Raw genomic sequence first — 230,471 nt, 5'->3', positions numbered from 1 at the left:
TGAATGAGTCTAAGGGTTTTCCACAGTAGCGTACTGGAAGTGTCTAGCCTTGATGCTGGAATTCAAAGAATTGAAATGTGCTTTTAGTAAACCCTACAGGGAACACACCATCTGTAGCTTTAATGCTAATGAACCACGCCTGTCTCTGACAGAGTCTATGACTCCAAGAAGCACTATTGTGTACTAGATGCAGTTTTTACACATACGCTGTAATGCTGCACTCGTCCAACGTAATAGCGCTTTAAGATGTGCGGCGAAGCCTGCTTTTTTTGTTTTTTTTAACAAAGCTGTCCGTGAAGTGGTGGGTGTATACACAGGGCAGGCTCATCTAGCTAGGCATGGGTCACAGGTGGTGTCATGTCCATGAGAAAATGAGGTTTCGCGTTCATGATGTCATGAAATCACTGGAACTTCAAAAGCGGTTCTTGTCTCAAAAGCGGAGCAAACAAGTGAGGGGGATGATGGATTTTCTCACGTATGGTGCATAAACAGGCTCTAGGGAGACATTTTACTGTTACAACATTGTTAAAAAGTACATTTTGCATTTTTGGGGAACTTTAAAGCTTCCACTGTAAATATCTGGACGTGTGGAGAAGACAAGCATTGAGATCATATGTCTCTCATGCCCTTTCCGCCTCGTTCTTTCGTCATTCATAAATTTGTCGACGTGGAGGTCCACCTAAGCTCTGTGGATGTCCGTTTCCTGTATCTTTATTCCACTCTGCTCTACAAAATGACATGATCCTCAAGAGGCTTTATTCTAAATCCCCAAAAGACCCACAACAAGGATACCAAGATGCGGAGAAAAAAGCAGGAGAACTCATTCCAAGAAAACTCAGCTAAACAAAAGAGACTCAGCTTTCATGTTGGTGCAGGCCATGCTCAGAAACATCTTGTTTGAGTAGATAATTTGAATGACTGAGGCCTTCACTTTGATTTTTGAACTATTGAGTTGCTTTATGGAGCTTTGAGGGCAACATGTGGAAGGTAATAGTTCACTTCCTGTTTCTGGCTGTGTTGACAATGTCGTCTTGAGTTCGTTAGCTGGAAGGACTCCTTTTAAACACTGAGAAGACTGGATCAAGTACACCTTGTTTTTCCGTGTACACTACACGGACAAAAGAATGGGACAACTGGCCATTACTAATACAGTAATCCCTCAATTATTGCAGGTAATCAGTTCCAGACCGACTGTGATAAGTGAATTTCCACTAAGTAGGATTCCCTCTTTCTAAATTCATTATTTTTGTAGTTAGAGCATAGAAAACCTGTTTACGACCTTCTAAATACAGATTCCAACATTATTAGAGGCCTCTAGGCATGAAATAACACCCCTATATTCACCTTTTCATTCAAATTAACCAATATTGTAAACATAATAATGGAAAATAAGACTCACACGTTAGCATTGGGAGAGTTCTTTGTTTTTCCGTTTTTTTAATTTCTGGTTGAAAGTTCTTTCTGCCACGGATATTGTCTCATCAATGTAACATAATGTAACATTACTGACACCTAGTGACCAGTGTAGATTACTACATGTCACAATGTGTCTTTCAATACATTTTCTGAATGCCTTATATTTATATTTGAGTTCATTTAGCCATTTCTATGCTTGGAAATACTTACTATAAGCCAAAAATACATAAAATATGCTTAAATATGCATTTTTTTTAGTAATAATAGACCGTTGTCAACCATGAAACAGCATGATTCATTAATTAATATAATTATATATTAAATATAATATAATTAATTTTACTATATCTTTTTTCAGTTTTTGCTGTTGTGTTGGGTTTTCTTAATTTTCCTCTATAATTTTATTTTGACAATGTGCAGTGGGGCAATAAAAAACAAGCTGTGGGTCGCAGGTGTCTCTGGGGCCGCACTTTGGACACCACTGATGTAACCCGTCTGCGTACGTGATGCCCGGTGCTCCCTTCTTACAGCGTTCCTTCAGCTCAGCCAAACGTCCAAAGAGAACATTTTCATATTCCTCTGTGAGAGATGGAAGTGGCCATCAAACACAATTACTGCTGAGTCCTGCTCCAGCCTCACTGTTGTATGTGTGCTTTGTGCGACTGTGACTGAAGACTGTTATTCCACTAATTCAATATCCATAATTTCCTACACCGCGTCTGCTCACCTTTGCCAAGAAATGACTGACAGCTGAGCAAGTTGGTTCTCTCAGATGTGTGTTTGTGTGTGTGTGTGTGTGTGTGTGTGTGTTTGCGCTGGCTGAATAAGGCCCCTGCTGTCAATGATTTATGTCTCCGAGCTGGACACACAGTGAGGAAAATGTGAGATGATATTAAAGATCAGCATGTTGTTTGTTTGTGTTTCTTGTGGTCTGCTAATGCCTTTCCGATGAGTGAGGATGTGAAGTACCGGAGGGAGAAACGCTGTCGCCATCTTCATGCGTCTTTTTAGGCCCCGTTATCTCATCAGCGTGTCTTGCTTTATTTCAGTTATGTTTTGTTGCATCTCCCGTTAAGATTGTGTGCATGTTGTGCAGGTGTTAAAATTCGGTGGCCCCTCTAAGGTCCAACAAAGTCTGTTAAAGAAGTCGTACTGAAAATAAATTAACATTAACATTTAAATAATCACAACCGCAATCCAAGTGTAAAAAAAAAAAAAAAAATCACTCCTACCACCACGCAAATGTAAAAATCTGATAAACGCTCATGGCCACACACAAATGTGTTGTCATATGTTGTCCCGTAACAAAAACAACATATTGTTGAGTGGTTGCCAAGCTCGCAGACATCATGCTGTGCTCGTTTTGCTGCATGCGGTCTCTTGACTCGTCATCGACAGTCCAGGTGCTTCAGCACGTGCTGACCGAAATGAGGACCTAAGGCCCGGAGATCTGTGTTAGCTCCAGATGTGCTCAATTGAGCCCACTGGATGATTAAGTATGTGATAGAGGGCCAACTGGACTCCGCCCAGGAGACCCAAATGGGGCTAGGGGTGCGTGCGTGCGGGCAGCAGGGCGGGCAGGCAGAGGTGTGGAGCAGGGTCATGCCTCATATAAATTGTATGAGTTCAATGGATCAAGGTGTTGCTGCTTTTTCAAGGGTAATGATGTCATGCAAGTGGCCCAACGGTGTTATAGCCACGATTTACAGTACATGTACAGTACACTAAGGATAGCTTTATGGATGGTTCCTAAGCTACGTAGCATCTCATTTATGAAACACAGTTTCATAAAACAGTTTCACAGTCTACAAATACACCACAAATAGTTACATTTTTAAGGACTGTGCGTCTTTTAGATCAGTGGTTCTCAACTGGGCTGGGCTGCAGGATCCACCCTCACCTCCAATGACCAACGGCGACCTAAATTGATGACATTTTTCTACTGGAATTTCTCAAATATCTTATATTTCATGACAAAATGGTGCAATTTGAATTTGAGGTAGTGCAAAATAACAGTATGCCAGCACAGAACAAATTTCATGAACATTTTTTTTATCTACAAACTCAAAATTATTTTAACAAAAAGTGTCAGTGAGGGTTTTCTCTTCTGCTGCCGCTAACGTTTGAGCTCTCTTTGCCAGCTCAGCAGATAACAGGTTTTCAATAAAGACTCAAATTCAACAAAGACAGTTGAGTTCCATTGCAGAGCCTTTACTTTGAAGCACTGCAAAACTGAACATACAGAAATAAAGCATGTCAATTATATATTACATAAGATAACAAAATAATTTTGCTGTGACAGTAAACATAAACCAAATGCACTGAAGCAAATGTGCGAGCTGAATGCTAATTTACATTGAAAACTGGGGTGTAACGATTCATTCACTACATCGATGCATCAATAAGTAAGACTATAAACCTCATTTTCACTCAAGCTTTTTACACAGCACTTTTAAAAAAAACACTGCACATGGCGTACGCCCACAATTAGTTCAAGAAGACAAAAGTACATTGTGCCTTACCAGACACACACACACACACACAAACAGGTATTCACAGTCACGCACACCTACACAGTGATGCCAACTATAACAGAAATACATGAAGAGATTTATAGCTGAACTCTATGATATGAAGCCAGGCACTTTGGAGGTCTGCAGGTTATATTTCCCATGACCAGCCAATGGAAAGGCTATGAGCTTATGCATAGTTCCATGTCAAATCTTCCACCTCTGTCTCAGAGGACAAATTGAAGTTTTTGACCTTGAAAATGAGGGCATACTTGGAACGAGTCGACCGAATGAGCTTTAAAAACAATTTGGTACTGAGGGGTCAAAGTAATGAACTGAAAATGGTGTTAATTATGATGTAGCATGACATGTTATACACTGTAAATACTGCAACTATAGCAATGAGGTACAGGCGTTAATTGGGAGCGGGCAATAATTGGAGAGAGGCTGTTATTTTTTTAATTTGAAAATTCATTATGCCAGTGTACCCGTCAACTTATATTTTGAAAACTTTTTTTCAAGTTACATGTACAGAAACTCGAAGTTTCAGACACAAACATTTTTTTCTCGCCATCTGGAATTAAGTCAGACTAAACTCTTATGTTACGTTAATAACACACACACACTCTTACCAGCTTCAGCCATCATCTTCACAAGGCCTTTAGCTTTGGTTCTGGGGTTGATTCGCACTTTTCGGACCAAAATATTTTCATATCTGAGACACAGAACCATTCCCTTCCTGAACGGTATGATGGCTGGACATTCTGTTGTTTATACTTGTGGATAATAAAAATAATAAAAATCAGACCTCACAAAATCACCCTGCGCTCTGTCGCCTGTCCATTCTTGTGTATGTGACGAAGACGCTCACATCTTCTTCCGCGACGGCCGTCTTGTTTACGTGCGCATTCCACAGTGGACGAAGATGCGAGCGTCTTCATCCCATACAGAAGAATGGAGAGGCGACAGTGTGCAGGGACATGGTGGGAGACAAATATAACGCTGAGCTATTTGTGAGATCAGATTTTTTCGAGTAGGCATTTTTATGATGCAAATGTATTACTCTTTTGAATGCATATGGTCAAACTCTTTACATAAATGACCCAGCAACTAAGCGGAACTACGTTCCTCGTCACGGAAATCCGACCAGAAGGTTAAGTCCCTGTTGATGTAGTACCCTGCTGATGGGGATGTCATACAACTTCATGTCAAAAAATCCGAACTATCCCTTTAATAGATGTGTTCAATGAGGCAGATTGTGTGGGAAAAAAATTGTTGTTGCTGGAAATGACATAATAACAATCACGTTAGTCGAATGCTTTGAATGAGGACACGTTTTACTCACACTCACTGGAAAAAAGTAGTTTCAAGTCATCAAACTAAAGTCCAATTCAGGTCCTTGATGTCAAAGTCCAAGTCGACTTGCAAGTCTTTGGTGATATTGTCAAGTCGAATCCAAAGTCATCAAAATCGTGCCTCGAGTCTGACTCGAGTCCAAGTCATGTGACTCCAGTCCACACCTCTGCTATTTACATATTTACCATGCAATGGCATTCTGCCGACTATGCAGTATAAATTGGTCTCTAAAACACAACAAACAAAACAGCATGTTCAGGTTTGTCTTTGGTAAACCTAAAAGTGATGTTGTAATTTTACAACCACGCGTCTTATAGGGTAATGATTTGGAGTGCTTGACGACGTGGAAATAAACTTTCTTGCCAATGTTGATGTTTATTGACCTGGTGCTAATTAGAGACCTCGGTGGTTATTTGCTTTTGTAGACTAGATTGGCTTCATTGCAGCATTTATAGTAGTTTTCATTACACTTCTGTAGGTGCACCTTAATATTGTGAGTGTGTGGCAGGGTCATACATAAGTCTCAGTGTGTGTTTGCACCATCCATAGTGGGTCTGCTAGGTCGTGCTCCTACGGGGGCTGAACTGTACGTGCAGAGTACATACTGTGGCGAAAAGATTTCTACCCCCGCTACCCACCACATTCAACTCTCCACTGTGGTTATCATTCTCTATCTCGTATTTACTCAGCAGCAGCACGACTGCCATGGCAACTGGTGCTGTTTTGGAAAGTCTTTGTCCAGGGAATGTATGTCAAGGGATAGATGATCGAATGCAAGTGATTTTCATTGCTTTTGCTGCCAGGGAAGAGAGTGGAATCATTTTGAGAAGGGTGAAGATGAAGGTCAGGAAGTTTACAAGTGAGGGCAAAGTTGCAGCTCTTGACCTTTAAAGACTGAAGTTGATGATGTGAGTTTTCCACAGTTTATATGAATCATAGCTTTTTAATCAGCAGTAAAGCAACATAAAAAAGATCTTTGTCTTTACCTATCTTTATTTTGGAGTACAGCAAAGCGCTCTGCTGTAACATCCTTACAAACAGTCCTGTCAAATAGAGGAATTTTGACTGATTGATTTGATTTTGTCTGTAAAAAGACCAAAGAGCTTTCCCATGTAGATCTGTGACGACTGTTTGCATTTGGTCCTTAAAAACAGCAGCGCTCTCTTTTCATTTAGAAGATCTTTGACGACTGCTTTTGCCATATGTCCTTAAGAACGGCAGAGTGGTCCCCCAGTGCTTTGTGTCATGTTTAGGATCATTGACTAGCTTATTTTTTAAGTGTATCTTTAAAAACAGTACAGCGTTCCTGTCATACACAGGATCTTTGATTAGCATTTGTGCAAAAGGGTCTTAAAAATAGCAGAGCACACCTTTCAGCCCTCCGGTTGGTGAATCCTGCGATTGGCTGGTGAAAGGTGCACCCCGCCACTTCTCCAAAGTCAGCTGGGACAGGTTTCAGCTTACTTGTGACCCTAATGAGAGCATGCGATATAAAAAATGGATAGATGGATGGTCCTAGCATTTTTGCAGTCAAACCTGAAAAACAGCAGTGTCACAGATGATATTTAACTAGCGTTTTTCCTGTACATCTCTCCTCTCGTACTTGTGTTTTTGCAGTAGGTCGTCAAAAACAAAAGAGCGCTCTTTTGCTCATGGAAGATCTTTGACGAGCTCACTGAATTCATCTCCAGAAGAGGGCAGTCATGCACAATATTATATCCCTTCAGTAAATTTATAGGTCAATGTGTGTGTAATGTGTGTTATGTGTTATGTGGTTAATCCCCCACTCATTAAAGAATGTGTCTGTGGACTAATGATTGAGGCAGTCCAGAGGTGACAGGCAACTTATCAGACACTTGCTTGACACGTCTCTTGATGTCAAAGAGTGCCGTCCAGATGCTCATCTTTGCTGAGGCGTTGCGCTGATGGATGTCAGGCGACTTCTCATGCCGTTCTCATCAGATGAAATCTTCCAAGATAGCTGTGCAGAGAGCATGCACACAGAGCTGCTGGTGATCAGCTTCAAAGGGCTGCTGGAGGTGATAAAACTGTACGTCAGCGTGAGAATGTTAATGATCACGACTGGAAGGAGGATTATAATATGTATACAATAGCGAGAGAGTCATGTGAGAGCGTGTGAAAAAGCTCGGGGGGGTGTCCACAACTGCCTTTAAACTAGGCGTGGGACAAAGATATATCATAGACATCACAGTATGTCACATTGTTATCGTTTGGGGCGTACCCACACCAGGCCAGGCCTATTCAACCAGCAAAATGCGGCCCTGATCTGGTCCATGAGTGACATGAGACCGGCCCACGGCTAACATTTTTGTAGCACATTCCTAAAAACAGCAGTCATATAGAGGAGCTTAGGCTAGCATTTTTGCAGTGCTGCTGTCGTATAGAGGATCTTTGAGGAGCACTTTTTCGGTAGGTTCTTAAAAACAGCAGACCTCTTCATATACAGGATCTTTAGCGTTTTTGGCATATGTCACTAAAAAGAGCAGCATCTTTGACTAGTGTATTTACAGTATATTCCTAAAAACAGCAGTGCGCTTCTGTCTAATAGAGGATCTTCAACTAGCATTTTTGCAGCAGGTTCTTAAAATGAGCAGAGCGCTCCTGTAATATGGGGGATATTTGACTAGCGTTTTAATAGTCGGTCCTTAAAAACAGCAGAGCGCTCGTGTCATATTGAGGATCACTGACTAGTGTTTTTGCAGTGTATCTTTAAAAACTGCGTTCTTGTCAAATAGAGGATCTTGTGTTTGGACTTGTGTTTTTGCAGTTTGTCCTTCAAAACAGCAGGGTGCCTGTTGTATTGAGGATCTTGCAATAGCATTTTTTCAGAAGGTCGCTAAAATCAGCAGATCTCCTTTCATACGGAAAATTTCTGACTAGCATTTTTGCCATTTGTCCTTAAAAAGAGCAGGGCTCTCCTGTCAAATAGAGGAGCGTTAACTACCATTTCTGCAGAGGGTCCTTGAAGATAGCAGAGTGCTCCTGTAATATGGAGGATATTTGAGTAGCGTTTTTGTAGTACAATAGCGTCCTAAAAACAGCAGTCCAGTCCTGGCATAAAGAAGATTTTTGATGAGTATATTTGCAGTACGTCCTTAAGAACAGCAGAGCGCTCCTGTCACATAGTAGATCTTTGGTGTTTTTACAGCACGTCCTTACAAATAGCAGAGAACTCCTGCCATGTAGAAGATCTTTCTTTTTTTATGCGTCTGTTTCTCAGAGCCACTTAGAATTCTAATTATGAAACGGATGATTTTCAAACACTGCAGCTATGCTTTTTGTGTGAAGAGAGAAAGATGTAGGAAGCGAGGAACGTGGAAAGAAACAGAGGATTTATGATGTCTGAACTCTCCTGTGAGAATGCCTCACCTCTGACAGGCAAGGAAATACTTCTCCAATCTGTCTCCCTGTTGACGCTAGTGTGGAACACAGACACACAGGCGTGCGCACACACAGGCGTGCGCACACACACACGCGCGCACACACATGCATGCACGCATGGGCCCCCCTCACTTTCCCTGTCTCGAATGTGTGGTAATGATGCAGCTCGATGAAAGTGGTGAGAGCAGGGAGGAAGAACATGAAGGAGTGCCTCTGGGATTCCTCTGGAAAAATGTGCACTCGTCTTCGCTTCATCCTCCTTTGGAAGGGGAGCGCCGTTCCCAGGAAGTGCAGGGGTTAAGAACACACAGTTTGGCGCTGACCTCTCACCCCCGATTAGCGTAGCGCAGCCGCTAAGTGGTTGTCTGCGACTCCTCCACTCGGCCTCGCAGCTTTTGAGCCATTTCACACAGTAGCGGATGGCGTGATGTATTTCATTTGTCACATAAAGCCTGCTTTTTATGGTTAACAGGATTATAAAAGTTGACCAGTGAGGGTGCACATATGCACACGGAGCTGGTAAAAGCCGACATACCAATGCGTGTGCGTGTGTGTGGTTCCAAGCACAGCATTGCATCGTGTGGCTTTGAATGGACTGTTGCTGTATGTTGCTCTTCCATTTTTTCCCACAGCATTTATGAGCCATTTTGTTCTCATCATGCCTCATATTAGAAACGTTTAATCATTGCTGGGAGACATACAAAGAGGATTAACATTCCTGGGTCTCCAACACTCAGGCGTTCTCCCTCCCGCTGCTGCTGTTTGCCTGTCTCTCCACTTATTCTCTTTTTCCTTCCTATGCTATGTGTAGCGCAGCGATGTCCCGAATACCACACGCTTGCTAATGTGCCTCTTTCCCTTCCTTTTGTTTATTTGCATCTGTGCAGGAAATGGCTAAATTGTGTTTGTGCTGCAATTACAGCATTTCATTGGCTTTGAGCCTGTAAGTCTGAAGACTGTGTTTGTGTATTCCTGCTGCCATGTCCTCCATAAAGCATACAGGATGTGTCTGAGTGTACTGTTTGTTGTCACTTACTGTAGTGTACTGTACCGTACACAGCACTCTGCCAGAACTCTTACAGCATTCCTAAGTAGTGTGCGAGTGATCATACAAGAAAAATAAATCTCTGAGGTCTTGCAATAGTGTATTGGAAGTGTGTTGGCCAAAATCTAGCCTTGGTGCTGGAATTGGGACAGTTTAAAAGTGCTTTCCTTTTTGGGAACATGGCATTTTGTGTGTATGTATCTTTAATGCTAATGGGCTGTGTCTCTGACAAGCACTATGGTGTCCTTTATCCACTTTTTACATCAAACTTACAGCTCTCACATCTGCAGCTGAATGACTGGGCTTTATTTTAAGATGTGTGGTGAAGCCTTTTTGAAACGCCGCTGTCCTTTGTGAAGTGGGGGCCGTATGCACGGGGAGGGCTCACATAGCTCGGCACAGACCTGGCCCAGAAATGTATTATGTGCGCTTTTTGGACTATTTTTGACATGTCCAGGTTATGACTCGTGTAACGGATGCCAGCCTGTGAGGCTGTGCTAGTGTACGTTGGTAAACCTCACTCCCTCTGCCTTAAGAGCTGCGCTGAACATGCGGTCGACAGCCCGGGCTTTTGGCCGTGTGGTCAGCGCTCTCGCCTCCCATTGCGAAGGTCCTGTGTTCGAGTCCCGGTGTGGGCAGTGCGAAGCAGGGCGTGTTACACTTGCACCAAATAGTCTTAAAAATCATTGTTTAATGCATTTTTCTGTAATATAATTTTAAAAACCAATAAACAGTATAACTATGACTATGATCTATGATCTCAGGATGATATTCCAACACTGTTTTGGATACCAATCTACAAGCGTATTTACATATTACACATTGTGTGTTTTCTCTTGTTCTCAGTTCAAACCTGCTGGAGCACTGCAGCAGTGTCATATGTCCAGTTTCTGTGTGTGTACTATGATGTTATCTGCTGAATGTATAACATCATCTCAGCTGTCTCCACACTGTTGAGCAGTCAGCCTGTGGCTACAGTACATGAGACACTCCAACAAAAAAAGTGTCTGCACTAGGAATGGACATAATAATCGATTAGGTTATTGTTGATTCTATTTGTTGGGAAGCAATTGGGGTAAAACAGAGTGCCGCACCGCTTGCCTGCAAGCTGTTGAAGTGCTGTTGATTCAGGCTCAACTTGTTGGAAGGACATCGCAACGTCAACTAAGGGATGTTGAACGACATTCATGTTATTTTACAACTCCTCCAGGCAGCATTATTCTGTTCAGTACAAGACTGGCATGAAAACAGAAGTTCAGGACATTTAAAGAGATACAGTTTCAGCCCCTGGGCCACACTTTAGACACCTATGTGTGTTTCACCAGGATGGCGAGGTGTTGCCAGGCGACAGAGGAGTGTGTCCAAGCTCTGCCTTCTTGGCTCTGTCGATGGTCAGGCGTGGGCTTGCATTGTGGAGGGGTTTATGCAGTTTTCCGCCCGGCTCCGCTCCCCCTCATCTGCGTGACGGATACTTAAATAAATACGGGATACAAGAAACACTTTCACTTTTAATGTGCACCCCTGTTCGCTAAATATAGCCACCATGTGGCTAAATTGTCAACACTTCTACGTATGAGGTGTGTTTTGAAGCGGAGTTGGTCTCCACAGTACCATTAATAATGAAACAAGCCAGCGACTTAACCCTTTATATAACTTTCAATTGTGTGACTAACTTGGAGCATTAGTAATTAACTTCCACCAGTGATTGCCGGTGCTCATAAAGTTGCCACTCAGCCAAATGTAAAGAGAGTAAACAGAACCACGAGGTGATTAAGGGTGCAGGCAAGTCCAAACAGCTACATGTTTTGATCTGACAAATTTTAAGTAACTTTGATCAAATGTAGAACTACGACAGCTTCTGCTTGGACATTAACATGGGGGCAGCTGTTCAACCTTGATGGAAATGCTAATGCTGGGAACACCAAGGTAGGCTGGATTGCAAGGTTAATAGTATTCATTTTCTACTGACTTATTTTCGAGCATTATGCCAATGATGCTATGGTGCTTTTTTTCATTAATAGAAAATGTTGGCTCTTTTAGCTTTGTGCATTGGAGGGCATTACTTTGTATCCAACATTCTACTAAATAGTTCAATGGATGAACGAAAAACAATTTTTACAGTATGAAAGTGTAAAATGTTTGCGGTATCTCTCCTCCACCACACTCTGACCGCTCTCCTTGCCTCAGTGTCAAAGCAGCTTTCATCAGCTACTAAGTTGTTCCTCTCAGCCTATCAGCAGCTGTCATTAAAGTGCTGAGGGCCCCACACCCCTCTTATTTAAACACACACATAGACAGCTCTTCAAGGTTAGCCCTTAATATTTTCACATTTTAACAAAGTCCCTATTGTAATTACCCATTACATCTTTGTGTTTGTTTGCATTTGTGCAGACGGGAGAACCTTTACCCTGATACCTCAAGAACACACCCTAATTGATTGCTATTTGTCATTGACCGACCATTAACGCAAACATATACATCAGATATGGTATCTCCTCAAAAGGCGCTCATTCCTTGACAGGAGACCAATAAAACCATCAGTCTGTGGCGGGACAGCATGACTTATTGCAAGCCTTCTGTGTCTGTCACACTGAACACACACATTCATCTGGACGCTACTTTGACAACCGCTTTTCACTGTTGAGGTCTTCAGTACACCTTTATCATGGGGGTGTTTTCATGGTGCATACCCTGGACTCCATAACACGGAAACCCTTAGAACATTAGCGTACAAAAAAGTTAAAGAAAATCAAGTACCTTTAATTATTTGATATGATTATATATATGTACAGTTGTGTGAAAGAGTATTTGCCCAATACCTGATTTCTTATTTTTTTGCATGTTTGTCACACTTAAATGTTTCAGACCATCAACAAATTTAGTCAATGGCTGGCCAACCAAAATTACCCCAAGAGCGCAGTGACGACTCATTGAAGAGGTCACAAAAGACCCCACAACAACATCCAAAGAACTGCAGGCCTCAATTGCCTCAGTTAAGGTCAGAGTTCATGACTCCACCATGAGAAAGACACTGGGCAAAAACGACCTGCATATGGAAGAGTTCCAAGACAAAAACCACTGCTGAACAAAAAGAACGTTCATCTCAATTTTGCCAGAAAACATCTTGATGATCCCTAAGACCTTTGGGGAAATACTCTTTGGTCTCATGAAGGTGTGTGTCCCATTACATCTCACGTAAAAGTAACAACGCATTTCAGAAAAAGAACATCATCCCAAAAACATGCATGTTAGGTTAATTAGCGACTCCAAATTCATAGGTATGAATGTGAGTGTGAATGGTTGTTTGTCTGTACGTGCCCTGCGATTGGCTGGCGACCAGTCCAGGGTGTACCCCGCCTCTCGCCCAAAGTCAGCGGGGATAGGCTCCATACTGCCAGAGTTTTGGGGCATTTTTTCTGAAATTTCAAGACCCACAGAATATTGAGTTTTAGGACTACATAAACATTGAAACTATCTAAAGAAACTTCAGACTCTCTTCTTTCATCAGAAAAAAACCTTTGTTTCTAGCCTTTTTGGGTCTTTAGATATTGGTGGTAGAACATAGGGTAGTTTCAGCAGAAACACCCGATTTGGTCTTTGGCTGTGAAAGAGTTAAGCAACAGAGATGACAATGCTTTTTTTTATTAGAAAAAATTATATTGTCTGGCAAATTGTCATATCTGGCTCTTTTTGCTGTTAATGTTTTCCATTAGTGACAACAGATACAACGTACCTGGTACCTGGTCCACCAATGTGAGGGACTTTCACAGCCTCTGTTGTTGTGTGTTTGCTTTGGGAGAAACCTGTAAAAGTACACAGTATTCTGAGCCTCACATGAAACCAGGCAGCTGTCTGTGAAATGAGTGACTGTGTCATGTTAGCACCTGGTAAACACAACTTCCACACATGAGTGATAAACTTGTATATTTCAAGAGCAACCCCTGAGGTTAATTACAGGCGTGTACGGGGGCACGTATGTATATGTGTGCTGTCCCTGTGTACATGCATGTGTGCTGACCCCTGGGGTAATCTGTCTATCTTTAGATAAGTCAGCGCTGCACAGTTTGAACGTTGTGCGATCTGCATTTGCCGTCGGCAGCTGTTAATTTGTTGACTTGTCCCTCAACATCAACAGAGGTGCTAGCGGCGGGTCAACAGGCCCTATGGAGAGGAGGAAGAGGAAGGTGAGGAATGTCAAGGTCGCACCGCCCTACATAGACGTCTATTCCGTCTTTTCTGAGTTTACATTCCACGTGTGATCTGGTTCTTATTAGCCTGACAAACATGCTATAAAATGCTTATCACTGTTTCCGTGAAGAACTAGAATAACACTCAGTAGAGTGCAGACCGCCGCCAAAGTGTGGAAGAAACATTGCTGCATTTGAGAGATGTAAGGTGATGGGACCGAACCGTTTTAGATGCTGAGGCAAGTGAAGGCCTCCATCATGACTCAATCAACAAAAAGAAAAAAATAGTGTATGTTCCATCCAACCAACTAATGGCAGTAAAAGCAATATCACTTATAGTGAAATATTACACAACTCATTGAAGCTTAAAGAGACGGTACCAAAAGTCTGTCTTAGAGGACAGGTTGCAGTGTGAGGTGATCGTTCCCAGTTTGCTCATTTGCTGATGTCACAACAGTGCAGCGGAATGATGAAGGACATTTACGAGAATGTATTCATGCAGACTGACTTGGTGTAAGAACGCAGATGGACGTGTTAGAATTGTTGTTATCATCTGCTACATCCATTATGTCAGACGCAAGAGATGAGCTTTCACCCTCGCTTGATTGCCTTGTTTTCAACTCACGTCTTTGACTTGGGAATATTGACTACGTAGGGGTGAGTACTCGCAGAAGATGGAGTTATCGAGCTATTTCAATGGATGGTTTCATGAAGAAATTTCAGTGAAAAGTGCAAAGGGGTGCAACTTTCCTCCTATGCTCAAGTGGGAGAATTCCTGCTCCGAGTGGTTCCTCAATGTTTAGTAATTGGAGGGCTTTCCTCTGCGCCTGCCTAATAGCGTGAGTGCTATGGTGCCTACTCCGCTCCAAATAGGAGAAGCATTCTCCATAAGAGGTCGTATGTATGCCTTGTAGATGGTGATGCGTGCTCGGAGAGGGAGGGTTTTTTTTAGTACGTCCCAGGATGTATAATCTCCTAGCAGTTTTCTTAACAAGTCCTTTGATGCAATGAGTCCATGTTAGTGTGCTGGTAATGACGCCCCCAAGGAGAGTAATGCTTTTTGTTGGTATCAGCTCCATTTTCATGAAGCAAAGAGGAGGGTCATTCTGCTGTTCTTTCCTGCTGAGGGTCATCTCCTCAGTTTTGCTGGCATTGAAAGTAATGCACCAGTCAGAAGCCCATTTCTCAACGGCATCCAAGTCTTGCTGCAGACTTTCTGCAGATATTATATCATATAATTTGAATTTTTAATTGATTTTTTACTATAAAACTCTGAGGATATAACGGCCTGCTTCCTTGTATGATTCATTCACAAATGAGTCCATAGTCTTTTTATCCTCTAGATAAATTATGGTATGGTGATGACACAATAGTAGCATATTTGGAGGCTGAAACGAATCTTCAATCCAATCCAAACACCTTGCCAAAATATTTAGTCTAACACCAAGCCTTCCAAGCATGGTCCCCTGGATAGTGCCAATGACATTCCAGGAAGAACGGCTCATCCTAGGCTTTTGTGTGTCAACATTAGACATTAAAGAGTTGCGGGTCAATGCCCAGGCTTCAGAGCGATGACAGTGAGGCAGATGAGTCTTGCCGATTGTCTCCTCTTCCAGGAAGAAGGACAAATGAAGAATGCAAAGCAGTGACATGCAGTAAAGGGAGGTCCTGTAGGTGAGGGAACGCCTCACCAGTCATGATGAAAAATTTTTTAAAAAACCTCACCGCACATCACCGATGTAAAGTAAGACCTACATGATGTAGTAGGGATTTTGCCGCAACACGGGAGCTCAGTCGCTTTCGCAAATTCTCATTGTTTGCTCACTGAATGGCCTTCCCACACACCTGACCTCCACCTCATTGCACATTTGAGGACTATGTCATGACTGCAGCCGTTGTTTCTCTTTGCCAGCATCAAAAGGACTTGTTTGACAGCACTTACTGGCCCAACCAATTGTCCAATCCCATTCAAATTTCAGATAACAAATAGGTTCATTGTTTCCTAATTTCATTTGTTGTCATAGAAACGGCTTTTCATTTTGCCGTGACTTCATTCCAAGGAACTCCATTACCACTGTCCTAGTCACAGGGCGAAAAACCTATCCATAAGGCGGCAAGTGGCACCTCCTTTTTTATAAGATGGCGTTGACAGTCCAAAGACAGAGATTACGGGAAATCTGGCAAAGAAACCATCTTCTTAAGATGTTGAAGGTCACTTTCAGTCGCTCACGTTGACTACAACGTGATGACTGTATCTTTTCTCAACAGCGGCTATGAGATAGATTAAGAAAGCAATTTTGTTGGAGTTATATAACAAGTCACGGATTAGCATTCTACATTTTCAGATTTAAACGTCTCCATGCATGCACCTCGCTGAAAATGAAGCTTCAATAGCTTTGGAGTGCTACGTTTACATTTAATTTAGATTTGTGCATTTTACACGACTTCTTATGAAAGGATCAGCTTCGCACGCTACATGATTCTTTCCCGATGCAACAAAACACAAGAGTATGTCAATTATGGAAGTACATTAGTGTTTAGGCTGACTTGAATAGGTCGAATCCTGTGATCCTCTGAGCTCCTTGCATCCTTCAAACTAACAGGTGAGGTTAATAGACTTTAAAGTAATGCAGGGTTATGTCACATGTCCCGATGATTACCTGGAGGAATTGTTCTTTCACTTGATTGGATGAATGAATCAATCAATCCTAACTTCAGCAGTGTTTTCACCACCATTGCATCTTTATCGAACCATGAAGCCCAGTTTTGATTGCTCTCGTGCGCCATAGTCATACAATAAATCCTGTTTACGTCATCGCACTTTGACGCTACGTAGACAATTCGTTAAATTCCTCCATGTGGTGTATTGCCGTAGTCAGTCATAGCTTATTTCCAACATGCTTGGCAAAATTTACTTTAGTAACTTGGAATAGTTCCACTTTTACAATGCAGCACGCTCACAAAAGGAGTAAGAAGTAGTCGTTTATATAATCCCGTTTCAGCAATTTTTGATTGTCTCTTAACTTCCTGTGTTAACTTGTTCACATTCATGTGGTTTGAAAAAAACAACAAAACACAGAAATTGTAATAAATAGGCAGGAGTCACTAAGTGCCATCAAAAGATGTAATGCATAACTGATGTTTAAATACAAGCATATACTGTATAATCAACACTGAATAGCTTATTAAATATGTCAGGCACGATGGCTTGCAGTTTGTTCCACAATTTTCACCACATATTGACAAGCTGAACGTGTTTAAAGTGCCAGCATACAGATCGTGATAGATAATGCGGGATACGTAACAACTTAGATGGATAGTCACATGGATTCAATGAGAGTTATGACATCTTCTGTCCATCATCCTTTCAACTCTGAACCCTTTTAAAAAGAGACACAGATGCAGTCATGCATGGATAAACAAATGACACCAGTGGTCGAGAAGAAATTAAATAAAGCACTGGAATATGGTTGATGTTATACGGACAGAACACGGATCTGCCCCGGATGACTGTGCTTGTCTTGGCCAGACGTCGCCATTGGGAGAAACACATCTATTCCTTCCATCCAGTGTTCTCATGAGGATCAGAAGTTTCCAAAACCATGTAAGCTCAGAGTAGAAAAAAAACAATGTTGGGTGAATTCTTCTACATCTGGCTCCGCTCAAAAACTTGTCATTTCCTTCCTCACTGAGTTCTTTGTGTTGTTTACATGTCTGCTCGCTGCTAATGCCTAACCAGGTAAGTCATCATTGCTACTAATGTAGTTTACAGTGTTCCCTCGTTTGTCGCGGGGATAGGTTCCAAAAATAGCCCGCAATAAGTGAAATCTTCATTTTTTTTACAATTATTATATGTGCTTTAAGGCTGTAAAATGCCTCACCATACAATTTATACACTTTTTCTCACATGTCTCTCCTGTTTAAACACTTTCAAAAAAGCTCAAACCTTCATTTGAATTTTAATGATCAACCTACAGGTCGGACATAATAAATTATTAAGTCACTCACACATATTTCACTCCTGTGACCGTGCCTGTTCGTCTTGGCACCGTTCCGCTGTACTGTAGCGTTTTTGTATCCTTGTTAAAACATATTGCTACGCTACTCCTCCTGTTGTTTATTCAAACAAAAGGTACCTTTTAGTTGTATCAGCCATTAAAATGAAGCAGAAACTGAACAAACAAGGGTGGTCTAATATTTTTTTCTATGACTGTAGTTGAAATTAGGAGGGAAAACGATGCTTGCAAAGCCAAATGCCAAAGCCTCTGTGGGAATATTAATAATGAGCAAGGTGAGCCCATCAGCACGGACGAGCTAGCACGCCAAATTTATTCGAAAGTGGTAGCAAACATGAAAGGCAACAAAATGAACTTGCCCACCTCAAACATATCCACCCGACCCAGTTTTCCCATCTGGTAAAAAAAAAAAAAGCACATCGAGAGACAGTCGGTACTCACTGAGACGTTTGGTCGGCGCTGTAAATACAAACAGAGCAGCGCAAAATGGCAGCAAGTCACCACAAAAGAACCAGCAATTATAGTATTGTTGTCTTACATGTCCTCAAACACCTGTTTTTGCTCTCCATCTTTAATGTCTCTGTGGTCAGCCTGTTAATGTTTCAACATCCTGGCGAGGAGCGGGGTTGTTCAAGCCGGACCACATAGTCCTCACATCCTGCGATATAACACAAGTCAACATTTATAATGAAAACTTGTCCCCCCTGAAACAGTCTTGCCCAAGAGCGCAGCAACGCCAAACATGTGTTGCTCTTTTCAAATGTTGGATCATCCCGGGTGTCCATAAACACTCCTAATGGTGTAGAGTGATCCAGAAGATAGTTGCTTGGCGCTACACTCGGTGGGGTTATTATTTCAGGCAGCGGGGAAAAGTCCACAGTGTGTTTTTGAGGGTGAATGATGGGGTGATTAATGAGAGTGAGGTTTTGCTGTCTATATCGGCACAGAGTACAAAGTCACCAAGGACCATTTAAGGCTATGATGCAAATTCGTGTGAATTTATTACCAAGTATGTTGCTCTGAATTCAATCTATTTCCAATTTATCATCACATTTCTTGCATCATGGTGACATAAATCATATTGTGGGACTTTTGCTGCCAAATAGCTAAAATCTAATCACCCTCATGTTGTAGCGGTGGCCACCTGCAACCGTCACTTGGGTACCACACTTGTAAACCAGACGCGTTGCGTTATTTCAGCGGTGTGTGCAATTCATTTCATGGAAGTTAGCACATGCGGAGCTTGGGGGACGAGGGGTGTCATGCGAAGGAATTAGGGTTAGTAATGCTAAAACAATTTTTTATTTCGTATTTAAGAGTGAGAGAAAATAAATCATTGCAGCTGATCATGAGAGTGAAGAAAAGTAAGACGTGTTGCTTAAGAGGCGCAGGGGATTACGCCAACCAGGCTTAAGTATGACTTTGTGGCTTCTTTAGTAAAGACCTGCAAAGATGCTTATGGTGGTAATAATGGTGTGACTAAATCCGGTTTGTACAGCCCTCGTGTCAACGAAAATCATTACTAACTTGGGAGTATTCGTTTAACTTCTGCTTGTAAATTCATTGGTTTGGTCTTGGAAAAGATTTCACATTTGGAACACCAATGTAACACATGGAAATACATTCCATTCTTTCCACAACTGGACACTGTATTATTTTCCTCCATTATGGGCAACATCAGTTGTTGCAAACAAATGGGGCTAATTCTGATCACTCGAGAACTTTCTAAAGCCAATTTTAGTACATCGCAGAGGACAAAATATAAGTTGTTTCTTTGGTAGAATTTACAGTATGTTTTTTTTCCCTTTTTTAAGTATTGTTAAACATATTTTTGAAACTAAAATTTTACGATTTGTGCGATTGGTAAGAGATAATCCGATTTTTTTTCCTGAAATCTTTAGATAATAGTGTTTCATGAGAAACGTCTATACGTCGAATTCATGATCTATTCATGAATACCCCTTTTTCGTATTTTGTTTTCGGTTCTTCACCAGTGGTATATCTTTTATAATGTTTGTAATGCTTTTCAAGAAAAGTCAATTCCAAGTCATCTTTTTTCTGATTTATTTGAGGTTTTTTCGAAATTCTGTGCAGAGTATTTCATAGTCTATTGCTAAAAAAAAAGCTACATCAGATTTGTGACTTTAAAAAAATATATTTTTTACATTTTAAGTTTGTGTAATCCATAGACTAACTTTTTCGCCTTACGTTTGATAAACATGAAAAAGTATATCGTAAAAATATATTATAAACAATTTTCTGATTCATTTGGGGACGTTTGTATTATTTATTATTTGTATATTATTATTATTATTGTTGTTGTACAGTTGTAAAAGTCTGTGTTAAAGATTTTTTGGGAAAAGCTGACTTTAAATTAATGGAACGTTTTAGTTAAACTGTTAGACTGCAGAGCAATTTATACATGTGCCCGTAAATCAAAAAGGTGCCTGACATCTGCTCCTAATTAAAAAATAAAAATAAATCTAGTAAAATCGATGTACATGAATATCTGGATTGACTTAAGGCCTGTTTTAGGAATAAAGACAAATCACAACAACAACAAAAACAAACGGGAATGTCCAGATTTCTTAGAAAAACAATTGTGCAAGAAGGCTTTAATTTATTTTCTTCCTGAGGCCCAAGTTGAGAAAATGAGCATGGTTTTATCAGCTTGCACGTCGACATGCACAAACATTGCGCTCCTTCACACTTTTGTGACCTTCTGCTCACCCCAGCTTGACCTTGACCTGTGTAATGGTGTGTGCGTGTGACGAGGAAACAGATTTATTCATCGGCTGATGCTTGCGTTTCCAAAGGGTTGTAAATCTCTGTCAGGTCTTTGGATAGGCGCTCGTCGTTCCTCCCGTTTGCTTGTGCTAATACAGTATTTGTTAGTGTGTTTTTGCATCATGTCATGTGTGTTTGTCAATGCGTGTTCCGATGATCTGCTGTGTCGTGGTGTCGGTGTGTGAGTGTGTTTCCATGCAGCTGTAAATCTCAGCACTGACAGGTTGGTTTGGTAAGGAAACAGCAGGTTTGGGACGCACTGATGGCCTCCACAGATGGCTCTGGGACGCTTCCCATGGGAGGACCCTCACTCCACCTATTAATTTATTCATTTTCCACTGCAGACACACACAGAGGCCAATGTGATTGTTTCCGAAAGCTGAAGTCCCTAGAGGGCAGCTTGGGTGTTTTCGTGTCCAGCCTGCAATCCCCCCGTCTTTCTGCTCTTTACTCTTCTGTGGAATTAACGTTTTGGTATAACTGCCACTGTGCTATACTGTCTTTTCTAAGACCAGCCTGAGGCCACGGGCAGGTCGCAGCTCATTGTTTTGTTGGTCCATGGCATATCCAAACATACAATGAAAGCAGCCTTCATCCAAACATCACAAGTTCGTATTTAAGTTGCATTAAACAGACAAAAATAAAAGATACAAGTATCGTATTGACCAATGTATAAGACTGGGAGTGTCCCGATCCAGCATTCATAGAGGATATCGGTTCGATATCAGCAAAATTGGCCTGCATCTAACATCATTAGCGTTAGCGTCATTAACAAATTAGCGCCACAATACAAGCAGTCCTCTCCAGAACTTCCAGTGCCTGGATAGAACCTACGTGATCACAACAACAGCAACAAAGTCGCAGAAGCAGAAGCGACGTCAAAGTCCAAAACAGACATCACAGCCAAGTGCAATGCCTGAACAGAACCATGAGGATCCTCCCAAGACCACGGAGGTGAAAAAACAAACCTCTGGCTCCTCCAAACAACCAACGGTGTCCGAAACATCCGCAAAGCGTGAGTAAGTGAATTTTTCTCGCACCTACTGTTGTTGACTGTTGTTCTCTGTTTGAGTAATACCTCTTGATCAAGCCGTTTCTAACATTCCACACTACAAAATAAGTAATAAAAGTATGTATGATATCTGCTGATATCGGATCAGATTGGTGTCGGTATCGGCTGATACTCAAGGCTCCAATATGGGTATTGTATCGGGACACCCCTATATAAAGACCTATTCCCCTGGATAAAAGTCTGGAGAAAGAAGGCTCGTCTTATATTTGGGTTCTGGAGATTTACCCTGTACATGGTACCAATTTCTCCCCAGGTGAGTGCGAGCTTTTCTTCCTGTTACTCACACACACACCGGTGACATGGCCAGATACACAGAGCTCTTGTAAAAGAGGAGTTGTCTTATATTCAGGAACTTCTTATATTGGTTACAATACGGTATTAATACGGTGCACACTTCCCTATATAATGCTGCCTTCATGATCACATGGGTCATGGATCAATGTCCTTGAATTCAAATACGTTATTAGCACCACCGTTATTTCCAAACCAACCACATGGAATGTATAGGACAGTGTAATGTGTGGCTTTTGTACGGTAGCTGTTGAGATGAACGTGACAGCCAGATGGACGGCCTTTATTCACCTGTGCTTACCAGCACGTTCCAATAAAAACAGACAGTGTAGTCTTTCTTCTACGTGTGCAACAGGTGTTCATGTATGTATGTATGCGTGTTTTATGGTTTTATGGGAGCACATACAGGATGCATTACAGTAAGTATGTATGTATGTGTGTGTGTGTGTGTGTGTGTGGATGTTAGGGAGGTTAATGTACCACAAAGCGGCTTCAGGAGGGTTGGGATGCCTATGGCAAAGTGTGTGTGTGTGTTAATGGTTGTATTTCTACGGGATATTTCTAGCATTACACTTTATGTCATTGAATTAACATCTGTTTGAGTTAAAGTCTCACAGGAGCGAGGGAGTATTTTTAGGGTTTTTTTGTGTTATTTTTTGTCATCATGAGTGCCTTTTTGTGTCTCCCCGTCTGGTCTTTGTGCAGCCCGACTCTTGACACCCCACCTTTACTGTGAGAAAATGTTCCTTTATGGGGAATTTTGGCTGGTCCGCACCAGAAAATGTTAGAATCAGCTCCTTTTACCCCATTTGACTGTGTGTGTGCGTGTGTGTGTGTGTGTGTGTGTGTGTGTGTGTGTGTGTGTGTGTGTGTGTGCGTGCCGCTCCCTCATCAGGCCCTTATTAACCACACTAAGTGACCTTTTAGGAGGTGTTGATGGGTGTGTGCTGGATCCTGCCAACTTTCTGCCCCTCAGCGAAATGAGGGGCAGAAAGTTGGCAGGATCCAGCAGGATCTCTGCCTTTCTCTCTGCTTCGAGTCACCTGAGCTACAAGTAAACTTTTTTCTGCATGGCAGCTCTGTCAGCTTTAAAAAAATAAAATCAAATAAATATATATATATAATTATGCAATCGCAAACTATATCAGGAGAGGGAGTGTACAGTACATACATCCTTACTCAAGTCTTGCAGGGTACCGAGTCCAAGTATATATAACATACATGTTATTAGATATTACACTGCTTTGCTTGTTCACCCGTAACACAAAGCCAAGATGAAGACCTTGCGTTCAGACAGCTTGCCTACATTGGATTTGTTTTGCTATCTTTCGTATGTCGCATACAGGATGTCCACAGTTGGTTTGTGCAAACTAACTCTACTACTCTTGAAGCGCTGCACACAAAAGGTTGAAAACTGGCCCAAACATGCAGACATGCAGATTTTTTCGGACAAATACACCACATGGTGGCACTGTTACTGACACCATAGGTGGGATTGACTTGACTTGCAAAACACCTAGTGTAACTTTAGGGCGTTTAGCTGTATCGCCACAAAATGTGGTACATACCTTTAGGGGGACTAACGAGCACGTCTGTGAAATTTGACCTAGATTTGTTAAAAATCATGGGCAATGAAAATGTCTCTGCAGGGGCAAGACAAGTAATTGTCCATAAGTCATTGATCATTTGTTCAATGATGATAAAACTATGAGGATATCTGTGTAGCATGTCTTCAAAAGCATTTTTAGTATCCATAGGGGGTGTCACAAATGTCATTTAAGAATTGTGCAGCTTAAGAGGTTCCGCTATATTTAGAGCCCGAGCACCGGGGTGCAAGGACCCGCTTTGGATGAATTTGCTCCCTCTTATTAGTATTAAATAATTGCTATTTGGGCAACTAAATTGCCTTTTTGGGGGTTTTAACACTCAAAAATCCACCATATTTTGCAAACATTCAATTCTGGTGAAAAATGTACTCGTTTTAGTCGTCAAATTATGCTGTAATACACACAGTCCACCATTTTAGCTCATTTTTTGGGCAATTTCCATTAAAAAAAAAGGATTCCAGAGGGTTGCATACATTCACATAAAAAGAATGATATACTTCTAACGATAAAGAAATAACACAATGCCAAGAAATATTCTTTAAAAAAATTTCAAATATACTTTATTCATTTACATTTTGCAAACCAAAGTAACAGAACTACTTACAGGTTAAGTGATTAAAAAAATATAGTCAAGGTTAAATTGAATCTGTTATTGCTACAAGAACAGTGGATTTGGTTTCTATGTACGGTATGTGTATTTAAGTAGGAGTTCTGCTTTCATAGCACAGAAGCAAATCAAAACATGAAAGTACAAAAAAGGAAACATTTAAAGACAGAAGCTATTAAAAAACAAAACAAAAAACAATGAGTACCGGTGACATTGTGCTCCGTCCAGAGTCTCTTTACTTGGCTTCTTCTAAGGAACTTTCTTCTTTCTCTCTTCCATTTGAAAAATGTGGAAGTTTCCTTTTCTAAAGTCAGTGGCAACATCATCCAGTCATCTCAGCGCTTCATCTTCCTCCTTGGCGATTCTTCTTTCCCAACGGGGAAAAAAGGTTTCCTAATCATCTATGCGAGGGAATTACCTAACGCTTGCATTATTACGTCTACGACTACTTTGAGGTTCTTCCTGGGACGTTTGAGCTGCAGCGGCCCATTGCACAGTCCACATTTAGCACATCACTCCTCTGCATTTTCAAAAAAATAACCTCCCTCAATAATCGTTACATAATTAAACATGATTTCACCTGCAATTTTGAATATTAAAGCTCCTATTTGTCACTGCTGCTATTTGCATAAGCCGCTGTAAGATAATGTACGCGTTCTCATGGTAATTCAGTAAGAAATAGTACAAAAAAAAACACCTTTTGCTGAATTTTTTTAGTGTTTTTTTTTATTACAGCGTATGAACACTGTTACAGGGCAAGTCTGGTCCTTTAAGAAGAATTGCATTGTGGGAAGTTGACTGTCTCTCTCTTCCCTCTCTCGTCTGTCTGCACCGCTTATTGTTTTCTGCATCCTGACTGGCTGTAGACCATTGTCAATCAATCTCCTTCATACCGTGTCTCCTGTGTCATCGCTAGCTTGCTAGCTTGTTGCAGGAGGACTGCAACAGGAGGAGTACTGCAGCAATATGTTTTAACAAGCATACAAAAACGCTACAGTACCGCAGAACGACGCCAGGACGGACAGGCACGGCCACGGGAGTGAAATACGCGTGAGTGACTTCATAATTTCTTGTGTCCGACCTGTAGGTTGATCATTAAAATTCAAATGAAGGTTAGAACTTTTTTGAAAGTGTTTAAACGAGAGAGAAATGTTGTAAAATGTTATTGGCTGTCTGAGAAAAGTGTATAAAGTGTATGGCGAGGGGGTTTACAGCCTTAAAACATATATAATCATTGTACAAAAAAATGAAGTTGGCTACTTTGTTGCGGGCTATTTTGGCAACCTATCCCCCGCGATAAACGAGGGAACGCTGTAGTTCCAGCACAGCAATCTATGTGTGTTTGTGACGAATCCAACACTAAGGCATCCTAGATATATCACGAAAATGTTGTACGGAAACGTTACATACAAATACTATCCATACAGACAGAATTGGGCAAAAATGGCACTGTGTTCGTCCAGCTTTAGAGGTCTTACAGGGAGGTTTGTTTATATAAAATCCATGAATAGAAAAATAAAGCTTCTCCAGGTCCACTAGTTACACTAAAGTCCTACTAAATTGTCATGAGAACAGGCTCCTCCACTACATGATACAAAAAAGATGTAACCTCTTTCCCATTATGTTAAAACAGAGCAAATAAAAGCTTTATCACCCTATAGACACTCTTTAGACCGTGTTTTCCGGGGTTATGGTGGAATATTTGGAAATAAATCAAGAATGTGTGGCGTAATAATGGATTCTACAAACAGGACGGTGAGTTGCATCACTGGAACACAGTGTGGTAGGTTGGACACTGATGGGACTTCATGTACTTGATGGCAAACTTGAGCTCCTTGCTCTTCTTGTCCCATTTGTGGATGGACATGAGCAGCAGCTGCTGGTCCACTTTGCGGCCCATGATGAGGAAGTTGGAGCCCAGGGTGTCCAGCTGCGAGCATGGGCAGTTGGCGCCGTTCTTGATGTACAGTACCAGCTTCTTCAGATCCTTTTTCCGCAGCACGCCTTGTTTCAGCACTTTCTTCTTCTTCTGGGCCGCAATCAGCTTCCTGTCACCTTTCTCCTTCTTCACCTCCTTGATTCTCATCTTGAGGACTGAGAAGAAAACAGGAGATGTTGGTTATATTAAAATACGTAACATAAAACTGAACGCATGGTAGCCTATTGGTTAGCATGTTGGCCACACAGTCAGGAGATCAGGAAGATCTGGGTTTGAATCTCCGTTGGGCATCTCTGTGTGGAGTTTGCATGTTCTCCCCGTGCGTGCGTGGGTTTTCTCCGGCTACTGCGGTTTCCTCCCACATCCAAAAACATGCATGTTAGGTTAATTGGCGACTAAATTGTCCATAGGTATGAATGTGAGTGTGAATGGTTGTTTGTCTATATGTGCCCTGCCATTGGCCGGCGACCAGTCTAGGGTGTACCCCGGCTTTCGCCCGAAGTCAGCTGGGATAGGCTCCAGCATACCCGCAACCCTAGTGAGGATGAGCGGCATAGAAGATGAATGGATAGATAAATAAATCTAAAAACGGCAATGACTTATACTAACAAAAGTGTAAAAATCACAATAAATAAATGACATAAAAATGCAAAAAATACTAAAAATAAAAATAAAAAATGACTTAAATCAAAGTGAGTCCCATCCCACGACCACTGGAAAATGTGGGTCCCCAGTTGAGACTATTTGAGAACCCCTGACGTAGTTGACTGCACTGGTATTGTGCCAAAGTAAGAAAACCTGCCTGATTATTCTCGGCTAAAATGAGGTCCTATGCTTGCACCAGGCTATCAACTGTGTGTGATACCAGCATGACAACTTAACCAACTTCCCTGTTGGCAGCTTACTTAGTCCGATGTTTAAAAACGTCAGTGTGAATGCTCAATGAACCGGGACTAGATGTCCGATGACTAATGCGCCGAGTCTTATTTGTCCAGACGACAGAACCCAATTCGGGGAAAGAGGTTGTATTTTCCTATTGCAGTTGGTTGGTTAAAGAGCAGGATTTCACAAGAACTACATCTAGCAAATGCTCCGATTAATGCCTCTATTCAATTAACCTCAGAGTCTCCTGTAGTTACCGCGTGTGAGGTTTAGAAACGCAAACAGCGTGGCCTACAACAACAAAACGACAGCAACAGCGATGGTCTCATATTATCACAGGGTCAAAAAACACCGGCATTAGCAATACGGCTTTAGGCAAACCTTCTGATGTACTTTTTATTAACTTGAAGATGACAGTAGCTGTATTTGAAGCATCAGCAGCTTATCTACTTCTGCATGCGCTTTAAAATGTTGGTGGCGCTACTCAGCAGTGTGTGTCATTGTTGGTATTAATGCTGGCTGACTAATTTGCTCCTTACCGCTATTTTTGCTGCTGCCGTGTTGTGAAATACACATTTTAATAATGTGGTCGAAGAGAGCAACATTGTCCTGTCTACTTTCTCATGCACTCCTAATCATGATGACATTTTTTAAAAACCTTGCTACTGTAACAGCCTCGCTGCAATCATTGCCTGCTGTTTAGGTCAATAAATGCCCCGTCTATAATTAGAGCATTCATGATTACCTTGTTTGCCTGGAGGTGCCTCAACCTCCCGTAACTGAGATAGCTCGGAGTACACTGCAGTACATTCTGTGTTTGATTGAAAGCCAGTGAAGGTTATAGGTTATATTGTACTATATAGAGTAGAATATAGAGTATAGAGTAGAATGACCTGCCCTTGTTTAGGTCATATTCTCGACAAGTCTAATACGGAGTTATTGTGGGTCTATTTTTTATACTTACACCAATGCCTTATGACAATAAAAACATGAAAAACTGAACCGTACTTGTGCTAAGAATGCAGAGGTTGAGTCTAAAGTCTCGGCCCAATCAAACTAACAAAGCACTGACTCGTACCACCCATCAGGCCTTGTGTTTAAAAGTGCATATTTGAACTGAAAATGAAGCTGCCAACCACTCGAGACAGGAATCCTCTGGGCGAGCGTTCTGACAGCTGACATTAATCACGGGCCAGGCAAAGGCACGGGGGTCGTTGTGAGGCATCGTCGTGGCCCTGTTGGAAGACTCAATGTCTGCCTGTCTACTGTTCCATAAACATCTCCCGATATGCGCACGGTGCACGTGGGGCGATAGCGTGTTACGGGATGGAATGTGTGTGCTGAACTGCCTCACATGTGCACCCTGAGTCCCATCCAGTTCCTTCTAGGTGGCTACTTTGGTGCCTACAAGCCAGGGCGCGGAAGAATGTAAACACTTAACAATTACCTTTGAGTTATTTTTGAAAAACATGACATTTTCTTCGATGTTCTTAATATCAAATTAAAATTGGAGATATCCCGTATTGACCTGAATTTAAGACAGTATTTTTTCCTCAGAAAAAAGCCTGAAAAAGACAAGTTGTCGTATATTAAAGGTCAAGAGCTGTATGCATGCAATCCTGCAGGTGTCATGAAAAAGAGGGGTTGTCTTATATTCAGGGTCGTCTAATATTTAGCTCGATACAGTATTACTTTAAAATAAGGAACATATTCCGCCAACATAACAAATTTCACTTGCCAAAACAGAACGAGTAAAATGGAGTTTTGGCACGTCATATTTTCTTGTTTTATTTTACGTTATTTTGTTTTATTTATTTATTGACATGGACAACGTATATGTATAAACATTTCTGTCAATATGCCAGGATTAGCCAAAAGACTATTTTTCATCTGTCGTCCTTTGTGCTAATCCCGTTTACTAAAAAGTATATCAAATCTAACAACGGGAACACAATGAGCCAATGATCAAACAACATCATACCAAGACACAAACACACACACGACAGGACACCAACAACGTCAGCACCAGTCAGTCTGTAGCGGATTGTTATTGATACGATTGTCAATAAGTCATTTCTTTAGCTGGATCTCCAATGCATGACATGTGTTTTTATTTCCAATGGCTATGGGGGGCTGGGGTTCCACTCAGAAGCAGCTTTGAATGGAGAAAGCTGTTTGCCCAAATACATTTTTTCTTAAAAGGAATAATTCAATCTCCCCTCTCAGCGCCCCTGGTTGTGTTATGAACAGATGTTTGGATGTTGACAAACTGCTGAAGAGGACGAGATGATAGCCCGTGGATCATTTTATAAATAAAACTGAAATTTGATCATTTGGCCATGTTTTCCCTGATGAACAGTCTGTACTTGTGCAGTATTGGACAATGGTGAGAAATGTTTGGTTTCTTATCCAAAATTGTTAGTGCATTTGTGTGTGCTGGCAGATGTATTAGTACTTTGTTGTCATGCGGGAGGTGTCACTACGTAATACGTACGCGTAACGCAATCGGTTTAACGCATCTGCAGAACGCACCCACATCCGGTCGGCCTATTTTCCGGCATGTATCGTTATCATTGGCGGGTGGGCCAGTGGTTAGTTAGCATGTTGGCCACCACAGTCAGGAAATTGGGCAGTTCGAATCTGCATTTGGGCATCTCTGTGTGGAGTTTGCGTTCCCTGTGCGTGCGTGGGTTTGTTTTCACAACCCCCCCCCCCCCCAGTTTGAAATACTATTGACACACTGATATCTATTTATTTTTCTGTAATGTACAAACTGAACGCAGTGAAATGCAACAAAATGGACAGCAGTGAAGCTTATTCAGAGTCAAACTGGCTGGCGACCAGTCCGGGGTGTACCCTGCCTCTCGCCCAAAAGTCAGCCGGGATAGGCTCCCGCATACCCCCCACGATCCTAGCTAGTGAGGACAAGTGCCGTAGAAAATGGATGGCTGGATGGATTATCATTGGCAAAACATTGCAAAATTCCTACAACCAATAGTGAATAAAAACATCAACTGGACGATTCATCGGACTGCGAGTATGGAAATATCATGAGACATTTTACATTATATTAATATAATGATATTTTGCCTTACGAGGACCATTTTATTACAAAAAGACAAGGTCTACATGGGTGACCTTGGCATCAAAGAAAAGGGGAGACAGGTAGTTAGGTACTGTAAATGTACAAATGTACATTTACCGGGTACATGAAGCAGTAAAAGAATGGCTCTCGTACCATTGGGATGGCAAGTACACCCTGTTTTCAAAGGGTTGTGGTTGGAATTGTTTTCTGTTTTCCTAAAAGTGCTTTGTTGAGCTTTTAGCTGACATTCTTCTGGTTATGCGGATGTATTTATTGAAGTGTTGTGTCGCAATTACCAGAGCAACACAGACCAGCTGGCCCTGGTATAGGAGTCCGCCGCTTTCAAAAGGTTTCTTTCATTATTTGTATTGTTAAGGTATCGGAAGATGGTTTCTACAAGAATTTGTTTTCTTCCAACGTAATGACTATACTTACTGTATCATGATATTATTGTTATATTTTGCAAAATATTGTGATAGAATCGTATCCTGAGTGACTCTGCATTTCCTACCAACTCACCCCCTCTAAAGCAAGACATCCAAACTACTTTACAAGGACCATTGAAAGTAAACAAATGAAAAAGAAGTAACTGGCTATTATTAGGAATAAAACCAGATTTCAATTTCACCCCACCTTTCATCAATTTGTGCCAGGTTTTTGGAAGTGTCCAGCAAGGAATGTTGGCAAAGATATCAGATAATACATCAAAAAACGGGTAATATAACAAAAGGGTAATATAACCCCAAGTTGAAATGACTGGAGGGCAAATCGAGGGGACAGAAGAAGAGGAACACTGACAGATCAAACCGTAATCAGCTATCAACTATGACAAGAATATCATAGACTCATCCTCAAGTGTCAACTCGTTTGTCACCCAGGGACATAAATGCATACATTTGAAGACAGAGGAATGTCTTTTAGCTGCTATCTGCCGTCTACTCTATGTGATCATGTTTCATTTTAATGCTGGAAAAGAATCTGGTCATGCTTTCTGAGCCTCCATGTTTGACTGATTTGCAGTGCTGCTGTTAGTCAGCCAAACTATTTCATTAGAGATGATAAAGTCATGACCAAAACCTACTTTGTGGTGGTGGTTGGATGTGCTCGCTGTGTAAAAGATGATTGACACTAAATGGAGTCATTTTATAGGTGTTTGTGCGTCCCTGCCCGATGACATACCGGATTGGGGAACTTATTTACAGAGCCTCAAGAAAATATGCTTTTTTAGTCACATTTTATTTTCGTTTGCTGTTCAAAAATGTAATCATTTCATCATGAGCCTCTGGAGTTGGTTTTTTCCCCACCATTTTAAATCTAGCACAAAGACGCTAGATCAGGGGTCTATTTTGTGGCCCACTGTCACTACACAATTCGTACCCGGAACGCAATCGGTGCCGCGCATGCGGGAGGACTACGTCATTTCCTCCTTTAGCGAATTTTTGACTTCTGTGACGTCACGTGCTGTGGGAGTTATTCTTTTTTAAATGTATGAACATAAATGGCGGATAACCGTACTTTTTGGGAGATTATTTCATGAGGGACTCTTGTTAAAATACTTCGTTAGCATGCGGATGTTTCTATCGTCTTATGACGTCCACCAATACTGAGCTACGTAAAAACGTACGCAATGTACGTAGCGTAGACGTAAACGTCACATCCGGTTATGTATAACATACGTAAACAAGTAGAATGATCTTTCAGCGTAAACAACCATAAGCAGAGTGCAATGATGGATTCATCTAGAGCGGGGGTGTCCAAACTTTTTCCAGCAAGGGCCAAAAATGAAAAAATGAAAGGATGCAAGGGCCATTTTGATGTTTTGTAAAGCAAAAAATAAAGTGAAAAAGTGTATTATTAGTAGTAGAAGTTTGCTCTTTTTTTTCCGGCCATTTTTCCTATTTTTTCACAAATATTTCTTACTTTCTTCTTAAATAATATTTTAACATTTTCTTCTCATAATATTATGACTTTATTTCCATAATATTTTAACTTTTCCCCAACCTAATTTTCCAAAAATTACATCTTTATTTTGTTATTTTTCTTTCTGGTCTTTTTTTGTAAAAACAAAACAAAACAAATTTATTTTTCTTCAATATTTCAACTGTACACGACTAAAATGACATTTTTTTCCTCATAATTGTAAAATCATAAAATTGCGACATTTCTTCTCATTAGAATACGACATATTTTCTTAATATTTTGACTTTATTCTTGTAAAATTGCAGCTGTTTTTTTACCATTTCTGCTATTTCACCTTTCTTCCCGTAATTATGGTTTTATTCCCATAATATTTTGGCTTTATTTTCATGACATTGTCACTCGACAGAATACTGAGGACATAATAATGACAGCACAACATATTACAGATAACTAAACACACACCGGACAACTACTATGGGGAATAATAAAGTATGTTAACTATGCTAACTCTCAACATGTAACTTTTGTAACTTTTTACAAAACAAGTGCCGCAAGGCATGCTGGGAAGCCGGAAGCAATGCTGTGTAAGAGGCGGTGCTAGGCAAGAGACGCCTACAGGTTCCATACTATCCTGTAGGCTTCTTATTCTGAAGAACCTGTTCATGTTCTGAACTGTTCTTAATAAAGATTGGGAATATTTGATCAGTTACTTGATACTTGAAGCCTTTTTTGTGTGCAATAATGGGAGAAAATGTATAATTGTGTATTACAGGAAACATATTTTATTATGAAAACAGACATAACGGCCATAACCGTAATAGCTTTTGAAGTAATGCAACATTTTCTACAATTTCGGAAATAATTCTTGCAGGACTATGAATATGATATTATGTATATATAATATTATGTATAATAATTATATTATTAAGAACTAAATACATTGTTATTGTATATAATATTATAATAATAATAATATGTAACATTTTGTTAATTACTTAGCTGGTTTATGCACAAAGTACCAGAGGCGGGAGCAAGTCAGTGGTTTGCAAGTCTCAAGTCTCGAGCCAAAGCCCAGGTCAAGACACGCACGTCCAAGTCACGGCAAGGCAGGTCGGGTCAAGTCCAAAGTCACAGACTAGAGCTTTCCCGTCCTTTATAAGTCATCAGCACTGTTTAGTGTCTCCCAAATAAAATGCCAACAATCTATTAAATTTGACAAACACAACAAATGCATTTTGAATTGTTTTGTGTTTTTTAAATAAAATAAGGCTAGCGTGACAAGACTTAGTCACAGGAAAAGAGTCCTGACATAGCATTTGGGATTTAGTCAGTGCACAGAAATGTAATCCACGCATTTGTTGGTTGTTCTTAAACCTGATTGGACGTGAGCAGATGCATTCAACGAGGCACATTCAAAGGGTTTATGTGTCTTGCTGGAAATAACATAACGATCACGTTAGTTGAATGCTTTGAATGGGGACACATTGCGAGTCTTTGATGATACTGTCAAGTCCAGTCCAAAGTCACCACAATTGTGACTTGGGTCTGACTCGAGTCCAAGTTGCATGACTCGAGTCCACACCGCTGCAAACTACGCATCGGTTTTTAGGAAAGTTTGGGTGACAGGGTGAGCCGAGGAAGAACCCATTCGTTTGCAAATGTGGATAAAAGTGTGAGCAGAGATCTGCTCATGTCGTACCAAGCCATTTGTCAAGAAGCAGGAAGCAGATGGCTAACAGATGGACAAATGAACACAAATATGGCACTATAGGGAGAAATTGATTTTTCGCTTTTTGTCGTTTGCTGGAACCATTCATCCCCTCCCAAAATCCAAAATGACACAGTCCCTTTATCCACCGCCCACTGTAATGTACCACATATTGTCATTAATGTACCTATTTAGTTTTGTTGTTTGTTGTGTTTTCATGACAAGATCAGGACAAATATATTTTGTGTTGTGTGTGCCTTCACAGTAAAGGCCACCCATTGCTATTTACTGCATTAGTCTCGTCAGAGTGCAGGCTGCTGATTGCAGATAAACTTTTTCAAGTGACCTACAGTGCAGTGAGTGTCCCAGCAACCAGTTTACTGTCTACTTACCAAAGTCGCTGGCGCAGTAATGCTCCATGATGTTGTCTGCTTTCAGCTCATTGTCACACGGCGGGCACACCTTTGACACTGAGAGGAAAAGAATGAAGAGTGGCGCGTTAACGAGGACTCCAGTGAGCTGAATTACACGTTTCATTTGGCGCTGTGAAGGTCAAAATAGCCTCAATCTAACGGCTGTGTCTGTAAGAAATCATTAAGCCCTCAGCCCCTTTTGAGCCCCACTCCCTACCTGTCAGAAACTATTTGCAGCGGAGGCCTTACGCACTCCAGCAGGCTAAAGGATGTTTGCTCTAAAATTAGGCTACAGAAATTTCAGAGTCTATTTTGGGGTTGAAGGTGTGGTCTTGAGCTTTGCAGGAAGGTAAATGCTAGTCTGTTCATATTCAGCTGAATATTGTGACAGAGCAAGTAGAAGGAAATGGAGTTCAATTATAACCCAAACTGTATGGTGCTGCCTCTTTTGCTTAAGTACACATATTTTGGGAATTATCTGTTTTTTCTGGATGTTTTTTTTTTTTTAAATGATTTACTTCTAATGTATTTTTTATCTTTCTTATGCGCGCACAGACTTGCAGCATAAAATACGGGAAATTTCTGTAAATTTCCTGTAATTTTCTTCCATATAGTTGTGGAGACCTTGTCACCCCTTTTCACACCCACGCACGCGCACACACACACTGCCTTGAAGTAATTGAGAGACGATAGCAGGAGAAGAACGGAAGGTGTCCACTTCAACCGTTGTACAAGAATCAGCGCATCAAGAAAACACAAAAAAATGTTATTGGTAAGGTTGACACCTCCACGGAATTTACCAAATATTTTCCAAACTCTGACTTTTCCTGTCAAATGTGAAAACACACACAAAACGCACCGTGCTAGCACGGTTGTGGCACAGACCAATGTGTCAAAAGTCAGAGTTCAGAGGTTATCATCACCCCAGCCCAAACCTCAGTGTCTGGCCAGATAATGAGAGAGGTCAAAGTTTGGCAACGCCTCGCTGCTCGGGTCAGGGTGAGGTGAACCCCCCTAAACACTGCATTTGAGGTAGTCTAAGCATGTTCTTGTCAACTAACTGCCACTTTCTCCTCCTGTGAGGGCTCCCGGTCCTTTCATGGACACGAGACGCACAATGGCGTTTAGGTGGTCCGCCAATCACTTAGCCAGGCTACGTCTCGCAATGAACGTGTTCAACTTCGGGGAAAATGCTCTATCAACAGAACTGCTGCTTTTATTTTCCTAGTCATATAACACATTTGTGTTATCACCTGTTGCTAGGTAGATTTCATAGGGTCAATCATTTGTGCCCTATATGCAAATAAAAAAAAAATGAGACTAAGGAAAGAAGAAATGTATGGTTATAGACAGCCACAATGTATCCCACCGGGCATCCTCTTTTTTTTTTTGTTCATAATACTACAAAAAACGTTATTTTATTTTTATAAATCTGTGTAAAACCTGTTTTTATTTGGCAAATAAGATAAAATAGGCCTTTTCAAAACGTACATTTTTGTATGATTTTGCATGGCCTCCATTAAACACTAAAACAGCTTTTCAAGCAATGCAACTGTAATTTGACATCTTTACTTGAAAATAATGTGCTCCTATTTTTTTTATGTTTTTTTTTTTAAAACTATTCAGTCATGGATTAAAATGCTTGTATTTTAGCCTAACAATTTTAGCTTTAAAATGTAAAACAGAATAATGGTTGAAGAGCTTCTACATCCTACAAAGGATTTTACAACGTTCAACGTATGAGGGGGAAAAGAATGCATAATTTTGTCAAAGTTGACTAGAAATAATGTACGTGTAAACAGAGCTATCCAAATCCAGATTCACCACACATGATGGAATAAAGCTGTTACATCTTCTTCTGCTTGTGCTGTAATTCATTTGGGTTCCCCGGGGGTTTGTGGATTGGCGGGAAGCCCGGTGGTGTTGACGTGTCGGGGGGGAAAAGAAGGCAGCGAAAGTGTTTGGACAGAAATGCAGCGTTTGGATGCTGCTGAGGATTCAGTGTGGTGTCTGGCCGAGGAATCAAAATGAAGTGTATTGATGTGTTTGCCCGTGGCATCAATTTAATGCAGCCTTTACTTATTAGGAGCATCGCTATTCCTATCCGTTGTGATGAGTTGTTGTCTGATAGGAAAGGGTTCTGTATTAGGAAAAAAAAAAACACGATTAGAGCAAATTGCACAATAAGAAGGTCCATTGGAAACCTACACCCACCACAAAAAAAGAAAACAAAAAGAAAAGGCTTTGCTACACATCTTTAATAAAAATAAAGCCTGAAACTTATCTGTCAGTCAGCTACAGACGTGGGCGCTGACTAGACTTTACTGTAAGTGTGACATCATTATTCTTGCTAATAGGACAATAAAGCACACAGAAACGTCGTCCGGGAGGCACTTGCAGCACCACTTCATCCTGAAGGGGTCAGGCGTGCGTGAGCTGGAAGGTGCTTGTCACTGCCGTTCTTCCATATAGAGAAAAGGCCTCTCTCTTTGAAAAACTTTATTGAAATACACAACTGATCAGCATTAAAGCTACAGACACAGAAAATGCTGTGTTCCCAGTAGGGCTTATTAAAAGCACTTCGAAACTAGACTTATTTAAAATCGTTGAAAAATAGTATAATATTCCTCACTCAATCATGTACACACACACACACACACACACACACATCTTTACAAAAAAGACAAACAAATCCAAAAGTGTTGTCATTTGATCAAGTGACATGTCTTTTCCCCTAAAGCATCAGTACAACAGTTCCTTTTACGAGGGGAACGTTGTACGCGGTTCACGACCCCGTGCCTCATTTGGACTCTTTACGTTACGAGCAGCAACACTTATGACATCAAAAACGGTACTATGTTGGAGATGAAATGCAGCGTGTGATTTATGTTGGAACGCTTATAACATCTGTTTAAATGTAGCATGCAAAAAGAGCTTTGACTCCCAAAGTAGCCCCCAATCTAGCCCCACCTCCCCCTGGGGCCCCCTAAAGCAGAGCACGCGTCTTGCATCTGCAGGAATTCTATACAGAAGTTTTGAAAAAGGCCGAGGCAGTGTTCCATGGACAGCGCACTGGATCACATTTTCCAAAAGCAGCCAGGGCCACATGAGTAGTGGCCATTGTGCTGCCAGGGACCTGACAGTCTCACTCCAGCATGGTTGTAATTTACACTTGGCACATCACTGAAGGCAGCAAGGATGACAATATCACCGCACAGTCTCAAGTGGACAATGTGTGTGTCTCCAATTTGTGGTGTCCCCTATGGGTTGTGCTCAAGATGCTTGAGAAGACATGTGAGCAGGCGTGTACGACACATACCCTCAACGTTTTATCATCCTTCGATACGTTGTCTTACGGGCAGTTACTTGCACCCATGCCCTGCCCAAGCCCCAGCAAAGATGTTTTGCTTGATGTTGGGGATATTTTTCTATCGATCTTGTTAAAATTGTATAGACATGTGCTTCGCCGTTTTCTCTGCGGGGACATGTTCACTGAAAAATGTCAGGATGAGCTCCTTTTTACATTTTGGAAACACAATGTGTATGCGCGTGTGCATGTGTTCTTATCTTGGTGTCTTTGTGCAGCACCACTCTTGACCTCCCATCTTTATTGTGGGGACTTCTTGCTTTTGGGGAACATTTTGATTGGTCCATGCAAGGACAATGCTCGGATTACAGTCATTACAATGTGTGTGTGTGTGTGTGTGTGTGCTTCTTTTTCTATCTCTGAGCAGCACCACCCTTGACATCGCAACTTTTGTTGTGGGGACAGTTTGGTCTGGGCCGAAACAGGAAAAATGTCAAGATGAGCTCCTTTCAGATATAGACTGCATGTGCGCGTGTGTCTGTGTGAGTTCTTAGTGCAGCAGCACTCCTGACATCTGCAACTGTGTGGACATGTCTTTTAGTCAGGACATTTTGTTTTGTCCATATAAAAAAAATGTTAGAACGAGCTCCTTTCAGCCTGTTAAATTGCATGTTTTTTGTGTGTGCGTGTCTGTTCTTGTCTTTGAGTCATTTTTTTGTGGGGACACTTTGGCTGGTGTGTGTGCGTCTTAAGATTCTCTCATATGCACATCTAATAATTTGTGTTACTTCACAAACGTCAGCAACTGACCCTTCAGGCTGACAGTTAAACCTACCTACAAACTGGAATAATAGAGTTATGTGGTTAAAATAATGTACAGTATGTAATATAGCTGTTAAACCTACAATCCATTTTAGCTTTGATGTCATCTCTGCACTGCTTTCTCCCAGTAATGATTGTTATTAAAGCAGACATCTCTCTTTTGTTTTTTGTTTTTTTCAGAAGGAGGCAGTTGTAGAAAGTTCCTCAGAGAGACAGAGAGCGCGTAAAAGAATGAGTTACTAGAGCCGCAAAGGCAAAATGTCACATAGTTGATCCCCGTCCTGTAAAAACAGCGCGTCCGTTTTCCCTAATGGAATAAGTCAGCTCTGCACAAATTCACCACAGAATCTTTTTTTCCCACAGTGTAATTATGTGGGATTGGTGTCACTTGGCTGTGGACACTTTTGATTAAAAGCCAAGATAAGTCGCAGAAATGTGATCGACAGGACGAAAATGATGTTCTGCAATTTTCTGGCTATCATTTTTAGAGCCGAGCTAAAGCTTTGTGCAAAATCTCATTTGCTTTGAAGTAGGAATGTCCCGATCCACATTTTTTGGCTTGCAATTTTCCTTATAGTCTTTTTTTTTTTAATAATAAGCTTTTTTATAAACATGAATTTGTGAAATTGAATATGGTTCTGGAAATAGCGCTTCAAAACAAAAAATAATGCAACCGAAGTATTGCTGAATTTACTTTTTTATTACACAGGATGACAACAATATTGTTTGGGTTTTTTAACAAACCTCTGTGAGTCAGGTCCCTAATCCAATAAAAGGTAAAATTGGAAAAAATGTGCGTGCAAAATACTTTTAGGGTAGGACTAACTATTTGACATGGATATAGATAAATGTGTGGTGTGATTCTCTTCAACGCAATAGTAATTTATTGACAGTCCCTAGTATAAACACCCAGAGGTTAGAGCAGCACTTCCCGAGCGAGATCCCCGCACCATGACACAGCAGTCCGGGCACAGTGAGGGGGAAATACCGCTGTAGCTACAAAGTTGAATATCCAACGTCCAAGGTGAAGCTAACGTCACCACGGTACACCGCGGACATGTCTGCATGGTGGTGTTGCACTTGTTGCGGGTGGCGGGAATTGAGTGGCAACCAGCTCTGAGGTGCATGACCGCACCTACCATGTTGGAGTGTTACAAATGTTATACAGCAATCAGATCGGCCCCATCCCAATGGCGGAAGACGATTTTCTTGTGATTTTCAAAATACAGCGGATTGGCAGCCGATCCTGATCCTGAAGATGGTTTCGGGACATCCGTAGTTTAAACAGTAGGTTTTGTTCTTTTCAATACATTCCTGATAAACATTTAAGACCAGTTGAAAAATTGCAAGAATTTACATTTTGCACTGTTGGCTCTTAAGGAGGTTCTGAGTAGAGAATGTCAAAATGCAAAAAGAAAAAAAGTGAGACAGAAATTTTTGTGTAAGCAATTTATTGCAGACATCAATAAAACCGAAGTGTTCATCAGCTGATCAAAAGTTTAAGACCACAGCCTGTCAAAGCCAAAGTCTTGGCAAAAATATGGATTCAGTGTCATTTTCTGTCAGGTATTCACTCTGTCATGACCTCTTGATGGCAAAAGCAAAAAAGCTTTCTCTCTTTGAGCGCAGTCGGATTGTTGAGCTGCATCATCAAGGCCTCTCGCAGCGCCATTGCTGCCGAGGTTGGACGTAGTAAGACAGTCATTTGAAACTTTTTAAGAGATCCTGGGGGTTATGGAACAAACAAGTTAAATGGTAGAGCCAAAACAATATCACCGACCCTGAGCCAAAGGATCATAGCTGAGTCCTTTTTTCAAAATGTTATTTCTATTTTAGGTTTTTTAGCTATGGTCTTAAACTTTTGATCAGCTGATGAACAGCATATTTCAGTTTAATGGTTGTTTGCAATAAATTGCTGACTCAAAACAATTTTGTCTCACTCTGATTTCTTCTTTTTTCATTTTGATGCTCTACTTAAGAACCTCCTCAGACACAAAAGTGCAAATCCTTGCAATTTGGGTCTTAAAATTTTGACCATGAGTGCGGAATAAACATAAAGGAGGAGCACTAATTTAACGTAACAGGCTACTGAAGTCAGTAAGTGCCGTGACAACAATGAAGCATTTACTGTGAGTATTTAAAGCACAGGCAGGAAGCTTTTCTCTCGTCCAACGCACTTCACTTTTCCGCTTCCTCCTCCTTTCACTCCTCTCCTCATTGAGACAATCCCACTCATTCCCATTCTCTGCCGGCCTCTCTTGTCCTGTCTTGTTGACTAATTACTAGGAGCTCAGTAATTGGCCCCCACTGCTAATTGGCCTGCTGGCTGCCAGGTCCAACAAAGGCACAGCAGAGCCACCCCCCCTCAACATCCTCCCACCCACCCACCTTCCTCTACTGTCGACAGACTCCCATCAGGTCCCTCACTGCCCCTCTAAGCACTCAATTGTCAAGAGGCTGCCCAAGTTGTCTGCTACGCACACAATTCTCTGTTCGCTTTCCACTCTCTCAAAGCTTTTATCATTTCTTTGCTAGATTTATTACCTCTTTCAAGGAGGTTACGTTTTTGCTGACATTTGTTTGTCTGCAGGATGCCACAAAAAAAAAAAAAAACTCAACAGACTTCCAGGAACACTTTGTGGAGGGAATGTTCTTACGTTCTCAGTGACTAATGCCTAAACCTACCGATGGGGCTGAACTGCGAGAGCTGGCTCGTCACGGCTGGCGGGCGCCTTGAACTAGAAATGTCATTTTTGAGAATTTACCGTTCGCTTTCAAAAATCGAACAATGTTGAACATAATTACAAACAATATGTGACATATGAAATGAATCATGTCAGGGACCCTTTAAGGAGGATTTCATCTACCAAAATGGTCTAGGAACAACGAAAAGGTGCTCAACTCTATTCCTGAGGAAAGAAGCAGCTGAACCAGGATGATACACACCACAATGCCATAAATGCTCCAATTAACACTTTATTAACCACACAGTCTCTTATCATCACTGGATGTGTGGTCTACAATAGCAAATAACTGTCGACATCTCTAATAAACACCAGGTCACAAATCATTGGCATTCACAGCTGTGGCTGTAGGCAAACTCCTGATGTAGTTTTTATTAACTCCGCAAGATGTCAGGAGCTGCCTTTGAAGTATCATGAGCGGACAGCACCCAGCAGCTTTATCTACCTCTGCATGCCCTCGAAAATGTTGGTCCCGCCAATCATGTGTGTTTTACACTTTGCTGTTGTTTCAGTGATATTCATGCTGAGCAGTTTTATCCTTGCCACTATTGCAACAGTGGTTCTGTTGCTGCTGCGCTGTACAGTACACTTGCAATGAATCTAAAAACGACCATGTTGTGATTAAAGAGAGTTATGTTCGCCGTTCCACTTTCTCATGCACTCCAAATTATTATTAAAGTTTAAAAAACACGCTGCCGTCCCTGCAGTTGAGTGAAACAAACAGCCTGATTATAATTCGAGCGTTTATGGTACATCCCATCAACAGATTCAGATCAAAGAAAGTGAACTATAGATGTGAACGCACCCTTAGTGTCGTTCTAGTGAATGGACTCCTCCTAGCATCCTGTGAGTGATGTGTCCTTCTCTCCACACACTCACCTGTTAGACTGATTGATTATCTCATGATGGACATCTGCTGATGCAACTCTGTCACCCTTTCAGTAAAGCACAACAGTCCATTTGTCTAACGTCAGCGAACAATCTGGCAGCCGGAGCCTCTCTGTCTCCGGCCTGTGTCTCAGTCTGTCAAAGTCCGTCGCTGTCCCGGCCTGAGGCATGCAGCGATGGCGTGGAACCGTCTTCAGCAGTTTCACGTAAAAGCAAACCCCTCTCTGCCTCACTGACCTCCTCCGGATATTTTCTCTCACTTCACAGTTCATCCGTAATCAACACAGAACTTGTTCTAGTAGAACAGAGGTGTCCAAAGTGCAGCCTGGGGGCATTCACGGCCCTCGGCTGTTTTTTGTTTTTTTTATTGGCATGCGCCACATTCTAAAAATAAAATTAAACACGACAACAACAGCAAAAATTGAAAAATAGAAGTAATTTAAAGAAATATTAAAGAAAAAATACTTTTTAAAAAATGTAATATGTAAGTAATATCAGAAACAAACAAAACGATGAATAGAGTCATAATTTTGGGGGGGAAATTAGGTTGTGGATAAAGTTATGATATGATGTTACAAGAATAAAGTCAAAAATACTATGGGAATAAAGTCGAAATTAGGAGACAAAAATTTACAAGAAAAAAATCGAAAAATGGAAAGGAAAAACAGCTGTAACGTTACGTGACTAAAGTACAAATATTATGGGAAATATTATGGGAATAAAATCCTAATTACGAGAGGAAAATTTACAAGAAGATAGAGCTAAAAAATGTAATTAAAAAAATAGCAGAAATGGAGCAAACAGCTGCACTTCTATGAAAATAAAGTCAAAATATTCCGACCAAAAAAAGTCATATTCTAAAGAGAAAGAAAGTTGCAATTTTCCATACTCATAATATTATCAGGAACAATAAAGTCACTTCAGTAGTATAAAGTTGAAGAGAAGAAGGAAAAAAAGAAAATAAAAACTGAAGAAAAATATGCTACTTTTCTAAATATTTTGAGACATGAAAGAAAACAAAATAAAGTTGGAAATTGCAAACTTTATATTAATAATACTTTTTTCACCTATATCGCAAAGCTGAGATGCAGTTCTTTTCTTTTTAGCACGTTCCTTTACAAAATTACAAAGTGGCCCTTGCATCCTTTCATTTTTCAGGATGTGGCCCTTGGTGGAAAAACTTTGGACACCCCTGCAGTCCAGAGTGCAGGCTGATTAATACTACTAAATAATGAAATAGAACAAATTGATGACATAATAGTTAAGCTTCTTATTGTAACACAAATTGGACTGTTTTGTGCAAAGGTCTTATGCGTGTTTACATACTGGAGAGGCTTACCCTTCTGTTGAATTCAAATTAATTGAATGCTGTTGTTGCTTGGCTACAATGGCAACTTTAGTTGAATATAAAATGCTGACCTCCACCAAGGCCGGAACCCTAATTGATCCGCACCAAAGTGTACAAAATACCACCAATACTCCAATCCCAAAATACTAATGTTTCATTGCACATTCCACTCCTCTACATAGTTTTGTGGGAATGGTGGCCTTTTTGTGGTAAAGCCGGTAAACAAAGAGCTCTTAAGTATTTACAGGGAATGTTCAGTACACTTCTGGCCAAAAGTCTTGGCAGTGAGTCAAATGTCAACAGTTTTTCACAATTGTTTTTTCTGCTTGAGCATTAAAAAACATGTTTTGCATATTTCTTTCATGTACTGAATCACAAAAATGAAATCTGTGGTGACTGAAGCAAGCTCAAAATGAAATAAAACTTTAAGTTATTTTTTTGACACTTTGTTGCGCAACGAACTCGCTGTAAGTGTCTACCAGGCTGTGTGAGGTTGCGTACCTGGCGGCTGGGTGGCGTGGTTGCCAGTGAACTGCATCGGGATGCAGAGGTCGTTGTCAATGGGGAACTTATCGCATGTCAGCATCTCCGGCCAAGGGAAGCCGTAAGTCTCCATCACGGGAGCGCAGCTGTCCCTCACGGCCTCGCACAGCGAACGGCACGGGTAGATGGGCCGGTCCAGGCATACGGGTGCAAACAGCGAGCACAAGAAGACCTGGGTGTCAGCGTGGCACCGTTTAGCCAGGAGCGGCACCCAGCTACCCGCCTGCTGCTTGACCTCCGGCATGGTCTCGTGGTCGAGCAGGTTGGGCAGCCTCATCTTCTTGTAGCCCACGTTGTGACATAGGCGCAGGTCGGCCGGTATGTCCACACACTGGGGCTGCTTGGTGTAGAAGCGCCCGTTGTGGAAGTTGTCCGACTGCCAGCTGTAGTAGTCGTACTCGTCTGCGGCCGAGACGCTGAGGAGGAGGTGGAGGAGGGAGAGGAGCCACAGGCCCAGTGCCAAGTAGAAGGGGCGCTGGGTTAATGCCCACCTGGGGCTCTTTTGTCCCTGTGCCATGCCTTTCTATCTGAGACCAACAACTCAGGAGGATTGTATCCAACGTCCAAAAAGTGTACAAGCTGTAATCCTGTTTCTTCACGGCAAAATGAAAATGTTTAATCCCCTCCTCCGCACCTCTCTCTGAATGTGTGTATGGGCCTCAGGTAACAAGTCAAGGGAGGTTGAATGAACACTCCTTAGCTGATAAGTTCCCCTGCTGGAAATATGTCACCCTCTTCTTCCTTTGCCCTCCCCTCCTCTCTGTATCACTATGTTCCTCTAATGAGCAGTCCCAAGGCTTTAAGAGGTAGTGGTAGCTGACCCCCCCTTCAAGCAGGCTTGCAGGCCCCTCACCTTCCGACTGGCCTCCCCAGGACTCACTCACATCCCCCTGAGCCAATCAGGGCACAGGAGGAGGTTCCCACTGGCATTCAGAACAGGCCTCCTGACCCTGATCCACCAGCAAACCCCTCCTCTGAAACAAGAGGGAGGAAAAAGTCTTTGCAAGTTACTCCAGCTCCATTTCTTACTCTCCAATAAGAGCATAGAGAACTCATTACAGCCATTGTCACCCTCTTTGTCACTAGTGTGGGTCTGTCATGCGTCTGCACTGGCCTTGCCGTCATACTTGTTACGCATTTGTCAGGGACTTGCACAATGTAGCACGTTGCTGCGCACATAACAAATCTGCTCACTTCATTAGCGCACAAGAGTCTGGCAACACTGGCCTCCCACTTGCATACACTCATTAGAAAAGACAAGGTAAAGCCATGAGGTCATGTCCATACTAGTTTGGCTTTTTTATCTACATGTAAACATCATTAAATGCCACTTTTAACTGGCTTTTATGGGCTTGTGAAGAAAGTCAGTTGGCAACATTTGGCTGGTCTTCTTCGTACGATAACACAACGTATTCCATTACCTCCCAATGAGAGGCCATTTATGGTGTCTTTTCTTAGGAATGGAATATTTTACTCTCTGTTCTGGATAAATAATAGTAATATTCATTCCTTTTCATTAATTCATGTATTTATTCAGGAGTAACACTTCCACCGTTAATAAAGAATTTTTTGACTTTGATGTTTTGTTGTTATGCAAATTTGGAGCGGCCAGACCGGAGCAGGAGGAGATAGAGAAGAAGGGAAAAGAAAAAAGAGAGAGGGGAGTGCGGGGATAAGAGGGGGCAAAAAAGAGAGAGACAAGGACAACAGCAACAACAAAAACAAAAACATCAGCAACAACAGTGACAACAATAACAAAACAACAGAAACATACAGGACTACATCAGCAAATGTCTGCGACGGCTATAAAGACCATGACGGAAAGGACAAAATAATAACAACAACAATGATAATACTGCATTGAAGCAGCCATACATATTAGTAGTAATAGTAGTAATTGAAATGATTAACTATCACAGTGATCAGAATAATACAATACAATAACTAATGCACACAACTATAATCATATTGCCGACATCACCGTCACTGTAATAAAACCAACAACATAATAACACTTTCAGTCCTCAGCTATTATTCCGCTTTACCTCATTTGCTGTCATTGTGTCTTTTCTAGACGCGACTTTCTTTGGGTGTGTGATTAGCGAAAGTGGCACAACCACAATGCCTTCTTGTCCTGCAACCTGCTGCTTTGCTGTGTGTGTTTGACGGCACGCTCATGCGTTTTCTAGTGAACGCAATGTTTTTCAAAATGGTACTGGCATGGAAACATATTTGACAGAGGGTAAAAGTAAAAGTGCTTCTTCGTTAGAGTGAGTGGGTGTGTCTGCAGGTGCGCTGTAAGCTAGGATTTGGTTCTCTGTCTATCATCACCACTGATGCAAGGAAAGGCTCTCACTTCAGCGGCAAATAAGGAAAAGGTCACTTTTATTGCAAGCAGAGTGACTTCACTATCTCGCATTCGATCAGGAAGGCTTTCCCTGCTGCAAATGCAGCTTCATGTAAATGATCAAACTGCTGCAAGGTGACATTTCAGCAAGAGAACAGCATGAGTGCAAGTACTACTAGTGGATATTAACAGACAGCAATGAAAATGAAAAAATGCAATACACAAAAATGTGTTTTAATGTACCACAACCTGCATTCTAAGCCTAAAATGTGTTATAATATGTCCAAAATCTGAAATAGGTTTCAGTTCATTTCTAGCTGGAAATAACACAAGAGAGTGGCTAAAGACGAGAATATATTGTGGCTCTGGAACCAATTAACCGCGATACACGAGGGACAACTGTATGAGACATTCAGTACGTCTACTATATTGGCTAATATGAGTGTAAAGGTGACTATAAAAGGTGTTATTGGGCTCTAATAATGTCAAAAAACGTATTTAAAAGGTCGTAGACAGGTTTTCTATGCTCTTATTATGAAAATATTCCATTTATAAATAAGGAATACTACTTAGGGTAATTTCACTTATCACGGTGGGGTATGTGACCAATTAACCTTTGTTTTTGTAGAATTTTATGTTTGGAATATGTTTTCATGCCAAGAAAAAGGAAGCTACGGGCCGCAAGTGGCCCATTGGGCCAGGCTTTGGACATCTTAGCTGTAGGTTCTGCTAGAAAGTATAGAAAAAAAATGCGGTTAAAATGTAGAATATTGTCCTTAATAACTCTAAACAAATATAAATCCACTTGAATTCAAAGTGTGACCAGGTTATGAACAAATATGGCTGTAATTCTGTTGTGGATTGAATCTTAGAAATTGTTCAATGTAAGGAAACATGGTCTTTTATGGATGTTTTTGAGAACGGGGTTGAACAAGTTGGGTCTCAACCTGTTGCTCTCTTTTCATAAGCAGCACGGTGGAAAGTCACCCTGAACGTGTCGTCACTCGATAATGAAAGCCTTGCTTTTTGCATGTGAAGTTTTGAGATAAGTGAAGCCTAATTAAACATCCTTCTCCTTTTGTCGCAAGTCTGCTTTTAGACTGCTCTGTTAACCTTTGAACCACAACTAATCAATACTACTCACGGCTAATAATCTGTGGACCTTAGTCTCTCCCAATGTGGTGGGATTGTCTCGTCACACTCCTCGCTATCGCAGCCAAATATTGTTTTTTCTTGGTATGGGTGGTGACCTATTTTAAGACTGTTGAAGCGTTTCCTCTCTGCGCACTGCCTCGCAGCCGCCAACAAAAGTGTCTTTCATGGTAATCAATCGACAATGGTTGTCTCGGCCAATCAATTCCACTCTTCACTTTGTCGTCCTCTGATTGGATGAGGGCTTTAAGACAAGGTCCAGCTTGTATTGTTGAGCCTGAAGGTTTAGCATGCTTTGAAAAGAGGGACTCTGCAATTGTGTGTGTGTGTGTGTGTGTGTGTGTGTGTGTTAATTGGTGCGGGTAAGGTGCCTTGTCATTCAGTCATGCCCTCCAAAAAACAAGAATGGGAACCACACAAGAAGATGGAAGAGTTGATGCATTTTTTGCATACTTCTTTAAGGAAAATAGATCGAAAGAAAGTGTAGCCCTGAGGTCCTTTTGCAGCCACTTTCTCATGCACTCCATCTCATTGTTCAAGTTTTTAAAAAATACGTAGTTGTACATAATGACTTTTGCATCTATCCATCCACTTTCTATAACTTTTGCCCTCATTATAGTCATGGTTAAGCTGACTTACGCCCTGGACTGACCACCAGACAATCGCATGCATATTTTTCGAATGTGGTAGGAAGATGGAGTACAGCAGGTTATCTCCAGGCTTTCAGTTTAAAATCGGCTATGAAAGTGCCACTGTTTCGTTGTTTAGCTAATTCGGAGATGCCGTCACCATCAAAAAAAAAAAAAAAGAGCATTCCCTGATGATATTCTCCATCCATAAGCAAGGTAGATTTTCAGCCAAGGGAATACGCTAAATATGCTCACACGAGCACCAGGAATAAAATGCAATGTGAAATATTTCTACTTAGGCCAATGTTAGCAGACATAAATGTCACAGCAGTCCTTGCGTGGCTACTCACGTCAACACTGCCATCTAGTGGTCACAACGAGATACAACAAGACATACTGCAAAGATTTTTAAAAGTTTTTGCTCCAATGTATTTATTTTTTAAATGAATAAGTGTTAAAATGTCAAAGTTGTGCAATGTTGAGAGTTGATAAATGAAAAGACTAGTAGGGTATAGTTAGTATAATAAATCTACGTTAACTTGCCCATTTCATGCTCAGCATTATTCTGTGAGCGGGTCTCCCTCGCTGTATTGGCGGCGACGGTGTTGCTTAGCAGTCCTAATCTTTCGGGAACGCTCCATAATAATTACGTACTCATTTTTAGTCAAATACACCGGCTGGGATCGCATCACTTTTCAGCGGAAGCAGAATAATATGACGTCAAACGCCCCCTTTCATGTGAACGCGCACTTAGCACAAAGCCGAAAATGGGAGTTGACAAAGTAAGCTGATTACCACCATCGCGGGACCAATTAAGTCCGGTTGCTGATGTCAGGTTTTGTCCAGTGGCATCTTCAGCACAAATCCCGGGTTTGTTGAGCCACTTTCGCCGTACACCCCCAAAAAGTGGAGATTGATCAGCACCCTGGGACAGGTTATGTTAGAGGTTCCATTAAATAGTGTTTAACTTTTGTTGACTTTCTGTTGCACACCTGACTAATAAAATAGATGTGTACTGGATGTTTTGCTCTTTAATAAGTGAATCTGTAGCAACTGGAGTGGCACATTAGCCAAATGTTTCACAGTAATAAGTCCACTTAGTGATCAGTTATGGTACGGAGTAGCCATATCCGGTCAGCATTACGTCACCTTTGTTCATATCCGTTAGCTTAGCTTTGCTACATTCATTTCTTAAATAATATATAATTATTTCTCATTGCACATACAAACGGTATGGATACACGGCCAACATTCACACACTTACATCACTGATGCTACTCAAATATATCATGCACAATTAACTCTAACTTTAACTTTAACAACAGAAATAGCACGTTAGCCTTTCGGGATTTCTTGTCCAACATGGACGGTCTTCTTCTACGCTGATGTGATGCACATTTGGCGAGACACTCCTCCTTGTGGCGAAATAGTGCTATTACGCCCCATTAGTTATTTGCGTGCAGGTTTTGGGAGAACAGTACATATTTTAAGAATGCAACAACTGTTAAATTTACATTCAAATCAAAAATGTGTGGGGGTGGCTTTTGTTATCCTTGCATTTTTCCTACTATATTCTCAGTTTCTGCATTGTTAACATAGGGGTCTCGTGTTTGTCTCCAAAACCTAAACATCATCTTAGCAATCAGCATTGTTTGCAAACGAAGGTGGAGTCATTCATTCCACATGATGGCTTAAATACTACGCACAAACAAACACAACTGACATTCACACACTTGTCCTGGAAGCTGGAGGGAGGCCGCCAGGAAATGGAATAAAAATATCCGGCGTCAGCGTCTGCCTCTCGCCAGCCTGTTTGCTGGCGGACTTCACGAGCGTCACACACACATGGATGTTGAAATGTGACGAAATGATGCCGAAGGACTTTAACACCACACCGCCAGAAAGCGCTGAAGCCACTGATGCCTGTCACAGCGCGCAGTATGCCGACTCCACTTTGCTGCACAAATCCGCTGCCTCGCTGCAGGGATTTGTCACTACATTCATTTTTCAACAGACATCAGGGGTCGTATAATACATTCATTTACAATCCGACGGACCATTTCTCCTCCCTCTTCCCGCCCATCACATTAACCGCAACTCTTAACTGCAAATGGCTTCAGCTTCCCCCAGTCTTTGTAGAGGGTCTTTGAACACATCATCGTCATGGAAGCCAATGAAACAGACAGGAGAGCATAAAGCAAATTGGGAGTAGCAACTGTGTGTGTCTTGGTGTGTGTGTGTGCGTGTGTGTGTGTGCGTGTAGCTTCCATTGAAAGCTTGTGGGCAATGGGAGACTTCCTCAAACATGTACACACACACACACACACACACAAAGCAGAAGGCTGCAGCAGCATACCTCCAACAGAATGTTGTTGCAACAGTGCCAGTGATGATGGCTGTCGTCAGCGTTTCGGCTAAAATGTGCTACCACTGTGCTAGAATTCACACGGTTGGTGCATGTATGTGAATACAGATGCACGACAACTAAACGATCACGTTATACACAGGAAAGGATGCACATCGGCAGATGTGTTTGCATACATGCTGCATGGTCTGCATGTACCTTGTGAAAACTGTGAATGCCATTTTAAAGGTAATGTCCCCTTGTGTTTTGTTGGTACCTGGTGTCCTATTTTAGGGCAACCTGGACAACCAAGGTACCGTCCCCTATTAGGATTTTTTAATTTTACTTTATTAGTTGTTTTTTTTTTATCACAGTGGTGCTGAGAGTCTATCCATTTGACATTTAAAATAGCCAGAGTTGGCTTAGCTGGTTAAAAACAATAAAAACAATTTTTTTTTCAAGCCGCTGTTCCCCTCCTTAAATTGGCAGGAAAGGGGATGAAAACCTCTGGTTTGTATCGCTCAAAAAGTGACATATTGTTAATGGTTACGGTTTTGTTTATTTTATACACGCCTAACGTAATTACAATAACCGACATCACACGTGTACACAACTCTGTATGCTCCTGAAAAGGAGCAGGAAGAAGCAGAGTTTATTTAATCCAATTACTGAAAGGATAAATAATGTGTAATAGATAAACAGATAGCTTTTTAGAGCAGGAAGAAATAAACACAGTACGAAAAAGGGAAATAAATGTTTGTATTGACTTTAGACGTTTGCTTCTTTGCTGAAGCCCTGAAACGTAAATAACGTTAAATTCATTGAATAGTGTTTTTGTTTAACAAGCGAAACACAAATAAGTGGAGTCGGTTATGCCCACGGTACCTGGTTTAAACAGAATCTCATAAACCCCTTTAAGTGTCTGGTGAATTAAACACTCACATTAACCCAAAGGTACTGAAAATATTGTTTGAATTGACAATCACGTTATTCTTTCATATGTTTATTCATACGTAACCCTACTTTTCTTCGTCGTCTCGCGTTTTTAAATCAAGTAGGATCCACAAATGACCTCGTCCAGTGCTCTGCGTTGACTCGAGCCGGCGTGTCAGCTTGCTTCCAAGTTGTAGAAGTTGGTCAGGCGAACTCGAGGGTGAGCGAGTTGCGTGTTGGACGTGTTGCTGCGGGATGCTCGGTGATTTACGAGCTGTGGACTTCATCGTTAAACACTTGTCTGCTTATCTGTGTGACGAGTGTGTTTGGCAATCCATCTCCTCGTCCCTCAACGGATAATTCCAAATATGTCAATGAAGACAGTGAGAACCCGTTTTCGATGCTATCTCTTCATCTTTATCTGTTTGTGTGTGTGTGTGTGTGTGTGTGTGTGTGTGTGTGTCTCCCATGCCCTCACTGCTCATCTCTGTAATGACCAGGGTTATCAGTGAAGGATCAGAAGTCACCTCGACTGAGGAAAAAAACAAAAAAGAGAGAGATAAGAGTGTTTTTCCCATATCTCTGCAAGAGATTGCATGATAACATTTTTGTCTAATGGGAGAAAAAGGTCCTGGCATTTATGTCTTCACAAGTCATTATTTCAAACCGTTTGAGAGGCTTTCCTCTTCTCAGGCCAACTTTACATTGCAGCCTGCCATGAAAATATAGTTGATGATTATCGTTTTGGGTTTTTTTAACTGTTCAAGAATGCTCACTTTAGATAAAACCTCACACACGGCCTTCCACAGTCATCTCAAACCAGATTCATGCTTAAATGTGATGTAAACACACAATGGGTTGCTTTACATGGGGGGCATTTTTTCTCAGTACTTAAAGACGGTGAAAAAAGAAGTCAAATTGAATGCATTAATGCAGGGGGGTCCAAAGCGCGGCCCGGGGGCCATTTGCGGCCCGCGGCTGGCCCGCACCACAGTCTAAAAATGTAATTTTAATAACAAGGAAACTTAATAACTGCAGCAAAAATGGGAAAATCAATCAAAAGTCAAAATATTAAGAGAAGTATTGTAATCTAGCAAGGAAAATAAGCCATCATTTCACAAGAATAAAGTAATAGTATGAGGAGAAATGTCATTCTCGTAGCAGGAAGTTGAAATGTTAAAGAACAAAAAGGTTTTACTGTCAAAAACAATGAACAATGAAAGTTGTAATTTTTGGAAACTTAGGTTAGGGGGGAATTTATAACATGGGAATAAAGTCAAAAGAAAATATACAAGAAGAAAGTTGAACTATCTGGAATTTTTTTTTTTTTTAATCAACAGCAGAAAGTAAACAGCAGAGAGTAAAGTCCAAGTATTAAGAAAGAGAAAAAAATAGTCTTCTAATGAGACAAAAGTTACAATTTTATGAGAATAAACTTGTCGCATGAGGGAAAAAATTTTTAGTAAAAACTTTGAAATAAAGAAAAAATACATTGTTTTAAAAGATAAAAGATATTATGGGAATAAAGTTATAATTACAAGAAGAAAATTTACAAGAGGAAAGCCGAAATGAAATAGTTGGAAAATTTAAAAGACACTAGAAATGGAAAAAAACAGCTGTAATTTTACTGGAATAAAGTCAAAATATTAAGAAAAAAAGGCATCAGCGATTGAAGAACAAAAGTCGCAATTTTACAAGAATAAACTTGTATTATTATGGAAAAAATGTCATTTTCCGCAGCATTTCGCCTGTATTACAAAGGTGGAATGCAGTTTTTTTCTTGAGCTACATATACTGTAGCTTCTTAGCATATCTATATGTGTTTGTTTACATAATATGAAAGTGGCCCTTGCATCCTTTCATTTACAAAAGTTTGGACACCTCTGCATTAATGACATGCCCAAATAACATATACCTTATGGTCAAACGTATTTCACTCAATCATCATCACCATCATCATTCATCTGGCGCTCCGGCAGGAGACTTGCTCTATCAGCACCAGAACCTCACGCCGCAATATAAGGACTGTTGAAGTTGAGGACTGTTGGACTGTTTAAGATCATGTCAAGTCCAGCTTTGTCCATTAGAATTTGAGGACAACAAAGCTGTAATATAACCAGAAAAAAGCTGAATAAATTCAGTATATTACATGTATAAATGTTAGAAGACAGGCTTATTATCTGGTGCCAGTGCAAACAGAATCATGCATGCTGTGGGTCTGTGCTGCCTCGTTCATTCAAGTAGCTCTTTGAGTACGACGTGTCTAAACATGTAACTCCTATGCACACAAGGTAAATTACTCCTACAGTAAACCTGAAAAAAGGTCATCCGGTTTTCTTCACAGCTTGAAAGAAAGTTTGCTTGGAAGGGAAAGCGTGAGGCGCATTTCCAACAAATTTCAGCCGCTGCATTCTTATCTCTTGATCAAAGAAAATTTTATTTCCTCCTGTAAAACACGATCTGACTTTCCAGCGCACTTGGCCTCTCTAGTGTCTCCGAGCATGCACGGTTTATGACCACTTGGCTTAGATAATATAATCTATGTAATGTGTCTTTAATCTTTTTCATCATTTCACTACCTGCTTGAACAATCAGTACACACCTGCACAACCTCACGGGATGTATCAAAATGATGTCTTTAAAAGATAATAATGCTGTATTTTTATTAACACTGTCAGGGGTATTAATTGAACAATAGGTTTATTGTTGTGGTTGCATTCTCCAGTGGTCTACAATCATACGGCGTCATACTGAGAGCTGTTTTTTTTTTACACTGACTTTTTTAATGTATGATATATATACTGTAAATATATATACATATATATTTTTATATATTTGTCATGTTAATATATATTTTTTTTAAAAAAAACAGACATTACATAAGTGTTAAAGGCTGTCAATCGGTTAAAATATTTAATCACAATTAATCATATAGTTAACTCGTACTTAATCGCAGTTTTTCTCTATAATAAATGCAACTTTGAAAAGATCACTTGAAGGGTTTTAATAAACCTGTCAACATGAGACTGGATAATTTGTTGGCTATATGCAAATCTTTGTTTATTAAACATTCTGTTTTTTTTTTTTAAACAGCTCAGCACAAAATGGACCTCAATGCCTCAAAAACAAACACAATGTACAACACGTAGACATTGGTGAGGTAAACTGTCCATCACTCACATATTCTCTTTAAGCAAATAATCTCATGAAATATTGCAGTGACTGTTTGCAAAAACTCCCAACAATGTAATGTAAATAAATGAAAAGAGGGTGTTGGAAAAATACATTTGGCAACTTGCAAAAAATAAGAGTGTTCAAGAACAGTCAGTAGTTTACGGAAGGAGGACTGTGCACATATACTGTAGTACAGTCAGGCTACAGCTTAGACTTCCCTTCCAAACACTCTTTTACACAGACATGCACACACACAAACACTCTTACACACTCTTACACACTTTTCTTAGTCTGGCCACTTCAACGACGTGGAAGTATGACACCGCGGGTCTTTCAGCATGCGGCTTTTATTCTCATGTCATCTTTGACAAACATAAATCGCTAATAAACAATAATAATAATAATGCTAATAAATTCCCTCGTAAGCCTTTACTGCCATCTCCTTGAGAGCTGTGTGTGCTTGTCACATTGACACAAGCCCCCAAATAGCTGTCCTCGGCTATGCCTGCCGGGTACTAGTAGCTCGTAACCCAAATTTTGGCTCACAGTTCAAAGCAAAATAATCAGCCGAGAGTTGGCTCGCATTTAAAAACCAATTGTTAGTTGGGACACTTGTATGCCAGGGTACCCCTGTACAAATGACAATAAAAAACACCTGCAGAGCACCAGTATGTCCTCTCTAGCATTTGAGACTCGACGTACTCAGCGACGACTCAACACACAGCGACAGCGTATTATTATTATTATACATATGTTTATATTATAAGCTGAAATTAACACTACACACAGCGAGAAAAGGTAATGATATTAATGAAAACGCTGTATAATACATTTATAAATAATGTACAAAAATATGATACATATTGTATAAATATATATTTAAAAATAACAAAATATAATACATAGAAATTCTCTAAAATGTACTATAGTGCCCTATATAAAGCTAAAATGTTATGCTCGACTACTGTTTTTGTAAGTTTGTGAGCCTCCAGACCACACCACTAAATGAAGTACAAAAGAAAAGTAACTGAATTGTGAAGTACAATGGCGCTTTTCACCGTGTTGGCGAAAGAAGCAGAGTCTGACATTGGCAGCGACACCGTTGCCTTCCAGACCATTTCATGTGTCTCCTTCCAGATAGGTCACCATACACCTTTGCTACTTTTGGACGAGCTTGGGAATGAGAAAAAGCATAACTCTCTCCTCCTTCTCGCGTTCTCAATGTCTACCGCACAGACGAAAATTGTGAAGCGAAGAGCGCCTGGCTGCTCCGTGCCTAGTCAGAGGAAAAATCTTTCCTGCATTCATCAATGAGGCGCAGTGTGCAGAGGGTGGGCGCTCCCACTCACATATCACAGTCATTAGACAGGTATGTGTTTGGCAGGCTGCAGGACCCTCAGAAGCAACCCAACCAATTTTCCACAGGTGTAAATAGAGTAACAAGGAGAAGCTGAAACATTATTGCCTTGTTCAGATGATCCTTGGCGAGGTTGAAAGGTCTTTCGACAAGAAGCTTTTGTGTTGAGTTGGCATTAAGAACATGAGCCAAGAGTCTCTCCATCAGCACTAGAAGGACCCTCCAGTTCTCCTCTTCAACGGCACGCTTTCAGTCTTTTGGACTTTTTTTTTTTTTTTAACTCCAACCCATTTACACATTAGCAGCTTTTCTGTAGACCTCCAAAGGCGTCACACCTACATCGCTGACCCCCATGGGTTTCTGTCCATCTGTTCCGCCTCCTGTCGACGTCCCCGACAGATGATCCAAACGAGCTCACTGGTCAGCCTCTTGTTTCACCCGCCCCAAAAGTCTTACACCCAAGGTTATGTACTTCTTTCCCCCCCTTGTCCTGCCCAGCCAATGGGGCAAACAGTATTGTTGATCTACAGTAGATGCCCTTACAAGCTAAACAGATTTGTTCTAGCGGGGAAAAGTCTAACACTCCTCTCGTGTGTTGTAGTGTGTATTTAACTTGATTAAATGTTTGTTTGTGATGCAAATTTGGAGCGGCCGGACTGGAGAAGAAGGGGATAGAAAAGAAGAGAAAAGGAGACAAAGGGGGACAGTGTGGGGACAACACAGAGCGAGACAACAACAACTACATTAGCAAATGTCTACGACAGCCATGAAGTCCATAATAGTAACAAAATGATGGCCACAGTGATAATACTTGTACTATATTGAGACAGTTATACTTATTAGTGGTAATAGTAATCATGAAAATATTAACAATAATAATAATTAGATTGACAATCGTATTGCCAACATCACCATCATTTCAATAAAAATAACAACATGACCATTCCATAGCTAAATAAAGTGAGTTATGTGAGGAAGTATGTACTGTATGTACTGCGAGCGTGTACAGGTATCTCTGTAGGTGTGTATGTGTGCATATGTATGCGCGCGCATTTGTGCATGCATGTCTGCGTGTATGTATACGTGCCTATATAGTATGTGCGCGCATACACACATGCGCGCACATACTATATACTATATGTGTGTATGCATGTCTATATGCATGCGTGTACGTATACGTGCCTATATAGTATGTGTGCGCATGTGTAATGGACACTGAGAATGTGAGGGAGGGACGGCTTCCTACCACCCAGCAAGCACCGCCCCACAGAGCCAGCATGGGCCTCCACCAACAGAGAGCCACCGGCCCCAGAACCAGGGGCAGACAGAACCAAGACTGGCGCCCCAAATCCATCCGTTCATTTTCTATGCCACTTATCCTCATTAGGGTCGCGGAGCCCGGAGGTGCTGGAGCCTATCCCAGCTGACTTGGGGCGAGAGGCGGGGTACTGGACTGGTCGCCAACCAATCACAGGGCACATATAGACAAACATTCACACTCACATTCACACCTACAGTATGGACAATTTCGAGCCTCCAATTAACCTAACCTTGGAATGTGGGAGTAAACCCGGAGAAAACCGGGTTTACACGCACGCACCCAAGGAGAACATGTCCGACGGGGGATTTAAAGATCTCCTTTCCAGATCTCCTGGCCAACATGCTAACCACGAGGCCATGGTCCCCCAAATCACACCACAAATTGATCTATGACCATGTCAAATGATTAGTCCTTCGCTGAAAGTATTTGGCATGCCCATTTTTTCCGATTTGATCTTTTATTGGATTAGGGAGCTGACTCACACAGGTTTGTTACAAAAGGCAAACAATATTGTTGGTCATGCTGTGTAATAAAAAATTAATTCAGCAATACTTTGGCGGCATTATTTGTAGTGCTTTGAAGAGCTATTTCCATGAACATATTCAATTCCACAAATTCATGTTTGTAACAAGAGTTTATTATTTATCGAATCGGCAAGACTATTAAAAAAAATCTGATCGGAATCGGAAACCAAAAACTGTGAATCGGGACATCCCTAGTGTAAACGAAGCAGCAATTCGGTGTTGAGTGTTCAGTCCAAGATGGCTGAATAAACAAGCAATGCCATCAACATACAACAGTTTGTTATGTGCAATGTTGTACGAGAACCGATACGGTGTACAAGAACCGGAACATTTTTGTCGAGAACCGGAGGTGTGAGACAAATGTCCTAAATTGATGTTTGCTATCCAACTGATGTGTTCAGTGCAGTTGATGACACATTTTTTTGCACTTAAAAATGACATGACGGACTTAACTTACTGCAGTGACCCTTGGTGGTGGGGATTTCAGTCCAAGAGCTACTGTTCTGCTCCAGGGTAACGGTTCATTCGCACAATCCAACTTCCTCCATCTCTTAAAAAAATGTAGGCGCTGTCTTTCAATCATTATTTGTCATTAAATTCTTTTTCCGTCAGCTGCTGTTGAATAACTCTCAATCTGTCCCCTCGCTCCATCTTTTCCTCATCAGCTGTCACTCTGTTCATGTCTCATTTTACCAGGTGTCAGTACCAATCGCCCCAAAAATGTCTCCTTCATTCGTGTACCAGCTGCTGACACACCACACAGATGGCTTTGTGTGTCGCCATGAACATGCATGGATGGATGTTCATAGCTACACAAAAAGCATGGATCTAAAGGAGCAATCCACAGATTGCAGTGTGGAAAGTTGGGTCATTGTTTGTTTTGCAGTTGTCAAAAAGGCAGACACATGCTTAGGTTTCTGGAACGTTTCATCAGTGAGGATTGAATGTTGCTGCTGGAAGAGAAGAGAATCTTGGCAGAGGCTGACGCATATCTGCAGAAGCTCATTCAATAAGCTGTTCATGCTCCCACTCAAGTGCTGAGACTGTCTGGGGTTGATGCTTCCAAGAGGTAATGGTCATGGACCCCGCAGCCGACCCTACCCACATTTGATGTCCGTTGTCCTACTTTTCTCCCACGTTGACACTCATAGCTCGTATTATTGCGCCCATGCACTGTGGTATTACACCTTTTCTCCTGTGTGCTAGTTTGTCTCCATCGCTGCTGGGAAGGTGAAGGGATATTTGCTATGAGACTCTGAGAGCTCATGTTCCTTTTGAGTCAGAGAATAGGAGAAGGTGCAATTTCCTGAGTGCAGGACCCAGGTAGGCTCTAAAAATAAGCTGGTCTCGCTCCCTGACTTCGGAAAATAGCCGATTGAAGAGCCAAGAAGTTCTCTGATTTGGTCTGCGGTAACCCTGTGTAGCTTGGTGGGCAGACTAATGTGCTGGCATGTGCTGGCACACGACAGGTGGAGGGATCTGAATAAAAAGACCGCTCAGAAAAACATCTACGCTGCACTGCGCTGTTGCTATGCACATCTAACGAGGCTCAATACAAGAGATGTATCGAAAATGTTCAGTTTTATCATGAAATAACTTCTAAGTCATTCATGTGTTGCTGCTATTTCCTCAGTCTCATTTACTCCCTGTGGTTGTCTTGCCAGGGTAAGATGGTGCAGTCTTTATGTGAAACTAGTCGGCTGTTGGATGTTCATGCAAACAACCCGCTGCTCCAATTCCTGACACCTTTAAACGACTTTATTAAGTGTGGTATTGACCCAGCTACAGTATAAGACAACCCAGAAGATAAGAGGACAGCTCTTTTTTAAAAGGCCCCTTTTTGGAAAAAGACAAATTGGTTTTTTTTTAAATCTGAATCATGTTTTTAGATTTACAGATTAGCTGCTCGACAATTGCTTGTTGACTCTGCTTCATTGATCACCATTAAACATGTGGCATCATAACGCACCTCTTCTGGTGTTTGCTATCTTGCTTACACTCTTTGAGACACGAGTTCTTTTCCAGTGGGTCTCTGTTGTGACTGCGTCTCTCCACTTACTAGCGTGTGTGAGTGACACTGCCAAAGATGGTGCTTCCGGAGCCAAATAAACGTTTACGTCTCACAGCACACAACTATGGTGCATTCAAGGCCCAGTGAACAAAGTGAAAAAGTCATCACTTGACAAAAAACTATGATCAGTGAAGCATAAAGTCGTACCTCGTGTTTTTTCAAAACTATATGAATTAATAAATTATCCTGGTTGAAAGTGCCATATTATTAGCCCAAAATATGCATATTTAAGCAAATGTTGCATATTGTTTGTCTAAATTAAGCATTTTTAAGCATAAAAATGACCTAAAATACAAATAAAAGGCAATCAGAAGATGCATTCACAAACGCTGTGTCTACTATATCAGGTAATACAATCGTAAAGGTGACTATAGGGATGTTATTTCATGTCTAGAGGGCTCTAATGTTTAAAAATCTTATTTAGAAGGTTGTAAGCAGGTTTTCTATGCTCCAACTATGAAAATATTTGATTTATAAATAAGGAATCCAACTTCACGGAAATTCACTTATCACGGTCGGGTTATTAGTTGGAACCAATTAAGCGTGATCAATTACCGTATTTATAAATTATTATCGGCTCGTGGTAAATGAGATGTGTTTTCGGTGGGAAAAAGACAGCCTATTTTGATAGAAAGAAAATTTGTGACCAAAAATCAGCAAATTTGTAGAGCCATGAATGCTAAATTGCAAATCTGCGGTGAGCCACTACAACGTTAATGGTTTTTGTTCCCTTATCACCGTCAACCATCTGTGTCATGGGTTAAGAAAATGATGTGATTGTAACAGATGGTTGTCATACAAAGCAAGACCATCCAACTGGATTCTTTTCATTCTCACATTACTTCTGACTTTTGCCAAGATCAGCAAAAACAGATACAGATCCCACAATAATCTTCACATTAAGAATCTCGCCAAATAAAACATTTCTTCCACAAAACACTCAATCCATAATGGTCTAAATGTTTGTTCTGTGATAGGATGAACTCATATCCAGTAGAGGGCGCTGTAGATGTAGGTGTTTGACCTTGCGATGGCGAAAAACACCACATAGGTGCCTTCTTTGTTCTTTAAGATGCACACTCATGCACCATTTATATAAAATACACTGCTCCAGCATGTACACATCACTCGTGTGAGTGATGGGGGATGAGAGCGCTATACTTGATGGAGGGTTGGATTACTGGCTGCAGCGCAGACCCTCAGGACACCGCCATCTGCTGTACCATCTGAAGGCAGGAAGCTGGCTGGCTTTATCTTCATTTTTCTGGCCGCTCCACCAGTGAGGGCTTCTGCCGCAGATATCAATACGCTAAACATACTCTATGTGGACAAAAGCCTTAAGACACCAACAGTTTAATCAATCAGACATCGGGTTATATCCCTTGACCCCATTAAATCATAATTATTGTTCTGGCCAAGACATTCCAGATGTAGATATGCACAACGCCGTTTTAGGGTCGAAAAAAAAAAATCTGAGATTTCGAGAATAAAGTCGTAGATTTACGAGAATAAAGTTGTACATTTATGAGGGAAAAACCCGTAACCTTATGTTACAGGCATTGCCTGAGACAGCTGTGAAAAGGGATGTGGGGGCGGGCTAAGGAGTGAAGTGCAGTGACAAGGGCGAGACATGCTAATCTGTTTGTGCTCAACTGCTCTGTTTTGCTACCACGTTCTAAATAAAAGCTTGCCTGAAGCGAGGGGAAGGTTTCCTCCCTTCCTGAAGAGCTACGCTCTATTTTCCCTCTGACACGACGACACCTAATATTGCGACTTTATTCTCGTAAATTTCTGATTTTATTCTCATCAATTTACGACTTTATTCTTGAAATCTCCGATTATTTTTTTGTTTTTCTCATGCGGCCCTCATACTCCGTCGTAAACAAGCCTGTTAAATCCCTTTGGGAAGAACTAGAACAGAGATGGTGAGCCAGTCACCTCTCACCTTCACAAAATGTGCCGAAAAGGCTTGATTCCACTGGAAAAAAAAAAGCTGTTTGCAGCCAGTGAAACGTCTGGCTGAATTTTTGATGAAATAGGTGCACGATGTTCAGCCCAAACTTTGAAGGGGAGAATTTTGTTCCACTCTGCCTTCTTGTCTTGACAGGGTCATTTTTCCTTTCTCCGTTGGGAGAATCCATCTCGTGGTATTCTAATATCCACATAACGGCTCAGCAGAGCAGCAATGTGATGTTGTCAGTATCACCGATAGACAAAATCCCTGAAAGCTCATAAAATCTCTGACAAGTCAACTTTTCATGTTTAATACTGGACTAAATATAACTCATAAAACGATTATAGGCCAGCAGAGTGTTATTACTTTAATTAATACTGCTGATGTAGCATTAATGTCCTCTCCTTGCTTGCAAAGATTGACAGGACACAAGATCCTCATAACTCCAGAGGTCTCACTCTGGGGAATTTTAATATACATGATGTGAATGGCGCTGTGTGTGCACATGAAGACAGGTATGCATCATGTTCATCGAATAAGGATGGAAAACTGGTGACCATGTGTAGCAGTTGCTCTGCACTGCTCCGATATCCATTTTCACCTAGTTGGCGTTAGTTTAAAAAAAAAAAAAAAAAAAGGAACACAGATTGTTGAGCTGAAGCCATTGTTGATCTGGCTGTCCTTTAAGGCAGGTGAATAGAAAAAAACCTGACAAAAAAGTTTTCACTGAACAAAATGTACCATCTGGTGGACTTTTAGCAGTGAATGTAACCGCATGAGAAGACCAGGTATTTTCTATTCTACATTATACACAGTATATGCAAACCAGATGGGACCAGATGACCCCGAGTGAATCCGAGCTTTTCTTCCCGTCACTCACTCACACACACGCCAGAGTCCCACGGGGAAAATTTTGTCAAAGGATGTTACAGAGGAAAGTTATGATTCATATTTGAAGATAACGGTGATCAATGAGGCAACTGTTGAACATCTAAGAAATATGGTATTCTTTTTTTATTGCAATCTAGCAGTTGTCATTTCATTGATATCAAAAACATGATCTTAAAACATTTTGGGTGTTTTGTGTCTCATTTTGCCAGGAGGTCATTACTCAATATAACAGTCTTACGGTGTCATCTTTCAAAGAACGCAAAATTCATCACACAGCAACTTAATCAAAAAGTAGCTAAGAAATATACAATATAAGTACCAATACGAGTTTAAATGCGGCTTTTTTATAGCTCATAATTGGCTCTTGCCAAATAAAGAGCTACCTGGTCGTCCTGAACTCGTATGCATAAATTGTCCATAGGTATGAATGTGCGCGTGAATGATTTGTCTATATGTGCCCTGCCATTGGCTGCCGACCAGTCCCGGGTGTACCCCGCCTCTCGCCCGAAGTCAGCTGGGATAGGCTCCAGCATACCCGCGAGACTAATGAGGATAAGCGGCAATGAAAATGGATGGATGTACAGCTTAAGGGTAAAACTTAGTTACGCACACATTGTGTGGGAAAAGAGGAAACAAATCCCTTCATTACTCAAGTTTTTGGAATGGAAATTGTATTTCTTTTGGAGAAAAATGGTAACAGCAAGTGTGAATATGGGAAAAACCATGGCAACAAAGCAGACATACTGAATACAGCACATAAACAAGCAGACTAAGTTCTGTTCTTCAGTACACTGGGGGCTTTTTTCAAACCTGCAGGGCCTGAGACGTGTCAACTCCTTTGAGCTACTTTCTGGATAAAGTCCGAGGATAAAATAAATAACTCCTGATCGTCACGTCAGCATTAACTTTGAGGACAAAAAGAGACCCGAGCCTGTGGGCTTTACTGAACTGTGCGCTCATCATTTTGCAACGCTTAAGGAATAAAACTGGACCAGCATTAGCATTCTCTAACAACAGTGTGTGGATAAATGTGCACCATGGAGGCATGAGTTGAGTTAAATATCAACATCATCCTCATCCCCTCACTTTATCAGTGGCTACACAGGATAGAAAGGAATGAAAACTGACAGAAAAACACCAATTTATGCTATAACAGGTGTTTTAGAGTGATATAACGAGATAATGAATTGAACCGTTGGAGTCAGGTGCATCAAAACATCGAAACATCATAAGATACTGCACCCCGGTGATGCAGCACTGCAGCACAAGTGGGCCCAATTCCTGACAAATAAATTGAGATCACTGCCATGTTCACTCCTTATCTAATCTATTTATTGCCTCACCATTTGCATAATGTCACTGCTTCTTGGAGTTCATTCCCAGCTCACAGGCGAATTTCAGTTGTGGTGTTTTTATCGTCCTTGACTCTAAATTAGCAATAATGTTTCCCCCCAGGGATTACATGCGGAGAAATCACATCCTTTTTTGTGTTTTGTCTGTTCACATAACACCCCCCGCCCCCCTTTTTTTCCCCTGTTTCCTTGCAATTCCCTCAGTGGAGCTAAATCCAGCTAAATATCGCCGCCTTGATCTGCAACGTACCAAAGGAAGATTTGTTTTGATTCCAGCGTGTCACTCCAGATGTGTCATTCAATTGTATTGATGTGTTTTTTGCATGGGTTGCATCTTTACAGCTGGATAAATGCTCACTTCAGTGGGCAGTGTGTTTGTTCATCATGTATGCATGTGTGCATATGTCTCGCTCTTCTGCATAGCTTGTCAATTAAAGTGCTCGCTCGCTACATTGCGGTACATCTTTCGCGGATTTGCTCTTTTGCGGGTTTCGCCCTTTTTTTTAACATCGTATGAACGCGCATTATGTTCTGCACCCTTGTGGTGTATTAGAGGGATCTATTGGTGCTCTGTTGCATGTGTCTGTTATTGTACTTACTACTGTTACCAGTAGAGGGTGTTGTATACTCATGGGAGAGTTGAAGATGTGTCCAGACTGTCCACTTCATCTCAGTATAGAGCCACAACAGTCCTGACTGGCTAAGGGAGAACCCGCCCATTGTGTTCTGCGTTCTGACAATCTCCTTGTGCAGGACTGCTTGTTTCCTGTTGTATGATCGTACATGCTGAATGAAGGCAGAAGTTAGGGAATACTGTAATACTGTAATACTGTAAATTAATCTTCGGTTCATGGAAGACGAGGAGGAGGAATATGTTTTAAGAAGGATACAAAACACCACAGCCTAAAGCCACAATCAGGAGTGAATATGCGGGAGTCACTGTATTTCTTGTGTCCAATCTGGTAAATTGAAAATTCGAAGGAAATCTGAACTTTGAGAGTGAGAGTGAGAAATGTGGTAAAATTTTAACGCCTGTCTGAGAAAAGTGTATAAAGTGTGTGGTGAGCGCCTTAAAACATATGTAATAATTGTACAAAATATAGTTGGCTACCTCGCGGATTTCACTTATTGCGGGCTATTTTGGGAACCTATCCCCCGCGATAAAGGAGGGAACACTGTGTAACAAATTGTTCATTGTTTTTGACTGACATTTCACTGGTAGCCCATTCAAGCATCAGGAAGGAATGGTGTTTGTTTGAATTTTGAATTACATTTTCCCATAGCAACTCATACAAATAGAATGAATCAGTTCCAGGGTCAAACTGCTCACAAACATTTGCACAATGTTGAAAGTAGCAGTCATGCAAGTGTAAAAAGCCAAGTGAGATTGCTTACCCTTTCATGAAGCATGACGAACGCGTACTACGACTTCTTAACTGCCGAAAAGAAGTCAAACACGGGATATTAAAGTTGCACTTCCTGTCATAGTATAGCCTATTGACGCTTACATAAGACGACCCTGAATATATGAGAAGGTTTTTTTGGAATACGGTCGTCCCTCGCGACTTTGCACTTTGAATTCCGCGACTTCACTCTGTCGCAGTTTTTCAAAATATATGAATTAATAAATCAGCACCGTTTCATGGTTGATTAGGACCTATTATTAATTTTTTTTTAAATGCGTATATTGAGCAAACGTATTTTTTGTATTTCTGGCCGAAATTAAGCATAATAAAAATGGCCGAATTAACAAAAATACAAATATAAGGCATGCGGAAGATACAAATGCATGTAGTTGATTTGTAGTATTCTACACTGGGCACAAGATGTTCGTAACGTTACAATGACGAAACAATAGCCACTGCAGGAAGTACATGGTGTGACTCTCCAAATATTACCGTGTGAGTCTGTTATGTCTTAAATGGCTTATTTTCTGTCTTATTTCTACTGTATTGGTTTATAAAAGGTGTTCTAGGGGTGTTATTGCATGTTTAGAGGGTTCTAATATTGTTAAAAACGCTATTTAGAAGGTCGTAAACTACAAAAATATTCCATATATGGATATGGAATCCTGCATTGTGGAAATTCACTTATCACGGCCCGGTATGGAACCAATTAACCACGATAAACATGGGTCAATATGCTATTTGATCACTAGCGCTTCATTTCCACCAGCTCTGTGAAGCTGGTGCTCTATAGTAAGACTTGATTAATATGCAAGAGCTACGGCTCGCTTCTATTCGGACCAACCCCCACCTCTTTGTTGCTTGCCTGCAGCTCGACGCTTACCTGATCGCTTTTCAAATGTGCTCATCAAACACTTGAACGGCTGTCCGCATTTGTAAGCTGTGAAAAATGCATCAAATGAAAAGTGAGTGAGTTCCGGTGCCTGGTCATGACTGCAGGAAGGGAAAGTGGAGCTAAATATGGAATTTTCTTATGGTTTCTTATGGGACACTTAACAAGTTTTTGTATCGTGTCTGTGGGGATTTTTGTCCATCCAAAAGAACATTTGTGAGGTCAGAGGTCACCGATGTTGAACTCTGTCTCCTTGTTTTTGTAGAAATATCTTTTTGTTTTATCCAGCTGTACCTCATCGAAGCGTTCTAAGTACCATGCTTTGTCATGTTGCAATAGAATAGAATACTCTTCCCAAACAATTGTCCAAAATGTCTTTGCAAAATGATGTATTGTATTTGTAACAACACTTTCATAGATTAATAATGATAGGAAATAATAGCAATAATAACAATTCTATGAATAATTATAAGTACAATAATAATGTGATAATAATAATAATAATATATAATAATACTATTATATTAATATATTAATATAATATTATTATATTATTAATATTATTATTAATAATAATAATATATAGTAATACTATTATAATATTATTATATTATTATTATTATTAATAATAATAATATATAATAATACTATTATATTAATATATTAATAGAATAATACTATTATATTATTATTATTATTATTATTAGTAGTAGTAGTAGTATATATATTGTATTATTATTATTATTATTATTATTATTATTATTATTATTGTCTTTACGCCACTATTCATTCCTATTTGATCACTTTATTTAAAAAAAATAATTAATATTCCGTAGTTATCCAAGTGGTAATGTACAGAATAATGCAATATTCCATGCATATTCCGCGTGCGTATGTGTCTGTTCCACACAGATAAAGCGTGTCTGTACTTATTATGCAGTCTGGTTGGGTCCCAATGATGAACTCATTTAGTGAAGCTGCTTTGACAAACGCAGTCAAAATCCTATTTCCACACATAGAATATAAGAAAATCTGCCGGTTTCAAAATCCAATAATGTCCAACTCACATTTGACATGCCAGCAGGAAGGACAAATCAGCATTCCTGCGGAAGACGGCGAGGGAATTGATGTATGTTTTGAAAGGCAGGAGCAGACAGCCAATCATCCAGCTTGTACTTGTGCAGGATGTTTGAGCGTTCAAAGTGGAACTTCACCGCGGAGGAGTCCGACTGATGTTTATTAGCTTTGAACGTTTCCAAGTTAATATGTTGTTTTGGGTGGGTTTGTGCGAGCTCTCATTTCCTGTCATGCTGGGACGCCCCTCGGTGTGCTCCGCTGTCAGAATGTATGTATTTGTCCGTGAGGCAAAACCACAACTTGTGGTTAAGTCAATAGGAAAAGTCTGATGTGGCACACGGCCCAGTAGACTTGCAAACACACAGCACGTGACGCTCAACTCAAACATACTGTACATCTTGTCCGTGTCTCGTCTTAAGTAGACCATCACAAGGACTACAGAGCAAGGAGTATTAATAGACGACACCTCACTGCATAAAAAATCCCATTCAGAACAAAAGTGCTTTTTTTGCAAAGGCAAAGACATCGCAACCCACCAGTTAGGAATCACTGCTTTGCAGTAGTTAGTGCACACCTGTATAGATTTACTAGCCACTGACAAATGACTCGACACACAACCATTGTTATCTAAATAGCTGGCAAAACAAGTGAGCACCAAGATAATTGTGTGGTCTGGTGCTCCATGAGTTCTGCGGGCACCTGGAAGCTGCGGTTCATTGAGGGGAAACGTGAATTCCAGCGTGTACTGCGACATTCTGAAGCAGCGCAAACCTCAGACGAGGTTGAACTGTCAGCAACAAATGAAATGCGATCACTAGAGCGTATTTGTGTGTGTTGGTGCAATCATATGTAAAGCAGGTCGTCCCGAAACCAGAAGGATGGCGGTTCCATCCTCGCTCCCTCCACTTAGTCACTGTCGTTGCATCCCTGGGGCAAGCCACTTCACCCACCTTGCTCCTGCAGCCAAAACCTTCGCCAAATTGCAACGCTTAATGTACCTTTGGACCCAGCTGAGAGGGATCGAATGGGCAGCGCAGCTCCATACACTCTGCCCAGGCCATCGAGACAGAAGGATGCCTACTATTGTGATACAAGCAGCAGTTTCTGCAATCAGAAAGAAGACAGCTAATACCGTTAATTGCAGATCCACACATTCTTAGTGTCTGTCGCATCGATTGAAGCCTTTTTTTAATAAACGTGAAATCACGCCACTGCTTGTTTTTAAATGAATTTATAAGTACATTGTGCAAAAAGTACAATTAGCAAAAAGATTTTTTTTTGTATTATCTGAAAAAGCTTGAAATGCTAATCATAACCTCCATAATATTAAAACAAGCAACAAAAAGAACAAAAATTAGGCACTTTTGTCGCAATATATCCAACATGTCCACCATTTTATTGGCGTGCATCATTTTGGCATGTGGCACAGACCCAGCCCTGCTTATGTTTCTGGAAAATAGTCCAGTTCCGCCCAAATATAGCGTTTACGAAATGTCCTGTTTAATGCTTGTGAAACCACACAGGGATGATGTGTGTACTTTGACAATTTACCACAAAACCTTGAGAAAGTACTGCAAGAAAGAGTTGAATGTTTTTTCATGGTTTCCCAGCACACTGGTCTAATAGTAAGTGTCAGTTTGGAGTGACGAGGAAGCCAAGATTCTTTTAATATAGTGTATTACGTACCCTGGGCTGTCTGTGTATGTGTGTGCATAACCATTATAATAATTTAAGGCTGAAGCAAAGTTGTTCTTTTCTGCTGAACTGCACATTCAGACACACCGGTGGGGCTGGAACATGGTTGCATTACATTCTCAAAATGAGCCAAAACAGCCCCAAAACCCAAACTACACGGTCTTTGGCCAACAAGTAACCAACTATAAATATGTCAAAACTGTGAGAATATTTACCTTTCACAAAAATAACCTGAGAATATCAAGTTTTATGTCAATAAAAAAAAAGATTCTGCGACAACAGGAGGTAAAAATAAGGTTGTGTATGCAATGGAAGGCTTAAAACCGAACACTCGCTCCCCTCAGAGGAATATAGCACGTGCACGCTTGCATCCTTTCTAGCAATGTGAAGCGAGCCGCAGGATGCTGGCAAGTTATTTTACGGCTGCACAATTCTAAGCTCCTCTATCTTGTTGTGATCTGTATTCATTCATTCACCAGTTGGCCACTGCAGTGTATTTGTGGACACACACACGTGTGTGTGTGTGTGTGTGTGTGTGTGCGCTTTATCTTTGCCAGGAATGTGATCTAAGCACACCCTCGGGGGGGGCGGGTGGGAAGGGAAATGCAGATAGAGAGAGAACAGCTAATTTCAGTTGCTGTTGTGAGTCATGATGTTAAACAAGTGCAGGAAAATAGAGTTTGCCCCAAAAATAGCATCAAGAAAGAGATTCCACTAGTATTAGCAATATAATGCAGTAAAAACTGATTTATTAGTGCAGTCAATCTGGTAAATAATCAATACGGTGCTGTAGCTTTCAACAAAGTCCAAATGGTGCATCAAAGTGGGTCTGCGCACATGAAAGTTTAATGTGAGCACTTCCTAATGGCACAGTAAACAGCGTATGTGGGGGCTTGTGCACCGCCACCCCTGCATCACCACTTTGCAGCAGAAGCAGCAGCGCGCCTTCAAGCAAAGCGTGAACTTTAAAACAAGCTTCCTTTCAAATGAATAAAAAGCAATCCAGCCAGCAACAGCGGGTGGCTCGTCCCTCCACAAATGCAATAAAATAGACATTTTTAATGAATTAAAAGCAAGTAAATGCCTAAGATGAATGCCATTCCTGCCTTGGAGATGAAGTGCTATCATATACATGCAGTACATACATATCCAGTAGGTAGAGTTCATCATGCAAATACAACTTCTTCATGCTGCCAATGCAGCTGGACCATAAAGAACACTAAAACTGAAAAACCTAACTAGCAAATAATAATCATTAAAGCGTCAAATATTTTTGAATTTTATTTGATTTGTTTTTAATGAATTTGATTTGGAGGTTTTTTCCTGGCATTTTATGTGGTTTGGTTTGGTTTGCCTGGAGAATTTACTTCTCCTATTGCGAAATTTATTATTCTCATTTTTTAATAGCATTTCTAGTGGAAACGGGGAATTTTGCTGTCAAATGTTGCTTTTTTTGGGGTGTGATTTATCAAAGTGGTGCCGTATGTTAACAAAGAACAGAAGTGACTAAACAAAGTAATAATGATATAATAATAATGATATATAACGTCATAATAATATAACAAAATATCAATAATATTCATTTAAATAATAACACAAATTGTCAATTGGACTTCTAATGACGACACTACTTTAACACTGGTTTATACATCACAGTATATCATCAGGTAGCATGCAAATATGCCCCCCCGCCCCCCGAGGGGTTGTGAACAGCACAACATCGGCCAACACTGCCGCAATCTAAATGGAAGTGCTATGATCTTCTAACAATACTATGTCATTATTGCAATAGATAGAGAGATGCTTCTATGACAGTCATAATAAGAACAATAACATAACCTTCATTTATTGCAAGTTGAATAAAATAGTTGAATGAAAACTAAAACCTTAACACACGCACACACACACACACACACACACACACACACACGCCAACACGCGCATGCTCACGTCAGCGCACACGCTCGTGCCTGCTGTCTTCCCCGCCAGGCTGCGTGAGCTGCGCTACCGACAACACGAGCAGACGCGTGTCATCCTCCACGCGGGACACATTCCACATCCACAGCAGCAACATGGCGACAGAGGTGAAACGTGCCCCTTCTTCTTCTTAGTGTGTGTCTTTTTTAGTGTGTCTCTGAGCCAGGCTGACAAAAGTAAGACTTGTCCTGTTGGTACTGCTGCATGTTGGAATTATGATGACGGAATGTGCTTTTGGAGTGTTTGCTACTGTAGAATGGCATCCCTTTTTCTATTTGCAACCATGCTGGTTTGTTGACAGTGCTTTAGCGCATCTAATTAAGGGCGCTGATGAAGGGGGACTATCAGCACCATGGACAGGGGCGGTCTCGGTCTCAGCATGTGAAAACTCATTGCTATCATATGTTAGTTAATCCAGTCGGCATTGTTATATCGATGCTGTTACGAGAGTAGCTGGCACTATACTGTACAGCATACTGTATGCTGACCGCACACACACACAAACAGTGGGTACACCTGCACACTCTAATGACAAAGATTCTGCCAATATATATCAGAGAGGTATGTTTATAATATATAATCATATTTTGCCTCTTATGTAGCTAAGTAAATGTAGGTATGGTGCAGTAGAGTACATTTGCATACATGAGACGTCACTACTGTATGTTGTGCAGCTGTAGTGAGTGTCACCAGTGCTTTAGGCCAATGAACGTCCTGCCCTTCCCGCATGTGTCCTTGGTGATGTCACGTTCAGGCTAAAAGGCTTGGTCACCTCAGTTATCATAATAATGACTTAACTGGGGAAGACAGGGATTAGTTGCATACATCATCCAGGCAGGTCTACTCTGCATGCAGGTGTTGTATAGATGTACTCGTCGTGGTGGGCTTCCTCATTGCATGCTCGAAAGACCAGACAGGACAGCTCTAGCCCGAATACATCGATACGAGGGATGCGCCAATTGATCGGCCGCCGATCAGTATCGGGCAATTTTTGTGGAAAAGTATATGCCGATCAATAATTCCTTAGGTAGCGTCCCGCTCCCCCTTTTTTCACACTTCACAAGCGTGCGGCAGCAAACCGAAACAAACATGTCTGCCGTGTGCCATTTGTGAAACTGAGGTAAAGTTTGCATCCTGCAACACATGCCACAAAAAATACCCCGCGGTGGAAGCACTGAAGAGCTGTACTCTCACATCGAAAGTCTCCTTAAAGCAGGCGTCTCATCCTCTACGTTTACAGTCGTCCCTCGTTTATAGCGGCTAAATGGTTACAGACCCGAGCGCAATGAATGAATTTCAGGCATATAGGATTCAATTGTAGTACATGGAACATTTTCATAATTAGGGCATAGAAAACTTGTGTCGGACTTTCTAAATGCGTTTTTTAACATTATTAGAGCCCTGTAGACATGAAGTAACACCCCTATAGTCACCATTACACTCCTGTTATCCATTGTTTACACTGGATTGCACCACTATTACGCTACAGGGGCTCCTAGATGGCTGCTAGCTAACAAGCTAGCGAAATAATCAGTTAGCCTCAAATGTATTTTATTTTACGTTAGAACCCACAAACTTCCCGCTTCTACACGGAACGGGAGGAGAACCTTTTTTCACTCTGCATTTATGGCTGGCTACATTGAGTTCAAGGTACAGTAGGTAGGGTAATGTAATACGGATGGATGTCTCATCATTGTAACATTACTGCTAACTAGTGGCCAGAATGCTACATATTACTTGCATTTCAATAGCTTTTGGCTAATAATAGACCATAGTCAGAAACAGCGATCATTAACTAACACATTTCTGAAAATAGCGATACTCGAGGGACGACTGTATATGTTTTCTTGAAAAAATTAGTAAAATATGTTTTAGTCTAAAATAGGGTGATTTTATGATTCCTTTTTTTAGATCATATAGCAAATAGCAGGAGTGCAGCCAGGAATTCGAGGTCCTGTGGGGAAAAAAAAAAGTCACATTGGAGCTCCACTTTTTATTTTTTTAATAGTTACCTACTTCGATTCCAAGGGAACTTGGAATTGTCCAAACTTTTCCCTCCTATATGGCGCCCCAGGCCAACAGCACTCGTCATAAACAAACATAAAAAATTTACAGTTAATCCATATGATCGGTATCGGCCGATATCGGCCAATCTCGCATCATAATGGCGCCTTGAAAATTGTTTTGCTTTTTCATAATTAAAATAAATAATTTGAATAATAATAATAATAATAATAATAATAATGATGATACAAAATTGATTGTAATACTAATAAATAATGATATAAAAAACAATAATACTACTAATAAATAATACCAATTAAATACAATGCACTTTAAAAAAAATTACAAGTGATGTAAGTGCAAATTTTAACTAATTATTTGCGTTGACAAGATAGCATTTCAGTGGCGCAAATGACTGTATTAATATTAATGCGAAATGGACACAAGAAATGAGACTTTGTTGAAAGGATTTGTTGAATCATTTGGAAAAGTGAAATTATGCAACACTTCCTTCCATCAGCAAATGTGACTTTTTATTGCGTCGAGGTTAAACCATTCAAGTTAAACTAGTAAACCTTCTTTCATACGCACACAGTACGGTGTCAGAGTAGATCAGGAAGAATGCATTGAGCTTGAATAAACTGCCCTTCCTTTGATTTATTTGTCCAAACATCAGACACGAATGTCCGTTAAAGAGCGGTGCAGCACTGAATGAACTTGACTCTTGGCTTGCGTCTTGTCGCTGCGATAAATGATGCGCTTGTTTTCCTCTGTGTTGTTGTTAATTGCTTCTATTAATAGAGCAACTTGTTCATTATGATGAGCGGGAGGCGACAGGCTGCGGTGGAGGGAAAAAAAAACAGGCAGACAGAGCAATGGAGTGGCTGCGACTGTGAGTTTTGGGCTGTTAGCAGACAAAAATAGAGGTGTGCATGCTATTCCTGGTTGTCAGTGAAACAGCGCTTACTGTACAGAGATGAAAAGCTGCAGTGTACTCGGCCTGATTATGGAGAAATGACAGCAGAGAGTTTATACGTCACAAAACTTGCCTTTGCCTTTAAATGGCTAACTCAACTCTGACCATACATGCTGTATCTTGGAATGTATATCCTATTGACCCGAATATAAGACAATTTTTTTCAAGCAAAACCATGTTTTCATCCGTGAAATAACTGGTAGATTATTAATAATATACAGTATTTCTTAGCTGCTGGACAGTTGCATGATGGCTCTCCTCCAGGGATCACCATTAGCTTAGCATTAGCTTTATAACTTCCCTCTGTTGTTTGCTAACTTGCTAACAACTTTTGAGACACTTTTCTTCCGGTCACCGGCGTGTGTGAGTGAAGTCGTTTGTAAACCCGTTGGTTTACATGTATAAATCTCGACACGCCACGTCTTTTTCAGACTTTTTTCTAAAAAAATAAATAAATAAATACAGTCTTATATTCGGGTTAATACAATACTAGTATTAAAAATGTAATTCCGAATTCATTACATTTTAGGCACAACGTCAGACAACAAATTCCCAAAAGACACATTCCAACATCTTTTAGAACAGGGGTCTCAAACTTAATGCACCTGGGGGTCGGGGGGGGGGGGGTGAGGCTGGGCTCCCAGCATGCTTTGTGGTACTTGTTTTGTAAAAAGTCGCATGTTTAGAGTGAGCATATTTGCTGTTATTCCTCATAGTAGACGTTTCCCTATTTTTGTTTACTTGTTCCATGTTGTGCTCTCATTTTTGTAGGTAGATTTCGGTCTAGTGACCCCCCGCCGCCAAGTTCATGTCGCTGTGTGACAAGCTCAGTGTGAGTGCAGTGTTTGCCCCTGTGAGTGCCTCTGAACCTCATGTTATACAACTCTTTCTAGGAGGCCACAAAATATTTCTCGGTGGGCTGCAAATGGCCTGCGGGCCACAAGTTTGAAGCCCCTGTTTTAGAAAGCATTATTTTTTTGTAGAAATATTAACCCAATTGCCATTTTCGAGAGGACAGCCATTTAGGTCAACAGGAGAGTGAGTTTTCTAAAGCACTACACGGTCTCAGAGGAATGTTTGCGCTTAAACCACTCAAAGTGCTCTGAGGAGGCGTAGCTGGTACTCCAATTGGGCCAAGTGCTTGTAAACGGATTCAGCGAGAGCGCAAACGTGCTGACGATGCTTCCCGCGTTTGTCACCGCATCTCACAGCGGACAGGCAACAAGGTTTAACTTGGCCTCGAGCGTGTTTGTTGATACCGCTTTTGTCTTGTTGTGTACAGTTCCACAGCCTCCAGGAGATGAGGCGCAGCGCGTCCCTGGTGATGAAAGTGTTCATCCAGAGAGACTACAGCGAAGGAACCGTCTGCCGCTTCCAGACCAAGTTTCCCTCAGAGCTCGACAACAGGGTGAGCAAACAGACACACATGCTGCACATCTTGCATTTACAGGAAAAAGTGTTATTTGGAAAGTCCGATACAAGAATTCCATTTAAACTGCAAATGATTAACATGAATCATGCTGAGGGAATAAAGTGGCAGCTTTGTTTTTCCAAGTTAGCTCAGTACATGCTATGTGCCTGCAATCAGATCGAACGGAACTTGCTGGAGGAAACGGTGAAGACCCTGAATTCGTACTATGTGGAGGCCGAAAAAATCAGTGGACAGTCTTACCTGGAGGGATGTCTGGCTTGTGCAACGGCATACGTCATTTTCCTCTGCATGGAGACGCGCTATGAAAAGGTAACACTAGTCTGTCATATGATGGCGCTCTGAATTAAACTCTTACTAAACTAATTATGCAAGGACTGAAAATGGACAAAAGATGGAGCTGGTCTCCACGATGAGGTTACAGTTCATCGATATTGGACCTGAGAAAGGGCCTTGCTGCTCCATCCATCCATTTTCTATACCGCTTGTACTCATTAGGGTCACAGGGGAGCTGGAAACTATCCTGGCTGACTGAGAGGTGGGGTACACACTGGACCCATAGACAAACAACCATTCGCACCTGTGGACAATTTAGTGTCTCTAATTCATCTAAAATGCATATTTCTGGGATGTGTGAGGAAGCCCGAGTACTCGGCGAAAACCCGCACACATACAGCATGTGAAGGGGGAGTCACATCGTGGCGTACGAGTGCCCATATTTTCTTCTTTTGTTATTAGCTGAGGATTTGAGCATACTTTAGCTAATGGTTTGTTATAAAAAAAATTATATTTTACTTTTTCTATATTTATTTTAAAAAAAACGGCCTTTATTTTAGAGGCTTTTTTTTAACTGTATGTGAATCTTGCTTGAAGCTTTAAAATGTCAAAAAAGCATCCTCACGTTAAGTATTTATTTTAATAAAACAACTTGACACGCATATTTGGCTTTGATTTAGTCAAAACTTGCTTTATATATATCGTGTATCGACATTCAACCTAAATATTTTGGGATATGAGTTTATCGGCCAGCCCAAGTGGAACCATAAATTTACTTACAAATGCAAAATTGGGGGCTTTCTAACAGTCAGTGCATCTCAACAAACAAACGATACGGCTAAGAAACGCGCTAAATAGTCACAGCACCATGTAAGAACACCAGTGGCTGTCCACATGAGGCGTTCGAGCGTATTACGCACATCTCACTGTTTGGCGCTAAAGCCGTTTTTCATTTTATTCACGTACCCCACCATGGGAACCTAGGCATGAGGTCATTATATTTTTACTAACACATTGATGAATGACTGCTTTTAAAATGAGAAGTGAAGTGAGAATGCCAAGGTGATAAGCAGACTTTCAAGTATTCGGAAGTATTTAACTATTTAATAACAAAAATGCTCTGAGTGTTCTGCTGCGTGGTTAGATAACACTGAAGTTGAGAAGAAGAAGTGCGTGCAGTACAATTTTTCTGTCAAAATTAAAGAACAAATACCTTTCGAAGGAAAAAGGTGAAGTGCGTTATTGGCGCACATTATTCCCACTTCCCAGGTCTTGATTTTGAAACTAGTGTGTTATGATAAAGAAATCTAAAGATATCTGCTGATTTTGTTGAGGTACAGGAGAAACCTCTTATGTCTGTTCAAATGATTCTTTCACTTCACGTCTGCAGCAGCCGTCCTTCTCAGGAAAACATTCGACTGCGTGCTTGAATGCACTCCTTTACTTTCAGGTCACAGTTGCGTGCACCCACATGAGCCAAGCACACAGGCGATACAGATCAGACTGCACGATAGCTTAATAGACCTCACTGTGCACACCTGCATGCAGGTGGGCAAAGCACAGCACGGCATGCCACGCCACTTGTATTGTTTACCCTTTGCACAAATACAACGTCCATCCCGACAAAGGGCCGGTGATGATAGCGTGCGCTGTTTTCGAGCACCTGCTGCTGTTGCGGGGTATAACTGGAGCAGCGTGACGTCCCAGCATGCCTCAGCGGTCTGATCTCTGTCACCCGCATCAATCACCTCCCTGGTTTTGTTGCTTTTTCCAAACATCTCCTTATCAACAGACGGCAATGGGCGCTGCACCAAGATGCTTCTTGGTGCGTTGAAGCCAAGCAGAACAGAAATCAGCTCCGAGCTCCTTTCATGTCTTTTGTCAGCTGGTTGATGAGATGTTATCATCCTCACTGGAGAGTGCCTTTATTGACTTGTTTGACAAAACGATGTTGGCCGACCGATTGTGACTGATGGCGATTAAATGTAGCCACCCAAGTGGATTTTTGATAAAAGGCCACACACACCAAAAAGCGTGTGCGGAATCGCAGGAGCACCCAGTGGACTGGGACGCTTGCATTGCATCCTCTCAATGAACACTGATTGCTCATAACATGTCACAACGGCATTCTGAAGGATCCATTTCACCCTTCCCACCACCTGTTTCTCCTGCTACAGATCAATCAGAGCAGCCACCAGAAGACAGTTATTTTCCATTATTCATACTATGGTATACTCAGCACTTTTTTTGTGACGCCAACACAGATGGTCCCTGGTTAAGGCAACGAACATGTCTGGCTGTTCATTAAAATACGAGCAACACAATGAACTAAATATCAACTACCGTCTTCACCTGGATACACAGAAACAAAGTCAGAAAAGGTTGCCTTATATGCAGGGTCTTGAGATATGCACGTGCAAATCAACAGGTGGCGCTAAATAACTTCTCCCCAAACGAGTCAGAGCTTTTCCTCCTGTCACTCGCACACCACACACTCGTGACTTGACAAGATGCAACTGCAACACGGAGACCTGCTGTAAAGCAGCTAAGAAATATGAAATCTACCGGTTATTATTTGGGTCCGTACAGGTGTGTTCAGTCGTCAAAATGCGTGTCTGTTGGTCACTCTCCGAGAGGGGATGTGACCTGCCTACATTTTACATAATATTTTTGCGATTATAGCGGAGGGCTAGGACTGTATGTGACTTAAATTCGCTGGAGCGCCTCATCACAGCCGCTCCAGTCAGACAGTCAAACGCAATGGAACGTTTGGTGGGCTTTGTTAACACACAGTGCAGATTTTCATCCAGCTGACCGATTTGACATTGGTAGAATGTCTGATATCTTTTCTTGTCACCAACACAGACATACATATGCATTTCAACAGCAGTTGCCCGGGTGGTTCTAAGAAAGACCCTTAGCTGTCCCGCAAGGTGCCTTGGGGTACAAATCATGAAACCTGCCCTGAACACTGCGTTAAATATGGACGTATAATTAGGGAATTTATAACTCCGATTGACCAGGCAAGTCCCAAAGATTGACTGCTCGACCTCGATCAACGGGTTGGCGACCATTGTTTTAACTGATAATGAAAACATATTTAATTTTGTCTGAAAAGAAAATGGTTTTCCAAAAAACGGGCTTAAGGAAGAGGGGTCTTTGTATATTCAGGATCGTCTTAGAATAGAATAGAATAGAATGAAATAGGCTTTGATTGTCATTGCACTGTTTCACACAACAAAATTCTAGTCATATATTCTGAATTGTCTTATATTCAGGGTTGTCTTATTTTATATGTCTTATGTTAGAAGCCATGTTGAAAATACCTACTGTACATACTGTTCGTCTTTGTAAAGAAACAACCAACTGCTTGGCCCTCTGCATCCAACCTGATGTCTACATAAAATATTCATTTTGAAGCCCATTTTCAAAACTCACATCGGTGTTACGAAATCTTAGCCAGTTTCCATCTTCCTCTGGGTTTCACTGATGTGTTGTAAGTTAACACGCGAGAGAAAAAAAATACCACAATTTTATGGATGAGGAATTTAATTTGTCCATTTCAGGAACATTTTCCTGTCATTTTTCACTGCCAAAGACACAGTAAGAGGCGTTTATGATTGCGGTTTTGTCTCCGCTCGGGTTTGCTTGTCGGGTCACTCCATCGGCAGCTGTGCCTGCAGCTGCGGAAGGCCTTTGCCATCTCCGAGGAGATTGTCAGTATTGCTGCACGGCCTCTGTGGTTTTAATCTCTCTTGGCTCAACTCAGAGAGACCATGTTTGCTTGCACTCTTTGATAAATCATCTTTTGGTTGTAGTAAAAGAACGACCATAGTGTTTACCTTTACTGATTGGTCTTTCATATACACTCATTGGTACACATTGTTAATGAGATCCAATACAAGAAATGTATACAAAATTTTCACCGGAAAAAAACTGTCGTTGGCATAGGTTACTGAGTTAAATCCCTACATGTTTAGTCATTGTTTGTCTTCAGTACGCAGATGTGCAAATGACTGCTGCCTCCCTTTTCAACGGCGGTGACAGCTTTCTTTGTGATGGCGAGGCCCAGTGGACTGCGTGGTTCAGCTGTCAGACACGCTTAGGCTGCTTCGAGGGGATGCGTGGCATATCAGCATTGATGTTGTCCACAGAGGCATAACCCATGCTCAATAAGCTGCTCTAATGATGCCACTTAAATCTAATAGCTGTCCTTTAAGCATGACTGACCATCAGTCAGCAGGATCCTGCGGACATGGCACAGGATTTGTGCTGCTCTGCTGTCCCGTGTGTTGATGCAAGCTTGCTTTAGCTCAGCTTCACTGCTTCTCTCATTTAGTTCGTTAAAGAACTGGAAAAACTGTAATTATATGTATTTAAGATGTACAAACTGTATTTTACCTTTATCAGTGGCACTGTCAAATAAGTGATCATCCGTTTCCATTTCCATCACTTTATTCTTCAGATTACATTTTTCAGTGGCGTCAGACTGGGGGCTGGGTTGCCTTACTTCCATGAGAGGGGCACAATATTAAAAACACCTCCATCAATACAAAATAACTGGCAAAACAGACCTGCAGTTCTACACTCCCATCACAATAAGCAATAACAATAAACATATTATTAAATGAGCACCTCTATGACAGTGAACATTATTATATTTGCAAAGACAGAATTTGGGATACAGCTCCACTACCGGTGTAACAACAAACAAAAAAAACTGAACAAACACTGTCAAATGGTGGAAATGTCATTTTCAGTAATTCTGCTAATTCAACTCACTTAGAGCTCAATAAATTACGAACAAAGCATCTGTTCCGTTTAGAACATAATGGATTCAACAGGCTCATTTAATGCTAATTTATTTTACGTTTGTAGTGGTTGTGTGTCTACGTGCTCTGCAATTGCCTGGCGACCAATCCAGAGTGTACCCCGCCTCTTGTTATGACCACTGGCACGGGTGCTAGGTGTGGTGGAGCCCAGAGCCAAAGGCAGGATGGTGTAAAACAACGTGTTTAATAATACACAGGAGAAAAGACAAAGTACAACAGAAGACGCCGGTGACAAAAGGTCACCGGGAAACCAGACAAAGTAGACTGGAAATGCTCAACAGGGTAATAGTTGGCAGCAGCGAAACATGGCAAAAAGAGAAATACAAGCAACACTGGTGAAGGTGCAACAACAATCAGGTACGGACTGACCAGGCAGCAGTGCTTAAGAAGGGCTTGATTACTGATTGGCGGCAGCTGCGCTCATTAGCAGAGCAGGAGAGCAGATTCCTCTGCAGGAATGCAAATCATGACACCTCTGTTTTAAAAAGGAAAACATATACATTTTGGCCAAATCAGTGCCTTTTTATTTGAATGGAATTTTGTCACATGCAAATTGACCATAATAGTAACATGAATGCTTAAGTAAAATAAATAAAATAATAACCAAGTCATCAATATGAAATAAAGTCCAAAACAGATAATATAATAATTATCACAGCAAAATCAGCAGCAAGAACACAGGGAATGTGCAAAAAAACCAAAAACTGACATACCTGTGATGTTCACAATTCCTCTGTTTGTGAATGCGCCTCACCTGTGACAGTGATTGCTTGATAATGAGGAAGTGCTGCTGCTGTGGACAGCGCTACATAGCCGTATGGCGACATGTGTCTGGTTTGGAATTGGCCACTACTGTTGAGGAATAGATAGAGAGCGTCAGACTCTGTGTTCCCCAGTCGAGGACTTTACTTGCACAATATCACCTTCAAGCACTTGTTGCAGGTGGCTGAGTCTGCGTTCATTTAGCACCAAAATGAGGCACAAATAGCCACTTACCCATAAAAAAGTAAATGCTATACTTGTTGCTACATTATCTCAGAAAAGGGAGCGCACTCCTCACATTTCAGTAACCACTTTATTAGATTTTCTCTAGAGTAGTCAGTGTACAGCTTGTACAGCAGTATGGTTTTACTATCCACTGAAAAGAAGTCAACACACAGCCATTATTGTCCGCATGGCTGGCAACACGGGACACCTCACAGTAAACGTGTCCAAATTGTGACCAAAGTGTCATCATTTAGCGCAAGTAATCGATCCTCCTCCACCCCTCTTCAATGACTAGGAATTTATTATTAACTAGATGACAATGTCGTTAGCAATGTCAGTAGATGTTGTGTGTGAATGCTGAAAAGCTGAAGCAAAACTGAAATGCTTTGAAAATGTGCAAAACCTAAATGTAGAATGAATATAGAAGCTGTTTGGAAACTAAAGCTGGACTGAAATGCTGTGGAAATATGCTAACACATGGAAGGATGGTAAGAGCAGCTTGGAGCTCAACAATGGACTTGAACCGGTCATCACTGGGTTGGAAAGCAGGTATTTTACAAAATGAGCCATGCAACTTCTCAAGCCTCAGCAGAATCGGGGTAGTAGTAGCGTGCACCGAACAATTCTTCTTATTGTGCCTAATTTTTAGTCGGCACGCATTTGTATGTACTTTATTTATCCCACAGCGGGGAAATTTACTTAATTTATTGCGTTATACAGCATAACGCAACATTATGCATGATAACAAAGGAGTTTGTAAAGGTTGTGTAGGTCATCAGAAAAAGTGCTTAGTTCCAAACCCAGCGTGTCAGTTCAATTCCAGCATTGAGCTAAAACTACCTAACTACTTTCATTCTACGGTTTAGCATATTTCCACAGCATTTCAGTCAAGCTTCAGCTTCCAAACAGCTCCTACATTCAGTCTAAATTTAGATTTTTGGACACTTTCAAAGCATTTCAGTTTTGCTTCAGCTTTTCAGCATTCAGATACGATGTCTACTGACATTGCACGGTCTAGATCAAAGGCATTCAGCGTTCCAGAAAAATGGGCATGTCGGGAAAAGTGAGAATTTTGGTGCTTGTAGCACCAAAACAGACTTGTAGACTTAGTTGAATGAGTTGATGTTGGAATGAGGTGAATCGGTTGAGAAATGTAGAAGTTGTAGTCGCATACCTTAAGAGGTAATTGGGGTAATTCTGGAAAAGTGGGAATTTGGGGAAAAATGTGAATTTTTTAAATGTGAAAAATAGGTACCATTGATGTTTGGATTGCACTGAACACTTTGATGTTGGAATTGTTAGAATTGGCGGAGAAATGTTGAAGTAGTTAGAGTAATTAAGATCAAAGGAAAAGCAGGAATGTCAGGAAAAGTTTGAATGTGGAAAATTGTTCATTTGTAGCCCTGGATGTGTGGAATGTTTTCATGGTGGACTGGTTTGAATCGGTTGAGAAACGTGTGAATGGTGCAAGGTTGAAAAATGACCCATTCATTTTCAATGGGAAAAATTTAGAGGACTTTTTTGATTTTTGGAAAATCTGGGAATTCTTTGAAAAATATGATTAGATAGCACATTATTCCTGAACGCGCTGAATGATTTGATGCTTGAATGGTTTGAAACGGTTGAAAAATGAGAGAGGAGTCAAGACAGGAAAAAATGGTGGAATATTACAAGTAATACACGGATGAAAAACGGCACAGAATTTTAACGCATTCACACAATGAACCGCAGCTCACCATTGCTGGCAGCACTCATGCAGCCCCAGACCATGACGCTACCACCACCGCCAGACAATTATGTTGATACGTTGCCAGCTGTGTAGCCACTAATGGCTCTGTGTTGAGTCATTTTCAGTGGATAGTAAACCTACACTGTGATACAAGCTGTACACTGCATTCAAATACTGCACATGTTCTTCATTAAGACTTCTATCATGTTCGCTAACACATCTCTGCCTGTGTTTAATTACAGGTTCTGAGGAAGATAACCAGTTACATCCAGGAGCAGAACGAGAAAATCTACGGTCCTCGAGGTCTGCTGCTCACCGACCCCATCGAGAGGGGAATGAGAGTTGTATCCTTTGCGCACCCGCTGCCTCCTCGTCATCCTTCCACTTAACCGCACAACAACATACAGTATATCGCAGGTGAAGGATGAAGCCACAACTCTACTGGATGGAGTGTTAACTGAGAAGAAGTGGCTTAAAGGTCATGGAAGCCATTGTGGTTAGAAGCCTTGAAAATTCCACACACACCCTTACATCTTCGCCTTCCTCTTTCTTATAAATGACCATGAGGCCGCCCTTGAAAAGGCACTTAAAGTGCCTCAGGGAGGTTCAATAGCAAGTGTCATTATGAGAAACAGGGCTGGAAAAAAGCAGGTAGCCAGCAGGGTCGTGTGTGCTGTATCTTGCTGCTTTATCATTCCATATGTATGGAAATTCTTTCGGTATCTTCTGTGTGAGTAGCGCACCATGCAAGACCGCTACGCCTGTTAAGGTAGCCTCCATCACACAGGAGCCTTTGCCTGCTCGTTTAGTCCGCACAATAAACATCCAATTTCCATGAGGGCTGGCATATGTGTTGTGCAAGAACCCTTCACACTTTGGAGACTGAAGCAAATGAATTCGAAAGTTGCGCAGCCTTAAACACTGACGGAAGAAACATGTAATGATTCGTTCAAAATCAATAGGGAGAAATAACTCCAGAAGAACAGGTTGAACATTTTGACAAGGAAACGTGTGCTTACCAATCCGACCGTTGACCTTCAAAATGGTTAACATTATTTTTTTTCACAGATTAAAACAGATAATACAAAATACCCACAGAATCAAGAATTATGGTGCACTTAAAACCCTATTTGTATGTTCTTCGGCCATCCATCCATTTTCTATACCGCTTGTCCTCATTTGGGTGAGCTGGAGCCTAACTGCGGCTCTTCTGAGCTCTTAATGAGCTTTGATATGATAGTGGCTACGTGTGATCGCTGGCGAGAAAGTGGCAGCTCTTTGCCCAAGTAGCTGCCAAGTCATGGGCGGAGAAACTCTAAGCTAGTTACAGCAGGTCCGTATTTTCCGCTGCGTTTTAGTGCTTTATTTGTACTTGCTTATTGTTTTTTTGTGCCATGCCGACTCCTTAAGCAAGCGTGCAGCTATAGGTGTTCATCTTGTTTCGTTGTAGGCTGCTTGTTGCGAGAGACGCATTCATTCACGGCTCCATGTTTACACTCGGGAGCAGCTGTTAGCCACACACCCCTTCGCTACGCCAAGCGACCGGAGACACCCGCGGCGATACGGAGATGCCCAACGGAGATTCGAACCTAGATCTTCCCGATCTCCTGACTCTGTGGCCGACATGCTAACCACTAGGCCACCGTGCGGCGAGCCTAGCGAGATTGGGTCCACGAGACAATGTGCGATTTTAACACAAACTCTTTCACAGCCCAAGACGTCTATTGACGTCTTTTCAAAAAGTAACGTTGACTGCCGAAGACGTCTACTGTATTGACGCCTTTTGCTTTTTTTTTCATGGCAGCTACAGATCAAAGTCTTATTCATCTTGTGTGTGAATGTCTGACTTGTAGGAAATGTGCTTCTGTCCCAGTAGGGGGCAACAGTTCCCTTTTCCTTCAACTGGCAGCGACAGATTGTCTATGAAGAAGACAGATTGTGGGTTGAGAGAGGAAAATGGCGAAACACATGCAGAAATCGAGCAGAGACAAAAAATACAGGCAGCTAACGCTGTCACAGAGCTTGTCTGGCGGTGGACCTGCCTTTAGTCGTGACGTGATCACGAAAGATAGAGGTGACGTGGTGATGTAGGTGACGTAGACACAAATGCAGTTGACAATGGCAGCCGAAGCAACAAGCTAGTGGTTAGCGTTGCTGAGCCATGTGGCGCAACATCGGAGCCTGACACCGGAAGCAGTTCAGAGTCGGGTCACTCAGAACCCGACCCTGATTCTTCAGACGAGTGGCTGCCGTCTTGATCGGTCAACAGCAGGCATTCATCCCCACCTCCAGCAGACCCCACCGTCACTCTGCTTGGGTTTGCTTCTCTGCAGAAAAAGCTCGTTTTCTCTGTTTTTTGGCCAAATCAGGTGTTTTTTCCGAAACGACCCTATGTTCTACCGCCAATATCTAAAGACCCAAAAAGGTTAGAAACTAACTTTTTTTTCTAATGCAAGAAGAGAGTCTCAAGTTTCTTGAGATACTTTCAATGTTTATGTAGTCCTAAAACTCAGTATTCTGTGGGTCTCGAAAGTTCAGCAAAAATGCCCAAAAACTCTGGCAGTACGGAGCTCTCTGCTCTGAACATGCCTGGCAGTCAGTGAGTTAATTTTAAGAAAAGCACAATGAAAAAATATGACTGGACGAACAACCGTGTCACAAAACAATGCAGTTGCTTTTAAACTGCTTATTTTCCCACAAATTGACACTAAATGATATTATTGTCAACATTCTTTGAGACAAATAAACCACTGTCATGAAAACATACTAATAAATCATAATAATATCATAATAATGCAATATTTCCTTTAATATGTCACCTTTAATTCTGTGAATTTGTGGAATTGCCATTTGTCACATGTATTTGCAATTCCTATTGTCTACAAAACGTTTGCAGCATTTCTTGAAACGCTGGCTTTTCAACTGTATTCAACAGCAACACGTCTTTGGCAGTGACTTTCTGTGAACGCATCATTGTGCGCCGCTCCGTTTGTATTTACTTTGCCGACCAAATGTCTCAGTGAGTGTTGACTGTCGGGATGAAGGCTCTGCATGCGTAGTTTTTTTTTTTTCCCCAGATGGGAAAACTGGGTCGGCTGAATAAGATTGCGTTAGGCAAGTTAGTTTCGTTGCCTTTTATGTTGCCACCACTTTTGAATAAATTCGGCATACCGGCTCGTTTGTGCTCACCAAGGGTTCACCTAGTCATTATTACTATTCCCACACGGGGGCTGTGAATTCCCTCCTTAACCTCTATTGTGTGCCCCAGCTGGAGATCAGCCTGTTTGAGGACCGAGGCTCGGGCAGCTCCAGCCCCACCAGCAGCGTTTCGTCTGCAGGGGGAAGCGCTCGATGACTGGAGGGCCAGCGCCAGGCTTACGGGTACATGCACCACGGGGGAAGCGGCACGCTCACCAACATCCGCATGCTGAAACACGAGAGCACCCGCTTCTGAGACATGATGAAGGAACACTCCACGCTGAGACATAACAACATACCACCTCGGGAAACGGGAGGAGCGCACGCTTGATAAATACGACAGTAACACCGTACATACTCCCGTGACTAATCCTTTTATTTCCCATGAGTCAGCTGCTGATTCAGGAGGTTTATACGTGATCAGTGAGTGTTAATTCACTGAAGAGGGCAGCAATTCAATCATGCAACAGGAAAACTACCACACACCGTCTTAATCAGGTCCGACTGGGCCCGCTGTAGCACTGCGAGGGTCATTCTTTTAATGTATTTAGCAGAGGGGACTTTTGGATTATTTATACCCCTCACATGTACACTAATGGACGATGTCGAAATGTCCGAACCGCAGCTGCAAATCACTCCCACGCAAACAGAAAAATTCCAAATATTCTCAGCGATACACACTGGAATAAGGACGTGCACACTCACGAATAAGCACACAGCTGTAGTGAACCGTCATGCATTCCTGCACACACACAATTGGCAGACACTGTCTCGACCTGGCCACAGTATTCTCTGAGGCTCCCATTCAGTGCTTGTTTGCTTAGTTGTGTGCGTGCGTGCGTGTGCGTGCGTGTGCGTGAGAGAGAGAGAGTCACGGTGTTATCTCATGTGCAATCAAGCAAAAATAAATACACTGATTTATGAGAAATGTCAGGCAAATTTTGACATTCCTAATCTAAAATATCACATTAAACACGTATAAACTACCCGTTGCTTGTTGATTTACTGGAGCTGACAGTTAGTGTGTTATACACAGCTGTAGCACCCTCTAGGGAACCGGCGGTGACATATTCAACTTTTAACTTTGGTAGTTTGACTTTAAAGATAAAACCAAATGTTCCCCGTGGAACTGTTGCTTGCGTTGTACTGCAGCCTCGGTGGATGAGTAAAATAAAACACCTGGACGCCGAAGATGAAGCTACGCGGTTGAGTCGTGCGTCCTCCTGAGCTTTTCATGCCTTCATGTTTCATCCCAGTGGATGGTACCCAACCTGGTGCTGATGGACCGAGTTAAAAAGACTCTTCACTGCTACGAGGCTACAAACAGGCTTCTTGGACAATGTATATAACAAATAGAAAGCAGCGTATACCAAATAAACGATGCTGCACATGCTTGTCATGGAGTGTATAAACAGAGAATACTTGATTGGAAATGATGATTGTGATTTGTACTCGTTTTCATACGCTCACCACTGAATATTTGTCCCCGACGCATTTGTCGTATGCGCATTTCTGAGCGGGAAATATGTACATTTTGAAAAAGACGTTTGTTCACTTTGTGGGAAACTATAAAATATCACTTTTCCCATGCATGTGTCATGTATGTGAAGAGAGACATGGCTTATTTTTCATATTACCTCAAAAAATACATATTTTTCATGGATTTTATTTTGTACATGACATACCAGAATATGTAAATATGAAAAAAAACATACTGTATTTTCTCAGATAGTGGCCGGAGGTCTTGATTTATGATTTGAGATTATCAGAAAGGTATTGATTTATATCATAATCGTGTAATAATAATAATATGAATGACAATTCATAATTTGTTATGAAAAAATACTGTAAAAATATTGAATCGACTCGGATGTAAGACGACCCGGAATATAAGACCACCCCTCTTTTTCAAGACTCGTTTTTGGGAAAAAAAAAATAATTTAAGACTTAATCTAAGTCCAAATGTATTTTAACATTGTGTTTTAAGTGAAATAACAAACGGCAGATTGCAATGAAAACAGATGTAATATTTCTTAATTGCCCAACAGTTTGAAGACTGCTTTTCCCTTCAAATTAACATCATAACTTTTAGTCGTCTAGTTTCCGCTGACTTGCTAACAAACTTTACGACACTCTCTCCAGGTCATGTGTAAGCCACATGTAGAAACCTCTAGACCCTGACGAGAAGACGACTTGTCTCTTTCAGACTTTTTCCTCGCCCAAAAAAAGTCCTTGTTTTTGCATTTGGTGCTTCATTTATAATATAGATCCCACACAATACCTATTTACTCCGCCTTAAACAGCTTTACAGAGGCCACGTGTGCTCGGCAGGTGGTGTGCGCGGCGGTAACGGGGTTTACCACCAGTCACAGTAAGAATACTACACTCCCTGTGATATTTCTCCTCGAGTGGGGGGGAAAAAACGGCATTTACTCGACTGGGCATCAAGTAGAGCGGAGGTCACTATTTAGATTACAGATTAACATGAAGGAAGATTGCAAGTCTTCTGTAGCAAAACCAAACGAGAGCTTTGGGAACTATTCCACTGACTGTGTGAAGAGATATACTGTATGCACTGTGCTGATATGTAGCCGGTTGTTTTCAGCACACTGACGTCTGATTAATGAAGACAAGCACAGGGAGTGAAGATTTATTGGGACGTGAATATGTTATAAAGCAGCAGAGAACCTCTATCGCACTCTCCATTAACCTCTATGTGATAAAGCCTGTGTGCCAAGTGATGGTGTATTATTAGTATGTACAGGATGTATGGACATTCCCACTTATGGTTATCTTTGGAATTGACAGTTAGCAAGTCATACCGTGGAGCCACCAGGAGGTTAAAATGGACACTACTGTACTACTACTACTGTTTCTATTAGCTTGTATGGTCTTCCTGAAGTATAAAAGATCATGTGTTGGTGGTGATTTCTCCTCCTGATGTGTTATTAAACATGATTTGCATATTGATCAGAATTGATTTGTGGATGTTTTTTTTTTCCTCTCAAGCTGCTATGGACTCTCTGAAACACGCGCACCAGTGGTAAGCTTCGCTTTGGTTGTTTGTGGTTTGGGAAGCTTTAAAAAGGCAAAACGTTTAATGACAGCGAGCGGGAAGAGAGAAGAAATTGTGCCCGCCGACCAAATCATTCTGTGTTCTGCCTCCATATCCTGAATCAAACATCTGGCTCTTAAACTGTTAATTACCCCACTTTCTTCCAAGTTGGCAAACTGGGGTAAAAGAAGTGAACAAAATAATCCATGTTTTAATATTAATAATAATCATAACCATAATAATAACAATACTAAACTTAATTGCACACAGGTCCATATCCATATATAAAAGATACATTCCAATGTATCACATACATCAACACAACACATAGATATCATCATTGTGCTTCCATCCATCCATCTTCTCTGCCGCTTATCCTCATTAGGATCGTGGGGGTGTGCTGGAGCCTATCCCAGCTGACTTTGGGTGAGAGGCGGGGTACACCTTGGACTGGTCGCCAGCCAATCACAGGGCACATATAGACAAACGACCATTCACACTCACATTCATACCTACGGACAATTTAGAGTCGCCAATGAACCTAACATGCATGTTTTTGGAATGTGGGAGGAAACCGGAGTACCCGCAGAAAGGAAGAACTGGGTGTCAATCTACGCTCGGGTATTTTTGTGTGGAGCTTGCATGTTCTCCCCCGTGGGTGCGTGCGTGCGAGAACATGCAAACTCCACACAGCGATGCCCGAGCGGAGATTGAAACCCAGGTCTTCCCGATCTCCTGGCTCTGTGGCCAACATGCTAACCACTCGGCCACTGTGCTGCCTCATTGTGGTTCAAGGTAATTAAAATAAACAGAGTGCAGGCATTTGTTCCAATGTTTCCAAGAAACAACATTGCCGGCCACAAACCTACGACTGGCACGTGTGCATCTTGGGAGCTTCAGCAAGATTCTGAATGTGTCATTGAATGCCACTTCAGGCTTTTTCATTTTGGCTTTGCTGTAACTGCACCACAAATGAGCTGTATAGAGTGGAGTATTTTAACATCATTTTGCGTGCCAGCATGTTGGCTTGTGCATACAGTTTACAGCACTGGCGCTGAACATCATCGGCATCACATACTGTAAATCATTCCTAATAACGCGACCCAAATATTTTACTTTCTTCACCACATTTAGCACTTGATCAGCCGTAGAAAATGGAGGAAAATCTTGCTTCTGATCCTCCTTGGTTCTGGCGATCATAACTGCTGAGCAGATCCTAAGCACTTGCTGTAAGCCAGCACGGGAAGGAGACAGAACGACAAGGTCATCGACATGCTACCACAAATGGTTAACTCCACTATCTCCGACCATGCATCCCATCTTACACACTTTCGATTTTGTTGGAAAGATCATCCATATACAAATTGAAGAGAACAGGTGACCTTGTCGGACACAGTTAACGCTTACCGAGGCTTTTGGTCGGCAAATGTAACCAAAACAGTGCAAAATGGTTACGTCTTCTGTACTTACTAATGACTTCCTTCAGTGCAGACAGTACACTCCTCATCGAAATCTTGAGACCAGAATTAAGAATTTGCATTTTGCACATTTGGATCTTAATGAGGTTTTAAGCAGAGCTACAATATGCAAAAGCAGGAAGTGGGAGTGAGACAAAAAGCATTTTGAAAAAGTTTTTGTATATTGTTTTTGCATATTGTAGCTTCACTTAAAACCTCATTAAGATCCAAATGTGTACAATGCAAATTCTATAGACTTAATCAATAGATTAAGCAATAGATTTTGATCAGGAGTGTATATAATATATTTAATGCTATTCATATTTTTATCAACATTAAAGGTCGTAGGAGGCATAATAAAATCCAAAGTAATCAAAAGTAATATTTGTTTTATCTGAACCACCCACCTTGAATTAATATTCACTTTATTTACAAATTGTGATGTAATATCGTAGAAAAAACAATACTAATAATAACTGTGTCATGTTATACATTGTGGATGAATATTTTCGGAATAATTAATTATTCTTTTTCATATGAAGACTGAAGTTTTGTTCCTTCACGTGCATGTGTTCTGGCACGTAGTATGACACCTCCACACCTGTGCCAGTGTCCAAAGGTCACTTTGACACCACCTAGCAGTTCCCTACCTCCTCACAGCCCTCCTTTCTTCCCCCCCACATTGTTTATTTCGTCCCATGTTGTTGCTCCAATTGTTTTATTTCCAAGTTTTCACATTCCTTGTATTTTGGCCGCACATGTTTCCCTCATTTCATTCCACTTCCTCTACGCCCTTTCCTGCCCTTTTTCTCCAAACATGAAATACGGCTGTCTTTTCCACAGCCCAGACAGAAGTAGAAAATAAACTCTGCTATTGATTGCTTGAACTGTTTCTCTCAGTGAACGAGCAAAAAGTCAGCAAACTATGTTGCTCCAGTGTTCAAAAATGATTTAAAGTGGCAGCGGGGTTTGGCACAGGCAGCACGGTTCGTAAAATGAAGTGTACCATTGTGTGCCTGCATGTAAATGCATCAAACGCCGCCGCTCAGGGAACGCTCTTGGCAGCGGACAAAAGCCAGGCCTGCACTTTGAGTCCACCATTCCTCATCTGTGTGCGGAATCATCCATGAATACTTATTTATTTCAGAACGACCTTACATAAGTGCTTGGGCAAACATCAGTAATTCAGTCAGAGAAAATTAAACTTTGGCAATACAGTACGTCTCATTTGGCATGGAAAGTTCGACTGTGCACTCTCGTACACTTTAAATATTTACATAAAGTAACGTATGGACTCATTCTAAATCAGGGTGTACATTTGCATACACACATAGAGGAATTCATTTACATTTAAATATGGCACAAAACCTTCATGTCGTCCTTGTCAAACAGGAAGCACACAAATATGCCCTTTTGCACTGTTTTTGTTCATATAATATTCATTTAATTGAAATTTTTGTCATTTTAGTCATGACGGACTCATTCGCTGCACCTCAGAATCAAATATGGTACAGTCCTGTCATCCCTTGTAAACGAGGAAGTAGCCTGCTAGCTAACAGACGGACGGGCAAGCAAACACAAATATGACCGTCTACAATGTTTCGGTTGTGAATTAAATCTGAATTTATTTGCTCTTTTCCCATTGCAGTCATGATAAAACCATTCGCCTGGCCTCACAATGAAAAATGACACGGTCTTATTATGTCATCCCTTGTAAACCAGGAAGTAACCCGCTAGCTAGCTAGCAAACAGAACAAATACGGTGGACCAGTTTTTTCACGTTTGTGAAAGCGATTTAAATCCTCTTTTTGCAAAGTGAGCCATTCCATTCGTAGATGTCCCATCAGAGTGTACTTCCCTTAACAAAAACAAGTTTATTCAAGTGTACTATGAGTATACTTCTTTTATATTAAAACCGAGGAAGTACACTTGAAGTTGACTTTTTATAAACTATATTTCATGTACTTAAGAATAGGACAGTGAAGTATACTTGGCTTATACTGAGAAGCATAAACAAAAGTCTAAGACCAGGTACAGTATATTAATAAAGACTTACACTTTCTCTAGTATACTTGCTATACTTATACTGAAGTATACTTAATAAAATTAACTTTAAGTAAACAGTGTTTCATTGCTCTATCGCGGTCCACCTTTCGCTGAACTTTTTCAGTGCTTCTCTTTTTTATTACGGCGTATGAACGCTGTTACAAGCCAAGCCTGGCCCTTTAAGAACAATTGCATTGTGGGAAGTTGAGTGTCTCTTTCTCTCTCTCTCTTCCCTCTGTTGTCTGTCTGCACCGCCCGTTGTTTTGTGCGTCCTGTTTGGATGTAGACCATTGTTAATCGATCTCCTTGGTGCCGCCCTGTTTCCTGTGTCATGGCTGGCTTGCTAGCTTGGAAATGAATCTTCGGTTCGAAGGAGGAGGACTGCAACAGGAGGAGTACTGCAGCAATTTGTTTTAACAAGGATACAAAAACGCTACAGGACAGCGAAACGGCACCAGGACGAAAAGCCACGGTCACAGGAGTGAAATACACGTGAGTGACTTCATAATTTCTTGTGTCCGACCTGTAGGTTTATCATTAAAATTCAAACGAAGGTTTTTTGAGTGTTTAAGGGAGAAATGTGACAAAATGTTATTGCCTGTCTGAGAAAAGCGTAAAAAGTGTATGGCGAAGGGCTTTACAGCCTTAAAACATATATAATCATTGTAAAAAAACAAAGTTGGCTACGGATTTCACTTATTGCAGGCTATTTTGGGAGCCTATCCCCGCGATAAACGAGGGAACTCTGTACTAGTTGTTGCTCAGGGTTAACATTTTTCGGCAAGCTACGTGAACCAGGAATTGGTAGTAATCGCGATAAGTTGAACAGCATGCAACAAACACTGAGTTGACGTTTGAATGCACATATCTGAACATATTTAATTCATAACACATTCAGCCCCACCCTGGTGGAACCCACAGGCTTGATCTGCCAGCTTACGATGTTTTATTGTGCTTCTTTCAGCCTCTTGTGCCCTGCCTGCTAACATTGGCATGAAAACCCTCCCTTGTGTTGACCTCTCCCCAACTTTTTTTTCGTTTCGTTAACATTGACAGCCGGAAGCGCGTGGTTCCAGTTAGAACATCAGCACCAATCATCTCGCTTCAAAGCGACACCAAAGTTATTGTGCTGCATTTGTACTTGGGGGAGACGAATAAATGGGGATGATGGCACAATGTGACAGCGACAAGAAGCCCCAGCATGGCGGCAATGAAGGTTCACGGATTGTATTACAATTAGAACGGGAGCAAAACATCCAGCTTTTTGAAAAGACCAATGCATCTGTCCCGAATAAGATTTAAACGGAATGTAATTACAGCTGTTAACTCTGCTTGGATTGCTTTAATTACGGTCATTCAGAGAGGGTGGAGTGTAATAAAATGACTCGAGATGAGGAGATGAAATTTTGATTATCCATAAATCTATTTTCTAGGGAGGCTTTGGGCAAGAGGCGGGATACACCCTGGATTGGTCACCAGTCAGTCACAGGACACATTTGGACAAACCACCATTCACACTCATCATCACAACTGTGGACAATTTAGAGTGTAACGTGCATGTTTTTGGGTTGTGGACAGAAACCACAGGGAGAAGGGGCAAATCGTGCAAGCTAAACACAGAAAGGCCTCAAAGGAGATTCGAACCTGCGCACTTCTCGCTCCACACTCACACTCACTGTGGTGTGGAAAGTTAAAATTGATTTAAAAACAACAAAGCGCTTTGCAAACGTCACTCAAATCATGTGATTTCCCATATGAAGCGTTGGGTTATGTTTCACATGTACAGTACCAGTCAAAAGTTTAGACACGCCTTCTCATTGAGTAGCACGTTGAAGTGTCTCTAAACTTTTTACCTATACTGTGTATGTATTTCATTTCAGCCAATTACAAAACATATTTTTTAATTATGATAGTACTGGGGCCGCGCAGTGGCCTAGTGGTTAGCATGTTGGCCACACAGTTAGAAGATTGGGAAGATCTGGGGTTGAATCTCCGTTTGGGCATCTCTGTGTGGAGTTTGAATGTTCTGCCCATGCATGCGTGGTGTGAGTGTGAATGGTTTTATGCGATTGGGTGGCAACCAGTCCAGGGTGTACCCTGCCTCTCGCCTAAAGTCAGCTGGGATAGGCTCCAGCATACCTCTGCAAGCCCTGTGAGGACAAACGGCATAGTAAATGGATGGATGGCGACTCAGCACCTCCAAATCCGAGGCCATGGTTCTCAGTAGAAAGGGCAGATTGCACTCTCCGGGTTGGGAATGGGGTCCTGCCCCAGGTGGAGGAGTTCAAGTATCTCGGAGGTCGACAGGCGGATCGGAGCAGCGCCTGCAGTAATGCGGTCGCTGTACCAGACCGTCGTGGTGAAGAGAGAGTGAGCCGGAAGGCAAAGTTCTCAATTTACCAATCTATGATCTATCGATCTATGTTCCCACCCTCACCTACGGACTTTGGGTTGTGACCGAAAGAACGAGATCGCGGATACAAGCGGCTGAAATGAGTTTCCTCCGTAGGGTGGCTGGACTCACCCTAAGAGATAGGGTGAGGAGCTCAGTCATCCAGGAGGGGCTCAGAGAAGAGCCAGTTGAGGTGGCTTGGGCATCTAGTCTGGACGCCTCCCTGGTGAGGTGTTCCGGGCATGCCCGGCTGAGAGAAGGCCCCGGGGCAGACCTAGGACACACTGGAGGGATTATGTCTCACAGCTGGCCTGGGAACGCCTTGGTGTCCTCCCCGAAGAGGTGGCCGGGGACCGGGAAGCCTGGCCTTCCCTACTGAGACTTCTGCACCCGCGACCTGGACCCGGATAAGCCGAGGGAAATGGATGGATGGATGGATAAACTTTATGCAATTTTGTTCTTAATATTATGACTTTACTCTCTTAATATTTCATCTTTATTCTTGTAAAATTGCTGCTTTTTCCATTGTTGTTGTTTTCTTTTATTTTCTTGTTTAATTGTATTTTTTTAGAATGTGCTGAGGGCCAATAAAAGAAAAAGCGGGCCATAAATGCTCCAATGACACCACTGATGTAAACGTTCCGATAGCTCGGGCTTACTTTTGCCCATTTCTTCTGGTTTTATTTGGGTTATTGTCTGTCAGGAAGAATATTGTAACTTATCATGATTGTGGTTTTATGTCAGCACCACATGTTCGATGTAGACATCGTGTGCTTGTAGGAGGGATTTGTGATTGAAAGCATGCACGTTGTGGTCCTGTGTTGTGTGCCTTAGTTTGTTACAGCACTGGAAAACAGCTAGGACAGAGACACACACACACACACACACACACACGCACACACACACACACATAGCATCTTCTTGTAGCCAACAGGATCCAGTGGACATCATTCAATGACACCATTTTTCAGTCCTCTTGAGCCAAACTTTATCACAGTTCTGTTATTGTATTCACTGATGTCTTTCTGTCATCGTGCGCTTCCACTCTTTCCAAAAAGCGATGTAATCCTTCTTCCAGATAAAGTAGTCGAGCAAAGATATCCGTCGCTGTCATTTTTTCCCTTTTTCTTGGGAATTAGCTCATACATTCAACAATCCTCTGACAGTCGGTAACCTCTGCCATGTTTTCCAACGGGACGGTTTTATCCGGTGAATAATGAGCAGGAAGATGAATATTGCATTAAATCGAACAAAGAGTCATCTGTTTGCAACATTCTAAAATGTCATCCCACTTTGGCGTATTTTTAGGAAAATATACAAACTCTTTTCACAGGAACAGCTTTGATGATAAATAATTAAGGCTGTGGAGATTAGCTATAATAAGTTCTTTTAAAAACCATGCACATTGGGGATCCTTGTTGTTCATGCAAGTTGAACCTTTGTCATAAAACTCAGCAAAAAATATAAAATATTGGACTTTATCAGACCGCATCTTCTCGGGCCTGCCTGCAGCTGTTCACGCTCTCTTGCTCGCCGACGGTTCTTTGGCTCGTTAAGCCAGCATGACACCATGGCTGGTCGGTCCAGCAGAGATCCTCAGTTGTGACTTTAATCGTTTCAATGCTGTTTATCTGTCATTAACAACATCTGAGGGAGCTTTTTTTTTATTCTTTAAAATGTGAGTTGTTTTGTATTTACAGGTGTGTCCAGCAGATAAATGGATTATTGTCAGGACGGCTCCATTTTTGACAAGAATGTGCAAAATATAGTGTATAACACGTCCATGCTTCACACAAAGGTGACCTCGCTACAACCTACGTGATGAAGTTGCAGTGGTGGTAAAGGCATTCAAATTGGATGAGAGCGGTGTTGTTTTGTGGGTATTCCAAGGAGAACTAATCACCGGTGAATCATTTCGAAATTTCACGCTGTCTGCAGCTTGTGAAATACATTGTTTTGGGTAAGAGCTTGAGCCAAAATATTGAAGTTTATAAAACTGTTTAGGTAATCATGCACCTATGTTTTTGGAAATGAAAAATGTGTCTTTTACAGTTATTGCGTAAAAATCTGTGCTCGTGTGGTGTTCTAAGATAAATCACCATGAAAAGACAAGGAAGTGTGACTTTTTTTTGCATTGCTGCAAATTGTAAGCAAGTACTGCAAACCTGCAAAAATGTATTATTCGACAGAGTCATGAACGAGTCAGTCAAAACGCCCACGTTTTTTACTGAATCCGAACTCACAGGTACTCGTCTCTGTTAACGTGTTCACTTACTCACCCGGGCCGCCGCTAGCTAAATGAAAAAAGGAAACAAGTTAATATGTCACTAATTGTGCAACTGTTTCTCTAACAGCATTTCAACAAACGAGCCGTGATTTCCGGTGTATCAGCTGCTACTTTTTTCTCACAGTGATGCGGCTAATTTAAGGCTAAAAGAACTGCACTTCCCATGATGCTTAGCCTGCAGCTTCAGGAAGTAGTGAAGTGGACGAGTGAAGTGGATGCTAATCTCACGTTTTGCAGTCTTATGCAGCGATCGTGTTTTGATCTGACACATCTTAAGTAAGTTTGATCAAGTGTAAAATGACTACAGTTTCATTTTGGACTGCTCGGCCCGCCAACTGTCCACTATCAACAACGGGTTTTCGAAAGGCTGGATGAGGAGGACAGCTCAAAACTAAAGGGCTAATTTGTCTCGAGACGAAAGTGACACCGAGAGTGACAACAAAAGAGAGAGAGAGACTGACAAAGTGCGTGACAAAGGAATTATGAGGCTGTTCAATTGTGATGCTGAAGAAGAAGACTTTAGTGGTTTTAGTTCCCAGGAGGAGGATGAGGACAGCGATGAATGTTACACACACAGTTCGGCAAACATTTATTTAATCAAAAGTTAAAAAATCTTTCTGTGTAACATCTTATATACTGTATGTACAAATCAGTTTTTTCTTTAAATTTAGTGAGTGTGGTTTACACACCGGTGCGCTCTAAAGTCCAGAATTACAGGTTTAGACTCGTCAAATAAGCCTTTCCCCTTCCAGACTCGACAAAACGAACAATTAACTGCCTGAAGGTGCAGCTTTCACAGATTGGTGGGTGCTCCGCCAAAGAGTTTCCCCTAACTATTAGACGGTAAATACCTTTCCAACATGGTGGCCAGCACACGCATACACACTGCGAAGTGTCATCACCAAATAGAAAGGAGCTGCTGTCTGTTGACGACACGTTTCATTCTACTCCGCTTTTAACACAAGTTTAAAAAGTCAGTCCGCTGCGGAATCACTTAAATCAGGGGTGCCAAAACTTTTTCCACCGAGGGCTGCGTACTGAAAAATCTAAGAATGCGGAGGCCACTTTGATGTTTTATATTTTGCAGCTACAGCATGCTAAGAAGTTTACTATATTTTTTTGAAAAGCCTCCATCTGAAGCTTTAGGTGACAAAGCATATTATTAATATCAACTTTTTCTCCTTAGAATACACACGTTTGTGCTCACTTTTACGTTTACTTTTTTTTTTTTACACATATTTCAACTTTATTCCTGTGAAGCTTTTCTTTTGTAATATTATGACTTTATTCAAAAACATTTTGACTTTGTTCTTAAAATAGTATAACTTTTTTCCCAACCAAATTGCACATTTATTCTTTGTTTTTTTTTTCTTCTCATGATATCATGACTTGAAAAAAAAATCCTTTTTTTCTTTAATATTTCAACTTTATGCTTCCAAAATATTTTTTTTCCTCATAATATTACGACTTTATTCTTGTAAAATTCACACTTTTTCTTGTAAGATTACCACTTTTCTCTCTTATTATTATATAACTTTATTCTCCAAATATTTTGACGTTATTTTCGTAAAATTACTGCTCTTTTCTTTCATATTTGCTGTTGTTTTTTGTTTTTTTTAATGTTCCTGTTCCATTTTACTTTTACAATGTGTCGAGTGCAATTAAAACAACAGATACGAGCGGCAAATGGCCTACGGGCCGCACTTTGGACACCCCTGACTGAAATGACAGTGTTTACGCCTTAAACATTTTGCACTTTGAATTCAGTATGTTTTTGTGACATTTCTTCAGGTCTTTTGGCGAGTTTGTATTCAACTAGCTTCACGAGATGAGCGGTACACAAGCAGAAAACTCATTCAGAGAAACTATTTAAGTCTTTGTGCTGCTTAAGTAGCAATATTGTAAGTGATAATAATTTGACTTTACATATGATTGTATCTATTTTTGCTAATAGGTTTTGGCTTCTTCTCGTACTTTGTAAGGGTTAGTTCGTATTGTATGTAATGTTTTGAAGCACAAAACTGTATGTGTGTTACCTTTTTTTGCACATTTATTCATAAAGAAAAAAACGCCCTTGAGGCATGTGTTAAACTATTTTTTAACAACTGCAAGAGTTCACCGCTCTCTTTACACTGCCATCATGACCTTTTGTGAAATGGGCAGGGAAATCACCGCAGTTACATTAAATGCTCACTTTGGTTCCATTTGATTACCAAGAGAAGATCATATTCCAGGGACAGGATGTTGCTTAATAAAAGCTTCACGTTCTCCTTCCTCCTTGAATCTAATTTCTTTATAATATGGTGTTCACTGAATAGCTTTATCAGCGGGGAGGTCCGATACATTGTAATGAAATAACGCAATTAAACTATGGCGAATGATGATAGGTGCCTGGAGCGTGATTTAATGAGAACTGTGTTGGATTTTGTGTGAAAAGTAAGGTAAGTTAGTGTTTCCCACAGGACTGCAGTCTATTTGTGGCAGTGAGTTGAAGGGCACGGGTCTAACGTAATGATGTAATCGTTGAATGCGCATAATTGGCCATGACGCATTTGCAAAAAGCGAGTAAATAAATGTGTTTACCACTACGAATGAACTCCTTTTTGTCGGTGCTTTAGCCTCACAAACAATCAAAAACAGCCTGTGAGTGTTTTTAGATGGGGGCGGGGGTCCGCAGCAGCATAAGAAGAGCAGCGAGTCAGTCTTCAAAGGACCCTTCTCTAGATTTGCGGCTAGTTACTCGTTTTTTTAAAATGACCATCTAGAGTGATCTGATAGTTGGCAACACCAATCCCTCCTGCTCCGTGCTTTTATTCTCTGGCAGACCAGGTGCGTTATAGTCTGTTTACGAGTGAGGGTGCACAGGTAGCGCCAAATCTATTTGTGGCGGGGCGCATGAACGTATGGAAAACACTGTAAGTAGTAAGTATTTTGGTGTTCATGTATTATTTTAATGAAAATAATGTTCCCTAACACTAATCTTCACACCCGAACCACTCAGAAAAAATAATAAAGTAGAATTTCATGGAAAATATCATGCTTTAGAGCCCAAATACGTTTTCAGCACAACATGATACAATATCCGCCATGTTTTGGATTTGAAACGAATGTAATGTCGTGCTTAACAATTTGTATGATTTCCTACTAAATTGGAGTGACGTCATGCAGATTCCAGCAAATAAAACGAAACGTCTTCTTGTGCTCTCTCACACAAAAACGTCGACTTTGCTGTGCTGTGGAATTATTAATAGTTAACAAAATGTAAGCCACCACGACAGGCAGATGGTCTGGCATATGTTCCCTAGGATACACACACACAAACACACACACACACACACACACAACTTGTAGCTTGGAGACCTGGTGTTCCTCAGCGTTCCGGTAAGCCCGAACATAGAATGAGAGTGGCATTGTGCACATACAGATGGCGACCTCGGCGTGTCCGTATTGAAAGCGGCTGGTGGAACCAGTCAGTTCTGAGCAGTGAGTTCTCCACTGCGGCCTCCGCTTATTGACTTGGACTCAGTTCAAATCCAGCTGAGACAAATGCCAGGTGATGACGTGAGGGCTATGCGAGTCTAACAGAGTTAGTTCTAGCATGCTCCCTGCAAGTTCCTGCATAGTCCAGAGGTGGGAACAGCTGTACACGAGCAATATCACTGATCCAGAGAGAGTTTTAGGATGAAGAGAAAGAGGATAGATAGTTTCTGTGCATCCTTTGTTAAAACGACGAGAGCTGAGTGAAGGAGAAGGGAGGCGGCTACAGTAGTCCACTCTGGAGATGGTTAGAGATGAGAAGAAGCATGCCGATGGGTGACAGCCAGAATGAACAAGCTGACCACGTGCATTGTGCAGAAGACCGTGTCTTCCCAAAGTAAGCCACCTGGGCTGCAGAAGAGAACAGACAAAGAAGTTGGACAAGATCTGTGCCTTCATGGCTGACAGGACTCACATGGGAAGGCGTATTAGTCATGCAAGGCATTGGATCGGAGCAGATCCAACAGTTCAACCTCTACTGTATGGTTGAACTGTTCAAGGGCTCTGGTCAAGGATTTTTCCCATTGGAAATAATGGAAATAGAAATATTTATGTCTATAACTTGATAAGGGATAACCGCTGTTAAGGGTAAATTCTAAAAACAATAAAGTACACACAGTACTTTAAATGCTTAAATGCAAATCAATTAGCTCCGAAGTCTCCTAAAGTCGTCGGGTACATGCTCTACAAAAACAAATAAGCGCTGGCGTCTCTAATTAGTGCCTGCTCAAAAAATAGTGGCATTAACAACTGTGGCTGCAGGCAACCTCCTGATGTATTTTTGTACTACCTTCACAAGATGGCAGTAGCTCATCGGTGGTCTGCCTTGAGCAGCTGTATCTACCTCTGCATGCGCTTTCAAATGCTGGTTGTGCCACTCAGCTGTTGGTGTGAAACTCATCCATTTACATCTGCTGTAAAAATGAACCCGGTTTGCTCCTTACCGCTGTTACAATATTGGTTCTGTTGCAATATACTTCTTCATAAATGACTACGTGCTCAAAGATGTTTGCCTTTCAATTTTCTCACGCAATCCAAATCCTTCCTCAAGTTAAAAAAAAACAAACAGTTGTTATAGAAATGAGTTTTCAAATTTCGGAAATAACAGCTTATCTCCAAATATCGCCTACTTCCAATTAAGCCGATCTCGCTCATCCCCGGACCACTCACCCACGCATGCGGACCCATCATAGTTGGGCTCAAAGCCCTGGTTGCATCTCTTCTTGGCGCGGCATTTAAAACTGCCGTAGGTGTTGGTGCACACGGGACGGTCAGAGGGACACACAGAGGGAAACTGGGTACACTCATCTTTATCTGAGGAACAGGAGGAAGGGGAGAAGGAGAAGGCACCCAAGCTTCATGATTCTGTACACAAGACCGCAACGAGCCGGAGGTTTCAACTTACCAATGCAGCGGCCATTTTCATTCAGAGCAAAGCCGTGACCGCACTGCAAGATAAAGAGTTAAACTATGTGTGTCAACCTTGCCAATAAACTAACAAACCAAGAATGCATGGTTGTAAATGACCATAATGTACCCGACTCCATCAGGCAGCTTCACATTTACATTTATGTTCATGCAGGAAGTGTAGTTGGCAAGTTTGAAGCAAGACAGCCATTCAATGTGGCCTTCTACGACCACCGTAATGTACCTCTATTTCCACAGTGGGAGTGATTTCCTCTTTGTCTCTCGGATAGTGGATCTCCAGCACAGAGTTGATCTCTGATGGCTCCAAGGGTCGAGCGATGGAGCGACCATCCGGCCAGTACACCTCCACGTTCGTGGCCACGTCCTTACCTTAGAAGTCATCCAGCAGAGACACAACGCTCATTTTACGCTCGTCAAGCTGATCTAACGTAAAAGCTACATAGAAAACAGCAAATCACATTGGGTCATTGGTTGGAAATACAAGTGTATGCAAACGTAAGTGTTGTTAATTATTTATAATTTACATATAAATAAAACATTACAGTCCTCCCTCGTTTATCGTGGCTAATTGGTTCCAGACACGACTGCGATATGCAAATTTCCGCAAAGTAGGGTTCAACTTCAATAAATTGAATATTTTTGTAAGAGCACAGAAAACCAGACTTTATAAAATATGTTTGTACTTTTTTAAAAACCATTATTAGAGCCCTGTAGACATGAAATAACACCCCTATAGTCACCTTTAAACTCCAAAAACAGATGTTTCATTTATTAATTTATACAGGTATATATTTTTAAATACTGCCATACAGTGAGGGGTCGATGTTCGAACGTAACGTAGCGAGGGATGACTGTAATTGTTAAATTGTTGAAAAATAATGATTCATCTTTAGTAATATACCCTAAGCGAGGGGTCTCAAACTCAATTTCACTGGGGGCCACTGGAGGAAGAGTCCGGGTGAGGCTGGGCCGCATCAAGTATTGGGAGTAGGGCTGGGAATCTCAGGGTACCTCACGATACGATACAATTCACAATACATCCATGTGATAACACCACTGTTAGTTCAGTGTTGGTGTTTGCTTGCCCTTGTAAGTATGTATGCAACACTCAGCTTGCCCGGATGTTGCGGGCTGCAGTTACACTACTCTTTGATGTCCAGTCGTGGGCCGCAAGATACTATTTGGTGGGCCGCAAATGGCCCACGGGCTGCTAGTTTGAGACCCCTGCCCTAAACAATATTAAAAGTGTGGCATATACAGTATTTGAGTGTATTTTTTTCACATCAACATGTAAAACTCATGTTGATGGGAAATAGTCTCATTCTTCTTTAATATACTATATTGTAAATTCTTGTCAGAAATGTTGATCCATAGTACCGTACAATCAGCTTTGCGCTAGTATTAAATATGTGTACAGTACTGTGCAAAGTACTTCAAACATAATTAGTTGCTTTAGTAATGCAATAATGAACAATTGAACAATTGAAAAATTGTAAAAGGCTATAGTGCCAAGTATTTTGTGTGAGTTCTGTGCTATTTTACCTGTCACATACATATAGCATGCAGCCAAATTTACCCAAAAAACATTTCCAACACTGCAAAGTTATCTAAAAAAAACTTTAAAAATAATAATGCATTACATGTAATGCACTACGTGCAGGAGCTTTAATTAAAAACTCATTCCTAATGCCTTCCTACTATTTACAGTTTTATTATGCTGTTAAAAAAGGCATTAAACCAGTAAGTGGTAACCTAAGACTATGACAAAATGTTGTGTCTGTTCTGAATCGGCACAAAGAAATGTCTCTCCGCAGGGAGGGTCTTGATTAAAATGGCATTTGTAGTGCAAACACAAGTTATTTTGTCAGACAGCAAATCTAGCCAGCAGGTGTGCCTCAGAATATTTCATGTCTACTTGCTCCCATATGTCACTTTGTGGCTGAGAGGTGGTGAGTGACTGATGCCTTTAGCAAGTGCGGACTTCTCTTGTGTGGCAAGTCTTGTGCCAGAAGTTTGCTGTTGTGGTATGTGCGTGTGTCTGTGTATTTGGCCTCACAAGGAAGGCCTTGGAGAGACGATCGGAGGTTAAAGCAGTGTGTGGGCCGAACTGGGATCCAGTTTGTGACAAAGTAGGCCAGCATCCAGCGACAACACCTGCCCCCACACCGATCCATCTCTCCCACAGATACTTCATCTCCCTTGGGTGTCCAATCACGCCGGAGGTAACAGCCTGATCTTTTACACATCAAGTTTCTGTTTATTCTATTTCTCACCATCTGCGTGTCATCAGTTATTACAATCAGCTGTTTACTTGCACAACAATGATGAAATCTTTCACATGACACCAGACCATTAATCAGATATGTTGGGATATGTAAAATGACCATGTGGTGGGAGTCCAAATATTATACATCACAAGATCGGCGGCAGCATGATACATTTGGGCTACGTTCACACTGCAGGTCAATTATGATTTTTTTTGCTCAGACAGTATGTGTGACCTGTCTCTGATTTTTTCATGTCAATGTAAACAGCACAATTACGATTTTTTCAAATGTGACTCAGGCCTCATTTGTATGAAGATATAAATCTGATATGGAGGCCTGTCATGATAAAAACAAAACAGGTCAATAATTACAACACTCTCGATAAATTGACGTGTGCATGTATGCGTGTGTTTCATCTGCTCGTCTCGCTGTGCCACAGAGGCTGGATGACAAGAGGGTTCACTCTGCGTCTGTCTGTGTGCATTTGCTCTATAGTGGAATGAACGGAGAGAGTGAGCCCTCATCTCATTCAGCCTCTTTGTGGAGTCGGGGCTACTAGTGAGTGGATGCAGAGGGTTAGCGGTTAACTTCGTGAGGCAGCATATGCTAACATGAACGAAGGCACAGAAGCGATGGTTTCTGAGGTAAATGCCACAGCCGACAGCCCCAGCGTGGGACTATTTCGGTTTTAAACAGATTGAACAAGGTGAGCGCATGAATACTTATGACTGACACGGACAGTTTTCTCAACTGGAAAACAAAACTACCGATGGAGGTGCTCGGGCAGCGGGGCCTTCGTCCCGACAGTCAACGCTGGGGCGTTTGTTCGGAAAATATTAAACAAAACAGTGAAAAATGTTGCGCGCTCACAGACAGTGTTGCTCGCTACATTGCAAAAGAAATGCAACCATTCAATACGGTTATATGGCATATATGGCATACATTTTAAACAACATACATACAGGCAACTGCTGTGCCAAGCTAATGTGACTCACACAGGTACGCTCTACTTGACACCCATCCAGTGGTTCAAATGTGAATTACACCTCTCATGACAATAATAAAAAAATGTTGATAATATCGATTATCAACGATAATTTGTAGCACAATTATAGACAATGAAAATTATCGTGACAGGCCTACCGATATGTACAGTCTAAACGGTCAGGTCGCATGTATGTGACCTGTACGTCATCACCGAAAGGCGTGTTTTTATGTACTTGCCGAGACTTGGATAAAGGCACTCATCGATGAGCAAATGCTCTTCTTGTCATCGGAAAATTATTTTTAAAATGTGTCAGTGAAGCGGCTTGCGGCCATTTCCCAGCAATGTCCCATCACTGACATGTGTGGGTGGATGTCTCTGACATCGGAATAGACATTGCAGCAATTACGCCACAAACTGCCATAGCCAACATTCTTGCCCTCTTTCTTCTTAATCTGCTCAGCAGGATCATTTGGTTAAAAATACTTACAAAATATTGCACAAAATCCTTGAAATTGCCACAAATGGCGCAATCTTTACTTCCGCAATGCGCATGCATGTCAATTCCCGGACGCTATGCGTTCACACTGACAAGTCACATTTTTTTGGTAATCTGAACGACGACATAAAAATCAAATTTTAATAAAAAAAATCCGAATTGGGCATCATACCCTGCAATGTCAACGTAGCCTTGGACAAATGGTTTGGGACACATGGCCATGACACCTATGGGAAGTGAAAATGGATGAAAATATGGAGTTGTGGAGTTTGTCATGCTTAAGTTTGGAGAGTATGCTTCTTACCAAGGCCAAAGTGTGCAACAGGCTCCATCTCACAGAGGTACCCTGAACCTCCATCAATGATACGCGTATGGGGTCCACTCTTCTTGGTGTACACCACCACTTTAGCTCCTCTGGCAAAAGCACCAAACTTGGTGCGGGGAATCACACGCAGCCATGAGTTGCTGGTTCCCTTGGGGATAAACGCACCAGTGAGAGGAGGAAAAAAGAGCTGGGATCATCAAATCATTTTATTTGTGGCAAAAACCTACCAGGTTGACTTTGTAGACAGAAAGTGGTTGCGCTGCACTTTCACCATGAGACACCAGCAGGTCCAGACGGCCATCTCCATCAAAGTCTGTTGCTACAGCTCCTGCAGAGCCATCACAGTAATGATGCACATGCATGCACAATGCACAGAAGTGGAGTTCTAGTGCCATCTAACGGCACAAAAAAGAACAGCAGGGTTATTTTTTTCAACTTCTCTGTTCTGTCTCTGTCTCATTCTAACAAGATGATCTCTCATGCTGCAGGACCGTTTTTGCTCAGCTCTCACCAGTTCCTCGTCCCTCTGGCTCGGACGCCTCACCAACATTCAGCTCCTCGATCTGTGGGTCTCCGTGCTCTCTCCTGCTCACCCTGTCAATGAGATAAGGTCAGAACCTGTCAGTTTCGTTGTCACTTGTCACTCACCTAGCAGCATACCCCAATGGACAAAACATTAGGTACACAAGTACAACACAACGAAATCCAGCTTCATCAAAAGTTTTGTTTCACAATATATGATGTGATTGTGGTGGTAGCTTGCAATGGGTACCAGTGCGCTGAATCATGCTGAGCGCTGTTTATAATATTTTGGTGATTAAATGACCACAATATTAAAGGTGCTTCTGAGTAACTAAATGGAATTTTTTAAAAACAAGTCGTTTCAACCAATTCCACACACCATCATCTCTGATCTGACTGGAATCTTCCTCTTCAATACCTAAATCACATAGAAAATGCATTACAAGCTTTCTATTGAATCAGCACAAATGTATCTTACAAGAACCTGAACATGACAATAAAGTAGTTACCGCATACCCTCGGCAGGCCCTTGAGGCAATATAAGCGAATGCTATTGCTTCAGTGGCCCCCAGGGGGCGCTAATAAAAAACACTTTCAATTGAATCATAATAAAACAAGCCATTACTATGAACTCTTAAAATGGAAAAGTTCACATGTAAAGCAACAACCAATTCATATTACTACAAAAGATAACAAATAAGTCTCCATACACCCATCATTTTTGTACATAATTTTGCATATAGTTGTATATAGGTTGTATATAGGCTGTAGTTATTGTATGTTGTAAATGTCTATTTTATATATAGAGAGTTATTGTGTGCAAACGGTGTGGCTATTTCAATTGTTTGATGTTAATTGTTTATAATTTATTACTACTATTATTATGCTTTCCCTTATTTACAGGATTTTTATTTAGTGGTAAGATTTTTTTTGTAATTTGTTAGCCATATAAATGGAGTGACACTTTATCTTACAAACTAAAGACAAGGGTAAAAACAATGCCATCCAATTTGTTTTGAAAGCGTATTTGTAAATCACCGATGGAGAGGGGAATGCCATATAAAATCTTGCCTCGGGCTCCACTGCTTTGGTTATACCTGAAAATATATCACTGTCAGTAACTTGTAAAAAAGATGTTTTGTTTCTTAACTCACTCAAGGCACACAGAATATTGTGTTCTATGGCTATATAAACATGGAACCTACCAAAAGAAAGATTAGACTCTCGTCTTTCATCAGAAAAAAAGTTTGTTTTAACCTTTTTCAGTTCTTTACTAATCAGCAGTAGAACATAGGTAAGTTTAAGGAAAACATCAGTTCCCAACAAGAAAAGGGAGAAAAACAGCTTTTTGTGAAAAGATACATTTCAAGCAATTATTGCTTTTGATTTTATTTTGCTGTTGTGAAACTGTACCACAACATAAACAACATAAAATAAGGTTGTTTTACATCAAAATAACAATTTATTTACAAATAAAACACCATGAACTATTTACAGTTTTCACATGTGGGACGAAACTGTGTGTGTGCATGCATTAAAATTTCCCTACAATGCGTAACCTTCTGCACGCTACACTCCTCCATGCTCTTCCACTTCCTCCTTGCTGTCGAGTGTGTTAATACATGCAAATGATCCACGCCGAGCTCTTATCAAATGCACTTCTGCCACCTTGTGGCCGTTTTTATGACTCAAAACTGCTTTAAAATTGGCATCTATTGGTGTGCAGTTGCGTCACCAGCTCTGTTTGCCTCTCACGCTAAAACACGTAAAAGACGTATACGTCTTTGGTATCGAGTGTTTGGGTTTCTGAAAACGTATAAATACGTCTTTGCTATTGAATGAGTTGATATCCCTGTTCAATCCTGCAATGGTTGTGGCTAAAAGGCTGACCTCAGCTAAAAATTGATGGTCATATAGTAGATTAATTAGTCCAAGCACAACAGTGAGTTTGTCTCTTTATGGCCTGAGAGCAAAGTTAAATGACTTGCTTTATTTTCAAAACAAACGACGATAGAGCCAAGTGCTCCGCAGCGGTGACCCCCATCACACTATCATCATCCCCAAAAAGACAAATTTTCTCTCAGTGACCTAGCAAGCAGGAGTGTTTTCATCCAGAAAATCGCTGGGGCTTAAACTGATTATTGATATTCCACATGTTTGGATTCATCCCCTAATGGCAACATTCATTAGATGTTTTTTTTTGTTGTTCATTCAAGCTGCTTGGGCTTATGCTACAATTAAGCTCTAGCAACTTGATATGCATCTTAAGATTGTGTTTGGAGGGCTGAGTTCATTAATATTATCTAGCGAGGAGACCCAACCTAAAAGTGTCTTAATGAAAGAGGCGCCCATGTGTGCAGGAGGCAGGATGCCAGATAAGATTTCTTGGCTGGGATTTTTTTACATTCTTCCCAGCATCCAGGGCCACAACATTAGGCACACCTGCAGATTCCCCTGCACCTCAACAAAACAAAAATACGCCCTCTGAGAGATATACCGGTTGTGGTTGAAGTACGCATTGGTAAAGAACTGAACTGCATCATGCCGTGAGCTGCTCCTATTATTCATTCTCATGTAACAACAATAAATAAGTTAGAATCCTAATACATAGTATTAGAAACAGCTCTCAGTAGGATTGTGGATTGTGGGTTGTTCCGGTGTACTCAATGTTGTGGTCAGTAAGTGTAAATTGTGCATTGTGATGATTGTGGGATGGCCGTAGGACCACGGACGGCATACCTAAACAGTCTATTGGCCGAGGGCCCCCTGTAGGCGATGTTATTGAAGAAAACCTCCAGTTCATTGTCGTTGTCAAAGTCGGCTGCAATAACAGTGCGGACTGGGGATGGCATGGAAAACTTCTGAGAGGCAATGTCCTGGGAAGAAAGTGCAGCACGACAGGAAATTTAAAAAAAGTTTCACCGAAGCAGAGATTGTTTTACAGCAGGTAACTTGTTTTGTATTTTAAAAATCTTTTTGTTTCAGCTTCTTGGCTTTAGTTCTACAAACTCAGTGGTATGAAAAGGAAGCAGAGCTCAGCTTGCGCAAGGGTCATTCCATAACCTTGAGGTCACAAGGTCAGGTTCCTCAACAAAGTACATTAATAACCTAGTCCAGTAGTCCTTGAGTCAAACATTGATCTGTCAATGCTCACTCTCTCACTGCAAAAGATTAAATACAGCTATCCTCAGAAAAGTAAACTGTAGCGTTCCAAAAAAAAAAAACCTCATCAGAGTGTTTTTGGACGTGAAAGTAACAGATGTCTTCCTGCTTCAGTGATGCGGCGATAAGTCGGGAAAGAATTATAGAGCAGCCCTTCACTACCTCCAGTATTTACACCATGTTTTAATTATAAGGCTCATAAAGCTGCCGGGAGGGGGTGACCTTCTTGCTTTTTAAGGTGAAGGAGAGGCAATGGCCGATTGAGGCCATGAAGGAGGGTGGGGGGCATGCACGTAGTCGATGGATGATGGATGAAGAGGACTCACTTTACTACAGCAAACGCACAGCAGGAAATACACAAGGTTTGCAGGGAAATGGGAGAAACCATATTACTGTACTGTATATGTGTGATATTGTCGCTCCAATGAAGTAAGTATGTACCTGTATGTATGTTTTCAATATAAGGAACTTCTGAGGTTGGACTTCCCCATTAGAAATGATGAAAGTAGAAATAATCTGTTCCAGAATTTTTTCAGCTTCCAGGAATTACGTACGAGTCCTTGCAACATGGGGCCGTGCATTATCATGCTGCAAAATGAGGTGAGGGTTGTGGATGAACCCGTGACCCTAATGAGGATAAGCGGCATAGAAAATGGATGGCTGGAAGAGCGTCAGACTCTGTGTGACTCTCGTGGGGGCACTACATCTGTCATCATAACAAAGAGGTGTGGTTTGCCATGATGCGTATGCTTTAATTACAGTCAAAAATGTAATGTAATTTAAATAAATTAGTTAACAAGCTATTTTTCACAGCCCTACTAATTACAAGCAATTTGGCCAACACTATGTGAGAAAAAAAAGCCAAACATATGACCACATTTGGTCGTTTTAATGCTTACACCGTTACAGCTGTTTTGTTATAATGTTGAACTGAATTGTTCGACCTCAGGGACATTCGACTCTCGGGAGTCTACTATATTAATCAAGAGACCTCTGCTTGCTATATGTGTGTAAAAGCTATTGCAAAGAAAAGCGCGGTAATAGATTTTAATTAAAGCACAAACAGGCCTAATCTGCACTTTCCACTGCGGCGGCAAGCTGCTGTTTCAGCCCGATTTAATTAGCGGTTTACTGGACTGATACAACAGCTTCATTATGCAAGCCAAAAGGTCAGCGCTGCATGCAGGAATGTCATCCTGGGTGGAGTGTGGAAAGTGGGTCTTAAATTTGTTGTGGACTCCTGATTTAACAATCTTGAAGACAAAAAAAACCCAAACAACAACAACAGACAGCTAGACCAATTTGTGGCGTGTGTGTGTGTTGATGTCATGTTGGTGGAACTGTCTGCAGGCTATATGCGTCACACATTAACCCCTTATTTGACCCCCATAAAGATGTCACCCCTGAACATTTATCTCCTTCCTAAAGGATGCTGGATCCCTCTGCCAATTTAAACACAGTAAAGCACATCTCAGTCGCCACCGCTCGTTACTGCAGACATACATGGCTGAGCAGTTGTCTATAAAATTTAAATAGAGTAATCACACCTTCCAACAGGATCAATATGGTGCATTCACTACACATCGATTGTAGTCAGGAGAAAGAGCTTTCCTAACATCAGCTTAAACAGGTTATTTAACTATTAGTCGCAAAGACAGCAGTTGATCAGTCAGAGACAAGTGCTTGGCATATTTACCTAGGTGAATATCAAAATGGGTCACTCAGTGTGTGGACAATGTTGGGCAATTTATTTAATGAATTAGTTATAGTTACCCGTTACTTTCCCAAAACTGTAATTGAATTAGTCATGGAATTAGGCTTTCTGGAATGTAATTACGGAAAGTAATTATTGCATTATTTTTTTTACAGAAAAAATTGACTGGACCTTTTTGTCTAATTGAGATGGGTCTTTGTTTTTATGTTTTATAATTCGTTTTTTGATGCAATCTGTTCTATGTTCAGCAAATAAATGAAGCCATTTCGACAATCAACATTAATAATATTTTAAATGAGAAACTACACGGACAGTCGTCACTTGTTTATCGCGGTTAATTGGTTCCAGACCGGACCACGATAAGTGAATTCCCACAAAGTAGGATTCCATATTAATAAACTGATTATTTTCGTAGTTACAGCAGAGAAAACCTGTTTATGACTTTCTAAATAAGGGGTTTAACATTATTAGAGCTCTGTAGACCTGAAATAACATCCCTATAGTCACGTTTACACTCTGATTATTCATTATTATTATGACATTTCGCAGGCTACGGGATCACTGCAGGGACAAAATAGACGGCCCCCGCATAGCAAGCTACTTAGCTAAATAGTTAGCCACTCCGTTTTATTTATTCTAAACTTGAAAAGTGTTTCAAATGGAGTGGGGAAGAAGGACAAAATAAGAAGCCAAAAACGTAGGATTTCCACACGGAATGGGTGGATAACTTTTTTTTCAAAAAGTGATCATTTATTAATTAATTTTTGAAAGAGTGAGGGGGCGATGTTCAAACCTGTCGATGTCGCAAGGGACGACGTTACTTTGGTAAGAAATCAATTTAAGCAACAAAAAAATCTAAGCATCCATTAGGGAGCAAAGCCAAAAGATTTCACAGTCAGTAGCGGCGTTAGTCACGTTTGAAATAGTAATTAATTAGATTACCCATTTCTGAAAAGCAATAATGGCTTTAACTACAGTCATTTGGAATCTTCTAGCAATCAGTTTTAACTCAACACTATGACAAGTGGAAATCAAAGCAAGACTAATTATCACAAGTATCTTATTTTTGACTAAAAATACCATGAAGGCCACTTCTATTTTAGACCAATTTGCTTATCTAAAGTAATATTTATATAGAAATCGGAGATATGTTACTGAAAATACGCAAAATATCTCCCAACAGAATAAGAACATTGTGCATGAACCCAATGTTGAACACAGGAAGTGAACAAATTATTAGTAGTTGCTCAACAGCTAAACAGCTCTGCTTCTTTTTACTCCTTTTCGGACATATTGAATTGTGTAACTGTATACAGTCCATGCAATGCACTTTGATGTGTACATGTTCAAAATAAACTACACCATTGTCATTACAAATACGATTACATATGGAAGCAGCCGCGCTACCCACCTTGAACTTCTGCTTACGGTTGTTAAGTTGCATGTAAAGACGATGAGGTCCATTCCAGTTGCCGTACACAATGTCTGTCTTTCCGTCACGGTTGAAGTCTGCAAGCGCGACACCTCTACCGTGCTGCATGGGGTCCTCCACCCCTAATGAGACACATTGACACACACTTGTTATACGATCAACTTTGCAGTAACGCATACAGCACTGTGCAAAGGTCTTGGGCCATCATGAGATTTGTTGATTTAGTAACGCTATCATATCATGCGAGTGACTGGAAGAAAAGCTCTGACTCGCCTGGGGAGAAGTCGTTTGGCATGACATCAAATTTTAAGGGACCCGTTATTTTTCAGTATAGTAGTATTTTATTTTATAATTACTACATTTTTGTTTGTCACCTTCATCGTTATCTGTGCATAGCATTGAGTGATGTCTACAGTACCTCAGAGATATTCCTAACACATGACAAAATTAACTACGGTAACCGCTCGCCACTTTGCGCTTCGAATTTTGCATCTTCACTCTATCACTGTTTTTCAAAAACATGAATTAAGAAATCGTGCAGTTTCATGGTTGAATACGGCCTGATAATGTCCACAAAATATGCTTTTCTAACCTAATTTTATGGGTTTTTTTTGCGAAGATTAGCCATTTTCAAGCATAAAAATTGCTAAATGAACTAAAATACAAATATAAGACATTCAGGAGATGCATTGAGATGTTGTGATGATATGTAGTATTCTACACTGGTCACTAGGTGTCAGTAATGTTACTGTAATGTTCGGTGAGGCACACAAGCACCAGACTTGATCACCAGAACAACAGGCTTTTATTGCAGGTTTGAATTATCTGGCACAATAGCCCCAGTAATCACTGGCTACCGTTGCGGCCGTAATCCATGCCAAGCTAAAACTCAACTCTGAACCCCTGACGTCACTTTCTGTCCGCTCGCACCGAAATACATATAGCAACACACACAAGTCTTATTTATGTCTTAAATGGCTTATTTTCTGTTATTATGCCCACTATACAGTATATATCCACTATATTGAAAATTACAAGTGTAAAGGTGACTATAGGGGTGTTATTTCCTGTCTAGAGTGCTCTAATAACGTCCATCCATCCATTTTCTATACGGCTTAGCCTCACTAGGGTCGCGGGAGTATGATGGAGCCTATCCCAGCTGACTTTGGGCGAGAGGGTCTAATAATGTTAAAAAAACGTATTTAGAAGGTTGTAAACAGGTTTTCTGCGGTCGAACTATAAGACTATTCCATTTCTAAACAAGGAATCTAGGGCTGCAAATAACAATTATTTCCTGATTAATCTGAAGCTTGTTTCGATTAATCAAGTATCGGTTATGCCCTATTTGATCAAAGATGGCGCCCTCCGTGCCAGACGTTTCTGTGACACTCTCCTGTTTTTTTCTATTTTTTTCTATTTTTTTGTTCATTTTGGACATATCTGATAATAGGATAATAGATATATTGGATATAAATAGATATGCAGTAGATATTTACATTTTTAAATGTAAAAAAATGTTTACTCGAATACCAAAGTAGTTGTCGATTAAATGGATAACTGATTAATCATCAATTCATCATTCATTGTTGCAGCTCAAAAAGAATCCTACTTTGCTGAAATTCACTTATCACGGTTGGGTTTGGAACCAATTAACCATGACAAACGAGGGATTATTGTATTATCTAAACACAATACAGGCAAAAAACAACTTAATTATCATAGCCAATCCTATGCTATGCATCTTTGTCAATATTTACTGTTTCTTCTACTGTACTTTGTCACAGTGACTGCTGTGAAAAAGCCCTTTAAAACAACAAAGCTAAGGTTTGCCTATAAAACCTTTTGGGGTTGTGCTGAAAAGTAGTATATGGAGCTATCAAAACTAGTTTGTAGCCTATCATAGTTTAGTACACAACTTCCACAAGTGGCCTGTTAAAATCTGAAGCCAGCAGTGCACAGGAATTGATATCGTACATCCATCAGTTGACTTATTTGCATATTAATAGATTTGAGAAGAGGAAGGTGGGATATGACACCTTCATTTATTTATTTGGTGAAATAGACAGAACACAAGCTATTATTGCAGTTCTGTCAGGATCTTTAAACCGTTAAACACTTCTTCTTACCGGCCTGCTGCGCCACATCAGTAAAAGTTCCATCTCCGTTGTTCCGAAACAGGAAGTTTGGTCCATACTCATTGTCGCAAAATACATCAGAGAAGGTCTGGCTCACGATGGGTCCCACCACCACACCCCGGCCCCCTGCACACATAGCAGTTATACTAGAGAGAAGACAAAATAAAGAGCAGCTCTCAACACAGATGAGTCCAAATATGCTGACTGCCTTTTGCCGTCAAGACTCATTCAAGAGCAAAGCAGTATTTTTTTTTCGGTGACATGGTGAAGCGGCTGCGCTGCCATTTTGATACACAACTTCCCTGACTGTCCCCTCTACACAACAGTGTGATGAAAAAGCCATCTAGTGCATTATATATCATTCACAGCAGTTTTGGCCCGGTTCCTTCACTCCGCCTCTGATGACACCCTGCTTGTAAAAATGGATGTGATGAAGATTGATTTGTTTACAGACCATCGCCAAAAACTTACTTGGATGTATTTTAAGGACTTTTCAATGACAGCTCACTATGAAGCACAGTTTGACTCCCGGGGGTGTCGCTTATCAAAGACAAAAAATCATGGGCAAAATTGTTCACATTGTCATTTATTGTGCTGTCGGGGCACCAAAGCTAGTATTCATTACATGTTTTTTTTTTTACCTGCCAATGTGGGCTGAGTGGGATGAGTGGGGGAGTGTTGGAGCTTTTGAAAATAAACAAAAAATAATTCAAGGAAGCACCTAACAGAAAGGCATGCACTAATAAACTGTTGTCACTGTATGTGTATGCATGACATAACCTTTGACCCAAGCTACCAGAAGCAAATCCAAGAAAAAAAAAACAACATACTGTATTCACCCGAATATAAGACGACACAGTTTTTCTGAAAATATATGTAATTTTTTTCTACATTTGGTAGAATGCAATAAAAACAGAAATAATTTTTCTTAGCACTTTCTTATGATTAGAATAAGTAAATTGGAGTGGCTAATTAGTTAGCTCACTAGCTTGCTATGCTAGCGGTGGCCATCTGTTGTGTCCCTGCAGTGATCCCGTAGCCTGAGCAATGTGTCAGAAACAAAGAATAATAGGAGTGCAAAAGTGGCTATTTGGGTGTTATTGCATTTCCACAGGGCTCTAATAATTTTAAAACCCGTATTCAAAAAGTCACAAACAAGTTTTCTATTTCATTTATTAGTATTGAAACTTACTTGCGAAAATTCCCTTATCGCGGCCAGGTCTGGCACCAATTAATCCCGATAAACGAGGGACAACTTTACGCCAAAAAAGTAGTTCTTCAGTGTTAGCCTACAATAACTATGTTGTTGTAGCTTGGTTACTATGCAGGTCACGTTATAACATTTACAAAAAAATATGGCGTTTTTTTGGAAGTTTTTTTTATAGGCGGAACAGATGCTTCCCATTACGTGCATTGTTAGCTGCTTCGTGTTTTCTCTGTTTAGAACACACACGAAAGGGAAAGACAAGTGTGTTGATGTCTCACATAAGGATTGTGGATGATGGGCAAAATTCCCCCCCCAAAAGTACACTTTACCTTTAAAGGGGATTCACTCACTGTTGTGTGTGAGTGACAGGAAGAAAAACTGACTTGCTTGGAGAAAAGTCATTTGGTGCCACCTGTTGGTTTGCCTATATAAAAGTGAATACAAGATGACCTGTCTTTTTCAAACTGTGTCTATGTGTCTTATATCAGGGTCATACGTCAATAAGTTGGGTTTTAACATAATTGCAAAAGCAATAAATCATTCCGCATTTGATGGATTTGATTACTTCATATTTGTGGTCCAAGGCAAATTCAATGTATTATCTGTCCTAATGGGAACTACAAAACGGTTAATGGTTAATGTTTCGAGTTACACACATAGAAAATGTGTCAGACTATACGTGACTCTGTTGGGACACTACAATAATGAAGCTCCACGTTTCACTGTCAGCAACGGTAATGGCGTCGTAATGTTTGAAATAGTAACTCAATAGATTTCCTGTTACTGGAAAACAATAACGTCGTAACGCTATCATTGTAAAATTATGATTTTGTTCTCTTAAAAAATGTTTCCTTGTAAAATCAGTAATATTCTTACTCTTTTAGCACAAGGATTCTAATATTTCTCTGTACATTTCAACATACATTTGAACTCCTAAATAACAGCTGACCTATGGTGTACATATTATTTATAGTGTATAAAAACTAGAGCGGTCAAATGATTAAAAACGTTCAGATTAATCAGATTAATCACCATATTTAATTAATTAATCATGATTAATCACCATTAGCATTTATGTGTGAAATATGCCCATTTTGACAGCATTTAATGAAGAGAAAGACAAATGACAGGACAGGATGTATATATTTGTATGTATTAATAGCTCCAAATGAATTGAATATGTCAATCAAGCTAAAAGAACCACAAGAACCACAAGGCTAAAAATGTATTTGTCGAACACTAGTCTCTTTAAACTTAGTAGAACATTTGAATCACACCTTAAACCGTGTTATTATGAGCAATGTGGGGTTGTGTTCAAACACATCATGTAATTTAAGGTAAATTACATTTTTTCAGTGTAATTTCCAGCATACTTACATGTAGCAAATTGTACATCTGAATGAACCCTTTAGGCACCACAGTTTTTTCAAGAAAATATTCAGTTTTGATATAACTTTTTCAAACGGTTGTAGCTTGAAAATGGTTAGAGATAAAGGCATGCTGTAAATGAGAAAAAATCATCGGTATAGCCCAAAGTTTATGACGGGAGTAAATTCACTCATCTAATTTGCATATTATGACATCACCAGGCTCAGAAATTCTCAGATCCCTGTCTCTACCATACCCAAAAAGCTCATCGAAATGTCTAATCCACTTGCGATACTCTTCCTCATCTCTCATCATTTACAGCAGGATCTTGAACACCACTGCTGCCTTCTCCGCTATTAGAAGTGGATTGCCTGCCGCACATTCCGACGCGACTGTCCCTATTTCTGCAGGGGGTTTTTACATTCCCGCTACCCCTCCTCACCATAGGGATGTTTTGAGCACCCGTGCTACACGCACCGTCTTTTACGAGAAACATATGGATCCTCTGGGACGTCCCCTCCTGCGACCCAGAACACAGAGAAGCTCCAAAATGTCCTGCTTTGTGGACTGTCATAGCGGACAGACGCGCTGCCGTAGGAGTGAAGCTTTAAGATGTCAGTTGCAGTGATAGATGTCACTTCAGTTTGTACGTGTCGCCCTTCCCCTTCGCCTCTCGTGACTTTGACTGGAGTAAACAGCTGACGAAGAGACCACTGACAATTCCCCTCTTCCACTCGCCCTACAATTCATCACAACCTCATAGCTTCTTTTTTTTTTTTTTTGTCTTGCCGCCTGGAACCACTTCAATATTTTAGCCTCTATGGGTACAACAAGCATACGCTCCTGTGCACATGTCTGTGTAAATCACACTGTACTGTAGCTCCGGCGCAGGCGGCTGGATGATCCTAAAGGTCTTCATCACCCACCCACTCCAAAACACACACAATTGCCACTGACCCACCGGTGAACTTGTTGACTCCCGACTGCTCGGCCACGTTGGAGAGGGCGATGACGCCTTGCGAAAGGTCACTCGCGGCGTCGTCCATCTCTATAAGCGCATGTGGGCCCACGTTGCCGCTGGCGTAGTTTGCTATGTAGATAGCATAACGACCTGTACCCTGAGAGGGAAAACATAGTTTACGTTTGGTAACATTGTTAAAGCAGGTAAAAGCAATGTTTTGACCTGGAGAGAAATGTTTGGTTTCACAAAATGGCAAATGTGGTTCCTCCCTGTGACCCAAATATGTTAGAATGTATCACGCATTGCCGTCACAACAGTGATTAAGAACACAGTAGGCATAAATCAAACGCTCTTTGCCAAGAAACATGTGGAAGCTTGATGATCAATAAGGCTTTATAGCATTGTACGCTGACAACTGACGACCCAACCAAAAAGCTGAGCAAGAACCTGTCTCTGACCCCAACTCTGGAAAAGGTTGCTCTTGAGTATTTATTGTTTGTCTATTGAAGTTTCTTTCCAACAACCTACCAGTGACAAAGACAAAGCAATTTTGTGGTATTGTAGCGCTGAAAAACGTCCATTCCTTCAACATCTCAGACCAAAAACAATTTCCTGTTTGTGTTTGACCTCAACAATTTTCGTTCATTTTCTTCCCAGGAAAGAGTCCAAAGAAAAAAAGTTGAAGAAACACCTTTCTACATTATTACTTACAAATGCATGCTAAGACTCTTCCACACTGAATGACATTTTGAGAGATGCGTGACTTCAGACCAAGCGGACAGGTAATATTCAGACTTGTAAGGTTTTGACCTTGTTTTGTTGTTGCCATAGTAACAGTTACACTAAAGTGGTACACTGACGATCAATTGGTGGACTACTTACAGTGGAACCTTGGTTAGCATAAGCACCAGCTAACCTATATTTCATCATAAATTTACACAAAAATTAGCCCTCGGTTTTAGGGGTGTAACGATTCATCGATGCATCGATTTTATATTTCTATGATCCAATTACATCGATCTGTGTTCAGCAAAGTTTCCAGTCAGGACATGCTATGTCGATCAAACATTGTTTAAAAGGCAATCAAATGATTGAACTGATACTAGGAAATGAAGCATTGGATTTGAGCATGGTAGGCTTTATGGATGTGTGGGGGTTTTTTTTTTAGCACTTTCAAAGTTCAAATACGTTAAACAGTTTGATTTGGCGTAAGTTCATTATTCATGCCTGCAGAGCGGGGCGCACGGATGACATCATGTAAAGGCGACTGTTGTGGTTACCAAGGGTTACAGTGTGGTTGGCACATTGAATAAACGGAGACACATCCTCTCCAAACAGCATACCTCGTACGCTACACTCATTTCAGTCTGCCTGTGATGTCATCGCCACGCTGTATACTGGATTGATACTTATAGACTGTACTTTATATTTATGTGTTGGACCACATCGAGTCACATTGAAAGTTAAGTCCAACTTTAAGCTTTTCAAACTCATGGATCAAAGCTTCAGGACAAGATAAAAGCGATGTAGGATATAAATTCAATGTAATATCTACCTGCAATTTGAAATTTCGTTCTGAAATCTGAAATATGTTCATTTTTCCCCGGAATTACTGTGTACATGCAATTTGTAGTGTGGCGTGTGTAGTGAGGCCTACATGAAATTACATTTGATTTTATTCCCTGGACTTTTTGATGATCAAAAAATGATCATTAACTTTTAAAGCAGATTTTCATCGCCTAAGTTATTATATATTTTGTAGTACGGTTGTACTTGCCAAGGTCCGTGGGTTGATCACAGCTTTTGTCTTGATTCAGTGTTAAGGCATTGGGAAGCAAAGGCACTATTCCCCGCTATGAAATTTGCTCTAACTTCTTTAATAGTTGGGATAGAGAAGTGAATGAGGTATCAAATTTAAGTTCAAGTCATGTTTTATCAGATAGAATTAATAACAGACTTTATTTAATTCAACCTGTTAATTCATTCATTGTTAATTCAACCTGAAGGGTTGGTTGCACTTTATTCAAATAAAATGTGAATGTATTTGCCATTCATTGTTGTTTACTTGTTTGTTTATATCCATAAGTAATTTATACCTAATTCCCTTACAAAAAACAACAACAATTTAGGAAATTTCACCTGCATCCTCCAGTATCCAAGTATTTATTTCACAGTCACACTGGTTGAATTTTTGGCTAACTGAATTGATTTAAAGTTACTGAATTGTTTTGGATGGTATCGTTTTAAATGCACCAATATCGTCCTTGAATCGTATCAGCAACTATGAATCGTGTTACAAATCGAAACGTTATTAAAAGGAGTCGTTACACTCAAACTCCGTTTGCGTACACGGTTCCGGTTGTCGTACAATATGGCGCACGTCTTATCCATCGTTATTAATACGCTATGTGAGTCAAACCGTGTTCATAAAGTATTTTTATTACAAAATGGGCCTATTAGCATCCACTGAACTGGAAACCCGTCCATGACTTCATCAGTGGCTGACGCTTTAGTTCTTTGTCATAAGTCTCTGCTTTTCTTATTAATCATGGATGCAAAACAACCCACGATCAGGCCAAAGAATGTGGCAAATGCCAGCACTTTGATAAAGAAGGTCAGAAATTCAATTCAAGAATCATTTTGTCATGAGTTATTTCTTGAATTCAGTAGTGTTTCTCATCTTCTTTATCAAACTGCTGGTACTTGCAACTTTGTTTGGCTCCATTTTGGATTATTGAGGTGAGAAACATCATTGAATTAAAGAAATAACTCATGGCAAAACATGAAGGTGGTGTCCGTGTGGCGTCCTGGTGCCACATCGAGTCTTTGGGAAAAGACACATCAACAATTACGTCTTCAATGAAGGTAAAAGTAACCTTAAATATAAATTTATCCTGTTCATTCATCATTTTTAGGTATTATATGCATTTCAAATTGTTTTCTGCATGTAAAACTATAATTGTACAACTATAAAAAAAAAAGTGTTTGTGTTGATATACTTGTTGATATGCTGTACATATGATGTGTAAGCATATTTGCATGCACTAGCTAAAAACCCACATACATTTTTGATTCCAACCTTATTTTTAACCCTAAACCACAAGAAAAAAAAACATTTCCACTAATCAAACCCCTTTACCAGTTTCCCAGCCCTCCCTCCGCCTCCCTTTGGAGATTAATTTCACACTCCATTATCAGTCAGAGCCCCTGCAGACACAAATGGAAACACACTAATAGTCTACACACTTGAGTTTTCCCACCAAGCTGAAACATATTTCCTTTAAAACATATTTCCTTTAACGAAAACGCATGCATGTATGAGAACGTACACACCTGTCAAACCTATATTTTATTTTTGCGGGACACAAAAGGTAAATGAGTCTGATTGATGTGCCGTTTGTAAAATGTCATGAAGTGTCACGTTCTGAGCTACTGAGTTGGGAGGGGTCGGCTATACTCCATCACACACACACACACACACACACACACTCACTATCTTACAGCTTGAAAAATGAGACTTAAATGCAATGAAAGACCTGAAGGCCTCTGGCAGTTACTTAACAAACCTAAAAGTCAATGATTTTTCAATAAGTCTTTGCCCAAGGCTAATTTCTGTCAGTGCAATTGGCAATGTAATAAGTGTGACATGCATCTTTGCAAAGTGCATGTGAGGTGCTGGCTTACAGTGTGTGCTTACATTTTTCCAATGCCAGAAGTCACTGAAATGGACTCAATAGGCAATGACGCCATATTGATTTAATATCCTAATACCTATCTATGATACATTTTATTATACACTCATCAAAAATATAAACTATTTAGTTTTTGCTCCCATCTTTCATGAGCTAAACTCAAAGATCTAACATTTTTTCATGTCGAAAAAAAGGCCTATTTCTCTAAAATATTGTTCTCAGATCTGTCTAAATCTGTGTTCGTGAGCACTTCTTCTTTGCTGAGATAATCCATCCACCTCTCATGTGTGGGATATCAAGATGCTTATTAGACAGCATAATTATTGCACAGGTGTTCCTTAGGCTGGCCACACCAAAATGTGCAATTTTATTACACAAAACAATGCCACATATGTCACAAGTGTTGAGGGAGCGTGCAATGTTGCCCGTGAATTGAATGTTTATTTCTCTACCATAAGCCAAGCAAAGGTGTTTCAGAGAATTTGGAAGTACATCCAACCTTCAACCAGACTCACAACAGCATAAAGTGTGTAATCACACCAACCCAGTACCTCCACATCCAGCATCTTTACCTCCAAGATTGTCTGAGACCACCCACGTGGGCATCTGCTGCAACAATCGGTTTAAATAACCAAAGGATTTATGCACAAACTGTCAGAAAATATCTCAGGGAAACTCAACAGCATGCTCGTCATCCTCATCGGGGGCTCAACTTCATTGCAGTTCATCGTCGTAACTGACTTTAGTGGGAATATGCTCACATTTGATGGTGTTTAGCATTTTGGAGAGGTGTTCGCTTCATGAATGAATTCTAGTTTTCACTGTGCAGTGCAGACGACAGACAGCGTGTATGGCGTCGTGTGGGTGAGCCGTTTGCAGATGTCATTGTTGTCGATCGAGTGGCCCATGGTGCCAAAAGTTTGGACACACCTTCTCATTCAATGGGTTTTATTTAGTTTCATGACGATTTACATTGGAGATTCTCAGAACTTGGAATTTCTTGCCATACTAATGAGACTGGTACCACAGGGTTGTATTGTGTGTGTCGCAACTTTCGGCCTGTACCGTATGTTATGGACAACAAACACAGGTGCATTTTATTGAGATCCCACACACGGAGATCCCATGATGAGATCCTGAGGCCATTTGTTGTGCCATTCCTCCACGACCATCACCTCATGTTGCAGCAGGATAATGCACGGGCAATGTTGCAAGAATCTGTATGTAATTCCTGGAAGCTGAAAACACCCCAGTTCTTGCTTGGCCAGCGTACTCACCTGACATGTAACCTACTGAGCATGTTTGGGATGTGTTGCATTGCATAAGGCAAGTGGTGGTCACACCAGATACTGAAGGGATTTCTTTTTTTTAGCTGTTACACATGACTGTGGCAGTTCTGTAACATTTATACAATAAATGCTCCAATTAACACTTCCATTCAATTAAGTACGTGGTCTACAAAAGCAAGTAACTGCTTAAGTTTTTAATTAGTCCTGCGTCAAAAAAGGAATTGATGCGAACAGCTGTGGCTATATCCAAACTCATGATGTGGAATCAAGTTGTGGAACGGATTAAGTAAGGAACTCAAACAATGCACTAAAATGAGCGATTTTTAAGACGTCTCTGTCTATGTCAACTATTTCATCAGCTATTATCAATTTCGTACCATGATAAAGTCAAATGTATTGCAACTGATGTGAAACTGATGAGGGGTAGGATTATATAAGCTTTGCTTCTTCCTACTCCTTCTTGGACATGCCAAATTGTGTATTGTGTTGTGATGAGCTTCACTGTAACTTGTGTGCATGTTCAAGATGAATTAAGCCATTACCAAGATGACACGAGCTGCATTTGAAGTGTCATGAGTGGTGAGCGTCCAACAGTTCTGTCTATCTCTACATGCACTTTAAAATGTTGGTTGTACTACTCAGCTGTTGGTGTTACCCTCATGCGTGTTCCACTTGCTGTTGTGTATAATGAACTCATCAGCGGTATTAATGTTGGCTGAGCAATTTGCTCCTCACCGCTATTACAACATTGGTTCTGTTGCTGCTGCCTTGTGCAATATACTTGTTAATAAATTAACATTTGGTGAAAGAGTACTATGTTTTCCTTTCCACTTTCTCATGTACTCCATATTATTATTCAAATAAAATTATGAAGTTGTTGAAAGCATAAAATTAGTTTTCAAATTGTGGAACTCATAGCCTCTCTGCAATTATCGCTTGCTTCCAATTAACGCTAAAGCTTTAACATGGGCGCCCTTTATGTAAATTAGTAGCTAACGGTTTATTTAAGAGTAAACAAGACAACATGCATGCACCAGTCACGCACTACCCAACGTCACCCCCACTTTTGTTGCCTGCGTGAATGTAATTTAATAAATGCATGTTCCCTTTGTCATCCTGCCGGAACCGCCACGGAAGAACACACACCACGTCTGTTTGGCTGGCTCTGAAAGTATTATGCCATTAAAAGTGGATATCTTTCCAATCGGGGTGGCAGCTGCACAACCCATCAGTGCTTGGGGAGATGGGACTGCGGTTTGAGGAGGAAAAAAAAAAACAATCGTGAACCCAACTGTCCTTTCTCTCGACTATTAGCTTCTTTATCCCTAGATTGGAAGCCAGCGTGCGATAAGAGACAAAGAAAGAGGCCGTCATAGAAAGTAAAAGAGGCGGAAAAGAAATGAAAAAGGGACTGAATGGAAAAATAGAGAAAATGATACTGGGCAGAGAGCAGTCATCACTCATCCCCTCATACGATGTTCTATAAAACAAACGAGCCCCGGCCTTTGTAATTACACTGCTTGCCGATGGACAGTGGAGAGAAAATGGCCTAGCAGTCCCCCAAATGAAGTGTCATAGCACATGCTGAGGAGGGCGGCACAGGCAGGCCATGAATTATCGCTGGTAAACAAACAGAGGCAACCATGCATGCACACGGAAGACACATGAATATACAGTGGAATCTCCAAAGCTGAACGCAATCTGTTTCGTAACAATGCCCATTTTCCTGTAGGAAGTATTGTAAATTTAATCTGTTCCAGTCTCGTCATGAAACCTTTTCCTCGGGGCAAAGTTTTAAGTTAGTGATTCTCAAGTGGTGGTTCAGGACGTAGTGGTAGATCACAGAGACATTCAGAGTGGGACGCAGACAGCTAGTCAAATATTACATTCAAATATGTAATGCACAACCAATGTCTGACTTGTTTTTTATGTTGAAGTAAAATTGAGCAATATTTTAGTCAACTACTCCCTTGGAATATACTCATTGCACAGCACAATAAAATGTCTATATACAGTAAATACCTCTAAAATTCGCTTTGGGCATGTAATTATGTGTATTATTGTTTAAAAAGATGTAAAAAGCAATTTAAAAATATATATTTAAAAAATACATGTACTTAATTTGACTTAAATAAAAGAGTGTTGGGGCTTAATGACTACTGGAAAATGTGGGACCCAGTTTGAGATTATTTGAGAACCCCATGTTTTAAGATTTGCTGATACTTTGTGTGATGTCACACATACTGTAGTTTGAACTGCATGTATTTTCCAAAGAAATATAGTTGATCGCCTAGTGGTTAGCATGTTGACCACACAGTCAACGTTCATCTCTCCGTTGGAACATCATGCGTGGGTTTCCTGCCGGTTCTCCAGCTTTTTCCCATATTCCAAAAATATGCACGTTAACTGGAGACTCTAAATTGTTCATAGGTGTAAATGGTTGCTTGTCTATGTGTGCCCTGCGATTGGCTGGGTCTAGAGTGCACCTCGCCTGTTGCCCAAAGTCAGATGGGATAGGCTCCAGCTTATCCGTGACCCTAATGAGGACAAGCAGTCTTGAAAATGGATGGATGGAAATATGGTTGACTTTGGAGGTTCCACTGTAGTGTGTGCATGCGTGCCTTTACCTTTCTGTCCACACAGGCTACTGATCGCCCAGCCATACGGTTGGCTACATCTCTGTGTTCATTAATGTCATCATTCAGCAAATCCTCAAAGCGTCCATTACGAAACTTGAACAGTTTGTCAGAATATGTCGCCCGTCCTGATGCAGGGCACAAAAGAAGGTTAGACAGCCACAAAATAACTTCTGAGAGAAAAAACACAGTGATGTCACTGTGTTGTTGGATAACACCAAAAGTACTGTTACCAGAAAAGGCATTATTTGTGTTGAGTACATAAATCTCCTCTCGACCGTCGCCGTCAATGTCACACGCTGTCACCCCGATGGCGTTGCCTTGGCGGTCTCTCAAGGTGTAGAACGGGGAGCTTCGGTTGTCCACAGCGATGTTGACCAGTCTTTTTCTCTGCTTGTCATACTTCAGCACCAGGTTAGGACCATTGTAACTGCCAACAGGGAGCCAGAAGAGATACATTAGATTAAGCAGTCAGTAGGGTCTTAGAATGATGCTGGGACGTCTTAATATCTTGGTGTTAGTTTGATGACTAACCAACTTTCATCACTCTTGGAGCTACTTTGACAAAAAGAAAGACGAGGTGAGTGATTTGTGTTCAAAATATGACTGGTAATATTTATATTGTACTTTATTTATGAAGCAGATCTCCACACAAACAGTGTGGTCAGTGTCTTCATTCGGGATGCACGATATGTTTTTTTCAAGTTGATACCAATAACCGATAACTTTCAAGATCTGTATTATTTTTTACATTTAGTAGTAACTGGAGTTTGTGCACACCTGGGAGGTAAGAACAATTCAAACAAAGTTGGATTTGACAAACTGTACCTGTCGATTTGTCCGAAACAAAAATCATGACATCACTACTATTGACAAAACATGGAAAAATAGCGGCGGCTTAGTAGTACAAACCGTTGCTCCAAGGGGTTTACTAACCAAAAAAAGTCGGTATCTTCAAAGATGGTATAGACTTTGGTCGTCTAGTCGTCCGTCCAAATCACAGATCGCTTTAGCCCTCGGGTTGTCTCTGGCAAACCCGTGTCTGTGGCGTCCTTCAAATGCCGCAGCAATAGGAATGAGCCCTGGTCCCCAAGCGTCGTAGCAATGCCGGCATTTCAGGTGCTGATATGGTTTGATGTGTTGAAACTCGATATTTTTTAATGTTTTGTTTGCAGAACATTTGGTGCCATTAGCACGCAAACTGTCTTCCTCTGAAACAGTGAAGAAAGCCCACTCGATCGATGTTTGTTTATGAGTGAGTTTACGCATGTCGCAGGTAGGAGAAAAGAAGTACTTGGTTTGCTCATAAGCTAACTACAGCACTGTGCAGGTGATCTTATGTTTTATTATCCGTTATCACAGCCATTTTTTTTTATGTTATCAGACTTATGACATCAGAATTCCAGAATTTCATATCAGCCCAATGTTTATCATGCACCCCAAGTATTTATGCTATTTTGTGGTAATTTGTCATTAGAGAGATGAACTACTCACAATCAGGTGGTGGGTAAGAGATCCCTGATCTATAGTATTGACCCGAATATAAGACAGGATCTTTTTTCCCTGGAAAAAAAGGTCTGAAAAAGACGCGTCACCTTTGGGGTCTATAGATTAATACATAATACATAATACAACCCCGTCCAAGTGAGCCAGAGCTTTTCCTACTGTCACTCACACAGACCAGTGACCTGGAGAGGTGCTGCTGACTCGCTGGAAAAAGTAGTTCAAACATTAGGCAAGTAACCAAACTCATATTGAAAACATTATATTTTTTAAAAAGTTTCATTTTGTCTGTCAGGGACTGGCTTAAAAATATTTTTCCATAAATTGCTATTGAAAAGTAGAAGGTCGCTGTCTATTCGTATATTCGGGGTTTTCTTACATTTATAGACCTGTAAAGCTCTACTCATGTAAAATTTGACTCTGTTATAATTTGTCACTGAAGGTCATTATGTCAATACAGTCATATAAATGAAGGCCGTGATGAGGTTCTCCAAATGTGATGCCCTCTCTCTGAATTGCTGCTGAATAGGACGTCTTTGCAGGAAAGACATTTATGAGGCGCGGCCATTTACATCCATCCATCTACAGCCTGTGAGGAATTCATCGCCGCTTGACTGGATCGAAGCAAGCTTGCCAAACCATCTCCATCAGTGGCGCTCTGTCCAATCTCAATCCATTATCATCACATGAGTGAGCCGTAAGTCTTTTTAAAGTCTTTTGCCTTTGTCTTCAACCTTTAGCTCGGAAAATCAAGTGCACCTCCCAATCCAGACTTAGATAGCTATCACTCAGAAGTGCAATCATCTGTTCAAATTCAGCTAATGGACGAAATTAAACATTGTTTGGACCACTGTGAGAGAAGCATTGGGGCGAGAAGTGCCACAGCTCATTTCCACCAACTTTCTCACCCTGCGACAAATATCTCCAGATCTCCGTCGCCGTCCACGTCTGTGACCGCCACGCCGTAGTTGAGCTGGGTCGGGTTGTTGTCGTAGTCGGGAGGAAGCACGGCCTTGGTCACGGCCGAGAACATGGGCTCTGAACGCTGGGCTGAGCAGAGCATGGGCAGGAACAGGACGAATTGCAACATCATGATCTACAGAGAGGAGCATATATTTCATGTAGCATTTTGTTGCCCCGTCATGATTGACGTATAGTGGAACTTTGGTTAGCGTCATTAATTTGTTCCACAAGGTCTGACTCTAACCGAAACTAACAGTCACCAAATTTTTCCCATAAGAAATAATGTCAATCCAATTAAACCGCTCCAGAAAGCCAAAAATGATAACACAAAACACATTTTTATAGATTTACAATTATAGTTTTATATGTAGAAAACTATTCAAAATGCATATAAATCCATAGGAATTGAAATGAAAGAGATAAATGAAAATTTATGGTTACTTTTAGCTTCACAGAAGACATGATCAACCACCACCACCTTCCTGTTTTGACATGAGTGGTTTCTTTAATTCAGTAGTGTTTCTCACCTCAATACCGTAGCACAAAATGGATCCAAAGACAATTGCAAGTGCCAGCATTTTGATAAACAAGGTGAGAAACACTACTGTATACAAAACAGAAACATGGTGCCCGCGTGGTGTCTCACTGCCACATTGTGTCTTTGGGAACAGTAGTCTTCAATAAAGGTAAAAGTAACATCAAATGTTCATTTAGCCCTCTCATTCGTAATTTATATGCATTTAGAATTGTTTTATGCATGTAAAACTATAATTATAAAACTAACGTCAGTTGGAAGTTTATGATGTCATCAGCAAATCGCTGATGACATCATAAACTTCCAGTTCCGGTTGTCATTTTGTTCGCTAGCTAATAGGATGCTAACAAGGCAGGACGAACCAAAAAACACACTCACTAGGGTGGATGCTAACTGAGTTGCCACTCTACAGTACTGTCTGAAGTCAATATTATATTTTATATATATGTTATTTTTAATGGCCTTCTTCATAGCAGTCATTGTAATATTGAAAATACTATTTTACATGCCAAGTAGGCTACAACCAGCAGATTCCATTGAAAATAGTATTTTATTTGAATTGGTCTTTAATTTTCACTCGCATCTTCGTCCGCTGTGGAACACATACGTAAAACAAGATGGCCGCCGTGCTAAGTCGCGGAATTACCACATGCATCTCCATCACATACACATGAATGCACAGGCGACAGTGCACAGGGAGAAGTCAAACTCTTTACTTAAATGGCCCCAGCAACTCAGCAGAACTACGTTCCTCTTCACGGATCTCCGACCAGAACTGGACCCACGAGAGCAATTGTGGGGGTAAGTCACTGTTGATGCAATACACTGCTAGTGATGTCATCCTGTACAACTTCATGTGAAAAAATCCGAACTATCCCTTTAATAGTGCTCATGCACAAACAAAACAGTACCGGTCAAAGGTTTGGAGACTCTTTTTCATTCAAAAGTGCCAAAGTTTCTCCAAACCTTTGAGTGGTATTGTAACTAAAAAGTCTAACACAGCTAGCATAAATCCAACTATTGAAAACGCATGCAAAGTTGCCTCAGTTGACCATGCAGTAGGGATGTCACGGCACACTAAGCTCACGAGACGATACATGATGCTGGGCTCACGAGAATGAGACGAGCCAATATTTTAATGTTACTTAAAAAAAAAACTAGAATAGCAAATTATAGGACTGGACAAACTGTTTTTTTTTATTTAACTGTGTCACAAAACAAAACAGGTACATTGTGAAATGTTGTATAACTTCGCATGCATGACCGAAGCATGGTGCTTTTAACTTTTTTCCACAAATCAAAACAATTATTAAAGTTGAAATAATAACGGCAATTGTAACTGCTACTTCTAATCATTTATGTTGATGTGCAGTTATGTAAAGACAGGTGTAAAACAGATTGCAGTAGATTAGTTTTATGTTTACGTTATGATGTTTAGAGTGCGAAACAAGGAAGTAGTGCATTTCAGAAATAAGTTTTGATATACTGTAAGTCTTATGCAGTGATTCTGTTTTGATCTGACATATCATAAGTAAGTTTGATCAAATGTAGAATTATTACAGCTTCTGCTTGGACATTAACACTGCGGCAGCTGTTGAAACACCAAGTGCAGGTTGGGTTGCAAGGTTTATAGTGTGCGCAGAACACTTAATGTGTAGTTCCAAACCTACCTGGTCTACTGCCACTTCCATTATCATTCACAGTAGCGATGACATAGTTCACAGTTTGATTGACTTCTGGCTGTCCTGTTTTAACGAAATCGCTTTTCTCTAAATGATAATTTACTACCATGTAGTAAATTGGAACACTCTATTTGAGTCCACCCTACCTACAATCATAATGGCACCGGTCATCTGTTCCCCATCCTCGTTACAGGAAGTAGGCTCCTAACAAAGAGATGACCTAACAAACAGAAATATGACATGCTAAGATTTTGTAAATCACTTTTATTAACAGTTCGACCTTGGCGGAAGTCAGCATACACAGTACTGCATGTCTCATTTGCATTAACTTGTGTTGTCTCTCTCCAAAAACTTAGCACAACGTTATCACCAAGTGCTCATTTTGAACATCAACGCACATTTCTCTCTCCGCTTCGAGAATCACGCTAAAACAGTAAATCGCCACGTTTCCAAACTCTTGACACAGGTCGTATGTGCTATATACTGCAAACCCGCTGTGAGCCGAGCGGCTGCAGATCTTTGGCTGAGCTTTGTGCTGCGCTCAGACATAAAGATAAAGCTATAGCTCTGCACTCAGTGGTATTCTGCAGCCTTAGAAAGTGAACAACCCATCACATGAAGACAGGCTGAGGAATTACAGGACAGAAAATCCATACCGGGAGAAGAGTCTGAGCCCGAGGCCAAGCGAGAACACAGGGAAACTGATATGACCCAAGGTAACAGACTTGAGGTGTTGTTTCTCCAGGGATGGTGGCCACCTCTAAATTGGGAAGTCATTGCGGGATAATAGGACAGAATGATGTGTAAGAGTCCTATTAGTGGTCAACAGATAAAAGTGAGCATAAGACGACTTGATCCAATTGGCTTGTAAAAAGAAGGTGGGAGAGGAGACAAACATCCTTGCGGGGAGGAAAGGAAAGCAGAAGGTCACCTCCTTAAAGTTGAAATAAAACACTCATCATCACGCTGCGAAACTTAACACACACACACACACACTCACTAAGTGGCGTTTACAAGCTGACACCTTAATTTGCTCAGCCTGCAGATTTATGCAGGCAGCCTTCTTCGTCATAGCATCACGGCTGCTTTACTGCTTTATTGCTGCAGCTTCCTCCTTTCTGCTAGCCTACATTCACCCTGGATGTGATTGATGCCTCTTTAACATCTCGCTCAACAATTCAATTTAAGATAAACACTACATCGCACTTTGAGTAATACTCTCCAAAGCCCAGCGGCCGGGAGAGGAAGCACCTCCGCTGACAACCGTGAAAATATCGCTATACTGACAATGCCCTCCACCCTCGTTCCTCACTGCTGGCTCTTTAGCCTGTAGCGGTTAGCAAGTCAGGTTAATTAACAACAATGGAGGTTTACGAGAAGGCCGTTTCTCTCCGTTAGTCCAGGAGGTGATGACAAATGAACTATGGAGGGACATTTTACAGTAAAGCTTTCACAAAGGAACAACAATTTTGGAAAATGGGAAGACATTTTGCATAAAGACTCAACACGTATACGCTAACCGTTACGATGTTTTTCCACTGCACGGTACCAGTTCGGCTCAATTTAGGGCAGTTGGTTTTGAAATAGCACAGTTTAATGAAACAGAGCGTGAAACATGCAGACAATGATGGAGAATGAGGGCGTCTGGGAGCATATTTGTGTAAAATAATGGACCGCTACAGGAAAGTAAAGACTCCGGACAGGGGCGCTGCCAGGAATTTTGGGACACATGAAAAAAAATCACATTCTAGGACTTAACTGACCCTTAAAAGCTATTTTTACACTATTTGACACAAACCTGAATTTAGTTCGATGCATGTTTTAGAGTAACATGAGTACACTGAAAACACATTGTTCAATAATTTATTTTTAGAACAAAATAAGAGACAAAATATTTTACTTGTTCCAGCCTGGGCTCAAATGCGGGTGCTTTGTTCCAGTAGGACCTTGTGTATGCTCTTATACCACCAAATGATCATGATTCATTATATCGGTGACAGAGCAGGAAAGAAGTTTAAATTTAATGTAAAGCACACCGACATCCATTAATGCCATTGAAATTTTACAGACTGTTTTTAATTGTCATGATAATAAAGGGCAAATTGCTTCCCTTTTGAACCCAAAATGGGTTCTTTTGTACTTTTGTTTCTAAATACTGCACAATTCCGTTTTTTAAGCAGCCCAAGTTGTGCTATCCAGTCTCCTTACTTTTGCCTTTCTTTCCTCTCCTTTCCTTTTTGAAAAACTGATTTTATTTTAGTACTCAGCAAAATCATAGTGCACTGGCTGCTTGAAGCACTGTCACCGGCCTGTGCTGTAAAGCAGGACCAAACTGTCATGATCTGTTGTGCTGCTCTGCTGCTGCCTGTGTTTGTTTGCAGTGCACTGCCGGCAGGCCTGGGAGGAGCCACCTGAGCACACCTGCAGCCAATTTCCCAGCCACTTCTTAAGCAACACACGTTTGTCTAATCATTGCCAGATTGTTACTTGCTACTCGCCTGTGCCATGTTCATGTCTGCTTTGTGTAGTTCTTGGCTTGTGTTACTTTCTGGTCACCCTGTGTTTTATGAGTCGTGTTCCCTGCTTGGTTATTCCAGCAGCGTGATTTTCTGTTGTACTTTTTGCCATCTACGTCCTGCTAGTTGTTGCAGTGATTATTTGTTCTTGTTCTGTCAGCCTGGTAGTACCGCTGTGCATTTTTCTTTTCCATTTTTTCCTGCTAGTCGGTATAAGCAGCGCCTTTTAGTTTTTGTATGTTTTTTCCCGTGGCTTGCACAGTTTTTGTTGTACTTTTACCTTTTTTGTGGTTTTTTTTATTTTTCCCTGTCCGTGCCCCATTTCAAGCATTTTGCTAGAAGGCGGCCATATTTTTTAACCAGTCCAGCTCAAATTTTACAGACATGTGCCTGTCAGTCCCCTTAAGGTGTTTACCAAATTCCGTGCTGATTCAGTTAAACACCTTAAAGTTACAGTGGGTGTTTTGTGGAGCACACTGAGCTGTGTGAGAAGTTTCAAGTCAATCCAACAAGACTTTGTGGTTTAATAATGCCAACATGTGGTGTGTTGTCAGAAAAATAATAGCATAGGCTACACAGTAGATATGCATATTTTGTCGGGATGCACGATATTTTTTGAAGCCGATACTGATACAGATAACATCCTTAAGACCGATACCAATAGCTGATAAATCTAAATTTAAAAAATACATATAAAATGTTATCAGTTTGTGCTCAACTGGAGAAGAACGACTCAAACAGGTTGGATTTGACAAACTGTACTACTATTAACAAAACATTAACACATAGTAGCGACTCAGAAGTACAAGCCGTGACAGGGAGTGGTTTTCAGGCCGACGGGAGCCGGTGCTTTCGGCGATGGTGGAGGACGCCACAGAGATGGGAGCGGGCCCCTAGTCTTTCTTTGCGGCTGGCGTTAGGGCAGGTTCTTTGGCGGCATGGATGTCTTTGTGGGCTTTCGGGGCGCAATCGTGGTGATGCTGGCATTTCAGGTGCGTGGTGGGGTTCAGTGTGTTGAGGATTGAGGTTATTTTCTCTTGTCGCAAAGTGTTTGCGGAGCGTTTGGTACAGCCACCGAGCGAGGTGTCTGAGATGGTGGAGCGGTCCCACACGATTGACGCCATGTTTGCTTACAAAACGTGTTTACAGCACGCCACACGTGGGAGAAAAGGAGCACTTGATTTGCTCACACAAACCGACCTACAGCTCAGTACGGATAATCTCGCCTCATTGGAGGGTTTTTAAAAAAAAAATCATTGGCTATTGGAGCTATTTTTTAATGTTATCGTATTTATTGGTATGACATAATTTCTCATATTGACCCGATATTTCGCCCTTTACCCCTAATATTTTGCCATGCCGTGTCCCAATTTTTGAGTGTATAAGACGACAAGCTAACGTTAACATGGGTGTTTATTTTTCTATTAATTTCTTCAGTCATTTCGAGCAGTCTGTCCTCAAATGTTACAATATTTAACCAATATGATCAACTCTGGATGCTTGTAACACTACCTGACCTGCTAACGGGAAAAGCATCTGGTAGTGGCTCATTTTGCTATCGGAAAAGCCTAATAATTACTGTATAATAGCAAGTAGATGCTGTGCACCTTCTGTTGAACCTTTTTGTGTGAAAAGACAAAAGAATGTTTGTGTGGAAAGCATGCTTGGAAGAGTTTGGTGTAGAAAAAGGCCATCAAACACCTATGGCATGATTTAGACGAGATGATTCGCCAACAGGACCTTTCTCAGGTCCAACAAGAGTGACCACTGACCTCACAAGTTTTGGATGAAAGCCACACTCCAAAACTGTAGAAATGGAAAGTAGATAGAATACATAACGCATGGCTTTAATCTTGAAATAGGCTAGAGGTTGTATTTTGCTGTAAGACAGAAAAAAAAGGTGTCCCTAATAATTCAGGCAATGGCCTGGTAGAAGGGAAAGGAAGTCTGAAGACCACAGGGGAGCTGTATTGACAAAATAGTAGGCAGATGTTTTATCCAGTCAAGGACATCCAGCCTACATTCACCACAGTAAATCTCCATTTTTAAAGTTACTCACAGCAAGACCTTTCCAGGTGTAAGAAGTCACAGACATTTTTCTCAATGCTAATGATTCTGGGGATATAATGTCTTAACAGCTAGCTTACCCCTGCTTGAGTGTGAACAAGAAGCATACTTTTTTTTTCGGTAAAACAGTCAAATACCATGAAATAGCCTCCAGGATAATGTGTCGTCTCAGGCCTCGAGAAATGTTTTCACTTTGGGTTATTTATACCGGCATTAAGAGGCCATTACGGCAGCGTGCAGCATCAGCATGTGCCTTGTGGAGCGTTCATGCTCAGCTCTGATCCTGATAACACTGCGACAAAGAGCCAGTGAAGACGTTCACTTTCAAAACACGCTCCCGCACCATCTCTTTTTGCTGTGAAGGGCACCCCCTGCTGCAGAGCACACACACACACGCACACACACAAATAGGGCTGGACTAGTCCCAGCGAATGACACTCAACTTTCACTCTCAGTAATCAACAGTCCCCATTAAAGTTAAGCTCTAATTTATCCATCAAGGACCGCAGCAGCTCCTCCAAGGCACACTCAAAACAACAGGGACACAATACTGCTGACACAGTTTAGTTTAAACCACACATTATGTTATCATCTCTTCGAGAAAATTTACACTTTTAATACTATTTTCTCATTTTTGTTAAACCACATTTTGTATCAGTTATCACACTTCTGATCAAGCTTGTCTTTTAAAATGATCATATTAATTGTATTACAATAATTAATAATTATAATAACAGCAATTACCAAACAATACCAATAATAACTATTCATTATGTTTGTATTATTATTATTATTATTATTGTTGTCCTTGACTATTGTCAACATTGTACTGTGCATACAGTACATACTGTACATACATCCATATACATTGAAAATATGAAAGTAGCATAAGTCACAATATTGCATCCACTTGACCTATGACCCTGCATATATTACATTAGATTTACATGAATACAGTAAACAGTATTATATTTTTTGTATTAAGCAAACATGTTTGATTTAAAAAAAAAAAAAGTATATATATTACTTTTTGGGAAAACTAGTTGGGAAAATAAGGTAAATAACACACACGCACACACAAACTGAACTTCTTTGTATATTTTCTACTTAAGAAACAGCATTCCACTTGATACTAGTGACTGTAAATAACAATGATTAGTTTTACCATCAGATGCAAACACGTGAAATTACTCAAACTTGTGGTAATCAACTTTCTATTGTCTTTTCAGTATGTCATTTAACGGACAGGCAGCAGGAGGAAGTTAATGAGGTACTCACAGATATGCAGGGGGGAAACTCCGACATGACGACAGGAGAAGAGTCCCGATCCTCGGTTAGAAGTCCCCTGAACTCCGCGGTTATCACAAGGTAGCCTTTTTTTCCTTCACCACTTATTCCCTTAACACAACTTCCAAAGATTTTGCTTTATGACATTTCTGTTGCGGTGATTACAGCCAATCAACGCTCAGCTTTATGAATATTAAAATATACAGCCAATGGGGAGGCAAGGAGTCCAAAGGGTAGGCGGGTCCGCAGGTGTTCACTCACAGTGATGTTAGAGCGGGCTCAGCTGGGAGGAGGACGAGGAGCTCCGGCTGCGATGGTCAGGCTTCTGTTTCATACATGTGAGGCTCTTTAGAGGATGTTTGACTTCTGTCTTTAATTTACACTTGATTTGTTTAATTATATACCGTCATAATGAGTACATTGGCACACAGTTGCACACAACGTTCGCCTTTTAGAACCACGTGATCTTGTTGGGTAACGCGTTATCATTAGAGGTTCACTGGCAGCAGTTTAAGGGTTAATTGATTATATTTAGCAACAATTTGGATTTGGGGCATAACATTAACATGAATTATGCTAAACTATGAATACTTAACCACACTAGTGGTCTTACGTAGCACAACACCTTGACAAATGACCAGTAAGACTGAAAACAAAGGTTAAAAAAATGTTTGAATTTAATCTGCTTATTATTGTATTTGTAGTATGCAGTGTTGTAAAACTCTACTGCATCAACTGAGAGCGGTGTGTAATATTTGGATGACATTATTTAGTTATATAGGTGGGTTAAAACAATTACAAACACCTCTTGGTATGATGAAGTGCAGTTCTCACTCAAACTACAACCATAGTAATAAACATTTTGTTATAATAATACATCTCTACCAGTGTCAATTCCAACTGATCATTATTATCTTTATGAGAGCTAATCAACAATTTGTCCTACACTTGTGCAGGTGTACCTAATAAAGTGTCAGGCCGAGCATTAAATATTTTTAACGATGACCAAAAATGAGAGGTTAGCTAGGGTTACCACTGTTGGTTGTATTATTCTTATGTCATGCTCCACCACATTCAACCTGCAATGTGTTTGTGTGTGTGTGTGTGTGTGTGTGTGTGTGTACCACGCCAAGCCACCCCAGAAATGAGATGTTCACATTCCAAGGACGTTTCCCACCATAATTTAAAGAGGCTGGTGCTGGAAGGCTTCAAAACTGAAAGTGCTGAAGTCATAAAGCAGCGCTCTTCTGTCTTGGCTGTTATTGTGTGTGATCTATTGGCCTAAATCCACAGACGGGTGGCTGTGACTCTTACCGTACACAAACACAGATGCACCAAAATGTCATCTTTTTGTCACTACGCTGTCAATGCAGCACTAGGTTACAGGCCGTAAGGTAAAGTTAAACACCTAAAGTTGACAGTGCTTGTTTTGGTCTTCACTTGCACTGTTTTATTTGCAGGTGTCAGATATTTGAAGGTTTGGAAATGTTGACACAGTGCAGCACTTTCTACCTTTAGCTACAGTGAAACCTTGAATACAATCCTGTCTGAGATACTGGTATTAGAATTGTGAAAAGAAAAATCCCCATGAAACAAACTCTTTAACCGTTTGCTCTGCTAGTATGGTTCATTTGGTGAAGTGTGAACGCAGTAATCCAAACCCAAAACCTGACTGAGATGAGGTCCCAGTCAACTTGCAAATAAACTCTAGTAGACTCTTGACTTACTAAAACACTGGATATGATGTCACCAAATGCATAGCAAAACCCAACAGAAAGCAAAAATCAACTAAAAATATCGGAAGCTTAAATACAAGAGTGAAACATACTACATACAAGACATTTCACTATGTTGAAGTTGTCAAAACTGCTTTGCAGCGCATCTCTGGGAACCTTATTGACGTCTTTATATAATTTTTGTCCTACCATTCTATGTAACGCTTTCTTCTTTCTATGTAACTCTTTCATCAAACAATGTACACATCACATACGCACTACAATCAAAGCTTTAAAAACTCCAAGCGTGAATTCGAGGGATGCAATTCTACATGGTAAAATAAATAAAGGTAAACGTGCTCAACGTAAATCCACCTTATGGACCGCGATTTTGCAATAAATTTTGCCATACATTTGTGTGTGTGCGCGCACGCGCCTGTTCAGGCTGGTGAAAAACCCGTACTGCGACGTAATGTCCAATTTCCCACTCTGTACATATTTCAAGTGAGTGATGAAAAACGGATAGTCTCCCTACAAGCAACCGAAAAGGCGAGGCATTCTTTGTGGGAGCAGAGAATATGATGCACGGAAGCGACTCGGACCCTGTGGATCTCCTCAGCTACGGTGCCCCCTGGGCCGCCTGCCTCCTGGCCCCGACGGTGAGGTGCAGTGCACCTATTTTTGAACACTTCACCTCCGTAATCCGGCAAAGATGGGTGCAGAGGATGAAAGTAGCATGCTGCCATTGTTCAGTAGAGATGAGAATGGATGTGCACACTGCACTTCAGGAAAGGAACTAAAAATGAAATAATCATCATGCTGGTCAAACTCTTACTGTTGCACTTGCACCTAAGAAGAAACACCGTTATTATTAGATATTACACTATAATAAAGCTAATATAGCTTGTACTACAGTATATTGACCTACAATGGATTTGCTTTAGCATCTTTCACATCAGAGCGGGCCCACATCCTTCAATTTTTCTGTATGCTATATCAATATTTTTATTTGAGAATTTTATCAATTGGAGACCTACCTGCCAGTAGATTGAAATTATCTTATTTATTATATAAATTATCGCTATACAAGTGAAAGACCATGTACCATTTACCTGCCAGTAGATTGAAATTGCACTTTCACACTTAATTTAAAAAATAATCTGATGATGATGATGATAATAAATAATAGTGAATTTTGGGAGAAACAAATCGAAACTGTAGCCCAAAAACCGAGGTACTGCTCATACGGTGGTTTACCTGTACCGTTGCACCCCTGAACATGAACCAAACCGCACTCAAGTCCGCTTACTTCATATGACTTTTATGTTCTGTATTTACCCAAATACGGACCCGTTTTTTGAAAAGTATTTTAAGATAAGTTTTCAATTTAAGTAAAATCATATTCATCACATAAGCATATTTCTTCACTGCTCATCAGTTGTTTGATGTCATTTAATTGTTCACTATTATCCTAAAATTATACTCATAATCCTTCCTCTGTTGTTTGCTAACTTGCCCAACCTTTGATAGACTTTCTCTGTGTTGTGGCTGCTTTTCTCCAGATCACTGGTGTTTGCGAGTGACAGGAAGGAAATCTCTGCAGCGCCACTTGCAGGTTTGCATATATAAATCTGTAGACCCTAAGTATAAGATGTCCTGTCCTTTTCTGACTATTTTCCTTGGGGGAAAAAAATCTGGATCAGTATGGTGTTCTTCTTGTCTTTTCACGCTATTCTCTTATCATCCTTGTTGAGACTGGTGTTTTTTTTAGACGCAAGTGACAGTCAAAAAAGCGAAAGAAAATGCTACATTTTTTAAAAAATGCTCGAACTGAGGTTTACGAGGTTTGTTGACATCTCAAGTGCTACAATGCACTATGATCATTTAAGTTTTTCAACTTTTTGGTTGTTTTACATCAAAATAACAATTTATTTACAAATATAACACCATGAACTATTTACAATGTTCACATTTGGAAGTATGAGTGTGGGCGCATGTGTTTAAATGTCGCCAAAATGAGTAACCTTCTGCACGCTACACTCCTCCACGCTCTCTCACTTCCTCCTTCCTGTCTTGTGTGATTTGTCCCCCTGCCGAGCTCTTCAAATGCACTTCTGCCGCCTTGTGGCCGTTTTTATGGCTTAAAATGCAACTCTGAAGTGTTAATGCATTAGTGGAGAGTCGCATCATCACCTCTTTTTGCCTCTTGCGCAAAATAACATACAAGACGTATAAATATGTTGTTGGCATCAGGCGTTCGAGATTCTAAAAACGTATAAATACGTCTTTGGTATTGAATGAGTTAATTATATAAACAAACATGAGCGACCCAATGAAAACTGTCAAGCCATTCATTTTCCCAAGTTTGGGAAACCCTGATGTAAATTGACAACTATCAGCAATGTGCTGAAGGCACTGACAGGACAATGTGAGATTTTGAGGCAAATAGTGAATGTTATACAAGACTGCAAGACTGAGTTATCCAGCCACCTCTCCCCACCTCCTACCTCCCCCCCATGCTCGCTGCCAAGTTCGTGCCCCCCTCTGCTCATGATTATGTTAAAATAGAGCTTCTTTAAGTGAAGATGAGGGATACAGGAATCTCAAGGAAAAAGAGTGATAATGGGAGAGGTGGGCCTCTTGATTTTTTTTTTTTACAACACCCCTCTCCTCTAAGGGCCGTTGAAAAATGTATAGTGCCAGCACCTTGATGAATCCCCTTTGCGGGGTGGATAGGAGAACACTTCTCATATCATTAAGTTTTAGTAATGGTCCCCATGCCACCACACCTTCCCCTGGCAGGGTCTCCTGCATGGCGTTCACTCTCCTGGCTAACAGGCGTGCTGCTTAGCTTCAGTGCACATTAACTGTGAGGTTACTACAGCCCCCACCCATCTAAGGAGGCGTCAGCTACCTGCAGCAGGAGGGCCCTTCTAGGCACCAGTCATTAGGTACTCCTGCTTAAATGATTGTTTTGCATCTTGTAGTCAGTGTACTGAGTGGGTAAATAATTATTACAAGTAGATTTTAGAATAACTGTTTGCGTTGATGTTTATTGATTGAATTATTGTTGAGTGCCTTAAAATAAGTACAGTATAGATGATTTTTGATTTTTATTAAGAATGAAATGAATGTTTTATGAATTACTTTACTATGAATTTCTCACAGGACTATTTTTAACCACTATATAAATATCAAACCCTTGTACTCAAACATTAAACATAAAAACAAAAGTCTCTTTACATAGGAGTACACATTCAGAAATTATTTTTAATTTTGAAACCCTCATGAAAAAACAATTACACATATCCTGTTGTTTTATGTGTTGGAGAGTGTCTTATGATGCAGAACAGACAAAAGTAACTTAACTATATTACTGAGTTCCTACAAAATTCCTGCAGAATATCAAACAAGTAAGGTGAATGGAGTAACACGACACCGGTCTGGTCAACTTCCCAGCTAACTAGCATTAACATCAGGTCGTTTATCTATGAAAAAGTACACAGCCTTACGTTAGCAGGTTATTTGAGTTGGTCACCGTATTCGCAGTATAAAGTATTAGTATTTGTTTGCTGCTTCAATGTTGGCATAAGAGCGACAAAATTTATTTTACTTACCTGACTGGTTGGAAGGAGTCCAGCGTTGTGCATCAAAAACAGGGCACTCTGTACACCATGAAGCTGGAGGTGTTCAAGCCTGTGAGTGGCGCACCCTCATTTGTATGATGCTGTTGCAAATATTTCATCCAAACTTTACAGCGCCGTCACACACTCCATGGTTGAAATGGATGAACACAAACACTTCCTGCTGCTTCTTCTTCGTTGGCGTTCACAGGCTTTTTTGTTGGTGTTTTGCGGCCATTTTTGCTGCTCAACAGGCTGGTCGAGCACGGAACGTAGGGGCCATAATTAAAAAAAAAAAAAAAAAAAAAAAAAAGAACGATTCCGGGAGAATTGGAATGTTAGTCCCAGTTCCCATCGATGATCGATGCCCAACCCTACTCAGAATGCAGTCAGAATTTTTAGAATCCACTTTGAATATTCAGGAATAAAACAGGAATTTTCATTCCGACAGCGTTCCGCCTTTGGTGTGACAAGGTTTAACTGTGTTGCCTCGGGAACCTAAGTGATGAGTCCCGTGACACAATGTTCGAACCACGATGTAGCAAGGGATGACTCTATAACAATTTTCTCTCTATACAGAGGAGGCATACCTTATTTTATCGGTGATCAAAATATGGTCACCCTACTTAACCAAACCAAACACAAAAAGCACACTTTCATCCAAAATCAAGAATTTGTTTGATGCAATTCCTTGGTGAGTGTCTTTAAAACTCCACACATTGGACTGTTTGGCATTCAAGATATTTACATCCAAAACAAAAGTCTAGGTCTGGAGCCCTGCTTCTTCTCGTCTTGATTGAAGCATGAACGACAACCATTGACCTCAGACAAAGACTGGACTTTTTTGTTACCAAGTCGTGTAAAATCCTTGCTACAGTCGGCTTACTGAGGCAGACTTCCTATAGAACGATGTACTGTAACTCATTGGTGTCTCTCTGCTCAGGAAGGTGAAACCTTTAAAGCTGCTTTTGCGCATGTTCATCCACCTGATTTGACCCACCCTCGGCTTCGGCAAACTTTACGTCTGCTGTTAGAATTTCAATGCTGAATTCAAAGCGCCTCAAGTGACGTGAGCCGCATCGTGTATAATTTCAATCTCCACTTGAGTGTATTTGACTCCAAATATAACTTATGAACAATCTTTACGGATGTTATGCAGTTTTATGCAGATGAGCAGTTTTTTATAAAATAGTTGTTTACATCGTCACTGCTGTTTTGTTGTTTTAATTCTCAGTTGCATCTCATGCTCTGTATAAAAAAAAAAAAACATTTGATTTTCCGTGTGGATGAGCTCCAATTCGCATCTTTGAACCTGTGCAGCGAGGGCCGACTGTATTGAGCCTCCGGGGGTGTGAGCGCATGTGTTACAGCCTTCCTTTAGTGTGAGTTCGCTTGATTCCACAGCACACACACACACATGCTCAAATATAGATTCAGCCAACAGGGTCCTCAATAGATCAGACGTCCCCTGACAGTTCTCTTAAATGTCCTTGGCAGCCCCCAACCTCAAGCCCTCCTTCCCTCGCTGTTGTTGCACACCTTTTTCTACTCTACTCCATGCGATGCAGCAATATGTCTTTGCTGCTCTCTTCTAGAAGGCTCCCATCACTACTGAGTGCTGTAATGCATGACACAATCCAGGTCTATCCCATAAGGTGTCACTTAGCCAAAGAGACTGCACACTCCACATTGAATGTTGTGCAGAGTCTTAGTTAGTTAGCCTTCTTGTTGTATTGCCAGTCTTCTTTCCAAAGCAACAACTCATCTGCCTGACTTTGACGAATTGCACTAATAAAACATTGTTTTCACAGTCCCTGACATTTTTTAACACACACCCTGCGTTACTATCAATCACATTTTTTTAATTTAATATATGAATATGTGATTTATGTCGCCCGTGCCAATGTTGTAAATCTATTTTGCGTTGGAGAGCGGAGCTCAGAGAGCTGATGTTTCCTTATTGATTGGCTGGCTTAATGGTGTTTGTTCTTTATAGCTGATCTCAGGAAGTAAAGCAAATAAATAGCTATACAATGCGTGCAGTCGCTGTGATACTCTGAAGTGGAGATGACAATAGAAGAAAATGCTTTGGGGGGGAAGAATCAAAGAGCAGGAAATACAGAAACGTGTACTTATTTGAGTGATGGACAAAGGCAATACATCACGAGAATTAATTCATTTTTATTTTTGCGGACTGCGAAATCAGGATGCGCGTGGCGTCACATTCTGTTTTCATCACTGGATCACAACTGAAGCTCACATTGCCTCCAGGTGTCACTGTCCTGTTCGGAATGTTAACCTTTATTGACACCTTGCCACGAGTGACAGAATGCTGCTATAATGCGGCATGTCAGGCCTTTATTTGCTTTAAGACTATTTTGATAATAATTCCCAGAGGATTTGTCAAATTGATTTGAAAAGCCAACTGTGTTGGTGCCTTGCATCACATCCTTTGAAGAATGGATGTATGGATGAAATGTGCCTTGACATGTCATCTTAGAGCAGGGGTTCCCAAACTTTTTCAGCTCAAGGTGCAATCCAAACTTACTAAAATACATTATTCTCTCACTCATGTTCTACCACTCTTGTATCGCCATAAAAAAGTCCCAAAAAAGACTGCATTCGACCTTAGAGTTTCTACTGTTTGTTTCTTAATAATCCTTAAAGCAATCATCCCCCTTGTTTAATATATCACTATCTCAACTTAGTGAAAACTTCACTTGAGGTCACGTCATCAGCTTTTTTTCTAATATTTGTGAGCCCTCTCTGAGAGGAGGAGACCAGGATATAAATCCAACACATTAGGACTCAGGTCTCTTTAGTGACAGTCACCACCTCCTGGCTGATGTGAAGCAAACTTGTGCTTTTGGGAGATGAAGAAGCCTGTCAAGTCACCTCAGCCCCATCACCCTCCCTCAGCACTAATCGCAAATCGATTAAAAAATGAAAGACGAGGGAAACAATGGAGGAAATAAAGCATGTGTCCATCTCCGGTGGAAGGAAGAATGCTGGAAGGACTTGTTTGTACAAGTTAAAGGTGCTGGGGATAAGGATAGTTTTTTATATAATAAAAACCTGCGATTTTAAGAGATATGCAATAATTTTCTCTACCTAGTGTATACCAAAAGTTCTCTGTGGTTTGTTGTTTGCAGACCTTTCAATGAGTGTCACCTGAACAGCCTGCTGATGCTGCTGTAATGAGTGCTTCATACTGTATCATCATACCTAATAATGTATTGATCATAGTATGCGAGTTACGTAAGTTTAATGGCGTTACATTGAACCCACTCAAATACCTCTTAAAGTTGCAAAATGTTTGGCATAAATGTTCATCATTGCTTTGAGTTAAAAGCGTTTTGTTTAAATGTCATCTCACAGTCTGCTACTCAACCACTGCAGCCTCCATCCTTGTTCTTGTATTCCTGTTGTTCCCTCCTCGGGTAATCAGCCGTTCCCTCAGCAAAGGTAATTTCAGCTCATGCAGGAGCGCATGTGGCCGACACTGCGGAAATTCATTTTTTGCTTTAATTTCAGGCCCATTGATCGAGCAGCGCTCTACGGGCGCATGACATCCATAATCACAACAATGGTGTGACAGCCCGTATAAATAATGTGGCACACGGAGGAGGAAGGATGTAGGAATGCAGAGTTGAGAAGAGTCAGGCCCCATCTCTTACTGCACTCTGTATTAATTACAGAACTCTCAACCCCTCCCATTTATGGCCATGAGTTATTTCCTTCCCAAACTTTGAGATCTGTTTGTTTAAGCATCCATTAAAGGCAAGAAGTCGCTTCTTTACACTAATTACCAAGGCTACTGTAATAACTGCAATTATAAAGATTAGTTGAGTAAACTAAGTGGTGACAGGGGTCGTGAATGTGACTTCTATATATACAAAAACTATAAAGCTGCTTAATGAATACTCGTTGTTTCAGGCAACAGTGATGATGAATAGATGAATAATGAAAAAGTGGTTTCCCTATAGGAAAAATGGAAAAAATAAGTACGGTGAACGTTAACTGTCATACAAGTGTAAAAATAAGTTAATCACTGTTCATAGCAAAACGTGAAAACAACAAAACGCTCTTGACTTGACAAATGATGGCAGGTGTAATGTGAAGGTGCTTTTATTGTTATATTTACTTACAAGTGTACAAATAAGTTAACATTCTACCTTAACTTTGATGACAAACGATAACACGTATGGTGACACTGCAGTCTTACTGCTTTAGATGTGAGTCTTCTTACTTCACGTAACTTCCTGTGTGTCATAGTCTTCTCTTCTTTTGAAAAAAGTGTAACCCACCGGGTTTTCTCTTAAGGCCGAGGCAGTGAGGTTTTACCAACGTACACTTGCGCAGGAACACAGGCTGGCATCCGTTACATAAGTGTCCCAAAAAAGCCAAAGAAAAAGCAAACTCATGCACAGAGTTAACCTTTTGATGTTGTCTGAAATGAGGCCAATATGCTGATGTCATGTATGACGGTGGTTTGAATTCAGTTTGTATGGCTGCAGAATTAAAGACACAAATTTGAGGAGCTTAAGAATGTGTTGTTTGACATAAGGTCCTCACGTTCTTGAAAGCTGCCAACTTCTTCTTCTTCGCTAATGGTGTGTGCAGTGGCTTTACCATCTGTTTAGTGGATGCACGCCTTTTTGGGAAGTGTCTTCACAACCACGCACACTTCCCTGGCATGTGTTTCCCTTCAGTAAGCATGCATTTTGAGAGCCAGTGCCAAATATTAGCACGTGGTTTCATCCAGGTTCTCTGCTTCAACTCATTCTGGAGCCTCAGCGCAAAGTCGCCGTGCCAAAGCGCAGTGTAACATGTGACCTTTTTGCAGGGTGCTCCAATGATAGGAGAAAGCCACGAATGCACAAAACACAAGCGCTTGTTTGGAGTGTGATCTCAGATCATGCAAAGATAAGAATGCTGGTTTTAATAGGGACAAGATTATTGAGAAAAGCCTGTTTTAGTGTCAGAAGTGAGAAATCAATAGAAATATAGTGATGAATGATATCCAGTACAAGAAGTTAGCAAATATGCATGAACATATTAAGAAAATGAGTGGAGCACCCGACAAGGCTGCACACCAATGACCAGCTTCAGGTATTTGTATGTAAGAGCCAGTCTACTGTCTCTTTAGGAAGTGACCCAGTGACCCTATCATGGACATGTTGAGCCAAGCAGCCTCTTCTTATCTACATGCCCTTGAAGTACAAGCCCATTGATATGTTATCTTCTTGCCAAGATGCTTCCAATTATGCGAGGTGCTGGAGTGAGGTGGAGCGTGGTTTTTTCCGTACCATAGAAACTGCTTCACTGGTTAATGTGATCCAGTCTTTTTTTTTTTTTTTTTTTTACCACCCTGGGCAGAAATGGTGGGTGAATCAAAGAGGGAGGCTGTCCCAGTGCACCACTTCTCCCATAGTGTCCTGACATATCAATTTAGTAATAGACAGCACTTCAATACATCACATGAGGCCAATTCTGCATGGCTATAACTTCCTGTGCTATAAATCCTTCTCTGGTGTCTGCTGCATCTTTTTAGGAGATGAACACTGGGGAAGTGTTCTGACTTACAAGAGATGAAGTGTCAGGATCAAGAAGAGACATATTTGTGGATGTTCATGGACAACTCCACATTATCCCAAAAGCAGGGCCTGAAAAGTTGAAGCTGGGGGTCCAATATGCATTATTGTATCTATTGTTCAGGGTCACCAGCCATTGGAAAAAATGAAAAAACTCAGCATAACCCAAACTCTAACTTTTCTCAAACTTAACACAAACCATTACTAAACAAATAAAAACACAAACCCTAACTCTAACCCTAATCTTAACTCTAACCTCAACCCAAACCATAGCCCGAACCTACCCCTAACACAGGGGTCGGGAACCTTTTTTGCTAAGAGAGCCAAGAAAGCCACATATTTGTAAATGTATTTCCGTGAGAGCCATATACAACTAACAACAACTGACAACACAACAAAATGTGTGCATTATTAAGCATGACCAACAATTTTAGAGTATAATAAGTCTCTGAATTTATTATTTTTAATAACGCTGTTATATTGAAGCTAACCAATAATAAATACTGTAAGATACTTCTTACCATTAATGTGACTTCTGTGCTTGCGGTAGAAAATGGATGGATGGATTAAAGTGCGTAAAGAAGTTTTATATTTTGAATGTTATTTTTAACACTGTGATTTCCGTCAAATAAAATTACAACGAAAAAATGTGATTGTGTTAAAGCCAGAGAGCCAGATGCAATCACCAGAAGAGCCACATCTGGCTCCCGAGCCATAGGTTCCCTACCCCTGCCCTAACACCAACACTACCCAGTACAAGCCATACGCCATGTGTTTAATTCTCCTCACTTCCACAAGAGGGCAGCACATCTTAATGCAACACAACTGATCACTCAGCAACATATTAAGTTCTGCTATCTAAGAACTCTGCTGTGGAATTTCTTGAAAAGCACCGTAACAGAGAAGACAGTCTCCACACACACACACACACACACTCACACAAATGTCACCCATGCATGCTCTCAGCCCTTATTATTCCCACTTCACTGTTTCAAAAAGGAAATTATTTAGGCAGAAATTACGCCTTTCTGCTGTACACACTGTGATTGATGAAACATGCTACAATTTACTGCAGACGTCAGTCACTTCCTCTTGTTGTGCCCGGTCATCTCCCTTCTTCTTCTCGCCTCCCTCTCGCTCTATTTCGCTTTCCACTCACTTTTTTGGTCCCCCTCTTACTCTACCACTTTGCTGCAGCTCCACCCTGTAATCACGCCAGTTCATGGCTCTCATTTTGGCTGGTATATATAGCAGTAATTGTCAGGGTGCAGTACAGAGATCGGGCAGAGCATGTGTACGCTTTCGCAAGGCTGTTTGCACTGAGCCTTGTGCAAAGGGGAGGGGAATAGGCACTTTTTCTTATAGGCAGCAAACAACACACACAAACAGGTGTATAACATGCTACGAGGCTTTCTGCTAATTTACCAACATGTCTGCCATGTAGACTAAACGCGCCTCCTATTAGGGTTTTAGCATAAGAGCTTTATGCAAATGCATGCGTCAGTAAATATTAACGGTTGCAGAGGATCGAGCTTGATTCATCTTCAGCTGGCCTGCTTCTGAGCCATGAAAGAGGCTCGCATACCGTGCAAATAGAAAACAACAAAACCAGGCACACATTCCCATCAGCGCCTCATCAGCCTGAACGTGATGATGGAACCGAAATGATGGAGGTTGCCAGGTGGCTTTCAAGTGAAGGCGGCAATCTGTTTAATCACAATACGTGACCAACCATGGAACACTGCCTCCGAAAGAGATGACGGCAAAAACGCAGTTCACTTGTTTGTGTGACAGGGTGGAGATTTCCTGGGAGCTTGTATGGACAGGTCTGTCATTCAGAGCGTGCACACAGAGCTGTCTGTGGTCCCCATAGGGTCAGGTCAGGGTGGGGTAGCTGAGGGGCCTCCTGAATAAAAACATTTGCTGCAAACAGGAAGTCGGGTTCTTCGAGGTGAGTGTTTAGTAAGGCCAGTTGCTCATTGTTCTTCCCTGGTACGAGAAGTGCAGTTCACATAGCCTCATTCACAGATGCCCTGTATTTTAGTCCAGGGTGTCTTCCGCCTATCGCTCGAAGTCAGCTGGGTGTGACCACAAACAGGATGGTGCAGAAAATGGATGGATGGACTACTGATCTGAATTGTGGGGTTTGAAGGCAGAGTTGTGATTATGGCCTTTGCTAGTGTGACATCATGACAGTGTAACAAGCCAATGAATTTAACAAAGCATGAGTCAGAACAGAGGATAAGCAGCATAGAAGATGGATAGAGTCAGAACAGTGGTATGCTCCGACATAATCCCTAAACAAGAAACATAAACAGCTGGTTTAAATATACATTTGCAGCCTTTGATCTATGGATCTATAGTGCTCCCTGGGTCAACCAGTCTACTATTCAGTCTTTTTTTTACCTTTAAGGGCCACCATATTTCTGGGAAAACAGAAGTGAGCCAAAACAAGTTACAGTTGGTATGTTTAACAATCAACATGTTTCTTTGAGGCATTTCAAGTCACTCTGTCCACTTACGTAATTTCTGAGACCTCGGCTGTCTACCGTCATGTCCAACAGAGACTCAAATGGATTGAAGAAGCCGGCATGAACCGAGTGGAGGTGACAAGAAAGCCTCTGTTAAACCCTAGTCACTAGAGTCACTAGAGACAGAATGAGCCGGAATGTTGTTGGAATTAAAAATCTTGTTTTATTCCTGAATATTCTTACGAATCTCAAATTGTCTCCCAAATGTAGGGATGTAAAAATCTTTGTGATCGATGATTTCATTTGAATCTAGATACACAGGTTTTGATACGATTCAAAAACGTTATATTTTAAAAACAGAATGATTCGATTCAATGCAGTGTACAAACGATACGATTCGATTTGATTCTACGGTTAATGTTTGTTGATGTAGACATTAATCTTACATTATAAAGTAAAGATGCCAATTATATGAAAGTAGCCTTCTTACAGTATATACAAATGTGTACAAGAGCACATGTATATAAATAAATGTATATATTGTTTAGACACAGACCAAAAAAGGTTATTAGCATTCTTCATTTTGCATTTTTCTTTAGCATAATAGCATTTGTGGCATCTGTGAATTGAGTTGAAATGCTTTGGAAGACTAGCATACATGTAATACAGACATCCTCAAATATTATAATAATTAGACTCACGGTCAACGGTCAATGACTTATGGACAGTTAATTGCAAAGTTCCGCTTGTGCACTTGTAGACCCATTTTGGTTGGTGTTGGTCATGTTTTTCAACCAATCTTGATCATACTTTACAGACATGTGCTTGTCAGTCCCCTAAAGGCGTGTGTGGTGATCCGGCTAAACACCCTAAAGTTACAGTGGGTGATTTGTTGGCCGCATTTAGCTGTGTGACAAATTTCAAGCCAGTTTGACTTATGGGGTCAAACTTTGGGTGTGTACCTGCGTTTTGGGCAAAGAGTTGTTTGAGGTGTTCAGTAAACGGAAGCACAATGATATCACACATCACACTTCAAAGCAGATTTAAATAGATGATTAAAAAATGTATATGGGCGGCAGTGTTAATCAAGCCATTGTTGGTTACTGTTGACGTAACTTACAAGACTATATTCCAGACAGTTCTAGCAAGTGTTTGCAGATACTGTAAGTTTAGCTTGTTTCAAGGTGGAGGGAACCAGGTGCTCCACTTTCATCCTGTTTACCAAAGCCGCTGCTTCATCCCAGTGAGCGACCACTTCACAGAGCCTCTGTTTTATTTCTGGGTGGACGAGTCAATTGAGACTAAGTCAAACATTTGTTAGGATGTTTCCTTCCCAGACTACACTTGTACCTGGTTTGATATTGCTTGCATTTGGTCATCAGTTCCAGGACACTTTGTGTGTTTGTGTTACTGAAATAGTCTGGCTGCTTGTCGGCACTCAGAAGGGGAAGGCGATGTTTGCAAAGGATTAAGTCGAAAGCAAGCCTAACAGCTTGAAAGGCTTTTTGGGGGTTTTGGTTACAGAGAGCTTGTAACTTAGTTCCAGTCATCCGTATGTGTCAAAAATTGAACTTTGGGGTCAAGTTGGTTTGCAGGTGGAATGCAACTGTTGCGTAATAGAGCACCATTTGTCTTCCTGATGTAGAAGAAGTTTGTCATGGACAAATACTCTTGAATCAACAGGGAGCAGCGACAACTTAGTGTGTGATGATGTTTTATTGATTCACAGTCATGATGAATGGATGAAAAAAGGTGATTTGAAGTGACTCAGCCAGTGTTTATCCACACTTCATCCTCTAACGATCACCTTCATACTTTTCAGTACCAGAATTGTCTTTGGTGTGTGTGCGTGTGTGTTTGTGTGTGTCACATCACATGTACATTTGAAACGAGGTCCTAGTCCCTGAGAGCTCAGCTTGCTATCAATGTGAATGTAAAGAAGGAGCACCGTGGAGCTCACACTCTCAGCTTTAAGGCACCACCGGCCATACAGATGCTACACATATAGCAAGGGGCACATACAGTAAGAAGATGAGCGTGAGCAATATTAACTCACTGGAGCTATGGAACTGCATACAATTTTAAATAACACATATAACAGACTATTTAAAAAATATGACAGTAGTGACTGTACATAAGCGGAAAGCAACAGTAAACACTCCTTTCAAGTCTGCTATTTGGTATATTTAGCTGCTTTAAGTAATGCTGACTTTAAAATGCAAGCAAATGTTCAGATTATTTCAGACAAAATAAAATAAAGAAGAAAAAATGAATCCAGTTTACACTTGAGTCTTAATGAAGTTTGTTCTCACAATAAATTATTCGATTTTGTATAAAGGAGAGCTGTAATTAGAAGAAAACGGACTAATTTTGGTAATATTGGAAGAAGCTTTTTTCTAATGTGAATGTAGCAGAAAAGACTCGCATTCAAATCTAATGCAGTGCTTAACTTTTCATACAATGTCCTCGTGAGTATGTTAAACAGGTTTCACTTTTGAAAGCAATCTAAACACATCAAATCCTGTACATTTAGCGGGGGAACATGTGATGAATGAAAATTACATGTTGGAAATAAAATGCAGTTACATCAAAAAGTATGAAGGAGTCCCGGGGCCACGCTGGGGGCGGGGAAGGTTCAGTTATGACAAAAAAGTAGGAGTGGCAATAAAGTAGGACTATTACAAGAAAAAAAATGTTATGAGTGAATTTCAAAATTCCCACATAAACACTTTCTTTGGAAACCTGCCATATATTATTTAGGTTATGTTGAGGGGTGCTCCTATCGACCGACCACCGATCAGTACCGGCCAATTTGCGTGAAAAAGCACGGAATCGGTATATGCCGATACTTGCTTTTGAATGCCGATCAGCTCCGACCCCATTGCAGCATCCAGCCAATAGGGACCATCTCCCGCCCTGATCTCTCTGAGTCTTTTTGTGATTTTGAAAAAGTAAGTCAAATATGTTTTTGTCTAAATGTTATGGTTCCCCTTTCATATCATATAGCCCAGGGAGCCCCCCCCCACGACCACATGAGGCGCCTGTAAGCCCGCTTTTTATTCAGGTTTTCAGTTAATAATGTGTGAACACCAGAAAGAAATGCCTTCTAAAATGTGAGTTGTGGATACCAGCATTTTGTTAATGTGGTAAAACAAGCATATTCAGTTTATTTGGGTTGAAATAAGCTATGAAAATAAATGTTACAAAAATGAGTAGCTCTTAGCCATTTTCTTAAATTTTGTAAAAGGAGCTCTCACAAGAAAAACGTTGGTGACCCCTGATGTGGCCAGTAGTACATTTAAAAATGTACACAATCTATGTGATCCGTATCGGTATCAGTATCGGCCGATTTCACTCGATTATCAGTATCGGCGGCATAAAAACCTGATGGGAGCATCCCTGGTTATGTTATTTACCAGCCGTTAAAAAGAAGTTATACGTTTATGCTTGAAATATTACAATTTTATTCTTGTAAAATAGCAGCTTTTTTTTCTTGAGATGGCAGAATTTTATTCTCCTACCATTACCTTTTTTTTTCTTGTAAAATGTAATTTTTTTTGTCAAAATTTTTCTTTCTAAGATTATGATTTTATTATTTTTTATTATTTTAACTTTTCTTATTTTTTATCTTGTGATGACTTCTTTAATCTATTAATTATAAATAATAGCATCATAATTTAACTTAATTCAAATTAATTCATTCCAAAATAATTTTATAATTTTTTCTTCCAAACTTTTTTTCCTGGGTATATTAATATTTAAATATTGTGACTTTCTAATATATTTATATACCCAGGAAAAACATGATCAATATTGTGACTTAAAATCAAGGCTTTTTTGTCCTAATATTAAATATAGACATAATTCCCATTAAAATGCATTCTTTTAAAGTTGCTATAGTTATTGTTTTTCTTCTCAGCGTGGCCCTGATAACTCAAATAAAAGTTACATGTTTAACAAAAAAGAGACAAAAGGTAGGGATTCACAAAAGTAAAACCCCTGTTTATGCCCGCAGCCAAAAAGGTTGTTGTCTTTTTGGGACCTTTGATGGTAAACAAAAGTATATCTGCATAAACATTTGCCTTTCTTGGAAGTTGATCCTTTCCCTTTGTCTCAATCACACCTTGACCACACCTTTCAACGTCTCTTGTCCCTAAATGTCAGTTCTTTCCGTGATTCAACAGGCAGCCATTCTATATTGCGCATAAAAGCCTAACCGTAACCTTGAAACGAACCCAAACAGACGTAATTAAAAGGCTTTTTTATACGCTCTCAAAGCCTGCTGGCATGATGACCGCAAAACTGTGGTTCTGTCACACTGGTGTTCCCTCCCAACCAAAAAAATTGAGGGCAGAAATTTCTACAGTTGTTTCAATAACCAAATTTAAAATAAGATTATTCACGTGTATTTTGTAAAATGCCCCATAGCTGTGAAGGTTGTTCCAGAACAAAATAAGGTAAACTGTAGTTGACTGAATATGTTGCGTGTTCCTATTAATAAATAAAATATCAGTATAAATAGTACATTGCATACTAAAGCACCACATTAATATTTCTCTGTCTGAAAAAAGCTGTAGCATACTATATAAAGCAAATATTCGGAATAAGTCAAAGCTAAATTAAAAAGAAAACAATATGGGACAGAATTAGAAGAATATTGATGTATAAAGATAAAGTGCTTTGTTCCATAAAATAGCTTTAAGTTTTCCTACCTTGTTAAGTTGGCAAGCAAAATGTAATGTGGCAGCCACTGTTTTGTTAAAGCCAAGGATATGAATTAGAAATGATTTAATATACTTTTTTTTTTTAATTCACGTGTAGATCTAAAGTATTTAAAAGCACTCTTCCATTGTTAATCTAACAAGCATGGCTAAACTTCCTCCAGATCACAATTTAAAACTATTTTATGTAAATATATTAGTGTTGTGTCTTTAATCTTTCATGTGTATAAGTTTGGAAAAAGTTATTAGTAGTCCACATTCCCAAAAAAATAGAATCAATATAACTAGAGTAATTAAAGCCAAAAGCTGCATGGGCCACTCTTGTTGTCATTGGCCGGTCTAGTTATTGGTTTGTTTTGTGACGTGATGTTTATCAGCTGCCAAGCAGATGGACAGGCAGCATTACTTTCTGTGTTCCTAGTTAATAGTGGGTGCTAATGTCCCAAGGGACCGGGGCCATGACCTCTGCCCACCTTGAGCAGCGTCTGAGCCCCCATGCGACGCGCTTCGTGTTGGGTCTTATGGCTTCCTCTACACAAAGTTGTTGGTTATTTGCCTCTGGTGCTCGAACAGGTCTTCTATCTCTGCGCTGTATGCATCTCCTTGAAGCGGGGAGAAGAGAGTCAGCAGTGACAGAGTGGTGTCGGGAAAAGTGGTGGAAAATGGATGCTCACCTGCGTGACATCCGTACATGAAAGCTCTGTGGCCGTCGTATTTGCAGCGACATCGCATAACGTTGTTCATAAAGTCCGACTCGGCCATGTCCATGGAGGGGTTGACTTCCACCTAATAGATGAACGCAATCATCAGTGCCAGAACAGGAGAAGATTGCAAACAAGGAATGACTCTTCAAGGTGAGAAAACCATTTTCAAGTATTGTTTTACGGCCCATCCGTCACTTATCCATAAAAATCCGGATGACTTTTCCATGCACCGCCTCCATCAAGGACCTCGGAGTGATGCTCATTTTGTGCACTCTACACTGAATCCCATTGAGATTAATGCCATTGTAAACACCAAACAAAAACACTACAATTGGTTATGTAACTTTACAGCTGTGGTTGACGCTGTGTGGTTGCACTGCCACCCGCTGACAAGGAGTTACTTTACACTCCGTAACTCCACAGTTAGTTCGACTCAAAGCTTATTCGTGAGAGTCTGTTAGTTGCAGGGCAACTTTCTTAACTGCTGATATGACCTTTCTCTCAAGTGATTCAGTTTAATAGCTGCTCTGTAAAAATGCTACACCCACTTTAAATACAGGTTAGACACACTTACATGGAGAAAGGCGGCAAACTACAAGAAACAAACTTGAGGGCAATGGTCTCGGAAAAATGTGGCGCTTTTTCATTTGGGTTTTTTGACATTGAAGTTTCAAGTACAGATGCGAACGTTAAAATGACCTCCAAAAACGCTGTAATTTGCATTCATAATTTGCATTTGCGATGGCACTTTGCCAAGAAACATAGCATATGTGTGGAATTTGTCCTCACAGTCTCTTCACAATTTGAAACAATTATTATTAAAATAATTCATTCAATATGTTAATCAGATTTGTTCTTTGTACTCAGCGGTTGTCAGAGTTTTTATCAAATTGTATTTTGAACTGAAACATTTCCAGACCAGTGGATTGGAACGGATGGCCCAATTACCCTGCCACCTCATTCACCAGATCCCACTCCACTTCTTTCTGTGGGGTTACGCTAAAGATATCGTGTATCAAGCAAAGATTGGGGACATCAACAACCTGAAGAAAAAGCTCATTGAAGCCATTACCACCATTGATGCTTTGCGAAGAGTGAGGCAATAGTTCATTTGGGCAATTGGTGTGTTTCATTAGTGCTGGTTGGCACAGGGAGGAGAGTTTGTTGAATCTTTATGCAAAAGTCAGACTCAGAAATGTCAAGGTTTAGTGGCTCGAACTCAGTTTTTATCCCCCACACTTACGCATAGAAGTGCAGTACAACTTTGTAATTACGACCCAAGTAGCACAGAAAAATCATCCAGTCACCATGCAAATGCAAACATGCGTCTGTTTGCGTTCATTACACGTAAATTAAGTAAATGTTTGTTCAACAGACAAGTGTAATTACAGTGATCAAGCATCTCAGACAAACAGCAATAATTATCAGCCAAGAGTTCCACGACAAGCAAGCGGCCTCCCGCAAATGCAAGGTCACTGGCAAGCGTGCTAAGAGCTACAGCGGCATAAATTGGTGGGATCGGCGGTGTGAGAGCAAGATGGAGGATAATGAGGAGTTGCAGTCCTTGATGTGTTTTCCTCTAGTAACCGCAGACCTGATGGATTGGCCAAGACTCAAATAATGACAGAGAGAGGGAGGATGCTTGAGGTAGGACTTTTGGGGAGGTCGGGATACTCCAACAAAAATAGACAACCAAGAGAAGAGTCGACCTTGCGTGACCGTGGAATCCTTTGGTGTAAAACGTTACTGCTCAAAAGTGTCAAATCTTTAAGGAAGCTGAAGATGTAATCTGTCTTATTTGGCAATACCGCTTTCAATACCGCTTTAAGCACCTCCAACAACTCAATCTGTAGCGCCACCAAAAATCAAATGCAAATGCAAATAAACAGTCTATATTGGTTAAAATGGTACATCTAAATTCAAATCTCCTATAGTCACCTTTACACTCCTATTATTCTTGGTTTACAACACATTGCTCAACTGACTGCCACTTTAGACATAGCATGCATAGCATAGCATAGCAATTTATTTATTCTAAACTTAAGAAATGGTTTCAAATGGAGTGAGGAAGAAGGACATTGTAAGAAACCAAAAACGTACCACTTCCACACGGAAATGGAAGAACTTTTTTTTACTATGTCATGTTAGATATGCCATGGCTGATTCCATGCAGTGGAAGGTAATCTAATTTATTTTATCTCTCAGCAGTGTAACATTACTGACGCCTACTGACCAGAGCACTACATATAACTTGTCTTTCAGTATGTATTTTTTGACTAGTAATAGTCCATAGTCAACCACGAAACGGCGAACATGTATCAATTAATTGATTTTTGAAAACCGCAAGTAGGGAGTAAGGGAGCAAAGATCAAACCACGACGTAGCGAGGGACGACTGTATCCTCAAAGTTGTATAATCATTAGACAAATTATCATCGACTTACAATTACTTCTTAAGTCCCACCTGTGAAATATTCTACTTTGTGCTTACGGGGTACGACGATAAAATGTTCCAGTCAGTTCTTAACTTAAAAATAGTAAATTAGTATTTACGTTGTTAATGAATAAATCATTTGATTCTTAGCAGTCCAGACAGCAAACATAATCTGTTCTTTTAGCAGCCTTGATCATGTTTTAAAAATAGTTACCAAATAACTTCATGCAGCGATCTTATAGCAACATATCACACTGATTTCTATGCAGAACCAGTTGCCAGTAAATATTAATATTTCTGCATGTTTCAATCATTTTCCAATGTTTGGACGTTTTCTCAATTGTCATAACGTTGAAATACTGCAAAGCTCGACAATAGTCAGTTCAATAGTCAGTTCTCAGGGATGGATGAGCATGTTCTGACCTGAAAGATGTAATCTCCAGGCCGTACGTCCGTCACATCCACCCACTGACAGTCGATATCGTGGCGGTAGGTGTCCCAGCAGCCCACAGAGATACCCTGGTCACCCATGTTATAACAAGAAAAGCGCTTTTGGACACCTAAAACGGAAAGGAAAAAAAGAGAAATCCCATTAACGTAACGCTTGGCACTTTATTTGGCTTTGTTATGAATGCTGCTTTTCCATACAAGCTATTTCATCCATGATATAACAAGCAAATGGAGAGTGAACAATAACAAGCACAGCAGCGATCTAATACATTAACCACCGAGTACATATCCACATTGCCGCAGCTGAAATACTGATATGAATTTCCTGCCACTAATGGGAATATTTTTTAGGGGGAACGGTGGGTGGTGATTATTACCATCAGGGCAATGCGTGTCCTCCAGACAGAAACTGGCCTTATGTCCCTCCGCGACCCTGGTGCCATTGAGAGTCAGCAGGTCGTAATGTGTGAACACCTCGATGCTGTGGTAATGCCTGAAACGAAAGAGAACGTGCAGGTGAGAGAGAGCGTGCTTTTCTGCTTGCACCAGTTGACACTGAATGAACACTGCTTCCCTATGGCCTGTAGCCTTATGACCTCACTGCATGAACATGAGCATGGGTGTCACCATAACACCTCTCACAGAAGCGTGTTTTAGCGCCTGTTTACTCGCGCCCGCTGAATGGGGGTCTTTGAAAGACGCCTCCTTAGCGCCAATACGTTGTCGAAACAACCTGCGGGCCTTCGCTGTCCTTTGTACTCGACTCGTGCTAAATGGGATTGCATCATACGCATTTTTCATGCTCTTGCAAGGTTTTGTATGCCGCTGTTCAGGGTCACAGAGACGTTGGCACTCACTTTGGTTTGCGTCAGAACTCGATAACGAAAAACGACGGAGAAGAGCGAGTGTTTCCTGTGTTTACTTGTCGTAAGAAGACCATTTTTATTCTAGAGGAGCTTGAAGGTAGCAAGAAAACAAAAGACTGTATTAATCCTGCGGGGTCCCATTAGTGTGTGTTTATTTTTGTCATTTCTATCATCTATCCCTAAATGTTACAATTAAAGAAATTTAAATAAAACTCGGGATGCTCCGATAAGGGTTTTATGTTGCGGATTCTGATACCGATCATCTATGAGTGAAATCGGCCGATACCGATACCAATCACATAGATTAAGTGTACATATTTAAATGTACTATTGGCTATATGATATGAAAAGGGGAACCATAAAATCACCTTCATTTAGATGAAAACATTTGATTTACTTTTTCAAGAGAACATATATCACTGGTGAAACTTGGAGGATTAGACGCCTTCTTTAAGGAGACTTTGGTGTTGCGAGAGCACACAGCTTGATGGCACTCCAGCAGGACCCCCGTCGGCAAACCCGGTGTCTTTCACCGCACATCCAGTCCGATGAATCCAACCACTTTTCGGGCTATCCGCCTCAGACTGCCACGCACACACGGGCGAGTATCCAGCGTTGGCCCCATTAACCGTCGCCCCCGTGAGCCGCCCCACAAATGCACCAAACTAAAGCTTTTTAAAGCGGCAACCTGGCGAGATATTTTACGTGGCATGTTTTGTACGGTCCAAGACTTATATCGCTTGTACAAACGACAGATAAGACCCACATGACAGACACTGTTTTGGCTTTGACACGCCTGCGCAGTGTGAAGAAACATGGGCGGGAGTCGCTCCAGCGAAAATGGTCGATTTTGATCAGTGGCCAATCAATGGGAGCACTTCTACAATGGCATATTATTGGGTTTGGAAGATAATTTACATACAGTATGTAGATACATAGGTACTTTCCAATCCCCCACTGTGTGTGTGTGAGACTACTGGGGATTCCCCCGAAAATGAGGCTTTATCACTGGTTGCATGTAGTTTTTTACTTCAGATTATGGTTTATCATATTAGTTAAACGTTCCCCTTCAGTTTGCTATCTGATTTATATGGAGAGTTAAATCATAGCGATCATGAGTGAGCAAAGAAAGTGGAGTTCAAACAGAAGACTGCAACATGAGATTGGATAAAAGGTATGTAGGACGATTACATATCTAATATATCAGTGCTCATGTGAAATTTTTATCAAAATCTGGCTATGAGAAATACCATTTTTTGATGCGGAATTATTATGTTAAAAATTTTAAGTCAATTAAGAAAAATAAAATAAAAAGATACTTTTCATAGGCTGAAATCGCCAAGTATTGAAATGCCATTGGGTTCGGATAAATAACGAGAAGGATACAGATTTTTTTGTTAAATTGGCGATTATTCTCGATCACAGCTTTTGTCTTCTGTCAATGTCAAAACAATAGGGTACAACTGCGTATTTCGCGACTTAGTTACTGTTAGTTAATCATCCCTATCCTATGTAAAATTGCTATCTACTGTAAACAGTGTCTCTAAAAAGGTTAGCTTAGGCTAGTTAGATAACGCCGACTAGCTAACTGCATTGTCATTACAGACTGCTGGAAATTCAGAAATATCCCACTTTCAAGAACCTCAAAATGTATAACAAGAAAAAACATGATTTAACTTAATAAGCTCTTATTTACTTTGTTTGATTACTACTAAACACTTTTGGGGGCTGCTTTGCTATTTTTTTAATAATAAAATGACTTCATACAGACAGGATGCAGTATTAGCCCGCTAGCTAGCGTACTGCTAGTTGCTAGCCAAACAGCAAAATGATATTTTGTGTTGACTCTGTGACATTAAAAAGAGGGGTCGAAAACAGATTTGATAGTGAACTTTATATCAGTTTGTGTCTCTCTTTGATACAAACTGATCTTTAACCAGAACTTTAGACGTCAGTTTTTGGGTTCTGACACCAACTACAGCTCCACGCACACGGTAACACACATACATGATTATTTTTCTGTAACTGTATGACTGTCTCAGTCACCTAACACTGTGTGCTCCTTCTTCTCGAGTGACCTGAACGTGAAAGGCCCCTTAGGTGCTCGCGTCATCTGAAAAAGCAACTAATGGAGCAAAGCTTGCTGAGTGCAGGAGTGGAATGACGTACAGCGCGCCTGGTGACCACTTCTCATCTATTCACAGCTGCTGAGTAAGGTGACAAAGATTCTTGTGTTAAGCCGCTGGGCTTGCATGCTACCTGCTGATTCCTTGTCATAATCTACTTGTTTTCTTTCCGACTGGTAATTAAATTAAATATAACTCCCAATTACTCCACATGGAGGCCGTTTATGCGTGTTTTCACAAAAAACGCAACTCATCTGTATCCAGGAGCCTCTAAAATAAATGACCACATGCTTAACCACAACATCCCACATATAGCAAATAGCTCTTTCCACTGCAATAACTCACACCAGAGTAAGCAACACCTGGATGCCATGATGTACCTGTGACACTGGTGCCACGTCCAGCTCTCTCTCGTCGCTTTGGGTCGGAAATCGGAGCGGCCCAGGTTCATGATGCGCGAGGAGAAGCGTAGGAGTCGTCTATGACCGTACGGCCAGTTCATCCTGGCGGCGGAGGAGGACAGACAGTTCTCCTCATTGGCACAGCTGAGCAGGTGGAGCGGTCGGTCTTCCAGGTAGGCCGTCTCCTGGACCAGCTGGGCGTCCAGAACGAGGTCAGGGGCGGCTAAGGCAGAAGAGATGAGGGATATTATTACCTCCGCCACTGAGGTTACATTTAGCCGGCGTTTAGCTGTTTGTCTGTTTGCTTGTGTTCACAATAAGTTGAAAAGTTCTGAATGGATTTGGACCAAATTTTCAGGAATTGTCAGAAATGGGATATGGAAGAACTGGTGAAATATTTTGGGTGTGATCCGTATCACCGTCTGGATCCAGGAAAGAATTCTTTAACATTGAGAGATAGGACCATTTTCGGCATTTGTACATATAACGCCACAAAAGATAGGACCATTTTCGGCATTTGTACATATAACGCCACAAAAAACGGACAAGTTTCCAACAGGTTCTACAAAATATCAAAGACTGATTGAGGTAACGGAATAATTCCGGATACTGTGAACCAGAATATGAAAAAATAGGGGACCTTTGGAATTTTCATCATAGGAAGACAACAAGTGAGGCTACTGTATAAACATGCACCAAACACCATTACATATACTGTATAGCCAAGACACTGTGGAATCTGGAATGGGCCAACGGATTTGTTGTATCGTCAAAAGCTATGGCGCTAGATCCAGAAGAAAACCGCCATTACGGAAAATGCGATTTTTGTGAATAACCACTGAATTATATTGATATCATTATCCAATTGCAAATGGTATGTGTTCATGCTCAAGGAATCTAAATGCGTAGATAAAATAAATGTTGGACTAATATTCATGGCTGGATCAATACAGCTGGCTCAATACAACCGCTAAAGCCGAATCCACAAGGTTGTACGATTATGGGTGGTAAAGTGCTCCTCTACTGTATTCAAGAGAGTTTTCAAGAGAGTTTTATTGTCATGTGCATGGTAAAACAGCAGTTATAACATGCAATGAAAATAGTCGCATCGTCATCATGAAAACTTCTGCGTACCTCACGAGATCTGATCAAAGCATTAACTGTGTCTGTTTTGCTTTGCTCTGGAACAGATTATGTCTATTGCATTCGAGAGGTTCAACTTTATTATAATTTGATCTCATGTGTTGGAAAAAACAACATATATTTTTTTATCTAAAAAAGACGCAAAGTTTGTCTTACTTTCTGAGCAGGTAACCCCAGCAGCCTTAGCTCCGCCACCTCGAGGACAGTGCATGTGGTTGTTTCGACGACACTGCTGAATTGAGAGCTCGGTTCCCACACAGTGAGTTCCGCTGAGAATCAGCTCGGCTGCATTGGGGTCACTGGACCAATACCAAGTATCCTGTTGAATGAAAGGGGATGGTCAAGTGTCATATCTAATTGTCATATAGATTGAAAGGAATCGGACTATAGATTGACCTTTTTTCATTTGTTTGCAACAATTTGTCAAATAAATGTACTGCAGATCTAAGAAGGGGAGGTATGCTTTAATATCCATCCCACTTCTCGACTGCTTGTCTAGTTCAGGGTCACAGCAGTGGATGGAGACTATCCCTGCTGATTTAAGGTGGGCTTCATCCTGCACTGGGAAATCTGTCCCACACCAGCTGCATGACAGTCGGCCATGTGAACCACTAGACTACCAATGGCACAGGTACGCTTTTTCATGAATAGAACTGAAGGGGGGTGTCATGTCCATGGGTTACCTCATGTGCACTCGCAGCAAAGCCCAGACCCAGCTGTCTGCACACCACCATGGCCTCGTTGATGCCCCAGTTCTCACTACAGACGGAACCCCAACGTTTACGGCCACCAACTTCCATCAGCACCTCCACTCTGCCCTCGGATGGAACCCTCCCACCAGCCAGCCGCACCTGAAAACACATTCAGAGGTGATTCCTTACCTTGATATGGATGTGTCATGGTGAAGTGTAATTGTTCATACCATGTGCTCTGTGCCCGTTTTGGGGACGTTACAGCGCACTGAGGCATCCTGGCTGTGTTTGAACGTCCACGGTTGAACTTCCTGGAAGTAGCAGTCCAGGATGGAGCGCTCTGTGCCAATGCACTGTACACTGTTCATGTGGATGGGTCCAGTACCTGCACAGACCTTTGGTTTAGGACAGGGCTAAAAAGTGTAGCCTAAACATATTGATTGGTTGTTCTTACAAAAAAAAAGAATAATAGTTCAGTCCCCCTGTCCTTAGCTTTCTGAAATGTTAATCTGAATTAATTGAGGATTAACTTGACTTACTGAGGGCCACCCAGTGTAAACTCCCAAAGAAGCATGCACGCTTATCGACATACATCTGTTTTTCTTCCGTGCACTTTCTCCACTTGAGAAACAATGAAAAGTTCCTATCTGTGGTGATAAAGTGCTATTGCAAGGCGAGCAGAGGAACCCGCATCTACTTTGGAGATCTGACACGCCTCATTGCCAACATTCTGTTGCTTTTAGGCAAAACAACCAGAAGCGCATGCTAAGTCCATCGCCCTGCGAGAGCACACAGGGGCAAATCTGTGTCAACTTTTACTCATTTGTCAATGAAAACTAGAAACATGAGACCAAAATTTTATGAACGCAAACAGTCGGTGCCATAATGACGGCATTTATGAAACCACCAGTCGAGTTGTGGCTTTGGTGTTTTCTTCATGCGTAAGACGCAAACTGCAAACCTGGAAATGGGTTAGCATTTTAGCAAGCACAACCATATCCACAAAAACCATGGGAAAGATAGAAAACCCCAGAAAGACTTTGGAAATTAAAGATGGCGGAGGGGACAGGGACCAGAATGCAGCCTGACTGTTAGATTGTAGACCTGCTTCCTTGCTGGTTGCACGTGTGGCTAGAAACCCACTAAAAACACACATCTCCACCGCTTCCGCCTCTATCGCAATGGCCACTTTCACAGCACAAGATTTATCAAGACAAACGCAGGGCCCACTTGAGGGATCCCTAAAAAAAGAACAGTCACATTCTGTACTTTAAACTTCCTTCGGAAAATCCGAGAAAACCCTTGAAATAAACTGCCAGAGTTGGCGCCTCGCACTCCTGAAGAACATTTACAATGTTTACAATGCTCCCTTGTGCGTGCATAGTAAACTCAATGTTAACATACTTCATGGGGCAAAATTACTGAATAAATACAATAAATAGAACTGCTGGGTTTTTTATTAAATGTGAGCTGGACTACATTTACAACAATAAGCCATGATATTAAATAAAATTACGAAATAATTGTTTTGTTTTATATTTAGGTTGAATATCAATATAGATATATATCCCGTTATTTTTTCCTCAAAGTAAGTTTAGACAAAGTGAAAGCCAAATATGCGTGCAAATTTGTTTTATTAAAATCATGAAAAATTTACAGAAAAATAGGCGCTAAAATAAAATAGTCCATTCTCTTTTTGAAATAAATATAGAAAAGGTTAAATATATATAAATATATATAAACCTTTAGCTATGCTCAAATCCTCAGCTAATACCAAAAACACAAAAGAACAAAATATGAAATAAAGTGCCCTGTTTAAGAGGAAATGTTAAAATGTCAGCAGCAATTCATTAATTTATTTTGAACAGTATTATTTTTTTAGGTACCGGTAAAGATATAAGCATGTCCTTATTCCTTTAAAGATTTTGTGCCAGGAACACCAACCTATCAACTTGATCAGGCTTTGTCTGTCTTCCTTGTGCATTTGTGCTAAATAATTCTAAATAATTACAACTGTGAAGCTCGTTGGACATTGCGAGTCCATTGTTTTCAGCAGGTTTTTTAATCCGTTTTTTTCCACCGTTGCAACGGGGACCATATCTTTAGCAATGTGATACGACACCGCTTTAGTAATAGCTCACCACTTTGCACTTTTGCTGTACTTTAATGAGGAACACAACAGGAAAAAGAAGCAAGCGATGAACCGTGTTGTGGCAGGAGCTTTGTGGCGTTTCAGCTCGCAGCTTCAAACACCCGTACTGGAATTTGTGCCAAGTTTTAAGGTGTTGGAAAACAGTGTAGTGCTGCCGCACTTGACAGTCACTTCTTCGAAGTACCTCCACTGCTTTTTCCCACTGACGTTGTCGCCTCCATGTTTATTGAAGACTGAGCGAGGCTCTTGCTCCGCGCCTCCTCTCTCTTCCTGCATGCATGGAGGGGGCGGGGCAGGAGCTCACACACAGTGCAGAGAGATGAGTGAAACAAGCCAAGAGTTACAGCACAAATCCAGTCTGTGTTGATATGAACGATATGCTTGTTTTTGATATCGTGCTTAAAAGAAATATTAATATATTTATAATATCTATATATCGCCCAGCCATAATGTATGCCTAATATTCCTTCATAATGTTCTGATGTAGGTCGTGTTAATTTTTATTTTTAGAATATGCTGTAGGCCAATAAAAAAAGGACACCCTTGATTTAGGGTGTTATTTTAAAGTCAAATTACAAGGCTTCTGCAATAAAGCGTCACTTTTCTTACAGAATGATTAGAAGTGGCAGACACTTCAGAACTCTTTATCGGATTAGAAAAAGTGCTTGTAAGGGCTGGAAACCGGGTAACATTGGTCACATTCTTGTTGAGAATAGCACAAATAGTTGGTTGTGCTGACAAGGAAATCCCTGTTCTTATCCCTGCTGAAATTACACTCCATTTACACACACTGAAATTAATGTGGTGTCCTTTTTTGCCTCTCTATGAAACATGTCTGAGTCAGTGTTTCTTTGCCAAGCTTGTGTGCGTTAGATAGTAATCTGGGCTGTCTGTGGCTATTTAGACGCTACGAGCGGGCCAGAATCATGTCGCTCCACTGAACAGGATTCCAAAGATGATTTAGACATTTTAAGCCAATACTCCACTATGTACAGTGCCACACACAGGCACATGCACGACACTGGAAGCTAGAATGTGAGTTGTGGATCAGCCTTCTTTATCACATTCACTATCATAAATAAGTCACTCTTCCCCTGGGGGGTCTTATACCCACAAGCACTCGAAGAGTTTGTAAATATGCAGCGGAACCTTTACTTCCAACAGTTTGCTCAGATTTAGAAACCATTTTTTCTCATAGGAAATAATTGAACTAATCATTTATGGGCTCAAACTCTAACTTTCATACAAGTATAAAAATAAATAAACCACTGATAACAGTAAAAAAAAAAAAAAAAAGGGACAATAAAACATGAATAAGCATGAGGCATGAAGAAGGTGCAATGTCATGTAACAGATGAGCCTCACACAGCAAATTTTTTTGTCATACAAGTGTTAAAATAGGTAAACCACTATGAACATTAAGAAGAAAAATAACAATAAAACAATCAGTCTTAACTTCAGCATGCATCGACATACTGTAAAACAGAGGTGATTAGTGTCTCACGCATCAGATGTTTTTCTCGCTCGTCACACAAGTGTAAAAAGAATAAAAACTTTGATAAGTGACGATATATCATTTTCTTTTAAAAAGCCGCAGAAATTCAAAGAAAAAGCTAAAAACACAGACAGAGTGACGCATTATACATGAGGGTGGTGCAAACTCTGAACAGATTCCACCAGAGGTGGGAGCAAGTCAGTGTTTTGCACATTTTGAATAAGTCCCAAGTCTTTAATCTCAAGTCAAGACAAGACAGGTCGAAATGCAAATCCAAAGTGAAATGTTTGAGTCCTTACAAGTCATAAGCACTGTTTAGTGGCCACCAAATAAAATGCCATTTTAACAACATAATGTAATTTGACAGATGTTCATATGATGCACAAAGGGCAATTACCAACTTCAAGCTGTGTCTCTTTTCTGCTCCGTTCTCCTTGGGCCGTGAGGCATTCAGGCGCGCTCGTAATTATTTATTCACGTACCCTGTATTACAATTGGCGTACCCTACTTTGGTAACCTAGGCTTTAGATGATATTGCCAAGTCGAGTCCAAAGTCATCAAAATTGTGACTTAAGTCCAAGTCACGTGATTCGAGTCCACACTTCTGGATTCCACTATGCATGAGTTTATAATGAAGTACATTGTCTACTAATTAAATTGATATTAACTGTATTTAGAATGTATGCTTAAAAGCATTCATTCAGAACATACAGTTCTGGTAGTTTGTTCCCCCAAAGAATCTAATTTAGTCCTATTTAAGTAACATAAAGGCTGAAATTATGTGGCCTTTAGCACATGTAAAATTACAGTGTTCTATACAATGAATGTTCTAGACAGGAAGCTATTTGAAGTGCAGTCAACCTGAACCTACACTGCACAGTATATGTAAGAGTAAGAGGGAGAGTGCTGTGTGTGTAGGAAGTGTATGAGTCACCAGGGTAGATGGAGCCTGAGTGTGATGGTGTAATATGAGGTGAAAGTAGAGGGGCAAACCTGGCCTTTGTCACACCTAAACTCCTGCTGAACAGCTGCCAACTGAATGCAGGTCTATGCAAAGTATACACGCAGACGCGTGCACGTTTACAAACACAGCTTTGTGGGAAAGGGGAAAGCTATTTAAAGGGGAAATCATTTTGGCACCTATACTTTGAGTCCAATGAATGGCTGAAGCCAGACAACAGAAAAGAGAAGTTGCATAAATGACATCAGCAGCAGCAGCAGTAAGCGTATTTTTTTAGGAGGTAAAAAGGTGAAAGAGAACTGACATGACACACTCTGTTAAAGCTAAATAAGCAAACTGTCCTACTATATTTTGTCTTGATCGGCATGATTGGAGAGCACACCCTGGATTAAGGCTTTGGGTGGGTGTTCTCACGTCTCCTTAGGGCGGGGACGCCATGTGCACAATCTCGTATAAATTGTGTACGTTGGAATTCGATCAAGATTTGGGCAAAAATACAGCTGCAAAGTCTTGCAAGATTACCCCACAAGACATGAGTTCATCAAAGGACCTTTTCTTTTTCACTTTGTGACACTTACTCCAAAAGGAGCAGCCTCAACAAGGGGTGTTAAGAGGAGAATAAGGTGGTAAGAAAATATGAATATTGCGTGCTGTATGTGTACCAGTGGTCACCCATGCAAACTGGCCCCCGATGCCCACTAAATGAGAGCATTCTTTTAAATTGTTGTTAAAATTGTTTATCAGCATACTTTCGCACAGACACACCAGCTGGCATCCACTATAATCACCCCTCCAAACCTCACTTTTCGTTTTACAATTAAAGCCTGGATTATGCTTCTGTGGCGTGGTAGCTCGCTCCTTCCCCTCCAAACCCTCTTGTGGTGTTTGACATGCACCTCCAAAAAAACCTAACCTTGCGTTGTAGCAACACGGGTCATAAAGGCTGTGATTGGTCACCTTTTTTACGTTTTCTTTGTGTATGCCAAAGTTATTGTTGTCAAACATCGATTAGTTCCAGCTCCATTAAGAATCTACATCTCTTTTTAATTGCCATTGTCCGCTTGTGACGAATGAGCTTATGGTCGACGAGAGTTGTGGTCGTTCATTGAGTTGACTCGCCAGAAAACACCACTCCTAGCGTTTCAGCAGACAATTGCAAGCTGTTAAAGGATCTAGACAGCGTCAATTTGTACGATAGATTGGCTACAGAAAAACATAATCTCTGTTTAACAGTGGTTAACGTATATTTAGACATGTGTGATAAGTAAGAATGAATCACCTTCACATTAAGCCTATGCCATTTATCATCAGTTTTAACTTATTTTTACACTTGTTTGACAGTTAAGAATTTTCAGAGTTTACTGTAAATGATTATAATGGTGACAGTTTGACTCTGGAACTGATTATTTTTATTTTCTGTGGGAAAAGTTTAACCAGCGTCCAGGAACTGAACCTTAGAGGTAAGTTTGACATCATCGCAGGGAAAGACCAGAGTTTTCAGTGGGATTTGAGCTATCAAAGCTTAAATAAACCACTGTGGGTTTTGGTAGTAGACGTCATGTGAGAGTGGGACGTGTGTCTGCATGTTAACACAGTGTTTGGACACCTGATCATCCTGGCTTAGGACACTCACATCTAGAGATTTAGCAATGAAAACTTCAAAGTGTACCAGACAGGCGTGATCTTATCTGTTCAATCAGTCAGACTGTTGATGCTGACTTAAGATAAACCAAATTCTGCTCTGGAATACCGTGGCGCTTGATAAACACATTCATATTGCAGAGTCATAACAAGCTCACTGTTCTTTCTCACCTTGACCCATAAAGGCGCCATGCAGTGCATCCTTGGCAGAACCGAAGCCCAGCTCTCTGCACACCACGCTGGCAGCAGTCCTCTCCCACATGTGGTCCACGATCGTCCCCCATTTTCCATCTCGGAGCACCTCCACACGTCCCTCACCCAGCCTGGGCCCGGCCTTCAGACGCACCGGCTACACGGAGGAGGTAGAATCTGTTAGCTCACACACAGTCTTGTGGTGGTACACATTTGGCACCATCTTACCACAACTGGGTAGGGGGCTTGGGGTCTCCCAGAAGAGATTCTGGAAAACTGAGGGCCCGGCACACATTTGACCACGGCATGTCGGCCGTTCTTACAGGGGGCAGGGCTACGGGGGAATGACAGCTGAGCGTGGCACTCGGACAGCGTGTTCTCACTGCCCAGACAGTTGACTTTCTCCATCCAGAAGCCCTTCTTCTTGGCCATGACGCTCAACCTTAAAAATGCAAAAGCAAAATAAAAGGAGGTGAGTGTGTTCCAAAATTAAATTCCATACAGCGTGTTATGGTTGCCACTATGCGCTATAGTTTTGACCTACCTTGTTGAAGGATCTGCAACTTTGGTGTCCCATATTTTCCTGTAAAGAAACAAGGAGAAGAAATGGTCCTATCAGGAGTGTGGTTTTACGCATACACACACACAGACATCCTGTGAGGTGACTTGGGTGACCCCATTCTGATGCAATGAAGATATACTGTGGCGTATGCTGTTTGTTTTATATTGTAACCTGGCCACACAAGAGCGAGTCAACTGTGGCGCACACACATGCACATTAGACATGTTCTTACGTGGCCACCAAAAGTAGTCACCCCTCTGGCAATGACTTTAAACTGCTCTCAATATAACCTTTGTATATAAAACATTGGCATTTAAAGTGAGGTGTACACGAGATGAATTCACTAGTCTCGCTTTCCTTCAGTTATCTCTTCTTTTATTAATTTTATAGTTGTGAATTTCCTGCTATGACGGGGTGTTCAACATTATCCTAAGGGAAACCATTTTTCAAAATGGGCACCAAAACAAACCAACCAACAGATTGTACTTGATCCTTCCATGGCTCTCCATAGCCGCTATGTAAATAAAACAAGAATTTCAACAACAGAGATGTGCCGCATTTCTGGGAAAAACCAAGCGACTCCGGCACTTTCTTGCCAATTTGAGAACTACGCACACTGCAGCATGGTGCAGAGGGAAGCCTTCTGCTGGCTTGGCAGGCACACCAATATGCCACAAAATGACTGCGCCAGGAAGGCCTCCAAACCTTGCATAGTGCAAACACTATTACAGATGTCTACATCGATTACGCTCTGGGGTAAACATACTACGGTCTGACTGCTATTTTAAAAATCCTATTATAAAAGTGTATGGCACAGCCCAGTGAAGTTTTAGAGACATGCAGAATATACAGTGTTTCCCATACATTCATTTATTTATTTTGCGGCCCGCCACAAATAGAATTGGCACTACCTGTTTGCCTTTGGTCATAAACACATTGTAACGCCCCTGGTCTGCAAGGAGGATTGGTGTTGCTGATTTAGCGACTTTGTCGGGCAATCAGACCCCTCTAGATACTGTTTTTCAAAAAAGCGGCTAGCGATAAATCTGGTGAAGAGACTTGCGGAGTAAAGCGCATACCGCTCTTCTCAATGAGCAGCAATTGCGCCTCCCCCATTTAAAAATGCTCATAGGCGGCTCTGTCTTGTTTGACGCAAACAGCGACAGAAGAAAATTCATTTGTACTTCGAAATATATTTGTTTTGCTTTTTACGATTTTTACTCATTTGCAAATACCTCATGGCCAATTATGCAAATTACGTCAACACCCCCTCCTCCAACCCACCACAAATACATTGCAGTCATGTGGGAAACACAGTACAGTATCTCAAAGAAGTCACTACACCCCACATAGCAAACATTTTAGTATATCTTCTCAAGGGACAATAGAATAGTAATTCAACTTTGATATACTTGAGAGTAGTCATTGTGCAGCTTGTTTGGTGAATTCCATGTTCAAGAGGGTTAAGGCAGCGATGCATTGACAGTGAAGATTGACACAATTTAAACATGTTGACTTTAAGGTGTGCTCATTTTTGTCAGCTATGTAGACAATGATGGCTGTGTTTTGACTTTCCCGTTGTAAATCTGTACCGTTATACAAACTGTACACTGACTAATCTAAAGTATATCCACGTTTCAATTTTACAGTATTGTGGGGGTGACATGGCTCTGGTGGTGGAGCGGTCATCTCCCAGGCCGAAGGTTGTGGGTTCGATCCTCCCGTGATCGTGTCGAAGTGTCATTGGGCAAGATAACAAACCCTCAGTTACTCCTGATACTGCGTCATCAGTAGGCAAATGTTCTAGCAGTGTGAAAGAGCAACGAGTGCCTTAGAGGTGGAAAAGCGCTGTACAAGTGACCATTACCATTTGTCTCTTGAGAAGAGGAATGAAATAGTTGCTGAAATGGCGTCTCTGTCAGAGAGTCAATCTATACTAGTCAATTACTATACATAGAAGTGCAAAACTGCATAACTGAGAGGTGTTTCTAATCATTTGAACCCCTTATGAATAAGGTAACCAAAGTGATGTTGTTGGATGTATGCCTTATGTTATGTCCCTCATACTTTCATGAAAGTGGTGTTTCCCGTAACAGAAAAGTGCACATTAAAATGTATATTTGCATGCCGACCGAGAGGTAAATATTTATGTTTGTATGTTCACGCAAATATTTCAATATTTGTATTTTAGGGAAATCAAGGGAAGGGTTGTCACAGAAATGATGTCATGTTGCTGCTTGTTGGCTGCTGACACTCTCACTTTTCACTTTCCTAAATAACGTCTTGGCAGAAGAACACTCCTCACCCTCTAGTTAAATAGGCCTTCCACAAATATGCTCTTATTTTGCAAGAATAAAAGTTGTTTGGAGGGGGGAAAATACTTATCAACGCTAATGAGTCAGCAGATGGAGGTGTTTTACAAAAAACAGAATCTGTGTAATTGCTGCTGTTATGCACAAAAACAGTTGATGTAACGCAGAACATCTGCAAGAGCACCGCTTGTTTGCTGCCATTCAAGACTGTATCACACACTTCATAAGACGAGACAGAACAATCCCATAAACATGAAATTGTGTGGATGCCATGTCAGAAAAGCACACTGGCACAATGTGTAGCTTTTAAAACAGCAGCTCCTCAATTGCGCTTGCATAGTGTCTTCAATGTGTCAACATACATGAGTGTACCATTAAGCCAACATGTCAAGGTGTTTCATTTTCCATTTAAACTGGACAGTGGAACCTTGGTTAGCATCATTAATTCCTTCCAGAAGGTACGGCTTTAACCGAAACGGACACTCACCAAATCAATTTTTCCCTTAAGAAATAATGTAAATCCACTTGATCCGTTCCAGACAGCCACAAATGTTAACATAAAACACATTGTCATCGTTTTACAATTGAAGTTTTACATACAGAAAGCAATTTGAAATGCATATAAATACATATAAATGATGAATAATAGTATAAATTAACATTTAAGGTGACGTTTACCTTCACTGAAGACATGATTCTTGACATGACTGTTCCCAAAGACACGATGTGGTAACGAGATACCTAAAAGATACCTTCCTGTTTTGCCATGAGTTGTTTCTTGAAGTCAATAGTGTTTCTCACCCCAATACTGTAACCCAGTGAAGCCAAAGAAAGTTGCAGACATTTTGATAGAGAATGTGAGAAACACTCCTGAATTCAAGAAATAACACATGACAAAAAAGAAAGATGGTGTTGATGGGAGATAGATGGTCTCGCTGCCACATCGTGTCTTTGGGAACAGTCATGTCTTCAGTGATTGTAAAATTAACCTGACATGTTCATTTATCCCTTTCATTTGTGATTTACATGCATTTAGATGTATTTGATGCACAGTATGTAAAACTATACAGTCGCCTTGCAGTTTGAACATCGCTTCCTCACTCTTCCTCACAGTTTTTCAAACATTAATTATTAATTAATTAATTCTAGGAGTACACTCGGCACCAGTAACAACCTGCCAGCTGGGCATGCCCAGAACACCTCACCATGAAGTGTCCGGGAGGCATCCGGACTAGATTCCTGAGCCACCTCAACTGGCTCCTCTTGATGTGAAGGAGCAGCACCTCTACTCTGAGCCCCTCCCGGATAACTGAGCTCCTCACCCTATGACTTAGGGTGAGTCCAGCCATACTATGGAGGAAACTCATTTCTTCGGTCACGACCCAAAGCTCATGACCATAGGTGAGGGTGGGAACATAGATCGACCGGTAAATTGAGAGCGTTGCCTTCCGGCTCAGCTCTCTCTTCACCACGACGGTCCGGTACAGCGACCACATTACTGCAAAAGATGTACACCAGTAAAATAATACAGGTGCATCACAGTAGGCAATTGGTTCTTTACACCCCACCCCCAGGTGGAAATGCTGGTGGAAATGTTTCCGGAAGATCAGAATTTCCCGTGAAATTCAAATTCACTTTATTCAAAATCATTCTATGCTGTAGACCAGTTCGAATTCTGGCCCGAAATTAATATGACATTACGACTGAGTGTATGTAAACGTTTGACCACAACTGTATATGACCTGGTGAGAAAGACTGCTTAAAAGCTGCTTTCATGAACAAAGATATGATTCAAGAATTGCTCACAGGCCTGACAAGACTAGAACGCCATTTCAGATCAAATGCCTGTCTCTAAATCAAATACTGGATATACAGCGGTTCCTCAGCAAACGTCAACCATAATTAAAGCTATATCACACAAGCAAGTGAAAATCAGATCAGTCTGGTGCCACTTGTTTTTTCCTGTCCATCTTCCACCTTCTTTGGCTGTGCAGTCTTCCTCTTGCTCCCACACACACACACAGCTATAATCTGGGGTGGTTTTTTCGCTCTCAGCAGAAACCCAGAAGAGCCTCGCGCCTGACCAACATGTAATTACAGCATCTTCAGAATCCCATCCAAGAGACACAGGCGGCCCCAGAGACACGGCCTGGTTAAGGATTTCCAAGAATGGATTTTCGAGGTCCTCGGAGCAAGGTGGAGAAACATGGGGGGAGTGTCAGTGACTTAAATGTGGTCCAAAGCCGTGCAACTCGATCTGGTGGATTTCCTGGCTCACGTTTCAGGAGCAGATGTTAGACAATATGTGAACGTCATATTGACTCAGAACGGAATTGTTTTGAGTGACTGTGCTCACGATGAATAATTATAGTATCTATTTCAGTTCGTGCTTACAATGAGCAAAACAAACCATGTACAAAAAGAGGATAGCCTGTTCTCTTGGAGATAAACGTCCCTGTACCAAAGCTCGGACATTCAACTAGAAGAGGGCCACAACACTTGTAGATTAGTTACGGCATAAATATCAAGAAAAAAACTCAATTTCATCTTTGTGATATAGATGAAAAAGCGTGTTATCAGTATCAACTTTGGCTTTGCTCTTCTTTTCTCCATTTGTGCTGTTTTTTTTTTTTTTAAAGCTTACAAATATTTCAACTTTCTTCTTAAATGATCTTCATAAATTTTCATCTCGTAACACTATGACTTTATTCCCATAATATTATAACTTTTTTCCCCAACCTAATTTTCCAAAAATAACGACTTTGTTTTGTTTTGTATGTTTCTCATAATATTATGATTTTAAAATGGCTTATTTTTTCTTTAATATATTTAAACTCTATGCGACTAAAATTACATTATTTTTCCTGATAATATTATGAGTTTATTCTCGTAAAATTGCCACTTTTTTATTGGAAAAAAAAATTACATAAATGCATGTAAAGGAGTATTTGCTTATTATTATTAGATCCTGAGATGCGTCATTGATTGGCAGCAACACTGATTTATTGGCATTATTTGGGGGGGGGGGGGTAATTTTTTTTTTTTTTTTTTTTGTCACACTATTTGACAGAAAATGTCAGCTTCCAAGAAAGTGCTGTGAAAATATAATACATTTTAAAGGCCAGTATGTTTATATAACCTAACATGATTATTATTCGGCCCTAAGATGGGTCGGCGATTGGAAGCAACATTTATTTTCATTAATTATTTTTTCCACAGTGTCACACTTGAGGTTGGAACAACAACAAAAAATGCCAGTTTCTCAAAAACTGCAGTAAAAGTATTATATAATAATATTTATTTTCACTTCAAACCAGCCAGTCTTTTTAAACTACTTAAGCCTGAAATATACATATAATATAGTTGGGGAATTTTAACACTAATAGCAGCATACTATGCTAGGAGGATGTAAAAGTGGAGCAGTGCATTGCTGACTCAAGCCTGAGACGCTGTACTACCAATAAAACAGGCAACTTCACAAAAGAACGCTCTCTGCTTCACACCCTATCGTATCGACACAACAGTTAAACCACAATCAGGAGGTGATATTACACCTCGGGACGGGAATCCAAAATTAAAAGCTGTGCTGTTTGTCTAGGAGACGAGATAGCATCAGAGAGCCGCTGAGGCAATGAGGTGTGCGGTGGTGATTTGCCTGGAGAGAGGTATAAAGAAAGAGGACAGAGATCCCGTTATCATTACCCTGAGGCCGAGGAAAGGAGCGGGAACGCTTGTGGAGATGTGGCTGCAAGGTGGAGATAAGCATGACAAACTTATTCCGCCTCTAAACCAGACATTACTGCGGTTTGCTTTTTTATTCTTCAGTGACTTTTTACCCATTTGTCATACAGACAAGCGTCAAGTGTTTTACCGTTCTTGCAGGAAAAGACGGCAACACTCACTTGTACATTTTGACGTTAGGCTGAGCGGCCTCCGGAAAGCCGAGCATCCCACACAAGACTCTGCTGCTGTTGAGGCTCCAGCCCATGTCGCAGACTTGCCTCCATCTCCCAGCGTGCTTCACTTCCACCACACCTTCTGTGACCAAGCTCTTCTTCTTGGTCGCCATGAGGATGGGCCTCAGGCGCACCTCCTCAATTCGAACCTTACTGTGACCCTGATTGGGGTAAGTCATTAATAGGCCATGTTATAAAAAAATACACATTGAGTAGTTTTAATGAGTGATGGTGGGTCGCCATACCTGGTTAAGGTATTGCCTCTGGATGATAGGGACCTCATATGCATGTCCGTTACCATAATAACCATATCCAGTGTGCCTGCGGGTGGTCACAAGGTTTTGCCAATGAGGCGCAGGACCGCCATTGGTCCCAATGGCGTTGCTTTGGTCTCTACTGCTTGTCTGCTCTTGCCTGCGCTCAGGGGTGCACACCACCCCCAAGTCTTCAGAATGTTTGCAGTCATTCACCCCCCAACCACTGTGCTTGCAGTCTTTTAAGGACTTCTCAGAACCATCACAGCGAACATTGTCCATCCATATGGGGCCTTGAAGAAGATAGTAAATTCAATATTCCACAAAAGGGAGGACAGTACACCCATCACATTTCAGCAACCATTGTATGAAATCTTCTCAAGGGACATTACGATAGAAATGAAACTTGGATATACTCCAGTAGTCAGTGTACAGCTTGTGTAGCAGTATAAATGCAGTATCCACTGAAAATAAGTCAACACACAGCCATTATGGTCTAAATAGATAGCATCACAAGTGAGGACACCGCACAGTGAACATGTCCAAAGTGTGGATATTTAGAGTGAGCACCATTGTTATCTAGCACTACCTTAATTCTGTTGGGCATGGAATTGACCAGATATGCTCTGGTTGTTCCTGGAATCTCTTCCACTCCTGATGATGACATCACTGGTGGAGCTGGTGGATGTTAACCACCTTAAGGATGCCCCAGATCTAGACACATAGTAGGCCACTCATTCATTTGGGCTCCTTATCATGTTTCCCGCTCATTGAACAACAGCTTCCCAGTGCCGGCAGCACTCATGCAGCCCCAGACAGTAAGGCTACTACCTACCATGCTTGACTGTGGACAAGACACAATTATCTTGTGGTGTATGCTGAGTCATTTTCAATCTACACTGCTATACAAGCTGTACACTGCCTACTTTAAAGTCTATCCATGTTTCATTTCTATTTTATAGTCCCCGGAGAATATGTACAGTGTTACCTCGCTACATCGCGGTTCACCTTTCGCAAATTTGCTGTTTCATGGATTTTTTTAAGTGCAATTTTGCATATTTTTTTTAACAGCGTATGAACACGCATTGTGTTCTGCATCCTTGTGGTGTATTAGAGCGATCTATCGGTGCTCTGTTGTATGTGTCTGTTATTGTATTTACTACTGCCACCAGTAGAGGGTGTTTTATACTCATGTGATTGTTGAAGACATGTGGGGCTCCACCTAGTCCCAGTATGTGTTTACGTACTTGTATGAGCATATTAGGAACTCACAGTAGACAATAGCCGGCTAAATATAGAGCCACAACAATCCTTATCGGCTAAGGGAGAACCCGCCCATTGTGTTCTGCGTCCTGATTGGCTGTAGACCATTGTCAATCAGTCTCCTTCATGCCGTTTCCTTTTGTGGTCAATGGTCAGAAAACTAGCTGACTGTGTGAGCTGTTTGCTAACCGCCAATGAACAATAGAAGAAGCTTCCAACGAAGTCACGGTCAGAGGAGTGTGAATACGCATGAGTCATTTCATAATTTCTTGTGTCCACCCTAGTTGATTTAGCATTAAAATTGAAACAAAATGGGAACTTTGATGGTTTGATAAACTTTGAGAAATAATCATTGTAAACAAATATATTTGGCTACTTCACTGATTTCACTTATTGCGGGCTATTTTGGGACCCTATCCCCTCGCGATAAATGAGGGAACACTGTACTGTAATAAAAATGGTGTTGAAATATGAGGGGTGTACACAATGTACATTAGTGAGTCATGATTTTCTGGAAACAGACCACACAAGGGGCTCCAAAATGATCCTCATGTCTGACTTCAACTGGCAGACTGATTAGGGGGTTGCACCTTAGCGGCATGTTCAGATGTTCGACACACAATATTTTACAAGGCCGCTGCCTCTCAAATTCACTCCACGTTCTCTTTAATTTGGATTTAAAAGCAGCCGTAAAGAATGTCCATAAACCGCAGTGATGTGTTGCACAACTATGGTAAGCGCATGCTGTCATTACGCTTAAACAAATGTCCCCCCTTTTTTGGCTGATGCGTGCCCTCCTCCAGCCTGCCAGGCGACCTTAACGATATGTCAGCACCCGACGCACAACAAGTCATCTTTGTGCTTTTATGGTGGCAGTTATTTTGGGTGTCTTAATTACTGCTGCTGGCATTTGGTAAGAAGTGTAGCATGTTCTGAACAACAACATAATTGGGTGGCACTGGCACCAAGATGAAACATCAATGACGGATGACAGCGTCAACGGGTATTTCTCACAAATGTTGCGCTTCGGTATCTCAGGTGGTGTTTGCTCACCTTGTCCTTCTCCATATTTGGCGCTGTGTGCCCACGTGATGCCCCCCAGGAAGCCTATCTCTCGACACACCACGTTGGCCAGGTTGATGTCCACCTCGTCGTCACACACCGTCCCCCACGTGTTGTTGTGCAGCACCTCTACGCGACCCTCGTGAGGCTCCCGGGCGAAGTTCCCCGCCAGACGCACCTTTGCGGCAGGCGCACGCGGGGCCCTGCGATGATGACCGGAAGTGGAGCGTCTTGGCTCAGCGCTCGTGAGAGAGGACAGGGACAGGATGAGGAGGAAGAGCAGGGGGAGGAAGCAGCTGGAGCAGAGGGTCATTGTGAGAGGAGAGGAAGGGGTCTGAGGATGAAGAAGGTAAACTATTCAATAGGCAATTTGGGATTTATTGATTTAAATGTATTTATAGACAACTTAAGTAAAACTAAATCATTGTTGTTTAATCTATAGGTTTTATACTTTTAATGATATTTTTAAAATCTATAAATAATTGAATTATTTGTAATGAATATAATAATTGAAATCATGTATGAATTAACATTCTATCATTCAAATGCTTGCCTTAAATACTTGTAAAATTGTAATAATCATATGTAATTATAGGCTATATAGCATTGTAAAATCAGTATGCCACGATTTTCTATAAAAAAAATATTTTAATAATAATATAATAATAATATCTCATACAAGAAATAATATTAATGAGATATATTATTAGATTTTGCACAAATTTGCTTTGTCACCTATAAATCAAAGCTAAGATGTGGATGTTTTGTTCAGATAACTTGTATATACAGTGGTGTGAAAAAGTGTTTGCCCCCTTCCTGATTTCTTTTTTTTTTTTTTTTGCATGTTTGTCACACTTAAATGTTTCAAATCATCAAACAAATTTAAATATTACTCAACGACAACACAACTGAACACAAAATCCCTTTTTAAATGAAACCTTTTATTATTAAAGGAGGAAAAAAAATCCAAACCGACATGGCCCTGTGTGAAAAAGGGATTGCCCCCTAGACCTAACAACTGGTGTTTGTGACAACTTGCAATGAGTCTCTTACAGCGCTGTGGAGGAATTTTGTAATTGTTGTATTTATGTATGAAAGTATGTATGAATTGTTGTAATTCAGCCGCATTGGAGGGTTTTCAAATGTGTACCACCTTTTTTACGGTCATGCCACAGCTTCTCAATAGGATTCAAGTCAGGACTTTGAATAGGTCACTCCAAAGTCTTCATTTTGTTTTTCTTCAGCCATTCAGAGGTGGACTTGCTGGTGTGTTTTGGATCATTGTCCTGCTGCAGAACCCAAGTTGGTTTCAGTTTGAGGTCACCAACAGATGGCCCGAAATTCTCTTTCAGGATTTTTTGGTAGACAGCAGAATTCATGGTTCCATTTATCACAGCAAGTCTTCCAGGTCCTGAAGCAGCCAAACAGCCCCAGACCATCACACTACCACCACCATATTTTACTGATAGTATGATGTTCTTTTTCTGAATGTATGTAACACAATGTAATGGAATGTAATGGAACACACACCTTCCAAATAGTTTAACTTTTGTCTTGTCAGACCACAGAGTATTTTCCCAAAGGTCTTGGGGATCATCAAGATGTTTTCTGGCATAATTGAGAGGAACCTTAATGTTCTTTTTGTTCAACAGTGGTTTTCATCTTGTAACTCTCCTTTGCAGGTTGTTTTTTCCCAGTGTCTTTCTTATGGTGCAGTCATGAACTCCGATCTTAACTGAGGCAAAGTGAGGTCTGCATTTCTTTGGATGTTGTTGTGGGGTCTTTTGTGACCTCTTGCATGAGTTGTCGCTGCGGTCTTGGGGTAATTTTGGTTGGCCGGCTACTCCTGGTAAGGTTCACCACTGTTCCACATTTTTGCCATTTGTGGATAATGGCTCTCACTGTGGTTTGCTGGAGCCCCAAAGCTTTAGAAATGGCTTTATAGCCTTTTCCAGACTCATAGATCTCAATTAATCTCAGTATATTTTAAGGGGGTGTTTCTCCCTTAATAATAAAAACTTTCATTTCAAAACTGCATTTTGTGTTCTTTTGTGTTGTCATTGACTAATATTTTAATTTGTTTGATCTGAAACATGTAAGTGTGATAAACATGCAAAAAAAAAAAGCAATCAGGAAGGGGCCAAACACATTTTCACACCGCTGTATGGACCTGCATTGGGTTGGTTTTAACATCTTTAAAGCACCTTCACGTGACCTTCAAGTTTCCTATGAAAACAAGATCCTAGTTTTTGGATTCAGAAGAAAAAGCTCACCCGTGCAACATTTTGTTATTGAAAGCAGACATTTCAAATGCGTTTTTGCAGGAGAGCATTCCTTTCGTATAGAACATCTTTGACTTCCACACAGCTCCTGTCTTATAGTTTTTTATTAATATTAACATAGTCCTCCTACTTTAATGTATGATTTCATTTCTAACAAGAGTAGCCATTTGGTAAAAGTAAATGATTTAAGATATGGCTTAGATGTACATTGACATGAAAATGTGGCCCCCAAAACAATGAATTGACCAGTCTTGCAATAAATACTGTATGTCTGACAAACACGTACAACATCATTTGTATGAAGTGTTGAAGTGGAGCCTGAACTAAACTAAGGAGAGGCCTACTTATTCAAAGTGCAACAATGACATCTTCTGGACAATGAAGCATGTCGTATGCTCTGTTGCAGTATTTAAACCACTAATTACGCTTACCTGCAGCCATAGTTGCAACGAAACATATTCAGACATAACATTATTTTCATACTTGCAGTTGTTTCCAACAAATTACTTTTTCCAGTCATGTGTTTGAGAGTCTTTCCTGATGTCAAACATTAATTGGAGATGCAGTGCATGTCTATACGGCAAACCACGTGAACAGTCATTTCCCCACGGCTAACAAACCGCAAGTTGTTGATGAGAATCGCAAGGCAGGTTTTAATTGGAGGTTAACAAGTGATGGAATCGACATGTGGCCCAGACTGAAAACAGAAATCACTGCAGGCCGCCACAGCGTAACACCCGGCATGACATCTGTTTATACATACTGGCATAGGAAAATGTTAAAGAGCATGCGTCTGTTACAAGCAAAACAGACAACTGTCGCAAAGCGCGAGTCTGATATGTAAATGAGGAGAAGGTTAAAGGTGACTGACCTGACAAGTAGCAAATGTGTGCAGTCGTGGACGTCTAAGTGAAGGAGTGTGTCTGCTAAAATCTCTCCACAGTCAATCCTCCCTTCTTCCCTCCTTCTACCATATATCTCCTCCCTGCCTCCCTCTCTCACTCCTCCCCTCCCTCCTGCTGTTTTTGTAGGTCTGTTAAGCAAAGAGGTGCGAGAAGAAAATGTACTGACGAGACAATGCAGCAACACTGTCTGCTTTCTATGAATACAACGCTCCCACTGGCGAGTTTTTGTGTCTTTGTGGACAAGTGTAATTGTAGGTGAGAGCTGCTGAATGAAAGAGAGAGTCAGGGAAGTGAATGGAAGCGTTATCCATTCATACTACCGCAACAAGTGTCAGAAAATGTGTGTTTCTTCTTTGGTCGTATCAGAAAAGTACGACGGAGCATTATGACCACGTTGAAAAAAAAAGAAATCGGAGATTTCGAGAGTAAAAGTCGTATTATTACCTTTGCCCTAGGCCAGAGGTCACAAAAGTCCCCCCTTTTCATAGCGGTTACGACAGAGTATTAAAATAATCTGAGATTTCGGCAATAAAGAAAATACACAATATTACGAGGATAAAGTAGTAAATTTACGAGAATAAAGTTGTAAATTTACGACAAAAAACTGGCAGCTTCATGCGTTTTTTTTTCATAAATTTACAACTTTATTCTCAAAATCTCCTTTTTTTATGTCACCCTAATACCTAGAAAAGGAAGTACATTCTACAGGGAGTACCGCAAAGATGGGGGAAGAAAAAGGTCCATATTAAAGCTTCGTCAAAAACACACTTTCCCCCCTCTTCGGTGTAAAAACAACAAAAATCCACTAACACAAGTAGATTTAAAATAGATATATATATCTGTCCACATAAAAAAACATTCACTGACTGTCATGCGCATTGTGGCCAATCAGAAGCCTGAAAAAGCTACCACAGCTGATTAGGTTCCACATTATAACGCATCTCCATCAGCACACGCTTCTCCGGAGCCCAAGAAACATCCATCCTTTTTCTATGCCGTTTATCCTAAGTAGGATCGCCCTGCACGGGTCGGCAGCCAATCGCAGGCCCAAGAAACATGAATGTTATTTTAATCACCAGTGTGTTATAAGAGATATCTATCGCTGCACTAAATGAAACGCCCCTAAGGCCTGTATGGATCGATAGTGTGTCATCACTTTATGTATGCGGTGTTCTCTCATTTATCGCGGGGGATACTGTAGGTTCCCCAAATTGCCCACAATAAGTGAAATCCACGAAGTAGCCAACTTCATTTTTTCACAATCTTTTAAGGCTGTAAAACCCCTTACCATTCACTTTATACGCTTTTCTCAGACAGGCAATAATATTTTCTCACATTTCAAATGATTAAGCCACTCGCGTGTATTTTACTCCTGTGACTGTGCCTTTTCATCCTGGCGCCGTTCCGCTGTACTGTAGCGTTTTTGTGTCCTTGTTAAAACATATTGCTGCAGTACTCCTCCTGTTGTAGACCTCCTCCTTCCAACCAAAGATTCATTTACAAGCTAGCGATGACTCAGGAGACATGGCAGGGCAGCACGAAAGAGATTGATGGACAGTGGTCTACAATCGGGACGCAGAAAACAATGGGCGGTGCAGACAGACGAGAGAGGGAAGAGAGAGACACTCAACTTCCCACAATGCAATTCTTCTTAAAGGGGTTCGGCTCGGCCTGTAACAGCGTTCATACTGTCATAAAAGAAAAAAAGAAGCACTAAAAAAAATTCCACAATAGAGCGAGGGAACACTGTGCTATATTATGGAATGGATGTGATCAAATAGATCCATTTTACAAGGTAGCTAATGGGATACAACCAGCCTCTTTGTCGAGCACCCGTGAGTCAGTGACATTCAAGTCGAACACAAAAACCTGCGAGCTGAGAGAGTGAGTCGTTGGTCTGTGATGCAGCTCGGCCAGGAAAGGTAACCCTGAATACGCTTGTTCGCTTCACTGCTCTCCACATGCTGCGTTTCACTGGGTTCAGTTTCGAGTACAGTCTGTACAGTACAAATACATAAATAAATATCATCAGGAAGTATATTTGCCATCTTTGGACTATAGAACCTCCAGATGTCCGTGGTACTGGTTGACTTCCAAGTTGTTCCAATTGAAATGTTATCAGTAACGTCTTAACTGTTTTACATGTGCACTGTGTAATAAAGTGAAACTTTGAACACGCCTGACGGACACATCGTGGAGAGTAAACAGGAAGGTTCATGCAGAGCGGTACGGTCACCAAGTGGCGTTTTGCTTGAATGAAATGCTAATTTCCTGTTCTGTGGTTAGCATTATACTTTTCCAAAAATCACCCCCGAAAAAGACACTTGTGGATGCTCACGGAGCTGAAGTCTCACAGCATTTGGTGTGGCACAACACATTACGGTCTGAACTTCAAGTTTTGAGGCATATTTTTCAATATGATTTGGATTCAAATCCAAACGGCGTCACTTTTGGGGCATTCATCTTTGCAAGTTCTACCATTTCGGAGGGAATTTTACTTTCTACTGTAATATGCAATTGCGTAAGAGGACGTTTTACACGCCTGCTCTCTGATTGGCTACCCACGCCTTTTACACAACCTTACGCAAAGCGTGTTGCACAAGAGCGAGGGGGTGAACACGAGTGTAAGCCAACAGGAAGGCCTCGCTTCCAGAATAGATTCAAACTTCCAGAGTCCCAAGCGTCTTCAAGAAGCTGCCTATACCACAGGGTAGATATTTCCTTGTTGAAAGCGCCACAAACCACCAACTTTAAAATAACTCCGGCCTCAGATGTCGCCACGGTGAACGTGACTGATGAGAGAACGACATACCACCCCGACCCAAGAGTATGTTACTATTGTCAAACGTATCATCATGGTATAGGAAGCAGAAAGACCGGACTCATCAGTTGAGCTGTTGAAAAAAAATTGATGGAAAGTTGTTGCTGTTGAACGGTTTTCCGAGCAGAGGTCACTCAAGTGCCCCGGACCGATCTGCTTTGGGGATTTTTCCACACGTTTTTACACGTTTGTTTGTTTTTTGGTACAAAATTAGCTGCATGGTAAAGGTTGGCCGTGGGGCCTTGTGTTGATGAACTATTTCAGGTTTCAAGTAAACCTCGGCGGCAACCTTAAATCTTTTTAAGGCGGCGCGGTTTATTCATAGACGTGCAGCACTACGATCATGCATGTGCTTGTCTGTGGATTTCAACCTGAGGGAAATACAGTGCAACCTCCTAAAAAGTTTGAATTTGGAGTTCAAACTAAAATTTCCGGAATAATGTGCCTCAAGTGTCAAACTTAAGAGCGCTCGTTTGCTTTTTCATGGATTTGTAGTGCTTTCCTTCCAGAAAAGTGTGATGATAACCATAGCACTAGTAATGAAAGTTTCTGGCTGCTCAGTACAGTATGAACAGGCAGGTGCTAATGTAAAGACAGTCAGAGAAAGAAAGTCGTAAATTTAGTTGCAAATAATGTTGTAAATTCACAAGAATAAAGTCGTACATATATGAAAAAAAAACTCATAAATTTACGAGAAGAAAAGTCGTAAATTTACAAGAATGGCGTTTTTTACAACTTCGTAAATTTACGACTTTATTCTCAGAAATTTAAGGCTTCATTCCCGACATCTCAGATGATGTTTTTTTTTCAATGTGGCACTAATACTCCGTCGTAGAAAGGTGACTTTAGGGCTGTTATTTCATGTTCAGAGGGCTCTAATAATGTTAAAAAATGTATTTAGAAGGTCGTAAACATGTTTTCTGTGCTCTAACTACAGACATATTCCATTTATAAATAAGGAGTCGTACTTTGCTGAAATTCCCAAATCACAGTCGGGTCTTGAACCAGTTAACCGTGATAAACGGGAAATTACTGTACACCTATTGTACATTACATAACACTTATTAATTAAGGCATCACCTATAAAACACGCTGCAAACACCTTCCTGTTTACTCCCCTTTACCATCTGTCAGGTGTCTTCAAAGGGTGAGTAGTTTTTCTTTTTGTTATACAGTGGCTAACTTCTTTTTACGCTTGCATGGCAGTTATTAATGTAAAAATGCATTTTCCTGGACAGTAAATAAATGTCTTATGATGCCCTGAAACACGCCAAATTCAAATATAGAATCAAAGCATTCACATAGAGCTCCCTTTTGTGCACACACGTAAAAGACAGTAATTGGTGTGTTTGTGTGTGTATGTGCACGTGACTGGGTGCCAGGCTGGTGGTCCCACCCTGTACAGGAAAAGCAGACCCCATATTAGCGCGACCAAATCAGAGGGATCTCCGAAAAAGAGGAAAGCGGGTGAGGAATGAAAATAAAGAGCAAAAAAGGAAAAGGAGGGTTTTAAATAGTAGTGCTTTGTGTCGGTGTTTTCTGTTGTATGGCTGCTGCATCTCACATTGAAATCAAGCAGATGAGGCAGGTGTTTTGACCCCCTCGCCTTTACCCGAACAACACCCAACAACTCATAGTGTTATGGTGTCTTAGTGAAGCTCTCTCCCTCTCCCTGGCTGTCGCTCTTACAACAGCCAAAGCTCGCTCTGCCCTTCGCCACAATCTATGGAGGAATGGAATAAATGCATGCTTTCCAACAATAAACATTCGCATTTTCATATGCCGGCACGCCCCCCCCTCTATCATGGTCTTTTGAAAATATATTAATAAATCATGCTGTTTTATGGTTAAATACCGCCTATTATTAGTCATAAAATATGCATATTGAAGCAAATTGTACATAGTTTTTGCCCAAATTAAGCATTTTCAAGCATGAGAATGAAGTAACATACAAATATAAAACATGCAGAAGACGCATTCAAAGATGCTGTGAAACAAAGACAAAATTAGCAGCAGGTGCAAGAGAAAAACGTAAAACATGAAAACATAAAACAGTCATACCAAAATAAGAGTATCCAACCAGGAACTAAGGCATAAAAATCATGCAGCTAGCTCATGGATTGATACAGCTGCTGTTGCAGCATAACCCACGCCAAGCTAAAACTCAATTCTGAACCATCGATGTCACTTCCTGTCCAGCCGCCACCCAGCTCCCATAGGGAACACATTTCTAGCAACACACACGAGCACAAATCTAATGTCTTAAATGGCTTATTTACTCATCTTATGTCTACCATATTGGGTAATAGGAGTGTAAAGGTGACTATAGGGGTGTTATTTCATGTCTAGAGGGCTCTAATCATGTTAAAACCGTATTTAGAAGGTTGTAAACAGGTTTTCTATGCTCTAACTACGAAAATATTCCATTTATAAATAAGAAATCCTACTTTGCGGAAATCCACTCACCACAGTTGGGCCTGGAAGTAATTAACCCCAATTAACGAGGGACTATTGTATATTGCACAACACAGCGACAGAAGCAGTGTTGTAATAGTAATAAGGAGCAAACTGCTCAACCAGCATTAATACCACTGATGAGGTCATGATTAACACACGAGTTTCACACCCAGACGGCCACCCCACAGAGTCTGGGTTCTGTTTGAGGTTTCTTCCCTGAAGGGAGTTTTTCCTTGCCTCCGTCGCCAAGTGCTTGCTCGTTGTTGGTTCTCTTTAATGTATGAGGCGCATGGTAGACCTGCTCCATGTGTAAAAGTGCCTTAGGATATCTTCTGATGTGAAATGGCGATATATAAATCAAAGTGACTTGAGCAACAGCTTCAATGGCAACCAGTGCAGAGGTAAATAAAGCTGCACGATGCTGACCACTTACTGCGTGATACTTAAATGCAGCTATCGCCATCTTGTGGAGTGAATGAAATATACATGCAGGAGGTTGTGTTCGTCTTTGTCAGATGAGACTCCCCTCTCAGGCACAAGCCTCTGGCCCTCCGTCTTTAGGATACAGTATACAGCGGATAACTTGTTTTTACACTTGAATGACAATTTAAAAATGTTAAAAAGGGACACTCAAACTGAGTTCTCTGAGTGGGTTGTTTTGCTTAATGGTCAAATGTCGCTTTTGAGTGTAGAGTTAGTAAAGGTTTATATTGGCAACAGATTATGATGATGCTGATATTGACAACGTTATCATTTGTCTCTGTATTGGTCATTTTAGGCTAGATAACGCCAAAGGAATGGAGAGTACCAGGAGCGACTTGAAAGGATCTCAACGAGAGGCGAAAATGCATTCTTTTGCCTGGGTGAGTTTAAGAACACGTGTAACACTGCCACCTTGTGGAAGGATGACAATTCACATGCAGAGCCCAAGAATTTCCAGTTAATCGTCAGCACTTCTGCACTACTCTGGGAAAATACTGAGGAAGACGTAAAGGTAGTTGGAAAACAAACATTTATTAAATACAAAACACTCTTTATTGCAGTGCAGTGACAAAAATACAAAATATTTGATACATGAACATATGCAGTGCTCTGGTTACTAATGTGCTGCATTGCAATTTTAAAAATGCCTTCTCCTGAAATAACACTTGGGACACAAACAAACATACCTGAAAAAGCTAACAGCAAAGCCAGGAAATGTCCAATTAAAAAAAAAAAATGTGTGGAGCTGGCATTAAAAGTATTTTCAAAGTCCCCGCCGCCCTCCCAAAAAAAACGAAGTAAATGTTTTGAACCATCAAGTGGAGCCTCATAGTTTGGTGTCCAATTCCTTGTTTCCTTTTTTTGTAGCCACACAGAGCAAAAGTGTCACATTGACTGTTAGCATTAATCGTGCTTGCAAACGTTAAAAAGGGATTTGCACGTTTTTGCACGTGCTACAGACGCCACCTATTGTGACAGCACAAAAAAATAACAAAAACAAGAAGATGAATGGTTATAAATAGTCAAATAAATACTGTCACTATTGCTTATGAATGTAGTGTTGACGTAAGCCATTTAATGCACGTTATGTTACCCCTTGGATGACACCCATTTCTAGTGTTGATACTACTGAACTAACAAGCCTGTTTTACTGCAGAGCCAACAGATTCTTTGGTTCCATGAAATACTGACATATCACAAACATTGCTTTTCAACACTTCTTTGAGGACAGGGCCAAAAAAAAAAAAAACAAGTGGCGTTAAGTGTGTTGCTGTTAAGTGTGCGCGCTTCCTTTTGCATAGATGAAGCACTGCCTTGTTTTCAACGCTAACTATCCAAAAAAGTATGAAGGACCGATCTGAAGTTATGATAAAAGGTGTCATTTCCACTGAACAATGCTGTGTCGGGTCCTTAAAAGAAAAAGAAGGCTACGAGTCAAGAGATGAGGCACTGAAAGGTCCAGTGAGAGTTTGTGGGGTTCCGATCAACGACAAGATGATGACAGACTGAAACTCCAGTTTTAAGGACTCACTCATGTGAGTTGGCTTGTGGCTCCGCACGAGTATAAACTGCTACTCAACTTGTCTGCACGGTTGTTAAGGATTGTTAAGGCCACACTGAAAAGAAGAAAATATCAACATCTTGGACTTAAGTATTATACAATTTAGATGTAATTACTACAAAAAAGGGGATCATTTACAAGAATAAAGTTGTATGTTACAAGAAAAAGGTTGCTGTTTTACGGGGAAACAATAAAGTAGAAACATTACAAGGAAAAAAGTTTTCATTGTATGTGAATATACTTGTAATATTACCTGAATAAAATACCTATTTTGGGAGAATAAAGATGGAATATTACTATAAAAAGGGTGTCATTTCACAAGACTAACATTGTGTGTGTGTGGGGGGGGGGGGGGGAATCTGTATTTTACAAGTAGCATTATTGGGGGGGGGCGTGTGGCGTTTTACAAAAACAAAGTTGTAATATTCAGAGAGAACAAAATGTTCAAGAATAAAATTGAAAAACTACAACAATTGACAAACTCATCAAATTACAAGAAAAAAGATTGAATCTGAGGAAAATTAACTCCTGATTTTGAGACAAAATATATTCATTTTACGAAAATAAAGTTGAAATATTAGGGGAAAAAATGTTTTAAAAAAATGATTTCAGATAATAGCGTCACAATAGTGCAGGAAAAAAGCCATCATTGTATGATCGTATTATTATCGGAAGATTGCAACATTTTAGTACGTTGTTTTTGTAACATTACAACTTATTCCAAGTAGCTTTATAAATAATGTTAATAATTTTTCTCCTTCAGTGTGGTCCTAACACTCCTTTGTACCTTCTCAACTAATAGAATCATACTAAAAGGTGTCTTCACTGCCGTAGAGACCAGAAGGTTGACATATGATTGGCCGTGCGGCCTGTGAGGTTCGGTTTTATCCCTTAAGGCAGAGGTCGGTCACCATGTGTCATCATTGGCTGCAAATGTGAAGCTTTTCATTCCCTGGTGAAAATCCTCACATTCCTAGTTGATTGTGACACATGTTGGACTCCTCCTGCCTTTGAGTGCTGACACTGACCTTTTCTATTATTCTGGTCCACTTTTTCCCAGAGTAAGTTATTTTGTTGTCGACAGAAACTGGTCCACTCAGTACTGGCTGGGTGCTTTCGCCGGTACGTCCTGGTTTCCTGTAAAATATTCAGGAGTTTTTTGTTTTTTTTTAAGGCTGCCACGGCTTCCTGTCCTTGCCTTTCTGATCCGGAATGTGTTTGTAGCGACACTGGTCTCCAAAATGGCAGCCTGTGGTTCTCCAGAAGTAACACTCGTCTCCGTTGACGGGGCCTCGCCGCCGAGGTCTTTGCAAAGAGGAGGGTGATGAATAATAATAAAAACAACACAATGGGTGCGCTGATGCAGTGAAGCAGATCTTACTCAGCAGCAGCAGCAGCACCTGTGTGCTGTGTGACAGAGAGGCAGGTCCTGAGTGGAGCAGGAAGGACTCTCTGAGGGCGACGCTCAGGATAGCGCACCACCAAACGTGTGTTCTCAATAATGTAACCCTGGGGGAGGTCAGCGGTAAGTTCACGGCATTAAATGACACAGAATAACCAATCGAGTGCTCACATTTAGTTTGTCCCTGGCGCGGGCCGCCATGTTTACATTCTTGAAATTGACAAAGGCACAAAAGCGCTCATGCAGCACACGGATACTCTCGATATCACCATACCTGCAATTTTTTTTAAAACACACAAAAACATCATCACCAAGCACCCTTCTCAAATATTGCACTTCAGTTTGCTTAACTGAAACCTAAAGAATAATCATGTTGTGTTCTTCTGGCTCCCCCTACAGTTGCAAAAGCGAACTTGCAGTACAAACTCGAGTCAAACATTCTTGAGGTTGTACAATTCAGATTTCAGATTTCAACCATTTATGGGGGGTAAATCACTTTTACAGTGGAACCTTGGTTAGCACCATTAATTCGTTCCAGAAGGTCTGACTCTAACCGAAACGGACGCTAACTGAATCAATTTTCCCCCATAAGAAATCATTTAAATCCAATGAATCCGTTCCAGAAAGCCAAAAACGTTTTCATCGTTTTGCAATTATAGTTTGACATGCAGAAAACTATTGGAAATACACATAATTGATGAATGAACAGGAGAAATGAACACTGCAGGTTACTTTTACCGTCACTGAAGACGCGACTCTTGACCGCTGTCCCCAAAGACACGGTGTGGCAGTGAGATCAACCATCACCACCTTCCTGTTTTGACATGAGTTGTTTCTTGAATTCAATAGTGTTTCCCACCTCAACAACCCAAGATAGAGCCAAAGAAAGTTGCAAGTGACAGCATTTTGATAAAGAAGGCTATTGAATTCATGAAATAGCTCAGGAAGATGGCGTCCGTGGGGTGACTTGATGCCACATTGTGTCTTTCTATGAAGGTAAAAGTAAAATCTCCTACAAATCAGTGAGCAATTCAAACTGTGTTTTTCGTGTGAAATTACTAAACAGTGTTGTTTTAAGAATAGAAACAGTCATGTATCCAATATTTTACCAGACTCGTACATTTTAAAAAGGTCCCTTAAGTGTTTTTCAGTCAGCTCTGTCGTCACATTTCCCACCCACAGCGATGGACAAGGGCTTCTGAAGGGAAATACAGAGAGTTGATGTGACTTTGTGGAATAAGCACAGTTAGACAGACATGACTATGATTTGCTGCGTGTGCTTCCTGAACAGATTACCAAATGAGAAGGATCGGTGCCAATTGTGCATGCATATGCACGACTATCAGTGCTACAGGAAACCACAGTGAAAACCTCAACTACAGTGTCGTCGGCAAAGCTTAAAAGATATCTGTACATCGTAGTGCTGTGATACAATTAACACACGGATATGAGTCAATTCTAAATCATAGAAAATGACCTTCTTATAAAAAGGTGTGTCAACTAAAAGTATAAAGTCACATTACCCAGGTAGTACAACAGACTGATCTTGGCTCGCTGCAAAAACAAGGAAGCAAAAAAAGGTCCATTAATGGAATAAAAGCATAAAACACTCCTCACATTTCAGCAAGGGCCAACACTACAAATGAAACTCGGGTATAAGAGAGTAGTCAGTGTACAGCTTATATAGCAGTAAAGATGTATTGACACTGTCCGCTGAAACCCAGCACACAGCTGTTATTGTCTAAACAGCTGGCAACACAAGTGAGAACATCTCACAGTGTCCAAAGTGTGACCATGTAGCGTGGTGGGAGCACCATTGTTATCTACAAAAGTAGCACTGCCTTAACCTCTTGGGCTTGGAATGCACCGGAGCAGCCCAGGTTACTGAAATCCTCTTCCACGCCTCCAAGATAACATCACTGGTGGAGCTGGTGGATGAATTCATGTGTACGTCAACAAACCGCAGCTCCCTTCAGCCAGCAGCACTCATACAGTCCCAGACCATGACACTACCACCACTTTGTTGACTATAGGCAAGACGCAATTATCTTGGTACTCACTTGTGTTACCAGCTTTTTTAGTCATTTTCAGTGGATTGTAAATCAATACCGTTATACAAGCTTTGCACTGACTACTCTAAAGTATGTCCAAGTTTCATTTCTACAGTATTGAGAAGATGGACTGTTATAAAATGGTTGCTGAAATGTGAGGGATGTACTCACTTTTTGGAGATACAGTATACAGTCATCCCTCGCCGCATCACACTTCCAATTCTGTCTAAATATATGAACAAATAAATCATGCTGTTTCGTGGTTGCCCACGGCCTATTATTCGTCTAAAAATATGCATGTTTGAGCACATTTTACGTATTTTTGGCATAAATTACGCATTTTCAAACATAAAAATCACTACATGAACTAAAATCCAAACATAAGGCATTGAAAAACCGCACTGAAAGACACGTTGATATGTATTATTCCACACTGGTCACTAGGTGTCAGTAATGTTATTGTAGCGACCTGTTGGTGTTGTAATGTTGATGTTCTAAATTCCGATGTTTGTGAATGCACCTCGCTGTTAATGTTGGTGGTGGTTAGGGAGGAGGTGCTGTGGGAGAGAGAGCGAGGAGGAGACAAGTGTGCGAGCTGGACGGTGTTCTGTGTTGGAATTTACCACTCCCCATTGGCAATAAAACCTTAAAAGATCATCAGACTCTGTGTGACTCAAGTCCCGGAAGTAAAAAAAATAAAAAATAAAATAAAGAAACAACAAGGAACTCTCACAATGCTAACGTGTTGTTATGTCTACTATATCGGGTAATATGAGTGTAAAGGTGACTTTAGGACTGTTATTTCATGTCTAGAGGGCTCTAATATTGTTAAAACTCATATTTAGGAGGTTGTAAAAATGTTTTCTATGCTGTAACTACAAAAATATTCAATTTATGAATAAGGAATCCTATTCAGTGGAAATTGATTTATCACGGTCGGGTCTGGAATCAAAACGAGGAATGGCTGTATAGGCATGTTATGATTTTTTCTGTGCACCACAACCGTGAAAGGCGTCCGTCAGGACGGTTTTTCATGTGCGATCTAACCTCTGGGAGCATCGGCGAAATATGCCAAAACCTCTGGCACTGTCGAGAATTTCTCCAGCAATGTTGCGCTGTCCATTTCATCAAAACCAAGATCCTGAAGCACAAAGTTGGAACAAAAGCAATTAGCTATGCGGGAGGGAGGGACAATTGTTTATGGTGTAAAAATAATTCATTTACATGTGTATTTACCATTAATTGCAGCATTTTGCAGTGAAAGAGATCATTGACGGCCTCTTCACAGTCTTTGTCCAGTTTAAGCACCTGCTCCATAGCTTTCTGCGCATCACTGTACCGCTATATGATACACGCAATCATCAATTCATTATTTTTATGTACTGCCAGAGCCTACTGGGTTTGTCAAGCACTGTGAGTGTGGCAGTAGGGCATGTACTCACCTTCATGCCCATGAGAGCACTTCCCTTGCGGAAGTGCCCTTTGGGCCAGTCTGGAGCCAGCTGGATGGAGCGCTCAGCATCTGCCAGGGCCTGAGTGTACTGCTCCAAGCAGTAGTAGCAATAAGAACGATTCCCAAAGAACCTGAAAATGAATAATTATGATGATGATGATGATGATGATGAAACCAGCTGTTTCTTAGCATGCTTGGTGATAGATGAGTGATCGCACCTGTAATCAATTGGATCACATTTGATGGCTTCTGTAAACATGCCGGCTGCTTGTAAGTACTGCCCTTCTTGGACGAGCTTAATCCCTTTTTCTAAAGGATAGAAACGAAGCGCGTTAGCCTTTGCATTGGGCATTTAATTGTATTGTCAGTGTTCTTCACCTGCAAGTGACGTGCTTTTCTTCGTTGTGATGTTTGTTCCGTTCGTCTGCAACAGAATCACAATCAGTTCAATTCCACTGTTCTGGAAGTGTCCATCATGTTTAGCTGTGCCAACCTATGTCAATACAAGCCAACCTCAGGTACACGTGCGAAATCTGATGAGCTCTAATACAAGACCTATATAAAGATAAAAATGCTCAGTTTTGATTGCCGCTGTCAGACATGTATTAATTAAACAATGTTGGGGGTTTTTGAGGTTGCAGTTTGCAATGGTGTAGTAATGCACTGCTTCAAACTGAAGGCGGTTTCTAATGTTTTGCAGGTTTTACTGTGATGGCTGGTGAATGTATGCTAATATTTAAAAAGTCAAGGAACATCTGCCTTATTCCTAAAATCAAAGCTAAATTAGCCCCGAAATAAAGTCTACCTACATGTGTGATTAAAGATTATTGACTGAAGTATGCAGGGGATGTACTGAGAACCATTTTCTGCACCAAACAGCAGTCCAAAAGCCACAGCTAATTCAACAGTATAAATACACATAAATTCTCCATGTTAATCTTTCACTTGTATTAACCTTGCCTAAAGGTCCAAGCACCCTGTCTTTATTACAGTTGGTGTTTTTGCAGGTTCCGCCTAATGAAGCTGCTACTAGAGTGAGTTGAAGTTTCCCAAACGACAAACGTTCGCTTGTCTTCATTCTCAGTCATGCAAGTAGACTCCCACTTCCCTTTCAATTTCACTATAAGACAGTGCTATAAAAAGAAGTGGTACATACCTTTCTAACTGCTGCTCAACTAGTTCTTATTGTGCAGTTGCGCTGACATAACTTCTACACTACTGTATTAACACTATGAAACAACAGATAGCCTATTAAGCAGGGGACTCGCAGACCGCATTGAGTTAACAAAATTGGCTGGGGGCCAGACTGTATATTTGATACATGCACACTATTTTACGCTTAGAATTCTAACAGAATTATAGCGTCATACAATCTGCTATATGTATGTGCTCGTGTCCCTTTTTTCAGGAGCACTTTAAACATCAGATAATAATAACAATTTAATTTTACAGTTTTTTGGGGTTTTTTACTGAATAAGATACCCGGAATGTACATGAATAAAGGGTGCGATATACAATGTGAACTATGAACGCTAAAACGTTGACTATTAGATAGTATGTGAACGTCCCTCCTCGTTTACTTCCCAGACAGTGCAGTGGGTAGGTTAAGTTGTGTGTCACGTATTTTTTGACCTGTGTTTGTTTGGCACCATGGGTGAGGTGGTAGTTTGGATCGCTGCATGTGAAAAGCTACTTAAACCATCAAAAGGTTGTCTCACATTGACTGACTCTGACTACTTGTAAGTCATGTTGCGCACCCCTGCTATAAAGCAACATAAACAACACAAAAACGAGGTTGTTTTACATCAAAATAACTACATGCAAATATAACAGCATGAACTATTTACAATTTTCACATTTGGAACTGAACTATGTGTGTCCGTGTGTGCGTGCGTTAAAATTTCCCTACAATGCGTTACCTTCTGCAGGCTACACTCCTCCACGCTCTCTCACTTCCTCCTGCCTTTCATGTGTGATTCTTCCATTCACATGATCCCTGCCGAGCACTTATCAAATGCACTTCTGCCACCTTGTGACCGTTTTTATGGCATAAAAATTGCTCTGAAGTGAAATGCATTAGTGGAGAGTTGCGTCATCACCTAATTTTACCTCTCGCACAAAAAAAACTAAACGTAAAGGACATAAATATGTTGCTGGGATCGTGCTCTTTTAAATAATTCATATACTGTAACAGTCATAATAAATAACAGTAAGTATAAATATCTAGAAAGTCAAAAACAGGTTTCCTAAGCTCCAACTCCAAAAATATTCTGTTTATTCATATCACATCCTACTTCACGGAATTTCACTTATTGCGGTGGAGTCTGGAGCCAATTAACCGTGATAAATTAGGGTTTCTTGTCCTGCTTTGTACCTCTTTCCTGGCCTCGTTTTCTTTGTTCTCTTTGGACTTGCGGCATGATCCTTTGGGCTTGATGTGGCTGGCTGCGTTGGCAAAGAAGGCACTACTCACATCCCACTCAGGCTCCTGTAGGCCACAGCAAACCAGAGGTTGTAGAATGACTTCTGGATGCAGTGTAATGGCTTACGACAATACAAACAGGTGGAGAAGGCCCCTACGTCTTCAGCTATTGTGGTCTTGTGATGCTCTCTGGAGGGCACAGAGGTAGCAAGCTTGTATGAGGCAGCTGACTTTGCATACTTTTTCTCCTCCTTTTGCACCTGTGTCTCCCCTACTGCATTAACTTCCGCTTCCGATTCACTCTCATCCAAGTCAGACTCGGCTTCTCCATCTCCACCATCCTAGTGAACGTGGAGGACCATGTTAGCACAGCAAAAACAGCCGTAAAGAGAGAGCCACTATTAATTACCTGTTCTGCACTCTCGTTTTGCTTCATTTGCTCCTGCTTCTTACGTTTTCGACGGCGCTGAAAAAAGATTAAAGGCTGACACCTCAAGGAAAGCATTTTCTTCCTTCGACTCAAATATCTACATCTTTCTTCCAGTTTATAATCAGCAGATTTTATGTAATCACCTTCCTCTTTGCTTTACGTCGACCTGCTCTCTGTCTGGCCTTCTCATCCTCACTGAGATCCTCCTCACCATTTAAGCCATCCTGTACACACACACAGTCACAGTGGCACTTTGAACGTCTGACCCCATAGTTTTGACAGTGTCCTGTCAGAGTGACACTGTTTGTTTACCTGTAACAAAGCACTATCATCACTTGGGTCATGGAGGGCAGCACCACAGTCCATCTGTTCTTCCTGCTGCTGCTGCACAGGTGGACCTATATAGGGAAAGAAATCATTTTTGGCTTTATACACACATCCAGTTGTCTACATTTTCAAATTCCAAAGCAACATGTAATGCTAGCGCTAGCCACCGACTGCCTAGCTAGTATACGGGTCACCACTTGTTATCAAAGAATCTTTTATTGTAATGAATTACATTTTTACACTCCTAAATGAGTGTTTTATTAGGGTATATCGCAGTGTTAAGCTTATTTATACACTAACGCAAATGTTTCAATTAACACTTTTTTATCACTCTATCTCATGAGTCACTGATAACAGGTCTGTAATTAATTATAGTAATAATTAGTATTAATAAAAATAAACACTGATATCAACAGCTGGGGCTGTGGTCAACCTGTAGCTGTATTGGAAGTATCATGAATGGTCAGTATCCAGCAGCTTTACTTACCTCTACATGCGCTTTAAAATGCTGGCTGTGCTACTCAGCTGTTGGCATGAAACTGTTAGCTATTAACTAACCAGGGTCTTAATGCTGGCTGGGCCGTTTGCTCGTTATCGCTGTTATATCATTGGTTCTGTTGCTACTGTGTTGTGCAATATACTTGTTAAAGGGATAGTTCGGGTTTTTTTAAATGAAGTTGTGTGGCATCCTCATCAGCAGTGTAGACCATCAATAGTGACTTACCCCCCCACTTGGTTCCCTAGGTTCTGTTCTGGTCGGATATTGGTGATAAAGAACGTCGCTGGGGTTACACAAGTAAGGAGTTTGGCTTCTCAAAACAATATGCGTTCAAAAGCGTAATACATTTGCATCACAAAAATGCCTCCTCGAAAAAAATCTGACCTCACAAATCGCTCTGCGTTATATTTGTCTCCCGCCGTATCCCTGCACACTGTCGCCTGTCCATTCATGTGTATCTCACGAAGATGCTCGCATCTTCTTCTGCCGCGGCCATCTTGTTTACGTGTGTGTTCCACAGTGTTCCACTACGTTCTTCATCACCGAAAACCGACCACAACTGGGCTTAGAGGACCAGGTGCGAGGCGGGTAAGTCACGGTTAATGTACTACACTGCTGATGGGGATTTCATACAACTTCATGTCAAAAAAATCCAAACTATCCCATTAACATACGACCATGTGGTCAAACAGAGCTACATTTTTCTTTGTGCATTCTCATTCACTCCAAAATCACTAGTAAAGTTTAAAAATGAAGTTGTTATAATATTATAAGTTATATAAAAACAACATAAATTGTAATATTTGTTCCATAAAATGGTATTAATGCATTCTCAACAGTCTTTATCTTCATTTTGTCTCTTAGCTGCAGTGCTTACAGTACATGAATGTATCCATTAGATCAGGGGTGTCAAACTCGTGCCATGGAGGGCCGAGACACTGCAAGTTTTCTTTCCAGCCAGTCACTAAAGCAGGTGATTTTAATGATCAACACCTTCAGTTTGAGGGAAGGAGCTCATCAATTAAATCACCTGCTGAAGAAACTGGTTGGAGAGAAAACCTGCAGCGTCTCGGCCCTCCAGGGCACGAGTTTGACACAGTGCATTAGTTGATTATATTTTTTTTGTCCAATCAGATTTCAGATTCTATGTGATGCCATGTCAGTGTAATCTGCCCTGGGCCTTCAGAATGAGGAGTGCTGGCCTGTGCTGGCCACTTAGACACTATGAGCAATGTTTTTTTTTTTTTTTCACCAATCAGATTTCAGAGCTACCTCAAAAGGCCAGCTAACTAACCCACAGTAATGTCAGCATTTTTCCATCCTCTGATCGGTTGAAAGCCCATTAGTTAATCCATGAAATGCACGCTGCTTAAACCATACAGTATAAGTCAATTAATAAAGCTTTTAAGATGATAAGAGGTTTCACCCTGGACCTATTTTTTCAGGGGCCATTTTCTATGGGAATTTTTTTTTATGAAATGCAAACAAATCGGAGGTCAACCAGCGGCCTTGAGCAGATTATGTTTGACTTCTCTCTAACTGTACTACAGGTCATGGGTCAGAATGACAATGTTGACATATTTTCACCAAACTGGCACGTTTAATTCAGTTTAGTGCTGTGCAGGCCGTCAAAGTAACCCATTCATCTATCAAAGAGATTGCCGTCTTGGTAAGGGAACTTTGTCACTGATCTGTATTGGTTTCATTGGGACACGGAGTGGTGCTGTAAAAACACACGTCACATTTTATGATTCCAATACATACACAGCCCTGAAATGTACACCTGAGTCGAAAGTTGGCATTTGCCACTGATGGGCTTGATTAAATCTGACTGCATGATTGCATGACAAGTCAAGGTAGCAGATAATACTTCCTCAATCAAGTTCAATTATTTTGACCTTTGACAGGCAAAAGCGCAGTTCCAAATGACACATGGGGTCATAGCCTTAGGAAGGCAGAGGCAAAAATATTGCATGTAGTCTCCAAAGTATTCCAAACCCCAGCAGTGTTTAGCTTTGTGAAGCTTTCTCACTGTGGAACTCCTGAAACTGATTTAGGCCCAGTGGAGGCACACATACGATAAGAATAAAGACACACAAGAGAAGTGGGAACTGGTGAGGTGTCACATTTCCATTTGCTCAGGCAAGATAAAATACAACTGCCGGGCCCGAAAAAGGTGACACACTAATATTTTGTTGGACGGCCTTGAGCTTCGATTACACCACGCATTCCCTGTGGCATCATTTCCGCAAGCTTGTCACAGCATTTATCTCTGTCCAGACTCGCACTCATTTTTCACCACGATCTTGTCTTGCTGATGAGAGATTCGGACCACTACGCAAAGTTTCCCCACTGTCCCTCCACTTTTTAATAATCAGTTGGACAGTTCTTAAAACAATCAACACCTTTTCCACCTTTTGATGTGGTTGTTTAACAAATGAGAAGCTCCTTGTTGCATCAGTTGAATAACGTGTTGCCAAATGAAACATAATCACCCACGCAGTAATTAGCCAATAGAGGCTTTTGCCCATGTGCTTAGTTAAATCCAGGTGCTGACCCTTTTTATGGCCAGCCAATTTTACAAACAAACATAAACGTCTGTGTGACTCACAGGAGTGACTCATGAGACAATCTCAGGGCCGAGTGCAGCACTCCCATATCTCCATGCGCATTGTTTTCTTTGTATTGTTTGATTTATGACATACTTTCAATAGGTTTGCTTTTATTTTGTTCATTCTTTTTGCTTTCAAAACCTTTTTTTCCTGTCACTTTCTGTAAGGGTGAATTGAAAAGAGTTTTGGACAATTTTGGCACTTTTCACAACCATAGATCTCAACCATAATTACAGATCTGTTTGCTGACACAAATGATGAGGATATCGTCTTCTTTGAGGAACTAACTCATTGAGAAAAACGAGTTACGATTGCTGATAATTGCTAAAAAGACAACTTCATAGGGGCGACCAAGCAACGGTCGAAATGGGCGGAAACAAGGCTTCTGCCGCCCAATTACCACCAAAATTGAAGCTTGTATTCGACAGGGATGGGTGACGGCAACTTGTGAAACTTGCGTTTTCCCTGCATGATATACAGCCTGTATGAGCGTGTTTACACCATTTTGTGTTTTAACGCTTGTTACTGCAAACAACAGACATTCTCAACACACACACACACACAACACACTTCCGGCCTTCAAAATAAGAGCGCTGTTGGCCACATACTGTCTAGTTATGTAAACAAAATAAGGGTGTCATAGAAAATATCCTACATTAATAACACAGTTGAAATTGCATTGGTGACTATGTCTTCCTTAACCACAACCACAGTTTGTTGAGGATTTTGTCTGTGCAGAGGCTGACATCCGATTACAAAAGTTAGCCAAGTTACATCCCTCCCTGAAACACAGGCCATCAGGCTTCTCAACGAAGCACTCACACACGCCACACGCAACACAAGCACACACTCATAGCACTTTATTTATTTATTTATTTATTTGTATTATTTATTTGTATTAATGTGTCTTCTGTTTTTGTTGCTTAATTTATTGTTTATGTATTTATGTTTCTTATGTTCTTATTTCTTGTGTTTTCTTTCTTTTCTTGGGAGAATGAACAGAATAAGATTTTCATTGCATGGTATAACTGCTGTTTTACCATGCACATGACAATAAAACTCTCTTGAATCTTGAATCTTGAAATAGTGGGCAAAATCGTCCAATGATGTATTGCATCAATAAATGTAAGGATTCTTGCATTTAATTAACAGACATTTTATTTACTGTCACAAAAGTACAATGAAAAAAAAAATGAATTTTAAAAAATTACAACAGGGCCCTACTTGTTATTATTTTTACAAATAGGGTTAAGGCTTTGGGTTCTTGGATTGTTGTTGGAAATACAAGCAATTTAGATTGGTGGACAGCACCAACAAAAAGGCCTCAATTTCTCCTCCTCCTGGAGTGTTAACTGCAAGTAAAGCTCGTTCCACAAGAATGCAGAACTCGACAGCAATTTCTAACAAAGAACCCTACCTTGAGAACGACTTTATGTTGGGATTCAACTCACATTAAAAGTATATCTTAACCGTTTGAAAGCACCCGAGTATGTCACACTCTCCGGGGGGTTTCAGGCACAATAACAAGAGTTTTACAGCTACGTATTTAATGTAAAACCACCCCACAAGTAGGTTGAACATGTACGTTAATGTTTTTAAATGTTGAAGCAGACTTGTGTCCAAACTATGTTAAAATGTAATTGACTTTCTATGACAAGCAGATACTTACACGCCGCTTTAAGCTTGTAGCAAGGTAAAACTACATGTTTCCACAAAGGCTCACAATCAGTACGTTTACATGCACTAAAACGGTTGGATTTCCAAAAGAGTTTGGTCTCTCCATTTTTCACACTACTGTGTAAATCCCCCGTACACATGCACCCTCTCTAATTCGATAGTTGGCCAAACAATGTGTGCCTCTGAAACACAAGAGGGCGATTGTGGTGGAGGAAGAGAATGCCACATCCTAATAGCTGTCAAATGGATAACGTAGCTTACTTATCATCGGTAATGTTTTAATGTTTAAGCGACATCTGCTTTGGTTCTCGTTGTTATGGCACTCCTCAGAGGGATAGAAAAAAATGTGATGTTTTGCTTTGACCGACTATTTTAAAACAAACCGTAATTGAATTCAAATGTGAATACAAAAATGACATTTTAGTGTTAAAACATGGCAAAATGATACATTTGTACCCAACGGGGATGTGCTCAGACATCCTGTCACGTATTAAAATTGGCTTCTTTTAGAACGTTCTGACACTTATTAAACAGAAGGCCTGACTCCAACCAAATCAATTTTTCCCGTAAGAAATCATGTAAATCCAATTAATCCATTCCCGGCCAAAAATGTTAACACAAAACACATTTTTATAGTTTTACAATTGTAGTTTCACACACAGAAATGCATATAAATACAGAAATCCCTTGTTTATCACAGTTAAGTTAGTTCATTTAGCCATTTTTATGCTTGAACATGGTTCATTTATGCAAAAAAATACACAGCATTTGCTTAAATATGCATGCTTTTTTTACCAAATAGATCATATTGAACCACGAAAAAGCATGATTTTTTTTTTTTTTTTTTTTTTTAAGCGTGATTGAGTGAAGCAGCGAAATTTGACAATTTGGGAAGGTACAACTGTAAGGTTTACATGAAAAAACACTATTTAATTCAAGAAATAAGTCCTGGCATAACAGGAAGGTAGTATCCGTGTTGCTCTCGCTGCCACATTGTGTCTTTGTCAACAATCACGTCCTCACAGAAGGTAAACGTAACCTTAAATGTTCATTTATCCCTTTCATTTGTCATGTATATGCATTTAGAATTGATTAATGCATGTAAAACTCACATTTTTGAGACTTGTCGCCTAACTGTGTTAGTTAGCAAAGAACTACAGAGTCAACCGCTGATGACATAAACAGGCGACGGTGCTGCTGGTTCCACGTACTAGCAAGCTGAAAGACTGCTAACAGGCTGCTACACTAAGAACACAGTTGCAGTTACACACTGTGTTAATTAGGGATGCACATATATATATTTTTTTCAAGCCGATACCGATAACTTTTTATGTCTTTTTTTTTATTTATTTAGATTTAACTGTGGTTTGTGCACATCTGGAGTTAAGAATGACAAAGTTGAGTTTGACGAACAAACCATGTAGATTTGTCCTTACCAAATATCATGACATCACTACTATTAACAAAACATTTTAAAAATAGCGGCGGCTCAGAAGTACAAACCGTGGCTTCCTGGGGTTTATCCTTTGGGTCGTCTCTGGCAACCTATTTTGCAGTTTTCAAAAACCCGCGGTGATAGGAACAAGCCCCGGGCATCGCAGCAATACTGGCGTTTCAGGTGGCCGATAGGGTTTTATGTGTTGAAGCTTGATGTTTTTTCCCCCCAGAGCATTTGGAGCATTTGGCGAAATGTCTTCCTCTGAAACAGTGAAAAGTCCCACACGACCGGCGCCATGTTTAATAATAATAATAATGGTTTCAATTTTATATAGCGTTTTTCGGGGCACCCAAAGCGCTTCACAATTAAGTGAATCCATTATTCATTCACTCCTCAGTCACACGCTTGTGGCGGTAATCTACATTTGTAGACACAGCTGCCCTGGGGTAGTCTGGCGGAAACGTGGTTGCAAATTTGCACCTACGGCCTCTCGGACCACCACCAAACATTCATTCACATTCATACACCAGTGTGTGCGCAGCACTCGGGGCAAGGTGGGTGCAGTGTCTTGTGACTAGATGGAGGGTGCGAGGATCAAAATGCCAACTGGTCGACCTGCTCTACCTCCTGAGGCACTGCCGCCCGTGTTTGTTTACAAGTGAGCTCAGGTCAGTTATCAGAGCTATAATTCCTCGTAATGGCCCAATTATCATGCACCCCAAGTGTTAATAATGTGACAAGACGCACGCCATATTTATGCTATACTGTCGGCGATTAACTTCTGTTTACACTTGTATGACAGTTAAGAATGTTAAAATGTTACTTTAGAAAATGTTGTAAGCGGTGCCAGCCCTTCATAGAAAAACATTTGTCTTAAAAACCAGAACAAAGTGACCGGTTTCTTGTCATTATCAACAATAATTGCTGCTACTTTTGGAATGATATTGGTTAACTTCTTTTTACACTTATATGGCACTTAGGAACATAACATCTGCAACATAAATACATGTTTACCAGTGCTACCACTGGTTAACTTCTTCTTACACTTGTTTGACTTGTGTTATAACTGTTTTATATGGTTTTATCTGTGTGTGTTTACATTAACTGCGGTCAACGTCTTTTTGCACTTGTAGGACAGTTAAGAATGTTAAAACTTAGTAAAAAAAATGTGTCAACACAAATTGACCAGTATCCTGGAATGGTGAAACCTTCTTGTCATTATCACCAGTCATTTCCTGTCAGATTCCATTTGCCCACAAGCTGGTACAGCTACATGCTATTAAAACAAAGGAAGCAAGAAAAGGAACAAAGCTGTCAGATTTTTGTTAGACACTCTCGATATGGGATATTTACATGAAATGAGCAAATATTTAGCTTGAGGACTTTGGCAACTATTTGAAGCATTTTGTCATTCTTTTCATCGCCCTCTTCCCCTACATGAACCCATTCTGTATAAGTTTGTCATGGTTGTGTTTTGTGCGGTGACACAAATGAAAAGCCTGCGTGCCTTACATAGGTGCACTAGCTCACTCTTATGAAGAGGAGGTGGTTCAAGGGAAGGGTGTAGCTGCCAGATTCATTGTCCCACCATCTTCCAGCAATACAAACACTACATGTATGGAAACCCTCTTACTTAAAGTATACGTACTAACTAGTTTGTGGCCATGTGCTTTCCTAAGATTGTGAAGGAGGGTGTTGGCTAACTTTAGGTCGACTTAAAAAAAAAAAAAAAGTTGTGTAAAGTGAGACGGTACTTACCACTCGAGAGCCCCAAGAATCGACATATGTCTCTGGTGAATTTCATGAGCGCGACCATTCAGCATTATCGTCCCCCCAAGTGGTCCAGACAAATCAAATGTAGCCACTTTATGGACGGCGTGGACAGTACATCGGGAATATTAAGCGTGTGTGTGTGTCGAGTCTGAGGGAATCTGCGGCGAGTCCACTTCCTGACGTGAACAGCGTCTTAAAGGGACAGTACACCTTTTCCCACCCCTCCGCTCCAAAGCACATAGTTCTCATTCCACTGCACATTCCATTTTGATAAGATCATATTTTGTGATGCACTCTATCTCTTAACATTAACCCCACAGCACTGATCGTTCTCTTTGTTTTCTTCTTCATTTTATATTTAATACAGACTGTTGGTTCCTTCATGACATCAATCTGTATATGTAACCCTGCTTTTTCTACATTGCCCAGGGGAAGTCATGTTTCATTTTTACTCTGCTGTAGATACGTTTATAATGCATGAATTGATTGCTTGTTAGAATGGATTCAAAGTCCAGAGTACTAACCATTACATCATAGAAGCTCTGTAATGTGTGTGTTACTGCTGTCTAAACACTATCAGTTCCTACTTTTACATTTAAACAATGATTTTTTTTCCATTTATTGGCCTGGGGCAGTTATTATGGAGCCCCGTGAAGAGGTGATCTGGAAAAGAGGCGCAGTAGATTGTGAAAAAGCCAGGTATACAGTCTTGTATTGTATTGTATTTATTTGTAAACTTTTTACTGAGGGCTGCACAAACACAAAAAAATCAAAGGATGCATTGGGCTACATTATTTTTTATTTTGTAAGAAGACTGAAAACATATTTAAAGACACAGCTTTGCGTTACTATTAGTTATTACTATCAACATTCCATCTTGCTTGCTTTATGTTGTGCCATTTTGCTCTATTTTTCCCATTTTTACAGGTAATTTTACGTCTGTAATGTGCCGCAGGCCAATGAAAAATGAATGGCTGCTGCACACTAAAGGGTGAAAATTTGTCAAAACGTGCACCTGTACTGTGTTACATGTATATTATTTTTCTGACAAACATACCACTTAGTGTCACTCCAAAGTTTGACCCCCCGTAAGTTGGATTGATTTGAAATCTCTCACACAGCTCACCGTGCTCTACGAAATACCCAATGTAACTTTAGGGTGTTTTGTTGAATAACCACCATATTTGGTGCACACCTTTATGGGACTGACAAGCACATTTGTGTAAAATGTATCATCACTATGATTTTCCTTTTTAGCTCATTTGTGTGCACTATTACACTCAACTGTAGGACTTAAAATCCCTTTTTTTCCCCTAGAAAACATTTGGCATGCATAAACAATGATAGTAAACATTCTTATATTGTGATGCACATCCAACAGATATGTATTATATGTAATAACAATTTACATATGTACACCATTTGATCAGGTAGGAGTGTTAAGATTGTTTTTACTAAGCATAATTATAATTCATACAATGATTTCTTATTGACGTTTCAGGTCAGCCATGGCAGTAAGAGCAGCGTTCCAGCCAGGAGCCCCCATCACACCTCCACCTATGAACAACAAACAAGTTAGTTTCTTTTCAACAACACTGACATGAGATGATTTTAAAAAGCCACAAAACCCATGAAATCTAGGTTAGCAACAAACCTGGATGACTGCCACTGCCACACAGATACAGCCCTTTAATTGGCGTACGGTAGTCTGAGAGTGAGGGCAAAGGTCGTGCTAGGTACAGCTGGTCCAGTGACATTGATCCATGGAAGATATTCTGTAAAACCATTTATACGTTTACGTTTGGTTAGGAAAATATATGTACAAGTGAAGTAATTGATATGACTCAATGCAACTTACCCCTCCGGTGAGCCCAAAAATTCTCTCCAGGTCAGGTGGAGTCAGGATGTCCCTTCCCACCACTGACTCTTTAAATCCAGGGGCATATTGCTCCATCCAGTCGAATACTAGAGACGCACATAAAAACACCAACCGCTGAAGGGAAGTTATAATAATATAAGTTCAAATATACTGTAACACAATGAGGTAAAAAAAAAAATACTCTGTAGTATACATACAACGCTACAGTATGTGGCAAGTGTTCCAACAACGCGACCGTTCTAGATTTAATTCTCTAACTTGAACACACACATGCATACGTCTGCCACTCTAAACAAGTTACATCCAAGGAGACATCTCACCGTTTTGAGAGCCACTCCGTTTTAGACTCCAAATATCTCTTCAATAGATTTGGCGCTAGTCGCTTTATTGAAAAAGAATATCTAGTCTAATTACTTACTATACAGTACACTATATGAGCAAGGGCAAACAGGTAGCGCCAAATGTATTTATTGCGAGCCACCAAATAATGTATGGAAAAACACTGACAATGGAGTATGATACATTGTATTTCTCACCAGTATCCGCAAAGGCCTCTCTGTCCTGCTCAGTCCACTCTCTGCCCCCAATGTGGAAGGGGGTGAACTGTGTGAACAGTGACACCACATGGCATCCAGAGGGCGCCAGTGTGGGGTCCAGCACAGACGGTATGGTCATCTCAATCATGGGCCTGAAAAATAAAATGCAGTATGCGACAATCAGGAGTGAAAGTTGCATGCGTTGTTGCAATACAAAATAAATGGGTGATAAAAGTGTGTGCCTTGTTGAGGGGCGTCCATTCATGGCCTCTCTGTAGGCCGTCTCCAGTACGTCCACACTTTCACAATTTAAGTGAATAGAGCACTGATGGTGGGGTCCTGGTTTATTGTCAGGTGTCGGGGCCGCCAGGAAGTTTGGCAGCTTGTTCACTGCCACTGTTAAATCCACAAAGTAGAAAATTAATTTTTAAATTAAATTAAATATTCTCGTTCTCTTTTGTTTTTTTTGTTTTTTTTTTTTTAGGTGAAAACACAAAATATGCAATATTTACCCAAATTCGGGATGAGGATATTATGTCTGTGACTCTGCCACTTATTGATAACATTGACTTTGAAGCATGATTATTTTGGGCGCAAATGAGAGTTTATTCAAAACATTTACACTTTTCCTTGTGTCCCAAAACGCTCCCTCTCAAAAATGTCTAGAAAATATCTAACTTTTATTGCATCAAATCTTTTCAACAATGTAAGACAGAATATTAAGTGTCTCGAAGGTAGGCTTGTCATAATAGCAAATTTTGCTGGTCGATAATTGTGGCACAAATTATCGTTGATAATCGATATTATCAGTATAGTTTAAATTTATCAAGGGCGTCATAATTATCAACCTGTTTTTTTTTTAATAGTTCAATTCATCGATTTATCGATTATCGTGACAGGCCTACTTGAGGGTTATGTCAACAAAAATTCCTATCATGACAACAATGTCCTTAACATATATACACAATATTGTACTACTGCACACCCTCTTGTATTTTGCAGTGTGTGCTATTGACATTTTGCATGGCCTATAGCAAAGCTTTGCATTGGACCATTTACAAGTGCACAAGCTGTATGTTGATGATACCTTGTGAACTTTATCACCCGTTCATATCTTGGTACAGCCAGACTCCAACCCCTCAAATTAGACCTGTACATATTCCCACATTTGCACTTCTGTTTAGAAGCTACAAATGCATTTCATTGGCTGTGTATGAAAATAATAATACAATTTAATGTAGTTCGATGAAATAATTAAAAGCTATATAATTATGTAATTAAAAAAGCTCTTTTTATTGTCATTATTACCGTTCTTCACTGATTGGCTGGGAGAAGTCACATGGTTAGACTAATGTTACCAAACGTTCATGTTGGATTCTTGTTGCATGCAGCATTTTTACGAGTACGTCTTATACGGGAAGATCTATAATGTTTTTGCCCTTAGCGAGACAAATGTTTACCGTTGATCTTGGTGACAGGTGAGGTGTAATCTATCTGATCAACAGCTTTCAAGAATGCTGGAGAAAGGGCACTCTAGAAAAAAAATAACGGGAAGTTAAGACAAAAATCTTACGCAGTGGTCAACAACGCAAATATATTTTATTACCTGCGGCGTGAGGTTTTTAAACGTGACGTGCGGTGTAGCGTTTGAAAGAACAATTCTACTATGAATCTCCGTGCCGTCCTTTAACACCACTCCCTTCGCAGCGCCGCCTGAGTCAACCAGGACCTGTTCTACATCCTGCAAATGACCACAAGAGAAAATATGTATACCGGTAATTACAAGTTGGCATGACAGATGCCTTCCTATCCTCAAACACATTACCTTTTCAGTGAAAATATCAACACCAAAGGATCGAGCAGAGTTAGCTAATGCCTTGGACAGGCCGCCCATGCCTCCTTCCACGTACCCCCAGGCTCCTTTCTCCTTCTCCAGCTCTCCCATCACATGGTGCAATAGAACATACCTGCAAAGTGTACACATAATGTTAAAATGGTGCTATTTATCACATGGATCTTACACTGTTTTTTTTTTTTACGGCTTTATAGTCCAATCCTTGCTGGTGCAGCAGGATGCATTGTGGCCTGAAGCTATTAGGGGGTGGAGTCTAGATATTAATAAAATACTGTTTGTGTTTCGTAGAACAAATGATGCCTCTCGGGTTAAACTGGGGAATGTCTTAAATGAGGTAAAAGGTAAAACAAGTGAAACAAAAGAGGCACGGCAAATGCAATGTCATGCTGACTGAAGTAAGTACAGTGGAACCTTGGTTGGCGTCATTAACCCGCTCCAGAAGGTCCGACACTAACCGAAAATGCAATTCATCAGTTTCAGAAAGCTAAAAATGTTAACACAAAACCCTACGGAGAAAACCAATTTTGTCCTCTTGCACTTGTGATCTTGTCCTTTCGGTCACTACCCAAAGGTCATGACCATCGACCATGACCTACAAATACTGTATATAAAATTGTGTCCTGTCATTTATGTTTTTGTCATAAAATACAGTAAAAAGGGAACATTTCACACATAGTTGCAAATGGTGATTCATTCATTTGAAAACTGATTAATTTCATTAAAATTTGAAATCATTTCACAGCCCTGAATGATAGTAATAGAATAAAAAACAAATACGACTACTACTAATAATAAATAAATACATAAAAATGTAAAAATAAATAAATAAATAAATAAAAATACTACAATTAAAAAATAATAAGTAAAATAAAATAACACATCATCTCACCCACTACCGGGATTGCTGGGACTGGTCATGGCTCCAATGACAGCGTCAGTCGCCAGCGTTGCGATCAATGGCTCCGACTCAAACCACCGATTCAGAATCTAATATGAATCAACAAGAGCCCGTGTCAGGAGACAACATCTGGAGACAACAGAAAATGTAAAGCAAACTCATGGCAAACCTTCATGATTGGTGCTGTTATGATCTCATAAAAGTCTGGAATGTGTCTGCCTAGTTTCAGCCCTTTGAAATGACACACTGGGATCATAACTATTCACGTTTACACATTTATTTCCAATGCAAGCTACACACCGCATTTGATGACAGGCTTCAGTGTTTTAGCTGCGGCCAGCCTCTTCCTCAACGAGCCACTTGCGACTCCTGGAATGTCGACAGGAGGGGCATCCAGGAGGGGGTGGATAGCCGCTGCTAGCTTCTCAAGGTGCGAAACAAAACCTGAAAAAGCCTGGGTGCAAGACGAGGATGAGAATCAGCGGTGTTTATAGCATAGATAAGATAGCTCCATGGAGACCAGAGAGGCACGCATGTGTCATAATGCTTACTAATCACCTTTGCATCTTTCTGGGAAAATTTGCTGATCTCCTTCTGGTTCTCAACCAGATCTGAGCCCAGTGTCAGTGACCTTGGCCGCCCACCCCATAACCCCTCCTCCAACATTGGAGTGAAAGCATGGGGGTCCCTCAAGTACACCTTCAGTCCATGTTTCTGAGAACAAATGGCACACATATGCGGGCACTGGAGTTGTTTCAAAGACAAACCTATGACAGGAATCCATGACCTTGTCCCCTTGTTTACCTTTAGCTCCAAGTCTGCGTAAATGTGCGGTCGCAACAAACTGAGCAAATAGGAGCACCTGGAGAACTGGAAACCTGCACACACAAGAGTGGTATTACACTTTCACACAACATTTACTGACACTGGTGTAGTTGTTGCGTAATCTTGCTAACTATGTAACTAACATGCATGGTCGTTACGGCCTTGTGGGAAGTGCAAACTTGAATGAATGTCATTTTCACAGAGCACTCACACTTGTCCGCTTGCCCATCACATTTCAGAAACCATTTTATTATATCTTCTCAAAGGACAGCGCTGTACAAATGAAGCTTGGATATACTTTAGAGTAGTCGGTGTGCAGCTTGTGTAGCAGTAGAGATTTACTATCCATTGAAAAAAAAAAGGGCCCGTCCACACGGGAACATTTTGAGGTCGACAAGGTAAAGCATTTTATCGTTTCAGCGTTTTATCTTTATAGCCTTTCATCCACTCGGCAACGGCATTGTGGGTGCCCAAAAACGGTATTTTTTGAAAATGGCTTCCAGAGTGGGAAAATCTGACATGTGGACAATCAAACACTACTTTCTTCGAACGATGACGTCACCGCCCCATCGCCGTCACACGACCACAAGTGACCAGCTGTACTGAAAAGCCAAGATAATATCTGACTATTTAGACTAGCATGACTCCCAGTCCACATTCTCTTGATAGTTTTATTGTTTTATACTCCAAAAGCGACTGGAAAACATTGGATTGGATCGGAAGCCAAGAAATGTGGATCGGACCACCCTAATACTCACGTTTACATCCAATGTTATTGGTCCTTGAGAAGAGCTATAATAACATTCCCATCACTTTTTCTTGTAGCCTGGTCCAGGATGAAGGCCTCTTACCAGGGAAGATCTCCTCAGTCACAGCAGCACCCCCCAGCACATGTCTGCGCTCCAACACTGCTGTCTTCAAGCCTCCTCTCTGAAGGTAGGCAGCCTTTATACACACACACACACACACACACACACACAAAACAATATCTTTAACCATACCTTTAACCTCAAGTCAGGAATAGATAAATAGTTTGAACTCACTGCCACCAGTCCATTGTGTCCTGCAGTGACAGAAAAAAAAATTAGTAATGGCAAACAAATAACAAAACTTAAAGTGACTTTAATTTGAACTGAAGTTGCACAAGTCTTCCTGTTCAAGTCCAAAGTTAAGCTTCAGCTGCTGCTTAGGATTGTCGACATAAAGTCACACATTAACAATGCCCCATAACTAATGGGGCATGCGTTTCCATACATAGGAAAACGAATAATGTATGTTTTTGTAGGTTTCAGATCATATCTCCAGATATCTCCGCTCTTGATTTCTATCTGTGGGGGCATTGAAGGCCATGGTGTATCAGGTGAAGATACAAGGCATAAATAAAACTCGAGTAACGTATCACCAACGCCATTACAAGCATAACTTCAACTGTGCTAATGCAAGTTTATCAACAGTGGCAAACATTAATATGTATACGTATTAATATGTGTTATCCAAACAACTGTAATGGTATAGAGCACATTATATAAATAAAACATGAAAGATTATTTTCCTTTGTATGGAAACTTTGGGCCCACCCTGTAGGCAAAGCATACATTCACTTTTCACATGAGAAATGTTACAAAAATGTACAAAACCTGCAGTTTTACGCATTATATAGTTGGATTAAACTTTGCACTGAAGGTTGCAAAGCTCTGCGGGTGGTAAAGTTCATTTTTTTCTGCACTTTTTCGCATTAAAGAGGAATCGTCAGACCTCACCTCCACCGATGACTACTGCATCGTACTGGGTTTGTGAAGCCCCGTGTTTGCTTCTGCATTCCACCGCGTTCCACGCGAAAGTCCCGACCCTACGTGCACGATCCGTCCACATTGCAGCAGCCATTGCAAGACCCACTCCCACCTTCGAGCCCTACCCCTTTCTGCCCGCTACAAGGAAAGAAAACAGTTACTAAACATTATAAGTGAGGAATAATACATTTCACGTGAAACGATAATTTTAGTACTGTGTTGAAGAATAAACACATGGCGAGTATTATTTGAAAAATATTTCAAGATCAGCGTATTTTTAAGATGTTTGCGTTTGTTGTCATTACCCCATTTGACCACTTGATGGCGCAGTTGTCCTAGCCAGTTAATGCTGTTCTACAACAGGCCACATCACCACTAGTGGAAAAAATATACAAAGCTGTATCTGAAATATAGATAATCTCGCTGAAATAGTAGCACATTTTTATAATATCAAGTAACTAAAAACAGTATGTGACATGCTAAATATTACTATAAAGGCAGATTCATGAAATCTAAAGTTGCAATTTATGAAAAAACTTGTCAAAATATTACTATTGCTTGACTGTGACTTAGTCTTGTTTGGTGTTTGTTGGTGGAACGGGCGATTGAAGTCTAAAAATCTAAATATAGCAGCACCGTTATCATTTATAGCTGAACAAACGATCATTAGCCTCAGTAGCATTTGGAAGAACCATACACAGCGTTAACAGTCTGGTCACACACGGCTGTGGGATGGCATTGCACTCCTCAAACAGGACTCATCTTCAGTCAGCCAATGGGGTTGTGTTAGATACTGGTCTCCTACTATGCAAAATGGACTTTTGAATGATGTTCAAACAGTACATTTGTTTATGAGCACCAAATGTGAGGAAAAATCTATCATCTCCTCCCTCGCTTGTTTGGTCCACTTTTGAGAGAAGAGGCCCTCTCATGACCTCATGAAGAAAAAACGTTCTTCCACATGAACAAGAATCGATAAACAGCAGGCTTCGCTACACATCTTAAAATAAAGTCTGCCAGCTATGCTTCAATCAGCTACAGACGCGGGAACTGTAAGTTGGATCATTTTGGGGGTTTTTTTCACGAATAGGCTAACCTAGCATGATGTTGCTGTTAAAATGTGACAAATGGCTCAGGAGGTACAGCAGGTCGCCCAGAAATCAAAAGGTTGGCGATTCGATCTTTGTTCCCTCCGTCCTGTCACTGTCGTTGTGTCCTTGTGCAAGACACTTCACCCACTTTGCCTCCAATGCTGCCCACACTGGTGTATGAGTGTGTATAAATGTTTGGTGGTGGTCGCAGAGGCCATATTGGCGTCAATTGGCAGCCACGTTTCCGTCAGACTACCCCGGGGAGGCTGTGTCTACAGACGTAGGTACCACCACCAGTGTGTGACTGAGGAGTGAACGAATAACGGGTTCGCTTCATTGTGATTCGCACTGGGTGCCTTGAAAATCAATCTAAAAATCGAATCCATTATTATTACTTGTCCCACTCCTAAGTTGGGTTTTTGTCTATGATATCGAGCATCTATCTGGTTGGACAAATGCAGAGTTGTAGTGTATATGTAAAAAGTACATGAAGTGCACAATACTGCTTCTTGGAGCCACAAACTCTACCGGAGAGCTACAGACATGAAGAGCTATGCTGTAAAATAGTAGTAAAATAGTATAATATGCAACCTTTAAGTCGTCACCATTGTTGGTGGTGTCGTAGGGAATATTGTTGTAATATACGTTATTTACACTTACAGCCATCCATTATTGATCTTGTTCATTTGAGGTTGTCTTGCAGTAAGGGGCTGCCTGAGAGTTTTAAGATGAGCACTCCAGACACTATTGGCCTGGTTGTAACGCCATTGCGCTTCATCATCATCATCAATCCTGAGGGACATCACGACTGGGATGTGAGGAAGGAATAGTTTTACCTGAGACAAAAACAACAACAGCACATAATTATGTTATCGTCACATCTTTTCTTGGATGATGAGAAAACCTGGATTGCTTTTCGCTTACACAGTGTAAAATAATTCTTCTGGTTATACAGACCGTGCACTCTCTTGGAGTAAAATAGGGTGTTGAGGGTGATCTAGGATTTCCCTCTCGAACCACCGCCCTTCTCCCCTGGTGGATTAGAGCAGCATTAGTCTCAGGCAAGAGGAATGACCCTGACAGGCCGCACGCTTCAGTTTTCCTTTAAAGAATGTCTGCGGACAACAGTCAATCAGCGATAACAAGATCACAAGGAGGAGATTTTGTTCTTGTAAGCAGAAATTAACACCTCATTGCCCTTTGTCGGCAGAAATTCAACACTCAGGCCTGGGAAGGCTCTCTCAGGCATTAAGGGAGACAATTTGATTATGCTATTATTACAGCATCGTACACCAAAACACAATAGCCTCATTTTATGGAAAATAACAGCAACCGGAGAAGAATTTGGCCTGCTTGCCAACAATGTACTGACATACCGAAGCATTCGTAATTATATTATCACAAACAGCCATGCAATAGTCTATAGACGAGTGGTTATATTTAAGGTACAGGGTTTGAGTACTTAATATGGGTGAAATGAATAAAACATTAATAATAATAAATACATTGAGTCACTTATACTCACTTAAATATATATTGTTTAGATACTTTACTGACTAATTTGTCGTTGAGCAGAACTTTTCTCTTGATAAATAAAACCTACCTTAAAATTGTCAACTTAGATTTTATGCAATGTATTGCAGTAGATGAAATAATGAGGGGGCATTTGTATATACAAAGGGGGGCCAATAAAATGTTACCACTTTTTAATCATGCACAAGTTTTTGAAATGAGAACTTATTCAGAAATTGTATTTACAGGTTTGTAACAGAAACATCAAATGAACATTTGATACCAAAGGGTTCCCACTTTGTCTCTGGTTTTCTACACCGTTCAATAATTGACGACATGTTCAATCCACGCTCTTCTTCTGTGGATTACAGCTGCAACACACACATTGAAGTTTGTGATGACATTGCTGCACATTCTGTGGGGATACCTGAAGGAGAGAGTGTACTGCAACAACCCACAGACCATTGAGGCCCTGAAGACCAACATCTGTCAGGAAATTTGTAGAATCCCTCTTGAGATGTGTGGCAATTTCATCACAAACTTCAATGTGAAAAATGTGAACAATTAGTATTGTAATATTGTTAAAAATCCATCCGTTCATATATGGTTTGTAGGTCACGGGTAAGCTGGAGCCTATCCCAGCTGACTTCAGGCAAGAGGCTGGGTACTGGTCGCCAGCCAATCGCAGTGCACTTAGTGTGGATACAAACAACCACTCACATTCGCACTTATGGACAATTTAGAGTCTACAATTAACCTAACATGCATATTTTTTGAATATTGGAGGAAACCAGAGTACCTGGAGAAAACCCACACACGCACAGGAGGAACATGCAAACTGAGATTTGAGCTCTTGATATCCTGACTGTGCAGCCAACATGCTAACTGTGGCCAAGTAAAAACTTTAAAAAATAAAATAAAATAAGAATAATAACAGTTTTTAAAATGCATAAAAATATATTCAAAATATACTCAAATGAAATAGGCTGGGTAAAACAAAAATAACAACACTGATACAACCGAAACAATCAGTAACAAAGTAACAATATAATGTGGTTTTCTTTCATGACATTTAAATTATAGTACCTTTATTTCCTGCTGCCCGCAGGGTTCTACAGTATTGTCTTTTAGCAGTGGTCACCAACCTTTTTGAGCCCAAGAGCCCTGGTCTTGGCCGTGAACCTGCGCAAGATCAACCATATACACACACACATATATATATATATATATATATATAGATTGATTTTGTAGAAAGGTTTTTAAAGTCAAAAGTGATACATAGTTAAAGCTTTGTTTTTAAATACAAAGCTTTGTGTTAGTATTATTATTGGCGGCAACATTACAGCTTTTTCTCATTGTGCCATTTGCTGTATTTTTACAACTTTTGCTCTTTTTTAAAATGTTATTTTGTTTCTGCAGTGATGCAATGACAAATGAGCCACGGGCTTCGGAAGGCCCCTGGGCCCTACTTTGGGCACCCCTACTTTTGTGGATCTTCGTCTGGGTTGGGCTTGTGGCGTCGGCTCTGTGAGCAAACTACAATTCTATTTACTCTAGCTTGTTGGCTCAGTGCCGCGGGCGAGCGGTGGGGTTGAGGAGAGACGGGCTGGTCACTGCGTTACAACAGTCAGCCCTAACGTGCCGCATCACCACAGATTTTTTTGGAGGTGCACATCTGTGGAGTTATATTTGTGCCTTAATTTTGAGGTAGCAAAGACGACTGCAAACGTGCAATAACTACTGTTGTGTGCATAGGCACTCCCCCACTCTCTTTCGCTTAACTTCTGCACACTTGTCCCGCTTGTCCCTTGCGTGGGGAGGCGAGCCGGTGTGCGTACGCTGGTACCACTGGCCGGGTTTTGGGGACTGGGCTCCTGGCTGTAGCTTGCAGGTTGCGTGCCTGGAGAGCGGTGAGGCGTATGGGCGTGTTCAGTGGTCAAAATGCATGCCTGTTGGTCACTCTCCAGGAGGAGAGGACACTATAACTATAATAACACATTTTTTTAGAATATTCTCTTGATCGACTGGCAAAGTCCCAAAGATCGACTGGTGGCTCACGATTGACGGATTGGTGACCCCTGTCTTATAGAGTGGCTTGTGATGTCCATTTCAGCTCAAGTTTCTGTTAATGGTTTATTGCCCCTGTTAAGAGCTCAAGGATACCTGACAGCTTCAAGCATGTACTGTAGATCAAGAAACTAACCAAACAAAAAGAGCAAAACGTGGAACAGCAAAATAAATAAAATAATAACTTAAAAGACTTGATCAGAAAGTTTAACAGTATGCAAGTTTAACAGCATGTAAATATACGGACAAAGACCAGTCTCTAAATAAAAAAATTACCTGAAGACACAAATGCATATCTTATCTAATGGACAACTCCTCCGTGAATCACCACGTTATCGTGATGGAGGGGTTTGAGTGCCCGATTGATCCTCGTAGCTATGTTGACTGGGGCTATATGCCCCTGGTAGGGTCTCCCAAGGCAAACAGGTCCTAGATGACGGGCCAGACCAAGAGTGATTCAGATGACCTTATGAATAAGCGCAAGATGAGGGACCGCACCTCGGGAACAGTACCTCTGGATTGGCAGACCGGGGTGGTGGTCTCCCTTTTCAAGAAGGGTGACCACAGGGTTCCATCTATAGGGGAATCACACTCCTCAGCCTCCCTGGGAAAGTCATTTGCAGGATGCTGGAGAGAAGGGTACGACTGTTAGTCGAATCTCGGCTATAGGAGGTGCAATGTGGTTTTTGTCCTTGTCGCGGAACACTGGACCAGCTCTACAACCTTGCAGAGTGTACTGGAGGGTACTTGGGAGTTTGCCCAACCGGTCTACATATGCTTTGTGGACTTGGAAAAGGCATCCGACCGTGTCCCTCGCGGTGTCCTGTGGGGGGGGTTTTGGGAGTACGGGACTGGTGGCGCACTACTATGTGCCACTCGGTCCTTGTACAACCAGAGCAGGAGTCTGGTTCGCATTGCAAGCAGTAAGTCAAGCCTGTTTCCGGTGAACATTGTTGCATTGTTGCTCAAAATGACTAACCTATGCAAGGTGTCTCAGTAAGGCAGAACCAAAAGTAGATGTTGTGCAAGTCTGAGGCATAGCAATGTGCTACAAAATGATCCATGCATACATATTCAATACCGTTTGGCCTCATTTGGGTTGAGCCCATCCTAGCTGACTTTGGGTTGGGGTGTGTCCACAAAAATATTAATTTATTAAAAAATGTACAACTAAATGAAAACGTGTACAACGTCTGATTAAAGATTATTACCAAGAAGAGCAAAACTCTTACAAGAAGGCCACACTACCATTCTGTCGCCTACAGACACACTTTTGATTTACAGCCATTTCATCCAATAGCGTGAGGAGGACGTGCCTCGCGTAGCCAATCAGCTTCGTCTTCCTGCCTGTGGCGTGTTTCCGGCCTTCCTCGGCCTCCCCTTTCCTAGCGTGGCTGCCTGTCGCTGGAAAGGAAAGGCGGCGTAGGCGTGGATGTTGTAGCGGGCAAGAAGCTACCAAACCCACCCAAGGGAATGCAAAACTTTGCATTGGAACTCTACCTTTTACGACGTTTGTGCGCGCCCCCCCTCCTCACGTCGCCTGGTTTCTCATGGAAGCGGATGGATTTGTGAGGAGGCGTCGGATGACAGCGGAGACTGCAGGCAATGATCCCGGGGTTGCTGGCGCATCTGCGGGGGCAGAAGTCCGATGGCTGGGGGGTCGGTTCTTGGGAGTTTCCGAAAGTATCGTGGGAAGCCTAACACCGCGAATTGGAAACGAGACGGAACTACAGACTGTTGAGTTCATCCGGAACACACAGGAGCAAAGTGATGACTCTGAACCCGACTATGAGGGCTTGCCACAGGGAGCCTCCACCAGCACCCACATGTTGGCCGGAGCTGTGGCTGGGATCATGGAGCACTGCCTCATGTTCCCCATCGATTGTGTCAAGGTAGCCTATAGCCTAGTGTTGTGTTTGCTCGCCGTGCTTCCGTATAAGTCTGCATTGCTTCTTAGCCTCCCTGCTAATCCAAACACGCGTCACAAGGTCAGTTAGCATCTCCTCGGTAACGCGCTAGCATGCTCGTGTTTACCATGTAACCAACGGTAGATTGTTGTTAGTTCTAACCTTTTCAAGTAAGTCGCCTATGGTATTTCGGTGTCTTGATCTCGGTTAAAGTCAAGCTCTAAGCATGTTTTGTAACCAATGTTTACACACGTTTGCTCGGAGGTAAAAAGTTAATGAATAGTTGAGTCAACAGTGGGCCTCCTTGCCAGTGTGTCAGCCATGCCTGACACTGACCCATGACCCCATTACATTACATCAAAACTTTTATAAAGTTTTGTCTTTTAATCACATGGGAGCACTGTGGTAATTCTCGCCACGTGGCTTGCGTAATTGGTTTTATCAGAAAAACTGTTGGGAGCCATGACCCGCTGATCATAAGGTCAGTCCCAAGTTGCTTGTGATCATTGCATTGCACAGATGACACCAACGAAGTTTAGTGCATACAGCTGTCCATGTCACACTGAGGAGCAGCACACACGCCCACACGTCATCCATGTCCTGACCACCTGTAGTCTGGTGGTCTGGTAGTCAGAGCCCTGCAAGGTCCTGAGCAAACAATCTAGGCTGAGGGTTTTATTTTGGGGGTACGCTGCTAATGGAGCTTGGCATCATCCTGCGCAAACTGCTTGCAGGAAATCGGCTGCACTGTGACTCAGCAAAATTATACAAGAGAACAGGGCAGCTTTATATTCATCTAGCACTTTGTTTTGTAGCCACTTCACCCATTCTGCTTCGAGAATATAGTGTTTCAGTGTGCACACAACCTAAAAATGTTCTATATTTTTTTGACAGTGGTAGACTGATAGCATTGTGCGTAATGAACAATGATCACACTACAGTGGAACAGTGAAAGCCCCAGTTTGTTATGAATTTAAACCATTTTTTTCCACATAGGAACACTCATAGAAGTAATCTGTCCATGGTCACCAGCATGAACATTTGATGTCCTGTACAGGCAATTTTTAAGTAACACTTTAACACACTTAATCATCCACATGTAAGAATAAGATAGCTAATAGTAATAACCAACAACAGACCACCAACCTGTTGAAGGTTGAGTTTGGAATGACTGCGTTGTCTTGAGGAGAACGGAAGCGGTCTTCCTGAGCGTCCTCTTGTTCTTCCACACTTTTGGGCTTTTGCTTTTGGAGACATTTCCTCCCACTTTGGTTGAATGCACAGTTGTTCCTCTTTCACTGGCCGTTTCATGAATTCAGATCCATTTTGCCATCCCATGTTGCCAGGAGTGCACACTCCTGTGATGATGTCTAGGGGTGTCCCAATCTGATATTGATATTGGATATGAGGCCGATATCAGCAACAAAATTGGATTATATTTGCTTGCATCTAAAATCTTTGATACAAGCAGTCAATTCCAGACTCCGCCCCATCAGCCTATACAGCGGCGGCCAGATAGAGCCCTCATGAGCACAACAGCAGCGTGTGCTACCGTGTTAACAGAGTAGCAAGAAGTAGGAGTGATGTTGGCTGTGTGTCTTTCTCGTTAAAGGGGACTTATTATGTGTTTCCTCTTTTCTGACCTATAAATGTTGTTGCAATGTTGTATTCTTGTGTAAAACGATGCCAACATGTCAATAATGACATTTGCGCATCAGAGAAAGACCTGAAAGCAGTTTTGGATGCCTTTGCACGCTGTGTTTTACAGCATTTTTTTTTCACTGATGTCACCGCAAACCGGACTTCCTTATATGGGCATGCCCAGGTACAAGCTGTAGGCCTGCCCCCGCTCTGCTTCGCTCTATTCAGCTCACCGTGTTAGTGCGTATGGCTCCCATGAAATGTTTGTCCGGGTGTGCCTAAAGAGGCAAGCATCAGGCAGAAGTGATTGGAGTTGCTGATTCCCAGCCAGCAATAGAAAAATATGCTCATCTGTCAACGGCACTTCACACGGGACTGTTTTGTGAACATGGGCCAATAACAAGCTGCACTATCCGCCAAACGGTTGCTGAAGTCTGACATTACTTGGTCATTTTGAAGAGTCAGAAGAGCAAGCTTCAAGTAACAATTTATCATTGTCCTAACTGCGTTTATTTTGTGTAAGTGAACGAAAACTGAAAAAAGCGGTTGTCTGTATAGCATTATAGCGTGCATACAGCGAGCGGAGGGAGTGTGACCAATCACAGCGGAGTGTGCTCGGCGGGAGGCGTACCTGGAGGAGAGCCGGGGGTGGAGTACATTAAACGTTTGGGCGGTAGGCAGGAAACGCAAGGAAACACTGCAGGAAGAGGTGCAGAGTCTGGAAGATCTAGAAGGCTTTCTGTGCAGGTTATAGTGTATAGCTGCTCTATAGGAGTCCAAAAGTCAATGCAAAGGCCCGAAAATGAGTATAATAGTGGAAGTTTAATACTACCAAATCAAACTCATCGCGCGTTTGTAGCAGTACCACATGGGTAACTCCCACGGGACGACAAGAAGTTATTAGCTATAACAGAGCCAGCCTCTGTCGGTGGTGAGTAAAGTCAGGTTTAAACGCTTAATTGAGCACATCGAACCTCGCTATATTATGGCTAATCTATACCCCACATGCATAAAGAAGTAAAAGACTCCTACTGTTGCTGATTATTGTTCTCTGAGCAATATCACTTGATCAAACCTTTTCTAGCATTCCCCACTACAAAATAAGTAATAAAAGTCATTTTTGATTCGTGCTGATATCTGATTGGTATCGAAATTGGACGACGATATTCAAGGCTGCAATGTCTGTATCGGTTTGGAAGTGGAAAAAGTTGTATCGGGACACCCCAAATGATGTCAGCAATGTTGAAATCCTGAGAGAGCCAACTTTTCAACTGTTCCAAAGAGCGCAACAAAGCACAAAAGCCCTGCCTCTCAACAATCCAATACGGCCACAAATCCTTCGCAATAGAAGTTTCCATTGACTGATTTGCGTCACCGTTTCGGAGTTGGGTGGAAAATTAGTTAACACTTGCTCGATGGTTCTTAATTGGCAGCGACTTCAGCTGGCTGTTTTTCTTGCAATGGGGTTTCTTTGTCGTGTTCCCAAAATATTTTATCGTCCTGCTCATTTTTACCTTCAACTACGTGAAAGCCAAAGTTCTTCCAGACGCTCGCTTTAAATCAAGCGGGTACGGGTCGGAGTTTGCGCTCAGCCATTCTGGTTGCGTCGTACACTTAGGTGCACCACCATAAACTGTCCGGGCAGCACTTCCACTTTGCGTCCTCGGGTAAAAAATGCTGATAGCAAACGAGCATATTGTTGAGTCTTCGTAGCGAAATTGAGAGCCAGTAGTATCCACTCATCTATCTGTCCCGTTGCAGTGGCTTGAGGCGCTGTGAGTGACGCTGAGGCTAGCAGCTACAGTATATAGGCCTATTAATGTGTTAGCTGCTACAATAATGATATCGCTGTAGCTTGGTTAATATACAGGTCGGTTATGTAAATGGAACACCATCCATCAATTTTTTATGCCGCTTTGGCATTTTTTTGAGGGTTTTTTGTTGTTAGGGCTTTAGCGTCCAAATAGATACCTCCCATGACATGCATTGTCAGCTTGCTCATACTAACTTGTTTTCTTTCATTAGAATGCACAGAAAAGGGAAAGAAATATGTGTTCGTGGTTCACATTAGGATTGTGAATGATGGGCAAAATAAAAAAAAAAAAGTGCTGTTTTTTTCTTTAACCTGGCTTTCGACTTCACCAGTCCTACGTGATTCACTTGGTTTGTGTTCATTTCAGATACATGACATTTCACTTCTTGTCACTGCCATTTGAGGAAGTGATTTGATTTGGGTCTCTCTGCCGGTCTGGTGGTGTGATACGTCTGTGGAGTTTGAATTGTGCAAGCCGCACGTATTCCTCTAATAACTTAATAGTTACTTTTGTCGAGGCTTTGTTGTCTTCATTTTTCATTTGGTTTTGGAGAATAAAGATTTCTTCAGCTTTCTGAGCTTCGAAGTCAGACTTTTTCCTCCCACTTTGTTCTGATTGAACCAACCCCTTTGATGGTAATTGATCAACCCCTTAAGTGGTTTGGGCAAGCTTTTCTTGTCCGTTGTGAGAGGTCAGTATATGGTCCACATAGCTGTCTTCTCCAAGAACTCTGTTCTTGAGCTACTTGTTGAAGTAGTTCCTCTTCCACGTGAGAAAGAAAGTTTAGTCTTGCGGGTTCTCGATGACTTTAGGGATTATACTGTACAGTACGTTTACCTACATCCCATGTGTTGACATGGCTGATGAAAGTACTTATTACGTTGTCATCTCGCGAGATATATATATATATATAGATATATATATATATATATACTGTATATATAAAACACAGGGTGTCAGGAGGACATGTTTACTTGTTGCCCAAGCGCACAGAGCGGAGGGGGGCATAATTTTGCCCATAACACCTGGAAGATTAGTATTTAGGGATTATATTGCTGCTAGTTTCCTCCATGCAACTCGTACTGGATATACTCTGGTTTTTGTTTTGTTTTTTTAATACGTTTGTTAACGGTATGTTTCTCGTGGGTGGACACAAAGAAAAGCATGATCCAGGGTTAGATACAAAATAGGCAGGAAATGTTCTTGTAGCTTGTAACGAAATACGTCCGTCCATTCAATAATGCATGTCCACCCTGAGCACACCCTTATTTCAACCCTTATTTGCTCTTTGATTGCTGTGTCATTGTTGACTTTTCCCCCTTTTAATTATTATTTTTTTCTTTCCCCAGACAAGAATGCAGAGCCTCCAGCCCGACCCGGCCGCCCGCTACAGGAACGTGATGGACGCCCTCCGCCGAATCGTAACCACGGAGGGAGTTTGGCGGCCAATGAGAGGGCTGAATGTGACCGCTATCGGGGCGGGTCCTGCCCATGCCCTCTATTTTGCCAGCTATGAGAAACTCAAAAAGACTCTGAGTGATGTGATCCACCCCGGGGCTAACAGTCATTTGGCTAATGGTACCATAAAACCTCCCGTTTACACAAACAGGCAATGATGTTTGTTTGATGACACAAACCTTGCGCATGTATTTTAACCAAAACATTTGAAGATGTAGGACTCTCAATACAAGTCTACTAGACACAGTCTCACATATGTGCTTTCGTCTCATAGCAACACCTGTGTAGATTCATTCTATTCATTAAGTCAGTGATTCACCCCCCAAAATCACAGTGCCCTTACCAATTGTGTCCTTATGCCATGTTCTCCCTACTCTCGTCCCTCTTTCCAGTGTATTGGGAGGCTGGGTAAGTTGTCTTTCTCCGGTGCAGTACTTTTTACTTCCCATTTGGACACTTTTGTCCACTAGGTGTCTCTCTTTGCTCTGGTTTGGCCTCCTCAACCCAATCAGGACCAACTTGCAAAATAACGTCCATGTTAGTTTTATCACTTCTGTGGATTTCAAATAGCAAAGGCATCTTACCGATATGTTTTTCCTGTTTCTGCTTTTGTCTGGATTATCTTAGCTAACTTTAATTTGTGAGTGGTGCTTATTGCAGGAACCGCCGGATGTGTGGCCACACTGCTTCATGACGCAGCCATGAACCCATCAGAAGGTATAGCCTATGTTTTACACCTTCAGTGGCGTTTTAAGATGAGCAGAATTTGGGAATACACCATGTATTTATGTCAGATGGTGGTGGACATGATAACTAATTATGGCTTGAACTTAAGTGTTAACATTTCCTTTTGAAATGTAAATGGTTTTGTGGTGGTCACAGTTTGACCCTGGTACTGATCATTTCTTTGTCCATCATTATTTATGTTTAGAGCTTCCACTTCCACACCGAGCAACCATTCCATTATATTTTCTCTAGTTATAGTACCATAGAAAGTAAACTTGAATATAATTTGGAGTGTTCAGTGTGCTGCTTGTATAGCAGTATAGAGGTAGCATCCACTGAAAATGAGTCATTATTATCTAAATAGTTAGTGAATACACCTACCAGTGGAAAATAATTATGTCCAAATATGAGGAATCATGACGTCATACCGATAAAGCCGATTAATTAAAAAATATCACTGATAACCGATTAAAAAAAGCTCCTTTTCTATGACATGCCGCAAACGGCCTGTCGTGACTTCCCCTGAGCTCACTTGCTAACAAACATGGTGTCTTCAATGTTTCAGAGGATGACATTTTGCCAAATGCTCCGCCAACAATCCGCGATGAGAGAAATAAAACAACATAGAGCTTCAACACCTCAAACCTTATCAGCCAACTGAAACGCTGGCATCGCTACAATACCCGCGCCCCGGGCCTTGTTCCTATCACCATGGCGTTTGAAAAGTGCAAAAACGTTTGCCAGAGACAACCGGAGGGCTAAAGCAATCTGTGATTTTGTCATGGGAATGATGGCGCCGGTTGACCAGCTTGTTACCATCGTTGAAGATACCCGCTTTTCTCGGCTAGTAAACTCCTTGGAGCCACGGTTTGTACTTCTGTTTTGTTAATAATAGTGATGTCATGATATTTGGTGAGGGCAAATCAAGCGGTACAGTTTGTCATTTACCAAATTCACCAAAGCTGCACGGGTTGTTACTGGAACTCTCTTCCACTCCTCTATGATGACATCACTAGTGGAGCTGGTGGATGTTGGACACCTTGCACTCGACCTCCCTTCCACTTCCGGATGTCCCACAAGTGCTCAATTGGGTTTGGGTTTGCAGACAAATTTGGCCACTCCTACAGCTTCACCTTTAGCTTCCACAGCAACACTTGTCATCCTGGAGGTGTGTTTGGGCTGCTTATCATGTTATCATTGCTCATCTCAATGAACCGCAGCTCTTGAATGTGACAAGACACAATTATACATGAGATTTACGCTGACTACTCTAAAGTGTATTCAACTTTCATTTCTATAGTATTGTCGTTTGAGAAGATATGTTGCAGTAAAATGGTTGCTGGAGTGGGAGGGGTATAGTGACTTCATGTCCTATACTGATGTTGAATTCATTCAGAAGCTACAATACTAATTTGTGTCTTCCTTTTTCTGCCCCTCCTACGCTGGACATCTTGGGATTCATCATGCATCCTCCTAGTCGTGAAGCAGCGCATGCAGATGTATAATTCGCCCTATCGTGGCGTGTTGGACTGTGTACGCGCCGTGTGGCAGAAAGAGGGAGCTGCCGCGTTCTATCGCAGCTACACCACCCAGCTCACCATGAACGTGCCCTTCCAAGCGCTCCACTTCATGACCTACGAGTACCTGCAGGAGCTGCTCAACCCACACAGACACTACAACCCCTCGTCCCACATGCTATCCGGAGCCTTGGCCGGGGCCTTGGCCGCCGCCGCTACCACACCCCTGGATGTCTGCAAGACCCTGCTCAACACCCAGGAGTCGCTGGCCCTCAGTTCCCTATCGGCCAACCAAGGAGCCCACAGACAGATCACAGGCCTGGCCCACGCCTTCCGGACGGTTTACAGGCTGGGCGGCCTGCGGGGCTTCTTCAAGGGAGTGCAGGCGAGGGTAATCTACCAGATGCCCTCCACAGCCATCAGCTGGTCCGTGTACGAGTTCTTCAAGTATGGACTCACCAAGCACCAGCATGACAAGAGGAGAGCGCAGCAGATGGAGGCGGAGACGTAGACCTGTTGTCACGCTGCAAGGAGAAAATGCTGATTATACGCACATGAAATCACACTAAGATTTATCTCTACTGACCCATTGCAACCAAGCATAGCAGAGAAGAACGGTATCTTCAGAAAGGTTTTTTTTAATTTAAGTCCATCATTTGACATGCTTTGATTCGTGTTGTTTCCCGGTGTTTGAGCGTTTTAACTACAATTCGCCAGCAGAGGGCAGTAGCGTTATTTTCTTCAATTTTGACATATTTTTTTTACCCAGGCAATTCAGAGCCATTTTTTTTACTCTCCCTATTTTTTGGCAGTTGCATTAACATTTGCAGGGAATGTATTAGAATCCTATAAATAATGAAGAAATCCGTGTGAATTGAACCCTACAGATTGTTCGGTATATAATGTGACGTATAACCAGGGATCAAGTTGAGGTTTATTTGCCCCTGTGATAGGATCAGACACATCTGATTAACCCAAAGCACATATTTAATTTATTTTTGCCCTTTTTTCTAAATGGCATGTAAAATTGAGTCATTCTTTTTTTCTCCCCCCCCACAAACTGTTTTCCTTTTTCCTCCCATTGATGTGTTGAAACAACCCCAGTACTTCTCAGCTATTCACCATTATTGCCTTGTATGCAGTTCCAACTGAAGCTATCTAGTTTATCACACTGCTACTACTGAGTGTTAATATCTCTGCTTGGATGGCCGAGGTTGTATGGAATGAATCATGGCCCCCAAAAGTCTGACTTTTAAGTCACCTCGATAAGCTATCTCGGAAAACGTCAATGTTGAACCCACGCTGAGTAAATGGAAGCTGTTCTTACTGATTGTCTGTTTCCGACTCTGAATTGCACTCATCAAATGAATAATAAATTACGAGCAGCGCACAGTGCTCATAAATCACTGAAATGGCTTTTTTTGTTGCGTACATTGTAAAGCAAGCAAATCTTAATGGTCATCTACTCATTAACTGTCAATTCTGGCGGTTTAGAACCAGATCTTTCTGGTCTATTAGTTCAGGTTGTAAACAGGTAGTTGTTTAGTCTTCATTGCAGGTGCAGCTTTCAACTTTGACCCCAAGGGCTGAAAAAACACACTGAATCAGTAGGCACAAAGACCTTACATACAAACATGACAAGAAGGCTGTGGAATTCTGTAAATGATGCATGAGAAAGTATGTCTGAAATGCAAGGAAACAAAGTGATGACTTACTCAACAGCAAAGCCACATTAAGGAACTTGAAGGATATAAACTTGCTATTAAAGCAGAAAATCTTTATTGTATTAGTGGAAATCATTAAGATTGAAAAAAAAACGGAACAACCAATGGAAACCTGAGCTCGCAGGCTGATCCAACTTTTGTGAATTTCCACAAGACAACGAATAATGCAGCTCAACAGGGTGTATGGCCTCCATATGCCTGCACGCTCCCTGAAGATGAAGGATCAGCTGCAATATCTCCTCTCAAGCTGTTTTATGCACCTCCAGGACCTCCATGGAGTGTATATGTGACATAATTGTAAATATAATCATCATTTTTAATACTTGCATGAAAATCATTTGCAGTCAATACTGACTGACTTCAGGTCTTCGATAGCGGCTTGTTTATGGGTCTTGCTGTCTTCACGTTTGTCTGCACTTAAAATATGTTTTCCATTGGTGTCAGATCAGGCCGCTGACTTGACCAGTGAATAATTTTC

General features: G+C 41.0%; 7 protein-coding genes and 1 long non-coding RNA gene across 23 annotated transcripts; 3 read left to right on the top strand and 5 right to left on the bottom strand.

Annotated features, from left to right (window-relative positions):
- Nucleotides 1-24,235: 24,235 nt before the first annotated feature.
- sfrp5 (secreted frizzled-related protein 5) lies at nt 24,236-44,680 on the bottom strand. The gene is made up of 3 exons (XM_054799526.1): nt 43,854-44,680; nt 34,223-34,300; nt 24,236-26,390 (listed from the first exon to the last, which is right to left on the bottom strand). The coding sequence occupies exons 1-3, from the start codon at nt 44,410-44,412 to the stop codon at nt 26,062-26,064; spliced, it is 966 nt and encodes a 321-aa protein (XP_054655501.1). The 5' UTR covers nt 44,413-44,680; the 3' UTR covers nt 24,236-26,061.
- Nucleotides 44,681-70,969: 26,289 nt separating this feature from the next.
- On the top strand, nt 70,970-104,436 carry golga7bb (golgin A7 family, member Bb). 4 transcript variants are annotated; one of them, XR_008573724.1, is made up of 8 exons: nt 70,970-71,098; nt 75,254-75,379; nt 75,560-75,712; nt 83,467-83,568; nt 86,493-86,605; nt 89,432-89,465; nt 93,267-93,472; nt 94,414-104,436. XR_008573724.1 is itself a non-coding variant. In XM_054799351.1 (5 exons), exons 1-5 carry the CDS (start codon nt 71,087-71,089, stop codon nt 86,577-86,579), a joined length of 480 nt encoding a protein of 159 aa, XP_054655326.1. In that variant the 5' UTR covers nt 70,970-71,086; the 3' UTR covers nt 86,580-89,392. The 4 variants fall into 4 exon arrangements, 2 of the variants coding, with proteins under 2 accessions (XP_054655326.1, XP_054655328.1); XR_008573725.1 differs by lacking the exon at nt 89,432-89,465; XM_054799351.1 differs by lacking the exons at nt 89,432-89,465; nt 93,267-93,472; nt 94,414-104,436 and having other exon boundaries at nt 86,493-89,392.
- On the bottom strand, nt 80,576-137,684 carry crtac1b (cartilage acidic protein 1b). Of its 5 annotated transcripts, XR_008573721.1 has the most exons (16): nt 137,363-137,683; nt 129,230-129,417; nt 127,052-127,248; nt 126,810-126,946; nt 119,202-119,358; nt 115,657-115,791; nt 113,510-113,652; nt 109,962-110,098; nt 107,212-107,294; nt 106,928-107,028; nt 106,680-106,848; nt 102,848-102,993; nt 102,602-102,644; nt 102,367-102,510; nt 81,222-81,360; nt 80,576-80,983 (listed from the first exon to the last, which is right to left on the bottom strand). XR_008573721.1 is itself a non-coding variant. In XM_054799342.1 (15 exons), the coding sequence occupies exons 1-15, from the start codon at nt 137,387-137,389 to the stop codon at nt 90,694-90,696; spliced, it is 1,818 nt and encodes a 605-aa protein (XP_054655317.1). In that variant the 5' UTR covers nt 137,390-137,683; the 3' UTR covers nt 90,114-90,693. The 5 variants fall into 5 exon arrangements, 4 of the variants coding, with proteins under 4 accessions (XP_054655317.1, XP_054655316.1, XP_054655315.1 ...); XM_054799342.1 differs by lacking the exons at nt 80,576-80,983; nt 81,222-81,360 and adding an exon at nt 90,114-90,704; XM_054799341.1 differs by lacking the exons at nt 80,576-80,983; nt 81,222-81,360 and adding an exon at nt 98,151-101,547 and having other exon boundaries at nt 129,230-129,371; nt 137,363-137,684.
- On the top strand, nt 137,560-213,670 carry LOC129194250 (uncharacterized). 2 transcript variants are annotated; one of them, XR_008573727.1, is made up of 10 exons: nt 137,560-137,709; nt 140,649-140,701; nt 164,118-164,249; nt 164,319-164,487; nt 170,745-170,921; nt 171,077-171,223; nt 189,404-189,488; nt 207,389-207,452; nt 208,255-208,327; nt 213,572-213,670. It is a non-coding gene; the product is annotated as an uncharacterized LOC129194250 (long non-coding RNA). The 2 variants fall into 2 exon arrangements; XR_008573726.1 differs by lacking the exons at nt 137,560-137,709; nt 140,649-140,701; nt 207,389-207,452 and adding an exon at nt 155,434-162,164.
- Nucleotides 152,102-183,373, bottom strand: loxl4 (lysyl oxidase-like 4). Of its 2 annotated transcripts, XM_054799339.1 has the most exons (15): nt 183,314-183,373; nt 180,152-180,494; nt 177,827-178,128; nt 177,528-177,742; nt 171,296-171,334; nt 170,980-171,193; nt 170,731-170,908; nt 164,541-164,695; nt 164,302-164,469; nt 163,775-163,937; nt 162,455-162,698; nt 159,460-159,575; nt 159,056-159,192; nt 156,170-156,281; nt 152,102-156,097 (listed from the first exon to the last, which is right to left on the bottom strand). In XM_054799339.1, the coding sequence occupies exons 2-15, from the start codon at nt 180,471-180,473 to the stop codon at nt 156,027-156,029; spliced, it is 2,436 nt and encodes an 811-aa protein (XP_054655314.1). In that variant the 5' UTR covers nt 180,474-180,494; nt 183,314-183,373; the 3' UTR covers nt 152,102-156,026. The 2 variants fall into 2 exon arrangements, with proteins under 2 accessions (XP_054655314.1, XP_054655313.1); XM_054799338.1 differs by having other exon boundaries at nt 152,102-156,281.
- zgc:123010 (uncharacterized protein LOC641500 homolog) lies at nt 189,629-206,928 on the bottom strand. 4 transcript variants are annotated; one of them, XM_054799347.1, is made up of 17 exons: nt 206,739-206,928; nt 198,740-198,825; nt 198,571-198,651; nt 198,407-198,463; nt 198,156-198,338; nt 197,950-198,063; nt 195,954-195,999; nt 195,794-195,884; nt 195,565-195,706; nt 195,359-195,463; nt 195,170-195,263; nt 193,595-193,625; nt 193,192-193,269; nt 192,243-192,345; nt 192,070-192,178; nt 191,868-191,974; nt 189,629-191,806 (listed from the first exon to the last, which is right to left on the bottom strand). In XM_054799347.1, exons 1-17 carry the CDS (start codon nt 206,794-206,796, stop codon nt 191,615-191,617), a joined length of 1,677 nt encoding a protein of 558 aa, XP_054655322.1. In that variant the 5' UTR covers nt 206,797-206,928; the 3' UTR covers nt 189,629-191,614. The 4 variants fall into 4 exon arrangements, with proteins under 4 accessions (XP_054655322.1, XP_054655323.1, XP_054655324.1 ...); XM_054799348.1 differs by having other exon boundaries at nt 193,192-193,266; XM_054799349.1 differs by having other exon boundaries at nt 191,613-191,806; nt 192,051-192,178.
- On the bottom strand, nt 207,482-216,665 carry pyroxd2 (pyridine nucleotide-disulphide oxidoreductase domain 2). 4 transcript variants are annotated; one of them, XM_054799345.1, is made up of 18 exons: nt 216,585-216,665; nt 216,288-216,463; nt 214,507-214,674; nt 213,790-213,809; nt 213,598-213,691; nt 212,726-212,799; nt 212,480-212,635; nt 212,222-212,375; nt 212,091-212,152; nt 211,913-212,010; nt 210,994-211,135; nt 210,775-210,909; nt 210,629-210,701; nt 209,411-209,564; nt 209,169-209,320; nt 208,612-208,718; nt 208,408-208,528; nt 207,482-208,310 (listed from the first exon to the last, which is right to left on the bottom strand). In XM_054799345.1, the coding sequence occupies exons 3-18, from the start codon at nt 214,628-214,630 to the stop codon at nt 208,240-208,242; spliced, it is 1,737 nt and encodes a 578-aa protein (XP_054655320.1). In that variant the 5' UTR covers nt 214,631-214,674; nt 216,288-216,463; nt 216,585-216,665; the 3' UTR covers nt 207,482-208,239. The 4 variants fall into 4 exon arrangements, 3 of the variants coding, with proteins under 3 accessions (XP_054655320.1, XP_054655319.1, XP_054655321.1); XM_054799344.1 differs by having other exon boundaries at nt 212,480-212,799; XR_008573723.1 differs by lacking the exon at nt 207,482-208,310 and having other exon boundaries at nt 208,612-208,746; nt 212,480-212,799.
- A 3,900-nt stretch (nt 216,666-220,565) lies between these two features.
- Nucleotides 220,566-229,675, top strand: slc25a28 (solute carrier family 25 member 28). The gene is made up of 4 exons (XM_054799574.1): nt 220,566-221,098; nt 225,918-226,146; nt 226,687-226,743; nt 228,230-229,675. Exons 1-4 carry the CDS (start codon nt 220,757-220,759, stop codon nt 228,778-228,780), a joined length of 1,179 nt encoding a protein of 392 aa, XP_054655549.1. The 5' UTR covers nt 220,566-220,756; the 3' UTR covers nt 228,781-229,675.
- Nucleotides 229,676-230,471: the final 796 nt, after the last annotated feature.

Source organism: Dunckerocampus dactyliophorus, chromosome 14 (assembly GCF_027744805.1).
Source record: "Dunckerocampus dactyliophorus isolate RoL2022-P2 chromosome 14, RoL_Ddac_1.1, whole genome shotgun sequence".
NCBI classification, from domain to species: Eukaryota; Metazoa; Chordata; class Actinopteri; order Syngnathiformes; family Syngnathidae; genus Dunckerocampus; species Dunckerocampus dactyliophorus.
Note: the sequence above shows the minus strand (reverse complement) of the source record. Positions and strands in the feature narration are given on the sequence as shown.

Bases quoted from the DNA above. Each gene is read 5' to 3' on its own strand.
- zgc:123010 (XM_054799347.1), bottom strand. From the start codon at position 206,796: ATGGTCGCGCTCATGAAATTCACCAGAGACATATGTCGATTCTTGGGG. The intron at 195,885-195,953 runs GTGAAGAACACT...TCTATCCTTTAG, and splicing joins GAAAAGCACGTCACTTGCAG to AAAAAGGGATTAAGCTCGTC. The intron at 191,975-192,069 runs GTGCTGCTGCTG...CTCTTTGCAAAG, and splicing joins CTCTGTCACACAGCACACAG to ACCTCGGCGGCGAGGCCCCG.
- pyroxd2 (XM_054799344.1), bottom strand. From the start codon at position 214,630: ATGGCTGCTGCAATGTGGACGGATCGTGCACGTAGGGTCGGGACTTTC. The intron at 212,800-213,597 runs GTAAGAGGCCTT...TTGTGTGTGCAG, and splicing joins GACTGAGGAGATCTTCCCTG to GTTTCCAGTTCTCCAGGTGC. The intron at 209,565-210,628 runs GTAAACATTTGT...TGGATTTAACAG, and splicing joins ACCTGTCACCAAGATCAACG to TGGCAGTGAACAAGCTGCCA.
- loxl4 (XM_054799338.1), bottom strand. From the start codon at position 180,473: ATGACCCTCTGCTCCAGCTGCTTCCTCCCCCTGCTCTTCCTCCTCATC. The intron at 178,129-180,151 runs GTGAGCAAACAC...ATCTTCTTCAAG, and splicing joins CAAATATGGAGAAGGACAAG to GCCCCATATGGATGGACAAT. The intron at 163,938-164,301 runs GTAACCCATGGA...TTCATTCAACAG, and splicing joins TTGCTGCGAGTGCACATGAG to GATACTTGGTATTGGTCCAG.
- crtac1b (XM_054799340.1), bottom strand. From the start codon at position 137,389: ATGTCGGAGTTTCCCCCCTGCATATCT. The intron at 127,249-129,229 runs GTGAGAAAGTTG...CCCTGTTGGCAG, and splicing joins CTGGAGATATTTGTCGCAGG to TTACAATGGTCCTAACCTGG. The intron at 102,645-102,847 runs GTACATTACGGT...TTTATCTTGCAG, and splicing joins CTCCCACTGTGGAAATAGAG to TGCGGTCACGGCTTTGCTCT.
- slc25a28 (XM_054799574.1), top strand. From the start codon at position 220,757: ATGGAAGCGGATGGATTTGTGAGGAGGCGTCGGATGACAGCGGAGACT. The intron at 221,099-225,917 runs GTAGCCTATAGC...TTCTTTCCCCAG, and splicing joins TCCCCATCGATTGTGTCAAG to ACAAGAATGCAGAGCCTCCA. The intron at 226,147-226,686 runs GTACCATAAAAC...TGCTTATTGCAG, and splicing joins TAACAGTCATTTGGCTAATG to GAACCGCCGGATGTGTGGCC.
- sfrp5 (XM_054799526.1), bottom strand. From the start codon at position 44,412: ATGGCACAGGGACAAAAGAGCCCCAGGTGGGCATTAACCCAGCGCCCC. The intron at 34,301-43,853 runs GTACGCAACCTC...TTTTCCTCTCAG, and splicing joins CCACGCCACCCAGCCGCCAG to TGTCAAAGGTGTGCCCGCCG. The intron at 26,391-34,222 runs GTAAGTAGACAG...TTTTCTTCTCAG, and splicing joins TTACTGCGCCAGCGACTTTG to TCCTCAAGATGAGAATCAAG.
- golga7bb (XM_054799351.1), top strand. The intron at 75,380-75,559 runs GTGAGCAAACAG...GCCTGCAATCAG, and splicing joins CCTCAGAGCTCGACAACAGG to ATCGAACGGAACTTGCTGGA. The intron at 75,713-83,466 runs GTAACACTAGTC...GTTTAATTACAG, and splicing joins TGGAGACGCGCTATGAAAAG to GTTCTGAGGAAGATAACCAG.